At 49.8% G+C, this 288,358-nt stretch overlaps 2 protein-coding genes across 3 annotated transcripts; one reads left to right on the plus strand and one right to left on the minus strand.

Annotated features, from left to right (window-relative positions):
* Positions 1-17,319: 17,319 nt before the first annotated feature.
* On the plus strand, positions 17,320-103,207 carry LOC119971586 (CD59 glycoprotein-like). Of its 2 annotated transcripts, none has more exons than XM_038807356.1 (4): positions 17,320-17,407; positions 72,438-72,517; positions 90,887-90,991; positions 102,300-103,207. In XM_038807356.1, the coding sequence occupies exons 2-4, from the start codon at positions 72,466-72,468 to the stop codon at positions 102,512-102,514; spliced, it is 372 nt and encodes a 123-aa protein (XP_038663284.1). In that variant the 5' UTR covers positions 17,320-17,407; positions 72,438-72,465; the 3' UTR covers positions 102,515-103,207. The 2 variants fall into 2 exon arrangements, with proteins under 2 accessions (XP_038663284.1, XP_038663283.1); XM_038807355.1 differs by lacking the exon at positions 17,320-17,407 and adding an exon at positions 45,298-45,403.
* Positions 103,208-109,371: 6,164 nt separating this feature from the next.
* nup160 (nucleoporin 160) lies at positions 109,372-232,398 on the minus strand. The gene is made up of 36 exons (XM_038807352.1): positions 232,281-232,398; positions 229,508-229,613; positions 226,964-227,174; positions 222,505-222,727; positions 211,293-211,371; positions 210,753-210,867; positions 208,656-208,811; positions 208,383-208,463; positions 207,460-207,557; positions 201,127-201,211; positions 197,806-197,874; positions 195,060-195,143; positions 194,411-194,581; positions 192,075-192,174; positions 181,045-181,210; positions 177,357-177,469; positions 172,379-172,539; positions 171,528-171,664; positions 170,247-170,317; positions 169,476-169,635; positions 169,046-169,115; positions 167,049-167,147; positions 165,237-165,356; positions 157,522-157,617; positions 156,921-157,015; positions 155,527-155,623; positions 140,938-141,043; positions 133,873-134,033; positions 132,794-132,854; positions 121,721-121,831; positions 120,755-120,878; positions 113,541-113,642; positions 111,457-111,598; positions 110,755-110,880; positions 110,178-110,276; positions 109,372-109,884 (listed from the first exon to the last, which is right to left on the minus strand). The coding sequence occupies exons 1-36, from the start codon at positions 232,396-232,398 to the stop codon at positions 109,768-109,770; spliced, it is 4,230 nt and encodes a 1,409-aa protein (XP_038663280.1). The 3' UTR covers positions 109,372-109,767.
* Positions 232,399-288,358: the final 55,960 nt, after the last annotated feature.

The raw sequence follows: 288,358 nt of genomic DNA on the forward strand, positions 1-288,358 counted from the left end.
ATGATTGAATTTGCTTCAACCACCTTTTCAGATAGTACGTTTCAGATGATAACTCGCTGTGTAATAATGTTCCCCTGATCCCTGTCGCACACCGCACACCCCCACCTCTACCCTGATTCTATTGCCACTTACCTTCAATCTGTGTCCGCTGATCACTAACCACCTGAAGTGAATGCAATTTTTCCTTACTTATCCAAACTTCTAATCATTGTGAACATCTCTATTAAACCTCCTTTTAACCTTTCCTGCTCTATAACCAGGGTGTGAAATTCAGTTCAAGAATGCGCATTACTTGGGTGCTACAGATGTCACTCAAGATCAAAATGATGTCCAATGCACATATGCACACCTCTACTGCCAATCCTGGTGAAAGCGGTAGAACACATTCAGTTAACATCTGCCAGAATATGCAGAGAAGGCAGATCACGATGTCAGTCAGCATGACTTGACACCAATGCTGCCATTTTGGAGTTCAATATGCTGTATGATGCTGTGTGTGCCTGCATCCCATTGTGCTCGGTCTTGTAGATTGACGCACCATCAATTGGACATGAGACGAAGATTTGATCCAAACAAAAGGCTTTAATGCACAAGGTGTGTGCCCGGCAGCAGACGTACAGAAGAGTGGCCGACTGCCGGGAAGCACGGGTTCTTATATCCCGCCTTGTAGGCACAGCTACCTACCTCTCAGCCAATCGGCTGAGAGGCACATGACTTACCCGGGCCAATGGGCAGCAAGTCCTCTGCACCAATAGCAGCTCACTTCTAAGGTACCGTAATACCCCTCGTCATACTACCACATTCAATCCTTGTTGAAAAGGAAGCCGGGGGTGGGGGGTAAATGCGGGCATATGGGGGGGGGGGGGGGGTCCCGTGAGTACGTGAGACTAGTAATATGACTAGAGATGTTTAGGCCGTACCATTGCATCGATGGCTGCCCACTGACCCGTAACTAATGTGCAAAATCAAAAAAACAACAACTATGTACAGTGCATAATCAGGGGGGGGGAAATGGGTGAACAGGTAAAGAACAAAAGAAAATCACAAGAGTCCATCCGCAGACAGAAGACCACCCGTAGGTCACATCGATTCAATCAGTCGAGTGGGCGCCTTCGATGTCCTGCTTGACCTGCGTAGCGGTGCCGGCAACGTCGGAGCGGTGGTTGTCCGTGACTCTGGGAGCGACGATCTTGTTTCTGTGTCCCTACCCCTGGTCGGAGCTAGCGGGGGCCAGGCCGGGGGAGGGGGTCCCTGTCCGCTGAGCTGTGGGTGCGTCGCTGCTGGGGGCAGTGGGTGTCGGGGAGGGGGGGGGGGGGGGGGGGGGCGGCTGGTGCTGGGGGTGTGGCTGACATCCGGCGGGTGCCAGGTCCCGGAGGGAGACCGTGTCCTGTCGACCGTCGGGATACTCCACATACGCGTATTGCAGATTCGCGTGGAGTGGCTGGACTCTTTCGACCAACTGGTCCGACTTGTGCACCCGCACGTGTTTCCGGAACAGAATGGGCCCAGGGGTAGCCAGCCAGGTCGGGAGCGGGGTCCCTGAGGAAGACTTCCTGGGAAAAACAAGAAGACTTTCGTGGGGAGTTTGGTTAGTGGCGGTACAGAGAAGTGACCGGATTGAGTGGAGGGCGTCTGGGAGGACCTCTTGCCAGTGGGAGACTGGGAGATTTCTGGACCGTAGGGCCAGCAGGATGGTCTTCCAGACCGTACCGTTCTCCCTCTCGACCTGTCCGTTACCCCGAGGGTTGTAACTGGTCGTCCTGCTGGAGGCGATGCCCCTGCTGAGCAGGAATTGACGCAGCTCGTCGCTCATAAATGAGGACTCCCGATCGCTATGAATGTATGCGGGGTAACTGAACAGGGAGAAGATGGGGTATGCAGGGCTTTGATAATGGTGGTTATGGTCATGTCGGGGCAGGGGATGGCGAAAGGTAAACGAGAGTACTCGTCAATCACGTTGAGGAAGTACGTATTGCGGTTGTTGGAGGGGAGGGGACCTTTGAAGTCCATGCTGAGACGTTCAAAGAGGCGGGAAGCCTTTATCAGGTGCGCTCGTTCAGGGGGGTAGAAGTGCGGCTTGCACTCCGCGCAGATGTGGCAGTCCCTGGTCACTGTCCTGACCTCCTCGATGGAGTAGGGCAGGTTGCGGGTCTTTATGAAATGGAAAAAGCGGGTGACCCCCGGGTGGCAGATGTCTGCGTGGAGGGTTCAGAGGCGGTCCACTTGTGCGTTGGTACAGGTGCCGCGGGATAGGGCATCGGGAGGCTCGTTCAGCTTCCCGGGACGATACAAGATGTCGTAGTTGTACGTGGACAACTCAATCCTCCACCGCAAGATTTTATCGTTCTTTATCTTGTCCCTCTGTGCATTATCAAACATGAAAGCCACTGACCGTTGGTCTGTGAGGAGGGTAAACCTCCTGCCGGCCAGATAGTGCCTCCATGTCGCACAGCTTCAACTATGGCCTGTGCTTCCTTCTCGACCGAGGAATGGCGGATTTCGGAAGCGTGGAGGGTACGGGAGAAGAAGGCCACGGGTGTGCCCGCTTGGTTGAGGGTGGCCGCCAGAGCAACATCAGACGCGTCTCTCTCGACCTGAAAGGGGAGGGACTCGTCGATAGCGCGCATCGTGGCCTTTGCAATGTCTGCTTTGATGCGGCTAAAGGCCTGGCGGGCCTCCATCGACAGGGGAAACGTGGTGGACTGGATGAGTGGGCAGGCTTTGTCGGTGTAATTGGGGACCCACTGGGCGTAATATGAAAAGAAGCCCAAACAGCGCTTGAGGGCTTTGAGGGAGTGGGGGAGGGGGAGCTCCATCAGGGGGCGCATGCGTTTGGGGTCGGGGCCTATCACTTGGTTACGCACTACGTAGCCGAGGATGGCTAGACGGTCGGTGCTAAACACGCACTTTTCCTTATTGTAGATCAGGTTACGGAGTTTTGCGGTACGGAGGAATTTGCGGGGGTTGGCGTCGTGGTCCTGCTGGTCGTGGCCGCAGATGGTGACATTGTCGAGATACGGGAAGGTTGCCCGTAAACCATGTTGGTCAACCATTCGGTCCATCTCCCTTTGGAAGACCGAGACCCCATTCGTGACACCGAAAGGAACCCTTAAATAGTGGTAGAGTCGCCCATCCGCTTCAAACGCAGTGTACTTTCGGTCACTCATGCGGATGGGGAGCTGGTGGTAGGCGGACATAAGGTCCACCGTGGAAAAAACCTTGGTACTGCACGATCCTGTTGACCAGGTCGGAGATACATGGGAGAGGATACGCGTCCAGCTGCGTAAACCTGTTATTGGTCTGACTGTAGTCTATGACCATCTGATTTTTCTCCCCGGTCTTAACCACCAGCACTTGTGCTCACCAGGGGCTGTACCGTCTGCTCCTGGTGGCGACAGGTTTGCAATCCAGGGTGAGGTTTGCAAACAAGGATGGGGGATAGACCTTGAGGGACTTGAGGATGCAGACAGTAAGGGCCGCCGAATTTGAATGTTAAACTCTGGAGGTTGCACTGGAAATCTAACCCGAGGAGTGCCGCCGCGCAGAGGTGGGGAAGGACGAAGAGTTTATAGTTTTTAAACTTCCTCCCCTGGACCGTGCTTTCCGCTATGCAGCACCCTGTGATCTGGACCGAGTGCGAACCGGAGGCCAGAGCGATTCTTTGTTTTACCGGGTAAACGGGAAGTGCGCAGTGTCTTACCGTGGCAGGGTAGACAAAACTTTCCGTGCTCCCGGAGTTCAACAGGCAGCTCGTCTCGTGGCCGTTGAGGAAGATCTTCGTGGTCACCGTGGAAAGTGTGCGGGGCCGTGACTGATCCAACGTTACTGAGGTGTGTCGTGGCAGGAACTCTGAGTCGTCATCCGGCAGCGAGTGGTCACTTGCGGGGTCCTCACTGCCGATCCAAGATGGCGGCGCCCGTCGCCGCACGTGGTGGGGGGTGAACAAAATGGCGGCTCCCGAGGATCGCATGTGGAGTCGGGGGCCCAAAATGGCGGCTCCCGGGGATCGCATCTGGCGTCGGGGGCCCAAAATGGTGGCGCCCGGTGATCACTCGTGGCGGTGGGGGCAGAGAGGTCCACGGGCCGCGCGGGGCGCATGAGGAGCACGGGGGGTGACCCGCGATCGCTGCTTGGGACTGCAGCGACCGCCTTTGACTGGCAAACAGCCGCAAAATGGCCCAGGGGTTGACCAGAGGATGGGCTGTAGGGTCAGGGTGACCCCCCTCCATGGGACTGGGGTGTCCAGGCATAGGCTGCCATTGCCGTGGCCTGCAAGGCATCCACCTTCCTGTGCACCCCACTGACCGCCCACCATAGCCCCTGGTTGTACAGAGTGCCACCGACCACATGGGTGCCCAGTTCCACCCCAACTAACCAACCCCCCAGCTGGCTGCCACCTGCCAGCAGGGCAGCACACAGCCCACACAAGGGCAGCAGCCACAGTAGCCCCTGCAGGAGTGCGCCGAACGGGGGCTGTGGAACATACCGCGAGCATGGATAGTGCCAGCCACCGATGCAGCAGGCAGAAGGGACAGTGCTGGACACTGATGGGGCCAAGGCTGCAATGAGCAGGGTGCAAGAGGAATGGACGGTGTTTGGGTGGTGACGGAGGAGGAGAGGGGTGGTAATGTGGCGGCAGGGGCTGCAGTGCAGACTGGGGCCACTGTGTAGCCGGTGGACCTGGTCAGGCATGGGGTGGTACACACCATGCTATCATTTCACCGCCTGCAGACAATGGACTGCAGAATTCAACTAGGCATGGTGGCCTTCATCCTGGTCACCACAGCTCTGGGGGATGCACTGAGGCTGTACGAGCTAGAGCTGCTCGAGGAGGACACTGCAGTAGGGGAGCCTGCCCCAGAGGAACAGGAGGCAGCCTGTGAGGAGGGAGAGCCAGCCGCCTAACAGGCCAAGGAGGGGGAGAGTAAGGCAGGTGCTGCATGAGTCAGCAGCGTCCGTCATTCGAGGACCTGTTAGACCGGGCATCCCATCGAAGAATCCGGCTGAGCAGGGGGACAGTGCAACATATCTGTTGGATGAAATGAAAAAAAATTAAATGAAAATCGCTTATTGTCAAGAGTAGGCTTCAAATGAAGTTTACTGTGAAAAGCCCCTAGTCGCCACATTCCGGCGCCTGTTCGGGGAGGCTGGTACGGGAATTGAACCGTGCTGTTGGCCTGCCTTGGTCTGCTTTCAAAGCCAGCTCTTTAGCCCAGCGCTAATCCAGCCCCTGGGATCATGGAGCACATGGCACTGCGGGCCAATGGGGGAGGACACCTGCTCCCGGTGGCTGTCAAGATGACGGTAACCCTGAACTTTTACACCACGGGGTTCTTCCAGGCGGCAAGTGGGGACCTGTCCGAAATCTCACAGAGCTCAGTGCACAGGTGCATTTGCGCCGTCATGGAGGCCCAATGGTCGCCATAATATATCAAACTCGATGTGGACTGAGCCCACTAGGATGCCCAGGCAGCGGGCTTCGCCGTCATTGCCAAGATGCCGCAGGTTCAGGAGGTGATCAATGGGATGCATGTCCCTCTATGAGCACCAGCCCATGACAGGCCAATCTTCACAAACCAAAAGGGGTTCCACTCCATGAACATGCAGCTGGTGTGTGACCATGAGCTGCACATCATGCACATCTGCACCCGATACCCAGGCCGTGTGCACGACGACTTCATCCTGGCACATCAACAATTCCTGACCTATTCAAGGCCCACACCTGGCTGAGGGGTTGGTTCCTGGGCGACAGCTTATCTACTGAAGTCGTGGCTGATGACGCCCATCCAGAGGCCACAGATTGATGCAGAGACCCGCTACAATGATATTCATGCAGCGATCAGGGGCGTGACCAAGCGGTGATTCGGCATCCTGAAGATGCAGTTTCAGTGCCTGCTCTCAAGGGGACCCTCCAGTAGAGCACTAGGAGAGTCTCCCAATTCGTGCTGGCCTGCTGCGTCCTCCACAACATTGCACAGCAGAGGGGCGACATGCGGAGTGAGGTGAATGCAAGGCCTCGTTCGATGAGGAGGGGGCAAGGGAGGGGGAGGATGGGCAGGTCTCGGGCCTGGGCTGGCACAGGAGACCGCACATCATGTGCGCCTGGGACAATGTGCACGGGACGCTGTAATCATCTCCAGGTTCACCGACTAGAAGGTCTGGCCTGCGGCATGGATATCCATCCCACCCCCACACCCCCTCCCGGCCAGTCACCCCCTGCCATGAACACCTTCCCTGTGCAACCCCCACCTATACCCCCCCCCCCTTGCAACCCCCTCCGTGATTCCAGCCTGCCTCACGACGGACTGTGGGCCCTGGGTTGGCAGTAGCATCGGATCTGGCCCATGGGATGGAGGATGATGACATCCCACTCTAGGATGAGCTCTGGTGCTCCTCATCGTGTGAAGGTAGCACTTTACAGCGTCCACCTGAGTCATCCCTGCATACGAGCTGGTCATTCCATCACATGGTCCCATCTAATCCTTGGGGTGACGGTGGTGGGGATGTGGGGGGTGGGGAGAAGAAGAGAAATGGGGTGGGACAGGGACAACACAGTGATGCAGTGGTAATACAGTGACCCCCAAAACTCCTCCAACTGCACCTGCAGGCGCTGGATGGTTGCCAACACTCCTCATGTCATCTCTGGCTCTGCTGCTGCATCTCTACTATCAATGGGATGGCAGCTAGTCTCTAGGGTAGGCCCGCTCTCCGACCGTCCGCCCTCTCAGCGGTTCCTACCTCCACCTGCTGTACCGCGGCACATGTGTGGTACGCACCAGATCGTACCCCAGGAGCCTCTTCATTAAATTGCCCAACCCAAGTGAGTGTCTCTGGGAAGCTGTTGGAGACAGCTATGGCAGGAAGTCAGTGTCGTCCCGGACTGGTGTTACAGGGTGTCTCGGACTGTGGGTCAAGTACTCCCGTCCATGTTCGTGTCCTCCTCCTCCTCCTCCTCGCTGCTCTCCTCCTAAGGTTGGGGTTTTGGTTGAGGTGGGAGGCAGCAGAAGGGCCCGCCACATCACCAGGTAATCCTGCAAGTCACACGCCAAGACGCATGATTGAATCACAGGTTGGGTGGTGGGTGCTGGTGGAGGGGGCAGTGAGGGGACAGGTGTGGGGGCAGTGGACTGGATAGTGTAGGGGGATGTGGATGTGGTGAGGGTGTTGTTGGTGAGGATGGTGACACACATTCCAGGGGGTACTGCAACTCAGCGGGGTCTCACTTGTTCACCTGATGCCGACTTCTGCCTCGGTGACCGCCGTCTCCCCAGGCCCACCGATCAGGTCCAGTGTCCGCTGCTCATCTGCGGTAATGGGCCACAGGTCCAGCTGTCCCCCTCCGGTGTTCTCTCTCTCATGGCGGTTGTGCGCCGCCCTCGCCGAGGTGGTCGGGGGGGGGGGGGGGGGGGGCACACAAAAGGCACAGTGTTAGATAGTTGGGTGCATGCAGTACAGGGAGTGGGTGGCTGGTGGCTCTATGTGGCCACGGCAGCTGGCCATGGTGGTTGGTATGGGTGCTGGCAGATGGTGCAGGGTCGGGGTTCAGTCATCCCCCAAACTGGGGGAGGGGCGGTGCTACAGGTGTGTGGATCTGGAACTAGTGCCAGGACACAGTGATACCTACTCTCCCTGGCTGTCCCGAGGAGGCTGTGCTTTTTTTTAATGGCACTGCTGGCCGGTCATGGCGGTGTTGCCCATGGTGCTCATGGCTACTCCCACCGGCATCCAGGCGGCAAGTGGCAACTGCCTCTCCACCCGGGTATAGGGTCACCCGCCTCTTCTCCGTGGCGTCCAACAGTGTCCCAGTTTAGCATCGGTGAACCACAATGCCACTCTCCTTGCTGCCACCTTGTTGGCTGGGAGGAGTGGAGTGCATGTATCTGGATGCAGCTTGGCAGCCTCTCGAGTGACTACAGCGGCTCTGGCGAATCAGACCCCGTTTTTCATTGGATTCGATCATGTTCCACGTGGTACCGGTGCTAGCCCCTTAACGGTCGGTGGATTGGTCTCGGAACGGCACCAATTTTGTTGTCATAGAACACCATTGATTCAGCCCCGGCATCAACTTTTTTCAAAATATTGTTATTAAGCCATTTATATATACATTAAAAACAACCAAAACCAAAGCAAGAACAAACAGGAAATCTCATAACAGATAAATAATGCCCCCCCCCCCCACAACCGCCATTCACCTCCGCCCACCCTGCCTTCCCATTTTTTAAAAACCCCTGTACTACCACCCCCCCCCCCCTGCTGACATCTTAACTGCCCTTGAAGAAGTTGATAAATGGTTTCCATCTCTGGGCAAATCCATCCACTGACCCTCTTAAGGTGAATGTAATTTTTTTCCAGCCTAAGGAACTCTGCCAGGTCGTCAGCCACACCCCTGGCTTCGGCGACCCCGAGTCCCTCCACACCAACAAAATCCATCACTGGGCTACCAGGGAGGTAAAGGCCAAGACACCGGCCTCTCTCATCCACTCGACTCCCTGGTCATCCAACACTCTGAATAGTGCCAGTTCTGGACAGGGGCAACCTTCACCTTCAGCACTTAGGACATTATGTCTACGAACCTCTACCTCAGCCCCTTCAACTTCAGGCATGCCCAAAACATGTGGACATGGTTCGCGTGCCTCTCCGTGCACCTTCCTCACCTGTCCGACACCCCCTCAAAGAATCTGCTCATCCTGACCACCATCATATGCGCGTGATGGACTACTTTGAATTGAATAAGGCTACACCTAGCACCTGAGGAGGATGCATTCACTCTCCTCAAAGCATTCTCCCACAACTAAGCCTCCATTTCCTCACCAACTCCTCCTCCCACTTCCGTTCAATATCTCCATTCAGGGCTCCCTCCCAGACCATTAACGCCTTGTAAATCTCAGACACTCTACCCTCACCTACTCCTGCTTTCAATACCACCTTGTCCTGTAGTCCTGAGGCGATGGATCAAGAAACAACTTAAGTACCGGAACCCATTTCCGCAGGCAGCTCATACTCCTCTTCCAATTCCTCTAAACTTGAAAAACTGCAGCCCACAAACAGGTCCCCAAACCACTCAATCCCTGCCTGCCGCCACCCTCAAAACCCTGCATCCAAACTCGCCCCCCCCCCCCCCCCACGCTAATCTATGATCCCCTGCAAATCTATGATTCCCACAAATCGGTGTCCACACTGAGGCACCTTTCTACCTCAGATGCTGCTGCCATTGTCCCCACACCCTCAGGGCTGCCACCAGTACCGGGCTCATGGAGTACCTGGCCGGCGAGAATGGCAGAGGCGCTATCAACAGTGTCCCTGAGCTTGTGCTGTTACAAGAGGCTTCTTTAATCCGCTCCCACACCGACCCTTCCCCCATTACCCACTTCATAACCATGGCTATATTCGTTGCCCAGCCCGCCTCCCCCACATCTAAGCTGTTCATAATTCTCCCAATACCCCCTAGTGGATCCGATATACAAAGCAGCAGATTGTCCGCATACAGCGAGACCCTATGCTACCCCCCACCCCCCACCCCACCCCGTGCACTATCCCTTTCCAACTCCTTGACACTCTAAGCGCCATTACCAATGGCTATATCGCCAAAGCAAAAAGCAGCGGGGAGAGTGGGCATCCCTGTCTTGTCCCACGATGTAGTCCGAAATACCCCAAACTTACCCGATCCATCCTTACAATTGCTGCTGGCGCCTTATACAGTAACCGGACCCAGTCCATAAACCCCTGCCCGAACCCAAACCGTCTCAGCACTTCCCACAGATACCTCTATTCCACCGATCAAACGCCGTCTCTGGATCCGTTGGCATCATTATCACGTTTCATAAATGCCTAAGATTAGTCGACAGATGCCTCCCCTTTACAAACCCATTCTGATCCTCCCCTATCACCCCGGCACACAATCCTCAATTTGCGAGGCCAAGATCTTTGCCAACAGTTTTACATCCACAGTTAGCAGCGATATCGGGCAGCAAGACCCAAGCTGCTCCCGGTCCTTGTCCTTTTTCAAAATTAAGGATATCGAAGCCTGCAATAACTTAGGAGGAAGTTCCGCCTTCTCCCCTGCCTCGGTATATACTCTTACCAGTAGGAGCCCCAGATTCCCCGAAAATATCTTATAAAATGCTACCGGGAACCCATCCAGGCCCGGGGCCTTCCCTGCCTGCCTCACCCCATGCCTTCCATTACCTCCACCAATCCAATGGGGCCCCTACAGCCCCTCTACTAGGTATTTCTCCCACTTTGGGGAACTCCAACCCATCCAGGAATTGCTGCATCCCATCCCCTCCGGCCTGGGGTTCCGACTCATATTGCCCCTTATAGAATTCCTCGAAAACCCCATTCACTCCCACCGGGTACAGAACCACTCTTCCCCTCCCATCTTTCATCTTTCCGATCTCCCTCACCACCTCCTGCTTCCTAAGTTGGTGAGCCAGCATCCTACTCTCCTTCTCCATATACTCATACACTGGCCCTCCGCAACTGCCCCACTGCCTTCCCCGTCGACACCATCCCCAGCTCTATCTGGAGTTTCTGCCATTCCGTCATAACCCTGCATCCGGGACCTCCGAATACCTCCTATGTACCCGCAGGATCTCATCTACCAGTCTAGACATCTCTGCCCACTCCATCCTATCCCCTGTGCGCGCGGATTGATATAAACTCCCCCTGACCACTGCCTTAAGCACCTCCCATAGAATGGAGGCCAAAGCCTCGCCCGTGTCATTCAGCTCCACATATCCCTGAATGGCAGCCCTCACCCGCTTGTCTGCTAACAACCCCACATCTAATCTCCACTGCAGGCGCTGGGCAGCCCGCCCCGGGCCACTTGCAAGTCCACCCAATGTGGCACGTGGTCAAAGACCACAATGGCCGAATATCCCGAGTCGACCACCCCACCAACAGAGTCTTATCCACCACAAAGTAATCAATCCGTTAGTACACTCTGTGCACATGGGAGAAGTATGAAAATTCCTTCACCCTCAGCCTCCTAAACCTCCACGGGTCTACCCCTCAATGCGCTCCATGAATCCCTTTAGCTCCTTCGCCACCGCCAACACCCTCCATGACCACGGACTCAACCGGTCCATTCTCGACTCGACCATATTAAAGTACCCCCCCCATTATCAAACGGTGCAAGTCCAGGTCCGGGATCTTCCCCAACACCCACCTCATGAATTCAACATCATCCCAGTTTTGGACATAAACGTTCACCAAGACCACTGGCATCCCATCCAATTTCCCACTCTCCATCACGAACCCCTCCCCCCAATCTGCTACTATATTCCCCACCACAAACTGCTACCCATTTATTTATCAGTACCGCCACACCCCCACTTTCTCATTCATAATCCTGAATGGAAGTCCTACGCACTCTATCCTTAGCCTAGACTGGTCCCCGATCTTCAAATGCATTTCTTCTAAAAAGGCCACATCCGCCTTCAAGCTCCTCAGATGCACGAACGCATGCAAAGGTTTGACTGGCCCATTCATCCCCCTCACATTCCATGTGACCAACCTGGTTGGAGGGCACCGCACTCCCCTTCCCTGCCGATCAACCATACCCCCTCTTGGGCCAGCCCCCGGCCCTTGGCACACAGCACTCTAGGCCGCCATCACCTGCTGCCTTCTTACTGCGCCTTAACCACCTCACCTTTGTCAGCGCACCCCCCTCCACCCCCTCCCCTAAACAAAACAACAATCCCATCCCCATCTGACATTCTAACCACCGCTCAACCCCACTGCGCTCCCATTAGCTAGTCCGTACAGATAGCCTAGCAGCCCTCGCCCATGGCACCAAACATCATACCCCCGACTTGATTCCCTTCTCCCGTTCACACACTTTCATAGTGCAAACAACAGTAAAATAAGAAAAAGGTTGATTCACCCTCCAGCATCCCACCGATGAACCCCACAAAAAACAACCTCTCAAAGAAGAGAGGCTCTCCCCTGATCATCACCTAAAAAAGAAAAACAATAGAACAGAAAGGCAGAGAGAACCAACATCTCTTCAAACCTCCTCCAAAGTTCAGTGTCCTCCTCCTCCAGTTCATTGTCTCTCAAAAACTCCATTGCCTCCTCCGGTGTCCCAAAATAATGCTCACGGCCGTTGTAGGTCACACAAAGGCAGGCCGGGTACAGCATCCCGAACTTCATCCCATTCTTAAAGATGGCAGCCTTGACTCGTTTCAACCCAGCTCTCATCTTGGCCAGTTCCGCACCCAGGTCTTGGGATACCCGGAGTTCATTACCTTCCCAGATATATCTCCTTGTCTGCCTGACCCACCACAAATCTTCTCTTTATCTAGGAACCAATGGAGCCTCACCACCATCTCCCTCGGCCGCTCGTTTGCCTGCGGCTTCCCTATCAGTTGCCTATGCACCCGGTCAACCTCCAGGGCACCCAGTCAACCTCCAGGGGCTGGTTGAAGGCCCCCTCCCCCATCATCTGCTCTAGCATTTTGGCTATATATGAGCCTGCATACGCTCCTTCGATGTCCTCTGGCATCACAACAATTCTTACATTTTGTCTCCGGGATCGGTTCTCCAAATCTTCCACTTTCTCCTTAAGTCACTTCTGGGTCTCCCACAACATCCCTCGGCTGCCAACGAGGTAAGCTGCTCCTCATGCTCCCACAACCCCCTCCTCCACTTCCTGGATCACCTGAGTCTCCAGCCTCTGCTCTATCCGGTCGATCCCCGCTTTCAGCAGGTCTATCACCTTTGTCAGGTCCTCCTGAGCCTCCCTCCTCAGCTGGCTGAACGTCTCGTTCAGAAAGTCCACTAACTGCTCCGTCAACCATTGGGCTGGTAGGGCTGACCCCTTACTCTCCGCCATCTTTCCCTGAGTCACACAAAGAGTTTCTTGCTCTTGCAGCTCCTTCCTTCCGGACTCACTTCTGGTCCGCGGATCCATCCACCAACACCACCAATGGTGTATAACATTCCTCCACCGCCTCTAAACCTTTTTTCACCAAAACATCTGCCCAGCAACCGGGGAAACGACCAAAAAAAATGCCTCGAGCAGGAACTGCCAAATGCGTGACCAACCATTCACTCCATGGCAGCCACTGGAAGTCCTGGCATGGAGAATTCCATCTACAGTGTCTGAAGAAAACAATTGAGTTGATAATAAAGAGGAATACAACTCGAAGGAGCACAAAAAATAAATCAAATGGAGATAACCAAGTCCCAGGAACACAGAGTAATAATACTATTCCTCCAACTGTGACAGACAGAGATGTGAAAGAACTGAGAAGCCGTAAGACTGTCTCTGAATTTATGGTCCGAGACTTGAGCTGGGGGAGAAGGAATAACAAGTAAAGATTGTATTGCAAATAGTTGTACTCCATTTGAAGGGAGGAAATTTTTATTTTGAGAAGAAGGATGTTGCATGATGTTGTATATGCCTGCATCCCATTGTGGTATAAAGGTGCTCACCCATGATTTGGGACTATGGCCCCACGCCGTCGTAAAGACTGTGGCCTTTCACGCCAGAAAAACTGGCAAGAAAGGGCCACATGTTCCTAGCCCTGCAGGGGGCTATCAGGGACCTGATGTGTTGGGTACTCTGGATCTGTGGATACTGTGTTTACCTTAGCAGTAACATAGACAGGCTACCAACACTTGTAATAGTCCAACTCTATTTTATTTAACTAAGAGCTGTTAAACATACTTGCACTGTGGGTCGACACTATGTTGGATTGACTGAAGACCTATGCCTAACCTGACCAGCCTATACTGCTAGCACATGGTGGATGTTTGTGCTACTGACTGCGAGCTCTGTCTGTCCCAGAGGCTGCATCCCGAATGAGCGGGGAAACTAGTGCCTTCTGGCTTTATAGTGACCGTGCCGTAATTGGTGATTGGCTGCTGTGTTGTTTGTGTTGATTGGTCTTGCAGTGTGTCAGTCAGTGTGTGTCTCTGCACCATTATATACTGATGTGTATATTATGACATCCCCCTTTTAAAATAAAATGTGTGTTCGTGGCAATAAATAATGTATGATGTGAATGTTCCTAACTACATGTGGCATGTGAGCATATTTACAGATTATGTACAGAAACTCTAAGATATTTACATTGGAAGGTGTCTAGTGCAGATGGACAGTATGTAACAGAAAAATGACTAGAACAACAGTATGTACAAACCAATGAGTTAATAAACAGGGTAACAAAACAATCAGTTCATGAGTTCAGAGAGTCCATGAATTCAGGCAGTTCATAAATTTAGTCTCTGAGGTGGGCGACGAAGTCTGGTTGACCGCCTCAAGGGTGGGTCATGGGCCGCCTGTTCAGGAATGGGCGGGACTGTGTCAGACTCAGAGGGTGGCAGCGCGAAAGGGAGATCCGCAAAGTCCGTAATGGGTTTGTCGTGATGGCGAGGCAGGACATGATGATCTGGTGGCGAGCGAGGAAGGAGTCGTAGTGCCTGCCTATTTTGGCGCAGAAGAGAGACGTCTGGTAGACGAACCAAAAATGACCTGGGGGCCACTTGTCTGAGCACCACAGCGGTGGCGGACCAGCCACCATTTGGAAGTTGGACACGGACGTCGTCATTAGGAGCCAGATCAGGGAGATCCGTGGCACGGGCGTCGTAGGCCGATTTGTGTTGGGCCCGAGACAGCTGCATCCGGCGAAGGACCGGAACGTTGTCCAAGTCCGGGACATGCATGGCCGGCACCATTGCCCACAGCGTGTGATTCATCAATAATTGAGCCGGTGACAGGCCAGTGGACAATGGAGCAGATCTGTAAGCAAGCAGGGCAAGGTAAAAATCGGATCCTGCATCGGCCGCATTGCATAGGAGTCATTTTACGATGTGTACCCCCCTCTCAGCTTTGCCATTGGATTGGGGGTAATGGGGACTGGACGTGACATGTGTGAAGTTGTGTCATTTGGCAAAATTGGACATGACCATGAGCGGGATGCCATGGCGAGCAAAGGTTTCCTTACACGCACGGACGCACGGATGACCGCAGTTGAGGTGAGGTCGTGCAGCCTAACTACCTCCGGGTTGTTTGAGAAATAGTCCACAATGGGGACGTAGTCCCGGCCAAGTGCATGGAACAGGTCGATGCCCACTTTGGTCCAGGGGGATGTGACCAATTCATGGGGTGGCAAGGTTTCCCTTGGCTGAGCAGGCTGGAATCGCTGGCATGTAGGGCAGTTGAGCACGGCGTTAGCTATGTCCTTGTTGATTCCAGGCCAGTACACTGCCTCACGGGCCTGTCGGCGGCATTTATCCACTCCCAGGTGGCGCTCATGGAACTGCTCAAGGACGAGGTTGCGCATGCTATGCGGGATGACAATCCTGTCCAACTTGAGTAGAATTCCATTTACCACCGCCAGGTCATCTTTAACATTATAGAATTGAGGGCATTAGCCATTGAGCCACCCGCCCGTTAGATGGCGCATGACATGTTGGAGCAGGGGATCGTTGGCCGTCTCACGATGAATCTGGATGAGTCATTCATCCGTGGCGGGCAGATTGGATGCGGCGAATGCCACATGAGCGTTAATCTGGCACATGAAGCCCGCCGGGTCGCAGGGTGTGGTGACAGACTGGGAGAGGGCGTCAGCGATGACGAGTTCCTTGCCCGGGGTGTAGAAGAGTTTGAAGTCGTAACGCCTGAGTTTAAGGAGAATGCGCTGCAGGTGTGGCGTGATGTCGTTAAGGTCTTTTTGAATGATATTGACCAGTGGTCTGTGGTCTGTCTCGACTGTGAACTTTGGGAGTCCATAGACATAGTCATGGAATTTGACAACTCCGGTAAGAAGGCCCAGGCACTCTTTTTCAATTTGCGCATAGTGCTGTTCGGTGGGCATCATTGCACGTGATGCATATGCGACAGGAGCCCATGATGAGGCATCATCACGTTGAAGGAACACTGCTCCAATGCCGGATTGACTGGCATCCGTGGAAATCTTTGATGCTGTGGCCGGATCAAAAAGTGCCAACACCGGGGCCTTGGACAGCTTGGCCCTGAGTTCGCGCCATTCTTGTTCGTGGGCGGGGAGGCATTGGAACTCTGTCGTCTTCTTGACCAGGTTCCTGAGAGCCGTGGTGTGGGAGGCGAGGCTTGGGATGAATTTTCCCAGGAAATTGACCAGGCCCAGGAAACGGAGGACCGCCTTCTTGTCCTCCGGTGTCTTCATGGCCTTAACGGCAGATACCTTGTCAGCATCCGGCTGCACGCCAAACTGTGAGATGTGTTGTGTGTGTTGATTGGTCTTGCAGTGTGTCAGTCAGTGTGTGCCTCTGCACCATCATATACTGATGTGTATATAATGACAGTACCCAGCATACATCTAGCTTCTGCTGCAGATACGGGTCCCCACACTTCCTGGTCAGAGGCCACGCATGCACACACTGACGGCCTCCAGCGACCGCGCCGTGCTCCATGGCAGACTCAGACCGCGGAGCCGGACACTAAAAATAGAGCCCCCGATCGGCCGCGCCCCCGACCCTGATCGCCCGCCCGACCATTGCCCGGCCGTGAATAAGGCCCTCCCCGCCCTCCGATCGGCCCGCCCCCGACCAAGGTGACCACGGACTGAGTCCGCAGCTGCCACGCTTGTTTCCCGACTGGCTGGACCATGAGTGGTCCACGCTGTCGGGATTTCGGCCGGTCGGGGGCGGAGAATGGCGGAGCGGACCTCCAGCAATGGCCCCAGGTAGGTACCGCAGAATCGAGAAACCCGCGCCATCCTGATTCCATGCAGGGAAATGGATTCTCCATTCCGGCACCGACCGCGACTTCACTGTCGGGGTGCGGAGAATCAAGCCCATGGTATTACATCCAAGGACAACATTCTAGAAGCAACTGGTGGTAGTTTGAGACAGTTAGTGACAGTCAGAATCAGATCCATGCATGGTGAGCAGAACCATGCATGCCAGTAACCTGGGATTTGTAAATAGTTAAAGACAAACAATAAAAGCCTCAAGTTTAAACTTATAAATATCAAGATCTCATTGAGACATAAAATGAACCCATAACACAACAGAATATTCCAGCAATTCACTTTCTCCTCACATAGCAAAACACAGGAAAGATCCCTAAAAGTAGTATTCAAAGGGATCATCAATTAATGATGCACCAGTTGGCGGCTGATGTTTTTTGATTGTTGCTATACTACAAGTATTTCCAAGTTGCTAAAGTCTACAGGGAGGAGCGGTAGGTTAGGTCCTGAAGTGTAATAGCACTCTCTTGTGGCCATTTGTGTATATATGTATATATAGTCAAACTGGAATAAACTCATTTTACAGTTGGGTTCTTTAAACTCCAAGTGCTGCACACTGTCTCTTTTCTGCCCTGCAAAGGTATGATCATCTGGCAACAAGGTGGCATTGATTCTAGAGCTGAACAAATTTGAGTTGGAGAATCTTCGAACAAACCAATAAAGGAATTGTGAGTTATTTTGCTGATAAATTATTTTCAAAATTCAGTCTCAGTGAAAGGTTGTTTCTCCATATGGGTGGACTGACCTTTGAAGATGGGCAACAGAGAGTACAACTGTGACTAACAGTCTTTCCGGTATGTGGGGTGGTTAGTGATCTATTTCACCATGAATAATATCCTTGATGTTCCTGATAATCTAGACGTTAATCAGGAAGTAGGGGATAGGGAAAGGGTTATTTAGAACTGAATAAAGCCCAGAGGTGTGTAAACCACTCAATAATTTGTTTGCCCCAGGAGGAGCAAAAGACATGCTACAATTGGGGATCTTTTGTAAATTTGAGTAGCTCTATGGTCCTCAACTATTGGAGATTGCAGAAGGCTTTGGAAAAAGGAATCACTTACCTAGTGAGGACATTTATCGTGGCCTTGAAAAACTGTCCATTCGTTAACACTGCTGCCTTACAGTGCCAGGGTTCATTCCAACCTGGGTCACTGTCTGTGTGGAGTTTGCATATTCTCCCTGTGTCTGCATGGGTTTGCTCCGGGTGCTCCTGTTTCCTCCCACAGTCCAAAGATGTGCAGGTTAGGTGGATTGGCCATGGTAAAATTTACCCTTCACGCCCAGGGAAGTACAGGTTAGGTGGGGTTACAGAGCAGGAGAATGGGCCTAGGTGGGGTGCTCTTTCAGAGTGTTGGTGCAAACTCAATAAGCTGAATGTAGAGATTCTTTGATTCTATTATAATTTTGGACAATTTTTTTAAAAATTCATTTACGGAATGTGGACGATGCTGGTTAGGCCAGCATTTATTGCCCATCCCTATGGCCCTTCAGAAGGTGGTGGTGAGTTGCCTTCTTGAACTGCTGCAGTCCTTGAAGTGTGGGTACACCCATTATGCTATTAGGGAGGGAGTTCCAGAATGTTGCCCCAGCAACAGTAAAGGAGCGATGATGTATTTCCAGTTGGGATGGTTAGGTGGATTGGCCATGGTAAAATTTACCCTTCACGCCCAGGGAAGTACAGGTTAGGTGGGGTTACAGAGCAGGAGAATGGGCCTAGGTGGGGTGCTCTTTCAGAGTGTTGGTGCAAACTCAATGAGCTGAATGTAGAGATTCTTTGATTCTATTATAATTTTGGACTTGGAGGGAAACCTACAGGGGATGGGATCCCAGGTATCTGCTGCTCCTGTCCTTCTTGATGGTAGTCATGGGCTTGGAAGGTATTATCTAAGGAACCTTGGTGAGTTATTGCAGTGCATCTTGTAGATGGTACACATGGTTGTCACTGTTCATTCGTGGTGGAGGTTTTGAATGTTTGTGGAAGGGGAGCAATCAAGCGGGCTGCTTTGTCTTGAATGGTGTTCAGCTTCTTGATTGTTGGAGCTGCACTCATCCAGGCAAGTAGAGAGTACTCCATTACACTCCTGACTTGTGCCTTGTAGATGGTGGTCAGGCTTTGGGGAGAATCAAGAGGTGAGTTATGCCATTAATGTCAAGGGCCGGTGGTTAGACCATCTCTTGCAGGAGATGGTCATTGCCTGGCACTTGTGTGGCGTGAATGTAACTTGCCCCTTGTCAGCCCAAGCCTGGATATTGTTCTGGTCTTGCTGCATTTGGACATGGACTTCTTCATTATCTGAAGGGTCGCAAATGTTGCTGAACATTGTGCAGTCATCCGCAAACATCTCCACTTCTGATCTTATGATGAAAGGGATATCATTCATGAAACAGCCGAAGGTGGTTGGGCCTAGGACACTACCTTGAGGAACTCTTGCAATGATGTCCTGGAGTTGAGATGATTGACCTCCAACCACAATAACCATCTTCCTCTGTGCCAGGTATGGCTCCAACCAGCGGAGAGTTTTCCCCCTGATTCCCATTGACTCCAGTTTAGCCAAGGCTCCTTGATACCATACTCTCGGTCAAATGCTGCCTTGATGTCAAGGGAAGTCACTCTCACCTAACCTCTGGCATTCAGCTCTTTTGTTCATGTTTGATCTAAGGCTGTAATGAGGTCAGGAGCTGAGTGATCCTGGTGGAACCCAAACTGAGCATCCGTGAAGTAAATGCCGCTTGATAGCACTGTTGATGACTCTTTCCATCACTTTGCTGATGATGGAGAGTAAACTGATAGGGCGATAATTGGTTGGGTTGGAATTGGCCTGTTTCTTGTGTACAGGACACACCTGGGCAATTTTCCACATTGCCGGGTAGATACCAGTGTTGTAGCTGTACTGGAACATCTTCGATAGAGGTGCAGAAAGTTCTGGAGCACAAGTCTTCTGTACTATTGCCGGTATATTGTCAGGGCCCATCGCCTTTGCAGTATCCAGTGCCTTCAGCCGTTTGATGATATCACGTGGAGTGAATTGGATTGGCTGAAAACTGACCTCTGTGATGCTGAGAACCTCCGGAGGAGTCCAAGATGGATCATCCATTCGGCATTTCTGGCTGAAGATTGTTGCAAATGCTTCAGCCTTGTCTTTTGCACATTTGTGGTGGGCCCCTTCATCATTGAGGATGGGGATCTTTGTGGAATCTCCACCTCCAGTGAGTTGTTTCATTGTCCATCACCATTCATGGCTGGATGTGGCAGGACCACAGAGCCTAGATCTGATGTGTTTGTTGTGGAATTGCTTAGCTCTGTGTATTATTTGCTGCTTATGCTGTTTAGTCCTGTGTTGTAGCTTCACCAGGTTGACACCTCATTTTTCGGTATGCCTGATGTTGCTCCTGGCATGCTCTCCTGCACTCTTCATTGAACCAGGTCGATCCCCTTGCTTGGTGGTAATGGTAGAGTGGTGGTTATGCCAGGCCATGAGGTTGCAGATTGTGGTTGAATACAATTCTGCCGCTGCTGATGGTCCAGGGCACCTCATGGATGCCCAGTATTGGGTTATTAGATCTGTTCGAAGTCTATCACATTTAGTATGGTGGTAGTTCCACAACATGATGGAGTTTATCCTCAATGTGAAGATGGGACTTTGCCTCCACAAGGATTGTGCGGTGTTCACGTCTACCGATACTGTCATGGACAGATGCATCTGCAGCAGGCAGATTGGTGAGGATGAGGTCAAGTATGTTTTTCCCAATTGCTGGTTCCCTCACCACCTCCTGCAGTCCCAGTCAAGCAGCTATTCCTTTAGGACCTGGCCAGCTCGGTCTGTGGTGGGAATACTGAGCCATTCTTGGTGATGGACATTGAAGTCCCCCACCCGGAGCACATTATGTGCCCTTGCCACCCCCAGTGCTTCCTCCAAGTGGTGTTCAACATGCAGGAGTACTGATTCATCAGTTAATAGTGGGTGATATATGGTAATCAGCAGGAGGTTTCCTTGCTCATGTTTAACCTGAAGCCACGAGACTTCATGGGGTCCAGAGTCGATGTTCGGGACTCCCAGGGCAACTCCCTCCCGACTGCATCTACTATGCCGCCACCTCTGATGGGTCTGTCCTGCCTGTGAGATAGGGCATGTCCAGGAATGGTGATAGTGATTTCGAGAGAGAGAGCATTGCAGGACAGATTTGTGTCTGGTTTCAAAAGCAGATGCATTCGCAGTAAGTTTCTGAATTTGCAAAGGTAACTTTTGACATAGCTTGTTGAAAGCATTACCTATAGACATCACTATTGTTATGGGCCAGGGTTTAGAGAACCCCAAAAGGTATCATAGAGTTCACCTGACCCATAACTTTGAATAGATTGTGGTTATGGGGAACACACGGGCCTAATTTACAGGTGTCGTGCAACAGAGAGTTAAAGTATTTTAAAATTCAAACAATGTTTATTTATGAAACCAGTGAACACTTTATAAACCCACAGTAAACATCTTAACAACTATCAACACCAATAAATCCCTCAAAGAATACAATACTCTATAAGTAACTCTTAATCTTTCCTTGCAGCATCCATAAGACAAAAATAACCTTTTTACAGAAAGACATCAGGTTTAACTTCTCTATAGAAACAGGAATTATTTTAAATCACCAAAGGATCTGGAGACAGTTTTTGGATTGCAGAGAGAGAGACTAATATACCTTCTTGCTGTGACTATAGCTATCCAGCTCTCAAAACAAAACTAAAACACATCCTGTAGCAGACAGTCCAAAGCGAAAGAAAAAGCAGACAGACAGCCCAGCTCCACATGCACTCTGACATCACTGCAGCCATTCAATAAACACTTATTTCTTAAAGGTACACCCACTATAGCTATTTTATAAACACTATTTCTTAAAGGTACACCCACTACAGCTATTTTATAAACACCCATTTGTTAAAGGTACACCCACTACAGCTATTTTATAAACACCCATTTCTTAAAGGTACTCTCACATGACACTGTGGATGTACCTACACCACAGGGACTGAACCCGTTCAAGAATGCTACGCACCACCACCTCCTCAAGGGAAATTCAGGATGGGCAATAATAGCTGGCCTAGCCAGCAATGCTCACGTCTCATGAACAAACAAATAAAAAAAGTCATCTACTCAACCAAATACGCTGCAGCTGATTAAGCTTGAAGGCTCAAAAGGTGGCAAACTAGGTACCACAAAGTCCTGTTATTATTGTTCAGGCTAACATTGGTCAGAGAATTGTCTATTTCTGAAGGCTGTATGACAGCCGATGAAGAAGAGTCACTTTGCCAAAGCATGCTGTTAGAAGGTAAATTAGAGAACGCTGACTGAAGGAAATAGCAATCACTACAGCCGGTTGATGAATAGCAGCATGTCAATGAGGGATCAGTTGAGATTCGTACAATCCCAAGCACAAGAAAATTTAATAGAAATTTGCAGGATACTGTGGAAGTTGAACGGAGTCCTGGTAAACATGGAGCTCGACACAGGTGCATCAGTTAGCACGATTCCAGGATTATTGTATCTAGAAAGGTAGAGTCAACATTAGCCGGATATACCACAGAGAGGCCGGATTTGATCATTCGGAGGTCAGGAAAGATGTAAAATAGCACTAAGTGCTATTTTAAGGATGCGCTTCCTGATGTCATCACTCACACACAAATTTTAAAGTCGGCGGAAGTCTGGTGTGTACCCACTGATCATTAAAGGGCCAATTAAGGCCATGAACAATCCAACAAACAGCGATTCACACACTGCCTGTACGATTTTCAGCTCATTGCGCAGGCAAAATGGGTGGGTGGAAATCACATTTTTGTCATTTCCTCAACCAAGGGTGGGCTTAAAGGTCCCTGGAGAACAGGCACTTTCTCTGCCATTGTCAGTTCATCACTGTATGACTGAAAAGTTGCCCCAGAGTTTTTTTGATTCTGGTAGCATTTCAAACCTGCCTCATTGCATTTCAAGACTTTATCTTCCCTGGAAGGTTTCCCTAAAGATTGCCGCACAATGCTCCTTAATTTGCAAGGCACTGGTCCAATGGGAATAGTGTAATCTGCTGCTGGGGCCTCCTCTGAAGTGGAAAAGAGGGGCAGGAGGGAGAGGAGACCAGGTGAGCACATGGAGCATCCCAGGGGAGAGACCTTTAATCGATGAGTCATGGGCTCAGTTGATGGAGGGCCAGCAGGAAGGCCAAGGGGGAGAACACTGAGTACACCACTACCCGGCAGCTAGAGCATACAGACAGTCCTCCAACTACCTCCAAATATCTAAGGTCCAGTGCCACAGGAGGCTCTGCCTCTTCAGGGACACAGTGAGTGTGATATGTGACATGATAGGTCTGTAAATCACTACTCACTGTGTGGGTGGGGTCCCCATTCCAGTGGCTTTGATGGACACAATGATGTTCAGCTTCCATGCCTTGTCGGCTTTTTTTAGGCTCTTTTCAGGGCTGTGCAACATCTCTCGATCAACCTCACACAGTTGTGTCAAGCTGGTGACTGATGCCATGTTTAGACAAGACTGCACATTTATTCACAGACTAAAGCAGCCAAGTGGAGAGAGCACAAGGGTTTGTGGCAATGGCTGGGTTCCCCAGCATCCAGAGTCTGTCTCCCTCATAGTTGTGGCATGCTGCGCTCTGCACAACTGGGTCAGCCAAGGGGGGGAGCCCAATGGAGGTTGAGGAAAATGAGTCAGCTGTACTGACCAGGGTGGATCACTCCAGTGAGGGATTTGAGGAAGACCCTGAGGGACGTAGGGTGAGGATGTGGATATAGACAACAGGAATCTTCAGTGAGGTTGGACACCAGGGATGCTTGTATTTTGCAAAACCTCAGGCAGGCATCAAAGGCATTGATGTTTCCTCATGCCAATGGCAGTGTCTCCTTTACAAACAATCATTATGTGATAACCGAACCCAAAACCCCGCACCACACATTGCCATTCAGTTACATCTGGCACCTATTGAAACCATCCAGCCAACTCAACCCATTAAAACAAAATAATTATTTCTGTTATAAACAGAAATGGGGCAGCACGGTAGCATGGTGGTTAGCATAAATGCTTCACAGCTCCAGGGTCCCAGGTTCGATTCCCGGCTGGGTCACTGTCTGTGCGGAGTCGGCACGTCCTCCCCGTGTGCGCGTGGGTTTCCTCCGGGTGCTCCGGTTTCCTCCCACAGTCCAAAGATGTGCAGGTTAGGTGGATTGGCCATACTAAATTGCCCGTAGTGTCCTAAAAAAAAGTAATGTTAAGGGGGGGGTTGTTGGGTTACGGGTATAGGGTTGATACGTGGGTTTGAGTAGGGCGATCATTGCTCGGCACAACATCGAGGGCCGAAGGGCCTGTTCTGTGCTGTAATGTTCTATGTTCCAAACATACAAACATAATTTCAAAATAATAAACACAGGTCTGTGGGCACTGACTCAACATGGGCCAGGTCTGTGGGGACTGACTCAGCATGGGCCAGGGCTGTGGGCACTGACTCAGCATGGTCCAGATCTGTGGGCACTGACTCAGCATGGGCTAGGTGTGTGGGCACTGACTCAGCACGGGCCAGGTCTGTGGGCACTGACTCAGCATGGGCCAGGTCTGTGGGCACTGACTCAGCATGGTCTAGGTCTGTGGGCACTGACTCAGCATGGGCCAGGTCTGTGGGCACTGACTCAGCATGGTCCAGATCTGTGGATGCTGACTCAGCATGGTCTAGGTCTGTGGGCACTGACTCAGCATGGTCTAGGGCAGAGTGCTCACCCTGACTTGCCTGCCACCTTCCATGGCCACCAGATGGTGAGGCCATATCCAGACAACAGGAATGTTATTTTTTTTAATAAATATTTTTATTCTCCTTTTTCACATTTACTCCCGAATTTACACCCACCAACAATAAACAATAATCAGCAACAGATATGTCAATCCCTGTAACAATAGACAACGATCCCTCTTCCCACCAACCTCCAAACATCAGCCCGCATGTTTGCATAAACAAATGACAAAAAGGAATCAGGGATTACCCATAGCCATCTTTAACATACACAGCCCCCCTCCCCCCGGTTCAATTCCCGTACCAGCCTCCCCGGACAGGTGCCAGAATGTGGCGACTAGGGGCTTTTCACAGTGTTGCTCGTTCTGGGTGAGTGTGCTTTACACTCAATTTGGCTCTGTTTCGTTCCTTAGCTTTGGAGTCGCCAGGTATCGTTAAGATACCGTCACAAGTTTCAAGGTCAAGTTCAAAGCAATAAATCCATACACCAGTTAGTAAGTTCAAACAAGACATATTTATTATATTACAGTAATCTACTAATCATGCATATAAAACTATAAGACTAAGCTAACCCTACTAGGCCAAATACTTATCTGGATAAGGGGACTGCCGGATCAGGGAACAACGGCCTCTAGCTTTGTCCTGGGTCCGCAGGTTTCCAGTAGTTATGGTCTAAAGGGGTCAGGAGTGTCTACTCTCGTAGCGTGCGTTGTGACACTTACTTGTTGGCGGCTGCTGTCCAGACCTCTCCTCCTCAAGGTTCTTCTGCTGCAACGGTGTTCTGCTGGGAGGGCTAGCTGGTCAAGGAGTGGCTGGCAGAGAGAGAGAGCTGGGATCGGGCTCTGTCTTATTCTCCTCTCAGGGTCTCGCGCCCACCTGGGCAGACCCTCTATACACTCGCAATCGATTGGGTCTCTTCCCAATCGATTGATTTGAATTCCCCAATAACGGGGCAGTTCCTCGATCACTGGGGCGGTTCTTGAGACTTATTGTTTTGGATTTCTTTGGCGCCGAGAAGTCTGGCCTTCCATTCAATGTATCGATTTGTGTTTAACTTGTATCCATTGTACCTGGGTATCGCCCGGTATCGCCTCATTAGTATGCTAACTGTTTTCTTTTCATAGTGCTGTCTGGTTTCTGCAGCAGTCAGAACTGGTTTCTGCAGTAGTCTGAATATACAAGCGCTTTGCAAGCTGCTTGCTTTTACAATATGTCCAATTTCCCTGCATTCCTTGCAATCTTCCATCTTGTGTTGGGCAGTGGCCACCCCAGGTGGCTACACTCCCTCCTTGCGATCCTCATGAAAAATCATGAAGGATCACCCAAGTTCGGTGTCTTTGTGTTCCCTGATCTCAGCGAGTCCCATGGCCTCTACACTTTCCTCAATTATGGCACAAAAATGTTTTATCTAACAGTCTCTGGTTGGTGCTATGTCAAAGGGGACATGCATTACTAGGGAACCTCTAACTATCCTTTGTAAACTACACTCCCTTACACATTTAAACAATCTAACTTCCTATTCATAACATTATCATTACATTCCATTTCTGGCTCGGCAGTCAAGATCAGAACATTACAAAACATCAGAAAAGGTCTTTATTTACAACAGCGATTCAAATTAAATCATTCATTACACATCAAGGGGTTGGGGGGATTGGTGGAAGCCGAAAATAGGGGATTGTACTCTGTGTATGGTCGAGGCGCAAGAGTGGGAGGCTCTGCTTCTCCATTTTCTTAACCTGAGTGTCTGCACTACGATGCAGAGAGCTGCTATCACCAAAAGTGATTCAATGACATACGAAAGGGAGTACCAATTCATAAATTTTGTGCACCAGGTCTGGTAATCGCTGTTCCTTACTGGGCTTTGAGAAGTCGGTGTCTGGGAAACATTAATGGTGGGGGTCATAGGGGAAAAAGGGTTTGCGTCCACGCGCAAAAATACAAAAACAATAACTGAAAACATGTAGTTCGTCATCACGGTCTTCTTTCTTCTCTTCCTTCTGTCCTTTTGTATTGCTGATCTTGCTCTGATCCTTCCTTCGAACGTTCGAAAGCTATGGGATCAAGCATAGTATCTGTCAATAATTCGTTTAATACCTGTAATGTTATTGTATCTGTCCTCCCATTCCAATTGTCCCTTAAATGAATGGCCAAGTCACACCCTGTGACTCCCCTCATTTTTTTTCAAAAGCGAATTTAGGACCAGACATACACTTAACAACCTTGCCGCTGCGAGCCGTCTCACATGTTTTGTGATTTACCATCCGCATGTTCCTGGATGTAAATAGCATAAGGAATGGCAGCCGAAGGGCTACCTCAAACAAAAAATGAAACCAAACTTTAGAAATGAGATATCCGAATGAGTTGCGTATGGGCCGCGACGGGTAAGATTTGAATGGGATCCCCGGGTAGGGCATGCTGTGCTGTACCCGAGCTTAGCTGACCAGATGGGGGGGGTCCTCAGACAGGGTGGGTCCTCAATGCCGTTTCTCCACTGCCTGAGCGACCTGGAACGAACGGGCATGAATGTGTTCATTGTGGAATTGCAGCCTCTATTCCCAGAATAGAGGGGCACCTAAAAAAAGGGGGAGCCAAGATGCTCCTAGTGGTGTGAAGGGTGAAGTCTTAAGTTGGGCTCCAGACATTGCAGCTGAGTCAAGTTCTCAGAGATTTCTGCGGACAAACTTAACGTGCATGTGAGGTGGTCACAAGCTTTTCAGCTGAAAACCGAGTGGCCAATCTCCAAAAACAAACATTTAACAAACAAACATACAAACATCACCAACATGCGTGTAGGTTCCATCAGAAAGGACACCGTTTATCTCTCAAGCGGTTCCTCTTTTTACATAATTTGGACACCTCAATTCTCTTCCTTCTCTGCGAACAGGGTTGCAAAGGGGTTGCCGTGTCGGGAGTCAGACTCAGAATCATCCTCTTCTCCCGGATCCCATACCCTTGTATGGATCAGGCATGCAATCATTGCGTTATGTGACCGGGGGTCACTCTCGTCATTTCGGACAAGTCTCCAAGAATTGTCCCTGTGCCAAATCGTGGGGTCTGAGTTTGTGTGAATGTCGTCGGGGTCGTCATAGTTGGGCGGTGGGTTTGGGTGTGGGTCTGGAGTTTTACTGTACGTGATCTCTAAATCACTGTAGTCGGGGTCGTAGTTGGTGTGTGTGGGGTCCGGTGTATCAGGGCAGTAGAGAGGCGTGCTGTGGTTGTCGTCAAAGTCACATTCGCTGTCTCTGTGTGGCAGCTTGTGGGCGTTTTGGGGCGTGGTCTGAAGTCAAGGGGCGGAGTCGAGGTCGAGTCCGATGAGGAACTGGTCTGTGAGGGGGAGGGTGGAAATGTGTCTCTTGTAGGCGGGGCGAGGTGTTCTGCTGCCTCTAGCAGGACATGGTGTGAGTGGTTTGACTGTGTTCCATATGCCTTTAACTGGTTAATATGGAACCACGCAGTCTTCCCGTTGGGGTACTTGATCTTATATACTGACGGGCTGATTTTGTCCGAAATTGAGTATGGGTCAGAAAATTTCGGGGCCAAAAACGTGCTGGGGTTATACACAGATAACATTACCTGTTGTCCAACCTGAAATTCTGTGGTATGGACAGTCCTGTTGAAACAAGCCTTGCTCTGTTTCTGTTTCTTACCCAATTTTACTGCGGCTGCTAACTGAGCTGACCTTACAGTTTCAACTAATTGTTTTACTGCTGTCTCGTGTGTGAGGGCCGTCACTTCTGGGCTGGTCATGTCGAGTCCTAAAAGGAATTCTGAACCTTTCATAGGGCGTCCGGTCATGAGTGTGTGTGGGGTGAAACCTGTTGATGCTGAAACATTATTTTGTATAAACATAAGTGCGAATGGGAGCACTGAATCCCAAGTTGAATTGTTCTCCTGTACCATCTTTCTAAGGGTCGATTTTAGAGTCCGATTCATGCGTTCCACTATTCCGCTTGACTGGGAGTGGTACGCAATGTGGAAATTTTGTTTAATGCCGAATATGGTCAGGACGTTCTTCATGACCCGTCCTGTAAAATGAGATCCCTGGTCTGATTCAATACTTCTGGGGAGTCCCCATCGAGTAAAAATGTGGTGGGTCAGGATCTTTGCAGCTGTCTTTGCTGTGTTTGTACGAGATGGGAATGCCTCTACCCATTTCGTAAACGTGTCTATGACCACCAGAACATATTTATAGCCATTCCTGCAAGGGGGCAATGGACCTATAAAATCGATCTGGAGGTTAGTCCAGGGGCCATTAACGGGGCGAGTGTGGCTGAGTTGTGCCTTCTTTGAATACCTTTCTGGGTTATTCTGTGCACAAATCAAACAGTTCTCAATGTAGTGCGTTACATCGTCTCTTAAATTGGGCTACCAACAGAGCTGCCTGAGGTGGGCTGTGGTAGGGTCGATCCCTTTGTGTCCATGACCATCATGGAATAAGGCAATCATTTCCTTCCTGTCCTTCTCAGGAACCACATACAACTTGCCTTTGATAATCACACCCTCATGTGTGGTCAAAGTGTGTTTGAATTTGTCGTACTGGGCCACAAAGTTTCCTTTTAAAATCTCCCGGAGATTTTCGTCCTGCCTCTGTGTCTGTACTAAATCCTCTATGTCTGTCTGTAAGACCTGAACTGAACTCACAGGGGTGCTAGCTGGTGCGCTAGCTGGGGGTGTCCAAAAATGACCTCGCCTGGAACCTGGTTTAGCCAGTGCGTCGGCTTTCACATTTCCAGGGGGGGATGACCGATGGTGGCTTCTAACCTTAATAATGCAATACGTCCTATCCTTTGCCTGTTCTAGGATATGGCGGAGCAATGGGGCTGATGGAAGGGGCTTCCCGTCCGCGGAGACAAAACCTCTTGTCCTCCACAGGGGTAGAAAATCTGTGAGGCTGTTACAGACATACAGACTGTCCGAATATATGTCTGCTGGGCTGGGGAACGAATCTGGGTGGTCCACTATGTATGCAATGGCCGCGAGCTCTGCTGCCTGCGCGCCTAAGTGTCAGGGTAACTTTAATGATAACTCCTCTAGTGCGCGTCCCTGCGCACCTTCCACATAAATACCGCATCCTGTAATGCGTTCGCCATCTAAAACTGTGGATGAACCGTCCATATAAATCCGTAGGGGTGCACACGTGTCTGTGTGCTGGGGGCTCTGGCTTGAATTCCCTATCTTCCTGGGTGGCGTCTTAGCAATGAAGGGTCCTGTGTTGTGTAGGGGGGCTACTATTTTGCATTCATGGGGTTGTCCTGGATACTGTAGGTTGTCCGCCAAAAATTTGTGTGTCTTGGTCCGTTTAACTGTTATGTCCCATCTCTGTAACAGAAGTGTCCATCTAGCTGCTCTTATCTGGCTCACTGAACCGTCCTTCAGTCGTCCGTCTAAAAGTAACTGTGTGGGGGTGTGTTCGGTCAAAATGGTGATGGGGTTGAGTCCGGTAATGTAAGAAAAGTATTGTACTGCCCAGAATACAGCGAGCAGGTGCCTTTCGCAGGCTGAGAATCCTTGCTCTACTGGGTCTAAAAGTCGTGAGGCATAAGCCACTGGTCGTAGCTGCTCGTGCCGTTCCTGAAGGAGCACGGCCGAGAGGGTCAGATCTGTGCTTGCTACCTCAATTGCATAGGGGGAGAGCGGGTCTGGAACTTGTAGTGCAGGTGCTGCGCTAAGGGCTTTCTTTAACTCTTCCACAGCCTCTGTATGCTGCGGAAGCCATTCCCAAGGGGCTCCTTGTGTACTTTACCTGAATGCTCGTAGTATTCGGAATAAAGTAAATGAGTTGGTGGCACAAATCATCGTAAATGACTATGATTTAGTGGCCATTACTGAAACATGGTTAAAGGATGGTCACGACTGGGAGTTAAATATCCGAGGGTATCAAACTATTCGGAAGGACAGAGTGGATGGTAAGGGAGGTGGTGTTGCTCTGTTATTTAAGGATGACATCCGGGCAATAGTAAGGGATGACATCGGTGCTATGGAAGATAAGGTTGAATCCATTTGGGTGGAAATCAGGAATAGTAAGGCGAAAAAGTCACTGATAGGAGTAGTCTATCGGCCACCAAATAGTAACGAGATGGTGGGGCAGGCAATAAACAAAGAAATAACTGATGCATGTAGAAATGGTACAGCAGTTATCATGGGGGATTTTAATCTGCATGTCGATTGGTTTAACCAGGTCGGTCAAGGCAACCGTGAGGAGGAGTTTATAGAATGTATCCGCGATAGTTTCCTAGAACAGTATGTAATGGAACCTACGAGGGAACAAGCGGTCCTAGATCTTGTCCTGTGTAATGAGACAGGATTGATTCATGATCTCATAGTTAGGGATCCTCTCGGAAGGAGCGATCACAATATGGTGGAATTTAAAATACAGATGGAGGGTGAGAAAGTAAAATCAAATACTAGTGTTTTGTGTTTAAACAAAGGAGATTACAAGGGGATGAGAGAAGAACTAGCTAAGGTAGACTGGGAGCTAAGACTTTATGGTGGAAAAGTTGAGGAACAGTGGAGAACCTTCCAAGCAATTTTTCACAGTGCTCAGCAAAGGTTTATACCAACAAAAAGGAAGGACGGAAGAAAGAGGGAAAATCGACCGTGGATATCGAAGGAAATAAGGGAGAGTATCAAATTGAAGGAAAAAGCATATAAAGTGGCAAAGATTGCTGGGAGATTAGAGGACTGGGAAATCTTTAGGGGGCAACAGAAAGCTACTAAAAAAGCTATAAAGAAGAGTAAGATAGAGTATGAGAGTAAACTTGCTCAGAATATAAAAACAGACAGTAAAAGTTTTTACAAATATATAAGACAAAAAAGAGTGGCTAAGGTAAATATTGGTCCTTTAGAGGATGAGAAGGGAGTTTTAATAATGGGAAATGAGGAAATGGCTGAGGAACTGAACAGGTTTTTTGGGTCGGTCTTCACAGTGGAAGACACAAATAACATGCCAGCGACTGATAGAAATGAGGCTATGACAGGTGAGGACCTTGAGAGGATTGTTATCACTAAGGAGGGAGTGATGGGCAAGCTAATGGGGCTAAAGGTAGACAAGTTTCCTGGCCCTGATGGAATGCATCCCAGAGTGCTAAAAGAGATGGCTAGGGAAATTGCAGATGGACTAGTGATAATTTACCTAAATTCACTAGACTCTGGGGTGGTCCCGGTGGATTGGAAATTAGCAAACGTGACGCCACTGTTTAAAAAAGGAGGTAGGCTGAAAGCAGGAAATTATAGGCCAGTGAGCTTAACTTCGGTAATAGGGAAGATGCTGGAATCTATCATCAAGGAAGAAATTGCGAGGCATCTGGATAGAAATTGTCCCATTGGGCAGACGCAGCATGGGTTCATAAAAGGCAGGTCATGCCTAACTAATTTAGTGGAATTTTTTGAGGACATTACCAGTGCAGTAGATAACGGGGAGCCGATGGATGTGGGATATCTGGATTTCCAGAAAGCCTTTGACAAGGTGTCACACAAAAGGTTGCTGCATAAGATAAAGATGCATGGCATTAAGGGTAAAGTAGTAGCATGGATAGAGGATTGGTAAATTAATAGAAAGCAAAGAGTTGGGATAAATGGGTGTTTCTCTGGTTGGCAATCAGTAGCTAGTGGTGTCCCTCAGGGATCCGTGTTGGGCCCACAATTGTTCACAATTTACATTGATGATTTGGAGTTGGGGACCAAGGGCAATGTGTCCAAGTTTGCAGATGACACTAAGATGAGTGGAAAAGCGAAAAGTGCAGAGGATACTGGAAGTCTGCACAGGGATTTGGATAGGTTAAGTGAATCGGCTCAGGTCTGGCAGATGGAATACAATGTTGACAAATGTAAGGGTATCCATTTTGGTAGGAATAACAGCAAACGGGATTATTATTTAAACGATAAAATATTAAAGCATGCCGCTGTTCAGAGAGACTTGGGTGTGCTAGTGCATGAGTCACAGAAGATTGGTTTACAGGTGCAACAGGTGATTAAGAAGGCAAATGGAATTTTGTCCTTCATTGCTAGAGGGATGGAGTTTAAGACTAGGGAGGTTATGTTGCAATTGTATAAGGTGTTAGTGCGGTCACACCTGGAGTATTGTGTTCAGTTTTGGTCTCCTTACTTGAGAAAGGACGTACTGGCGCTGGAGGGTGTGCAGAGGAGATTCACTAGGTTAATCCCAGAGCTGAAGGGGTTGGATTATGAGGAGAGGTTGAGTAGACTGGGACTGTACTCGTTGGGATTTAGAAGGATGAGGGGGGATCTTATAGAAACATTTAAAATTATGAAGGGAATAGATAGGATAGATGCGGGCAGGTTGTTTCCACTGGCGGGTGACAGCAGAACTAGGGGACATAGCCTCAAAATAAGGGGAAGTAGATTTAGGACTGAGTTTAGGAGGAACTTCTTCACCCAAAGAGTTGTGAATCTATGGAATTCCTTGCCCAGTGAAGCAGTTGAGGCTCCTTCATTACATGTTTTTAAGGTAAAGATAGATAGTTTTTTGAAGAATAAAGGGATTAAGGGTTATGGTGTTCGGGCCGGAAAGTGGAGCTGAGTCCACAAAAGATCAGCCATGATCTAATTGAATGGCGGAGCAGGCTCGAGGGGCCAGATGGCCTACTCCTGCTCCTAGTTCTTATGTTCTTAAGGAGGTCTGATAGTGGGGCTGCCTTGGTTGCAAAACCATCGATATGGTTCCAACAATACCCAACCAGTCCTAAAAACGACCGGAGGGCTGAAACATTTTGGGGAAGTGGCAATTTGACGATTGAGTCAATTCTTTTGAACTCGATCTCGCATTTGCCGTGTGTGATGACTGTACCCAAACATATCACTTTGTTCTCCAATATTTGGGCCTTTCTGGGGTTGACTTTACATCCGATTCGGGCAGCACGGTGGCGCAGTGGGTTAGCCCTGCAGCCTCACAGCGCCAAGGTCCCAGGTTCGATCCCGGCTCTGTGTCACTGTCTGTGTGGAGTTTGCACATTCTCCCCGTGTTTGCGTGGGTTTCGCCCCCACAACCCAAAGATGTGTAAGCTAGGTGGATTGGCCACACTAAATTGCCCCTATTGCCTCAGTGTGAGGATTATAATCACCACAATGACAGAGACACTATTGCCACAGTGTGAGGATTATAATCACCGTAGTGACAGAGACACTATTACCACAGTGTGAGGATTATAATCACCGTAGTGACAGAGACACTATTGCCTCAGTGTGAGGATTATAATCACCAGTGACAAAGACACTATTGCCACAGTGTGAGGATTATAATCACTGCAGTGACAGAGACACTATTGCCTCAGTGTGAGGATTATAATCACCACAGTGACAGAGACACTATTGCCACAGTGTGAAAATTATAATCACCGGTCGTGCACTCAGAGCCTGTGCAGACCAGCTGACAGAGGTATTCACAAACATCTTTAACCTGTCCCTGCTCCACTCCGAGGTCCCCACCTGCTTCAAGAAGACCACATCATACCGGTATCAAAGAAGAACCAGACAACGTGCCTCAATGACTACCGCCCGGTGGCCCTGACGCCAGTTGTAATGAAGTGCTTCGAAAGGCTGATCATGAAGCGCGTCACCTCCATACTCCCGGAAGGCCTTGATCCACTTCAATTTGCACACCGTCGCAACCGGTCCACATCAGACGCCATTTCCCTGGCCCTACACTCATCCCTAGAGCATCTCGAAAACAATGACTCTTACATCTGACTCCTATTTATTGACTACAGCTCCGCCTTCAACACCATATCCCAGCCAAGCTCATATCAAAGCTCCAAAACCTAGGACTTGGCTCTCCACTCTGCAACTGGATCCTTGATTTTCTGACCAACAGACCACAATCAGTAAGAATGAACACCAACACCTCCTCCACAATAGTCCTCAATACCGGTGCCCCACAAGGCTGCATACTTAGCCCCCTACTCTACTCCCTGTACACACACGACTACGTGGCAAAACTTCGTTCCAACTCCATCTACAAGTTTGCTGACGATATGACCATAGTGGGCCGGATCTCGAATAACGACAAGTCAGAATACAGGAGGGAGATAGAGAACCTGGTGGAGTGGTGTAACGACAACAATCTCTCCCTCAATGCAAGCAAAACTAAAGAGCTGGTCATTGACTTCAGGAAGCAAAGTACTGTACACACCCCTGTCAGCATCAACGGGGCTGAGGTGGAGATGGTTAGCAGTTTCAAATTCCTAGGGGTGCACATCACCAAAAATCTGTTCTGGTCCACTCACGTCGACGCTATCACCAAGAAAGCACAACAGCACCTATATTTCCTCAGGAAACTAAGGAAATTTGGCATGTCCACATTAACCCTTATCAACTTTTACAGATGCACCATAGAAAGCATCCTATCGGACTGCATCACAGCCTGGTATGGCAACTGCTCGGCCCAGAACCGCAAGGAACTTCAGAGAGTCGTGAATACCGCCCAGTCCATCACATGAACCTGCCTCCCATCCATGGATTCCATCTACACCTCCCGCTGCTGGGGGAAAGCGGGCAGCATAATCAAGGATCCCTCCCACCCGGCTTACTCACTTTTCCAACTTCTTCCATCGGGCAGGAGATACAGAAGTTTGAGAACACGCACGAACAGACTCAAAAACAGCTTCTTCCCCACTGTCACCAGACTCCTAAATGACCCTCTTATTGAATGACCTCATTAACACTAAACCCTGTATGCTTCATCCGATGCCAATGCTTATGTAGTTACATTGTATATCTTCTGTTGCCCTATTATGTATTTTCTTGAATTTTGTTTAATTCCCTTTTCTTCCCATGTACTGAATGATCTGTTGAGCTGCTTGCAGAAAAATACTTTTCACTGTACCTCGGTACATGTGACAATAAATAAATCCAATCCAATCCAATCCCCCCAGTGACAGAGATACTGCTACCGCAGTGTGAGGATTATAATCACCGTAGTGACAGAAACACTATTACCACAGTGTGAGGATTATAATCACTGCAGTGACAGAGATTTACCTCCCCAATTGGGACCCATTCTCACTCCATCAGTTCCTTATCTATTTCCGAGACCATCCCCTCTCCAACCCCTGTTTTATACAACACCTTATCCTGCAGTCCCCTTAGTGGGAGGCGAGAAAAGCTCGGGACCTGCCTCCGGACAAAATCCCGTACCTGCAGGTAGCGGAACCCACTCCCACCCGGCAACTGAAACTGCTCCTCTAGCTCCTCCAGGCTCGGGAAACTCTCCTCAATGAAGCGATCCCCAAATCTCTCAATCCCTATCCGCTGCCAACTCCTGAAGCCCCTGTCCAGCCCCCCCGGAGCGAACTGATGGTTATCACAGATCGGTGACCATACCGACGCCCCCTCCAGCCTCATGCGCTGCCTCCATTGCCCCCACACTCTCGGGGCTGCCACTACCACCTGGCTTGTGGAGTACCGAGCCGGCGAGAACGGCAGAGGTGCCGTTAACAAAGCCTTCAGACTCATGCCCTTGCAAGATGCCACCTCCACTCACTCCCACACCGACCCCTCCCCACTACCCGTTTCCTAACCATCAATATGTTAGCTGCCCAGTAGTAATTATAAAGTTCGGAAGGGCCAAGACCCCCTCCCCACGCCCCCGTTAAAAAACGACCTTCTTCACCCTCGTGGCTCTCCCGGCCCATATAAAACCCGAGACCGCCGCATTCATCTTCCTAAAATATGCCTTGGGGATGAACATTCGGAGACACTGAAACACGAACAGCAATCTTGGGAGGACTGTCATTTTCACTGTCTGTACCATCCCCGCCAGTGACAGCCGGAGCAAGTCCCACCTGCGGAAGTCCCCTTTAATTTGCTCAATCACCCTGTCCAAATTTAGTTTATGAAGCTGACCCCAGTCCCTTGCCACTTGAATCCCCAGGTACCTAAAACTCTCTCCGACCACTTTGAATGGCATCTCCCTCAGTCTCCTCTCCTGCCCCCTTGCCTGGATCGCAAAAACCTCACTCTTGCCGATATTCAGTTTGTAACCCGAGAACCGACCAAATTCCTCCAGTATCCCCATAATTCCTGCAATTCCCCGCAATGGGTCTGTTAGATAAAGGAACAAATCGTCCGCATAGAGCGAGACCCTATGTTCTAACCCCCCCCCCCCACTATCCCCCGCCAAATGTTCGATGCTCTCAGCGCCATTGCCAAGGTTCTATGGCCAGAGCAAACAGTAGTGGGGAGAGTGGACACCCCTGTCTCGGCCCCCGACACAGACTAAAATATTCTGATTGAACCCGGTTTGTCCTTACATTCGCCACCGGTGCCTGATATAGCAACCGGACCCAATCCACAAATCCCTGCCCAAACCCAAACCTTCCCAGAACATCCCACAAGTACTTGCACTCCACTCGATCAAAGGCCTTTTCTGCATCCATGGCCACCACCACTGGCATCATTATTACATCTAGGAGCCGCCTAATGTCTGACGTCAGGTGTCGTCCCGTAACAAATCCCATCTGGTCCTCCCCTATTAACCCCGGGACTCAATCCTCTAAGCGTGTGGCCAAGATCTTTGTCAGCAGTTTCGCATCTACATTTAACACGGAGATTGGCCTATATGAACATAGAACATAGAACAGTACAGCACAGAACAGGCCCTTCGGCCCTCGATGTTGTGCCGAGCAATGATCACCCTACTCAAACCCACGTATCCACCCTATACCCGTAACCCAACAACCCCACCCCCCCTTAACCTTACTTTTTAGGACACTATGGGCAATTTTAGCATGGCTAATCCACCTAACCCGCACATCTTTGGACGGTGGGAGGAAACCGGAGCACCCGGAGGAAATCCACGCACACACGGGGAGGACGTGCAGACTCCGCACAGACAGTGACCCAGCCGGGAACCGAACCTGGGACCCTGGAGCTGTGAAGCATTTATGCTAACCACCATGCTACCGTGCTGCCCGCACGGCTCTCCGGATCCTTTTCCGGCTTCAAGGTAAGGGAAATCGATGCGTGCGATAATGTTTGGGGGAGCACTCTCAACTTCTTGGACTCATTAAAAGTCTTTACCAGGAGCGGTCCCAACAGCCGAGAAAACATTTTATAAAACCCAACCGGGTATCCATCTGGTTCCGGGACTTTACCCGATTGAATCGCCCCCAACCCGTCTATAAGCTCCTGAAGCTCAATTGGGGCTCCCAAATCCTCCACCAACTCCTCGTCTATCCTTGGGAACTCCAGCCCTCCCAGAAATCGCTTCATACCCTCCTCCTTGGCTGGGGGTTCTGATTTATACAATTTACTATAAAACTCCCAAAACATATCATTCACCCCCGCCAGATCCAAAACCACCTCCCCCCCCCCCGTATCTCTCACTTTCCCAATCTCTCACACCGCCTCCTGTTTCCTCAGCTGGTGTGCTAGTGCTGGCTTTTCCCCCATATTCATAAACCGCCCCCTTTACCTCCTCAGCTGTCCCTCCGCCTTACCTGTGGACAGGAGCCCAAATTCCAGCTGCAGTCTCTGATGCTCCTTCAAAAGCCTGTCATCCAGAGTCTCCGCATACCTCCAATCCCCCTGTAAAAGTTCACCTCCCAGCCTGTCCAACTCCGCCCACTCGGCCTTCTCCTTATGGGCCCAGATTGAGATGAATTCCCCCCTAATAACTGCCTTTAGTGCCCCCCAAACCCCTCCACCGAAACCTCACCCGTGTCATTGATCCCTACATATCCCCGAATGGCTTCCCTCACCCACTCACATATCTCCTCCTTTGCAACCCTACGTCCAACCTCCATTGCGGGCACTGAGCCTTTCCCTTGCTGACTTGCAAGACCACCCAACGTGGGGTGAGGTCTGACAGCACTATTGCTGAATATTCAGCATCTACCACCTCCAGGGCCGGCTCAAGGCACCGGCAACTCGGGCAGTCGCCCGGGGCGCCATGTGCTAGGGGGCGCCAGAGACTCGGGTCCCGCGCATGCGCAGTTGGGCCGGTGCCAACCAGCGCATGCGCGGTGGCCGCCCTCGGTCCGCCCCTCGGTCCGCCCCCCCCACTCGGTCCGCTCCCCCCGCCCCCCCTCCTCGGTCCCCCCCCCCCCCCCCCCCCGCCCCCCCTCGGGTCCGCCCCGCCCTCGGGTCCGCCCCCCCTTCGGGTCCGCACTCCCCCGCCCCCCCCCCTCGGGTCCGCTCCCCCCGCGGGTCCGCCCCCCCTCGGGTCCACCCCCCCTCGGGTCCGCCCCCCCCTCGGGTCCGCCCCCCCCCTCGGGTCCGCCCCCCCCTCGGCCCCCCCCCCCCCTCGGCCCTGCCCCCCCCCCCCCCCCCCAAGGGCGCCGAAGTTCAGCTTGCCCGGGGCGCCAGCAACCCTAGGGCCGGTGCTGACCACTTCAGCCAGCAGCGTTTTGTCCAACACAAAGAAATCTATCCGGAAATACACCTTACGCACATGGGAGGAGAATGAAAACTTCTTACTTCTCCGCCTCCCAACTTTCCACATGACCAGCCTAGTCGGGGGCACCCCGCCCCCTTTACCTGCAGATCAACCATAAGCTCTCCTAGGCCAGTCTGCGGCTCATGTCCCGCACCTTCCCTGACCCGCCCTCGGGCAGCTATCGTCACCAACCTTCCTCCTCCTCCACTTTGAAAGTCCCCTCCCTGTCAGCAGTATAATCCCCCCCGCCCAACCCCGCCATTCCCACTCCCCCTCCCATTCCCCCACTCCCATTCCCCCCCACATCGATCTTCTGCTCACCTCCCATTTTGCTTCCGTGAACTAACGCGCCCAGTTAGCCTGGCAGCCCCTGCCCATGCGCCTAGCATCCTACCCCCCACTGATTCCCCTCCCCCCGCTCTTAGTGCAAACAGTCAAAACAAAGGCAAGAAGTAAAAACAAACAAACAATCCCTCTCAAGGTCCGAACACAGAGTCCCACCCCTCATCCCTTACCAAAGCACTGTATACCGCCCCGCCCCAAACAGAACTGAAGAACGGAAAAAAAACAAAAGAAATCCAAACAACATAAACCCAAAGTTTTTCACAATATAGTTCAGTCCTCCGCAATCAAAGTTCAAGTCCTCCTTCTCCTGCCAGTCCATTCTCCTTCATGAAGGCCGCTGCCTCCTCAGCCGAGCCAAAGTACAACTCCCTGCCCCCATAGGCGAGCCGGGTACAGTAGTCCAAACTTTGCGCCCTCCTTGTACAGGGCCGACTTGACACTATTAAAACTCGCCCCCCTCTGCGTGAGTTCTGCTCCCAGGTTTTGGTACACCCGAATCTCAATGTCTTCCCAAGTGCATCGCCTCATTTGCCTGGCCGACCTCATGATGCATTCCTTGTCCAGGAACAGATGCAATTATACCACCATCACCCTTGGCGGCTCACCCCCCTGGGCTTGCACATCAGTGCCTTGCGAGCCCGATCCACCACCAACGGGCAATCAAACAGACCTTCCCCAAGCAGCTTCTCCAGCATCTTCCCAGCATACGCACCCACATCCGATCCTGCGATTCCCTCCAGCAGACCCACGATCTGGATGTTCTGCCTCTGAGAACGGTTCTCCAGGTCCTTCACTTTCTCCATTAGTCGCTTCTACTAGTCACGCATCAGCTCAACCTCTCCTGCCATCGAGGTGGACTGTTCCTCCTGCTCCCCGCCTGCTCCTCCAACCTCTGGATCGCCTGTCCCTGGGCAGCCAGTCTCGTCTCCACGTGGTCAACCACCGCTTTGATTGAGTCCACTGCCCGGGCCAGGTCCTCCACATTTTCCTTCCGCTGTTGGGTGAACTTCTCATTTAAGAAGCTCATCAACTGGTCCATTGACCACAGAGCCGACGGGGCCAGACCCTGTCCGTCTGCGATCTCCATGTGTGTTGTCCGCTCCTCACTCGCCACAGCCACCTGATTCGCTTTTTCCCAGGCACTTCTGGAACCCAGTTCCATAAACTAGGGGTCACTCTCTTCTGCTCTCACTTGTCTATCTTTTTCCTACAAAGTTCCTGCGACAGACTGGTGTAAAGGCCACAAAAAGACCACCACGAGCAGGAGCTGCCAAATATGCGATCACTCACTTCATGGCTGCCACCGGAAGTGACAGAGACACTTACCGCAGTGTGATGATTATAATCACCGCAGTTGCAGACACTATTACCACAGTATTACCGCAGTGGCAGACACTATTACTGCACTATTATCGCAGTGGCAGACACTATTACCGCACTATTATCGCAGTGGCAGACACTATTACCGCACTATTATCGCAGTGGCAGACACTATTACTACAATGACAGGCACTATTACCTCAGTGCCAGAGACACTATCGCCGCAGTGACAGAGACACTATTACCACACTATCACCATAGTGACAGACAGTATCATCGCAGTGACAGAGACACTATTACCACACCATTTACACAGTGACAGACAGACACTATCACCGCAGTGACAGACACTATCATGGCACTATCACCGCAGTGACAGACACTATTACCGCAGTGACAGACACTATACATGCTTGTTCTGTGCTTTTAAGGTATGGAAAACAGCAGCTGCACTTGGTATGCACCAAAGAAAACACTTAAAGCGTTCAGTTTATGAAGATGCAGAACTATTAAAGTGCTCTCCATACAAACATAATGACTTGTTCAACTGTAACAGAATCCAAGCTTAACAATAGAGCAGAGGCAGAGAACAAACCAAAATTGCCAACTTCTTCGTGTAACCTTGAACAGATTCACTGTTCACTCGACTGAATTCAGCCGTGATCGCAGTGAACCGGATTTGCCAATCGTATTTCAGAAGACTAAAAGTGCAATATACCCATGGTCAAATGTTCAAGAAATGGTTCCAGATCTTTTACAGCGAACACTACAACAGAATAGTGAGAACGTTTGGCAGGTTCATCAGCAAAATCTAGACATTAGAACCTAGAACAGTACAGCACAGAACAGGCCCTTCGGCCCTCGATGTTGTGCCAAGCCATGATCACCCTACTCAAACCCACGTAACCACCCTATACCCGTAACCCAATAACCCCCCCTTAACCTTACTTTATTAGGACACTACGGGTAATTTAGCATAGCCAATCCACCTAACCCGCACATCTTTGGACTGTGGGAGGAAACCGGAGCACCCGGAGGAAACCCACGCACACACGGGGAGGACGTGCAGACTCCGCACAGACAGTGACCCAGCCGGGAATCGAACCTGGGACCCTGGAGCTGTGAAGCATTTATGCTAACCACCATGCTACCGTGCTGCCCATATTAATCTGCCTCTTTGCACAAATGTTTCTCATCAGTGTGAGACTAGCAACAGAGATGATGGGAGACTTGCTTTCTATCAACATTCTTCTAATATGTTTTATCAGAGAGAAGAGATGGACTACAAAGCAATGTGAAAAGATTCAAACCTGGGAGTTGTAACTTTTTGCATTACAGAATGGAATAGGAGATTACTTTAAAACCCAAAATGTTTAAATTAAAACACATTATTGTGTTATTTTTCTAATGTGCAGCGAGAGGGGCAGCACGGTGGTTAGTAGTGCAACCTTATAGGCCAAGGATAGGGTTCAATTCCAGCCTTCAGTCACTGTCTGTGTGGAGTTGTACATTCTCCCTGTTTCTGTGTGAGTTTCTTCCATGTGCCCCGGTTTCCTCCTACAGTCCAAAGATGTGGAATTAGTGGAATTATTGAGGACATTACCAGTGCAGTAGATAACGGGGAGTCGATGGATGTGGGATATCTGGATTTCCAGAAAGCCTTTGACAAGGTGCCACACAAAAGGTTGCTGCATAAGATAAAGATGCATGGCATTAAGGGTAAAGTAGTAGCATGGATAGAGGATTGGTTAATTAATAGAAAGCAAAGAGTGGGGATTAATGGGTGTTTCTCTGGTTGGCAATCAGTAGCTAGTGGTGTCCCTCAGGGATCCGTGTTGGGCCCACAATTGTTCACAATTTACATAGATGATTTGGAGTTGGGGACCAAGGGAAATGTGTCCAAGTTTGCAGATGACACTAAGATGAGTGGTAAAGCGAAAAGTGCAGAGGATACTGGAAGTCTGCAGAGGGATTTGGATAGGTTAAGTGAATGGGCTAGGGTCTGGCAGATGGAATACAATGTTGACAAATGTGAGGTTATCCATTTTGGTAGGAATAACAGCAAACGGGATTATTATTTAAACGATAAAATATTAAAGCATGCCGCTGTTCAGAGAGACTTGGGTGTGCTAGTGCATGAGTCACAGAAGGTTGGTTTACAGGTGCAACAGGTGATTAAGAAGGCAAATGGAATTTTGTCCTTCATTGCTAGAGGGATGGAGTTTAAGACTAGGGAGGTTATGTTGCAATTGTATAAGGTGTTAGTGAGGCCACACCTGGAGTATTGTGTTCAGTTTTGGTCTCCTTACTTGAGAAAGGACGTACTGGCACTGGAGGGTGTGCAGAGGAGATTCACTAGGTTAATCCCAGAGCTGAAGGGGTTGGATTATGAGGAGAGGTTGAGTAGACTGGGACTGTACTCATTGGAATTTAGAAGGATGAGGGGGGATCTTATAGAAACATTTAAAATTATGAAGGGAATAGATAGGATAGATGCAGGCAGGTTGTTTCCACTGGCGGGTGACAGCAGAACTAGGGGACATAGCCTCAAAATAAGGTGAAGTAGATTTAGGACTGAGTTTAGGAGGAACTTCTTCACCCAAAGGGTTGTGAATCTATGGAATTCCTTGCCCAGTGAAGCAGTTGAGGCTCCTTCATTACATGTTTTTAAGGTAAAGATAGATAGTTTTTTGAAGAATAAAGGGATTAAGGGTTATGGTGTTCTGGCCGGAAAGTGGAGCTGAGTCCACAAAAGATCAGCCATGATCTTATTGAATGGCGGAGCAGGCTCGAGGGGCCAGATGGCATACTCCTGCTCCTAGTTCTTATGTTCTTATGTGCGGCTTAGGTGGATTGGCCATGCTAAATTGCCCCTTAGTATCCAGCAATATGCAGGTTAGGTTATGGGATTACGATGATAGGGCAGGATGGAGAGGGGAGTGTAAATGGGTAGAGTGTTCATTCAAAGGGTTGGTGCAAGCTCGATGGGTCAAATGGCCTCAATCTGCACTGTGGGAATTCAGTGATTCTGTGATTACTGCAGTGGCAGACACAATTACCACAGTGACAAGACACTATTACCACAGTGACAGACATTATTACCACAGTGACAAGACACTATTACCACAGTGACAGACTATTATTGCAATGACAGAGACACTGTTACCACAGTGATAGACGCACACTATTGCTGCACATCTTTGGATTGTGGGGGCAAAACCCACGCAAACACGGAGAGAATGTGCAAATTCCACAGGGACAGTGACCTAGAACCGGGATCGAACCCTGGGACCTCAGTGCCGTGATGCTACCCACTGCGCCACTGTACTGCCCTACAAAGACACTATTACCCCAGTAACAGACACTATTTCCAGTGACAGACACAATTATTACAGTGACAGAGACACTATTACCTCAGTGACAGACACTATTACCACAGTGACAGACATTATTTGACTGACAGTGACACTATTACAACAGTGACAGACACTATTACTGCACTGACAGACACTATTACCACAGTGACAGCACACTATTAGGATAGTGACAGTGACACTATTACTACAGTGACAGTCACTATTACCGCAGTTTCAGGTACTATTACCGCAGTGACAGACACTATTACCACAGTGACAGACACTATTAACACAGTCACAGACACTATTACCACAGTCACAGACACTATTACCGCAGTGACAGACACTATTACCACAGTCACAGCAACTCTGTTACCACAGTCACAGACACTATTACCACAATGACAGACATTATTACCAGTGACAGACACTATTACCACAATGACAGACATTATTACCAGTGACAGACACTATTACCACAGTGATAGTTACTATTACCGCAGTGACAGACATTACCACAGTGACAGACACCTTTACCACAGTAAGAGACACTATAACCACAGTGAGTCATTGCCGCAGTGACAGACATTATTACCAGTGACAGACACTATTACCACAGTGATAGTTACTATTACCGCAGTGACAGACATTATTACCACAGTGACAGACACCTTTACCACAGTAAGAGACACTATAACCACTGTGAGTCATTACCGCAGTGACAGGCATTATTACCAGTGACAGACACTATTACCACAGTGATAGTTACTATTACCGCAGTGACAGACATTATTACCACAGTGACAGACACCTTTACCACAGTAAGAGACACTATAACTACAGTGAGTCATTACCGCAGTGACAGACATTATTACCAGTGACAGACACTATTACCACAGTGACTGCAACACTATTACCAGTTTCAGACACTATTACCGCAGTGACAGAAACCTTTACCACAGTGACAGACAGTGGTTAGCACTGTTGCCTCACAGCTCCAGGGTCCCAAGTTCGATTCCCGGCTTGGGTCACTGTCTTTGTGGAGTCTGCAGGTTCTCCCCATGTCTGTGTGGGTTTCATCCGGGTGCTCTGGTTTCCTCCCACAAGTCCTGAAAGATGTGCTGTTAGGTAAATTGGACATTCTGAATTGTCCCTCGGTGTACCTGATCAGGCGCCAGAATGTGGCAACTAGGGGCTTTCTACAGTGACTTCATTGCAGTGTTAATGTAAGCCTACCAGTGACAATAAAGATGGTTATTATTACCACACTGTGATATAGGGGGCGCCGCCAGGTGGCGCTGGCTCGCTGCCGCTCTCAGTTTGATGTTTGTGTGTTTGAGCGCGGCCCTGTCCGGGTTGAGTCGGCGCAATGCCGCCCGCGGTACTGAGCATGCGCATCAACGGCAGCGGCTGTCCGTCTTTGCAACTGACGGTCTCAGTGCGGCTCACAGCGGTCTGCACTCAGCGGAATTCACGTGAGTGGGACAACATACAGCGGTCGAGAAATAGATCAAATTGTGTGGAAGATAAGTGTTTTCGAAGAAATAGAGTCTGTATCTGAAAAACCCTCAAAAAAGAATAGTAGAAATTGTGAGAGCGTGTGTGTGAGAAAGTGATAGAGAGAGAGAGTGTGAGAGAGCGAGAGTGGGAGAGAGAGCGAGAGAGTGTGAGAGAGAGAGAGAGCGAGAGAGTGAGAGAGAGAGAGTGAAAGAGAGTGAAAGAGAGAGTGTGAGAGAGAGAGTGTGAGAGAGAGAGAGTGAAAGAGAGAGTGTGAGAGAGAGCGAGAGAGTGTGAGAGAGAGAGCGAGAGAGAGTGAGAGAGCGAGAGAGAGGCGTGAGAGAGTGTGAGAGAGAGCGAGAGAGCGAGTGTGGGGGAGAGAGAGCGAGTGTGGGGGAGAGAGGGCGAGTGTGGGGGAGAGAGGGCGAGAGTGTGGGGGAGAGGGCGAGTGTGTGAGAGAGAGAGTGAGTGTGAGAGAGAGAGCGCGAGTGTGAGAGAGAGAGCGCGAGTGTGAGAGAGAGCGCGCGAGTGTGAGAGAGCGCGCGAGTGTGAGAGAGAGCGCGAGTGAGAGAGAGCGCGAGTGTGAGAGAGAGCGCGAGTGTGAGAGAGAGCGCGAGTGTGAGAGAGAGCGCGAGTGTGAGAGAGAGCGTGAGTGTGAGAGAGAGAGCGAGTGTGAGAGAGAGCGCGAGTGTGAGAGAGAGAGCGCGAGTGTGAGAGAGAGAGCGCGAGTGTGAGAGAGAGAGCACGAGTGAGAGAGAGAGAGCGCGAGTGAGAGAGAGAGAGCGAGTGTGAGAGAGAGCGCGCGAGTGTGAGAGAGCGTGAGTGTGAGAGCGCGCGAGTGTGAGAGAGAGCGCGAGTGTGAGAGAGAGCGCGAGTGAGAGAGAGCGCGAGTGTGAGAGAGAGCGCGAGTGTGAGAGAGCGCGCGAGTGTGAGAGAGCGCGCGAGTGTGAGAGAGAGCGCGAGTGTGAGAGAGAGCGCGAGTGTGAGAGAGAGCGCGAGTGTGAGAGAGAGCGCGAGTGTGAGAGAGAGCGCGAGTGTGAGAGAGAGCGCGAGTGTGAGAGAGAGCGAGTGTGAGAGAGAGAGCGAGTGTGAGAGAGAGAGCGAGTGTGAGAGAGAGAGCGCGAGTGTGAGAGAGAGCGCGAGTGTGAGAGAGAGCGCGAGTGTGAGAGAGCGCGCGAGTGTGAGAGAGCGCGCGAGTGAGAGAGAGAGCGCGAGTGAGAGAGAGAGAGCGCGAGTGAGAGAGAGAGAGCGAGTGTGAGAGAGAGAGCGCGAGTGTGAGAGAGAGCGCGAGTGTGAGAGAGAGCGCGAGTGTGAGAGAGAGCACGAGTGTGAGAGAGAGAGCGAGTGAGAGAGAGCGAGCGAGAGAGAGTGAGAGAGAGCGAGTGTGAGAGAGAGAGAGCGAGTGTGAGAGAGAGAGCGCGAGTGTGAGAGAGAGCGCGAGTGTGAGAGAGAGCGAGCGTGTGAGAGAGAGAGCGCGAGTGTGAGAGAGAGCGCGAGTGTGAGAGAGAGAGAGCGCGAGTGTGAGAGAGAGAGAGCGAGTGAGAGAGAGAGAGAGCGAGTGTGAGAGAGAGAGAGCGAGTGTGAGAGAGAGAGAGAGAGCGAGTGTGAGAGAGAGAGAGCGCGTGTGAGAGAGAGAGAGCGAGTGTGAGAGAGAGAGAGCGAGTGTGAGAGAGAGAGAGCGCGAGTGTGAGAGAGAGAGAGAGCGAGTGGAGAGAGAGAGAGCGCGAGTGGAGAGAGAGAGTGAGTGAGAGAGAGAGCGAGTGTGAGAGAGAGAGAGGAGTGGAGAGAGAGAGAGAGCGAGTGGGAGAGAGAGAGCGAGTGGGAGAGAGAGAGCGAGTGGGAGAGAGAGAGCGAGTGGGAGAGAGAGAGCGAGTGGGAGAGAGAGAGCGAGTGGAGAGAGAGAGAGAGAGTGGGAGAGAGAGCGAGAGAGAGCGAGGGGAGAGAGAGAGAGGCGAGTGGGAGAGAGAGAGAGCGAGTGGGAGAGAGAGAGAGCGAGTGGGAGAGAGAGAGCGAGTGGGAGAGAGAGAGAGCGAGTGGGAGAGAGAGAGAGCGAGGAGTGGAGAGAGAGAGAGCGATGGGAGAGAGAGAGAGCGAGTGGGAGAGAGAGAGAGCGAGTGGGAGAGAGAGAGAGCGGGTGCGAGAGAGAGAGCGGGTGCGAGAGAGAGAGCGGGAGAGGGAGTGGGAGAGGGAGGGGAGAGTGGAGAGGGAGTGTGAGAGGGAGAGAGTGAGTGTGAGAGGGAGAGAGTGAGTGTTAGAGGGAGAGAGCGAGCGAGCAAGTGGGGGAGAGAGCGCGAGTGTGGGGGGAGAGAGAGCGCGAGTGTGGGGGGAGAGAGAGCGCGAGTGTGGGGGAGAGAGAGCGCGAGTGTGGGGGGAGAGAGAGCGCGAGTGTGGGGGGAGAGAGAGCGCGAGTGTGGGGGGAGAGAGAGCGCGAGTGTGGGGGAGAGAGAGCGCGAGTGTGGGGGAGAGAGAGCGCGAGTGTGGGGGAGAGAGCGCGAGTGTGGGGGAGAGAGAGCGCGAGTGTGGGGGGGAGAGCGCGAGTGTGGGGGAGAGAGAGAGCGAGTGTGGGGGAGAGAGAGCGCGAGTGTGGGGGAGGGGGGTCTTTGGGTTTATTCTGTTTGGATGTCTTTCGTTTTTTTCCCCGTTCTTCAGTTCTGTTTGGGGGGGGAGGGGGATCGGTATACAGTGCTTTGGTAAGGGATGAAGGGTGGGACTCTGCGTTCGGACCTTGGGAGGGATTGTTTGTTTTTACTTCTTGCCTTTGTTTTGACTGTTTGCACTAAGAGCGGGGCGAGGGGAATCAGTGGGGGGTAGGATGCTAGGCGCCATGGGCGGGGGTTGCCAGGCTAGCTGGGTGGGCTAGTTCACGGAAGCAAAGTGGGGCGTGAGCTGAAGATCGAAGTGGGGGTGGGAGGTGTGGGGGCTTAGGTGGGCGGGAGATTATACTGCTGACAGGGAGGGGACTTTCAATATGGAGGAGGATTTATGATGGTAATTGTCCGAAGGCGGGCCAGAGGAGGTGCGGGACATGGCTGACATGGTTGATCGGCAGGGAGGGGGTGCCCCCCCCCCGACCAGGCTGGTCACGTGGAAAGTTCAGGGACTGACCGGGTGTCCGCTCACTTGAAGCAACTGAAGGCAGACCTGGCCATATTGCAGGAGACACATCTGAAGCTTAAGGAAGGGATGGGTTGGGCAGGTGTTCCATTCGGGGTTGGTCTTTAAAACGCGGGGGGGTTCAGTTTTTGGTTAATAACCGGGTGGCGTTCGAGCTGGGAATGTATCAGCTATGGCAAGGAGCTCTGGGGGTTCATGGAACGCATGGTGGGGGGGTCGATCTGTGGAGATTTGGGAGGCCGAGGAGTAAGGAGTATTTATTCTCATCCCAAGTGCATAAGGTGCATTCCTGGATAGACTTCTTTGTGATGAACAAATCGCTGCTGGCTGAGGTGGTAAATGCTGAATATTCAGCAATAGTGCTGTAAGAGCACGCCCGCAATGGACGTTGGTTGTGGGGCTGTTAGCGGAGAAGGAGGTATGTGAACGTGTGAGGGAGGCCAATCGGGGGTATATGGGGATCAATGATATGGGTGAGGTTTCGGCAGGGGTGGTTTGGGGGGCACTGAAGGCGGTTATTGGGGGGGGGGGGGGAATTCATCTCAATTCGGGCTCATAAGTAGAAGGCTGAGCGGGTGGAGTTGGACAGATTGGTAGGCGAAATTATACAGGTGGACTGGAGGTATGCGGAGACTTTGGATGACAGGCTTTTGAAGGAGCATCAGAGACTGCAGCTGGAATTTGGGCTCCTGTCCACAGGTAAGGCGGAGGAACAGCTGAGGAGTGTAAAGGAGGCGGTGTATGAATATGGGGGAAAAAGCCAGCAAGAGGAGGCAAGAGAGATTGGGAAAGTAAGAGAGACGGGGGCAAGATGGTTTTGGATCCGGCGGGGGTAAATGATGTGTTTCAGGAGTTTTACAGTAAATTGTATAAATCGGAAACCCCAGCTGGGGAGGAGGGTATGAAGCGATTCCTGTGGGGGTTGGAGATCCCGAGGATAGACAAGGAGTTGGTGGAGGATTTAGGAGCCCCAATTGGGCTTATAGACGGGTTGGGGGCAATGCAATCGGGTAAAGTCCCGGGACCAGATGGATACCCAGTTGAGTTTCCAAAAGTTTTCTGGGCTATTGGGGCCACTCCTGGTAAAGGCTTCTAATGAGTCCAAGATGTTGGGAGTGCTCCCCCCCCCCCCCAACGTTATCGCAGGCATCGATTTCCCTTATTTTGAAGCCAGATATGGATCCAGAGAGCTGTGGCTCATATAGCCCAATCTCCCTGTTAAATGTAGATACAAAATTGCTGGCAAAGACCTTGGCCATACGCAAAGAGGATTGTGTTCTGGGGGTAATGGAGGGGACCAGATGGGATTTGTTACGGGACGACACCCGACGTCCAACATTAGGCGGCTCCTAGATGTAATAATGATGCCTGTGGAGGGGCGTGAGGCCGAGGTGGTGGTGGCCATGGATGCAGATACGGCCTTTGATTCAGTGGAGTGCAAGTACTTGTGGGATGTTCTGGGAAGGTTTGGGCAAGGATTTGTGGATTTGGTCCGGTTGTTATATCAGGCACCGGTGGTGAATGAAAGGAGTTCTCCCAGTGAGTCAGAGAAGACACAGCCAGAGTGAGACACAGCAAAGAGTGAGTTTGGGAATTTGAAGCTAGGTGGGGAGGAGGTGTTTTTTAACCATGGTAAGTGACTGGTAAGTAGTTTTTCTTTTCATTGTCTAATTTATTTATTTTCTTTCGTTTTTTGGAATTGTAGTTGTATAAGTTAACCGAAGTTTTAAGACATGGCAGGAGAACCCAGACCCGTGTCATGCTCCTTGTGTGCGATGTTGGAGCTCAGGGACACGTCCACTGTCCCTGGCTCCTTCACGTGCAAGAAGTGTGACCATTTGCAGCTCCTGTTAGACCGTTTGACGGCTCTGGAGCTGCGGATGGATTCACTTTGTAGCATCCGCAATGCTGAGCACGCTGTGGATAGTACGTTTAGCGAGTTGGTCACACCGCAGGTGAAAGTTACTGAGGAAGATAGAAAATGGGTGACCAAAAGACAGAGCAAGAGAAGGAAGGCAGTGCAGGTGTCCCCTGCGGTCATCTCCTTGTAAAACAGATATACCGCTTTGGATACTGTTGAGGGAGATGGCTCACCAGGGGAAGGCAGCAGCAGCCAGGTTCATAGCACCGTGGATGGCTCTGCTGCGCAGCAGGGCAGGAAGAAGAATGGCACGGCTATAGTGATAGGGGACTCAATCGTAAGGAGAATAGACGGGCAGTTCTGCGGATGCAATCGAGACTCCAGGATGGTATGTTGCCTCCCTGGTGCACGGGTCAAGGATGTCTCAGAGCAGCTGCAGGACATTCTGGGGGGGGGGGGGGGGGGGGGGGAAGGTGAACAGCCAGCTGCCGTGGTGCACATAGGCATCAACGATATAGGTGAAAAATGGGATGAGGTCCTACAACCTGAATTCGGGGATTTAGGAGTTAAACTAAAAAGTAGGACCTCACAGGTAGTAATCTCAGGATTGCTACCAGTGCCACGAGCTAGTCAGAGTAGGAATGTCAGGATAGATAAGATGAATGCGTGGCTTGAGAGATGGTGCAAGAGGGCGGGATTCAAATTCCTGGGGCATTGGAACCGGTTCTGGGGGAGGTGGGACCAGTACACACCGGAAGGTCTGCACCTGGGCAGGACTGGAACCGATGTCCGAGCGGGGGTGTTTGCTACAGCTATTGGGGAGGGTTTAAACTAATGTGGCAGGGGGATGGGAACCAATGCAGGAAGTCGGGAGGTAGTATACCAGGAACAGAAACAAAAGGCAGTAAGGTGGAAAGTGTAAGGCAGAGAAGACATAGTCAAAAATCAAAAAGGGCGACCGTACAAGGTACAGTGACTGAGGGGAGCTCAGTGAATACGCCCAGTAGTACTATAAGGAATAAAACGGGAAGTAAAAACATAAATTGTAAGCGATGCAGCAGGTTGTTGAGTGAAGATTTGGGTTCAACGACAAGGAAAATTAGGAGAAAAGTTAAGAGGAAATATAACTTAGGAAAGTTTACAGATGAAGGTGTTAAGATTCAAAACAGAGTTATAAAAGCCAACATAAGTGTACTTTACCTGAATGCTTGTAGTTTTCAGAATAAGGTAAATGAGTTGATGGCGCAAATCACCGTGAATGACTATGATTTAGTGGCCATTACTGAAAACATGGTTAGGATGGTCACGACTGGGAGTTAAATATCAAACTATTCGGAAGGACAGAGTGGATGGTGAGGGAGGTGGTGTAGCTCTGTTATTTAAGGATGACATCCGGGCAATAGTAAGGGATGACATTGGTGCTGTGGCGTATAAGATTGAATCCATTTGGGTGGAAATCAGGAATAGTATGGTGAAAAAGTCACTGATAGGAGTATTCTATAGGCCACCAAATAGTAACATTATGGTGGGGCAGGCAATAAACAAATAAATAACTGATGCATGTAGAAATGGTACAGCAGTTATCATGGGGGATTTTAATCTACATGTTGATTGGTTTAACCAGGTCGGTCAAGGCAGCCTTGAGGAGGAGTTTATAGAATGTATCCGCGATAGTTTCCGAGAACAGTATGTAATGGAACCTACGAGGGATCATGCGGTCCTAGATCTGGTCCTGTGTAATGAGACAGGATTGATTCATAATCTCATAAGGATCCTCTCGGAAGGAGCGATCACAATATGGTGGAATTTAAAATACAGATGGAGGGTGAGAAAGTAAAATCAAATACTAGTGTTTTGTGTTTAAACAAAGGAGATTATAAGGGGATGAGAGAAGAACTAGCTAAGGTAGACTGGGAGCTAAGACTTTATGGTGGAAAAGTTGAGGAACAGTGGAGAACCTTCCAAGCAATTTTTCACAGTGCTCAGCAAAGGTTTATACCAACAAAAAGGAAGGACGGAAGAAAGAGGGAAAATCGACCGTGGATATCGAAGGAAATAAGGGAGAGTATCAAATCTTTAGGGGGCAATAGAAAGCTACTAAAAAAGCTGTAAAGAAGAGTAAGATAGATTATGAGAGTAAACTTGCTCAGAATACAAAAACAGAAAAAAAGTTTCTACAAATATATAAAACAAAAAAGAGTGGTTAAGATAAATATTGATCCTTTAGAGGATGAGAAGGGAGACTTAATGGGAGATGAGGAAATGGCTGAGGAACTGAACAGGTTTTTTGGGTCGGTCTTCACAGTGGAAGACACAAATAACATACCAGTGACTGATAGAAATGAGGCTATGACAGGTGAGGACCTTGAGATGATTGTTATAACTAAGGAGGTAGTGTGGGCAAACTAATGGGGCTAAAGGTAGACAAGTCTCCTGGCCCTGACGGAATGCATCCCAGAGTGCTAAAAGAGATGGCTAGGGAAATTGCAAATGCACTCGTGATAATTTACCAAAATTCACTAGACTCTGGGGTGGTTCCGGTGGACTGGAAATTAGCAAACGTGACACCACTGTTTAAAAAAGGAGGTAGGCAGAAAGCGGGTAATTATAGGCCAGTGAGCCTAACTTCGGTAGTAGGGAAGATGCTGGAATCTATCATCAAGGAAGAAATAGCGAGGCATCTGGATGGAAATTGTCCCATTGGGCAGACACAGCATGGGTTCATAAAGGGCAGGTCGTGCCTAACTAATTTAGTGGAATTTTTTGAGGACATTACCAGTGCGGTAGATAATGGGGAGCCAATGGATGTGGTATATCTGGATTTCCAGAAAGCCTTTGACAAGGTGCCACACAAAAGGTTGCTGCATAAGATAAAGATGCATGGCATTAAGGATAAAGTAGTAGCAGGGATAGAGGATTGTTTAATTAATAGAAAGCATAGAGTGGGGATTAATGGGTGTTTCTCTGGTTGGCTAGTAGCTAGTAATGTCCCTCAGGGATCCGTGTTGGGCCCACAATTGTTCATAATTTACATAGATGATTTGGAGTTGGGGACCAAGGGCAATGTGTCCAAGTTTGCAGACGATACAAAGATGAGCGGTAAAGCAAAAAGTGCAGAGGATACCGGAAGTCTGCAGTGGGATTTGGATAGGTTAAGTGAATGGGCTAGGGTCTGGCAGATGGAATACAATTTTGACAAATGTGAGGTTATCCATTTTGGTAGGAATAACAGCAAACGGGATTATTATTTAAACGATAAAATATTAAAGCATGCCGCTGTGCAGAGAGACTTGGGTGTGCTAGTGTATGAGTCACAACAAGTTGGTTTACAGGTGCAACAGGTGATTAAGAAGGTGAATGGAATTTTGTCCTTCATTGCTAGATGGATGAAATTTAAGACTAGGGAGGTTATACTGCAATTGTATAAGGTGTTAGTGAGGCCACACCTGGAGCATTGTGTTCAGTTTTTGTCTCCTTACCTGAGAAAGGACGTACTGGCGCTGGATGGTGTGCAGAGGAGATTCACGAGTTAATCCCAGAGCTGAAGGGGTTGGATTACGAGGAGGGGTTGAGTAGACTGGGACTGTACACGTTGAAATTTAGAAGGATGAGGGGGGTTCTAATAGAAACATATAAAATTATGAAGGGAATAGATAGGATAGATGCGGGAAGGTTGTTTCCACTGGTGGGTGAAAGCAGAACTAGGGGGCATAGCCTCAAAATAAGGGGAAGTAGATTTAGGACTGAGTTTAGGAGGAACTTCTTCACCCAAAGGGTTGTGAATCTATGGAATTCCTTGCCCAGTGAAGCAGTTGAGGCTCCTTCATTAAATGTTTTTAAGATAAAGATAGTTTTTTGATGAATAAAGGGATTAAGGGTTATGGTGTTCAGGCCGGAAAGTGGAGCTGAGTCCACAAAAGATCAGCCATGATTTAATTGAATGGCGGAGCAGGCTCCAGGGGCCAGATGGCCTACTCCTCCTAATTCTCACGTTCTTATGTTCAAACCGGGTTCGATCAGAATATTTTAGTCTGTGCCGGGGACGTGACCGAGTTGTCCCCTCTCCCTCCTACTGTTTGCCATAGAGCCTTTGGCAATGGCGCTGAGAACATTTGGCATGGGATACTGAGAGGCGGGGGTGGAACATAGGGTCTCGCTCTATGCGCATGATTTGCTCCTTTATATAACAGACCCTTTGGGGGGAATTGCAGGAATTATGGGGATACTGGAGGAATTTGGTCGGTTCTCGGGTTACAAACTGAATATCGGCAAGAGTGAGGTTTTTGCGAACCATGCTCGGGGGCAGGAGAGGAGACTGAGGGAGATGCCATTCAAAGTGGTGGGAGGGAGTTTTTGGTACCGGGGATTCAAGTGGCAAGGGACTGGGGTCAGCTTCATAAACTAAATTTTGGCAGGGTGATTGAACAAATGAAAGGGGACTTCCGCAGGTGGGACTTGCTCCCGCTGTCACTGGCAGGGATGGTACGGAAAGTGAAAATGATAGTCCTCCCAAGATTGCTGTTCGTGTTTCAGTGTCTTCCAATCTTCATCCCCAAGGCATATTTTAGGAAGATGAATGCGGCGATCTCAGGTTTTATATGGGCTGGGAGAGCCACGAGGGTAAAGAAGGTCCTTCTTGAACAGGGGCACGGAGAGGGGGGCTTGGCCCTTACGAAATGTATTAATTACTACTGGGAAGCTAATAATATTGATGGTTAGCAAATGGGTAGTGGGGAGGGGTCAGTTTGGGAGTGAGTGGAGGCAGCATCTTGCAAGGGCATGAGTCTGAAGGCTTTGTTAACGGCACCTCTGCCGTTCTCACCGGTTCGGTACTCCACAAGCCCAGTGATAGTGGCAACGCTGAGAGTGTGGGGGCAAGGGAGGCAGCGCATGAGGCTGGAGGGGGCGTCGGTATGGTCACCGATCTGTGATAACCACCGGTTTGCTCTGGGGGTGCTGGACAGGGGCTTAGGTGGTGGCAGCGTATAGGGATTGAGAGATTTGGGGATTAGGGTTCATTGCAGATTCATTGCAGTGTTAATGTGAGCCTACTTGTGACAAGGATTATTATTTTTATAAGTTGGAATATGGTCCGGTATCCTAAAGTCCTTTTCCCCGGTTAACGGTTGGATGTGAGGTGGAATACAGGTGCAGGAGAGTCACAGGAAGAGATTAAGTATGGAGCTGAGGGCCAGAACCGGTTAAAAAAAGAGGGAATCCGTTAGTTGAAGCTGGTGCGGTGCCTGCAACGCACATGGAGATGGTGGAGGGGCAGGGAGCGGCCCTGCAGGCTCAGTGATTGACGGACCAGCTGGTGAGCTTCTTAAATGAGAAGTTCACCCAGCGACGGAAGGAGAGTCTCGAGGACCTGGCCCAGCCGATGGATTCGATCAGGGCGGTGATCGACCGCGTGGAAACAAGCTGGCGGCCCAGGCGATCCAGAAGATGGAGGAGGTGGCGGGGAACACAAGGAACAGTTTGTCTTGATGGCAGCGGAGATGGGGCTAATCTGCGATCAGCAGAAGCGGCTACAGGAGAAGGCTGAGGACCTGGAGAACCGGTCACGCAGGCAGAATATAAGGATCGTGGGTCTGCTGAAGGGACATGAAGGAGCCGATGCTGCATGCATGTGGGGAGCATGTTGGAGAAGCTGCTCGGAGAGGGTGCATTTTCACGGCCGTTGGAGGTGGATTGAGCGCACAAGGCCCGAATGAGAGAGCCCCAGGGGAATGAGCCGCCGAGGGCGATGGTGGTGCGGCGGCATCGGTTCCTGGACAAGGAGCAAATTGTGAGGTGGCCAGGCAGGCGAGGCACTGTACTTGGGAGGGCAATGAAATCGGAGTGTACTAGGACCTGGGTGCAGAGTTGGCCAAGACGAGAGCGAGCTTCAACAGGGTCAAGGCTACCCTCCACAAGAAGGGGGTGACGTTAGGGCTACTGTGCCCGGCACATCTGTGGGTGACGTACGAAGGCCGGGAATTGGGCTTTGGATCAGTGGAGGAGGTGGTAGAATTTGTCAGAGACAATGGACTGGCAGGAGGAGACGGTGGACCGTGCACTTTGGTGGGGATGCTGTTATGATCTTACCGTTTGGGGCCATTTTCTTTCTTTTTCGGCATTAGTTTTGTTTGTCCTTTGTTAAGTAATGGGGTTGATCTCTTTGTTTGGGTTTGGAGAGGGGTTGTTTTTGGTTTGTTTGCACTAATGTTCGAGAGGGGGGAATCAGTAGGATGCTAGGCCCCATGGGCGGGCGGGCTAGTTCATGGAACCGCAATGGGGGGTGACTGGAACGTCATTGGGAGGATGGGGACAGGTGCTGTTACTGCGGAATCTTGAGGGGGTGGGAACCTGCTGACAGGAGATGGGTATTTAAAATGTAAGAGGAGGAAGATTAATGATGGTGGGTGCCCAAGGGCGGCCTGGTGAGGTGTGAGACACGGGCTGGAAGCTGGCGCTAGAGGGACTATGGTTGATCCGGGGGGGGGGGGGGGGGGGGTGCATGGGCAGGGTGCCCCACGACCAGGCTGGTCACGTGGAACGTGCAACGACTAAATGGGCCAGTTAAAAGGGCCCGTGTGTTCGCGCACTTGAAGCAACTAAAGGCAGATGTGGCCATGCTGCAAGAGACGCACCTGAAAGTGGGGGACCAGATTAGGGTCAGGAAGAGATGGGTAGGGCAAGTGTTTCATTCAGGGTTGTATTTTAAAATGAAAGAGGTGGCGATTTTGGTTAATAAACAGGCTTTCGAGGTGGGAAAAATAGTGCCGCCTCTAGGGGGAGGTAAACAGGCATTCAAGGTGGGAAAAATAGTGGCAGCTGTGGGGGGAGGTAAACAGGCATTCGAGGTGGGAAAAATAGTGGTGGCTGTAGGGGGCTGTTATGGTAAGTGGGAAATTGGACAGGATGCCAGTGTTGTTAGTCAACATCTATGCCCCAAACTGGGACGATGTGGAATTTATGACGCGGGTGCTGGGGAAGATTCCGGATCTGGACTCTCATCGGTTGATTATGGTGGGGGGGACTTTAATACGGTCCTGGATCCGAGATTGGACCGGTCGGGGAATGTGTCGGCTCCAGCTAAGGAGCTTCGAAGATTCATGGAGCACATGGGGAGGGTGGATCCGTGGAGATTTGGGAGGCCAAGGGCGAAATAATTTTTGTTTTACTCCCATGTGCCCAAGGTGCACTCCCGAATAGTTTTTTTTCGTGATGGATAAGATGTTGTTGGCAGGGCTGTTGGATGTTGAATAATAGGCAATAGTGGTGTTGGACCATATCCCGCACTGGGTGTGTTTGAGTGAGCAAGGGCGGGCGGCGGGGGGGGGGGGGGGGGGGCAGCGTCCGCAATGGAGGTTGGATGTGGGACTGTTAGAGGAGGAAGAGGTGTATGAGCGGGTAAGGAAGGCCACCCGGGGGTATGTTAATGACACGGAAGGTATTGGCAGGCACGGTTTGGGAGGCACTGAAAGCAGTGATCAGGGGGAATTTATTTTGATTCAGGTACACGGGGTGAAGGCGGAGCGGGTGGAGATAGAAAGGCTACTGGAGGAAACACTGCAGGTGTACAGGAGATATGCAGAGGGCTATTAAAGGAATGCCAGAGGCTGCAAATAGAGTTTGGGCTGTTAACCACGGGTAAGGCACTTGGGCAGTTGTGAAGGGTGAGAGGAGTGGTATACGAGTATGGCGAGAAAGCAAGCAGGATGTTAGAGCACCAGTTGAGGAAGCAGGAGGCGGTGAGAGAAATTGGAAAAGTGAAGGACACAGGAGGGAACATGGTCTTGGACCTGACGGGGGTGAATAGAGTGATTAAGGAGTTTTATAGCAAATTGTAGAATTCGGAACCACCAACTGGGGAAGAGGGGATGAGGAGGTTTCAGGGAGGATTGGAGTTCCCGAAGGTTGATGAGGAGCTGGTGAAGGGCCTGGGTGCCCCAATTTGGCTTTTTGAAGTGGTAGAGTGGATGGAGGCGATGCAAGCGGGTAAGGCCCCGGGACCTGATGGTACCCGGTGGAATTCTATAAGAAGTTTTTGGAGGTTCTGGGACCGCTGCTAGTAAGGGCCTTTAATGAGGCAAAGGAGTTAGGAATGCTCACCCAACATTGTCACAGGCGCGATCTCCCTCATCTTAAAATGGGATAAGGATCTGGAAAATTGTGGATTGTATAGGCCGATCTCACTGTTCAACCTGGATGCCAAACTACTGGCGAAGATCCTGGCCACAAGGATCGAGGACTGCATCCCAGGGGTAATAGGGGAAGACCAGACAGGGTTTGTTAAGAGGCAGCACTTGGTGACCAACATTTAAAAAAAAAATGTTTTTCATTGGATTTTTTGCACAGAGTATATTTTGGCGTTATTTAGAATTAGAATTAGAACAGTACAGCACAGAACAGGCCCTTCAGCCCTCGATGTTGTGCCGAGCAATGATCACCCTACTCAAGCCCACGTATACCTATACCAGTAACCCAACAACCCCCATTAACCTTATTTTTTAGGACACTAAGGGCAATTTAGCCTGGCCAATCCACCTAACCCGCACATCTTTGGATATGATTACACAGGATATGATATATCTATATATATGTAAGTAGGCATCCGTTCATGCCGGCGAGGCACGTCCGGAGGGCAATCCTCGAGTGGGTCTGGTGCCAGTGTTGCCCCTTGCTTCTCCCGGTTGGATTTCGCCGCCGTTGCCTTCTTGTGCGTGCTGCCGCCTCATACAGCCCTCCCATCCTCTGCCTGTGTTCTCCTTTTTCTCTGTTCCAGCAGATGTCAGGTTGGTTAACGTTTCCTCCTCCTCCTCCTCCTCCTCCTCCTCCCCCCCCCCCCCCCATTTCCCTGGTTCTCTACTGTTCCCTGTCTCTTCCCCCCCCCTCCTTTCCCTGGTTCTCTACTGTTACCTGTCTCTCCCCCCGCCCCCCCCCCCCCGTGGTTTGCCTTTCCTTACTCTCAGAATGAGTTGTTTCCCCCCACTCCTCTCCCGTTCTATCTCCCCCTCTCATGCTTTGACTGCTTTTCCCTGGTTCCTGGCTACCTGGCTATTCTTCTTGTTTGTTGGCCACAAACAAGTCCCAGAGCAATCGGGTGAATGGCTCCCGTCGGCTGTGACCCTTGGATGGCGAATTTAATTTTCTCCATTTGGAGGGATTCCGAGAGGTCGGACAGCCAGTCTGCAGCTTTAGGTGGTGCTGCTGACCGCCAGCCGAACAGGATTCAATCTCGGGCGATCAGGGAGGCAAAGGCAAGGGTGTCTGCCCTCCTCCCCAAAACTGGTTCTGGATGGCCTGAAACCCCGAAGACCGCCACTTTCGGGCATGGCTCCACTCTCACCCACACCACTTTGGACATTGCCTCGATGAAGGCAGTCCAGTACTCCACAAGTCTGGGGCAGGACCAGAACATGTGGGCGTGGTTGGCCGGGCCTCCTTTGCCCCGTTCACATCTGTTCTCCATCTCTGGGAAGAACCTACTCATATGGGTTCTTGTTAAGTAGGCTCTGTGTACCACTTTTAGTTGCGTCAGGCTGAGCCTTGCGCAGGCGGAGGTGGAGTTGACCCTATGCAGTGCTTCGCGCCAGAGTCTCCACCCTATCTTGATCCCCAGGTCCTCCTCCCATTTCCTTCTTGTGTCCAGTACGGTGTCGGCCCCTTCCACCAGTCGGTCGTACATGTCGCTACAGTTTCCTCTCTAATATGCTTGCGTCCAATAACTCTTCCAGTAATGTCTGTCGTGGCGGTTGTGGGTAAGTCCTTGTCTCCTTTCGTAGGAAGTTTCTGAGCTGCAGGTATCTTAGCTCGTCCCCCTGGCCAGCTGGAATTTCTCCGTCAGTTCGTCCAGTGTTGCAACCTTGCCGTCGGTGTTTAGGTCCCTGACTGTCTGTCCCCTCGTCCTGTCTCCACCTTTTGAAGGTGGCGTTAGTCAGTGCTGGTGTGAACCTATGGTTGTTACAGATGGGAGCTTTGTCTGACATTTTGGTCAGGCCAATTTGCTGCCTTGGCTGGTTCTAGGACTGGAGGGTGGCTATCACCACCGGGCTGCTGGAGGGATGTAGATCGGGATGTCTCTGAACAGGAAGAGGTACCTGGGCAGAATGTTCACTTTGATTGTCTGAACTCTTCCCGCAAGGGAGAGTGGGAGTGTGTTCCATCTTTGCAGGTCCTTTTTTTACTTCCTCTGTCAGACTGGTGAGGTTCCATTTATGGATCCCTTTCCAGTCGTGGGCTATTTGGATCCCCAGGTAGTGGAATTTGTGTTGGGCTTGTTTAAACGGCAGTCCCGTTCGTGCTGCCCCACCTACTTGTGGGTGTACCGGGAAGATTCGCTTTTGCTCATGTTGAGTTTGTAGCCCGAGAAGGTGCCAAACTCTTTCTTTCAGGAGCGCGATGATTCCGTCCATGCTGCTTTGTGGGTCAGAGATGTAGTGGAGCAGGTAATCTGCATAGAGTGAGACTGTGCTCTCTGCCGCCCCTTCGGATCCCCCACCAGCTTTTTGCCACTCTGAGCGCAATTGCTAGTGGCTCGATCGCCAGGGCGAACAGCAGCGGGGACAGTGGGCATCCTTGTCTGGTGCCCCTGTGCAGCTGGAAGTATCAGGAGTTGGTGTCATTTGTCCTTGCGCTCGCCATGTTGTATAGGAGTTTTACCCAGGAGGTGAATCCTGTTCCAAGCCTGAACCGCTCCAGTACCTCTTGAAGTATTTCCATTCGACTCTGTCAAAGGCCTTCTCTGCGTCTAGGGAGACGATCACCTCAGAGGGGGTCATTATCGCGTTCAGCAGGCGGCTGATGTTGGAGGTAAGCTGTCTACCTTTGACGAAGCCCGTCTGGTCTTCTGCGACCACTTCTGGCACGCAGTCTTCCAGCCTTTTGGTTAGAATCTTGGCCAGTATTTTGGCATCTGCGTTCAGCAGTGAGATGGGTCTGTATGACCCACATTCCGTTGGGTCTTTATCTTAGGCATCAGCGAGATTGAGGCCTGTGCTAGCGTGAGTGGCAGTGTGCCCTTGGCCAGCGAGTCTGTGAACATCTCCTGCAGGTGCGGGGCCAGTGCTGTTGCAAACATTTTGTAAAAGTCCGCTGGGAATCCGTCCAGTCCCGGTGCCTATCCCACCTGCATAGAGCTTATGCTGTCCATGATCTGTTCCAGTACTAGTGGTGCTTCCAGGCCCTGTTTTCTGCCCTCCCCCACAACTGGCATGTCCAGTCCATCAAGGAACCATTTCATCCCGGCATCCCCTGCTGGGAGCTCTGAGGTATACAGTCCTTGGTAGAAGGCCCTAAATGCCTTGTTGATCTTTTCTGGCTCTGTTTGTAATGCGTCTTTAGTATCCCAGATTTGCGCAATTTCTCTGGTGGCTCCCTGCTTTCTCAGCTGGTGCGCCAGCAGGCGGCTGGCCTTGTCTCCGTGCTCGTATAGGGTTCCACGTGCTTGGTGGAGTTGAAGCACTGCTTTCCTGGTGGAGAGCAGATCGAAGTTCCTTTGCAACACTTTCCTCTCCTCCAGGAGCTTCTACGATTAGGGCCTCGGCGTATTTACGGTCTACCTCCAGTATGGAGTCAACCAGCTGCTGCCTAGCCGCCTTTTCCTCCCTATCTCTTTGGGCTTTGAAAGTGATGATTTCCCCTCTTGGTATGGCCTTTAGTGCTTCCCAGAACGTGGAGGGCGATACCTCCCCATTCTGATTGTTCTCGGTGTATTTTGCTATGGTCCGCGAAGGCCTTGTCAGCTAGTAGGGTGACGTCCAACCTCCATGTGGGGCATTGGGCCCTGCCCGTTTCCAGCCTCACGTCCATGTATTGTGGAGCGGAGTATTCCACTTTGTTTATTCCTGGAAGCACCGTTTTCCCACCACAAAGAAGTCAATTCTGGTGTATACGTTGTGCACTGGGGAGAAGAAGGAAAACTCCTTCTCCCCTGGGTGGGTGAACCCCCAGGGGTTCCATCCCCCTGTGCCCCTCCCCCCACCCCCAGTCCCTCCTTTTCCTTCCCCTCTCCCGTATGTCCCTCTTTTCTCCCACTTTTCTCTGCTCCTGTCCCCATTCGCCCTCCCGCTCCTGTTGAGTGGTCCCACCCACCCTCTGCCTGCCGCTGTCCCCTCTGTTGGGGACGCGCTGCGGCTTTGCTTTTTTTGCATGTCCCCGGTACTAGCTTTCTTGCTAGTGCGGCGACACCCCCCCCCCCCCCCCCCCCCCCCCCGGGAGTTACTGTCTTGCTTTTCCCCTGCCCAGCCTCTGCGTTTTTTCACCCACTCTTCCCCCGCCCTGTGGTGATAACCACTGTAGATATGCGTACTTGCAGTAGGGGGATGTATGGCTGTACCTGTAATACGGGTTACTCTGGTATGCCCCTGTCGGCTAGCTCCGCCCACAGGGAGCTTGTGTATAAATATGCGTTTGAGTCACTCAGACCCTAGTCTACAGTTGCAGCCGGAGGAATAGCATAACACAGCAATAAAGCCTCTATTGTACTTGTCTCTTGTCTTTGAGTATAATTGTTAGCGCCACAATTTATTGCTGTGTGATTTTCTGTTCACCATGGACATCAGAATCAAGCCTGACCGTCTGCAGCTGGATCCGCAGTCGCCTCACGCCAGGAAAGTCTTTGTTCACTGGCTTGCAGTCTTCGAGGCCTACATCTCTTTAGCGGACCCTCCCCCAACGGAGGCTCAGAAAAAGCAACTCCTGTACTCCAGACTTACCTTCAGTGTCTTTCCGCTAATTCGAGATGCGACTGACTGCACCACAGCTATGGAACTGCTCAAAGAGAACTATGCACAGTCGACAAACACCCTGTTTGCTCTCTACTCGCGTGCAGCAGCCGGGTGAGTCGATTGAGGACTTCTGGAGGGCCCTTATACCTCTGGTACGAGACTGCGACTGCCGGGCCCTCACAGCTACGGAACACTCTGACTTACTCATGCGCGATGCTTTTGTTACAGGCATTGCATCGGACCCCATCCGGCAACGACTGGTAGAAGGGGCCACCCACGACCTCGCGGCGGCAAAGGCTCTGGCGCTTTCCCATGATGGCCCTAGTCTACAGTTGCAGCCGGAGGAATAGCATCACACAGTAATAAAGCCTCTATTGTACTTGTCTCTCGTCTTTGAGTATAATTGTTAGCGCCACATGCCCTATCCTGCGCTCCCCCTGTTTGCTCACCCTGCTCCGCTACTCTCATATCCTTGTGCTGGGGCCTGGTTTCCCCCCTATGTTGGTTCGTTGGGTAGTGGTTTGCTTTTTGTTCAGGGCGCGCTTGCCATGTTGGCATTGCTCCCCCCCCCTGTCGGCACGGGCACCGTGTTTCTACCCTCGTTGCTGGTTTTCCAGCCCATGTTCTTCGATAAATTTGTTTGTGTCAGCGGGGGATGTGAAGAAATACTCTCTATCTTGGTGTGTGACCCAGAGTTTCGCTGGGTACAGCATACCAAATCGCACCTTGTTCCTGTGAAGGGCTGCTTTTGCTCTATTGAATTCGGCCCGTCACCTGGCGAGGTCCGCCCCAATGTCTTTGTGTACACTAATGAGGTGCCCTTTCCATCTGCTGGTTCTGTTTTGCCTGGCCTTGCGCAGGATTGTTTCCCTGTCTTTGTACCGGTGCAGTTTGGCTATAACTGCCCTCAGGTGTTCCCCCGCCCTGGGTTTCGGACGCAGTGATCAGTGCGCTCTGTCCATTTCTGGCGGGTTGGGAAAAATTTCCCTCCCCACTAAGTTGCCCAGCATCTCGGCCACGTAGGCCGTGGGGTTTCTACCCTTGATCCCCTCTAGGCCCACTCTCCTGATATTTTGTCTTCTTGAGCGGTTTTCCTGGTTGTCCACCCTGCCCTTCAGGCTCCCCTGCGTTGTGCCCAGTCTCGCCACCTCCTTCTCCAGGGCCGCTCATGTCCAGCTCCTTCATGGTCACCTTTTGGGTTTCCACCTTCTCCTCCTGGGCTTCCAGTTTCTTCTCTGCTCTGCCCAGGGTGAGCTGCACCTCCGCCAGGGCCTTGGCCATTGCTGTCTGTACTGCGGCCTCCATGTCTGCTTTGATCCCTGTCTTGCTTTCTTGCTGGTGTTCCCTCAGCGCCTTGGCAATGGCTGCCTTCCAGTTCCCCTCTGGCCCAGGGGGTAGAAGCTCCTGGCTGCCCAGTTCTTTTAGTTGCTGCGAGGCTTCCATTCCGCCGCTTTGTTTACCGATTAGCTCGTCTGAGTGGGCCCGGGGGGGGAGGAAAGAGGAGAGAGAAAGGCTTCTCCAGCCGGGAGTCCCCCTTTGCTGCCTGCCTCGTGGTGGTTCCTGGGGGGGCGGTCAGGCCGGTTCACAGGCCCGTGCTCCGCTGTGCCGTCTCTGTTCGGGGGGGGGGGGGGGGGGTTTGTCAGAAGACAAACACGGGACACAACCGACAGAGTACCCTTCGTCATCCAGTACTTTCCCGGAGCGGAGAAACTACGACATCGTCTTCGCAGCCTTCAACACATCATCGATGACGATGAACATCTTGCCAAGGTCATCCCCACACCCCCACTACTTGCCTTCAAACAACCGCACAACCTCAAACCATTGTTTCCAGCAAACTACCCAGCCTTCAGAACAGTGACCACGACACCACACAACCCTGCCATGGCAATCTCTGCAAGACCTCCCAGATCATCGACATGGATACCACCATTACACGTGAGAGCACCACCCACCAGGTACACGGTACATAGTCGTGCGACTTGGCCAACGTTGTCTACCTCGTACGCTGCAGGAAAGGATGTCCCGAAGCGTGGTACATTGGCGAGACCATGCAGACGCTGCGACAGCGAATGAACGGACATTGCGCGACAATGACCAGGCAGGAATGGTCCCTTCCAGTCAGTGAACACTTCAGCAGTCAAGGGCATTCAGCCTCTGATCTCCGGGTAAGTGTTCTCCAAGGCGGCCTTCAGGACGTGCGGCAACGCAGAAACTTATAGCCAAGTTCCGCACACATGAGTGCGGCCTGAACCAGGACCTGGGATTCATGTTGCATTACATTCATCCCCTACCAACTGTCCTAGCTTGAGACAATTCACACCTCTTTAACCTGGGGTTACCCCTGTCTCTGGATCTGTAACGACTTAACCACCTGCTAATGCTCGCATTCTAAGCATTATCTGGCATCTTTGAATTTGTCTATTTAGATGTTTCTGGAACAAACCTCTTCATTCACCTGAGGAAGGAGCAGTGCTCTGAAAGCTAGTGTTTGAAACAAGCATGTTGGACTTTAACCTGATGTTGTAAGACTTCTTAATATGGGATCTGGTCTGGTATTCAAACATAAATTGAGACCTGGTCTGGTATCCTATAATAAATTGGGGTCTAGTATCCTAACATAAGCTGGGGTCTGGTATCCTAACATAAATTGGGATCTGGTATCTTGAACATAAATTGGGGTCTGGTCTGGTATCCTAACACAAGTTAGGATCTGATATCCTAACCTAAACACAGCCCAGTCCATCACACAAACCTGCCTCCCTTCCATTGACTCTGTCTACACCTCCCTGCCTGGGAAAAGCGGGCAGCATAATCAAAGACCCCTCCCACCCGGCTTGCTCACTCTTCCAACTTCTTCCCTTGGGCACGAGATACAAAAGAGAACATGCATGAACAGATTCAAAAACAGCTTCTTCCACACTGTTACCGGTCTCCGAAACAACCCTCTTAAACTGACCTGATTAATACTACACTCCTATATGCTTCACCCAATGCCAGTGTCTATATGTTTACATTGCGTACCTTGTATTGCCCTATTATGTATTTTCTTTTTATTTTATTTTCTTCTTGTATTAAATGATCTGTTTGCAGAAAAATACTTTTCATTATACCTCGGTGCACATGACAATAAACAAATCCAATCCAATAAATTGAGGTCTGGTCTGGTATCCTCAAGAATGTACTGCCAAAATGCCACCAACACATCTGCCTTACCAGGGACCCTAACATCCTTGACCACTTCTACATAAACATCAAAGGCGCCTACCGATCAATTCCCCAACTGCATTTTGGAAAATCGAATCACAAGACAGTGCTCCTTCTCAAGGCATACAAGCAGAAACATAAGCGGTCATGCAATGCTGGTTCGAGGCAACAGAAGAGCTCCTATGCAACTGCTTGGAGTCAGTGAACTGATCCATATACAAGAACTCAATGGCCAACCTGGACAAGTATACCACCACCGTCACAGACTTCATCAGTAAGTGTGTCAAAGATTATTTGCCAAAGAAGGTAGTGCTTGCGTTCCCCAACCAGAAACCACAGTTTAACCAGGAGATCTACACCCTACTGAAGTCCAGATCTGAGGCGTTCAAGACAGGTGACCCTGACCTATACAAGAAGTCTAGGTACAACCTCGCAAAGCCATCAGGGACACCAAGAGACTATACTAAACTAAGCTAGAGTCCCAGACTAACAGCATGGTGTCTCGGTTGTGGCATGGTTTAAACAATGTAACGGGTTACAAAACAAAGCCGAGTAGTACCTCGGCAACAGAGCACACCTCCCCGCTGAATTCAATGCATTCTATGCTTGTTTCAATCAGGAAGCCAACAAACCATTGTCAACTGCCCCAACAACCTCGGACACACCCATATCTACCGTCACAGCCTCAGAAGTTAGTTTGGCGGTCATGTGGGGGATGTACGTGGCCATATTTGAGGAATTGTTCATCGAGGGGGAAGATGGGGGGCGGCGAGTGAAAAAGCGGAAAAATTTGTACAAACTGAATAATTGTGTGTTGGGGAGTTTGCTCCCTGGCTTGTTTATGTTTTGTAACCCTTAATATAAATTTGGAATAAAATACATTTTCAAAGAAATAGGAAGTTAGGTTGGCCTTTTTGAAAATTAACCCACAGACTTCATCAGTAAGTGTGTCAAGGTCCTGATAGAGTCCCGGTAATGCACTCCGATCCTGCAAGGACCAGTTTCTGTGTTCTCGCAGGTATCTTCAACCTCTCCCTACTCCTCTCCAAGTTCCCACCTGCTTCAAGAAGACCACCATCATACCAATGCTAAAGAAGAACCAGGCAACGTTCCTCAATGACTATCGTCCGGTGGCCCTAAAATCTATCATTATTAAGTGATGGGAACCTGGATTGTAGTTTTGGGGTACGGGAGATTGAGAGTATAGAGGTCAGGAGCACAGATTTGACTTCGCAGGAGGGTGCCAGTGTTCAGGTAGGTGGTTTGAAGTGTGTCTACTTCAATGCCAGGAGTATACGAAATAAGGTAGGGGAACTGGCAGCATGGGTTGGTACCTGGGACTTCGATGTTGTGGCCATTTCAGAGACATGGATAGAGCAGGGACAGGAATGGTTGTTGCAGGTTCCGGGGTTTAGGTGTTTTAGTCAGCTCAGAGAAGGGGGCAAAAGAGGGGGAGGTGTGGCGCTGCTAGTCAAGGACAGTATTACGGTGGCGGAAAGGATGCTAGATAAGGACTCTTCTTCCGAGGTAGTATGGGCTGAGGTTAGAAACAGGAAAGGAGAGCTCACCCTGTTGGGAGTTTTCTATAGGCCACCTAATAGTTCTACGGATGTAGAGGAAAGGATGGCGAAGATGATTCTGGAAAAGAGCGAAAGTAACAGGGTAGTTGTTATGGGAGACTTGAACTTTCCAAATATTGACTGGAAAATATATAGTTCGAGTACATTAGATGGGTCGTTCTTTGTACAATGTGTGCAGGAGGGTTTCCTGACACAATATGTTGATAGGCCAACAAGAGGCGAGGCCACTTTGGTTTTGGGTAATGAACCAGGCCAGGTGTTAGATCTGGAGGTAGGTGAGCACTTTGGAAACAGTGACCACAATTCGGTGACCTTTACGTTAGTGATGGAAAGGGATAAGTATACCCCGCAGGGCAAGAGTTATAGCTGGGGGAAGGGCAATTATGATGCCATTAGACATGACTTAGGATGTGTAGGTTGGAGAAGTAGGCTGCAAGGGTTGGGCACACTGGATATGTGGAGCTTGTTCAAGGAACAGCTATTGCATGTTCTTGATAAGTACGTACCAGTCAGGCAGGGAGGAAGGGGTCGAGCGAGGGAACCGTGGTTTACCAAAGAAGTGGAATCTCTTGTTAAGAGGAAGAAGGAGGCCTATGTGAAGATGAGGCGTGAAGTTTCAGTTGGGGAGCTTGATAGTTACAAGGAAGCGAGGAAGGATCTAAAGAGAGAGCTGAGACGAGCAAGGAGGGGACATGAGAAGTCTTTGGCAGGTAGGATCAAGGAAAACCCAAAAGCTTTCTATAGGTATGTCAGGAATAAAAGAATACTAGGGTAAGAGTAGGGCCAGTCAAGGACAGTGGTGGGAAGTTGTGTGTGGAGGCTGAGGAGATAAGCGAGATACTAAATGAATACTTTTCGTCAGTATTCACTCAAGAAAAAGATAATATTGTGGAGGAGAATGCTGAGACCCAGGCTATTAGAATAGATGGCATTGAGGTGCGTAGGGAAGAAGTGTTGGCAATTCTGGACAAGGTGAAAATAGATAAGATCCCGGGGCCTGATGGGATTTATCCTAGGATTCTCTGGGAAGCCAGGGAAGAGATTGCTGAGCCTTTGGCTTTTTTTTTTAGGTCATCATTGGCTACAGGAATAGTGCCAGAGGACTGGAGGATAGCAAATGTGGTCCCTTTGTTCAAGAAGGGGAGTAGAGATAACCCCGGTAACTATAGGCCGGTGAGCCTAACGTCTGTGGTGGGTAAAGTCTTGGAGAGGATTATAAAAGATACGATTTATAATCATCTAGATAGGAATAATATGATTAGGGATAGTCAGCATAGTTTTGTGAAGGGTAGGTCATGCCTCACAAACCTTATCGAGTTCTTTGAGAAGGTGACTGAACAGGTAGACGAGGGTAGAGCAGTTGATGTGTATATGGATTTCAGTAAAGCGTTTGATAAGGTTCCCCACGGTCGGCTATTGCAGAAAATACGGAGGCTGGGGATTGAGGGTGATTTAGAGATGTGGATCAGAAATTGGCTAGTTGAAAGAAGACAGAGAGTGGTAGTTGATGGGAAATGTTCAGAATGGAGTTCAGTTACGAGTGGCGTACCACAAGGATCTGTTCTGGGGCCGTTGCTGTTTGTCATTTTTATAAATGACCTAGAGGAGAGCGCAGAAGGATGGGTGAGTAAATTTGCAGACAACACTAAAGTCGGTGGAGTTGTAGACAGTGCGGAAGGATGTTGCAGGTTACAGAGGGACATAGATAAGCTGCAGAGCTGGGCTGAGAGGTGGCAAATGGAGTTTAATGTGGAGAAGTGTGAGGTGATTCACTTTGGAAAGAATAACAGGAATGCAGAATATTTGGCTAATGGTAAAATTCTTGGTAGTGTGGATGAGCAGAGGGATCTCGGTGTCCATGTACATAGATCCCTGAAAGTTGCCACCCAGGTTGATAGGGTTGTGAAGAGGCCTATGGTGTGTTGGCCTTTATTGGTAGAGGGATTGAGTTCCGGAGCCATGAGGCCATGTTGCAGTTGTACAAAACTCTAGTACGGCCGCATTTGGAGTATTGCGTACAGTTCTGGTCGCCTCATTATAGGAAGGACGTGGAAGCTTTGGAACGGGTGCAGAGGAGATTTACCAGGATGTTGCCTGGTATGGAGGGAAAATCTTATGAGGAAAGGCTGATGGGCTTGAGGTTGTTTTCGTTATAGAGAAGAAGGTTAAGAGGTGACTTAATAGAGGCATACAAAATGATCAGAGGGTTAGATAGGGTGGACAGCGAGAGCCTTCTCCCGCGGATGGAGGTGGCTAGCACGAGGCGACATAGCCTTAAATTGAGGGGTAATAGATATAGGACAGAGGTCAGAGGTGGATTTTTTACGCAAAGAGTGGTGAGGCCGTGGAATGCCCTACCTGCAACAGTAGTGAACTCGCCAACATTGAGGGCATTTAAAAGTTTATTGGATAAGCATATGGATGATAAGGGCATAGTGTAGGTTAGATGGCCTTTAGTTTTTTTCCATGTTGGTGCAACATCGAGGGCCGAAGGGCCTGTACTGCGCTGTATCATTCTATGTTCTAAGTGCTTCAAGAGGTTAGTCATGAGACACATCAACTTCATGCTTCCAGAATGCCTTGACCATTGCAATTCGCATACTGCCACAACCGCCCCACAGCAGGTGCTATCTTCCTGGCCCTGGACTCATCCCTGGAGTATCTCGACCAGAAGGACTCCTACTCATTGACTACAGTTCCACCTTCAACACCATAATCTCACCCAAGGTCATATCCAAACTCCAAAACCTAGGACTTGGCTCCTTTCTCTGCAACTGTATCCTCAACTTCCTGACCATAAGACCACAATCAGCAAGGACAAACAACGACATATCCTCCATGATAGTCCTCAATACCAGGGCCCCGAAAGGTTGCATACTTAGCCTCCTGCTATACTCCCGATACACACGACTGTGTGGCAAAATTCGGCTCCTACTCCATCTAAGTTTGCTGATGACACGACAATAGTGAGTCGGACCTCGGACAACAATGGGTCAGAATACTGGCGGGAGGTAGAGAACCGAGTGGCATGGTGCGACGACAATCTCTCCCTCAATGCCAGCTAAACTAAAGAGCTGCTCATTGACTTCAGAAGCGAAGTGCTGTACACGCCCCTGTCTACATCAATGGATCTGAGGTGGAGATGGTTGACAGCTTCAAGTCCCTAGGTGTGCGCACCACCAAAAATCTGTCCAGGTCCACCCATGTCAACGTGATGACCAAGAAAGCACAACAGCGCCTAGACTTGCTCACAAAACTAAAGAAATTTGCATGTCCACATTGACACTTTTGTACAATTGTACACGTTGTACAATTTTAAAAAATATACCAAAAAGCATCCTATCTGGCTGCATCAGCCTGGTATGGCAACTGCTCGGCCCAAGACCATAAGAAACTGCAGAGAGTCATGAACACAGCCCAGTCCATTATGTGAACCCGCCTCCCATCCATTGACTCTGTCTGCACCTCGCGCTGTCTTGGGAAAGCGGGCAGCATAATCAAAGACCCCTCCCACCCGGGTTATTCACTCTTCCAATCTCTTCCACCGGGCAGAAAATACAAAAGCCAGAGAACATACACTAACAGATTCAAAACAGCTACTTCCTTGCTGTTACCAGTCTCCGGAATGACCTTTATGGACTGAACTGGTCTCTCTACGCATCATCTTTACAGTTGTAGCACTATATTTTGTATCCTTCACTTGCTGGCTATGTCTATGTATTTACATTATTTATTTATCGTATGTCCTATGTTTTTCATATATGGAACGATCTGCCTGGACTGTATGCAGAACAATGTTTTTCACTGTATCTAGGTACACATGACAAATCTAAATCTATCCTAACAAATTGGGGTCCGCTATCCTAACAAATTAGGATCTGGTCCCATATCCTAACATAAATTAGATTCCGGTATCTGAATATGAATTGGGGTCTGGTCCGGTATCCAAATATATAAAAGTAGGGATGTCTTGCTGCATCTGTACAGGGCATTGGAGAGACCACACCTGGAGTACTGTGTTCAGATTTGGTGATATATCTTCATTGGAAGCAATTCAGATAAGGTTCAGTCAGCCAATTGCTTGGTTATCTTGTGAGGAAAGGTCAATCAGGTTCAGCGTATACTCATTGGAGTTTAGGAGGAGTTTGAGATGATACTGAAATATATAAGATTTGAGGGGGTTTGACAGGGTGGTACCAGCGGAATGGAATTTCTACTCTGAGAGCTGTTAGTGTTTGGAACCCCAGTGAATGGTGGAGCATTGCTCACTGAATGTACTCCAGGCCCATTAGACAGATTCCTGATCAACAAGTAAGGCAAAGGTGATTGGGGGCAGGCAGCAAAGTGGAGTTAAGGCCACATCAGGTCTGCCCTGAACTTATTGAAAGGAGGATCCAGCTCGAAGGCTGAATGGCCGAGCCCTGCTGTCAGGGAGCTACTCAATGTGAGTGTGTCTGTCTGTCTCTGGGTGGGTACTGTGTGTGCCAACTTCCAGCACTGGTCACAAACTGACTCATGGTGTCTTTGTCTTGTTCAGCTGTGAAGCCTGACGGTGTGCTGGGAACATGGAAAACACCTCACTGAGGAGTTTACTCTTCCTGTCTCTCTGTTCAATGGGTGAGTATGGTTATGCTCTTTGGGGGAGCTCACAGCAGGAAATGTAACGGATGTGATTTGACATTTGGCAGGGTTTCTACATTGGGAGGAGAAAGACCGGGGGGGGGGTGGGGGGGGGGGGATCAGGTGGTACATACACTCTCACTGCGGGGGAGGGAAATATCAGGAGGTACATACCCTCTCACTGCCGGGGGGGGGGGGGGGGGGGGGGGTTGATACCAGGAAGTACATACCCTCTCCCCTGTGGGCAAATATTTGGTGGGGGGGTCAAATACTATCCCCGGGTTGTGTATATTGGGGGAGGGTACAAATCCTCTCTCGGAGGAGAGTGGTTGTGTATCAGGAGGTGCAGACTCTGTCCCTGGGGTGTGTATATAAGGAGGTAAGGCCCTTCTGCCTGGGGTGTGTATATCTGGGGCTGGATTAACACACAGCTAAAGAGCTGGCTTTCAAAGCAGACCAAGGCAGGCCAGCAGCATGGTTCAATTCCTGGACCCAGCCTCCCCGAACAGGCGCCGGAATGTGGCGACTAGGGGCTTTTCACAGTAACTTCATTTGAGGCCTACTTGTGACAATAAGCGATTTTCATTTTTTTCGTATCGGGAGGGACAGACCCTCTCCCTGGGATGTGTATATCAGGAGGTACGGACCCTCTCCCTAGAGCGTGTATATTGTTATGGGCCAGGGTTTAGAGAACACCAAAGTGTATCATGGAGTTCACCTGACCCACAGCCTTTAATAGATTTTGGTTATGGGGAGCACAAAGGCCCACTCTACAGGTGTGATGCAACGGAGGTCTAAAGTACTTTTAAAACAAAACCATGTTTATTTATGAATCTAGTTAACACTTCATAAACACACAGTAAACACCTTAACAGCTATCAACACCAATAATCCCCACAGAAACAATATTCTATAGGTAACCCTTCATAACTTTCCTATCAACATCTATAACACCAAAATACCCTTTTTACAGAAAGGCAGCTGATTTAAATTCTCTACAGAAACAGGTATAACTTTGAAATCACCCAAATAAACACTTTAGCTTGTAGAGATATCCATGCACATCTGCTGGCTTTCACTGCAGCTCTTCAATCTGAAAAACGAAACCAAAACACACAGACACACACCAGTTTTTGTTCAAAGCTAAAGTAAAAGCAGTTACAGCTCAGCTCCACCCACACACTGATATCACTGCAGTTATTTGATAAACATCCATTTCTTAAAAGTATTCTCACATGACGCCTCCCACCAAGAAAAAAAAACCCATCAACTTCAAGATGGTTTCATTTTTCATCTGCTGAAGTCGATTGAATAACTCCATCAGACGCTTTAAATGTTCTTTCCATATCTGGCTAAGAATTACCAGATCGTCGATGTATACTGCACAATTGGGTAATCCTGAAACAATTTTGTTAGTTAACCGTTGAAATGTGGCTGGAGTGTTTTTCATGCCAAATGGCATAACTTTGAATTGGTATATACCATCTGGAGTCACAAAAGCTAAAATCTCCTTCGCCCTTTCGGATAAAGGTACCTGCCAGTAACCTTTAAGTAACTCCAGTTTGGAAATAAAAACGGATTGTCCCACCTTGTCAATGCAATCCCCCAATGTGGGATAGGATAAGAGTCCATTCTTGTAACTGCATTAACCTTTCTATAGTCCACACACAACTGTTGGGTACCGTCCAGTTTTGGGACCATCACTATAGGTGAGCTCCATTGGCTGCAACCCACTTCAATTATGCCATTTTTTTTAAGCATACTCTCAATCTCTTTGTTAACCTGTGCCAATTTTAAAGGGTTACGTCCAAATGGATGTTGTTTAATTGGAACAGCATTTCCCACATCTACATCATGTATAGCCATTTTAGTACTTCCCAATTTATCTCCACAAACATGCCCATGTGATATCGCTGCCCGGGACCACAGCGACCGCCTTGGCCTGGCAGATGGACAAAAGGTGGCCTTTCTTCCCGCAGCCCTTGCGCGATGCCGATCGGGCTGGGCAACACTGGCGGAGGTGTTTCGCCTGGCCACAAAAATAACCGGGGCCCAGAGGGTTTTTCGGGGCGTCTTGTGGCGCAGGCCTTGGGTGAGTCCGAGTCCCTGGGGGAGAGGGAGGCTGAATTCCATGCTGCCATGGGGGCCGTCATGCGGTCGGGGGCGTATGAGCTGGCATTTCTGTTTGCGACATCTAGAGAGTTAGCGAGGACCCGTGCCTCCGTGAGGCTCAAGGTTTCACTTTCTAATAGTCTCTGGCGGATCTGTGGGGACTGCATGCCCGCAACGAAAGCGTGTCGGATGAGGAGTTCAGAGTGCTCATTAGCAGACACTTGTGGGCAGCCGCAGTTCCTCCCCAGGATGAGGAGTGCATGGTAAAAATCGTCCAACAACTCACCAGGGATCTGCTGCCTCGTAGCCAGTAAGTGCCGAGCGTAAACTTGATTTACCGGCCGGATGAAGTGTCCTTTGAGCAGTTAAATGGCTGCGTTGTAGTCGGTCGCGTCCTCGATGAGCGTGTAGATGGCGGTGCCGACGCACACGTGGAGGATGTGTAGCTTCTGCTCCCTCGCCGGTACGTTTTCCGCCATACTAAGGTAGCTGCTAAAACAAGCCAGCCAGTGCTTGAATGTGGATGCTGCATTAGCTGCATGGGGGCTGAGGCGTAGACACTCCAGCTTGATGCGGAGCTCCATCCTTTAAAACTTGTAGATTAAATTGATGCCCGATCAATAAACACTGAAACAAAGGAGTAGTCCGAATTGAAGGCTTTAATCTACAAGATGCTTCCCCAGCAGCTTGAGTAGAGAAAGAACGATGGGAAACACGGGTTCTTATACCCCGCCTCATTGGGCGGAGATACCTTACGTCTTGACCAATGAGAAAGCAACACTTGGGCCAGTAAGCAGCGAGCCTTCTCCACCAATAGTAGCTCACAATCCCAGGTACCGTAGTACTCTAGTCATACTACCACATAGGTCAGTCCTGTTCACGCAGTGAATCTGTTGCAGTGTGGGTCAGTCCCGTTCACACACAGTGAATCTGTTGCAGTGTGGGTCAGTCCCGGTCACACAGTGAATCTGTTGCAGTGTGGGTCAGTCCCGTTCACACAATGAATCTGTTGCAGTGTGGGTCAGTCATGTTCACACAGTGAATCTGTTGCAATGTGGGTCAGTTCCGTTCTCAAACATAGTGAATCTATTGCAGTGTGGGTCAGACCTGTTCACACAGTGAATCTGTTGCAGTGTGGGTCAGTCCCGTTCACACAGTGAATCTGTTGCAGTGTGGGTCAGTCCAGTTCACAAACACAGTGAAACTGTTGCAGTATGGGTCAGTCCCGTTCACATACACAGTGAAGCTCTTGCAGTGTGGGTCAGTCCCGTTCACGCAGTGAATCTGTTGCAGTGTGGGTCAGTCCCGTTCACACACGTAGTGAATCGGGTGCAATGTGGGTCAGACCTATTCACACAGTGAATCTGTTGCAGTGTGTGTCAGTCCCGTTCACACTGTGAATCTGTTGCAGTGTGGGTCAGTCCCGTTCACACTGTGAATCTGTTGCAGTGTGGGTCAGTCCCTGTCACACAGTGAATCTGTTGCAGTGTGGGTCAGTTCCGTTCACGCAGGGAATCTGTTGCAGTGTGGGTCAGTCCAGTTCACAGTGAATCTGTTGCAGTGTGGCTCAGTTCCGTTCACACACACAATGAATCTGTTGCAGTGTGGGTCAGTCCCGTTCACACACACAGCGAATCTGTTACAGTGTGGGTCTGTCCCGTTCACACAGTGAATCTGTTGCAGTGTTGGTCAGACCTGTTGACACAGTGAATCTGTTGCAGTGTGGGTCTGTCCCGGTCACACTGTATCTGTTGCAGTGTGGGTTAGTGCCGTTCACACAGTGAATCTGTTGCAGTGTGGGTCAGTCCCGTTCACATACTGAATCTTGTTGCAGTGCAGGTGAATCCCGTTCAGACAGACAGTAAATATGTTGCAGTGTGGGTCAGTCCCATGCACGCACACCGTGAACCTGCTGCAGTGTGGGTCAGTCCGGTTCTCACACACACTGAATCTGTTGCAGTGTGGGTCTGTCCCGTTCACACGGTGAATCTGTTGCAGTGTTGGTCAGTCCCGTTCCCACAGTGAATCTGTTGCCGTGTGGGACGTCCACGTTCTGACTGTGAATCTGTTGCAGTGTGGGTCATCCACGTTCACACAGTGAAGCTGTTGCAGTGTGGGTCAGTCCCGTTCTCAAACATAGTGAATCTGTTGCAGTGTGGGTCAGACCTGTTCACACAGTGAATCTGTTGCAGTGTGGGTCAGTCCCGTTCACACAGTGAATCTGTTGCAGTGTGGGTCAGTCCCATACCGTGAACCTGTTGCAGTGTGGGTCTGTCGCATTCGCACAGACAATAAATCTGTTGCAGTGTGGGTCAGTCCCATACACACACACACCGTGAACCTGTTACAGTGTGGGTCAGTCCCGTTAACACAGTGAATCTGTTGCAGTGTGGATCAGTCCCGTTCACATACACAGTGAAGCTGTTGCAGTGTGGGCTCAGTCCCGTTCACATACACAGTGAAGCTGTTGCAGTGTGGGCTCAGTCCCGTTCACATACACAGTGAAGCTGTTGCAGTGTGGGTCAATCCCGTTCACGCAGTGGATCTGTTGCAGTGTGTGTCAGTCCCGTTCACACAGTGAAGCTGTTGCAGTGTGGGTCAGTCCTGTTCCCACAGTGAATCTGTTGCAGCTTGGGTCAGTCCAGTTCACACAGTGAATCTTCTGCAGTGTGTGTCAGTCCCGTTCACACAGTGAATTTGTTGCAGTATGGGTCATCCACGTTCACGCAGTGAATCTGTTGCAGTGTGGGTCAGTCCCGTTCACACACACAGTGAATCTGTTGCAGTGTGGGTCAGTCCCGTTCTCGCACATTGTGAATCGGTTGCAGTGTGGATCAGACCTGTTGACACAGTGAATCTGTTGCAGTCTGGGTCTGTCCCATTCACACACATAGTGAATCTGTTGCAGTGCAGGTGAATCTCGTTCACACAGACAGTAAATCTTGCAGTGTGGGTCAGTCCCTTTCACATACGCAGTGAATCTGTTCAGTGTGGGTCTGTCCCGTTCACACAGTGAAGCTGTTGCAGTGTGGGTCAGTCCCGTTCACAGAGACAGTGAAGCTGTTGCATGTGTGGGTCAGTCCCGTTCACATACACAGTGAAGCTCTTTCAGTGTGGGTCAGTCCCGTTCACGCAGTGAATCTGTTGCAGTGTGGGTCATCCACGTTCACACAGTGAATCTGTTGCAGTGTTGGTCAGTCCCGTTCACATTGTGAATCTATTGCAGTGTGGGACATCCACGTTCACACAGTGAAGCTGTTGCAGTGTGGGTCAGTCCCGTTCACACACACTGAATCTGTTGCAGTGTGGATCTGTCCCGTTCACACAGTGAATCTGCTGCAGTGTGGTTCAGTCCCGTTCTCACACATTGCGAATCGGTTGCAGTGTGGGTCAGACCTGTTCACACAGTGTATCTGTTGCAGTGTGGGTCAGTCCCGTTCACATACACAGTGAATCTGTTCAGTGTGGGTCTGTCCCGTTCACACAGTGAAGCTGTTGCAGTGTGGGTCAGTCCAATTCACAAAGTGAATCTGTTGCAGTGTGGCTCAGTTCCATTCACACACACAGTGAATCTGTTACAGTGTGGGTCTGTCCCATTCACACAGTGAATCAGTTGCAGTGTGTGTCAGTCCCGGTCACACTGAATCTGTTGCAGTGTGGGTTAGTTCCGTTCACACAGTGAATCTTGTTGCAGTGCAGGTGAATCTCGTTCACACAGACAGTAAATATGTTGCAGTGTGGGTCAGTCCTGTTCACACAGTGAATCTGTTGCAGTGTTGGTCAGTCCCGTTCCCACAGTGAATCTGTTGCAGTGTGGGTCAGTCCCGTTCTCTCACACACTGAATCTGTTGCAGTGTGGATCTGTCCCGTTCACACAGTGAATCTGCTGCAGTGTGTGTCAGTCCCGGTCACACTGAATCTGTTGCAGTGTGGGTTAGTTCCGTTCACACAGTGAATCTTGTTGCAGTGCAGGTGAATCTCGTTCACACACACCGTGAATCTGTTGCAGTGTGGGTCTGTCCCGTTCACACAGTGAATCTGTTGCAGTGTTGGTCAGTCCCGTTCCCACAGTGAATCTGTTACAGTGTGGGTCTGTCCCGTTCTCTCACACACTGAATCTGTTGCAGTGTGGATCTGTCCTGTTCACACAGTGAATCTGCTGCAGTGTGGATCTGTCCTGTTCACACAGTGAATCTGCTGCAGTGTGTGTCAGTCCCGGTCACACTGAATCTGTTGCAGTGTGGGTCAGTCCCATTCTCACACATTGTGAATCGGTTGCAGTGTGGGTCAGACCTGTTCACACAGTGAATCTGTTGCAGTGTGGGTCAGTCCCGTTCACGCAGTGAATCTGTTGCAGTGTGGGTCAGTCCAGTTCACAAACACAGTGAAACTGTTGCAGTGTGGGTCAGTCCCGTTCACACAGTGAATCTGTTGCAGTGTGGGTCAGTCCCGTTCACACAGTGAATTTGTTGCAGTGTGGGTCAGTCCCGTTCACACAGTGAATCTGTTGCAGTGTGTGTCAGTCCCGGTCACACTGTATCTGTTGCAGTATGTGTCAGTCCCGTTCACACTGAATCTGTTGCAGTGTGGGTCAGTCCAGTTCACAGTGAATCCGTTGCAGTGTGGCTCAGTTCCATTCACACACACAATGAATCTGTTGCAGTGTGGGTCAGTCCCGTTCACACACACAGCGAATCTGTTACAGTGTGGGTCTGTCCCGTTCACACAGTGAATCTGTTGCAGTGTTGGTCGGACCTGTTGACACAGTGAATCTGTTGCAGTGTGTGTCAGTCCCGGTCACACTGTATCTGTTGCCGTGTGGGTTAGTGCCGTTCACACACTGTATCTGTTGCAGTGTGGGTCAGTCCCGTTCACATACTGAATCTTGTTGCAGTGCAGGTGAATCTCGTTCAGACAGACAGTAAATATGTTGCAGTGTGGGTCAGTCCCATACACACACACCGTGAACCTGCTGCAGTGTGGGTCAGTCCGGTTCTCACACACACTGAATCTGTTGCAGTGTGGGTCTGTCCCGTTCACACGGTGAATCTGTTGCAGTGTTGGTCAGTCCCGTTCCCACCGTGAATCTGTTTCAGTGTGGGACGTCCACGTTCACACAGTGAAGCTGTTGCAGTGTGGGTCAGTCCCGTTCTCTCTCACACTGAATCTGTTGCAGTGTGGACGTGTCCCGTTCACACAGTGAATCTGCTGCAGTGTGTGTCAGTCCCGGTCACACTGAATCTGTTGCAGTATGGGTCAGTCCCGTTCTCACACATTGTGAATTGGTTGCAGTGTGGGTCAGACCTGTTCACACAGTGAATCTGTTGCAGTGTGGGTCAGTCCCGTTCACATACACAGTGAATCTGTTCAGTGTGGGTCTGTCTCGTTCACACAGTGAAGCTGTTGCAGTGTGGGTCAATCCCGTTCACATACACAGTGAAGCTGTTGCAGTGTGTGTCAGTCCCGTTCACATACACAGTGAATCTGTTGCAGTGTGGGTCAGTCCCGCTCTCACAGTGAATCTGTTGCAGTGTGGGTCTGTCCCGTTCACACAGTGAATCTGTTGCAGTGTTGGTCAGACCTGTTGACACAGTGAATCTGTTGCAGTGTGTGTCAGTCCCGGTCACACTGTATCTGTTGCAGTGTGGGTTAGTCCCATTCACACAGTGAATCTGTTGCAGTGTGGGTCAGTCCCGTTCATACACTGAATCTTGTTGCAGTGCAGGTGAATCTCGTTCACACAGACAGTAAATATGTTGCAGTGTGGGTCAGTCCCATACACACACACCGTGAACCTGTTGCAGTGTGGGTCAGTCGGTTCTCACACACACTGAATCTGTTGCAGTGTGGGTCTGTCCCGTTCACACGGTGAATCTGTTGCAGTGTTGCTCAGTCCCGTTCCCACAGTGAATCTGTTGCAGTGCGGGACATCCACGTTCACACAGTGAATCTGTTGCAGTGCGGGACATCCACGTTCACACAGTGAATCTGTTGCAGTGTGGGTCATCCACGTTCACACAGTGAATCTGTTGCAGTGTGGGTCATCCACGTTCACACAGTGTGATGATCAGAATACCTTGCCCCCTTTAAGAGGCTTGTGATGATCGGAATACATTTCCCCTTTAAGAGGCTTGAAACCCTGGGGGACTCCGCCTCTGGCTACGCCCCCTGGGAAACAGTACTTAAGATGAGACTCCATTTTGCGAGCACACTTCTCATGGAGGCTGCGATTGTTCACTGCTTATTAAAGCCTTTGATTACTGACCTAACTTTCGTGTCGTAATTGAGAGTGCCTCAATTTAATAAGCAGTGCACATCAAGATGGACAGCGGTCTGAAACCAGAGAAACTCAACCTGGATGGCAGGACGCCTGAAGCCTCGGAAATCTTTAAACATTGGCTCCGGTGTTTTGAGGATTATCTGGACTCCTCACCGTCTGATGTCGACAGCGCTCGCAAGCTGCGCTTCTTACATGGCCGGGTGAGCCACCGAATCTCCACCATGATTGAAACTGCTACGACCTATGAGGCGGCGATCGAAATATTGAAGAAACGCTTCATAAAGACTACCAATGAGGTACATGCCAGGCATTTGCTCTCGACCTGCAGCCAGCGCTCCGGGGAAATGCTGGACGAGTTCGTGGAAAGACTCACCGCGCTCGCGAGGAACTGCGACCACAAAGCAGTGACGGCTGAAGAACACAGGGACTTAGACATCCGCGATGCCCTTGTGTCTGGCATCAGGTCATCGTACATTCGGCAGCGGCTCCTAGAAGACGGGGCGAAGGATCTCCAAGGCACGGTAACGCTCGGCTTTTCTCTCGAAACGGCCCACCGTAACCTCCGTACGTACTCCGCGGACCTTACGAATCCCTCTCGATCCCCTCCAGACTCGGCCACGCTACAGGCCTGTGCCACGCGTCGATCCACTCACTTCGGGGGCTCCCCATGCTATCTCTGTGGGCAAGGCCAGCACCCACGTCAGCGTTGTCCGGCCCGATCCGCGACCTGCAACGACTGCGGGAAGAAAGGGCACTTTGCGAAAGTCTGCCTGGCTGGGCATAAGGCCACAAACAAAAGTCTCACCGGGCCCAGAAATCAAGCTCCCGGCCTCACAGACCCCGCAACGCGGCTGCACTGCGGCCAGACACGCCCACTTCTGACACGTCATCGACCTCGTGCGAGTCATGGGAGCGGCCATCTTGGCAGCGGCCATCTTCGAAACCCGACACGTGCGACCGGCGGCGGCGGCCATCTTGTGACTCCGGGCGGCCATTTTGTGAGTCCGACTCTGACACCCCACACCTAGGAGCGATCACGCTTGATCAATCACGGCCGAAACACCTGCGAAACTCGATGATGCGGGTGCGAATCAACGGCCACGACACTCCCTGCCTGTTCGACTCCGGGAGCACGGAGAGCTTTATCCACCCAGACACGGTAAGGCGCTGCTCCCTGCGCACCCCTCCCGCCTCCCAAACTATCGCCCTCGCCTCAGGGTCCCATTTGGTTCAAATCACGGGGTATTGTGTCGCTGACCTCGCAATTCAAGGCGCGAAATACTCCCGTTTTATACTGTACATTTTTCCTCAGCTCTGCGCCCCCCTGCTGCTTGGCCTCGACTTTCAGTGCAGCCACCGGAGCCTGACACTGAAGTTCGGCGGACCCCTGCCCCCACTCACAGTCTGCAGCCTGGCGACACTCAAAGTTTCGCCACTCCGCCTCTTCGCGAACCTCACTCCCGACTGTAAGCCCATCGCCACCAAGAGTCGCCGGTACAGTACCCAAGACTTGACTTTCATCAAGTCGGAGGTTCAGCGGCTACTAAAAGAGGGGGTCATAGAGGCCAGCAACAGCCCTTGGAGGGCCCAGGTATTAGTAGTCCGCTCCGGGGAAAAGCAACGCATGGTTGTGGATTATAGCTAGACAATAAACCGCTTCACACAACTCGATGCGTACCCACTTCCCCGAATAGCTGAAATGGTGACCCAAATTGCCCAGTATCGGGTATTCTCCACGGTTGACCTCAAATCGGCCTACCACCAACTCCCTATTCGCTCAGAGGACCGCCCCTACACGGCTTTTGAAGCAGCCGGTTGGCTGTTTCACTTCCTCAGGGTACCCTTTGGTGTTACAAACGGAGTCTCCGTTTTCCAGAGGGCGATGGATCAAATGGTGGACCAGTACGGCTTACGGGCGACCTTCCCGTACTTTGACAACGTCACCATCTGTGGCCATGACCAGCAGGACCACGACGCAAACCTGAGGAAGTTCCTCCAGACTGCCCGGGCCCTCAACCTCACCTACAACAAAGAGAAATGCGCGTTCCACACAACCCGGCTCGCCATCCTCGGCTACGTCGTGGAGAACGGGGTCCTATGCCCGGACCCCGACCACATGCGTCCCCTTAAGGAACTCCCCCTCCCCCATAGCCTCAAGGCACTCAAACGGTGCTTGGGGCTTTTCTCCTATTACGCCCAGTGGGTCCCCAGATATGGGGACAAAGCCCGGCCACTCATTAAGACCACGGTTTTTCCTCTGACGGATGAAGCCCGGTCGGCTTTCAACCGTATCAAGGCCGGCATCATCAAGGCCGCCATGCACGCGGTGGACGAAGCCATCCCCTTTCAAATAGAAAGCGATGCATCAGACGTCGCCCTGGCTGCTACCCTCAACCAAGCGGGCAGACCAGTAGCGTTCTTCTCCCGAACCCTCAACGCCTCGGAAATTCGACACTCTGCAGTCGAGAAGGAGGCACAAGCCATAGTGGAGGCCGTGCGACACTGGAGGCACTACCTAGCTGGTAGGAGGTTCACCCTCATCACTGACCAACGGTGAGTCTTTCCACGAACTCGTCCAGCATTTCCCCGGAGCGCTGGCTGCAGGTCGAGAGCAAATGCCTGGCATGTACCTCATTGGTAGTCTTTATGAAGCGTTTCTCAAATAGCTGTTGCAATGTGGGTCAGTCCCGTTCACATACACAGTGAAGCTGTTGCATGTGTGGGTCTGTGCCGTTGACATACACCGTGAAGCTGTTTCAGTGTGGGTCAGTCCCGTTCACGCAGTGAATCTGTTGAAGTGTGGGTCAGTTCAGTTCAGACTGAATCTGCTGCAGTGTGGATCTGTCCCGTTCACACAGTGAATCTGCTGCAGTGTGTGTCAGTCCCGGACACACTGAATCTGTTGCAGTGTGGGTCAGTCCCGTTCTCACACATTGTGAATCGGTTGCAGTGTGGGTCAGACCTGTTCACATACACAGTGAATCTGTTCAGTGTGGGTCTGTCCCGTTCAAACAGTGAAGCTGTTGCAATGTGGGTCAGTCCAGTTCACATACACCGTGAAGCTGTTTCAGTGTGGGTCAGTCCCGTTCACGCAGTGAATCTGTTGAATTGTGGGTCAGTCCAGTTCAGACTGAATCTGCTGCAATGTGGGTCAGTCCCGTTCACAAGCACAGTGAAGCTGTTGCAGTGTGGGTCAGTCCCGTTCTCACACATAGTGAATCGGTTGCAGTGTGGGTCAGACCTGTTCACACAGTGAATTTGTTGCAGTGTGGGTCAGTCCCGTTCACACAGTGAATCTGTTGCAGTGTGGGTCAGTCCCGTTCACACACAGTGAATCTGTTGCAGTGTGGGTCAGTCCCGTTCACACAGTGAATTTGTTGCAGTGTGGGTCAGTCCCGTTCACACAGTGAATCTGTTGCAGTGTGGGTCAGTCCCATTCACACAGTTAATCTGTTGCAGTGTGGGTCAGTCCCGTTCACACAGTGAAGCTGTTGCAGTGTGGGTCAGTCCAGTTCACAAAGTGAATCTGTTGCAGTGTGGCTCAGTTCCGTTCACACACACAGTGAATCTGTTACAGTGTGGGTCAGTCCCATTCACACAGTGAATCTGTTGCAGTGTGTGTCAGTCCCGGTCACACTGTATCTGTTGCAGTGTGGGTTAGTCCCGTTCACACAGTGAATCTTGTTGCAGTGCAGGTGAATCTCGTTCACACAGACAGTAAATATGTTGCAGTGTGGGTCAGTCCCATACACACAGTGAATCTGTTGCAGTGTTGGTCAGTCCCGTTCCCACAGTGAACCTGTTGCAGTGTGGGACATCCACGTTCACACAGTGAATCTGTTGCAGTGTGGGTCATCCACGTTCACACAGTGAAGCTGTTGCAGTGTGGGTCAGTCCCGTTCTCTCTCACACTGAATCTGTTGCAGTGTGGATCTGTCCCGTTCACACAGTGAATCTGCTGCAGTGTGTGTCAGTCCCGGTCACACTGAATCTGTTGCAGTGTGGATCTGTCCCGTTCACACAGTGAATCTGTTGCAGTGTGTGTCGGTCCCGGTCACACTGAATCTGTTGCAGTGTGGGTCAGTCCCGTTCTCACACATTGTGAATCGGTTGCAGTGTGGGTCAGACCTGTTCACACAGTGAAGCTGTTGCATGTGTGGGTCTGTCCCGTTCACAGACACCGTGAAGCTGTTTCAGTGTGGGTCAGTCCCGTTCAGACTGAATCTGCTGCAATGTGGGTCAGTCCCGTTCAGAAACACAGTGAAACTGTTGCAGTATGGGTCAGTCCCGTTCACATACACAGTGAAGCTCTTGCAGTGTGGGTCAGTCCCGTTCACGCAGTGAATCTGTTGCAGTGTGGGTCAGTCCCATTCACACAGTGAATCTATTGCAGTGTGGGTCAGTCCCGTTCTCACACGTAGTGAATCGGTTGCAATGTGGGACAGTCCCATTCACACAGTGAATCTGTTGCAGTGTGGGTCAGTCCCGTTCACACAGTGAATTTGTTGCAGTGTGGGTCAGTCCCGTTCACACAGTGAATCTGTTGCAGTGTGGGTCAGTCCCATTCACACAGTGAATCTGCTGCAGTGTGTGTCGGTCCCCTTCACACACACAGCGAATGTGTTGCAGTGTGGGTCAGGCCCGTTCACACACTGAATCTGTTGCAGTGTGGGTCAGTCCCGTTCACACACACAGCGAAACTGTTGCAGTGTGGGTCAGTCTCGCTCACACACACAGTGAATCGGTTGCACTGTGGGTCAGTCCCATTCCCACAGTGAATCTGTTGCAGTGTGGGTCAGACCCGTTCACACACAGTGAATCTGTTGCAGTGTGCGACAGTCCCATTGATGAGACCATCAATTCACGCGACACGTGGTTAGAAGCGAACAGCGGTTTTAATCGTCTTACAACAGAGCTGACGAGATGAACTCCAGATGAACTGGGTGGCAGGCTCACAACAGCAACCTTTATACTTCCGGTTAGTGAGAGGAGCCATGTGCGGAGCCAAGGGTGTAGCCCAGTACAAGCTCCTCATCTCCCCCTATGGGTAGAGCTACGCAACTACACATGATCTAGTACAAGGTACAGGCTCAACACATGTTGTACAATACAGTGTGGATTATTAGTGTTTATAATTCACCACATTCACCCGCTGTGAAAAAATCAAGTCTGGCGGGGGTGATGGCTTACAAATTGAGTCTGTCCAGTGGTCGTGTTGTCCGTTGTGATCGGCGGAGCACCGGGGTTGCAGCCTCTTCTGGTGGCTGGATGATCACGGTTGGTTGGGGTACGATGGCGGGCTCCGGGGGTGATTCTGCCCAAGCTTCGTATCCGTCTGGTTCGACTGGGGGCGCTGGAAGCTTGTGGGCGCGGGTGCGCGGAACATGTGTAGCGACCCGGTAGGTGCAGGGGCGTGGGGTGCGACGAGTTGGATGGGGTGTAGTGTGAGGGGTACCTCGGCGGTGGTAGTGGTGGGATTCGATCCTGCCGGCGCTAGGTCCCGGAGGGATTCAGTGTCCTGACGGCCGTCAGGGTACTCTATGAAGGCGTATTGGGGGTTTGAGTGTAGTAGCAGCACTTTCTCTACGAGTGGGTCCGTTTTGTGTGCCCTGACGTGCTTCCGGAGGAGTACCGGGCCCAGTGTCTTCAACCATGCTGGGAGCGAAGTCCCCGTGGTAGTGCCCCTGGAAAAAACAAAGAGCCGCTCGTGAGGATCCTGGTTGGTGGCGGTACATAGGAGGGACCTAATAGCGTGGAGCGCGTCGGGGAGGACTTCCTGCCAATGGGAAACGGAGATTCCTGGACCGGGAGGTCAGTAGGACGGTCTTCCAGACCGTCGCATTCTCCCTCTCCACCTGCCCGTTCCCCCTGGGGTTATAGCTGGTAGTTCTGCTCGAGGCGATGCCCTTGTCGAGCAGGTACTGATGCAGCTCGTCGCTCATGAAGGACAGACCCCGGTCGCTGTGTACGTAGCTGGGGAAACCAAACAGGGTGAAGATACTATGCAGGGACCTAATGACTGTGTGGGAGGTCATATCGGGGCACGGGATAGCAAAAGGGAAACGGGAGAACTCGTCGATGACATTCAGGAAGTGCACACTCCGATTATTCAAGGGAAGTGGCCCTTTGAAATCGATGGCGAGGCGTTCAAAGGGCCGAGAAGCCTTGACCAGGTGGGCCCTGTCTGGTCTATAGAAGTGCGGTTTGCACTCCGCACAGATCGGGTAATCCTTGGTGATGGCTTTTACCTCCTCAGTGGAGAAAGGTAGGTTTTGGGCTTTGATGTAGTGGGCGAGCCGGGTGACCCCCGGGTGGCAGAGGTCATTGTGGATGGCTTTCAGCGGTCGCTCTGCGTGCTGGCGCACGTGCCTCGGGACAGGGCATCTGGGGGCTCGTTGAGTTTCCCCAGTCGATACATGATATCGTATTTGTAGGTGGAGAGTTCGATCCTCCACCTCAGGATTTTATCATTTTTAATTTTGCCCCTTTGCGAGTTGTCAAACATGAAGGTAACCGATCTTTGGTCGGTGATGAGGGTGAATCTTCTACCTGCGAGATAGCGCTTCCAGTGACGTACAGCCTCCACAATGGCTTGTGCTTCCTTTTCGACTGAGGAGTGTCGAAGTTTTGAAGCGGAGAGGGTTAGGGAGAAAAATGCGACTGGTCTCCCTGCCTGATTCAATGTGGCTGCAAGAGCGACCTCCGAGGCATCGCTCTCAACTTGAAAAGGGACGGATTCATCCACCGCCCGCATGGCCGCTTTGGCGATGTCCTCCTTGATGCCGTTGAAGGCCTGGCGAGCCTCAGCCGACAGGGGGAAAAGTGTGGCCTTAAATAGTGGGCGGGCTTTGTCCGCATATTGAGGGACCCACTGGGCATAGTATGAAAAGAATCCCAGGCACCGTTTGAGGGCCCTGGGACAATGAGGGAGAGGGAGTTCTAAGAGGGGGTGCATAGGTCGGGGCCCAGGAATCCGTTTTCCCGCGACATAGCCGAGGATGGCTAGCCTGGTCGTGCGGAAAACGCATTTCTCCATGTTGTAAGTGAGATTGAGTTTCTGGGCCGTCTGGAGAAACCGATGGAGGTTGGCATCGTGGTCCTGCTGGTCATAGCCGCAGATGGTGACGTTATCCAAGTACGGAAACGTGGCCCGCAGCCCGTACTGGTCCACCATTCGGTCCATTGCTCGTTGGAACACCGAGACCCCGTTCGTGATGCCAAAGGGAACCCGGGGGAAATGGAAGAGGCGGCCATCGGCCTCAAACGCCGTGTAGTGGCGGCCCTCCGGGCGGATTGGGAGCTGGTGGTGTGCAGACTTCAGATCCACCGTGGAGAAAATACGATACTGGGCGATCTGATTCACCATGTCTGCAATCCTGGGGAGGGGGTACGCATCGAGTAGCGTAAACCGATTAATGGTCTGACTATAGTCCACGACCATGTGGAATTTTTCCCCGGTCTTGACGACCACCACCTGAACTCTTCAGGGGCTGTTACTGGCCTCTATTATCCCCTCATGTAGGAGCCTCCAGACCTCGGTTCTGATAAACACCCTGTCCTGCAGGCTGTACCGCCTGCTGCGAGTGGCTGCGGGTTTACAGTCCGGAGTGAGATTGGCAAAGAGTGCAGGGGGTGGGAGATTCGCAGTGTGGCTAGGCTGCAGATGGTGAGTGGGGGTAGGGGTCCGCCGAAGCTGAGGGTGAGACTTTTGAGGTTACACTGGAAGTCGAGTCCCAGTAAGAGTGGGGCGCAGAGTTCGGGCAGGACGTATAGTTGAAAATTAGAGTAGCTAGCGCCTTGGATCGTTAGGGTTGTGACGGTGCTCCCTTCGAGGTGAACAGAGTGGGAGCCCGAAGCGAGGGAGATAGTTTGCCGTGTAGGAAAAACAGGGAGCGAACAGCGACTTACCAGATCTGGGTGTACGAAGCTCTCAGTGCTCCCGGAGTCGAAGAGGCACGGTGTACTGTACCCGTTGATTTTAACGGTCGTCATGGAGTTGTGGAGGTGTTTCGGACGCGACTGGTCCAACGTGACCGTGCTGAATTTTTGGTAGTCGGCAGCTCGATCAGCTGTGCTGGAGTGGCCCCGTGATGAATGTCCACTGAGGTTGCAGTCTTCGATCTGGGTTGCTGAGTTTGGAGGGGATGGAGCCCAAGATGGTCGCCCGTGGATCGCACGTGGTGGGCGGCGAGGAAGATGGCATCCAAGATGGCGGCGCCCATGAGTCGCACGTGGTCAGCCGCGTGGTGGGGGTTTGCCAAGATGGCAGCCCCCATGGGTCGCACATGGTGGGTGGGGACGGAGTCGGAGTACAGGCCGCGGCGTTACGGGGCCTGTGGGCCTGCAAATTCAGGGAGCGAGTGCTCTGGGTTGTGGGAGGGTTTGAGGCTGGAGCTTTCTTCGCCAGACATACTCTGGCATAGTGTCCTTTGCGACCGCAGCTGCCGCAGGTCGCGTTGCGGGCCGGGCAGTGCTGCCGCGGGTGCTGGGGCTGGCCACAAAAGTGGCAGGCTGGAGTAGCATAGTGGCTGGGTGGCCGCGCAGCACAGGCCTGTGGTAGTCGCTGGTCGGGGGCCCATGATGGGGTCGCGGAGTCTGGGGGAACAAGTTTTGGGCTCCCTTCTCAAGCAACCGCTGGCGCACGTAATTGGATCTGAGGCCTGCAACAAATACATCGTGGACAGCGAGTTCCCTATGTTCTGCATCATTTACAGCTTGGTAATTACAGTCCCGGGATAAGGTTTTTAAGTCTCTTGGGAATTCTTCTAGCGATTCTGTGGGGCGCTGGCGGCGAGTAGTAAAAACGTGGCGCGCGTAGACCTCATTGACGGGCCTCACGTACATTCTGTCGAGTAGGGCCAGGGCCTCTGTATATGAGCCGGTACAATTAAGTTGAATAGATATACGATGGCTCACCCTTGCGTGCAGTAGGCTGACTCTCTGCTCCTCTGTAGTTTCTGTAGTGCTTGCTTCAGCCAGGTAGGCCTTAAAACATCGGAGCCAGTGTGAAAAGATTTTTTTCACCTCTGCATTCTGTGGGTCGAGTTCCAGTCGATCAGGTTTGAGGGCTGATTCCATGGTCATTCCTTACTGTTTCATAAGACGATTAAATTATTGAGACCATCAATTCACGCGACACGTGGTTAGAAGTGAACAGTGGTTTTAATCATCTTACAACAGAGCCTGCCTGTGACTAGATGAACTCTAGATGAACTGGCAGGCAGGCTCACAACAGCAACCTTTATACTTCTGGTTAGGGGAAGGAGCCATGGGCAGAGCCAAGGGTGGAGCCCAGTACAAGCTCCTCATCTCCCCCTATGGGTAGAGCCGCGCAACTACACATGATCTAGTACAAGGTACAGGCTCAACACATGTACAATACAGTGTGGATTATTATTGTTTATAATTCACCACACCCGTTAACACACACATAGTGAATCTGTTGCAGTGTAGGTCAGTCCCGTTCATGCAGTGAATCTGTTGCAGTGTGGGTCAGTCCCATTCACACAGTGAATCTGTTGCTGTGTGGGACAGTCCCATTCACACAGTGAATCTGTTGCTGTGTGGGACAGTCCCATTCACACAGTGAATCTGCTGCAGTGTGGGTCAGTCCCGTTCACACAGTGAATCTGCTGCAGTGTGGGTCAGTCCCGTTCACACACACACTGAATCTGCTGCAGTGTGGGTCAGTCCCATTCACACAGTGAATCTGCTGCAGTGTGGGTCAGTCCCATTCACACAGTGAAGCTGTTGCAGTGTGGGCCAGTCCCGTTCACACAGTGAATCTGTTGCAGTGTGGGTCAGTCCCATTCACACAGTGAAGCTGTTGCTGTGTGGGTCAGTCCCGTTAACACACACAGTGAATCTGTTGCAGTGTGGGTCAGTCCCGTTCACACTGAATCTGTATTCTGGTTTTGTCCTGTTGAGCTGACACTCTGAGCTGATGTTAACTGATTCTCTCTCACCCCTCCCAGGTTCTGCTCTTTCCTGCTTTCAGTGCAATACTGCCAATGATGCGACGTGCGCTCGGACAGGCTGTTCAGTTGATCATGATGTCTGCATCAATGTTACCATAGCAGGTGTGTATTTCTGGGTTTTATCTTGTTTGTTGTTTGATGTTCTCTGCCTTGTGCTTGATTAAACATTTTGCTGAGGTCATAGAAAGCACTGGAATTAGTATTTTTTAAATCTTCAAATGGGATTAATTCATTAAGTTCGAGCAGATAGGTCCTGCCACTCTTGAAATCAGTCTGCTTAATGTTTCACAAGGTATCATGTATTGTTTCATAGCAAAGCTACAGGTTTTGTGTTCAGAATGTGGGGACTCTGGAATCCATGGCCTGTAATAACAAAGCTCAGGCCCAGTATCCTGATCTTGATTCTCCTTTTGGCATCATTAATTTTCCACAGGAGAATAACAGCTTTGCGCTCAAAAACCCAGCCCGTTACGTCGACCCACTCTTTCCTGAATTCTCCCATTTCCGGCCGCTATGCCCAGCCCTCCCCCAATTCCATTCGCTGTGCCCAAACCGCTCCCCGATTCCGGTCGCTGTGCCCAAACCGCCGCCGATTCCAGTTGCTGTGCCCAGGCCTCTTCGATTCCAGTTGCTGTGCCCAGCCCTCCCCCAATTCCATTCGCTGTGCCCAAACCGCTCCCCGATTCCAGTCGCTGTGCCCAGCCCTCTTCGATTACAATTGCTGTGCCCAGCCCACTCGCCGATTCTAGTTGCTGTGCCCAAACCGCCGCCGATTCCGGTCGCTGTGCCCAGCCCACTCCCCGATTCCAGTCGCTGTGCCCAAACCTCCCCGATTCCAGTTGCTGTGCCCAACCCTCCCTGATTCCAGTCGCTGTGCCCAACCCTCACCGATTCCAGTCGCTGTGCCCAACCCTCCCTGATTCCGGTCGCTGTGCCCAACCCTCCCCGATTCCAGTCGCTGTGCCCAAACCTCCCCGATTCCAGTTGCTGTGCCCAAACCTCACCGATTCCAGTCGCTGTGCCCAAACCTCACCAATTCCAGTCGCTGTGCCCAAACCTCCCCGATTCCAGTTGCTGTGCCCAAACCTCACCGATTCCAGTCGCTGTGCCCAAACCTCACCAATTCCAGTCGCTGTGCCCAAACCTCACCGATTCCAGGCGCAGTGCCCAAACCTCCCCGATTCCAGGCGCAGTGCCCAGCCCTCTCCCCGATTCCAGTCGCTGTGCCCGGCCCCCTCCCGGTTCCAGTCGCTGTGCCCAAACCTTCCTCCGATTCCAGTCGCTGTGCCCAACCCTCGCCGATTCCAGTCGCTGTGCACAGCCCACTCCCCAATTCCAGTCGCTGTGCACAGCCCACTCCCCGATTCCAGTCGCTGTACCCAGCCCACACCCCGATTCCAGTCGCTGTGCCCAACCCACACCCTGTTTCCGGTCGCTGTGCCCAACCTTCCCCTGATTCCAGTCACTGCCCAAACCTCCCCGATTCCAATTGTTGTGCCCAACCCTTCCCCCGATTCCGGTCGTTGTGCCCAACCCACACCGTTTCCCGTCGCTGTGTGCAAACCTCCCTGATTCCAGTCGCTGTGCCCAACCCTCCCCGATTCCAGTCGCTGTGCCCAAACCTCCCCGATTCCAGTCGCTGTGCCCAAACCTCACCGATTCCAGTCGCTGTGCCCAAACCTCCCCCACACAGTGCCCAGCCCCCTCCCGATTCCAGTCGCTGTGCCCAAACCTTCCTCCGATTCCAGTCGCTGTGCCCAACCCTCGCCGATTCGAGTTGCTGTTCCCAGCCCTCTTCGATTCCATTTGCTGTGCCCAGCCTACGCCCCGATTCCAGTCGCTGTGCCCAGCTCTCTTCGATTCCAGTCGCTGTGCCCTTGCCCAGCCCCCCGAATGCAGTCGCTGTGCCCAGCCCTCGATTCGAGTCGCTGTACCCAGCCCTCCCCCGATTCCAGTCGCTGTGCCCAAACCTTCCTCCGATTCCAGTTGCTGTGCCCAACCTTCCCCGATTCCAGTCGCTGCACCCAACCCACACCCCGATTCCAGTCGCTGTGCCCATACCTCCCCGATTCCAGTCGTTGTGCCCAAATCTCCCCAAACCGTCTCCAATTTTAGTTGCTGTGCGCAAACCTCCCCGATTCCGGTCGCTGTGCCCAACCCTCCCCGATTCCGGTCGCTGTGCCCAACCCTCCTTGATTCCGGTCGCTGTTCCCATCCCTCCCCGATTCCAATCGTTCTGTCCAACCCTTCCCACGATTCCAGTCGCTGTACCCAGCCCACACCCTGTTTCCAGTCGCTGTGCCCAACCCTCCTTGATTCTGGTCGCTGTGCCCAGACCACCCTCATGATTCTGGTCGCTGTGCCCAACCCAGCCCCCTAGTCCAGTCGCTGTGCCCAAACCACCTGATTCCAGTTGCTTTGCCTGGCCCTCCCCCGAAACCAGTCGCTGTTCCCAGCCCACTCTCCAATTCCAGTCACGGTGCCCAGCTGTACCCCGATTCCGGTCGCTGTGCCCAAACCTCCCCGATTCCGGTCGCTGTGTGCAACCCTCCCTGATTCCGGTCGCTGTGCCCAACCCTCCCCGATTCCGGTCGCTGTGCCCAAACCTCCCCGATTCTGGTCGCTGTGCCCAAACCTCCCCGATTCCGGGCTGTGCCCAAACCTCTCCGATTCCGGTCGCTGTGCCCAAACCTCTCCGATTCCAGTCGCTGTGCCCAGCCCTCTTCGATTCCAGTCGCTGTGCCAAAACCTCCCCGATTCCGGTCGCTGTGCCCAACCCTCTTCGATTCCAGTCGCTGTGGCCTTGCCCAGCCCCCCGAATCCAGTCGCTGTGCCCAGCTCACTCCCCAATTCCAGTCGCTGTGCCCAGCCCTCCCTGATTCCAGTCGCTGTACCCAGCCCACACCCCGATTCCAGTCGCTGTGCCCAACCCTCCTTGATTCCGGTCGCTGTGCCCAGCCCACCCCCATGATTCTGGTCGCTGTGCCCAACCCAGCCCCCTAGTCCAGTCGCTGTGCCCAAACCTCCTGAATCCAGTTGCTTTGCCTGGCCCTCCCCCGAAACCAGTCGCTGTTCCCAGCCCACTCTCCAATTCCAGTCATGGTGCCCAGCCGAACCCCGATTCCAGTCGCTGTGCCCAACCCTCCCTGTTTCCGGTCGCTGTGCCCAAACCTCCCCGATTCTGGTCGCTGTGCCCAAACCTCCCCGATTCCAGTCGCTGTGCCCAAACCTCCCCGATTCCAGTTGCTGTGCCCTTGCCCAGACCCCCGAATCCAGTCGCTGTGCCCAGCTCACTCCCCAATTCTAGTGGCTGTGCCCAGCCCTCCTTGATTCCAGTCGCTGTACCCAGCCCACACCCCGATTCCAGTCGCTGAACCCAGCCTACACCCCGATTCCAGTCACTGTGCCCAACCCTCCCCCGATTCCAATCATTCTGCCCAACCCTTCCCACGATTCCAGACGCTGTGCCCAACCTACACCCTGTTTCCGGTCGCTGTGTGCAAACCTCCCTGATTCCAGTCGCTGTGCCCAAACCTGATTCCAGTCGCTGTGCCCAAACCTGATTCCAGTCGCTGTGCCGAAACCTCCCCCGAATCCAGTCGCTGTGCCCAAATTTCTCCGATTCCAGTCGCTATGCCCAAACCTCCCCGATTCCGGTCGCTGTGCCCAAACCTCTCCGATTCCAGTCACTGTGCCCAACCCTCCCCGATTCCGGTCGCTGTGCCCAAACCTCTCCGATTCCAGTTGCTGTGCCCAAACCTCCCCGATTCCAGTTGCTGTGCCCAGCCCTCTTCGATTCCAGTCGCTGTGGCCTTGCCCAGCCCCCCGAATCCAGTCGCTGTGCCCAGCTCACTCCCCAATCCTAGTTGCTGTGCCCAGCCCTCCTCGATTCCAGTCGCTATACCCAGCCCACACCCCAATTCCAGTCGCTGTACCCAGCCTACACCCCAATTCCAGTCACTGTGCCCAACCCTCCCCCGATTCCAATCGTTCTGCCCAACCCTTCCCACGATTCCAGTCGCTGTGCCCAACCCTCCCCGATTCCAATCGTTCTGCCCAACCCTTCCCACGATTCCAGTCGCTGTGCCCAACCTACACCCTGTTTCCAGTCGCTGTTCCCAGCCCACTCTCCAATTCCAGTCATGGTGCCCAGCTGTACCCCGATTCCAGTCGCTGTGCCCAAACCTGTTTCCGGTCGCTGTGCCCAAATCTCCCCGATTCTGGTCGCTGTGCCCAAACCTCCCCGATTCCAGTCGCTGTGCCCAAACCTCCCCGATTCCAGTTGCTGTGCCCTTGCCCAGACCCCCGAATCCAGTCGCTGTGCCCAGCTCACTCCCCAATTCTAGTGGCTGTGCCCAGCCCTCCTTGATTCCAGTCGCTGTACCCAGCCCACACCCCGATTCCAGTCGCTGAACCCAGCCTACACCCCGATTCCAGTCACTGTGCCCAACCCTCCCCCGATTCCAATCATTCTGCCCAACCCTTCCCACGATTCCAGACGCTGTGCCCAACCTACACCCTGTTTCCGGTCGCTGTGTGCAAACCTCCCTGATTCCAGTCGCTGTGCCCAAACCTGATTCCAGTCGCTGTGCCCAAACCTGATTCCAGTCGCTGTGCCCAAACCTGATTCCAGTCGCTGTGCCGAAACCTCCCCCGAATCCAGTCGCTGTGCCCAAATTTCTCCGATTCCAGTCGCTATGCCCAAACCTCCCCGATTCCGGTCGCTGTGCCCAAACCTACCCGATTCCGGTCGCTGTGCCCAACCCTCCCCGATTCCGGTCGCTGTGCCCAAACCTCTCCGATTCCAGTCACTGTGCCCAACCCTCCCCGATTCCGGTCGCTGTGCCCAAACCTCTCCGATTCCAGTCACTGTGCCCAACCCTCCCCGATTCCGGTCGCTGTGCCCAAACCTCTCCGATTCCAGTCACTGTGCCCAACCCTCCCCGATTCCAGTCGCTGTGCCCAAACCTCTCCGATTCCAGTTGCTGTGCCCAAACCTCCCCGATTCCAGTTGCTGTGCCCAGCCCTCTTCGATTCCAGTCGCTGTGGCCTTGCCCAGCCCCCCGAATCCAGTCGCTGTGCCCAGCTCACTCCCCAATCCTAGTTGCTGTGCCCAGCCCTCCTCGATTCCAGTCGCTATACCCAGCCCACACCCCAATTCCAGTCGCTGTACCCAGCCTACACCCCAATTCCAGTCACTGTGCCCAACCCTCCCCCGATTCCAATCGTTCTGCCCAACCCTTCCCACGATTCCAGTCGCTGTGCCCAACCCTCCCCGATTCCAATCGTTCTGCCCAACCCTTCCCACGATTCCAGTCGCTGTGCCCAACCTACACCCTGTTTCCAGTCGCTGTGTGCAAACCTCCCTGATTCCAGTCACTGTACCCAGCCCACACCCCGATTCCAGTTACCGTGCCCAACCCTCCTTGATTCCGGTCGCTGTGCCCAGCCCACCCCCATGATTCTGGTCGCTGTGCCCAATCCAGCACCCTAGTCCAGTCGCTGTGCCCAAACCTCCTGAATCCAGTTGCTTTGCCTGGCTCTCCCCCGAAGCCAGTCGCTGTTCCCAGCCCACTCTCCAATTCCAGTCACGGTGCCCTGCCGAACCCTATTTCCAGACGCTGTGCCCAACCCACCCTGTTTCCGGTCGCTGTGCCCAAACCTCCCCGATTCTGGTCGCTGTGCCCAACCCTCCCCGATTCCGGTCGCTGTGCCCAACCCAGCACCCTAGTCCAGTCGCTGTGCCCAAACCTCCCCGATTCCAGTCGCTGTGCCCAAACCTCCCCGATTCCGGGCTGTGCCCAAACCTCTCCGATTCCAGTCGCTGTGCCCAAACCTCCCCAATTCCAGTCGCTGTGCCCAAACCTCTCCGATTCCAGTCGCTGTGCCCAAACCTCCCCAATTCCAGTCGCTGTGCCCAAACCTCTCCGATTCCAGTCGCTGTGCCCAAACCTCCCCGATTCCAGTTGCTGTGACTAGCCCTCTTCGATTCCAGTCGCTGTGGCCTTGCCCAGCCCCCCTAATCCAGTCGCTGTGCCCAGCTCACTCCCCAATCCTAGTTGCTGTGCCCAGCCCTCCTCGATTCCAGTCGCTATACCCAGCCCACACCCCAATTCCAGTCACTGTGCCCAACCCTCCCCCGATTCCAATCGTTCTGCCCAACCCTTCCCACGATTCCAGTCGCTGTGCCCAACCTACACCCTGTTTCCGGTCGCTGTGTGCAAACCTCCCTGATTCCGGTCACTGTGCCCGACCCTCCTCGATTCCAGTCGCTGTACCCAGCCCAACCCCGATTCCAATCGCTGTGCCCAAACCTGATTGCAGTCGCTGGGCCCAAACCTCCCCTGATTCCAGTCGCTGTACCCAAACCTGATTGCAGTCGCTGGGCCCAAACCTTCCCCGATTCCAGTCGCTGTACCCAGCCCACACCCCGATTCCAGTCGCTGTGCCCAACCCACCCTGATTCCGGTCGCTGTGCCCAACCCTCCCCGATTCCAGTCGCAGTGCCCAACCCACCCTGTTTCCGGTCGCTGTGTGCAAACCTCCCTGATTCCAGTCGCTGTGCCCAACCCTCCCCGATTCCAATCGTTCTGCCCAACCCTTCCCACGATTCCAGTCGCTGTGCCCAACCTACACCCTGTTTCCAGTCGCTGTGTGCAAACCTCCCTGATTCCAGTCGCTGTACCCAGCCCACACCCCGATTCCAGTTACTGTGCCCAACCCTCCTTGATTCCGGTCGCTGTGCCCAGCCCACCCCCATGATTCTGGTCGCTGTGCCCAACCCAGCCCCCTAGTCCAGTCGCTGTACCCAAACCTCCTGAATCCAGTTGCTTTGCCTGGCTCTCCCCCGAAGCCAGTCGCTGTTCCCAGCCCACTCTCCAATTCCAGTCACGGTGCCCAGCCGAACCCTGATTCCAGTCGCTGTGCCCAACCCACCCTGTTTCCGGTCGCTGTGTGCAAACCTCCCTGATTCCAGTCGCTGTGCCCAAACCTCCCCGATTCCAGTCGCTGTGCCCAAACCTCCCCGATTCCGGTCGCTGTGCCCAAACCTCCCCGATTCCAGTCGCTGTGCCCAAACCTCCCCGATTCCAGTCGCTGTGCCCAAACCTCCCCGATTCCAGTCGCTGTGCCCAAACCTCCCCAATTCCAGTCGCTGTGCCCAAACCTCCCCGATTCCAGTCGCTGTGCCCAGCCGAATCCCGATTCCGGTCGCTGTGCCCAAACCTCCCCGATTCCGGTCGCTGTGCCCAAACCTCCCCGATTCCAGTCGCTGTGCCCAGCCGAATCCCGATTCCAGTCGCTGCGCTCAAACCTGATTCCAGTCGCTCTGCCCAACCCTCCCCGATTCCAGTCGCTGTGCCCAAACCTCTCCAATTCCAGTTGCTGTGCCCAAACCTCCCCGCTTCCAATCGTTCTGCCCAACCCTTCCCACAATTCCAGTCGCTGTGCCCAACCTACACCCTGTTTCCGGTCGCTGTGCCCAGCCCACACCCCAATTCCAGTCACTGTGCCCAACCCTCCTTGATTCCAGTCACTGTACCCAGCCCACACCCTGATTCCAGTCACTGTACCCAGCCCACACCCCAATTCCAGTCACTGTGCCCAACCCTCCTTGATTCCAGTCGCTGTGCCCAGCCCACCCCCATGATTCTGGTCGCTGTGCCCAACCCAGCCCCCTTGTCCAGACGCTGTGCCCAAACCTCCTGAATCCAGTTGCTTTGCCTGGCTCTCCCCCGAAGCCAGTCGCTGTTCCAGCCCACTCTCCAATTCCAGTCATGGTGCCCAGCTGTACCCCGATTCCAGTCGCTGTGCCCAAACCTGATTCCAGTCGCTGTGCTCAAACCTGATTCCAGTCGCTGTGCGCAACCCGCCCCGATTCCGGTCGCTGTGCGCAACCCGCCCCGATTCCGGTCGCTGTGCCCAAACCTCCCCGATTCTGGTCGCTGTGCCCAAACCTCCCCGATTCCGGTCGCTGTGCCCAACCCTCCCCGATTCCGGTCGCTGTGCCCAAACCTCCCCGATTCCGGTCGCTGTGCCCAAACCTCCCCGATTCCGGTCGCTGTGCCCAAACCTCCCCGATTCCAGTCGCTGTGCCTAAACCTCCCCGATTCCAGTTGCTGTGCCCAGCCCTCCTCGATTCCAGTCACTGTACCCAGCCCACACCCCGATTCCAGTCGCTGTACCCAGCCCACACCCCGATTCCAGTCGCTGTACCCAGCCTACACCCCGATTCCAGTCACTGTGCCCAACCCACCCCCAATTCCAATCGTTCTGCCCAACCCTTCCCACGATTCCAGTCGCTGTGCCCAACCTACACCCTGTTTCCGGTCGCTGTGTGCAAACCTCCCTGATTCCGGTCACTGTGCCCGACCCTCCTCGATTCCAGTCACTGTACCCAGCCCACACCCCGATTCCAGTCACTGTGCCCAGCCCTCCCGATTCCAGTCGCTGTGCCCAAACCTTCCCAATTCCGGTCGCTGCGCCCAAACCTCTCTCCGATTCCAGTCGCTGCGCCCAAACCTCTCCGATTCCGGTCGCTGTGCCCAACTCTCCCCGAATCCGGTCGCTGTGCCCAGCCCACCCCCATGATTCTGGTCGCTGTGCCCAACCCAGCCCCCTAGTCCAGTCGCTGTGCCCAACTCTTCCCCGAATCGTCGCTATACCCAGACCTCACCCGCCATTCCAGTCGCTGTTCCCAAACCTGATTCCAGTTGCTTTGCCTGGCTCTCCCCCGAAACCAGTCGCTGATTCCCAGCCCACTCTCGAATTCCAGTCACGGTGCCCAGCCCAACCCAGTCGCTGTGCTCAAGCCCTTGCCCAGCCCCCCTGAATCCAGTCGCTGTGCCCAGCTCACTCCCCAATTCCAGTTGCTGTGCCCAGCCCACACCCCGATTCCAGTCGCTGTGCCCAGCTCACTCCCCAGTTCTAGTTGCTGTGCCCAACCCTCCCCAATTCCAGTCCCTGTGCCCAGCCCTCCTCGATTCCAGTCGCTGTACCCAGCCCACACCCCGATTCCAGTCGCTGTGCCCTTGCCCAGCCCCCCGAATCCAGTCGCTGTGCCCAGCTCACTCCCCAATTCTAGTTGCTGTGCCCAACCCTCCTCGATTCCAGTCGCTGTACCCAGCCCACACCCCGATTCCAGTCGCTGTGCCCTTGCCCAGCCCCCCGAATCCAGTCGCTGTGCCCAGCTCACTCCCCAATTCTAGTTGCTGTGCCCAACCCTCCTCGATTCCAGTCGCTGTGCCCAGTCCTCTTCGATTCCGGTCACTGTGCCCAAACCTCCCCGATTCCGGTCACTGTGCCCAAACCTCCCCGATTCTGGTCACTGTGCCCAAACCTCCCCGATTCTGGTCACTGTGCCCAAACCTTTCCCAATTCTAGGTGCTGTACAAAACATCTCGATCTAGTCGCTGTGCCCAAACCTCCCCGATTCCAGTAGCTGTGCCCAGCCCTCTTCAATTCCAGTCGCTGTGCCCTTGCCCAGCCCCCCGAATCCAGTCGCTGTGCCCTTGCCCAGCCCCCCGAATCCAGTCGCTGTGCCCTTGCCCAGCCCCCCGAATCCAGTCGCTGTGCCCAGCCCACACCCTGATTCCAATCGCTGTGCCCAACCCTCCCCGATTCCAGTCGCTGTGCCCAACCCTCCCCTGATTCCAGTCATGTGCCCAACCCTCCCCGATTCCCATTGCTGTACCCAACCCTCCCCGATTCCGGTCGCTGTGCCCAACCCACCCTGTTTCCGGTGTCTGTGTGCAAACCCCTGATTCCAGTCGCTGTGCCCAACCCACCCTGATTCCGGTCGCTGTGCCCAACCCTCCACGATTCCGGTCGCTGTGCCCAACCCACCCTGTTTCCGGTGTCTGTGTGCAAACCCCCGATTCCAGTCGCTGTGCCCAACCCTCCCCCGATTCCAGTCGCTATGCCTAACCCACCCTGTTTCCAATCGTTGTGTGCAAACCTCCTTGATTCCAGTCGCTGTGCCCAACCCTCCCCTGATTCGACTCACTGTGCCCAAACCTCCACGATCCGTCGCTGTGCCCAACCCACCCTGTTTCCGGTCGCTGTGCCCAACCCACCCTGTTTGCGGTTGCTGTGTGCAAACCTTCCTGATTCCAGTCACTGTGCCCAACCGTCCCCGATTCCAATCGTTCTGCCCAACCCTTCCCCCGATTCCAGTCGCTGTGCCCAACCTACACCCTGTTTCCGGTCGCTGTGCCCAACCCTCCCTGATTCCGGTCGCTGTGCCCAACCCTCCCCCGATTCCAGTCGCTGTGCCCAACCCTCCCCCGATTCCAATCGCTGTGCCCAACCCTCCCCCGATTCCAGTCAATTTGCCCAACCCACACCGTTTCGGTCGCTGTGCCCAAACCTCTCCGATTCCGGTCGCTGTGCCCAAACCTCCCCGATTCCGGTCGCTGTGCCCAACCCTCCTTCATTCCGGTCGCTGTGCCCAAACCTCCCCGATTCCGGTCGCTGTGCCCAGTCCACTCCGATTCCAGTTACTGTGCCCAACCCTCCTTGATTCCGGTCGCTGTGCCCAGCCCACCACCATGATTCTGGTCGCTGTGCCCAACCCAGCCCCCTATTCCAGTCGCTGTGCCCAACCCTTCCCTGATTCGTCGCTATACCCAGACCTCACCTGCCATTCCAGTCGCTGTGCCCAAACCGCCTGATTCCAGTTGCTTTGCCTGGCTCTCCCCCGAAACCAGTCGCTGATCCCAGCCCACTCTCCAATTCCAGTCACGGTGCCCAGCCCACTCCCCGATTCCAGACGCTGTGCCCAAACCGCCTGATTCCAGTTGCTTTGCCTGGCTCTCCCCCGAAACCAGTCGCTGATCCCAGCCCACTCTCCAATTCCAGTCACGGTGCCCAGCCCACTCCCCGATTCCAGTCGCTGTGCCCAAACCTCCCCCGATTCCAGTTGCTATGTCCAGCTCTCTCCCCGATTCCTGTCGCGGGTGCCCAACCCACACCCCAGTTCCAGTCGATGTGACCAAACATCCCGATTCCAGTCGCTGTGCCCAAACCTCCCCCGGTTCCTGTTGCTGTGCCCAACTCACCCCCCTATTCCAATCACTGTGCCCAACCCTCCCCCAATTTGTCCTTACCCACCATTCCAGTCGCTGTGCCCAGCCCACTCCCACGATTCCGGTAGCTGTGCCCAGCCCATCCCCCCCCCCCCCATTCCAGTCGCTGTGCCCACCCCTCTGCCTATTCCGACCCCCACCATTCTAGTCGCTCTGACCACACCCCCAACCACCCCGATTCCCAGCTCCTGTGTTTTCTTCCCCGCCCTTGTGTCGCATACTTCTATGAGACCATTTCTTCGAATTCAACCTATATCCCTCATCCATGCCCGTTTGTTCACTGATCCGCTGAGGAATTTGCTACTGTATTTCCAATTTTCTTTCAGCAACCGGAGAGGTGATGCGCCGCTGCTGGTTGGATCAGCGCTGTGAGAGCACGGATGTGCAGGCAGAGTTCGGTAAGGGCAAGGACATCAGCTTCATCTGCTGTAACTGGGACTTGTGCAACTCCAGGACCAGTAGGACCATCAGAACCGATGTAAACCTCTTTTTACTGGGCTTCTTGGCTGCTTCTGCTGGTCTGCACCTTATCTGGTTCTGAAACCGGACATGGTGTGACCTCCAGGCAAGCAAATAAACATTCCTTACAAAGCATTGTTCCTGAAGGCCAACGGCATAGTCTTGTAGTGAGTGTCTTCGGTGCACTAGGTTGTATCTGCTCAACTTTCCCATAATGTTTATGAAACTATCATTATGTAACAGGCAAATCCCCTTCTCATTCTCTACTATCTGATAAGCTAACCTGCAAAGTGGAGTTCCCTGTACCTCTTCAGGATGAGATTGCTGAAGATATGTGCTTGCCCTCAGGACACCACCACACTCTGCTTCCCTGCAGTGTGAATCAGCCACTTCCAGCTCCAAAAACTGCATTGATGTTTGAAATTTTCTTTCAGAATTAAACCTGACCTGTTGCTGTTGCCAATCTTAGTGACTGCTGTAACATGGCATCCATGTAGCCCTGGGGACAGACTTGTGGCAGTGGGTCAATGTCTAACATTCATTTGATCTCACCCTCTGCACTAAGCAGATCGCTGTTAGGTAATAACTAGAGCAGACTAGATTATCCTGTCTGAGCGAATAAATCTCATTTTAATCCTGCCTACAATAAGTGTAACGAGAGCTCGTACCTGACCAGTATTACTGGAATGAATTTGTTATGTATAGTGAATGAAGCAGCTTGCCGATGCTTCTGTACTTATTTTGATGGTTCAATAAAAGCTTTTTTAATGGAGGACTCCATATTTGTGTGTGATGTTACAGAAATGATCTACTATGAGCAGGGTGTGATTCAGTGACTTCATGTCCAGCAGAGAGGACTGCTAGCTCCCATACCTCCATGACATAAACTGTAAAGGGAGTTGGCAGAGGAGCCAGAGGTATTGACACAATAGGAGCAGCCAACTATTCTCCTTGGCTAAGTGCACAGATAAACAACATCAACATATTTATTTAGCGTCTTTTAACATATTAACTTGGGCTCTTTTATGAGGATCGTTATAGAAATGATGGACAGTCTGCAAAAGGATCCAGCAGAGGGCAGTAGAGCAGAGCTGCTGATTGGCAGTTGCAGGGAAAATTTGCATCAGTGCATTGCTATCACTGCATCCATAAAGTGTACCTGAGCAAGACACCCTCTGTGATCAAGTGAAGGCAGGCATCCAGCAGAATCAACTGCTGTTGATTGGCAGTTGCGGGGAAAATTTGCATTAGTGCATTGCGGTCACTGCATTCATAGATTGTAGTGTCCCCCACCCTTCCACCTCCTCTAACCTAAGGGGCTAAGTGAATATCAGGTAAGCTCTTTCTTTTATCCGCAAGTTATAGCTTCAGATTTTCGGCGGGAGCAGTAACCTGGGGTCTGTCGGGAAGGTAAGTTTACCTCTTTTAAAAACTTTCCTTGAAGAGTGACATCACAGCAAAGCAGTGACCTGATTGGCTGGTAAGGAATGTGCTCCAATTAGCAGTAGCTGGGAGAAATCTAACTCTTCATGTGTTGGTAAGTAAGATTATTATTCCTTTCACGTATTCATTATTTGGTAGTATATTTGTAATCGGTTAAGGTAAAGTATAAAAATGGCAGGAGATCCCAGACCCGTATTATGCTCCTCGTGCTCAATGTGGGAGTTCAGGGACGCGGCCGATGCCCGACTCCTTCATGTGCGGGAAGTTTGTCCAGCTGCAGCTCCTGTTAGACTGCATGACGGCTTTGGAGCATCTGCGATGCTGAGGAGGTCGTGGATAGCACGTTCAGTGAGTTGGTCACACCGCAGATTAGGATTAATGAGGGAGACAGGGAATGGGTGACCGGAAGGCAGTGCAGGTGTCCCCTGTGGTCATCTCCCTCCAAAACAGGTATACCGTTTTGGATACTGTTGGGGGTGATGACTCACCAGGGGAAGGCAGTAGTAGCCAGGCTCATGGCACCATGGCTGGCTCTTCTGCACCGAAGGGCTGGAAAAAGACTGGCAGGGCTATAGTCATAGGGGATTCAATCGTAAGGGGAGTAGACAGGCATTTCTGTGGTCGAAAACGAGACTCACGAATGGTACGTTGCCTCCCAGGTGCACGGGTCAGGGATGTCTCAGATCGGCTGCAGGACATTCTGAAGGGGGAGGGTGAACAGCCAGTTGTTGTGCATATAGGCACCCACGATATAGGTAAAAAACCAGGATGAGGTCCTGCAATCAGAATTTAGGGAGTTAGGCGATAAGTTTAAAAAGTTAGACCTACAAGGTAGTAATCTCAGGATTGCTACCAGTGCCACGAGAGTCAGATTAGAAATTCAAGAATAGTCAGAATGAATACGTGGCTTGAGTGATGGGGCAGGAAGGAGGGGTTCAGATATTTGGGACATTGGAACCGGTTCTGGGGGCGGTGGGACCATTACAAATCGGATGGTCTACACCTGGGCAAGACTGAAACCAATGTCCTAGGGGGTGCTTTTGCTAACATTGTTGGGGAGGTTTTAAACTTAAGTAGCAGGGGGCTGGGAACCAGATTAGGCAGTTAGAGGTCAGTAACGAGGCAGCAACTAAAGCCAGTAAGGTACTAGATAATAAACTCAATGTGACTAAGGGGAAGAGATGATGAACGCAAAGGGACAGGTGGTCTGAGGTGCAGATGAACTTAGGGCTTGGATTAGTACCTGGGAATGTGATGATATTGGTATTACTGAGACTTGGTTGAGGGAAGGGCAAGACTGGCAACTAAATATCCCAGGGCAAAGATGCTTCAGGAGGGATAGAGAGGGAGGTTAAAGGGGTGGAGGAGTTGCATTACTGGTCAGAGATGATATCACAGCTGTGATTAAGGAGGGCACGATGGAGGATTCGAGCACTGAAGCAATATGGGTAGAGTTAAGAAATAGGAAGGGTGCAGTAACAATGTTGGGACTTTACTTCACGCTCGCTTTTGGGAGGCCTATAGTAGAGGTACAAATATGTAGACAGATTATAGAAAAATGTAGGAGCAATAGGGTGGTCGTGATGGGAGATTTTAACTTCCCCAACATTGAATGGGACTCGTGTAGCGTTGGAGGCATAGATGGAGCAGAATTTGTAAGGCGCATCCAGGAGAGTTTTTTTTAAGAGCAGTATGTAAATAGTCCAACTCAGGAAGGGGCCATACTGGGCCTGGTATTGGGGAATGATCCCAGACAGGTGGTTGAAGTTTCAGTCAGTGATTACTTTGGGAATAGCGATCACAATTCCGTAAGTTTTAGAATACTCATGGACAAAGACGAGTGTGGTCCTAAAGGAAGGGTACTAAATTGGGGAAAGGCCAAGTATAACAAAATTCGGCAGGAGCTAGGGAATGTGGATTGGGAGCAGCTGTTTAAGGGTAAATCCACATTTGAAATGTGGGAGTCTTTTAAGGAAAGGTTGATTAGAGTGCAGGACAGACATGTCCCAGTGAAAATGAGGGATAGAAATGGCAAGATTAGGGAACCATGGATGACAGGTGGAATTGTGAGACTAGCTAAGATGAAAAAGGAAGCATACATGAGATCTAGGCGACTTAAAACTGATGAAGCTTTGGAGGAATATTGGGAAAGTAGGACAAATCTCAAACGTGTATGAAAGAGGGCTGAAAGGGGTCATGAAATATCTTTGGCTAACAGGGTTAAGGAAAATCCCAAAGCCTTTTATTCGTATATAAGGAGCAAGACGGTAACTAGAGAAAGGATTGGCCCACTCAAAGACAAAAGAGGGAATTTATGCGTGGAGTCAGGAAATGGGTGAGATTCTTAATGAGTACTTTGCATCGGTATTCACCAAGAAGAGGGACATGACGGATGTTGAGGCTAGGGATGGATGTTTAAATACGCTAGGTCAAGTCGGCATAAGGAGGAAGTTTTGGGTATTCTAAAAGGCATTAAGGTGCACAAGTCCTCAGGTCTGGATGGGATCTATCCCAGGTTACTGAGGGAAGTGAGGGTTGAAATAGCTGGGGCCTTAACAGATATCTTTGCAGCATCCTTGAGCATGGGTGAGGTCCCGGAGGACTGGAGAATTGCTAATGTTGTCCCTTTGTTTCAGAAGGGGAGCAGGGAATTATAAACCTGTAAGCTTGACGTCAGTGGTAGGCAAACTTGGAGAAGATACTGAGGTATAGGATCTATTCACATTTGGAAGAAAATACTTATCAGTGATAGGCAGCATGGTTTTGTGCAGGGAAGGTCATGTCTTACAAACCTAATAGAATTCGTGGAGGAAATGACAAAGTTAATTGATGAGGGAAGAGCTGTAGATGTCATATACATGGCGTTTGATAAAGTTTCCCATGGCAGGTTGATGGAAAAAGTGAAGTTGTATGGGGTTCAGGGTGAACTGGCTGGGCAACAGGAGACAGAGTAGTGGTGGAAGGGAGTGTCTCAAAATGGAAAACGGTGACTAGCGGTGTTCCACAGGGATCCATGCTCGGACCACTGTTGTTTGTGATATATATAGGTGGTCTGATTAGCAAGTTTGAAGATGATGCAAAGACTGGTGGAGTTGCAGATAGTAAGGAGGACTGTCAGAGAATACAGCAAAATATAGTTTGGAGATTTGGGCAGAGAAATGGCAGATGGGGTTCAATCCAGGCAAATGCGAGGTGATACATTTTGGAAGATTTAATTCAAGAGCGGACTATACAGTCAATGGAAGAGTCCTGGGGAAAATTGATGTACAGAGAGATCTGGTAGTTCAGGTCCATTGTACCCTGAAGGTGGAAACGCAGGTCAATAGAGTGGTCAAAAAGGCATACAGCACGCTTGCCTTCATCGGACAGGGTATTGAGTACAAGAGTCAGCAGGTCATGTTACAGTTTGTATAGGACTTTGGTTAAGCCACATTTGGAATACTGCGTGCGGATGCTTTAGAGAGGGTGCAGAGGAGGTTCACCAGGATGTTGCCTGGTATGGAGGGTGCTAGCTATGAAGAAAGGTTGAGTAGATTAGGATTGTTTTCGTTGGAAAGACGGAGGTTGAGGGGAGACCTGATTGAGGTCTACACATGGTGGGTAGCTTTTTCCAAGAGTGGGGGTGTCAATTACAAGGTGAGATTTGCGTGGAAAGTTTTTTTACGCAGAGGGTGGTTGGTGCCTGGAACGCTTTGCCAGCGGAGGTGGTAGAGGCGGGCCCGATAGCATCATTTAAGATGCATCTGGACAGATATATGAACGGGCGGGAAAAAGAGGGAAGTAGATCCTTGGAAAATAGGCGACAGGTTTAGATAAAGGATCTGGATCGGCGCAGGCTTGAAGGGCCTGCTCCTGTGCTGTAATTTTCTTCCTTCTTTGGATAAAGATATAACTTGGGAGGAAGAATAGAAAATTTAAATGTGGGGAGCTTACAGAACGCTACTGTCCAGTGTTCTGTGTTCATGTACATTATTGTATATCTCTGCTGTACTGAGAGTTTGAGTTGGAGGATTTCCAGTTGACTGATTCATTAGTATTTCCAGGGACAGTACAGCTACGTGGTTTGTGTTGAAGTAATGTAACAGCAGAGGAGCTGAATGTTTATGCATTAAGAGCAGTTTGTGAAGCATCAATACAGAAAGCTGAGAGACTCTCCCTTCACCCTTTCTCTGACACAGAGCAGGGCTGAGCTCAGTCAGCTCCTCAGCAGTTGCAAACCGCTTTTCATTTCATTGGAGTGGGTACTACACCACAGTAAAACACAGCTAGTCATTTACTGTGTCTTCAAACTGTCAGCACCAGAACCCCGATGAGATATTTCAGCCTCCCTAACAGGGACAGTGAATATTCTTTTCTGTTCTTTATATAACTTCAATATGCTTGGAGACAAACTTAATGGCAGGAACACCAAGTGCGGCTTCAGGTTTTTGAGCTCTTCTTGATAACATACATACTTGTTAGCATACAACCAGATTGGTTTTAACCCTGAAAACTGAGGTGATGAGGGCAGCACAGTGGCTAGCACTACTACATACAGCACCGAGGACCAGGCTCGATCCTGGCCCCGGGGTCACTGTCCTTGTGGCGTTTGCACATTCTCCCCGTGTCTGAGAGAGTTTCACCCCCACAACCCAAAGATGCGCAGGGTAGGCAAATTGTCCATGCTAAATTGCCCCTTAATTGGAAAAAAAATAATTAGGTACTCTAAAAACAAAAGAACCAGGGGCATGCACTTGTAGTAAGGGGCAGGAGATTGAAAAGGGATTTTAGGAAGAACTTGGAACACAGTGTGAAAGGCTGGTAGAGGTGGGAACACTCAGAACATTTAAAACACCATAGCGTACAAGGCTTATAGACCAAATGCTGCAAAATGGGATTAGGAGAGATGAAGGTGCTTAATAGCCAATGTAGACATGATGGGCTGAAGGACCTCTTTTTATGCTATAAGGGTCTGGATTGGACTAAGTAGATAAGACCAGCACATCCTTCCTTAGATACGGGGTCAAAAGCTGCTCACAATACACCAAATGGAGTGTGACTAGAGTTTTTATCCAGCCTTCGAAGTACATCCCTGGGCTTGTATTCTAGCTGTCTCAACATGAATGCTAACATTGCATTTACTTCCTAGCTGCCGACTCAGTCTCAGTTCCTTTGGGCGATTTCCTAACAAAGGGTCAAGTACCAAAGACACAAACTTAAGGTGGCAAAAGAACTGCTGGTGATATGAAGAATGATTATTTTATGCAGCAAGTGGTTGTGGTGATGGACGGCAAAGGGTCAGCCTGAGTACTATCTATACCTATTGTCCCAGGGTGGTTTCAACAGGGTTGCTGTGGTGAAAATCTCCAGTTAGCTTCTTTTGAGTTCAATGACGGAACACATTGACAGAAAAGCGGTGGGTGGGGTGGGCAGGGCACCAATGTAACTATCAATTAGCCTCTTTTCTCACTTTCCAACAACAATGAATAATGCTCCAATGAGAAATTGGGAGATAAATTAACACAATTATAATTCCTTTATTTTATTAAACCTGATTGGAAAAAAAATTCCAATAAATAAAAGCCTCAAAAAGGCAAATCTTTAGCATTCATATACAGTAAAAAAAAAAGTCTCCTGGAACCACAGCCCTGCTCTAGTACCCTGCCTGATCAGGAGATTCCCATTCCCACTTTTAGAAGCAGTGGAAACTGGACTGGCTGAGCAAGCAGAACTTGATCCAGAAGTTGGACATTATAAAAAACATGTGTATGAAGTGGATACGAGGAGTATCCTTGCTTTGATTAAGAGTCTGTACAGGCACTCGAGGACACGTAGGAAAGGCAGCGAGGTTCACTCACACATTGGCATCGTAAGAAATCATTATCCCATGGCACCCAGCCCTGGAGACAGCTCTCATAGATTAGCCCCATCTTCAAACTGCTGCTGCCTCCTGTAGCTGGTCATGTCCGAAGTTGTTTGATCCACCTGCTGGTGATAATCTGCCAGTCTTCTCCGGAGTCTGTCACATAACTGAGGAAATAACAGTAAGTCTATTATATACCAGAGTGCTTTCACATGAGATACGTTATCAATGAGTCTAGGGATTTATGCAAGGAAGAGGCTGTAGCATTTTGTTTCAATTAGTTCTAATCGGGAAGGAGGGGCGAGCAGCACATTGAAGTGATTGCCTGTTACAAAAGTTGGAAGAGAACAGAACCTGTCTGCATTGGCACACTGGGAGGTTTGCTGGTCATCAATAAAGGCGGTGTTCTCCAAATGAAAGGTCAATTATTATGACTGCTGGGCATCCTGGTTACACTCACCCTCACGTTATTCATGTTGCTCTCCCCAAGTGCCTGCAGTAACTGGTCGATGGCTGTGTAAGGAAGCCAAACCGGTGGAGCTGTGGCTGACAGCGACCTCTGAAACAAACATTTTAGGACATTAAAGTTGGTTCCCAACTCCTGCGCAGCGTCACATAATGATAGGTCCCAGTGGAACATTGACTTTGGAAGAACATGGAGAGATTTCTCACAGTAACTCGCTAGTACTGATGCAGGGTGGGGGAAGAGAACAGAGAGAGAATGGTCATAATGCCCAGTTAGTGCGCGGTGGGGGTCAGAAGCTGCTGAATGCCTGATGGAACATCGGACTAAAATTTTCAAATGCCAATTTACTAAACACTTGACAAGGAGAATTCAAGCAAATGAGATGGGGATGGGATTAAAGTCAACAAGAGGCATGATGGCCTGAAATGTCATGTCCAAAGGTTGCAATGGGTTTGCCTCTAGAATATACAATCCCAGGATTCTATCTAAGCATATCCTTACAATACTGTGTTCACACTCGACCCCCGAGGATGAACTCACTGTCAAATACCGTATCTATGTCCAATCTTACCTCAATGCCAAAATATTGATGTCCTTTTCCCATTAACGCATCAATGTACTCTAGCACAAGGTCCACTGCTTCCTCCAGAAGGTCATAGTTCAGGTACAGCCTCAGGAGTCCTGCCACGTCCACTTTCTGTTAAGGGATAAAACGGATCAGTCTGCAGCTGCTCTTGCCTCCCGAGTATTCTAACAATTTCCAACAACACTGCTAGAGAAACAGCGCATCTCTCTGACCCAGGGCTGGTGCGGTGCGAGCCTCTTCATGCTGTCCTACTGCAGGTAGGATGTTAGATCACTCAGTCTAGCACTCCCCTCCACCCCCACAACACACATCCAGTCCTTACCTGGTGGTATATCACCACTTTCTGCCAAGTGCATAATGATATCAGAACCATGTTCACCCATGTGATTCTCATGTTCAGGAACCTGGCTACCAAAACTGATGGATTCCCTCAGTAAATCCCAGCTTTCTCTGCCACAAGTAATCCCACACATCAATGCTCATAATCCCCTAACAGATACAGCAGGGAGGGCAGAGAGTTTCATCAGCTGTATAAGAAAATATTTTAACCTCTTACACCTCACCAACTTGACAGCTTCAACACGATGACCAGGGTTATAATATTCACACCCTCCCTCACCAGAGAGAATGATTTGCATTTCTACCATTTGGATCTTTCAGAAAGTGGAAAAAAAAAGTCACCCTTGCCTTATAGCTGTTAATAAGCCAGTTAGGAAGTGGCACTCCATGTGACAGTAGTTTATTAATGACACAGCGATGGTACTGGGAACTTTGAGACTGGTAGCGATCAAGGTAGGAAGACAGCAACCTCCAGGCTTCATCTGTGGCACTAAACACGGATAGAACAGACAGAGAATTTAGTGAGAGATTCTCCTTTACACCAGGGCTAAAAGCTAGTTGGAACCCTTGAGCTAGGTGAAGAATTAGCCATAAATAAGAACAGGAGGGTGGCACAGTGGTTAGCACTGGTGCTTCACGGCACTGACAACCTGGGTTTGATCCCAGCCCCGGGTCACTATCCATGTGGAGTTTGCACATTCCCCCCGTGTCAGCGTGGGTCTCACCCCCACAACCCAAAGATGCGCAGGGTAGGCAAATTGCCCGTTAATTGGAAAAAAAAAAGACTTGGGTACTTCAAATTAAAAAACAGAAAATGCCGGATAAACTAAGCATGTCTGGCAGCATCTGTAGAGAGAGAAACAGAGTTAATGTTTTGAGTCTAATAAAACGTTTCTTCAGAGCAATTAGCCAGTTTTATAACAGCATTCCTGAGCAGCCCAACTCCAGTGTTACAGGACTGGACTGACATTCACAGATTAAACATGAGGCTCTACATAATTCAGGTGGTTGAAGATCCTACAGAACTATAAAAGAGCAGATAATTCTCCTGGAGACTTGGGAAGGGGACAACTTTCCCTCACCTCACGATGTTGGTGATGCCTATTTAACAGCCACAGTGACACATGCATTACAGTCGAGACACCATTAACAATCAGGTTGAACTGGCTGACTGGGCGGAGCCTCCTTGGACTACCACTTTATTAGCTACCAACTAATAAAGGCTCAGGAAAGCGGATTACTACTGGAGCCTGAAAGTACACCCCTCCCTGCACAGCCAAGATGATATCGGTATGAAGATGCAAGCACAGGACATAGCAGGCGCTCTGTAACTTCCTGGTTAAGTATTCATCTCCAAATGATGGGAGGCCAAAAAAGGAGGGGCGTCATCCTTTACAGAAAAGCTGAAATATCAGCTCACCAAGAGAGATTTGACAAAGACAGTGACACACAAAAAGAGATTTCCAGGATATAGGTGTAATAGTCTTTAACCTGCCCATTAGAAATTCCTCATCTATCGCAAATATCTAAGTGCTCGGTCAGAACTAGTCACTGCAGCAAGTTGTCGGAGTGTCTGGCATTGAGGAGATTGCCACAATGGCCAGTATCTAATGTATATTCTTAACCAAGGGTTGGAAACTGTTTGAGCTCCTACTGATTGGGGTTTCATCAATCAATCAGCAGGTAGACAAGGAGCACTTTGGGAAGATGTGGTTTAATGTGAATCATAAAACTGTGAATTTAAATGGCAAGTGAACACAAATCAAAGCAACTTCACCTTTCATGATGACTCAAGCATACAGTGCCCTCGAGAAATCTCCTGTGCAATTCACAGCCTCACTTTTGGCATTTCCTGGCTACTAAATTCAAAAGCTTAAAAAATATATATATTTAGAGTGCCCAATTCTTTTTTCCCCAAGTAAGGAGCGATTTATCGTGGCCAATCCACCTGACCTGCACATATCAGCGTTGTGAGGGTGAAATCCATGCAGACACAGGGAGAATGTGCAAACTCCACACAGACAGTGACCCGGGGCCAGGATCGGACTCGGGTCCTCAGCGCTGGAACTAAATTCAAAACCTGCCCCAAACCAGATTGCAGCTCGATCCCACAGTAGAATTATCCTCACTAGGAAATATATTCCTATTCTGATAGGCCAGTGATGGGTTTGTGATATACTTCATGTAACTTCAGCCTGCGCATATTGCTTTATTGAGTGCAGTGACACCTTGTGAGATGTATACAATCAATTAGGACACAACTAACACAGCAGCCACCATTACGCTAAATAGATTCACAGGGTGTGCACTAAACACAAATCCCAGCCCCACTGGACCTCCCCTCCACCCCGTGACTACCCCCTCCGTCTTGCGGGACTTGCCTCCGGCCTCTTTCCCCAACTCCGAGACGCCTTCACTATCAGGAGCAGTACCTGGATTCCTTTGTTGCAACGATTGAAGGTATCTGATTGGTTTTCAACCAGTCCCAGGCAGCAGACTGCGCCGCCTCACCCATGAATTGTAGTTTAATGCACCTGAAACAGAAGGAGGTACATTTGTTTTTTTTAGGTTTTGGAATTTTTATATTTTATATCCAATTTATAAATTACAAAACCACGCCAAAAAACCAACACGCATATTCTTAAGCACGTATCTTCACTATAAATGTGGCCATAACACCCCTTTAGTTGGCATACTTATTTTACAATCACCAATATGGGCAAAACACAGATGTACAAGCATTTATATAGTTTGGCTTGGACGTTAGCTTGCTCTCAGGCTGGTCCCTTACGGAATTGTCCCTCCCGTTCTTTTTGCGTTGCCATGCATCCCCTCCCCCCTTCGTTCCTTTTCCTCTATGTCCTGTGGCTCGCCAGTGTCTCTCTCCCCGACCTCCGCGCTCTACTGGTTGCTGGCTACGAACAAGTTGGTGAACAGCTTCCCATGGAAGCCTTCTTCCTTCCCACGGGTGGCAAATTTTATTTTTGCCAGCCTGAGAAATTCTACCAGATCGCACAGCGAGTCCGCAAACCTTGGGTAGTGCTGCCGATTTAAAGGCTAGGGCGTCGGCCCCATGAAGAGTTCTGGCTGATCTGTTACCCCGAAGACCACCACATTTGGGCATGGCAACACCCTCACTCCCATAACCCTGGACATTGAAAGAAGGTCGTCCAGTACCCGACAAGTCTGGAGCACCCCAGTGGGTGTGGTTGGCCATGCCTCCCTGGCACCATTCGCATTTTACTTTACATTGCTCAACAATTGCAGTCCGTGCTAGATTACATCATATGGTTCAACAATTACAGAATACTGCAGAAAGAGATGAAAACCAAGATTCTAATAGGTCTATCACTCTGAGGAGACAATCAATCCTTATATAAACTGGGGGGGGGGGGGGGGGGGGCAGGGTATTAAAAGACCTGTTCCTGGGGGGACTTTCTGCGAGGTTTGAAGAGTTGGGGGAGAAATATGGACTGGGGTAAGCTAGGAACGAGGTTCAGAGCTTCCCGATAGCGCCAGCCCAGTCATTGTTGGACGTGGTATTGATGGCATGGGGAAGGAGGTGGTGTCAGCGATCTACGGGAGGATTTTGGGGGAAGATGGGGTGTCCATGGAGGGGATCAAAGCCAAGTGGGAGGAAGATTTAGGGGAGCTTAGGGAAGACTATTTGTGATGTGAGGTAGATGTCGGAGGGTGAAAGCCGTAACCTTGTGTGCGAGATTGGGGCTGATACAGCTAAAGGTTGTGTATAGGGCACACCTCACTAGGGCGAAGTTGAGCCGACTCTTTGAGGGAGTGGAGGACATGTGAGAGTGATGTGGGAGGAGCCCCACAAACCCTGTACATATGTTTTGGTCCTGTCCGAAGCTGGAGGGGTATTGGAGGGAGGTTTTCAGTGTCAACTTGGAGGTAGTCCACGTGAATCTGGAACCAGGGCCCCATGAAGTCATTTTCAGGGCGTCGGACCGGCCAGGGCTGCAGGCGAGTGCGGGGCAGATGTTTTAGCCTTTGCCTCACTGATTGCCGGGAGGCGGATCCTGTCGGCGTGGAGGTCAGCCTCTCCGCCTTGTGCCTCGGCTTGGCGGGGGGGGGATCTACTGGAATTTTTGACTCTCGAGAAAGTGAAGTTTGAGCTGAGGGGTGATGAAGGAGGGGTTCTACAATCCATGAGGACTGTTTATTATGCACTTTCGAGAATTGGTTGCCATCGAACATTGTGGGGGTGGGGGGGGGGGGGTTATTGTTGCCTCTGATTATACTGTTTACTGATTGATTGTTCATTTTCTTTTGTATTTGGAATGTATGGGTGATTTTTTGGTTTGTGTACTGAATGGGGGCTGTTTGGAATTGGCAGTATATTTGTTTTATTTGATCGAAATGTTGAAAATGACAAGAATGAAAAGGTTTTTAAAAAACTGAACAGAATCTGCTTGTACAAACTGGAACTAAAACTGAAAACCAAACCATTTTCCCCAGAATATTAAAAATCTTGTTCAATGAAGGTTCCAAAAGCTGAACAACCACAAATGTTAGTGAAAACATACCCGAGTCACTGCCTTGGTCATTCCCACACCTGTCTGTCTGTACTAATGGATTCCCCGTCTTATTCCAGAGAAGTAGGTAGTGGTGCCAATTCTGTACACAATTCTGGCAAGAAGTTTTCATAATAGTTTATCAAAGCTACAAATGACTGGAGCTTGGCCATATTCCTGGGCTCCGGAGCTTCCTTTATTAAAAATACATTTTTTGCCAATTAAGGGGCAATTTAGCATGGCCAATCCACCTACCCTGCACACCTTTGGGTTGTGGGGTGAAACCCACGCAGACATGGGGAGAATGTACAAACTCCACACAGACAGTGACCCGGAGCCAGGATTGAACTTGGGTCCTCGGCGCCTTGAGGCAGCAATGCTAAACACTGCGCTGCCATGCCGTCAGAGCTTCCTTAATCACTCGAAAATTCCCTTCCACAGGAGATAAGCCTTTAGCAGTGATTCAGTGGTCTAGATACTCCATGCTCGGTGCTCCATTTCAGACGCAGTCCCTCCTCTGAAAACCTTTTTAAAACTTGATCCAGGTTGCTGAGATGTTCCTCCTCAATCTTACTCAAAATTTAAATGTCATCTAAGTCGACTGCCATGAGGAATGCCTTGCAACAGGTTGTCCATCCTACTTTGGAAGATCTCCAGACTGGAGGATATACCAAAAACCAAACGATTATTCTTGAACAACCCTTTATGCATGTTGATTGTCACATACTGCTTCGAATCTTCCTTCAGCAAGAGTTGTTGATAGGCCTGGCTCATGTTCAGTTTTGAAAATGTTTTGCCTCCTGCAAGAGTTGAAAACAGATCTTCTACCCTCGGCAACAGGTAAGCATCCAGCTTGGAAACATGATTAAGTCTGTAATCTCCAGGAGTGGCATGTGGCGCAGTGGTTAGCACTGGGACTGCGACTGAGGACCCAGGTTTGAATCCCGGCCCTGGGTCACTGTCCATGTGGAGTTTGCACATTCTCCTTGTGTCTGCGTGGGTTTCACCCACACAACCCAAAGATGTTAGGTTAGGTGGATTGGCCACGTTAAATTGCCCCTGAATTGGAAAAAAATAATTGGGTACTCTAAATTTTTTTTTAAAGTTTGTAATCCCCACATGAGCATAGTTCCATCACTTTTAAGAACAGGAGCTGCCCAACGTAAAAACTGAATGAGCTCAAATGATTCTTAGCCTTTGCCGCTACTCCAACTCCTCCTCCACTTTGCCTTTCATGGCGTCTTTGGTTTGAAAAAGCGAGGAGTAGCCCGAGGATCTATGAACAATTAATCATAGAACCCACAATGTATCCAATCTCAGAGGATGTCATTCAAAAGTTTGGGGGGGGGGGGGGGGGGCTGGTTTAGCACAGGGCTAAATAGCTGGCTTTGAAAGCAGACCAAGGCATGCCAGCAGCACGGTTCAATTCCCGTACAAGCCTCCCCGAACAGGCGCCGGAATGTGGCATCTAGGAGCTTTTCACAGTAACTTCATTTGAAGCCTCCTTGTGACAATAAGCGATTTTCATTTTTCATTTCAGAAACATCCTGAAGTTTTCAGTCATTTTTGTGTGCTTTATCTCACCCCAGTTCAACTGAATTTTCCTGAGCCAGTCACGCCCGAATAGACGAGGCCCATGCCCTTTTTCACTATCAAGAGTCATGCTCTTAACTCTTGGCTGTTAAACGCAATGTCTACCTCTAACGCACCAAGCAATGGTATATTCTCGTTGGTATACGTCCGAAGATTGATTCGTGGCTCAGTTAGGGCTGATGCCTGCTAAAGCCCCAAATATTCCTGAACGTCTCCTCACAGATTAATGTCAAGTGAGGCTTCCTTGCATTTAAAAGTATGTAATTACAAGTCTGATGATGACCATGAAATCATTGTCGATTGTTATAAAACCCATCTGGTTCACTAATGCCCTTTAGGGAAGGAAATTGGTCATCCTCACCTGGTCTGGCCTACATGCGATTCTAGACCCATAGCAATGTGGTTGACTCCTAAATGCCCACAGGGATGGGCAATAAATGAGGGCATGGCCAGCAACACCCACATCCCATGAACGAATAAGTTACCTGCTCCACCTCAGAAATGCTGAAAGTCTTCACTAAAAGTCCCTTCTGTCACTGGTGACAAACACCATCCAAAAACTTACAATGATTCACATTGTGTAACCCTCCAGATCTAAATCACTCCCAATATCTTCACCTGTTCACTTCACAGCTTCTTTTTCTACTTAATGCAGTGCACCTACCCAACTGTTTCCACTGACTTTCTGAATATCTTTTGCATCACTGGCAGCCATTCCCATGTCCTGAGAAATTTCTAGAGCCTTCTTAAAAGTAATTGTGGCTTCTCACAGCAAACACCGCATGCCACAAACTAGTCTGTCTGGAAGCAGGTCTTCCAAAACTGCCCCAAACTAGCAATGTTCAAAGAGCTGGCATAATTCAGCAACAAAGTTAGTTACAGACTGTCCAGTCTTCCAAAAATCACTATGAAATTTGAAATGTTTAATTACTGAAGGTTTAGGATTGTAGTGATCCTGAATGAGTGTAGTTAAATTCACAAATGAAATGCAGCCCCTCCCCAAAGTTTCCATGGTGTAGCTACATTTCTCACTAGTTTGTAAGTCTTCGCCCCACACACACTGAGAATTGAGCTCTTTCTAGCCTCATTTTTAAAAAATAAATCTTTTTATTCTCCACATTTTCATCAAAAAGGGGCTGGTTTAGCACACTGGGTTAAATAGCTGGCTTGCAATGCGGAACAAGGCAGCAGCGCTGGTTCAATTCCCGTAAGAGCCTCCCCGAACAGGCACCGGAATGTGGCAACTAGGGGCTTTTCACAGTAACTTCATTAAAGCCTACTTGACAATAAGCGATTATTATTGTTACTATTAAATAATAAAACAAAAGCAAACATGATAACAATCCCTCAGAAACAATATACAACCCAATATATTCATTCATACATTCCAGGTAAAAGTTAACAAAACAGTAAAATGTAAACCCACCCCCACCTTCCCCTCCCCAATGTTCAATGGCAACAAGTTCCCAAAGTGCATAATAAACAGTCGGCTCTCCACCCCCTTAGCTCAAATTTCACAAGGGTCAAAAATTCAAGTAGGTCCCCCCGCCAAGCCGAGGCACAGGGGGAAGAAACTGACCTCCACCCCAACAGGACCTGCCTCTAGGCAATCAGCGGGACGAAGGCTAAAACACCTGACCCCGCACCCACCTGCACCCGCCTGCAGCTCAGGCCAGTCCCACACCCCGAAAATAGCCACTAGGGGCCCTGGTTCCAAGTTAACGTGTAGTACTCCCCGAAATGATGCTAAAGACCTTCCTCCAATACCTCTCCAGCTTCGGACAGGTCCAAAACATATGTGCATGGTTTGCTGGGCCCTTCCCACAGTGCTCACAGACATCCTCCACTCCCTCGAAAAGTTGGCTCATCCTCGCCCTCATGAGATGCACCCTAGATACAACCTTTAGCTGCATCAGTCCCAACCTCGCGAATGAAGTTGAGGCGTTCAGTCTTCATGGCACCTCACAACACAAACTGTCTTTCATTACCTCCCCCACCTCTTCTTCCCACTTGACCTTCAACCCTTCCATGGACACCCCGTCCTCCTCCAGAATCTTCCGATAAATCGCCGACACCACCCCCTTCTCCAATTCCCTGCCATCAATACCTCTTCCAACAATGATGGAGCCGGCGCTATCGGGAACTCCTTCCTTGAAAAGCTGCAGGTACCAAAACCCTACCCCTTGCCCCAGTCCATTCTTCTCCTCCAACTCTTCCAACCTTTCAGTCTTTGAATACCCTGATCCCCCTTTCCTCCCATCTTCAAAACCTCCCATCCAGCCTCCCCGGCTCAAACTGTGATTCCCCCTGGTTGGCATCTCCCCTGACCTAGCCCCCAACTTAAAATGCTGCCTCCAAATCTTCAACGTTGCCACAACCACCAGACTCAGAGTACTTGCCTGGGGCTAACGTAAGCGGCGCCATTATCAGCACCCTCAACCCCGACCCCCTACACAGACCCTCCTCTATCCTAACTCCCTGGTGACCCAACTACTCACCCTTTTGGCGTTCGGCGCCAATTGGTATAGCAAATTTGGGAGTCCCACCCCCCCAGATAATTTATTTTAAAAAACTGTTTTTCAAATTCCACGGCCATCACTTCTGCTGTGAACGGCGTGACTCCCACCCAGTGACCAAGACTACGACATCTTTCCTGTTGCCGGGCTGACCCTTACGTTCTGCGGCAAAACTTCACTTGCCCCCTTCTTTGCGGCAACTGTTCGTTTAAAAATTGCCCCTGGGACCGAGCGATAAGTTCCAAAAAAATTGACCCTCGAGCAGGAGCTATCCAATGTGCGACTTCCGCCGACATGCCTCCACTGGAAGTCCAGCTTTCTAGCCTCATCTGTGGGCACATTTGCCAAGAAAAAGTGATCCACTCTTTCCACATACTCAGCCCAGTTCTTGTTCTCTTCCATATAGTCACTGATGGACCCAATCATACCCATGGTGCTGCTAACGTATCTTCCATCAGTAAACTTAGCAAAACTGGTGTAGAAAGTATCGAAACTCGAATTTATTTTATTCACCTCACCAAACAAGATGTGGTAACTTGACCACAAAAAGGTAGTTAAAACACATCGTTAATAAATAAAATTAATCTTCTTTAATATATAAAAATAATGAAGTTTAAAGTAGCAGTATGGGCTCAAAAACAAGAGCAACTAGCTAAATATCAAAATAAGAACAACAAGAATACAATTAGAACTAACGGCAGTTAAAATTGAACAGACACAGGTAACAACAATGAATGGATTTGCAGCTCTTACTAATAACACCAGCAATAGATTTAAATAAGGAGATGCATAATAATAATACACTATAGCACATATATCATGGCGGACCTAACCAGCAGAATATGCCACCAGTACAGCCCCCATCCCCCCACTCCATCCATAGAGTGACATCTTCAGTTCAAGACACAGTCTTCCACTGATTTAGATAATCTGATTTGAATTCTGCCCAAGGGGAAGGAGGTGCTATGAACTGTGTGCTGTACTTACAAGAAATGACATACTTACTTGAAAGAGAGCCCCTCAAAGATAGGGGTCAATGAGAGTTTGAAGGTTTGACACAAGGAGACAGCAACATCAAAGAGTCCCACTTGAACAAGTAAGGCCACCATCTCCTCAGCAGAGGCACTCCCTGCAATAGAATGGAGGGTTAAATACAGAACAAGCAGGCTCAATGTACAGCTTCATCCCCAACATTTAAACAAGGCTTCAACACAAAACACTAGAGATTTACCAACTCAGCACTGAGGGAGCACATCATTGGCCTAATAACTTGGAGAATGCAAGTTCAAATCACACCAATTTGAATTAAGATTTTGAAAACACAAGAATAAAGTGGCTCAGGGAAGATCATTAGGGAAGGAAACGTACTGTTCTGATTTGTTCAATTCTATAGACAACTTCACTTTTCCCCAATGGCTCACTCCATAAATCCCCAGAACAGGCCATTCAGTTGTACAGAGCAAGTAGGGTTGGCCAATAAATGCTGGCCTTGGCAGTGATAGCCAAATCTTTACAACAAACCTTTTATATCCTGACTGTAGACTGTGAGCTTGTGATCTAACACAGACCAGGATAGTCTCACATTCCACCTGAGATTGGTTAGTCTCAACCCGGGATTGCTAATATGATCTTGATCCCTCAGATTTTGGGCGATGGAGACCTACACTGGGATTAAGTGAGGCAAAGATTAGGCTGGGGTTTATTACGCATCAAATGAGCTTTGTATAGGAAGGAGCACTAGGTCCCAACTGGAAGGATGGGAAGTTACTGAAAATAAATTAAGCACTGACATTCGCACACTCCAGTATTCATGTTCCACTATTCATAGGAGAATAATTAAAGCTGAAAATCGCTTTAGCATGCTTGCAGATGCAGAATTTTCTCCTTTCAACAATTAACCAGGGTCATCACATAACTGAACCTCAATCCCAACAAGTCACATTGGGATTATTCCCATTTTCTCCTTCTCACCTGCTATTGCTGCGGAGGCAGGGTCATGTTTTGCAAGTAGTAGTCGTGTACGCGCCAACACAAACTCCTTCTCTAAATTCTTCAGTTCCACGATATCAATCTGTTGGCAAACTGCAACCACACATTAAACAGTGACATGGGCAATTCCACACAGGTGGTTTCCAAAGTCAGTCTCTCCACCAGCCCTCATCACCCCCCTGACGTGAAACTACTGGATAGATGTAAACACAATCTAGTTCATTAATGTCCTTTAGGAATGGAAATCTTCCTCCCTTACCGGTGCCATGATGGAGAAAACCCCAAACTTCTCAGACACACCGAACTCCTGAAATAAGACCTGTGGTCATGCAAGCCAAAGATGTAAATTCTGTCACTGGCTGAATTGCTGATGGATGGAATCACACCTTTGTTTCCAAGACAAGGACACATCAAAAGCCCAAAGACCATGCAGAAACTGTCATCTCCTGTGTAGATAATGGGAACTTAATATCATCTCAGCAGGAATGATATCCAGTGAGCACCGTCCCAGACGGTATGTGAATTTTAGCCTTCCAGGAATGTACAGTGAATAAAGTCGGCATAATTCCAGATGACCATAAGCTGCTTTTCCTTTTGAGGGAGAAGAGCTGATTAGTGATGATTTAACCTAACAATCACCACACCTCAGGCAAGGTACAAGGTAGAGAAGGCGGGGCCTTCATGAATAACCTTAGCTATTACGGGAATTTAACCAACGCTATTGTTCTCGCTGCCTCAGAAACCAGCTGTCCCGCAAACTGAGCTAAACCGGCTCCCATGAGGAATATACAAAGACTGGGATAAAAGCCAGCTCGGAGTCAAATAGTGTTGGATGTGTCAGCGCCTGACACAAGAGGAAAGACAGCAGCAGCAGATATATGCAAACTTTTTTTGCAGGTAATTCTCTCTCTGATTGCTGAAGCAAGCCCAGTCAACAAAGCCCCAGCTGAAAAGGAAGCAGGGCAAACTGCAAAATACTAGAATCTCAAACTGACTCGTCCAGCGCTGCTGGAATCACAAATTGCAATAACTGCAACATTCCACCATCAACTCTTCACAGACAAGTCAAGGACTGATTCGTATGTTTCTTTTGGACTATTCTCATTTCTAATCTGTGTGAATGCATATGGATCTCTTTTATCCTTTTTCGCGCATTTAGTAGCTAATGAGCTTAAACTCTTTCTTAAACTCAAGAAAGCCTGGTTAAATTGGCTCCGTTTGAAACATAAATATTGGGCTGGGAAAAGATATCCACAAGGGAACGGATCCTTTTAAAATTAATCTTGTTGTGACAAACCAAGGAGATTGAATAAAGAATGAGCGCCATGTCAGACCTCCTCACCCAGGATAACACAATCAGAGAACCTCGCCTGGGGACTGGTCATAACACCAGTCTGGCTGACATGTGACTGCAGACCCACAGCAATGTGGTTGACTCTTAACTGCCCTCTGAAATGGCCAAACAAGCCACTCAGTTGTATCACAACCATTACAGTAAAATAAAAATAAAACTGAACAGATCGCCCAGCAATGAGCCAGGCACCAGAAACTTTGAAGACACACCATGCACTGTCGACCTTGCAAAGTTCTCATTACCTTAGCAATTGTTCCAAAATGGGAGATCTCCCACAGACTAGACAAGCAACAGACAGTCATACCTTATAATGTCCCAGACACCACTATCACCATCCTTGGGCATGTCCTGTCCCACCAGCAGGATTGACCCCGCAAGAGGTGGCACAGTGACATAACAGACTGGAGAGGGTTGCCCTGGGAAACCTCAACATTGGCTCCAGACCCATTAAGTCTCATGGTATCAGGTCAAACATGGACAAAGAAACCTCTTGCTGATTACCACCTACTGCCCACTCCCACCCACCAGCTCAGCTGATGAATCAGAATTCCTCCACCTTGAACACTAATTGGAAGAAGCACTGAAAGTAGCAAGGGCACAGAATGTACTCTGGGTGGGGGACATCAACGCATTCAACCATGTTACTACTGACTAGAGATCGAGGGGAGCTGGAAGCAGTAAAATATCTCCCTCCCTGTTGACGATAATTCAAGCAATCCTTTGTCTGGCCTACATGCCACTCCAGATTTACAGGAATGTGTTTGCCTCTTAAATGCCTTCTGAAATAGCCAAGCAAGCCTCTTAGTTCAAGGACAATGAAGGATGGGCCTTAAATGCTGGCCCAGCCGGCAACACCCACATCTCATGAAACCTGCCCTGAAGAGTCAGATTCAAACTGAACATTGGGCGCAATTCTCTGGCCCCGTTACGCTCTCGCTCAACCGAAACGAGGTCGGTGAATAGTGGAAGAGGCTAAAACCGAGAACACGTCAGGTGTCAAACAGTTTGCGATGCAACCGGGCCGCTCCTGTAGGGTAAATTGGGATCTCGCCGAGGAGAGAAATCAATTATCACCACTTAAGCCCTATTTCCATACAATAAACGAGAGCCACCCATACCCAGCAGCCCCCAGTCATTCAGCGGCCTCCCTAGCAAGTGGTCACGCTATTGCCGATTTTTAAAAATGGGAACCTGGAGGAAGGGCTTCTATGGGCAGCCGAGGTGGTGAGTAGCCATCTTTGCTCACAAGCAGAGAGTCCGGGGGCTTTCAGCTTACTGCCCCTGTGTTCGGCGGGGGTTGGAGGCTGCCATGGGAAGGTGAGAAGGGGGAAGAGACGCGGGGGATTGGGGGGGGGGGGGGGGGGGGGAGAGATTGGGGCAATTTAGCGTCACCAATTCACCTACCCGACACATCTTTGGGTTATTGGGGGTGAGACCCAAGAGACACGGGGAGAATGTGCAAACTCCACATGGACAGTGATCTGTGGCCAGGATCGAACCCGGGTCGTCGACATCGTGGGGCAGCAGTGCTAATCACTGTGCCACCGTGCTGTCCATGGCTTTTGCTAATAGGGAATTGGCAATCGTGGTTAAGTGAGCACTTCACACAACCCAAGTGGATCCCCCTGGATGGGTGGGCCATGCAGCATGTGGGAGTCACTGCCTTGCATCCCAATCAGACCATGATGCCTGGACACTGTGCCTGAAAACTGCGGGAGACAACACCACACATCCAAACACCCAGGGGATGGGGCACAGCTCCGGGGATGCATTCACTGCCAGAGAGTGGGCGAGTGCCACGGGGTGGGGACCAGCGCCCGATCCAGGTGACATTACAAGCAGGTGTCCGGGTTACATGGTCTGGGGTCCGGTAAGGGGTCCCGCTGCATTCCTGGTTGGGGGATTAATGGGGGAATGGAGAGTCCCAGGGTGAGCCACCGGTGTTTGTCAGTCTAACACCCTGTCCCAATTCCTTAGATATTGAATGCTGTGGCAGGGATATTGGCTGTATAAGTTGCCCTAGTGTTGCTGCTGCCAGGCAATGCAACCAGACACAGGAGGTGGCGGCAGCAAAGTCTGCAGATGTTCGGTTTGGCGGCCACGTGCAGGGACCCACCTCACACCGAGGCCACCCTTTTGGCCAGGGAGGAACCCAGAAGGGGAGTCCCACGACGGCCCAGGGTGTAGTGGCGTCGCTGGTTCTTTGAACAGATGACAGAAAGCCCTTGTGCAGGAGGTTCCGTCTCAACAAGGAGACGGTGCGGCACCTGTGTCATGTCCTCGCGGACCTGGCACCATGTGGAGGAGATGACCCCCCACTCCTGGTGACTGTCAATGTCACCACAGCCCTGAACGTTTACGCCTTGGGATCATCCCAGGGCTCTCGCGGCGATCTGTGTGGCATCTCAGGCCACAGATGCAAATGCCCTGTTTGACCGAGCAGAACACTAGCTTGTCTTTGACACCGAGACCAAGTTCAGCAAAATGCCCAGGCAGCAGGTTTCTCCGCCATCGCTGGGATGCCCCAGGTCCAGGGGCACGCATGCTGCCCTGTGCTCATCGGGCCACCTGGGGGTGCCCTATGTTAACCGAAAGGGGTTCCACTCCCTCAACGTACAGCTCATGTGCAATCACCAGATGAGATAATGCACGTGTGTACACACTTCCCGGGAGTGTACACGACAACTACATCCTCGGGCAGTCAGTCATCCCCGCCCTCTTCAAGGTCCACCCAGGATGGACGGGTGGCTCCTGGGGGGGATAAGGAATATCCACTGAGGACCTGGTTAATGACGTCAGCACGGAGGCGGGTGATCCGGTAAAACGAGGCACATAAGTGGCAGTACGGTGGCAGTGGGTTAGCTGCGCTGCCTCACGGTGCCGAGGTCCCAGGTTTGACCCCGGCTCTGGGTCACTGCCCGTGTTGAGTTTGCACATTCTCCCCGTGTTTGCGTGGGCTTCGCCCCCACAACCCAAAGATGTGCAAGGTAGGTGGATTAGCCACGCTAAATTGCCCCTTAATTGGAAAAAATGAACTGGGTACTCTAAATTTATTAAACAAACGAGGCCCATATGGCCACCCAGGCGTTGATTGAGCGGAGCATCGGACTCCTCAAGAGTAGGTTCTGATGCCTTGACTGCACTGGTGGTGCTCTCCAGTACACCACCCGGAGGGTCGTCCAATTTGTGGTGATCTGCTGTGTCCTCCACAACCTTGCACAGGAGCAGGGCGACATGTTGGAAGTTGGTGATGAGGAACATGTGGCCATCTCCGAGGAGGAGTACAAGGACGATGGGGAGGTGCCGGACCAGCACAGGCTGGTGAACGAGGCCGGGGAGGAACCGGATGTCCAGGAGGCTGCAGAACAGGCGGCAACGGTAAGTATGAGGGCCAGGGAGGCCCTCATACTCACCCACTTCACTTAGGATATAGCCTGGTCCGTCACTACCCATCCCATTTCCCACCCTCCCAAGGTATGTGTCACATCACTCCAGTGTGCTGGGACTGTGTCGACACCGTTAGTGGGCCACCGTTGAAGGCAGGGGGGTGATGATAACCTGCAGAGAGCTGAGCACCAGTGATCCTCAATCTATGCCATAGTCTGACCCCTGCCTGTCTGCTGAGTGCTCGCTCACACCCATCACCTGCATGCGGTGTGCCTGGGTGGGGGGGGGATGCCTGGAGAGATGGGCCAGAGGTTCGGTGGTTGGCCCGCATTGCAGGAGAAAGTGACAGAAGCATCATAGTGGTTGTGCACCAGGGTGTTTAATGTGTAACACAAGTCCCCACACTCCGCATGGTGCCGCCACCCCCCTCCAGCTATCCCACCCTCTCCCGGTGCCCTCGGTGATCCTCAAAGTGCGTTGTCTTCATAGTTCTACCACTATGTCTTTGTGTTTCCCCAGGATGCACATCTGAGGTGGAGGCAGCCAGCTGATTACCTCGCCCCTTGGCCTTCAATGTCCATGGTGGGTGTCCTCTGGGGGCCCCGACTCACCTGTCGCCGGCACTCATTAAGCATACAAAGTGGCAAAGATTGGTGGGAGACTAGAGGACTGGAAAATATTTGGGGGGCAACAGAAAGCTACTAAAAAAGCTATAAAGAAGAGTAAGATAGATTATAAGAAGCTTGCTCAGAATATAAAAACAGATGGTAAAAATTTCTACAAACATATAAAACAAAAAAGAGTGGCTAAGGTAAATATTGGTCCTTTAGACTGAGGATGAGAAGAGAGATTTAATAATGGGAGATGAGGAAATGGCTGAGGAACTGAACAGATTTTTTGGGTCGGTCTTCACAGTGGAAGACACAAATAACATGCCAGTGACTGATATAAATGAGGCTATGATGGGTGAGGACCTGGAGATGATTGTTATAACTATGGAGGTAGTGATGGGCAAACTAATGGGGCTAAAGGTAGACAAGTCTCCTGGCCCTCTTGGAATGCATCCCAGAGTGCTAAAAAAAAGAGATGGCTAGGGAAATTGCAAATGCACTAGTGATAATTTACCAAAATTCACTAGACTCTGGGGTGGTCCCGGCGGATTGGAAATTAGCAAACGTGACACCACTGTTTAAAAAAAGGAGGTAGGCAGAAAGTGGGTAATTATAGGCCAGTTAGCTTAACTTCGGTAGTAGGGAAGATGCTGGAATCTATCATCAAGGAAGAAATAGCGAGGCATCTGGATGGAAATTGTCCCATTGGGCAGACGCAGCATGGGTTCATAAAGGGCAGGTCCTGCCTAACGAATTTAGTGGAATCGTTTGAGGACATTACCAGTGCGGTAGATAACAAGGAGCCAATAGATGTGGTATATTTGGATTTACAGAAAACTTTTGACAAGGTACCACACAAAAGGTTGCTGCATAAGATAAAGAAGCATGGCATTAAGGGTAAAGTAGTAGCATGGATAGAGGATTGGTTAATTAATAGAAAGTAAAGAGTGGGGATTAATGGGTGTTTCGCTGGTTGGCAATCAGTAGCTAGTGGTGTCCCTCAGGGATCCGTGTCAGGCCCACAATTGTTCACAATTTACATAGATGATTTGGAATTGGGGACCAAGGGCAATGTGTCCAAGATTGCAGACGACACAAAGTGGTAAAGCAAAAAGTGCAGAGGATACCGGAAGTCTGCAGAGGGATTTGGATAAGTTAAGTGAATGGGCTGGGGTCTGGCAGATGGAATACAATGTTGGCAAATGTGAGGTTATCCATTTTGGTAGGAATAACAGCAAAAGGGATTATTATTTAAATGATAAAATATTAAAACATGCTGCTGTGCAGAGAGACCTGGGTGTCCTAGTGCATGAGTCCCAGAAAGTTGGTTTACAGGTGCAACAGGTGATTAAGGCTGCAAATGGAGTTTTGTCCTTCATTGCTAGAGGGATGGAGTTTAAGACTAGGGAGGTTATGCTGCAATTGTATAAGGTGTTAGTGAGGCCACACCTGGAGTATTGTGTTCAGTTTTGGTCTCCTTACCTGAGAAAGGACGTACTGGCGCTGGAGGGTATGCAGAGGAGATTCACTGGGTGAATCCCAGAGCCGAAGAGGTTGGATTACGAGGAGAGGTTGAGTAGACTGGGACTGTACTCGTTGGAATTTAGAAGGAGTGGGGATCTTATAGAAACATATAAAATTATGAAGGAAATAGATAGGATAGATGCGGGCAGATTGTTTCCACTGGCGGGTGAAAGCAGAACTAGGGGGCATAGCCTCAAAATAAGGGGAAGTAGATTTAGGACTGAGTTTGGAGGAACTTCTTCACCCAAAGGGTTGTGAATCTATGGAATTCCTTGCTCAGTGAAGCAGTTGAGGCTCCTTCATTAAATGTTTTTTAAGATATAGATAGATAGTTTTTTGAAGAATAAAGGGATTAAGGATTATGGTGTTCGGGCCGGAAAGTGGAGCTGAGTCCACAAAAGATCAGCCGTGATCTAATTGAATGGCGGCGCAGGCTCGAGGGGCCAGATGGCCTACTCCTAAGTTCTTATGTACAGCTGTGACGCGGCCTCCTCGGAGGGGTGCAACTCAGGCGAACTGGTGGCCACTGACGCCACTCCATGGGACGGGTCCAGATTGGCACCCAGCGGCCCCTATTCCTGGTCAGTGCCCATAGGGCTCTGGGGTTCACCTTGGGACGGAGGGTTAGTTGGTTCAAGTCCCGGCTACCCCTGCATCATCTGGCTCTGCCAGCCCTGGCGGTTTCCCATAGTCTGCACCATCGCGTTGATGCCCTCGGCAATGCACCTCAGTGACTGGGACATGCTCTGCAGCATCTCGGCAATGGCCACCTGCAACTGGGACATGTCCCACAGAACCTCATCAAGGTCAGCCTAGAACAGGGTGACATAGCCCAGAGTCAGACATTCTGCTGAGACCCTCCGCTATGGCCGTCACCGACTGCGTGACGCCTTGAACACCTTCCCGAATGGTGCTGACGTCATGCACCAGGCTCTCCACTGCGGTCGCCACCCTAGCAGTGTTGGCCTTGGTGCTATTCATTGCTGGCAACATCTCCTGTTGGCCCGTAGTCTCTGGGACTTCTCCAAGTGGCTATGGATCTGCTGGAGTGACGCGGACATCTCCCACTGAATGTCCCGGCTGCTCCCTATCGTCTCCATCAGCTCTGGGTACCTCTGTACCACAGGCTCAGGATCAGGCTGAGACCCAGTAGGGTCCTGGGATCCAGCAGCCCTCTGACTGCTGTCTCACCTGGAGTTCCTGCCTCCACCTGACGTGCATCAGCAGCAGTCTGTTGCTCACGTTGTTTCCCCCCAGAGCCAGTCCACTAACATGTCTCACAGAGGTGTGTGTACCTGTGCTGTTGGAGGCTGGGGGATGACAGCTGTGCCGCGACTGTAACGGTGGCATCCGCAGAGGTCTCTCCCGAGGTGGTCTCATGGGAGACTGCAGAGGGTGCTGCCTCGGATGGACCGGCACCGTCGGCTGGAGGACCTGAGGGAGATTGGACATATGGTCAGTGGGAGGGATGGGTCAGTCAGTAAGGCAATACACCAGCTCACGTTTGACAGGTCCCCTGGGTGGAGCCCGATGGTTCCTCACCTCTGCGGCATCCACCAGTCTCTGCGTGGGTGACCGGCCTGTCCTCGGCCACCCCAGTCACCTCCAGGGCATGCTCTCGAAGGAGGTGTTGATTGTCAAGTTGAAGGGGGAAGAGGGGTGGATGCTCCCTTGAGGGAGGTGGTGGGGGTGGGGGGGTTTCTACTCAGTCATGCTGCCCATTGTAGGCTGTTGACCTTTTTTCCCCACACTGGAGGCCATTCCTCCTGGCCTCCACACATTCCCGAGCTCACAGCTGCCACCACCTCGTGCCAGGCTGCCTTGTGGCTTACTCCCTGGGGCCGTCCTGGCCTCCACCGTGTCTAGGAGTCTCCTTCCTAGGTCAGCACCCCCGAATCTGGGGCTGGTCTCCTCAGCGCCATAATTGTGAGCTGGCTGGGGTTGGCCGAGCAAGTGCTGCTGAAGTGCTGCTCAACCTTATTAGCAGGGGGATGGCGAGCGCTGTTCCAGCGAACCAGCTGGCGAGGCATTATTTGTGCGAGAAGCCAGTGAGGCTTCTTTAAGTGGGCCAATTAACGTTGATGAGCGTTGTCGGCCTCGCTGGGCCGAGCAACGGGAAGCTCGCGACAACTCTCGCTCGCTTAGAATTTTTTCCAGAGAATCACGCCATTAACTCTTTTCCTCAACAGATTGAGTATTTCCAATACTTTCTCTTATTACAGTTATGTAACCGGTTTCACATGTTGTTTACATGCTTGTATGTTTAAAGCACTCTTCAGTCCATTTGGGTAAATCACCAACTGGAAATGATCTCAGGTTGGTGAATTCTGCAGCTAAAGGTACCAATGAAATACTGATTCCTGCTGAAGGAATGGGAGAGGGAAAATAAACTATGGAGGCAACAAACTCAATGTGATGTAATTTAGTGACCTAAACAGCCGTCACGAACAGTGCTCCCAGAATGTGGATATTGCACCGGACTTAGGAAAAACGACAAGAGGGCAAGTTGATGAGTTTCCATCAGAGACAGTCAACAGCCGATAACAGAGGGCAATGTGAATAGGTCGGAGTAGGTCTCAGCAACCTGCTTTCAATGGTTAGAAAGTAGTCATCATGAAATGGGATCAAAGGGCCAGAACCCAAAGATGTGCAGGATAGGTGGACTCGCCAGTCAATTGTCCCTTGATTGGAAAATTAAAAAAATTCCACAAGACATCATATTCTGTCAGATGCTTTATCACAGAAAAATACAATGCAGAAAGGCCGTTTTACCCACCGAGCCTGAACCACCACATGAAGGCACCTGATCTGCCAATCCTTATCCCATTTGCCAACACTTGGCCCATAGCCTCAAATGTTAAGACGTACCAAGTGCTCATCCAGGTAATTTTTAAAGGATATGAGGAAACCCCGCCTCTGTCACCCTCCCAGGCAGTGTGCTTCAGAGTGTCACCATCCTTTGGGTAAAAAGGTTTTTCCTCAAACCCCCCTGAACCTCCCGTCCCTCACCTTGAACTTGATCCCCTTGTAACCGATCCTTCAACTAAGGGGAACAACTGTTCCTATCCATCCTGTCCATGCCCCTCATAATCTTGTAAACCTCAATCAGGTCGTCCCTCAGTCTTCTCTGCTCAACAACCCAAGCCTATCCAACCTCTCTTCATAACTTAAAAGCTCCGTCCCAGGCAACATCCTGGTGAAATGCTTTTGCACCCGCTCCAGTGCATTCACATCCTTCCTATAATGTGACACTAGAATTGCACACAGTACTCCAGCTGGTGGCCTCACCAATGTTCAATGTAACTCCACATGACTTTCTTGCTTTTGTAATCTGTGCCACGATTGATAAAAGCAAGTGTACCAAATGCCCTTTTCACCACCCTATTAGCCTGCCCTTCTTCCTTCAGAGATCTATTTACAAACACACCATGGTCTCTTTGTTCCTCAGGACTTCCCAATGTGGTGCCATTCATTGAATATTTCCTTGCCAAATTGCTCCTTCCAAAGTGTAACACCTCACACTTTTCAGGATTAAATTCCATTCTGCTATTTTTCTGCCCATTTAACCATCCTGTCTATATCTTCCTGTAACAGACTCTCAGCCTCACTGTTAACCACCCGGCCTATATTTGTGTTATCCGCAAACTTACTGATCCTTCCCCCCCCCCCGCCCCACCCCCACATAGTCATCTAAGTCATTTGTATAAATGACAAATAATAGGGGACCCAGCACAGATCCCTGTGGTACATCACTCGCTTCCAGTCACTAAAGCAACAATCTGTCATCACCCTCTGTTTCCTACAGCTCAGCCAGCTTTGCATCCACCTTATCAAGTTCCCCTGTATCCCATGTGCATTTGCCTTCTGTATATGTCTCCCATGTGGGACCTTGTCAAATGCTTTGCTGAAATCCATGTAAACTACATCAACTACACTACCCTCAAATACACTTAGTCACGTGCTCAAAAAATTGAATCAAGTTTGTTGGACATGACCTCCCTCTGACAAAGCCATGCTGACTATTCCTGATCAAACCTTGCCTCTCAAATGGAGGTAGATTCTCTCCTTCAGAACTTTCTCCATTAGTTTCCCCAACGCTGACATGAGATACTTCACAGAATTTAACCAGCTTCCTTTGATTTGCAGCCTCAAGGAGTGAAACAAAGCAACGTGACTTACTTTGTGTGACAGTGTGTTCGCCGTCATGATTCCTCTTTGGTGATGCCCCAGGACGCTCATACTGTTAAAGCAGGGAGAAAGGTTTAAACACGATTCAGTGCCACAGAAAAGACAACAACCAGTGTGTTCCAGAGGGCTACACTGTATTAACCATTATAGCCTTTAATTCTAGCCAAAACCTATTAGCAGGGAGAGCACGGTAAAGATGTCTGTCAACAAATTCCCCCGCCAGCGGGGGCGCACTGCGCCCGAAAACGCAGCTGTCGGGTGAACCCGACCCCCTCCCCTCCCCATGTTTTCTTTTAGAAACAGACACCTCGGTTTAGGTGGGTATACTCATTGATTTGTACATTCATAGTTCTCTGTTCCTGCAACCACTTTAAAACTAAATAATTTAGTTTGTTTTACCTCTGCTCATTTTACACGTCTTAAATTTTATCTACTGTATAACTGCTTATTTCATCAGTCTGTCTACTATTTTCTTCATTACTACATTTCTGAGCTTTGTGTCATACACAAACTGTGAAATGATGCCAGATCATTAATATACATCCAAAAGAGTAGCCAGAAATTCAACGTGGCAGACATCACCACACATTTCCCCCCAGTTCACCACCAGTCTCGGATTTTTCCTCTTAGCCAATTTTATATCCACACTGGCACTTTCCATTAACCCATGGGCTGTAGCTTTTCTCACAAGTCTACCATGTGGTACTTCGTCAAATATGTTTTGAAAATCTATATACAAAACAAGCCCTCTCCAGAACTATATCCGGGACCTGAAGTGAGGCGATCACAGACAATGCAGAGAGCTTTATTTCAAATTACCAACACCCGCTGTGCATTAGGATGAAGGTGCCTGCAACCCACTCTCACAAAGTGAGTCCTTCCCTTACCTAGACTGAAGACAAGTCGTCCAAATTTAACATGGAGCATGCACAGACTCACAAGCTGCTCACATCTCCCCAGGTCACCCAGCAGCTAGAACTCCAGATACCAGAATTTCAGGTGCTCTCACCAGCTGACACTGAAACTCTGTCATCCCACAAAGAAGAGAGTGCTAAAACGTGCTTTCATACCATAGCTCCTGCTGCAGGCCGTACAATCCAGGCATATTCCGGTCGGATTTGTCGCAGGCAATTTATTCCCACTAGGTAACAATTTACTTGTTTCTGCAGCCCATCCAGAGTGCGAACCTCCCGCCCAAGACGCATTCCGTATTCGAACATCACTGTCCCAGCTAGAAGAGAAAGAAACGTTACGAAAACCATCACAAGGTAAAGCATTTCCACACACCGTGGCCTCCACCGGTCTGCCCAATACCCCCCCACGGCTCCAATATATCCCCCCTGTGGGCATCTCTGGCCCCACATGAGCTCCTCCAGTCCCACCTCAAAGGGGGACTCCAGCGCACCCCTAGACTGCGAAGAGAAGAAACACACAAGTGGATAGTTTGGTGGGAGCAGTGATGGTTAATTACAGAGACAAAAGAGCTTGGTGCGAGCAGGGATGATGTAAGGAACTTGTTAAATCTTTGTCTCTTTTGAGTTTCCCTTTTCAATCCCTGCCCCTGTAATGTTGCAGTTTCATTTTAAACTGCAGACCGTGGTCAATTTGGTCCAACCGGAAACACTCCTCGTCCAATCCTTGCATCCTTTTATTGCCTGTCCTGCCAGCTGGTTTTAAAATCACTGCCTTTTGGTTTTGAACGGAAATCCCCACTGCTACAAGCTGCCATTTGGACTGATCCCACATCTCCCCTTTATGCGCTGTGGCACAGCTGTGATGTCAGCTCGATGGACACGGCAAGCAGCCAATTAGTATGTCTGAAAATCTGGGGCATCTCCTGTTATTGCTTGTGATTGGTGGAATTATCCAGAACGTTCTGGAAGAAAGGCAGGTCATGCGGCGAGCTCCATTTTGTCCACAGTTCTGAGAATGATCGAGGCATGGGATAATTTTAAAACTCTCTCTCAACTCTCTGTCTGGTGAGTTAAGAGGTTTCCAGCCAGACCTGTGAAAGAAACCACTATATTCGCAAACTTTAACCAGGCGATCACGGACAACCAAAGAGCCTTATTTCAAATTACCAACACACTCTCGTGCATTAGGATGAAGGTTTAAAAGGCTGCAAGCAGTTTCTCCCACCAGGCCTGTAACAGCTTAATCCTCCATCTGAATGACAAGGAAAAGCCCAGTCTGTGAACACTCTTCACCATGCAGCTATAATCTCTGTACAGAGACCAGGCGGACAGTTGAAAGGCAGAGTGGATCGAGAATCTGCTGCAAAAAGAGTATTCTACAGCCTCAGTTTTTGTTGCAGACAGCAGGAGAAAAATCGCTAGCTACATAGACCGTTACCAGCAAAGAACTCTCTCATATCTCTTAATCCCGGTTATTTTTGAAACTTTCCCCTCCCCTTTCCACTATGTGTCTGGGTGGAGGGTGGGATGGGGTTTTGGGAATAGTTATATCAGCAGACCATTGTTCCATTCGAGCCATGATATAGATAGAGAAATACAGCACAGAACAGGCCCTTCGGCCCACGATGTTGTGCCGAACTTTTGTCCTAGGTTAATCATAGAATTTTGGACACTAAGGGCAATTTTTCATGGCCAATCCACCCAACCTGCACAGCTTTGGACTGTGGGAGGAAACCGGAGTACCCGGAGGAAACTCACGCACACACGTGGAGGATGTGCAGACTCCACACAGATAGTGACCCAAGTCGAAATCGAACTTGGGACCCTGGAGCTGTGAAGCAATTGCGCTATCCACAATGCTACCCTGCTGCCCTTAAGAAGTTAACCTACACTCCATTATTCTACCCTAATCCATGTACCTATCCAATAGCCGCTTGAAGGTCCCTAATGTTTCCGACTCAACTACTTCCACAGGCAGTGCATTCCATGCCCCCACTACTCTCTGGGTAAAGAGCCTACCTCTGACATCCCCTCTATATCTTCCACCATTTATCTTAAATTTATGTCCCCTTGTAATGGTGTGTTCCACCCGGGGAAAAAAGTCTCTGACTGTCTACTTTATCTATTCCCCTAAACATCTTATAAACCTCTATCAAGTCGCCCCTCATCCTTCTCTGTTCTAATGAGAAAAGGCCTAGCACCCTCAACCTTTCCTCGTATGACCTACTCTCCATTCCAGGCAACATCCTGGTAAATCTTCTTTGCACCTTTTCCAAAGCTTCCACATCCTTCCTAAAATGAGGCAACCAGAACTGCACACAGTACTCCAAATGTGGCCTGACCAAGGTTTTGTACAGCTGCATCATCACCTCACGGCTCTTAAATTCATTCCCTCTGCTAATGAACGCTAGCACACCATAGGCCTTCTTCACAGCTCTATCCACTTGAGTGGCAACTTTCAAAGATCTATGAACATAGACCCCAAGATCTCTCTGCTCCTCCACATTGCCAAGAACCCTACCGTTAACCCTGTATTCCGCATTCATATTTGTCCTTCCAAAATGGACAACCTCACACTTGTCAGGGTTAAACTCCATCTGCCACTTCTCAGCCCAGCTCTGCCTTCTATGTCTCTTTGAAGCCGACAACAGCCCTCCTCACTATCCACAACTCCACCAATCTTCGCATTATCTGCAAATTTACTGACCCACACTTCAACTCCCTCATCCAAGTCGTTAATGAAAATCACAAACAGCAGAGGACCCAGAACTGATCCCTGCAGCAGTACTCCACTGATAACTGGGCTCCAGGCTGAATATTTGCCATCCACCACCACTGTCTTCTATCAGTTAGCCAGTTTGTTATCCAACTGGCCAAATTTCCCACTATCCCATGCCTCCTTACTTTCTGCACAAGCCTACAATGGGGAACCTTATCAAATAGATAGATAGATAGAACAGTACAGCACAGAACAGAACAGGCCCTTCGGCCCTCGATGTTATGCCGAGCAACGATCACCCTACTCAAGTCAACCTATCCGCGTAACCCAACAACCCCCCCCCCCCCATTAACCTTATTTTTTAGGACACTAAGGGCAATTTAGCATAGCCAATCAACCTAACCCGCACATCTTTGGACTGTGGGAGGAAACCGGAGCACCCGGAGGAAACCCACGCACACACGGGGAGGACGTGCAGACTCCGAACAGACAGTGATCCAGCCGGGAATCAAACCTGGGACCCTGGAGCTGTGAAGCATTTATGCTAACCACCATGCTACCATGCTGCCCACGGTAAATGCCACAGTAAATGCCTTACTAAAATCCATGTACACTACATCCACTACTTTACCTTCGTCCACATGCTTGGTCACCTCCTCAAAGAAGTCAATAAGACTTGTAAGGCAAGACCTACCCCTCACAAATCCGTGCTGACTATCCCTAATCAAGCAGTGCCTTTCCAGATGCTCAGAAATCCTATCCCTCAGTACCTTTTCCATTACTTTGCCTACCACCGAAGTAAGACTAACTGGCCTATAATTCCCAGGGTTATCCCTATTCCCTTTTTTGAACAGGGGCACGACATTCGCCACTCTCCAATCCTCTGGTACCACCCCTGTTGACAGCGAGGACGAAAAGATCATTGCCAACGGCTTTGCAATTTCATTTCTTGCTTCCCATAGAATCCTTGGATATATCCCGTCAGGCCTGGGGGACTTGTCTATCCTCAAGTTTTTCAAAACGCACAACACATCTTCCTTCCTGACAAGTATCTCCTCGAGCTTATCAGTCTGTTTCACACTGTCCTCTCCAACAATATGGCCCCTCTCGTTTGTAAATACTGAAGAAAAATACTTTAACAAGACCTCTCCCATCTCTTCAGACTCAATACACAATCCCCCGCTACTGTCCAAATATATTCATTTTTTTCCTGGTTATAAAAATAGTTTTAACATTTTACTTATAAATCTGGTGCCTGCAACTCATTCGAGCAGCCTGGGACCCAAAATCTCGACATGTTTATAAAAGTTAGTTGTTAATTCACTTGTAGCAGTCTAAGGCCATAAATCTCACGTTTATAAGAATTAATTGTTAATTCACGTATGTTGTGACTCTGAGTCAAGGGGGCTGGAATTGACCACGCACTCACCCAGGGTGTCATAACAATGATAATTGTCTCAAGCCAGAACAGTTGGTGGAATTTTGCAAGTCCAGGCCAGATGGTGGGGAGTGGATGTAATGTGACATGAATCCAAGATCCCGGTTGAGGCCGCACTCATGCGTGCGGCTTGAGACAATTCACACCTCCTTAACCTGTGATTATCCCTCTCTCTGGATCTGTAATGATTTGATTACCTGCAAATTCTTCCATTCCAAGCATTGTCCGGCATCGCTGACTTTGTCTATATAAATGTTTCTGGATCATACCTCTCCAGTCACCTGAAGAAGGTGCTGCGCTCCGAAAGCTCGTGTTTGAAACAAACCTGTTGGACTTTAACCTGGTGTTGTAAGACTTCTTACTGAACCCACGGAAAGCCACAGGCCCGGATGGGATACCTGGACGAGCACTCAGGTCTTGCGCGGATCAGCTGGCAGGGGTATTCGCAGACATTTTTAACCTCTCTTTACAACAATCTGAGGTCCCTATCTGCTTCAAGAAGACGACCATCATCCCTGTACCAAAAAAAAGTCAAGCAGCGTGCCTTAATGACTATCGTCCAGTGGCTCTAACATCCATCATCATGAAGTGCTTCGAAAGGTTAGTCATGGCACGAATCAACTCCAGCCTCCCAGATTGCCTTGATCCACTACAGTTCGCCTACTGCTGCAACAGATCCACAGCAGACGCCATCTCCCTGGCCCTGCGCTCTACCCTGGAACACCTAGATAACAAAGACACCCATGTCAAGACTCCTATTTGACTACAGCTCAGCCTTCAACACTATTATTCCGATGATACTCATCTCCAAACACCGTGGCCTGGGCCTCGGCTCTTCCCTCTGTGACTGGATCCTGAACTTTCTAACCCATAGATCACAATCAGTAAAGATAGGCAGCAACACCTCCTCCATGATCATCATCAACACCAGGGCCCCACAAGGCTGTGTCCTCAGCCCCCTACTATACTCCTTATACACCTATAACTGTGTGGCCAAATTCCCCTCCAACTCGATTTTCAAATTTGCTGATGACACCACCCAGTGGGTTGGATTTCAAACAATGACGAGATAAGAGTATAGGAATGAGATAGAGAATCTGGTGAACTGGTGCGCCGACCATAATCTCTCCCTCAATGTCAACAAAACGAAGGAGATTGTCATCGACTTCAGAAAGCGTAGAGGAGAACACAGCAAATTGATATTGCAACCCAGATTACCAACAACCAGTCCTGGTCCCCCATGCTGACAATATAGTTAAGAAAGCCCAGCAACGACTCTACTTTCTCAGAAGACTAAGGAAATTTGGCATGTCAGCCACAACTCTCACCAACCTTTACAGATGCACCATTGAAAGCATTCTTTCTGGTTGTATCACAGCTTGGTATGGTTCCTGCTCTGCCCAAGACCACAGGCAACTACAAAAGGTCATGAATGTAGCCCAGTTCATCACACAAACCAGCCTCCCATCCATCGACTCTATCTATAATTCATGCTGCCTCAGAAAGGCAGCCAGCATAATTAAGGACCCCACACACCCCAGACATACTCTCTTCCACCTTCTCCTGTCAGGAAAAAGATACAAAAGTTTGAGGTCACGTACCAACTGACTCAAGAACAGCTTCTCCCTGCTGCCATCAGACTTTTGAATGGACCTACTTCGTATTAAGTTGGTCTTTTCTCTACATCCTAGTTATGACTGTAATATTACATTCTGTAGTCTCTCCTTTCTTCCCTATGTATGGTATGCGTTGTCTGTATAGCATGCAAGAAAGAACACTTTTCACTGTATACTGATACGTGACAATAATAAATCAAATCAAATCAAAGTTTGGTGGGGGCAGTGATGGTTTATTAGAGTTAGGCAGGCAAGAATAGAGTTGGCGTCAGCATGTGGCTGGAGGGTTTGGGGGCCAGGGTCCTGATGCATTCTACTGCAGCGGATTTAGAATCATAGAATCCCTACAGTGCAGAAGGAGGCCATTCAGCCTATCGAGTCTGAACCGACCCTTTGAAAGAACACCCTAACTAGGCCTACTCTCCCCGCCATATCCTCATAATTCCATTTAACCTGCACATCTTTGGACTGTGGGAGGAAACCCACGCAGGCACATTAAGAAAGTGCAAATTCCACACACACACATTCATCCATGGCTGAAATTGAACCCGGGTCCCTGGCGCTGTGAGGCTGCAGTGCTAACCACTGAGCCACCGTCTTAGATGAGGACCTTGATACAATGGCATTCAGGGGAATGCTAATGAGGATGCACACTGACGTTAAAGCAGAAACTAACTACATACCGAACACTAATCTTTCCCAAGCCCATTGTCAATATATTAATTGGCCGAACCCAGATTCTTTCATGTCATCTGCCCACTTCTTGGCAAGCCCTGTACTACAATGGAGTCGGTAAGGATTATATTCACTGGAGTTTAGATGAGGGGGATCTCATAGAAACCAATAAAATTCTAACAGGCCTAGACAGGGTAGATGCAGAAAGGATGTTCCTGATGGCGGGGCAGACCATTTAATAATAATAGTCGCTACTCTCCTTACCTGGTCTGGCCTACATGTGACTCCACAGCAATGTGGTTGAGCCTTAACTGCCCCCTCAAGGGCAATTAGGGACGGGCAATAAATGCTGGCCCAGCCGGCGACACCCACATCCCATGAACAAATTTTAAAAAGGCATGGCTGGGAGAGAGATGTGTTTTAGGGGACAGGAAAGGAAGAAATGAAGCAGTGAGAGTGGAGCGAGTTTGGACAAAAGAATAGTAGCTTTGTGCGTGGAAGAGACAGACAGCCACCAGTTAAAGTACATGGCGAACACTTCAGTATCTGTAATTCACAAAATAAGAATGGTTGGTTGTTAATTTCATGGTGAACCACAGCAAATTGATATTGCAGGTTTAGCAGTGGACTGGCTGCCTGCTTTACTCGTGATAAATACCCTGGCCTGTAGACAGAGCTGTTCAATTTACAGAAAAATTCACCAATCCAATGCAGCTGGGATTGCAATGGTTTCGGCTGACAGCAGGAACCGGCAGCGTAGGTTTTGACTTTACCTTTGCGGAAGTTGTGCCGTTGAACATGGAACGCGTACAAGAGCTCATAGTAGTTGTGAGTCAGGAGGTCCACAGCCCGAGCACGAGACTCAATGATTCCAACAACCTGAAATACAGGAGCAGAGAGAGACTGAAACTGAGCCCTAAACACAGAGAGGGGAGTGGCATAATTATATTGTCACTAGACGAGTAATCCAGAGTCCCAGGCTTGAATTCCACCTTGGCAGATGGTGGAATTTAAACTCAATAGAACATCTGGAATTAACCATGAAACATGGCAATCGCCCATCTGCTCCATGACTTGGAGGAAAAAAAATCTGCCATCCTTGCCTGGTCTGGTCCACATGCGACTCCAGACACACAGCAATGTGGTTGACTTTTAAGCACCCTCTGAAATAGCCATGCAAGCCTACTGTACTCCATTACATTCAACCGCTACATCGAAAACACTAAGGAATGAAATCAGACAGACCGCCCAGCACCAACCTAGGCACCGGAAATGACAAAGGCAACGACAGCCCTATTGTCCCTACCACCTTTCCAAATGGGATAGACTTCAAACATATCTAGCGACACAAGGCTGGGCATCTACAAGATGCTTTGGGCTATCTGCAGCAGCAGAATTGTATTCAACCACAATCTGTAACCTCGTGGACCGGCATATCCCCCACTCTACCATTACCACCAAGCCAGGAGATTAACCTGGTTCAATGAGGACAGCATGTCAGGAGCAACAGCAAGCATACTGGAAAATGAGGTGTCAACTTGGTGAAGTTACAACACAGGACTAGTGTGTCAAACAGCATAAGCAGCAAGTGATACAGCTAAGCGATCCCACAACCAACAGATCAGATCTAAGCTCTGCAGTCCTGCCACATCCAGTTGTGAATGGTGGTGGACAATAAAGCAACTCGCTGGAGGAGGAGGAGGCTCCACAAAAATCCCCATCCTCAATGATGGAGTCCAGCATATCAGCACAAAAGACAAGACTGAAGGATTCACAACTATCTTCAGCCAGAAGTACTGAGTGGATGATCCATCTCTGCCTCCTCCCAAGTCCTCCAGCATCCTATATGTAAGTATTCAGTCAATTCGATTCACTCCACATGATGTCAAGAAACAGCTAAGACACTGGATTCTGCAAAAGCTATGGGCCTTGACAATATTCCGGCAATGGTCCTCAAGACTTGTGCTCCAGAACCTGTTGCACGCCCTAGCCAAGCTGTTCCAGTACAGCTACAACACTGGCATCTACCCGACAATGTGGAAAACTGCTCAGATATGTCCTGCATACAAGAAGCAGGACAAATGCAACCTGGCCAATTACCGCTCCATCAGTCTACTCTCAAACAGTAGTGATAGGAGTAACAGCGCTATCAAGCAGCACTTACTCAGCAATAACCTGCTCATTGGCACACAGTTTGGGTTCTGCCAGGGTCACTCAGCTCCTGTCCTCATTACAGCCTTGGTTCAAACATGGATAAAAGGGTTGAACTCCAAAGGTGAGGTGACAGTGACTATCCTTGACATCAAGACAGCATTTGACTGAGTATGGCATCAAGGAGCCCTAGCAAAATTGGGATCAATGGGAATCAAAGGAAAACTCTTTGCCTGTTGGGAGTCATAGCTAGTACAAAGGAAAATGGTTGTGGTGGTTGGAGGTCAATCACCTCAGCTCCAGGACATCACTGCAGGAGTTCCTCAGGGTCGTGTCCTTGACTCAACCATCAGGTGCTTCCTTCCATCATAAGGTCAAAGTGGGGATCTTTGCGGATGACTGCACAACGTGGCTGGTTTAGCTCAGTGGGCTAGACAGCTGGTTTGTAATGCAGAACAAGGCCTGCAGCGCGTGTTCAATTCCTGTACCAGCTGAGAATTCAGAATTCTCCCTCCTTGTGCCAAACAGGCGCCGGAATGTGGTGACTAGGGGCTTTTCACAGTAATGTCATTGCAGTGTTAATGTAAGTCTACTTGTGACAATAAAAAGATTATTATAATAATGTTCAGCACCATTTGTGACTCCTCAGATAATGAAACAGTCCATGTCCAAATGCAGCCAGACCTGGACAATATACAGACTTCGGCTGACAAGTAGCAAGTTAGATCCACGCCACACAAATGCCAGGCATCTCCTACAAGAGAGGATCTAACCACCTGCCCTTGACATTCAAAGGCATTACCATCATCGAATCCCATTATCAACATCCTGGAGGTTACCAATGACCAGAAACTGAACTGGCCTAGCCATATTAATGCTGTGACTACCAGAGCAGGTCAAAGGCTAGAAATCTTGGTGGTGAGTAACTCACCTCCTGACCCCAAAAGCCTATCCACCATCTACAAGGCACAGGTCAGGAGTGTAATGGAATACTCACCACTTGCCTGGATGAGTCCAACTCCAACAACACTCAAGAAGCTCAACACCATCCAGGACAAAGCAGCCTGCTTGATAGCTACCCCTTCCACAAAAGTTCACTCCCTCCACCACTGACGAACAGTAGCAGCCGTGTGTACTGCAGTAACTCACCAAGGCTCCTTAGGCAGCAGCTTTAAAACCCAGGATCACTACCATCTAAAAGGACAAGAGCAGCAGATACCTGGGAACAACTGCAGGTTCAACTCCGAGTCACTCACCATCCTGACTTGGAAATATATCACCATTCCTTATTGTTGCTGGGTCAAAATTCTGGAACTCCAACCATAACAGCAGTGGGTGTACCCACACCAAATGGACTGCAGCGGTTCAGGAAGGCAACTCCCCATCACTTTCTCAAGGGCAACTACGGATGGGTAACAAATGCTGACCGAGCCAGCGACGCCCATATCCCGGAAACGAACAATAAAAACACACCAGAATCAGTAATACCAGGAGCAGAGAGACTGAAACTCAGCACCAGAGAACATGGAGAGCACCAGAATCAAAGTAATACCAGGACGTTGCCAAAATTCATATTAGCAACCCTCGCAACTACTATTCTGGTACAACACTAACCAGCAGTCCCAATAGTAAGGTCACAGGTTTTCAAAGCAGCAGCAGGATTTTTATTAATCGGTCATTGCAAAGTGGATAGGTGATTAGCCAGAGGCTGTGGTCCACGTCATCCTCACGTGGCCCAGGGGCTGCATGGTACTTGGAAGTGCATGATAAAATAGGACTGAGTCAGCACGGCTATGTCAAAGGGAGGTCATGTCTGACAAATCTGTTAAGAGTTCTTTGAGGAGGTAACAAGGAAGTTAGACAAAGGAGAACCAGTGGATGTGATTTATTTAGATTTCCAGAAGGCCTTTGACAAGGTGCTGCATAGGAGATTGTTAAATAGGTTAAGAGCTCGTGGTGTTACGGGAAAGATCCTGGCAATGGATAGAGGATTGGCTGACTGGCAGAAGGCAGAGAGTGGGAATAAAGGGTATTTTTCAGGATGGCAGCCGGTGACTAGTGGTGTGTATCAGGGGTCTGTGCTGGGACCACAACTTTTCACAAAATACATTAAAAAATTTTTTTAGAGTACCCAATTCAATTTTTCCAATTAAGGGGCAATTTAGCGTGGCCAATCCACCTAGCCTGCACATCTTTAGGTTGTGGGGGTGAAACCCACGCAAACACGGGAGAATGTGCAAACTCCACACGGACAGTGACCCAGAGCCGGGATTGAACCTGGGACCTTGGCGCCGTGAGGCAGCAGGGCTAACCCACTGTGCCACCGTGCTGCCCTCTCACAATATACATTAATGATCTGGAAGAAGGAACTGAAGGCACTGTTACTAAGTTTGCAGATGATACAAAGATCTGTAGAAGTGACAGGTAGTATTGAGGAAGCAAGGGGGCTGCAGAAGGATTTGGACAATCTAGGAGAGTGGGCAATGAAGTGGCAAATGAAATACTATGTGGAAAAGTGTGAGGTTATGCACTTTGGAAGGAGGAATTTAGGCATAGACTATTTTCTAAATGGGGAAATGCTTAGGAAATCAGAAGCACAAAGGGACTTGGGAGACATTGGTCACAATTCTCTTAAGGTTTACATGCAGGTAATGGTCAGTAAAAGGGTACAGTAATGGTCAGCAAAAGAGTATGGTTCCAGATGGAGAATGTGGTTGGAGATCAGGGGGGTAGATATGTAATTGTTACAGGGGCGCTGGATGGGAGGTTAGTGGTGCTGTTAAGTGTATATGGCCCCAATTGAAGGCGTTGTACTCGTTTTTCTCAGCGGTCCACAAGGTATACTCGCCGACCGACTTTTCCGTGGTGGGGAAGGCTTTGCTGGCTGGGGTTGAGGGGTTGGAGTACTCGGCAATTGCAATATAGATCATGCTAAGCTTGGGTGAATATGGTACTCGAGAAGGGGGTAGTACAGAGGCTGGGGTGGAAATTAGATGTGGGACTGTTGGGGGACCAAGGGTTCAGTGACAAAATTGAAAAAGTGATTGAGGAATATGTGGGTTTCAACTGTACGGGTGAGGTGTTGAAGGCAGTTGTCTGGGAGGCTCTAAAGGAGGTGGTGAGGGGTGAGGTGATCTTGTTTAAGCCGAAGGTAGACAAAGAGGAGAGGTTGGAGCGGCAGAGGGTAATGGATGAGATGCTGGAGGTAGATAGGAGTTAGGCAGAAGTTGGGGACCCAGCGAAGTTGGAAAAAAAGGAAGGAACTACAGGCGAGCTTTGACCGACTATCTACCAGGAAGGGCAGCACAGTAGAACACAGCACGGTGGCACAGTGGTTAGCATAGTTGCTTCACAGTTCCGGCGTCCCAGGTTCGATTCCCGGCTTGGGTCACTGTCTGTGCGGAGTCTGTACATTCTCCCCGTGACTGCGTGGGTTTCCTCCGGGTGCTCCGGTTTCCTCCCACAGTCCAAAGACGTGCAGGTTAGGTGGATTGACCATGATAAATTACCCTTAGTGTCCAAAAAGGTTGGGTGGGGTTACTGGGTTACGTGGATAGGCTAGAGGTGTGGACTTGGGTAGGGTGCTCTTTCCAAAGGCCGGTGCAGACTCGATGGGCTGAATGGTCTCCTTCTGCACAAAATATTCTATGATTGTATGAAGTGGGTGCGCCAACTGAGGCAAGCAAGGGGGGCTGTTTACGAGCTTGGAGAGAAGGCAGGGCATACGTTAGTGGGTCAGCTCCGGAGGGAGGCAGTGGGAAGGGAAATTGTTCAGGTGAGGGACAGGGCAGGGAAGTTGGTGGTGGCTCCGGATCAGATTAACAAGTTCTTTGAGGAATTCAATGAGCGGTTGTGCAGCTCAGAGCCACCTGGGGGAGACCGGGAGATGCAGGAATTTCTAGATGGGTTGGAGTACCCGAGGTTAGGAGAGGGGGACAGGGCTACATTAGAAGGAGCGATAGTGGAGCAAGAGAAACGCCTTTGGGAGTCACTCCTCCTCTAGTGGAGCAGGAGATAAAAAAACGCGATTGGGAGGATGCAGTCGGGGAAGGTGGCAGGGCCGGATGGGTTTCCGGTGGAATATTATAAAAAATTCAAGGATAAGCTGGCACCCCTGATGGTGGGGATGTTTGAGGAGGCGATAGGGAAGGGGGTGTTAACACAACCCTTGGGGCAGGCATCAATATCCCTGTTGCTTAAAAGAGATAAGGATCTGACGGAGTGTGGTTCGTATAGGCCCATATCACTTTTAAACGTGGGCACAAGGTATTGGCGAAGATACTGGCAGTTAAGCTGGAGGAGTGCCTCCCGAAGGTGATAGGTGAAGATCAGACAGGGTTCGTGAGAGGGAGGCAGCTCTTTTCGAACATTAGGAGGGTATTGAACGTGGTTATGGTACCGGCAGAGGGGAAGGAAACAGAGATGGTTGTGGCATTGGACGGCGAGGAAGCGTTTGACCGAGTAGAATGGGGTCACTTGATGGCAGTTCTGGAGCGGTTTGGGATTGGTCCACGATTTGTGGACGGGGTAAAGCTACGTATAAGGAGCTGAGGGCGAGTGGTTTGTATCAGGTGTCTGCACAAATAACATCAGCTCCAGATACTTTTTCTCCACCATGGGACTAGGCAGGGATGTTCTATGTCTCCCTGTTGTTTGCACTCGCGATTGAGCCGTTGGCCATCGCGTTAAGAAGTTTGCGGGTATGGAAAGGGATAGTGCAGGGGGAGGGGGGGATAGAGCATAGGGTGTCCTTATATGCTGATGACCTGTTGTTATACGTGTCAGAACAGAGTGTGGCAATAGGGGGAATACTGGAGCTGCTTCGGGTGTTTGGGTCTTTCTCGGGTACAAATTAAATCTAGACAAGAGCGAGTGTTTTGTGGTGTCTCAGCCGGGGGTGGGAGCAGGGGTAGGGGGGCTGCAATTCCGTAGGGCAGGGACACATTTTGATACTTGGGATGCAGGTTGCCCGGGATTTGTGGGGGGGGGGGGGGGGGGGGGGGTGCTCCGTAGGTACAGCATTTCTAGTTTGGTGGGGAGGGTGAAGGCTGATCTGGCAAGGTGGGATGGTCTCCCTCTGTCACTGGCAGGTCGGGTACAGGCGGTTAAAATTAACGTGTTGCAGCGATTTCTGTTTATTTTCCAATGCCTATCGATTTTTGTGTCAAGGAATTTTTTTCTTAATAGAGAGATTGAAGGAATTATTACATCATTCATATGGGGAAGGAAGGTGGCCAGAGTGAGGAAGGTGCTGCTGCAGAGAAGAAGGCAGGCAAGGGATTTGGGTCTCCCGAACCTGATGTATTATTACTGGGCGATGAATGTGGAGAAGGTGCGGAGCTGGGTCTGAGGGGTTGATTCCCAGTGGGTCAGAATGGAGCAGAGTTTGAGTAGGGGTCGGGATTGAAGGCGCTAGCAACAACGCCATTTCCGATGGCCCCGGGGAAATACGCAGGGAGTCCGGTAATAATACTTTGTTGAGAATTTGGAGGCAGTTTCACCAACACTTCGGGTTGGGGGCAGGGTCAAGGGAAATGACGATTGGGGGGAACCACAAATTAGATGATGAGGGAAGTGGGACAGAAATTTTTGGAAATGGGAGGAGAAGGGGATTAAGACACTAAAAGATTTGTTTCTTGGGGGTCAGTTTGCAGGAGCTGGGAGTGAAATATGGGCTGGAGCAGGGGGAAATGTTTAGATACATGCAGGTTCGAGATTTTGCAAAGAAGGAGATACAGAGCTTCCCGGTGGAGCTGGCTTCCATATTGCTGGAGGATGTGCTGATGACAGGGGGACTGGAGAAGGGGGTAGTGTCCACGGGTTTATGGGGCTATTTTGGAAGAGGAGAAGGCACCACTGGAAGGGATCAAGGCAAAGTGGGAGGAAGAGTTGGGAGAGGGTATGGAGGAGGGGTTCTGGTGTGAGATGCTCCGGACAGTGAACGCCTCCACCTCGTTCGCGAGGTTGGGGCTGATACAGCTGATGTTGATATATAGAACACACCTCACAAGGCGAGGGTGAGCCGGCTCTTTGAGGGGGTAGAAGGTGTGTGTGAATGTTGCTGGGGGGAGGGGGCCCCCGTGAATCACGTTCGTATGTTTTGGTCCTGTCCAAAGCTGGTGGATCACTGGAAGGAGGTTTTTAGGGAAGCCATATTCGGGGTGTCAGACCAGCCGGAGTTGGAAACGGGTGCGGAGGAAGATGTTGTAGCCTTCGCCCCGTTGATCAACCGAAGGCGGACCCTGTTGGGATGGAGAGCAACCTCTCCAACCTGAGCCCTGGCATGGTGGGGGGACCTGTTGGAATTCTTAACTCTTGAGAAGGTTAAGTTTGAACTAAGGGGAAGGATGGAGTTGTTCTACAGTTCATGGGCATTATTCATTTTCAAGAATTGGATAACATCGAACACTGTGGAGCTAGCAGGGGGAGGGGGACCGTATGTGTTAATGGTGACTATGGGTTTTTTGTTATTTGTTTATGTTAACATGCGGGCTGCTGTTTGAGGGTTTGGTGGGAGGATGGGATTGTTGTTGTTGATATGGGGATTGACATTGAATTTGTTACAGATTATTGTTTATTGTTGGTGGGTGTAAATTTGGGAGAAAATGTGAAAAAGGAGAATAAAAATTTTTATTAAAAAAGGTTAACGTGCAGGTTCAGTCGGCAGTTAGAAAGGCAAATACAATATTAGCATTCAAGTCAAGAGGGCTAGAATACAAGACCAGGGATGTACTTCACGGCTGTATAAGCTCTGGTCAGACCCCATTTGGAGTATTGTGAGCAGTTTTGGGCCCCGTATCCAAGGGAAGATATGCTGGCCTTGGAAAGGGTTCAGAGAAGGTTCACAAGAATGATCCCTGGAATGAACAGCTTGTCATGTGAGGAACGGTTGAGGACTCTGGGTCTATACTCGTTGGAGTTTAGAAGGATGAGGGGGATCTTATACTTACAGGATACTGCGAGGCCAGGATAGAGTGGACGTGGAGAGGATGTTTCCACCTCGGAAAAACTAGAACCAGAGGACACAATCTCAGACTAAAGGGACGATCCTCCAAAACAGAGATGAGGAGGAATTTCTTCAGCTAGAGGGTGGTGAATCTGTGGAACTCTGTCACAGAAGACTGTGAGGCCAAATCACTGAGCGTCTTTAAGTCGGAGATAGATAGGTTCTTGATTAATAAGGGGATCAAGGGCTATGGGGAGAAGACAGGAGAATGGGGATGAGAAAAATATCAGCCATGATTGAATGGTGGAGCAGACTCGATGGGCCGAGTGGTCTAATTCTGCTTCTATGTCTTATGGTGTGCAGTGGTTAGCACTGCTGCATCATGCCACTGAGGAACCAGGTCCGATCCCTGCCCCGGGTCACTGTCTGTGTGAAGTTTGCATATTCTCCCCATGTCTACGTGGTTCTCACCCCCGTAACCCAAAAAGATGTGCAGGGAAGGTGGATTGGCCACCTAAATTGCCCCTTAATTGGACTAAAAAAAAAAAAAGAATTGGGTGCTCTACACTTATTTTTTTTAAATCACATTGCCCAAAAGGAAGATGACGCCATGCAGGCAAATCTTTGGAGTCAGGAAAGAAACAGGGAAGCAGGACGTCAAAGAAAGGAATCTTCAGCACACGCCCAATACCACTCACTAGTAAGTACACAAATAGGACAGAGTAGATGGACAGGTCACTGAAAAAATGATGAAGGAGTGGGAACTTTCAATTCTTGAGGCAATGAGATAGTTTCGGGTGGAGATAGGGACCTGTATGGGCTTGAAACTTTGTACCTCAACAGAGCCGGGATCAGTGGCCTTGCAAGGCAGTTTGCTAGTGCTGTTGACTAAATTGGCAGAAGGATGAGAACCAGGAGGTAGCATTAAAAAGGAGAAACAAGTCATACAGAAGATACAAAAAGGATTGGCAGAGGTAGATAGCAGTAGAACAAGAAACAGTGCAGTGTGGGGGTCAGAGGGAATGCCCGGAGGTCTAAATTAGGTTTGTATGCATATTTAAACGCACAAGAGTGTGGTAAACAAAGTTGCAGCTAGCCACCTGGGAATATGACGTTGTGGCTATAACAGCAACCGAACTGGAGGACAGCTTAAGGGGACTAAATAACTTTGGGGCAGAAATTTAGTGGGGCAGAATTTAGTGGATGGGAGGATTCCCTGCTCTGGACAACTGGCCACACAGCTATCAAACCTGTTTGGAAAAGGGGGCTCACGAAGAAGACCCCCCCCCCCCCCCCCCGGCCAAATAGGAGACTGGAGAATTGCAAATATTACATGCATTTTTAAAAAAGTGTACGGATAAATTCAGCAACTATCTTCCAACATGAAAGAAAAATTCCAAGGGGAGGGCCCACCATCCGTGGTTAACTAAAAAGCTTCATGATAGTATCAAACTTAAAGAAAAAAGTATAGAATTGTACAAAGATGGGTGACAGGTCAGAGGATTAGACAGCATTTAAAAACAGTAAATAATGACTAAAAGATTTGAGGGAAAAGTTAAGAGTACGAGAGAAAGCTAGTTAGAAATATAAAGACAGATAGTAAAGAGTTTTTGTGGATATTTAAATAACAAAGTTAACAAAGTAAGAGCTTGTCCTATAGAAAGTGAGTCTGGAGAATTGATAATGGAAAATGAGGTACAGATGAAGAGGTAATTTTCATCGGTCTTCACTGTACAGGATACAAGTAACAACCCATAATCAATGATTTGGATTAAGGGGCCGATGGTATGGTTGCTAAATTTGCTTATGACACAAACAAAGGTAGGAAAATGTGAATGGGACATAAGACTACAAAAGGATAGATAGGTTAGATGTGTAGGTTAGATGTGTGGCAATCGGGAGTATAATGTGCGAAAATGAGAGTTCCATTTTGGCAAGAAGAATAAAAGCACATTATCGAAATGGTGAGAGATTGTAGAGCTCGGAGGTACGGAGAGGGATCTTGGTGTCTTAGTGCATGAATCACAAAAGGTTAATATGCAGATACAGCAAGTAATTAGGAAAGCTAATAGAATGTTATCTTTTATTGCAAGGGGAATGGATTACAAAAATAGGGAGATCATGCACAAGTTTGAACAAAACCTCCTCACCGCACAAGACCTTCAACCGACATTACACACCAAACACATCGATGAAATTTTTTTCCTTTGGATTCACGGCGAAGAATCACTGAAACAACTACACGATGACATCAATAAGTTCCATCCTACCATCAGACTCACCATGGACTAATCTCCAAAATCAGTTGCATTCTTGGGACACACTCGTCTCCATTAAGGACGGTCACCTCAGCACTTCGCTTTACCGCAAGCCCACGGATAACCTCACGATGCTCCACTTCTCCAGCCTCCACCCTAAACACATTAAAGAAGCCATCCCCAATGGACAAGCCCTCCGTATACACAGGATCTGCTCAGACGAGGAGGAGCGTAACAGACATCTACAGACGCTGAAAGATGCCCTCATACGAACGGGATATGGTGCTCGACTCATCGATCAACAGTTCCAACTCGCCACAGCACAAAACCGTACCGACCTCCTCAGAAGACAAACACAGGATATAACCGACAGAGTACCCTTCATCGTCCAGTACTTTCCCGCAGCGGAGAAACTACAACATCTTCTTCGCAGCCTCCAACACGTCATCGATGAAGATGAACATCTTGCCAAGGTCATCCCCACACCCCCACTACTTGCCTTCAAACAACCGTGCAACCTCAAACAAACCATTGTTTGCAGCAAACTACCTAGCCTTCAGAACAGCGACGACACCACACAACCCTACCATGGCAATCTCTGAAAGACGTGCCAAATCATTGACACGGATACCTCCATTACATATGAGAACACCACTCACCAGGTACATGGTACCTACTCGTGCGACTCGGCCAACGCTGTCTACCTCATGCGCTGTAGGAATGAATGTCCCGAAGCGTGGTACATTGGCAAGACCATGCAGACGCTGCGACAGCGAATGAACGGACGTCGCGTGACAATCACCAGGCAGGAATGTTCCCTTCCAGTCGGGGAACACTTCAGCAGTCAAGGGCATTCTGCCTCTGATCTCTGGGTAAGCGTTCTCCGAGGCGGCCTTCAGGACGCGCGACAACGCAGAATCGCTGAGCAGAAACTTGTAGCCAAGTTCCGCACACATGAGTACGGCCTCAACCGGGACCTGGGATTCATGTCGCATTACATTCTTCCCTCACCCTCTGGCCTGGGCTTGCAAAACCGTACCAACTGTCCTGGCTTGAGACAATTCACACCTCTTTAACCTGAGGTTATCCCTATCTCTGGATCTGTAGAGATTCAATATCTGCAAATGCTCGCATTCTAAGCATTGTCTGGCATCTTTGAATTTGTCTATATGTATGTTTCTGGAACAAACCTCTTCATTCACCTGAGGAAGGAGCAGTGCTCTGAAAGCTAGTGTTTGAAACAAATATGTTGGACTTTAACCTGATGTTGTAAGACCTCTTACTGTTATTGAATGGTGGCACAGGCTCAAGGGGCCGACTGGCTCCAAATTAGTTTGTTCATGACTACAGACCAGTCAGCTTAACCTCAGTTGTGCAAAACATTTAGAAGTGATCATTCAGAATAAAATCATTTCGATAAACATGGATCAGCGAAGGAAAGTTAGCATGGGATCTGTTAATGGGCAAATCATGTTTAATTTGCGTTTTCTGATGAGGAAATCTAAAAGACTGATGTTAACACACTGCAAAAGGCCCTGGTCGCCACATTCTGGCACCTGTTCGGTACACAGAGGGAGAATTCAGAATATCCAATTCACCTAACAGCACGTCTTTCGGGACTTGTGGGAGGAAACCGGAGCACCCGGAGGAAACCCACGCAGCATGGGGAGAACGTGCAGGCTCCACAGTGACCCAAGCCAAGAATCGAGTTGTGAAGCAACAGTGCTACCCACTGTGCTACCGTGATGTGGTGTATATCTTAGAATTTATAGTGCAGAAGGAGGCCATTCGGCCCATCGGGTCTGCACCGGCTTTTGGAAAGAGCACCCTACTTTAAAAAAAAAATTTAGAGTACTCAATTCATTTTTTCCAATTAAGGGGCAATTTAGCATGGCCAATCCACCTACCCTGCAGTCTTTGGGCTGTGGGGGCGAAATCCACGCAAACACGGGGAGAATGTGCAAACTCCACACAGAAGTGACCCAGAGCCGTGGTTGAACCTGGGACCTCGGCGCCGTGAGGCAGCAGTGCTAACCACTGCAACACCGTGCTGCCCTGACACCCTACTTAAGCCCACACCTCCACCCTATCCCCACCTCACCTTTCTTTTTTGGACACAATGAACGATTTAGCATGGCAAATGCACCAAACGTGCACACCCTTCGACTGTGGGACGAAACTGGAGAACCCGAAGGAAACCCATGCTGACACTGGGAGAATGTGTAGACTCCGCACAGACAGTGATCCAAGCTGGGAATCGAACCTGGGACCCTGGAGTGGTGAAACAACAGTTCTAACCACTGTGCTACCGTGCCGCTCTTCCAAAAGGGCATCGAAGAACATTTCAAAGTTGAAGTCCATGAAATCAAAGGACAGTGACGGCAAGGATACAAAACTGGCTGAATGACAGGAAACAACAGTGGTGAACATTCGTTTTTCAGCCTGAAAGAAGTGTTTCCCCAGGGACAATATTAAGCCACTGCTGTTCATGACAGATAGTATTGATCTGGACTTGGGTGTACAAGGCACAACTTCAAACTTGCAGATGACACAAACCTTGGAACAATTGTGAACAGAGGAGGTTAATGACTGACTTCAAGAGGACATTGACAGGTAGATGAAATAAGTAGATGATTAAAAAATTTGTTTTTTAAAGAATACGCAACTATTTTATTTCCAATTAAAGGGAAATATAGCGTGGCCAATTGTCCTACCCTGCACATCATCTTTGGATTGTGTGTGGGGGGGGGGGTTGAGACCCACGCAGACACTGAAAGAATGTGCAAACTCCAGACGGACAATGACTCAGAGCCAGGATCGAACCTGGGTCCTCTGCACAGTGAGACAGCAGTGCTAACCACTGCACCACAAGTAGTTGAAATTTAATACAGAGAAATGAGATTCATTTTGATAGGAAGGCCGGAGCGAGACAATGTAAAATGTACAATTCTGAAGGGGATGCAGGGACAGGGAGACCGGGGGAAGGGGGGTGGTGCAGACAGGACACTGGACTTAATAGATAGAGCCAGAATCCAAAAGCAAGGATGTTACAATGTTGCCTTTCAGAAATACTGCTTCAGTCGGAATTGATGTCTGAACTTTGGGTACCAAACTTTAGAAAAGATGTTGAGGGCATCAGAGAAGATGCAAAAAAGATTTACACCAATGGGCTCCAAAGATGAGGAACTTCAGTCCTGTGGCTAGATTGGAGGAGCCAGGTTGTTCTCTGTAGAGGTTCGAGGAGATTTGATAAAGGTGTTCAAAATCATGAGGGGGGTCTGGTCAGAGTAGATAGAGAGCAACTGTTCCCTGTGGCAGAGGAGTGAGAACCAGAGGACACCGATTTAAGGTGACAGGTCAAAGGAACGAAGGTGACATGAGGAACCATCGCTTTACGGTGAGATCTCAGGATCTGGAATGTACTAGCTAATGTGGCGAAGATAGATTCAATCTTGGCTTTCACATGGGAATTGGTTAAGCAGCATTGCAATATTTTCAGGGATTTGGGGAAGGAGCCAGGTAATTGGACATTGAGTTCTCTTGCAGATAGCCAGAGTGGATTGGACAGACTGAATGACCCGTTCCTGTGCGTTTCTCTTTTTTTAATACAATGTGCAAGTCACTGGCTAGGTCAGCATTTATCGTCCATCCCTAGTTGCCCTTCAGAAAGTGGTGGTGAGCTGTCTTCTTGAACCACTGCAGTCCCTTCGGTGTGGGTACACCCATAGTGCTGATAGGGAGGGATTCCAGGGTATTGACCCAGTGACAGTGAAGGAACGGTGATATATTTCCAAGTCATGATGTTGAATGGCTTGGAGGGGAACCTCCAAGACAGTGGTGGTCCCAGGTATTTGCTGCTCTTGTCCTTCTAGATCATCACAGGTCTGGAAGGTGTTAGTGAATTATTTTATGATAGAATACTCCATTCTAACAGCAACTGGTTGAATGATAGCCTGTCTGAGAGGCCCCCTCCCACCTCCCCTTGTAAAATCCCAGGCCTCACGTACCTCATCATGAAGGTTGATGTAAGGAAATTCCACCAGGTCCTGAAGTTGTGAGCGCTCACACAAAACCACCACCAACTGACGCAGGCAGTCCAGCTGTCTGCAAGGAGACACACACACACCTCACACGTGAAACACAAAAGGACAATTAAATTGCTCCACTTTCCCAGCCATTCCCCTTCCTTCAGCCGTATCCCTCTGGGAACTCTAAACACATCTTTTAACTTTCTCACCTGGCTTAACTTTACCACCCTTCTTTGTTACTCAGTGGTTTCATACGAGTAATCACCTGGAAATAGCCAAAGACATGAAAATCTCTCTCTTCTAGTTCCTCCACATTGGTTTTATTGAAACCATGAAGATGGAGCTCGGTTTGATAACAAGTGTAACATGTCATACACCAGTCTGCCTGTGTGGGGGGTGTTCCTTTATAATAAAATGGCAGGTTTCCAAGGGAGACAGCCAAAGAGAAAGACATATCAATATAATATATCAATTGGTAACATTGGTTTGGAACAAACTGTGTTGTTGGCAACAGCAGTAAGCCGGCAGGAACCAGCCCGAATCCAGAATATTATCCAGACTACAAATTCATGTAGTTGAGACCAGAGCCTCCTTACACCAGGAACAGACACTCAATGGGTTCCAGTCCATGATAAATGGGTTGTAACATCACTTGCTGTGACAGGTATAGCTATAAAACCATACTAGTATCATTAGCAAGAGGTTGGCACTGCAATCCATATTTGTTTAACTCAGCACTCATTTTCACTGTCCTAAGACACATTAGGTTACATTTAGAACCGGACATACAAGGAGTGTCATCCAAAGAAAAATGACCCTTTTCAGCTGCTGAACACTAACCAACACTGGCCTGAGGCCCTTCCTCAATGTATTGTGCATGACATTTTACACCTCAGTCAGCTGGCATTACCTGCACAGGTCTCCATCAGTTCTGCCTCACACTTGCATACACAGCCCTGAAGCAAACTAAGTATTGTCTACAGGACAAACATACCAACCCTGTGAATATGGGAATATGCAGAGACAAAGTCCCATTGTAAATCAACAGCTGAGACAAGTCCCACCCTGAACAGCACCAGAATGAGTATCCCACCTCCCCTGTGGGGGAGGGGTGTGGGAGAGATTCAGCAGCTGTCACTTTCATCATTGCTGCTGTAACTCTGGCCATATGCCCCAGAACAGGACTCCACCATCCACTACAACACAGCTGTGTTGGAGCTAATCCAGGGTGAGCTCATAGCATGGCTGCTAATGACTCTTCAAACAATGCTCACAACGCTGAACTCAACATCACACCATGGTGTGCCAGCTCATCATGTCACTGTGAGGGGGCAGGGGCAGATGGTGCCAACAGCTCAGTTCCATTTACTCACCTGCTGCTGTCCGGGTTCTGGGTTAGTGATTCATAAGCCTGATGGTTGTGGCCCAGGTCCAAGTGATGCTTGAAAATCTTGGTCCAGAGCGCAGCCTGGGGAAAGCAAGATGATTAACATGGGTGGGTACTGCCCTCTGAGGGAAAACATCACTATTACAAGATTCAACAATCCCCAGGACTATAGTCACATAAACACATACACTCACCATCACCATGATTACTGTGGGCGGACACGATTTCTTTCACTATGGACACCCTGTCCTTCTACACCTCTATCCCCCACTTAAGTCAACCTGGGTATTCTCAATTTCTTTCTGGAATAGAGCCCAAATCAGTCCCCCTTCACGATCATTCCTCTTTGCCTGACTAACTTATGGACATCATCAACACCACCTCCATCCACCCCTCCTTATGATCTCCAAAGTAAAAGGTATCACCACAGCAACCTGGAATTAATATTTGTTCCTGGGATGGGAGGGCTGTTGGGAAAGCTAACATTAGTTGCCCATCTCCAACTGCCCTCCAGAGTTCAGCTCTTTTGTCTATTTTTGGACCAAGGCTTGGGCGAGTTACAGCCAAAGAGGAATAGAAACAATTACCAAAATCTTCCAGTCATCCCTTGCTTCAGTCACCGCAATTGCTGCCAACTGCAGGACAAGCTCTGGCAACGCCATGTCTTCCAGTAAACGCAGAACCTAGAAATAAGCAGCACATAAGTGTAGACTCAGTCCGAGAATAACAAAAGCAAAATACTGTGTATGCTGGAAATCATTTTTTAGTAAATATTTTTATTAGCCTTTTCAAAATTTCTCATATACATAAATTACACTTCCGATGGCGGCCATGGAGTGAGTGGTCGCACATTTGGCAGCTCCCGCTCGAGGCGGTATTTTCAGTCCCTTTCCCCGGTTGCCGGGCAGATGTTTTGAAGGAAAAGGGTGCAGGGGTGATGGAGAAAGACTATACTCTATTGGTAAATGGATTTGTGGACCAGAACTGGGTTTAGAAGAAAGGAGCTGCAAGAGCAAGAAGCTCTTCATGTGACACAGGGAAAGATGGCACAGAGTAAGGGGTCGGCCCTACCAGCCCAACGGAGCAGTTGATGGACTTTCGGAATGGAAAGTTGTGAGCAGAGGGAGGCTCTGGAGGACCTGGCGAAGATGGTAGACTCACTGAGAGCAGGGATCGACCATGTGGAGATTAGATGTGGGGTTGTTAGCGGATGAGGTGATGTGTGAGCGGGTGAGGGACGCTATTCTGGGGTATGTGGAGTTGAATGATACAGGTGAGGTGTCGGCCGCCACCCTATGGGAGGCACGTACGGCAGTGGTCAGGGGGAGTTTATATTGATCCGGACGCATAGGGACAAGGCAGAGCGGGCAGAGATGACTAGACTGGTGGATGAGATCGTGTAGGCTGATAGGAGGTCGTCGGAGGCAGGGTTGTTGAAAGAGCAGCAGAAGCTCCAGATGGAATTCAGGCTGGTGTCTACAAGTAAGGTGGTGGGGCAGTTGCGGAGGGCCAGGGGGATTGTTTATGAATATGGGAAGAAGGCAAGCAGGATTTTGGCTCATCAACTGAGGAAGCAGGAGGCGGCGAGGAAGATTAGAAAGGTGAAGAATAAGAGGGGAAAACCTTCACGTGTCCCCGCCAGAATCGCTCATTCCGGACAGGCCTAAAACATTGGCCAAATACTCTAATGCTAAAGCAAATAGTAGAGGGGACATGGGGCACCCCTGTCTCATTCCCCTCTGTAGCTGAAAGTACTGCAAACTCATTTCATTTGTTCATACAATCGCCCTCAGATCTGCATACAATAATTTGACCAAAGGAGAGAATTTAGGCCCAATTCCAAACTGTTCCACACTACAAACAAATACTTCCATTCGGCACTATCGAACGCCTTCTCTGCATCTAACGCCAGTATCACCTCCTGTTCCTTCCCCTCTGCTGAAGCCTAAACCATGTTTAACAGGCATTGTACATTTGAAGCTAACCATCTCCCCTTTCCGAATCCCATCTGGTCTTCCCCTATTATCAGCAGTAGGCACTTCTCCAATCTAAGAGCCAATATCTTCATCAATATCTGAACATCTATGATTAATAATATCAGTCAATATGAACCACACTCCATCTGATCTTTATCTTTTTACAACAATAGTGAAATTGATGCTTGTTTCATCATCTCTTGGAGCACACTACCCCCTTACTGCATCTTCAAACATCATTAGTAATGGAGCCAGCTAATCCATAAACTTCTTATAGAATTCCACCGGGAAACCATCCGTTCCTGCTGCATTCCTTGTCTGCATCTTCCCCGTTGCAATATGTATTTTGTACACCTTTATGGGCCCCTCCAGTCTGGCCCTATCCTCTTCATCTAGAATAGGAAATTTAAATTCCTAAGAATTTTTGCACATCCCACACATCCCCTGGGGGCTCTGATCTATACAAATTTCTTTTTTTTTTAAATTTAGAGTACCCAATTCATTTTTTTTCCAATTAAGTTGCCCCAATTTAGCATGGCCAATCCACCTAACCTGCATATCTTTGGGTTGTGGGAACGAAACCCACGCAAACACAGGGAGAATGTGCAAACTCCACATGGACAGTGACCCAGAGTCGGGATCGAACCTGGGATCTCGGCACTGTGATGCAGCAGTGCTAACCACTGTGCTAACCTCACATTTCTACAGAACTTTTCGAACACCTTATTCACCCGCTCCAGTGCTGACACCAATCTCCAACCAGGACCTGCATAATCTCCTATGAGCCACCTGACACCCACGTTGGCCTGCCTACATCCGACTAGCCTTGTACCCATAGTGGCAGATGGATTACATGTCGAAAAGTGTGAGGTTATGCACTTTGGAAGAAGGAATGGAGGCATAGACTATTTTCTAAATGGGGAATTCCTTAGGAAATCAGAAGCACAAAGGGACTTGGGAGTCCTTGTTCAAGATTCTCTTACGGTTAACGTGCAAGTTCATTTGGCTGTTAGGAAGGCAAATGCAATGTTAGCATTCATGCCCAGAGGGCTAGAATACAAGAGTAGGGATGTACTTCTGAGGCTGTATAAGGCTCTGGTCAGACCCTATTTGGAGTATTGTGAGCAGTTTTGGGCCCCATAATCTGAGGAAGGATGTGCTGGCCTTGGAAAGGATCCAGAGGAGGTTCACAAGAATGATCCCTGGAATGAAGAGGTTCATGAGAGACGGTTGAGGACTCTGTGTCTGTACTCGGAGTTTAGAAGGATGAGGGGGGAAATCTTATCGAAACTTGTAGAATATTGCGAGTCCTGGATAGAGTAGGAAAAACTAGAACCAGAGGGCACAATCTCATACTAAAGGAAGGATCCGTCAAAGCAGAGATGGAGGAATTTCTTCAGCCAGTAGACTGTCCAAATCATTGTGTCTTTGAGACAGAGATAGATATGTTCTTGATTAATAAGGAGATCAGGGGTTATGGGGAAAAGGCAGAAGGGGGGATGAGAAAAATATCAGCCATGATTGAATGGCACAGCAAACTCGATGGGCCGAGTGGCCTAATTCTGCTCCTACGTCTATGGTCTTATTCATACACGGCTCCTCTAGCCCGTCTTAATCAACTCACCTTTTTACAAAAGCCCTCACATGCCAACATTCCCATATTCATCCGTCAAACCGGTCTTTGAATTGGCCCCTTCTCCAAGACTACTTCTACCAAGTGTGGGGCATGGTCTGAAATAACAATGGTGGAATAAACCGCTTCCCTCACCCCCGGTAGTAGCATCCTCCCCATGATGGAAAAAAAAATGGATCCTTGAGTATACGTTGTGTACCGGAGAGGAGTACTCTCTTCCCTCCCGGTGTAAAAACTGCCACGGGTCTACGCCCCCATCTTCTTCATAAGTGTTGTCAAAACTTTTGCCCCACCTGAAGGAGTAAATGTGCGTGGATTCAAACAATTTAACTTTGAGTTCAGTACAGTGTTCGAATCTCCACTTAAAACTAACTGATGGTGTATCAAGCTGCCACCAGCTTTTTCATAAATCCTATATCGTCCCAGTTCGGGGCACATACACTGACCAGTACAACAGATCTCCCCGCCAAAATACTTTAGACGATGACCTACATGCCCCCTTGATCAATTATTACATGCTACATCTGAAATTTACATAGAATTTACAGTGCAGGAGGCCATTCGGCCCATCGAGTCTGCACCGGCTCCCGGAAAGAGCAACCTACCAAAGGTTAACACCTCCACCCTATCCCCATAACCCAGCAACCCCACCCAACACTAAGTGCAATTTTGGACACCAAGGGGAATTTATCATGGCCAATCCACCTAACCTGCACATCTTTGGACTGTGGGAGGAAACCGGAGCACCCGGAGGAAACCCACGCACAGACAGTGACCCAAGCCGGAATCGAACTTGGGACCCTGGAGCTGTGAAGCGATTGTGCTATCCACAATGCTACCGTGCTGCCCCTTAAATCTAACCCTTTTGATCAGCAATATTGCCAACTCAAGTATTGAGCCTTGCTATCAAAATCGGAGTGGAAGATCTGACTCACCTATCCCTTTTGGAACCATAACTGATCATTTACCCTCAAATGAGTCTCCTGTAGCAGCATCACATTGGCTTTCAAACTCTCAGATGGGAGATGACTCTTGTCCTCTTCACTGGACCTTGCAGTCTCCCTACATTCCAAGTCAGAAATCGGACTGGGGTTTTCTCACCTCTTCTTTCTACCCGTTCAACCATCACCCTTCCGAGGGGTATGTCTGTCACCTCACCAGTATTTCCATTACCTCACCTCATTTTTATAACATTTTGGGTTTCACCCACCGGGTGAGCCCAACCCTTAATCGATAATTCTATCAACCAGCTTTCCCTACCCCCTCCCCATCCCATAAATCCCCCAGATATTCACTCTCAAAACTACTTTCCTAATCTTTATTCCCCATTCAGGGTTCGACCTGCCACAGCCACTCCCCCACCACGCTTCCATTCACTCACCAGCCCCAGCTTACCAGCGAGGTGGCTCCTGTTAAAGCCTTACATTAAAGTCTCTAAAAGGGACATTGTGTTGTACTTCTCCCCTACTTCCCTCTTTTTCAAAATATTTTTAATCTATTTATTTATTTGTTTTTCCTTCCCAAACATTATCGTTTTTTTGGGATGCTGGAAATCTGAAATTTAAAAAAACAGAAAGTGCTTTAAAAACTCAGCAGGTCTGGCACCGTATGGGGAAAGAGAAAGAGTCAACATTTCTAGCCCGTACAACTCTTTGTCAGAGCTCTGAAGAATCATACGGACTGCTCACGGTAACTCTTGTTTCTTTCTCCACAGATGCTGCCAGACCTGCGGAGTTTTTCCAGCACTTTGTTTTTATCTGTGCGCTCTAACGTTGTGCATGGTGAGTTGATAAATATATATGTAATAAACAACGGCAGATGGTAGTTTGGGGTTTGAGCCTGCAACTTTATCCTGACAACTGAAAGTAGTGGTTTCTAGGCATTTTAGATTGGGAAACGTTAATGGAAGTGAGACGAGGTGACACTTGTCGGGAAATGTTTTGAAACTGTATACCAGTTCTCCCACGCTATTTGTACATGGGGTGTGATGGCAAAGTTCAGTCTTTAGACCAGAGCACACAAGTGTAAGACAGGTCTCAGTTTAAAGTCAGGCATGCTAGCCATGCTTTTGGATTTCCATTAAAATTTCCCACTGAAGTAGAAGATTTAGGTATAAACCTACATACTAGATTTAAATTAAAACCTAAGGGCTCACACTGTTTGCAGAGACAAAGGTGGTTCTGGAGAAAGATAATCTCAGGTTATACAACTCCCAAGGACTTGTAACTGAGGCGAGGATGCCTGCACACACAATGTTGATTGATACCAGGCAGCTGCCACTCACGTGATCATCAGAGAACACAGGACAATGGAGAGGAGTTTGGGGTGCTAAAGCTCAGGGTGTCTAATTAATCTACTCGCTGTCTGAGAGCTTGTAGATAAGATGAAGCACCAATGTGCTTGGCACTTTATAATATTGTGTACGTCCCTTGGTTATGATTGATAACTATACTCGCGTATAATGCATTATGCAATCCTAATTCATAATTGTGAGTGGATGTAGATAATTTTTGAACAAATGTATTCTCTTGATTGGTGTAAGTTAATTACTTCAGATAAAACACAGTAGAATTGACCTGTATTTTCTGTGCTCAGGAAACTAGCTAGCCATCTAGTGGTTGCTTAGTTCCCTGGATTTAGTTTGCAATAAAAGTTTAAACTGAACTTCAACTCTCAGTGCCGCCTGACTAGTTGGAGAGTGAAGTAAAATCTCGGGGCCAAGGTGGAGATGGTCAGCAGTTTCAAATTCCATGGGGTACACATCTCCAAAAATCTGTCCTGGTCCACCCACTTCAACTCTACCACCAAGAAAGCACAACAGCGTCTGTACTTCCTCAGGAAACTACGGCAATGCAGCATGTCCACATTAAATCTTACCACCTTTTACAGATGCACCATAAAAAGCATCCTATCTGGCTACCATCACAGCCTGGTATGGCAACTGCACGGCCCAAGACCGCAAGAAACTTCAGAGAGTTGTGAACACAGCCCAGTTCAGCATATAAACCTGCCTCCCATCCATTGACTCTCTCTACACCTCTTGCTACCTGGGGGAAAGAGGGCAGCATAATGAAAGACCCCTCCGGCTTACTCACTCTTCCAACTTCTTCCATCGGGGAGGAGATACAAAAGTCTGAGAACACCCTCAAAAACAGCTTTTTCCCCACTGTTACCAGACTCCTAAACGACCCTCTTATGGACTGATCTCATTAACACTACACCCCTGTATGCTTCACCCGATTCCGGTGTTTATGTAGTTACATTGTGTACCTTGTGTTGCCTATTATGTATTTTCTTTTATTTCCTTTCATGTACTTAAATGATCTGTTGAGCTGCTTGCAGTAAAATACTTTTCACTGTATCTTGGTACACGTGACAATAAACAAATCCAATCCAAGTATGCTATAGTTGAATATCTACTAGTGAAAATCCCACAAGCCCACATCCATACATGGAATAGGAACGCCTATGTAAACATGTCACACTATAAGATAACCACCTGCTTCAGTGGTGTGGCGTGGAGCAAAGGTTTCCATGAGAAGCGGGTTGGAAGGACCTGCAGACACGAGGGATTTCCTGTTTTGGACACTTGTCTGTAAATTGGGCACATATTGTACTAGTTTTCGGAAGTGAATTTGTTGCTTAAGTGTCTATTCCAACTCATTTGGACATTGCTGAACATAAAATCTGCCTCGATACAGCAGAATTGGGCTGTGTCAGAACGTAAATCCTTTATTTCATTAACATTACTGATATATTTAAGAACAGCCCCTCAGTGAAGTTTTATTAACAGCTGAAAATGGCTGTAATAAAAGAAATAAGCATTTTAATTGGAGTTTAGTTCTCCTGATTTTAAAATTGAAAATGACTTTAAGCACACAACTAGTTACATTTCAGATTTCCAGCATCCCAATTGGCTTCCAGCCAATTGTTTTAAATGAGCACAAACAATGGTTAAAAACCCAGTTTCCACTTGAAATTCCTCAATCTTTTGCATTAATTTGGGCAGATTTCAAGTGTATGCACAGTGGCTCCAGTTAGATGGTACAAAAAATAAATGTGCACAAACATAAATGTGCACGACTAAAAACATTTAAACTCACTCATCCTAAAAGCTGTAAAAAAAAATACATTGCTAACTGGTTCTGGGGAAGAAAACTTAAGATTTAGCTACAATTAAAACCCTCACGCAGTGTGTTAGAGCAGTTATTCAACAGCCCGGTGCCGTTTGAAGTACACATTTCAATATGCTGCACTGATATTTCGGAGCAGTTGTTGATTATTTCATGTTTCCAATGAAATTAGCTATATTAGAAAGTCTGACCAATGTTCCAGAAATTTGGGTCTGGGCGCTTAATAAACGGGAAGACAGAAATGGCCAACGGTCAGCAAAACCATGATGTGGATCAGATGATTAAAAAACTCCAAAACACAAGTCAGTAAGCAGGGTGTTGCTACCTTCCATACGGTAGAAAATATTGAAATACCAATATGGGGGCGAGGATAAGTAATTAAAGTGTGATCAGAATTATTGCTAAAACAGAATATGGAGATTATAACTGAGAGATTGAAGCTCGCTTTGCCAAACATGTGTTTACAGTCAGATATCGGACACAATGAGATCCTCAGTGAACCTCCGATAAATAGTCCTGGCACGAGTGCAGAATTACGGCAACTTGAACATCATACTGACCTTGTTGTAATATTGCACGCGAGGATTGGAGGCAGCTTCCTCATCCTCCACTCGGATCAGTCTATCCAGAAATTCCTCCCTCCCCACTGCTGCAGCAGCATCAGAGAAACACTCCAGTGCCTGGGGAAAGGAGCAAAGATATGTCATGAAATCAGGTATATGTTTCTATGGTCCCCAATCACTGTCCCCTGCCCCATACCGCCCCCCGCCATCCCCTGATCCCCACCCCACATAGCCCCCAGATCCCCGCCCCGCACCGGCCCCCCAATCACAGACCACCGCCCCACACCGGTCACTAATCACAGATTCCCGCCCCACATCATCCCCCGATCATAGATCCCCGCCCCCACATCGGTCCTCCGATCACAGACCCCCGCCCCACACTATCCCCCGATCACAGATCCCCGCCTTACCCTGCCCCCCGATCACAGATCCCCGCCCCACACCGGCTTCCGATCACAGACCCCCTCCCCACACCATCCCCCGATCACAGATCCCCGCCCCACACCATCCCCGATCACAGACCCCCGCCCCACACCAGTCCCCGATCACAGATACCCATCCCACACCGGTCCCCCGATCACAGATACCTGTCCCACACCAGTCACTAATCACAGATCCCCGCCCCACACCGGCTTCCGATCACAGACCCCCTCCCCACACCATCCCCCGATCACAGATCCCCGCCCCACACCATCCCCCGATCACAGATTCCCGCCCCACACCATCCCCCGATCACAGATCCCCGCCCCACATCGGTCCTCCGATCACAGACCCCCGCCCCACACTATCCCCCGATCACAGATCCCCGCCTTACTCTGCCCCCCGATCACAGATCCCCGCCCCACACCGGCTTCCGATCACAGACCCCCTCCCCACACCATCCCCCGATCACAGATCCCCGCCCCACACCGGCTTCCGATCACAGATCCCCGCCCCACACCATCCCCCGATCACAGATCCCCGCCCCACACCATCCCCCGATCACAGACCTCCGCCCCACACCATCCCCCGATCACAGACCCCCGTCCCACACCGGTCCCCCAATCACAGATACCCGTACCACACCAGTCCCCCGATCACAGATACCCGTCCCACACCAGTCCCCCGAATACAGATACCCGCCCCCCCCCCTCCCCTTACCGGTCCCCCGATCACAGATACCCGTCCCACACCGGTCCCCCGATCACAGATACCCGCCACCCCCCCCCACCAGTCCCCCGATCACAGATACCACCCCCCACCGCCCACACCAGTCCCCCGATCATAGATACCCGCCCCCCCCCCCCCCCCCCCCCCCCCACCCACCAGTCCCCAGATCACAGATACCCGCCCCACACCGGTCCCCCGATCACAGATACCCGCCCACACCGGTCCCCCGATCACAGATACCCGTCCCACACCGGTCCCCCGATCACAGATACCCGTCCCACACCGGTCCCCCGATCACAGATACCCGTCCCACACCGGTCCCCCGATCACAGATCCCCGCCTTACTCTGCCCCCCGATCACAGATCCCCGCCCCACACCGGCTTCTGATCACAGACCCCCTCCCCACACCATCCCCCGATCACAGACTCCCTCCCCACACCATCCCCGATCACAGATCCCCGCCCCACACCATCCCCCGATCACAGACCCCCTCCCCACACCATCCCCCGATCACAGACTCCCTCCCCACACCATCCCCCGATCACAGATCCCCACCCCACACCATCCCCCGACCACAGACCCCCCCCCCCCCCACCACCAGTCCCCTGATCACAGATCCCCGCGCCACATCTGTCTCCCGATCACAGATACAATCTCACCTTCTGTCCTTCACCCGTTGACAGGTAACACTGTCCCAGCACAAACCGTCGCGAACCCACATTAACCTCACACCAGGGCTGCAGCAGCCGGACATATTCCTTTGGAATTGAGAACATGTTTTCATGACCAAGTCCAACAGTCTTATCAAACAACATGAATTAGTTCAATCCAGCAATGTACCATCAACGATGCCATAAATGATATAAATAATTGAACATAGAACATAGAACAGTACAGCACAGAACAGGCCCTTCGGCCCTCAATGTTGTGCCGAGCCATGATCACCCTACTCAAACCCACGTATCCACCCTACACCTGTAACCCAACAACCCCCCCTTAACCTTACTTTTCATTAGGACACTACGGGGAATTTAGCATGGCCAATCCACCTAACCAGCACATATTTGGACTGTGGGAGGAAACCGGAGCACCCGGAGGAAACCCACGCACACAGGGGGAGGATGTGCAGACTCCACACAGACAGTGACCCAGCCGGGAATCGAACCTGGGACCCTGGAGCTGTGAAGCATTTATGCTAACCACCATGCTACCCTGCTGCCCTCTGTAACATCGGGCAGAAAGGCAATGGCGGCAGGGAGCTCATAATAATAGAAACCAGCTTATATAGTTAACCTTGGCATATGCTCATTGCATCAACTGGGGGAGGTTGCATACATTAGCCATATACCTACCCACTGCCATTCACACCCATGATATCTGACAGAATTGTCTTAACTAATATCACATAGAGTCCCATTAAAGCTCCGACAAAGTAGATTAACATCGGTAGAATCATATACACATGGAGCTCGACCATCTGTGCACACCAAGTGAAATGAGGTTAGAGGTCACAGAATCACATTGTACAGGTAAATGTGTACACACCATATGAGAACAACATCTTGCTGCTTTGGGCAGCTACCCTCCAACACACCATTCTGCCACACCTACCCCATCCAGCCCACCAGCACCCCATCATCAAATACCACCCACCCCAGCTCCTCCAGCCCGCCTGCCGAGCCAGACATCACCCCACAGCCCAGCCGGAGTGTGATATTACAGGAGGTGGAAATAGGCAGTCTAAGTGATGGTGCATATACAAGGTCAGAAACCCATTTAGAGTTCAAATAGAAGATAGAGGTTGTGACCAGACTGGCTTAATCTCAAAGTTTTGCCAGGGACAGGAATGGAGTTTGGAGCAGGAACTGAAAACAATATACAGAACATTTCTGTTCATCCAGCAATAGATTTTGATATGCAATCTGTTAATTTGGCAACAATGAAATAGGGAGGGGCAGTGGTGAAGTAAAATTGGGTATAAGTCAGTGAACATGTGAAAACTATAATTCGGTGTTTTTTCTTAAAATAAATTTAGAGTACCCAATTCCTTTTTCCCCCCAATTTAGGGGCAATTTCGTGTGGCCAACCCACCTAGCCTGCACATCTTTGGGTTGGAAGTGAGACCACGCAAACATGGGGAGATTGTGCAAACTCCACATGGACAGTGATCCAGGGCCAGGATCAAGCCCAGATCCTCAGCGCCTGAGGCAGCCGTGCTAACCACTGAGTCAACGTGCTGCCTCAATAATTCGCTGTTGCCAAGGGGCAGCATATAGATGAGAAATGTAGGGGACCAAGGACAGAGTCTTTACACCCAAGGTAATGGCACAGGAGCCGGAAGAGAAGATATTGCAAGTGGTCCTCGGCTACGATTCAATAAATTAGAATAGGACCAGGTGAGAGCAGTCCCACCCAGCTGGGTGGTGTTGGAGGATGGTGGGGTCAACCATGCCAAGGACGAGGAAGGAAAGTTTACATCTGTCACAGTCACAATGCCTGTTGTGAATTTTGATAAGAGCCGTTATAGTAATGGGAACCTGATTGGACTGGACGGAAACAAACAGGAGTTTTGAAAAAGCTGTGAATGGAATCGGGGAGTGACAACATGATCAAGAACCAGCAAGAGTACACAATGAAGGCTGTAAGTATTACCAACCTGGAGCTGTACATATTGACAATGTCCCATGAGAAACTCCGGAAACAGAAAACTGACGTTATTCGCCCATTTGAATAGCAGTTAAGGAAATAGGAGGGTATCATTGGAAAAGATCATACTGATGGGACACTGAGGAAGTATCACAAACTATACTTCAAACAAGTAGGGAACCTATATCACCTGCACAACAACTCTTGAGTACACAAGGGATCTGTAAATTCTGCCTGTTCTGTCCTGTCTCCATCATTGAGACTCTGGCCTCAGGCCTACTCTTTGGAACTCTCTTCCTAAACCTCTCCTACCTTCTCAGAATTTCTCAGTCAATCCTGAATCATATTCCCTAACATGCCCTCTTCTCATATGCAGCATCACCTAGATTGAACACATAGCTGGTTACAGATAGTCACAATGCCGTACAGAGGAAGGATATAAATACTGCAGGAGGTGGCTGGTAAGGGCAATACCAATCTGTGTCCAGCTGATCAGTGGCTGGTTTAAAGGACTATTTGCCTGGGACAGTAACCGGGAAAGAATGTGTTTCCTGGCCACATTCTGGTAGAACGATTCCACTACTGTCCTTGGGCCGGTGGCTGGAAAACAGGAACAGAAATTCATCAGCATTACACTAAACATGTTAGAAAACAGGTCAATACAAGGTAAACCAACTGCCCATATTAACCAAACCCATCATCATCAGCAATTGGCTGGAGACTGAAAGACATGACCAGAAATCACATGAACTCGAGCTGGAAACCCACTGGTACCTTATGATCCAGATGCTGCCACACTTAGTGCCTGTTCATACAGTCCGAAAGGCAGCAGTGACCCGAGTTGATGGGCTGAACTATTTTTTCACATTGTAACTGAAGACAGGCAGGTCAAATACAAGTCGGAAAGTCAGACAAGAGGAGACTGCTTAGCCGGTGAAACATTTTGTACAGCACGCTGACTAACCCACCCCAAACCTCTGCCCTTAAACCCTTACATGCTGACCCTATGTCTCGTGGCATGTAGTTTCCTCTAAAAGAGCCCGATTGTTTCTGTTTTCATTAGCTTTTCCGTACATTACTCTCTCAAGAAATGCAATGTGACATCTTCTGCATAACTGTACCATATTACAGTGCACTTCCTCCTAAACACCCACAGGTCATTACCCAGTCAAGCAGCCACTAGAGGGAAGGGGTTTGGCACATATACCCACCTGGCCGCTGTGATGTTAAGGCATTAGCATCCGTCAGTTCCAACACGGACAACTGTCGCAGGTTCGATTCCCTGAAACCACACAAAGTGTTAGTTTGTTTCTTTCTCCCACTGCTCTCGTGTCTTGTCATTTTAACACTTGCCTACACAGACAACTCCCTTTCCATCCATTGGGTGTACACAGACCAGGCAACAAACGTCTCAACAAATTTTTGTATTTCTCCATGGGATGGGGTGTTGCTGGCAAGGCCAACATTTGTTGCCCTTCCCCAATTATCCTTAAGACGGCGGTAAGCCATCATCTTGAACTACTGCGGTCCATGTGGTGTAGGCACTCCCACAGTGCTGATGGGAAATTCCTGTAGCGGTTTTATAAATAAAAGTCACTTGCTCTCCCCATTTCAGAAGGCAGCTAAGAGTCAACCACATTGCTTTGGGCCTGGATTTACATGAAGGCCAGACCAGGTAACGACAGATTTCCTTCCCCGCAATCAGTAAACCAGATGGGTATTTAAAACAATCGATACCTGTTTTGTGGCACCATTACAAAGACTTGCTACCAATTCCAATTTTTTTTATTAATTAAATCCAAATTTCATCAGCTGCTGTGGTTGTATTTCAACCCATGTCCCCAGAACATTAGACTGGGCTTCTGAATTCCCAGTCCAGTGACACTATCACTTCACCACTAAATGGTACCCAGAAACTGGTGTTCGGATCACTGCTGGATTATAGCTCCAGTTCACCCTGGAGAACAAGCGAATGTTGAGTGTTTTCTCCACTTGGGACCCTCTGCTGGTGCTGCTCTCAATTACCCAGCGCAGAACAAGTCACATATTGCCCAAGGCTAGGAATGAATATGCTCCTGAGTGCAACACTTGCTCCTTTATATACCTATTGTGTTGCCTCTCAGCTTGATTTTAATTGAACAAACTACCTCAGCCCCAACTTAAGATGTACCCCTCATTTTCGAAACCAGCCACATTGTACTTAAGACACATTGGAAAAGACCTTTTACCTTCCTCTCTCAAATCTGGTCAGGGCCCAGAGATGAACTGTGTGTTTGACACATGACCTGATCTACTCTCAATTATGCAACGAGAATTAAATCCCCTTAAAAAGGCACTTAAATGAGTGGGTGGCATCATGATAAATGAGAGTCTTCATACAAAGTCAAGCTATAAGCAACCGAGGGACCATTATGGTTAAAATTCAAGCAAGATACAAGAATCTTTTGAACATTTTTTCCCCCTTTCTTCCTCACACTCCCGATTGTACTTACAGCGTGTCAATGGGCACCACTGAGGCCAAGGAACGACTAGCCCACCTCACCACATAGTAAGAACACACGAGGAGAGATGTCCGGGGAATGAGATCCTGTTGGAGCTGCAAGAGATACCCTCCAGCTCCCAAATTCACCTGAAGGGCAGCACACAGTTTAGGATTTAACAAATCGCTCTCGGTTTACATGTTCAAAAAATTTACCGAATTTCATAACTTCAGCAAGTTCAAATTACTAAACTAGCTTCAAACTGTGAGATAATATTGGTCTCATCTGTATGGTCTCTGGGCGTGGAGATTGCTTCAAAAGGAATGCCCCGACCCCACATTCAATGTTCGGAATACATGCGATCAACAGAAAGTGAAAACACAATTGACTACACTCACCCTGAACAAACAACCACCTAAGGGACATGGTTACTTTGGAATGCAAACTTTTTTCTGTATCCAAGCATTAATAATGGAAACAGAATATACCGCAAACCAATAATAAATAGAGAACATACATTGTTATTTTAGAGTCCCAGAGGACCATAGGCTTCACCCCTCAGAGAGCTGACTGGTGGTGATTTAACCCGAGGGTCACCACATCTCAGGTGAGTGAAAGGTTGAGAAGGTGGGCCTTCATGAATAACCTCAGCTGGTGCAGGAATTGAAGCCGCGCTGTTGCTTCGCTCCACATCACGAACCAACCATCCAGCCAACTGAGCTAACCCACCAGCAGAAGGTACATCACAGCCAATCAGATACACTTGAGACCAACTGTTAGTCACCAGTAATCAGGAGCTAGAAGGGTTAAGCAGTACACATCCTGGAAGGGTACGTGACTAATGAGGTGATGAGGATACTTACACTGTCCCCAAGGTGCAACATTAGCTGCTCCAGGATCAGCAGGTCACGACAGATGAGAAACCGAGTCATGGACATGTGGTATGCTGCCTGACACACAATATTAATGGCAACATTGCTGCCATAAAATTGAGCCATGTTCATCCGGATGTGCAGAGGCTGGACTGGATAAAGTAGAACGAAAACAAGTGAAGAGGGCACTCAGTCAACCACATACATCTACCACGCTGCTTTAACTCAACATTATTGCATCTGCACAGTTCCTCCGAGACTTTTCCCTATATGGTTGATGCTTTGTAAGCACAAAGTTGGACAAAGAAATATTTTTGATAAGAGCTTCCTTCTCATTGAGGAGGCTCCAATCTGCTCTGAAAACTTGGCACATATTTTGACAGCTGTGGCAAATTTCACCACAGCAGCTGAAACAATCCACGGCATCTCCCAATGTTATGGTTGGCCGTGCATAACAAGCCAACCTTGGTCAAAAAGGATGACCACTTCCTGGATCTCCCAGATCTTAAAAAAATTTCCAGAATCCGAATCTGGATCTTTATTAAAGAACAACCACCCGTTCTTCCTTCCTCCGGGTGCACCGGTTTCCTCCTACAGTCCAAAGATGTGCAGGTTAGGTGGATTAGTCATGCGAAATTGCCCCTTTGTGTCCAAAAGGTTAGGCGGGGTTACTGGGCTATGGGGACAGGGTGGAGGCGTGGGCTTAAGTAGGGTGCTCTTTCCAAGGCCAGTGCAGACTTGATGGGCCGAATGGCCTCCTTCTGCACTGTAAATTCAATGATTCCCCATCTGTGCACCAAGTTTCATTGAAATCTGCCCATCAGTTTGAAATATATGGTGTACAAACAAATAGACTAACAAATGAGCAAAACAATTTCTCATGCACACTTTCAGTGAAGATAAATAAAACAAGTTTCAAGGGAATACTAAAATCCAATGGGCTGACAGCATACCTGGCAATAATCTAATGAAGTGTCAACAGGATCATAAAGGTCTATATCTGTATCTAGCGTCCCTGCTATCAAGTGTTAATAATGCAGCTACTCGGATGTGGGACGAGGTACAAGCAGATAGGGCACTCTGGGGTATTGCCATTCATCTGCCAGTAGCAGGGGAATGGGAACCGGATTTGTAGTCCAGCAACTAAGGAAGCCGATATTCAGGACGCCAAAGCACGTAGTGATGCAGTGGGGAAGGTAACACTGACAAAGGAGAGTACTTGCAGGCAAGGAGATGGGTTGAAGTGTGTATACTTTAATGCAAGAAGCATCAGGAATAAGGTGGGTGAACTTAAGGCATGGATCGGTACTTGGGACTACGATGTGGTGGCCATCACGGAAACTTGGATAGAAGAGGGGCAGAAATGGTTGTTGGAGGTCCCTGGTTATAGATGTTTCAACAAGATTAGGGAGGATGGTAAAAGAGGTGGGGCAGGGGGTGGCATTGTTAATTAGAGATAGTATAACAGCTGCAGAAAGGCAGTTCGAGGGGGATCTGCCTACTGAGGTAATATGGGTTGAAGTCAGAAATAGGAAAGGAGCAGTCACCCTGTTGGGAGTTTTCTATAGGCCCCTCAATAGCAGCAGAGATATGGAGGAACAGATTGGGAAACAGATTTTGGAAAGGTGCAGAAGTCACAGGGTAGTAGTCATGGGTGACTTCAACTTCCCAAACATTGAGTGGAAACTCTTTAGATCAAATAGTTTGGATGGGGTAGTGTTTGTGCAGTGTGTCCAGGAAGCTTTTCTAACACAGTATGTAGATTGTCCGACCAGAGGGGAGGCCATATTGGATTTAGTACTTGGTAATGAACCAGGGAAGGTGATAGATTTGTTAGTGGGGGAGCATTTTGGAGGTAGTGACCACAATTCTGTGACTTTCACTTTAGTTATGGAGAGGGATAGGTCCATGCAACAGGGTAAGGTTTACAATTGGAGGAAGGGTAAATACAATGCTGTCAGACAAGATTTGAAGTGCAGAAGTTGGGAACATAGGCTGTCAGGGAAGGACACAAGTGAAATGTGGAACTTGTTCAAGGAACAGGTACTGCGTGTCTTTGATATGTATGTCCCTGTCAGGCAGGGAAGAGATGGTCGAGTGAGGGAACCATGGTTGACAAGAGAGGTTGAATGTCTTGTTAAGAGGAAGGAGACGACTTATGTAAGGCTGAAGGAACAAGGTTCAGACAGGGCGCTGGAGGGATACAAGATAGCCAGGAGGGAACTGAAGAAAGGGATTAGGAGAGCTAAGAGAGGACATGAAAAATCTTTGGCAGGTAGGATCAAGGAAAACCCCAAGGCCTTTTACACATATGTGAGAAATATGAGAATGACTAGAGCGAGGGTAGGTCCGATCAAGGACAGTAGCGGGAGATTGTGTATTGAGTCTGAAGAGATAGGAGAGGTCTTGAACAAGTATTTTTCTTCAGTATTTACAAACGAGAGGGGGCATATTGTTGGAGAGGACAGTGTGAAACAGACTGACAAGCTAGACGAGATACTTGTCAGGAAGGAAGATGTGTGGTGCGTTTTGAAAAACTTGAGGATAGACAAGTCCCCCGGGCCTGACGGGATATATCCAAGGATTCTATGGGAAGCAAGAAATGAAATTGCAGAGCCGTTGGCAATGATCTTTTCGTCTTCGCTGTCAACAGGGGTGGTACCAGAGGATTGGAGAGTGGCGAATGTCGTGCCCCTGTTCAAAAAAGGGAATAGGGATAACCCTGGGAATTACAGGCCAGTAATGGAAAGGGTACTGAGGGATAGGATTTCTGAGCATCTGGAAAGACACTGCTTGATTAGGGATAGTCAGCACGGATTTGTGAGGGGTAGGTTTTGCCTTACAAGTCTTATTGACTTCTTTGAGGAGGTGACCAAGCATGTGGATGAAGGTAAAGCAGTGGATGTAGTGTACATGGATTTTAGTAAGGCATTTGATAAGGTTCCCCATGGTAGGCTTATGCAGAAAGTAAGGAGGCATGGGATAGTGGGAAATTTGGCCAGTTGGATAACAAACTGGCTAACCGATAGAAGGCAGAGAGTGGTGGTGGATGGCAAATATTCAGCCTGGAGCCCAGTTATCAGTGGCGTACCGCAGGGATCAGTTCTGGGTCCTCTGCTGTTTGTGATTTTCATTAACGACTTGGATGAGGGAGTTGAAGGGTGGGTCAGTAAATTTGCAGATGATACGAAGATTGGTGGAGTTGTGGATAGTGAGGAGGGCTGTCGTCGGCTTCAAAGAGACATAGATAGGATGCAGAGCTGGGCTGGGAAGTGGCAGATGGAGTTTAACCCTGACAAGTGTGAGGTTGTCCATTTTGGAAGGACAAATATGAATGCGGAATACAGGGTTAACGGTAGGGTTCTTGGCAATGTGGAGGAGCAGAGAGATCTTGGGGTCTATGTTCATAGATCTTTGAAAGTTGCCACTCAAGTGGATAGAGCTGTGAAGAAGGCCTATGGTGTGCTAGCGTTCATTAGCAGAGGGATTGAATTTAAGAGCCGTGAGGTGATGATACAGCTGTACAAAACCTTGGTCAGGCCACATTTGGAGTACTGTGTGCAGTTCTGGTCGCCTCATTTTAGGAAGGATGTGGAAGATTTGGAAAAGGTGCAAAGGAGATTTACCAGGATGTTGCCTGGAATGGAGAGTAGGTCATACGAGGAAAGGTTGAGGGTGCTAGGCCTTTTCTCATTAGAGCGGAGAAGGATGAGGGGCGACTTGATAGAGGTTTATAAGATGATCAGGGGAATAGATAGAGTAGACAGTCAGAGACTTTTTCTCCGGGTGGAACACACCAGTACAAGGGGACATAAATTTAAGATAAATGGTGGAAGATATAGAGGGGATGTCAGAGGTAGGTTCTTTGCCCAGAAAGTAGTGGGGGCATGGAATGCACTGCCTGTGGAAGTAGTTGAGTTGGAAACGTTAGGGACCTTCAAGCGGCTATTGGATAGGTACATGGATTAGGGTAGAATAATGGAGTGTAGATTAACTTCTTCTTAAGGGCAGCACGGTAGCATTGTGGATAGCACAATTGCTTCACAGCTCCAGGGTCCCAAGTTCGATTTTGACTTGGGTCACTGTCTGTGTGGAGTCTGCACATCCTCCCTGTGTGTGCGTGAGTTTCCTCCGGGTACTCCGGTTTCCTCCCACAGTCCAAAGATGTGCAGGTTGGGTGGATTGGCCATGAAAAATTGCCCTTAGTGTCCAAAATTCTATGATTAACCTAGGACAAAAGTTCGGCACAACATCGTGGGCCGAAGGGCCTGTTCTGTGCTGTATTTCTCTATCTCTAGCCAATTCAGAGCAGAAATCTAGGAGGTGGTCATCCTTTTTGACCAAGGTTGGCATGTTCTGCACGGCCAACCACAGAAAGGAAAGAGGACAATACCCTGACTTGCCCATCTACAACATACAGGCAACATTTTCAGACAGCAAAAAAAAAAATGTATTTCTCTTAATGCAATCAATATGCACTGCAATGGTAAGAGTGCAGTTAACATCAGAACCACTAAGTGAAACTACAAAGTAATAAGAATCATTCTAGTCTATTCTCATCTCCTTCCACGATGACTACAGCAGTAAAGTTTCAGGTAGATCAGCTCCTATAGCTCCAACGCAACTAGCACCATCATTGTCCAATGGGGTCTTTATTAATAACACGAGGCTGAAAGCCTCTGCTGCTTCTTAATCCATACTATTTTATCGGTTCAAAAGTTAAAATATGAGGGAGCATAACTCTACCAGGAAGACAGAGGGCCACAGTCAACCTCTTATCCCACAGCACAGATACCACAATGCACTCTAACACATATGGCCCATAAAGGCATGTGGAGGGCAAGTCCACAGTTAATTACTGAAGCAATGCTGTTTGTTTACCAAGTTGGTCAAAAGCAGATCAGGTTCTGCTGGACTTCTACATTTTCAGTTTCCTACACACAGACTAACACCAGCAATCACCACATACCATCGCCTATATCCAGGTCACCCTCATGGTCCATTTCACGCAGAAGCAGCTGGATGATGTTCCCTGGGTTACGGATATCCTGCAATTTACTTTGAAGCTCCATATGTGTCTCACTATGAAAAACAAGAGGGAGAGGAACAATTAAACTGATCCTTGGCTCTTGCTTCACAATCCAGTGAGGAAGAGCTGCAGTGAGACAATCCAGTAATCAGAAATACAACTAGACAAGCTGGAGGAGCAAGAAAACTCCAGAACATTCTAGACCCTTGCTCATATCACTGCTTTTTATTTCTGAAGAGTCCGTGCTCATTCAGCACTCGCTACAACTGAGCATATTTCAACAGCTTCTCCCTGCCCAGCGATCTCTGCCAACAAGGACAAGAACAGCAAGATCTTGAGAACACCGTCATCTGCTCCTTCACTATTAATGGAGAATTAAGTAATCCCTATTCAGTACCACTGTGGGGGAATCATCCACCACAAGGACAGCAGTGGGCCAAGGGAGCAGGCTAATTTAGGGGGGATGCCATTTATGGTAGTGAGGGATAGGTTTAGGTATTTGGGGATTCAGGCAAGGGAATGGACGAGGCTCCATAAGTGGAACTTAACGAAGCTGGTGGAGGAAGCCAGGGTGGATCTTAAGAGGTGGGATACACTGCACTTAACACTGGTGGGGAGGGTCCAAGTGGTGAAACTTAATATTCTGTCAAGGTTCTTGTTCATATTTCAGGCTCTCCCAACCTTTATATCAAGGCCTTTTTTTCGGAAAGTGGACACGATTATTTCAGACTTTGTATGGGCAGGGAAGGTGCCACGGGTGGCTGCTACAGAGGTAAAGGCAGCAGGGGGGGGTTGGTGTCGCCAAACTTGCTTCGTTATTATTGGGTGGTGTGGATAAGGTGCGGCGGTGGTGAGAAGAAGGGGTGGAGTGGGCTTGGATGGAGGAGGAATCATGTAAGGGGTCTAGTTTGAGGGCTATGGTGATGGCAGCGCTGCCAATGGCTCAGAGTAAGTATTCAGGGAGCCCAGTGGTGCAGTCCACGGTGAAGATATGGAATCAGTTGAGGAGGCATTTAAGGGTGGAAGGGATGTCGGTGCTAACGACGCTGTGCGAGAATCATGAGGGGGGGGCTGGTCAAGGTGAGGGAACTGTATTTGGAGGAAGGGTTCGCCATACTGGAGGAGAGAAGGGAGAGGTAAAGCTGCCAAGGGGGAGTGAATTCAGGTATCTGCAGGTTAGGGACTTTGCGCGAAAGGTCTGGAGGGAGTTCCCTAGGTAGCCTGGATACATAGGCTGCTGGAGGGATTGTTGTTGCTTCCAGATGTGGAAGGTGTCATGAGAATGTCACTAGGAAATGTTTGTCTGCTCACGTTACTGCAGTAATGTCAGAGTGTGGGTGGAGCTGAGCTCTGGCTCTGCTTTTTATTTTCACTTTGAGAAAAGCTTGGGTGTGTCTGTGGTTTTTTGGGTTTCTTTTCAGTGTTGGAGCTGAAGCCAGACATAGCAGGTGTACTGTTGTTCTCTCTGCCATGAAAAGACTATCACTTGATCATTTGGTGAATTCAGAGTAAAATGTTCTTAGTGAATTTAAACCTTGTGCTTCTGTTAAAAGGTGTTTATTTTGTCTTCGGTATGTTTGGGAATTTATTAAGGATTACTAAGCGTTGTATTCTTTGGGGGTTATATTTGAATTGATGGTTGCTAAGACGTTCACTATGTTTTTAAAAGGGTAACTTGAGTTCATAGAATAAACATTGCTTTGCTTTAAAAAAATACTTTTCCATTTCTGCTGTACCACACCTGTAGAGTGGACCATGTGCTCCCCATACCACAATCTATTAAAAGTTGTGGGTCAGGTGAACTCCATGATACACTTTGAGTTCTCTAAACCCTGGCCCATAACAAAGGGGAGGGGAGAATTGGGGATTCTGAATGAGCACGGCTGGGGGAGCAGTGAGGCGAGCGGATGGTGAAGATCAAGGAGAAATGGGAAGCAGAGTTGGGAGGTGAGATCAATTGGGGAGTATGGAGTGAGGCACCGCGCAGAGTCTTATGCAAGGATGAGTCTGATACAGTTTAAGGTGGTGCACAGGATGCATATGACTCGGGTGAGAATGAGTGGGTTGTTTCAGGGGGATAGCAGGTGAGTGTGAGAGCTGTGGGCTGGGGGCCAGCGAATCACACACACTCATTTTGGGGTTGCGAAAAATTGGGAAGATTCTAGGTGGGAGTGTTTGCGATCTTAGCCAGAATAGTGGAGGGGGTGGTGGACCCGGACTCTTTGGTGGCGATATTTGGCGTTTCAGAGAAGCCAGAGCTCATGGAGAGGAGGAAGGTTGATGTCATGGCCGATTGCACAACGACAAATTTTTGCTGGAGTAGCCGTCGGAATCGCCACCAGGAGCAGCGGCTTGGTTGAGTGACCTGTACGACTTTGTTCGGTAAGAGAGGATAAAGTATGAGTTAAGGGGCTCTTCAGGGGGGTTTGAGAAAAGGTGGGGGATGTTTGTGACCGTGTTTGAGGGGTTGTTCGTTGGTGAAAAAGGGACACTGCTCACTGTGATTAACCTGCTCCCACTCATGAGTGGGCCCACCTAAACAATCATTTGAACATGCTCCTGCAGGATAGCTGCCACTTCTATCATACCACAGCAAGATCCCAATGCCTTCCAATGAGGGAATGAGAAGTAAGGCAAGGAATTAAATTATACTGTGGGCAGCTGTTATGGGCCAGGGTTTAGAAAACCCCAAAGTGTAGCATGGAGTTCACCTAACCCACAACTTGTAATAGATTGTGGTATGGGGAGCACACGGCCCACTCTACAGGTATGGTACAGCAGACATGGACCAGTGGTGTTTTAAAACAAAACAATGTTTATTCTATTAACTCAAGTTAACCTTTTTAAAACAGTGAATATCTTAGCAACCAGTAATCAAATACACCCCCCAAAGAATACAACACTAAATAACCTGTATGTTGTCCTTTTAACATCCAAAATACTTAACAAACCTTCAAACAGGAGCACATTAGCTTTATATTCAATACTGAGACCTTTTTACAATTCTGAGTTCACCCAAATAATCCATAGTCTTTTGATGGCAGAGATCAGCAACAGTGCAGCTCACTTTTAACTTCAGATTCAGCTCACTGAAAAACACACACCCAAGCTTTCTCAAACTGTATTTGAAAGTAGAGCTCAGCTCCACTCATACTCTGACATCACTGCAGTAATATGAGCAGCTTCATTTCTTAAAGGTACATTTCTTAAACATCCATTTCATAAAGGGTACTCTCATATGGCAGCAGCACAGTGGGTAGCAATGTTGCTTCACTGCGCCAAGGTCCCAGGTTCAATTCCCGGGTTGGGTCACTGTCTGTGTCGCGTCTGCGTGGGTTTCCTCCGAGTGCTCCGGTTTCCTCCCACAAGTCCCGAAAGACATGCTGTTAGGTAATTTGGGCATTCCGAATTCTCCCTCTGTGTACTCGAACAGGTTTTTCCACAGTAACTTCACTGAACTGTAAATGTAAGCCCAAGTGTGACAATAAAGATTATTATCCCATTACAACGAACAATGACCAACTTGGAGTTAGGCATGTTTGGCAGAAGCTTCTTATCAAACAGTATCCTTTGTCCAAGTAAAGAGCAAGATTTAAGGACAAACAAAATATGGTGCAATTTTACTCACGTGTCTCTGGCCAGGAGGTATTCCAGGATTTGCTCTGCAGCCTTTTCAGGGGGGTGTAGATGGCTCACTGCTGTTTCCATCAATGAGGCCATTTCCAGAGTGATGGAGTCTCCCACAAGCCTGAGACACTGCACTAATCGATGCAGGTCCCTCGCTACATCTGGATCTAAAGAGGCAGAAATAAAACCCATTACAATTTAGACACATTTTAGTCATCATGAGATGGTTAAGGGGGCCAGAAACTTGGATGAAAGCGAATTAAAATTCAAAACCAACAAATTGCAATGCGCTGGTCTAAAAACAAAAATCAACAAACCCAGGGAGTTTTCTCAACAGACAGATAATGGGGGAAAGGCAGACAGAGCATGGGAAAATACTCCAAAGGATTGCAGCAATATCATGTTGTATTCGCACATAATCTTCAATCAAACCTTGGATTATCACTTGATGGCCATCAGGAGACCCCTTGCAATCTGTCCAATTCAAACCTGCTGCTACTAGTTGGATGGGTGGATGGATAAACACTCTGGCACACCATTCTCAATACACAATGTCGAACAGGTTTAATTTCTACACAGCAAGAGGTTGTCTCCTGGAATAGGCTGTCTCTGGATTATATTCTGTGTGGCTAGAACTCCTGAAAGGCAATCATCTGTGCGGAGTGAAGATAGTTAGGTTAATCCCAGAGTTGAGGGGATTGGATTATTTGGAGAGATTGAGTAGACTGGGACTGTACTTGTTGGAATTTAGAAGGATTGGGGGGGGGGGGGGGGGGGGGGATCTTATAGAAACATGTAAAATTATGAAGGGAATAGATAGGATAGATGCAGCGAGGTTGTTTCCACTGGCAGGTGAAAGCAGAACTAGGGGGTACAGCCTCAAAATAAGGGAGATTTAGGACTGAGCTCAGAAGGAACTTCTTCACCCAAAGGGTTGTGAATCTATGGAATTCCCTGCCCAGTGAAGCAGTTGAGGCTCCTTCATTGAATGCTTTCAAAATAAAGATAGATTTTTGAAGAATAAAGGAATAAAGGGTTATGGTGTTCGGGCGGTAAAGTGGAGCTGGGTCCACAAAAGATCAGCCATGATCTCATTGAATGACAGAGCAGGCTCGAAGGGCCAGGTGGCCTACTCTTGCTTCTAGTGTAGTGTAAAGGGTTAATGGTCACGTTAATGAGGACAATGTTGTTAATGATGACATAAGCATGATATCAGGATCAGAATGTTCAAGAGGGTCCAAAAGAGCAAGACACAGAACATCTGTGTCCATGGAACTAGTTCCTTTTTAAAAATTAAATTTAAAGTACCCAATTTTTAAAAAATTAAGAGGCAATTTAGTGTGGCCAATCCACCTGCCCTTCACATCTGTTGGTTGTGGGGGTGAAACCCACGCAGACACGGAGAGAATGTGAAAACTCCACAAGGACAGTGACCCGGGGCTGGGATCGGACCCAGGTGGCTAACCATTGCGCCACCCAAAACTAGGTACTTATCGTGAAGTCTTTGTAAATAATTCTTCAGGGGCAGCAGGGTAGCATGGTGATTAGCATAAATGCTTCACAGCTCCAGGGTCCCAGGTTCGATTCCCGGCTGGGTCACTGTCTGTGTGGAGTCTGCACGTCCTCCCCGTGTGCGTGGGTTTCCTCCGGGTGCTCCGGTTTCCTCCCACAGTCCAAAGATGTGCGGGTTAGGTGGATTGGCCATGATAAATTGCCCGTAGTGTCCTAATAAAAGTAAGGTTAAGGGGGGGTTGTTGGGTTACGGGTATAGGTGGATACGTGGGTTTGAGTAGTGTGATCATGGCTCGGCACAACATTGAGGGCCGAAGGGCCTGTTCTGTGCTGTACTGTTCTATGTTCTAAATACTTTCAAGAGAAGCTATATACCAGCTGTCTCAAATCAATCTTAGGGAAAACAAACCCACATCAAAACAGAGTTGGAGCTAAGAATCTTAAGAATCGGAGACCACACACAGATTAGTAATCTACAGGTGAGGATTTGGAACAGCTCAAATTTGTGACAAAGAACAAAACTGAAAAGTACCTTGCTGGGAAACAGGGAAACACACAAATGTCGAAAGCCCCTAAACAGCCACTATCCATTCCACAGCCCTTCCAACATACTGAGTTTCTACGGCAAGGACAACGACAGCTTTGGACTGTGGGAGGAAACCGGAGCACCCGGAGGAAATCCACGCAGACTCAGGGATAAAGTGGAGATTCCGCACAGACAGTGACCCAATCAAATCTGGGATCCTGGAACAGAGACACAACTGTGCTAACCACTGTGCTATCCAAGTACTTTGATAAGTACTTCAGTTCTAAGAAGAGTCCAAGCCATTAAACGGGTGATTCAGCCAGAGTAACTAAAAGCTGGGTGAATCAATTGATTCATTTATTGATGACTTGTGTTGATTGGCTTGCATTTATGGTTACATAGCCTTAAGCAAGAGTTAATTCTCGACTACTTGACGATGCGCTTAGGACGGTTGCAATCCAAAGAGGATTTAATGTTAGAGAACAGTTTGCAAGGCAGGCAGAGCTATGACAGAAGAATCGGGGTGTACTTGAGAGATATCGGGGTTTGGGAGGGATCAAAATCAAAGAGGCCATTTGGGTCTGCATCAACCCTCTTGAAAGAGCACCCAGCCTAGGTCCACTCCCCTGTCCTATCCCCCTAACCACATTACCCCACCTATCCTGCAGAATGTTGGACTGTGGAAGGAAACTGGAGCACCTGAAGGAAACCCACGCAGACAGAGGGAGAACGTGAAACTCACACAGTTAGCTATGACCAGAATTGAATCTGGGTCCCTGGGGCTGTGCTACCACTGCGCCACCTTGCTGCTGCAGAAGCAGATGTGCTTGATGAGGCCCTAGATCTCACTACAGTCTTTGACACGACTGTCAATGCTTGTGAAGTCTTTGTTGCCTATTTGGAGGAGAATCATCCTTTCGTTGAAGAAGGTAATAAAGAGATGAACCGGTCTACTTATTCCACTGACGACAGGCTTCAATAATTTCAGGCTGACAGCAGTAAGATATCAAAAACTAATGAGATGCTTAATTCCAAGTTGGATTAAACCAATAGAGGAAGTTAAGAGCATATTAATTTGTGAAAATGTAAGCAGTAGTTCACACCGGAATCTCATCAGCAATACTCAGATACAGGAAAATTTTCTTTCAGTAACGAAAGTACTGATGCCCCAATCACAGAGCTTCTATACTGCAATGCCCATACACCTGAAGAGTACTATGCAGGAATTTCAGAGATCCAGGTCTGGAGGTTTATTCCACTGTTGGTGATGGGGCAATTCTACTTTCTCATGCTGACATAATGATGCCATTGCCTACAGCGGAGCACCTTCACACATGGAAATGATGCCATTACCTACAGAAAGTGAAAACCCTACCCAAGAAATAGTAATCAGGTTAACCTTTCTTATACTGTCTTCCAGATGTTTTACATTTTTTTTTCAATCTGCCAGATTCATTAATGTCTCAGGTATTGAACATTCCTTCTTCACAGAAGCTGAAAGTGCTTCATCATCTTCCTCTCCCCAGTGTGCACCGCTGAAGACAATTACAGAGCGAATGTCAGTTTGTTGCCTTTCTTTTCAAGGGATTGTGATCTTTCACGGTTTCTCTCTTGAATCAGACTCTCCTCGATTGGATTTCACCACCTTTTCAATCAGCCTGTCCCAAAAGCCAAAGCCCAGAAATCAGCTGTTGTGAGAAGCCGCTATCCCACTCCACAAATGTGCTCTCTTTCCAAGATGGAAGGGAACACATATACCCTACACTTCCTCCAAAAGATCCAAAAACACTGTTGAGGATTGAAATCGGTGACAGCGGCAAGTGCAGACTGCCAAGAGGAATTAGGATATAAAAGAAACCTGGCACATGGAAGGGCAGGAATTGGGTGTTAAATGTTCCTGGATGGCATTTAGTAAAGTTAGGAAAGGAAAAGGGGGCAGATGGCGGTATTGATTAAGGAGCTCATTGCAGTGCTAGAGAACGAGGATGCCCCAGCGGTTTCATGGACAGAATCGATTTGGCCAGAGGTAAGGAACAAAAACAATGTAACTTTGTTCCTCAATTACAGACCACTACAGATTAGTGGGAAGATTGCAGAGAAACAAAACTGCAAGGAAATTGCAGAGAGATTTGAAGATTAGAGGGTAATTAGAACAAGGGACTTAAATTATCTGAATATAGACAGGGTCAGTGGTAGTGTAAAGGGCAGGGACGGGTAAGAGTGTGCTCATGAAAACTTTCTACAACAGTATGTTTCCAGTCCAACGTAAAAGGAGCTGGTTCTTGGGAAAGAGATAGGCCAAGCGGATGAAGTGTCAGCAATCATAGAATTTACAGTGCAGAAGGAGGCCACTCGGCCCATCGAGTCTGCACCGGCTCTTGGAAAGAGCACCCTACTCGAGGTCAACACCTCCACCCTATCCCCATAACCCAGTAACCCCACCCAACACTAAGGGCAATTTTGGACACCAAGGGCAATTTATCATGGCCAATCCACCTAACCTGCACATCTTTGGACTGTGGGAGGAAACCGGAGCACCCGGGAGGAAACCCACGCAGACACGGGGTGGATGTGCAGACTCCACACACAGTGACGCAAGCCGGAATCGAACCTGGGATCCTGGAGCTGTGAAGCAATTATGCTATCCACAATGGAAGAACATTTAGGGAATGGAAAACTTGGATGACTGCGGAAAACGACAAAGAACAATCCAGAGTACAAATTATCAACTGGGGTAAAAAGTAACTTCAACGGGCTAAGAAAGGAGCTGGGCCAAATAAATTGGAGCCAACGATTGGCAGGAAAATCTGTAGTTGAACAATGGACTACCTTTAAAGAGATAGATCAGGCAGTCAAGGTACATTCCCTCAAAAGGGGAAGTTAGGGCAAACAAATCCAAAGCTTCTTGGATGACAAAGGAGGTTGAAATTAAGATGAAAAAGTGTGCTTATGATAGATGTAAGGTAGAAAATGTAATCCTGAACCAGGATGACCACGGAAGGGGGGGTGGAAAAGCAAATCAGAGAGACAAAGAGGGAGAATGAAATGAGATTGGCATACAGCAAAAAAAAAGGAATCCCAAAGTGTTCTTTGGGCATATACATAGTAGAAGTGTGATAAAGGAAGGGGGGTCAATTAGCAACCAAAAAGAGAATTTATGTGTGGAAGCAGGGGACATGTCTGAGATAATAAATTTTACCAAGGAAGAAGATGCTACCCAGGCCATGGTGAAAGAGGTAGTTCAGCCACTATGAGGCTTTAGAATTGATAAGGAGGTCAACAGGTTATCTGTACTTAAAGTGGACCAGACACTAGGGCCAGAAGGAATGCACACAAGGATATGGAGGGAAGGGAGTGTGGACATTTCAGACTTCCCCAGACTCAGGGTGGGTGTACACTGTTTTAATTAAACAAATGATCAATAAATTAAACACAAATGACTGGGAATGACAGCCACTGGTGGATCACGAACTCAAAGGAAATTTACAAATTAAAACCAAAGTATCACTCCCGGGGATGACGGCGCGGCCCAGCTCCTACTGGTAGCGGAAGACCCGAAGCGTATTAGTGGACTCCGCGTGCTCCATCTCCAAGACCACCCGGTCATGAATGTAGTCACAGTAGTGGAGAACGGCAGTGGTGTCGGACAACTCACTTGACCACCCACTGCCTGGGCTTAATAACGGCCAACCTGGCGCGGCTTAGGAGCAGGTTTACGGGGATGTCTCCTCCCTTCTCACTCCCCTCCACCAGTTGAAAAGGGGCTGGATTCTCCGCACACCGACGCCGAAATCACAGCCGGCGGGGGGCCGGAGAATCCATTTTCCCCCACACGGAATCAGGACCGGTGCCGGTTCCGATTCTGCAAGCCCCAAAAAGCGGCATACTCCCCCTAGGATCTACCTGCGGTCATTGCCGGAGGGCCACCCCGCCATGCTCCGCCCCAACCGGTTGAAGTCCCGACGGCGTAGATCTAATGTGGTCCAGCCGGGCGGGATACTCAGTCCACGGCCGCCCTGGTCAGGGACAGACCTGCGGTCATCTCCTTCCAAAACAGGTATACCGTTTTGGATACTGTTGGGGGAGATGACTCACCAGCGGAAGGCAGTAGTAGCCAGGCTCATGGCACCGTGTCTGACTCTGCAGCACAGAAGGGCAGGAAAAAGACTGGCAGGGCTATAGTCATAGTGGATTCAATCTTAAGGGGAGTAGACAGGCGTTTCTGTGGTCGAAAACGAGACTCCTGAATGGTATGTTGCCTCCCGGGTGCACGGGTCAGGGATGTCTCAGATCGGCTGCAGGACATACTGAAGGGGAGGGTGACCAGCCAGTTGTCGTGGTGCATATAGGCACCAACGATATAGGTAAAAAAATGGGATGAGGTCCTACAATCAGAATTTAGGGAGTTAGGAGATAAGTTAAAAAGTAGGACCTCAAAGGTAGTAATCTCAGGATTGCTACCAGTGCCACGAAACAGTCAGAGTAGAAATTTAAGAATAGTCAGAATGAATACGTGGCTTGAGAGATGGTGCAGGAGGGAGGGGGTTCAGATTTTTGGGACATTGGAACCGGTTCTGGGGGCGGTGGGACCATTACAAATCGGATGGTCTACACCTGGGCAGGACTGGAACTAATGTCCTCGGGGGTGCTTTTGCTAACACTGTTGGGGAGGTTTTAAACTAATGTGGCAGGGGGATGGGAACCAGATTAGGAAGTTAGAGGTCAGTAAAGAGGCAGCAACTAAAGCCAGTAAGGTACTGGATAATAAACTCAATGTGACTAAGGGGAAGAGTAGACAGGGAAAAGATGATGATCGCAAAGGGACAGGTGGTCTGAGGTGCATTTGTTTTAATGCGAGAAGTGTAGCAGGTAAGGCAGATGAACTTAGGGCTTGGATTGGTACCTGGGAATATGATGTTATTGGTTTTACTGAGACTTGGTTGAGGTATGGGCAAGACTGGCAACTAAATATCCCAGGATATAGATGCTTCAGGAGGGATAGAGAGGGAGGTAAAAGGGGCGGAGGAGTTGCATTACTGGTCAGAGATGATGTCACAGCTGTGATTAAGGAGGGCACGATGGAGGATTCGAGCACTGAGGCAATATGGATAGAGCTAAGAAATAGGAAGGGTGCAGTAACATTGTTGGGACTTTACTATAGGCCTCCCAAAAGCCAGCGTGAAATAGAGGTACAAATATGTAGACAGATTATAGAAAAATGTAGGAGCAATAGGGTGGTCGTGATGGGAGATTTTAACTTCCCCAACATTGAATGGGACTCATGTAATGTTGGAGGATTAGATGGAGCAGAATTTGTAAGGAGCATCCAGGAGAGTTTTTTAGAGCAGTTTGTAAATAGTCCAACTCGGGAAGGGACCATACTGGACCTGGTATTGAGGAAATCAGAGTGGTAAGACACCATGGGAATGTCCACAAGATGGCTCTCATTATGGGGTAACAGCCCCCAAGCTGATGTTGGAGCAGGACCAATGTGGAATTCCATCCGAACGGGGAATACCACGGTTTAAGGTTGTGGAGAACTTTGACCGTGAGCTGGACATTAACCAACTCACACCTAGCTAATTACTGCAGCATAATCCAGCCTGCTCCTCCGCCATTCAGCATATCCCGGACTCTAGTCACCCCAGCAGCCTGAGCTTTCTCTTCCACCAGCCATCCAAATCCATATTGATGGAGGTGCGGATTCTCGAGCAGGTTTCTAATGGGAGAGTACTCCGGAATGAGGACCATGTTCCAGAACTTAAATCAGATGCTTATCGAAAACAGGCAATACCTGTAAGGAGGCATGGAGACCCTCCAGGTCTATAATCAGGAGCTGCAAATCGTAACTGGAGCTGTGTACCTGGCAGAAGATATACATCAGCAGGGCATACCATCGGGGAGAGGGCTCTATGTAAAGGTATCGCTGCAGGGTCTGGACACAAAATCACCATCTGGGTGCGAAGGCACACCGGTGATTGACTGTCGCCCAAAATGGGAGATACAGAGCTTCAGCAGCCACCCAGTGTGTTCTTTTTCCCCCCGAAGTGATCGAGTTTCTTCTTATTTTCACGACAAATTCCGGGGAGGGGGTCAAAGTGACCAGCCGGTACCATAGCAAGGCGGCGAACAGCTGGCTTATGGCCAACACTTGACTCCTGTAAGACAGTAGTCGGAACAGATTTGCCCAGCATCCTAGGCGAATGATCACTTTGATCTCCAGCTCCGCCAGTTCGCTGGCCAGGATTCTCTGGCGGCACTAAGATGGACTCCTAGGAAAAGGAGATTGGTGGTTCTCCAGGCAACCAGATTGAGTGTAGAGGTGTAAAGTCAAAAAAGGTAGCAGGACAAGTGGAGAAAGGAGTTAATAAAGCAAACAGTGTCTTGGGCTTCATTAATAGCAGCATAAAGTACAAGGGAAAGGAGGTTATGTTGAATTTGTGTAAGACTACTATTATGTACAGTTCTGGGCACCACATTATAAGAATGAAGTCAACACGTTGGAGAGAGTGCAGAAGAGGTTTCGGGGAATGGTTCCAGGAATTTTCATTTATGAAGTAAGATTGGAGAGGTTGGGACCCTTTTCCTTCAAAAAAGGCCGAAAGGAGATTTAATAGATATGTTTAAAATCATGAACTTGTACAGAGTAGATACGGAGAAACTGCTCTCACTCATGAAAGAATCTCGAATGAGGGCACAGATTTAAAAATATATATTTTTTTTAAGGGGCAATTTAGCACGGCCAATCCGCCTACCCTGCACAAGTTTTGGGTTCTGAGGATGAGACCCATGCAGACACAGGGAGAATATGCAAACTCCATACAGACAGTGACCCGGGGCCGGGATCGAACTCAGATCCTCAATGTCATAATGCAGCAGTGCTAACCACTGCACCAGCATGCCACCCAGATTTAAAATAATTGATAAAACAATTAAAAGCGATGAGAAAAATACAGTGAGTTAGGGTCTGTAATGCTTTTTTATTAATGCATTCATGGGATGCAGGCATCACTGGCTAGGCCAGCATTTATTGCCCATCCCTAATCACCCATATTATGAGGGCATTTAAGAGTCAACCATATTACTGTGGATCTGGACTAGGCCAATCAGTAAGGATGGCAGATTGCCTTCCCTCGAGGGCATCAGTGAGCAGATGGGCTTTTATGACAATCGACAATGCCTTCACGGTCATCGTGAGACTTTTAATGTAAGATTTTTACTGGCTACAACTTCCAGCATCTGCCATGGTTAAGATTCGAACCTGGGCCCCAGACTATGATTCATGGCGTCTGGATTTCTAGTCCGGCGACAATACCACTACACACTGCCTTCCCCCTAACTACCAGACCAGTGACAATAAGACTACATCACCGCCTCCCCAGGAGGTGGAGGCAGATTGAATCGAGATTTTCATGAGGGAATGATAATTATTTGAAAACAAACAATGTGCAGAGTTACAGGGAAACGGCACTGGGGGAAATGCTCATTTGGAGAGCTGGTGCTGACCCATCGGTCGAAAGGCCTCCTTCTGCATCCCAACAATTCTGAGATTCATGCTGCTGCTGAGTTTATAACCTCATTGCAGGTTTTGCACTTTTCCGGTTATAATCGAGAGATATTAAAAGTTTTACTTCACATAAAAGGAGAAATTTACCCTGTGAGAATAGCAGTGCAAGCCTAAATCAGCAGCTGAGATTTAAAATCATTCCGTGAGTGAATAGCAGTATATGTCTAAATGGCATCCTTCAGCACTGTAAATTCTATGATTCTATTAAATCAGCAGCTGAGATTTAAAATCAGTGTGGGTGAGGCAATGTCTAAAATGGTGGGGATGAGGGTGGAGTCATGCCTGAAAGTGCAAGTCTTCAGGGTATCAGAACAGCCAGATCTCTTCATGGGGAGGAGGGCCGGTGCCCTTGCCTTTCTGATCACCCGTTGGAGAATCCTCCTCAGCTGGCAGTCAGCAACGCCGCCTAAAGCTACAGACTAGCCAAATGGAGAAAATCAAATTCGCCATCGTGGCTCGGAAGAAGGTTTCCATAGAACGTGGGAGCCATTCACTTGGTTGTTCCAAGACCTGTTTGTAGCCAACAACTAGGTAGCCAAAGACAAAGAGGTGCAACGCACCCAATACCCACTGTGTAAAAAAAAGTTGCCTTGTACATCTCCTCTAAACCTTGCCTCTCGCACCTTAAACCTATGCCCCCTAGTAATTGATCACTCTACCCTGGGGAAAAGCCTCAGGCTATCCGTTCTGTCTATGCCCCTCATAATTTTGTAGACCGCTATCAGGTCGCCCCTCAACCTGCGTCGTTCCAGTGAGAACAAATTGAGTTTATTCAACCTCTCCTCATAGCTAATGCCCTCCATACCACGCAACATCCTGGTAAATCTCTTCTGCACACTCTCTAAAGCCTCCACATCCTTCTGGTAGTATAGCGATCAGAATAAGGGGCATAGGTTTAAGGTGCGAGGGGCAAGGTTTAGAGGAGATGTACAGGCAAGTTTTTTTTTACACAAGAGGGTATTGGATGCCTGAAACCCGTTGCCAGAGGAGGTGGTGGAAACAGGCACGATAGTGACTTTTGAGGAGCATCTTGACAAATACATGAATAGGATGGGAATAGAGGGATATGGACCCTGGAAGCGTAGAAGATTTTAGTTTAGACTGGCAGCATGGTCGGCGCAGGCCGGAGGGCCTGTTCCTGTGCTGTACATTTCTTTGTTCTTTGTGAGAGAGAATAGCAGTGTCCATTTAAACCAGCAGCTGAGATTCAAAATCACCGTGTGTAAGAATAGCAGTGCATGCCCAAATCAGCAGCTGAGATTTATGGTCAGAGATTGTCAAGTCTCAAAACATTGTGAAGTGATAGTGAACCAAAAACTAACCATTCCTGCAATAACAGGAAGACGACAAAGAGACAGCAAAACAATTAGTAAGTACAGAACATCGATTATTCTTCAATTCGACCCCTTGACCATAGTTAACTCACCATCCGTGAGGGAACACTCATCTTCCAAAAACAGGCACTCATCCGATGACATGTAGAGGTGGTCAATGGTAAGGCAGGGAAAGAAGAAAGAGATGAATCCCTATGTAAAAGCGATAAGAAAAAAGCTGTCACAACATCTCCTAAAATATTCAGCTCATCCTCACCAAACCCACAGTTTTCACTGGGTTATTCATGTAATTTGAATATACTTATGCAATGCTCAGATTGTCACACAAGGAGTTCAGTGTGTCATCCAAGGTTTTTCATTAAAGGGTAAAAGGAGGGACTAGGATTTTATTTGCCGGGTGCAGGGGTGGAGAGAGAAAGGAGGAGGTTGCAGCCATTCTCTTCAACATTAATCTGTAATCTCACTGCCAATCTCTCAGAGGGAATTCTGTTCTGAGTAATAGAAACCTAGTGTTCCGTTAGCTGCAATAAGCACACTCACTGACCAGCAGTTCTAGTTATCAGAACAAAATGTAAATTTATTGGAATTCAGGCAGCACGGTGGCACAGAGATTAGCACTGCTGCCTCACGGCACCGAGGTCCCAGGTTCGATCCTGGCTCTGGGTCACTGTCCGTGTGGAGTTTGCACATTCTCCCCGTTTTTGCATGGGTTTCGCCCCCACAACCCAAAGATGTGCAGGGTAGGTGGATTGGCCACTCTAAATTCCACTTTAATTGGAAAAAATGAAAACATCTGGATTATTTAAATCACAAAAGCTACAGCATCTACCTCCAGTTCTCAAGGGAGATGGCTGAATGGGCAGATCTTTGACTGACTATCTAAAGAAAGCAATGCTTTCAAGAAAGAGGGGACGTCAGATGCGGTTAATATGTCAAAGTATTCTGTGATTTTACAGCCATCAGAAACAAGCTGTGTTTCAAAGTCTATACCAGCTAATGATTAAGTCAGAGATGTTAGACTGATGCTTTCCACTGCAATGTCAGGAAGCAAACTGCATCGCTGTTTCTGTAACTTGCCAAAACCAAGAGGACACATTCTCATCGTCAAACTGACAACCACTCATTCAATGACTCAGCTGAGGAAGGAGCAGTGCTCTGAAAGCTAGTGATTTGAAACAAACCTGTTGGACTTTAACCCAGTGTTGTAAGACTTCTTACTATGCCCCCCCCCCCCCCCCCACCCCACGCCCCAACAGTCCAACGCCAGCATCTCCACATCAATTTATTTTATTTAAATTAAAGGAAACTTTGCATTTATATTGCATCTTTGCTAATCTCAGCTGATGCAGTGAAGTCAGTGTTGTGTAGAAAACACAACAGCCAATTTGAAGAGTAAGATCCTATATACAATTTGATTACAACCAGATAACTAGCATCGCTTTTTGCCTTGCACTATCATTCCTTTTGTCATGTACTCTCTCCTGTTGTTCAGCTGATCAGCTTTTGTTCTCCCCCGTCCCTTGCTTAAAAACTTGGAAATATCCCTGTATTGAAGTGGGATCATTGACCTGAAACTTTATCCCATTCTCTCTCTCCGCAGATACTGCCAGATCTGATGAGTATTTACAGCATTTTTGGTTTTAAAACTGTTCTAAGTGTTGGTTCAGGAATAAATATTGATCCGCACGCTGTGGAGAATTTCCCAGCTCTTTTTCAAGTTAATGCTATGGGATAGTGCATCTACCCAAGAGGGCGCAGGCACCAACTCCGTTGAATGTCTCATCTGAAAGATGGCACTTCCAACAGGATGGCATTCCCACAGTCCTGCGTGGGAGTGTCAGCTTCAATTTTCCACGAGACTGAACCATTGAACCCATAAGTGGGGAGTTGGTGGTACAATGATAATGTCAATGGACTGGTAATCCAAACACGCAGGCTAATTCTCAGGGACATGGATTCAAATCCCACCACGGCAGCTAAACTCAATCAGTAAATGGTGACCATGAAACTATCACCGATTGTCGTAAAAATACATCTACTTCACTAATGTCCTTTAGGGAAGGAAATCTGCCAACCTGGCCTATGACTCCGGAACAATGTGTCTGAACTATCTTCTGCTTAACAAGCTAATCAAGGACAATTAGGAATGGGAACAAAATGCTGTCCTCCCGATGCCCACATCCCATGAAAGAATAAAATAAACCTGCTAGCCTGGGGGAGAGAATGATGCCCTGTTCCTTTGCTCACGCCATGGATTCTTACATGGCCTAAATTATGCACCTCATCTGTGTGGAAATCAGATTAACGTATTACATTATTTTTGGAGTGGAAGGGGCAGGTAATAACCCCTGGTCAAGTTTTTGTTAAGGGCAGTGCTACAAGGAGCTTCTCAGACTGCTGCTGGGAACAGCTATGACCAAACTCTCACCTTTTTCAACAGGCACACCATGTTGGTACGTGCATTGACGAGTAATGCCAGGGGTCTTGCCAGGGCCTCCTGGTACTGTAGGGAGCAGGCGTAGAACTTGGACCAGAATTCCACTTGTAGCTGACGGTACACCTCCTGTGAGAACTCGTACTCGGTCACACTGTTCTGAATCTGAACACAGCAATAGCAAAGATTACAACTAACAGTACCCAGCACCAAACCTCAAACTCAAAAAGGAATGTTAGAGTAAATGAGGCAGATCAAAATCAACACCATTTGCACATAATGTTAAAAAGGTCTTCCCATTTCAAATTCATTTATTTCCCTTGCTAGCAAAATAAAACCAACATATTTTTGAATATGAAAGAATGCAAACAGGCTAGATTGAATCAACTTTCAAAAACAATTAATGAGCTAGAAACAGTCATATTGTGGAACGGAGAGAGAAGAAACGCTGCATTTTAATTGCTAGACACATGAAGGTGGTGAGAAGCTGCACAAAAATCAAGGAGCAGGGGTGACTAAACTACATTGTGCTACATCTTTAAAAGTTGCCTCATAAAAGTGCAGATATTCCAGGAACAAGCTTTTTCAGACTGATCAGAAATGGAATTCTGGATTTAAAGAACATTGACATCTCCAACATTACCGCATTTTCCACAGCTAACGTCACTTCTTTCTTCAGTCCATCCATAGATGGATCCAGGATTCTATCTGCCCCTCGACAATATATCTAAAACAAGGATTAAAAGACACAATGACAAGAAAACCTTAGTAGTTTAATACACTGATATTGAACAAATAAGGGTGTGATTTTGATGGGTTTGATAACAGGCTAAACGTGATACAGATCCATAAATCTAACCATTTCAACTCCAAACACTTCCAGGTGCCTGACATCCTTCGACAGTGGCTCCATTTGCCAGTCATGTTTGGGATGAAGACTCGGCTAACTCATGAGGGAAGACCAAGAGGGGAAAGGAAGAACTAATAGTTATTTATCCTCATAATGTGTGGCCAAGGCAACTGATTCCAGAGTTTCCTGAGGCTGCCTGAACCAAGTTCATTAGTCCATTGTCAAGGAGAGGGCAATTTCAACTGTGATAACAGGCCATTGTGCAATAAGTGGCAAACCACTTAAAGAGTCAATGCGTAAGTAGTGATTACTCAAAAGAAGCCGACTGCTTTTGACATACTGAGAACTGTAAGGTTGTCAATGCTCCCAATATGTTTTGAATTGAATACTATCGAGTTACTTGCTTGATGGTAAATAAACTATCCATTGGTCTATGGGCTGAACCCCAGTCTGATTTATACACTCAGTTTCCCAATTGAAAACATGAAAAATCACGTGGTTGACCCCCAGTTATTCAGTGTACAGCTGCACCAGCCCTCGCTTTGACAGAGATTTATCTAGATATTGGCTAGGCAAATGGCCCAATCCATAGTTGACTGGAGGACTGCTTGTGTGTGTGGCTCATGATGTTGAACCCAAATGGAATAGGCAGAGACAAGTGCTAAAACTCAGAAGAAACGTGTAGTAGATTAGTTGAGCGTCTGGTCATTTATCTGGCCCACTTTATCCTGCTGACTGATCTGATTCACTAGGACTGTTTGCAACACTGATGGAGCCTAACTCATTGACCATAAACCTGAACAATTGGGCGCAGCAGACTTTTCTCTTCAAGTCGATCAGAATGTTGGAGGATCTCATTCACAGGCAAAGTCAACTTGAACACGGTGCTACTGAACTACCTGGACACCTATAATACTATTATAATCCTACTGTTCAAACTGCCAACTCTCAGTATTCATCACTAATAGCTGTGCCCCTGAACTGACCACATCACATCCCATCAGTTGTGAAACCCCCCCAAATAAACATTTCACCAGAGTACTTGCAGTTAACCAGCAGCAACTCAACATAAACAAGCCACTCTCAAATTTTTAGCGTTTTTTGGGATTACGGTTCAAATTATTGTTCTGAAAGGCAGGTATATAGTTTTTCAATACAGCTGCAGAGAGATTCACCACACACCAACTTGATTATTAAGCTGTTTAAACTGCATTTTATTAAACTGAGGGGTTGACCATTTAAACCAACACCACACGAAAAACTGAGTAATTTGGTTCATGTCCCACTTCAGAGTCTCCAGAACACAATCCAGGCAGACACTCTGGAGCAGTACTGTGGGCCTACTGCATTGTCAGTAAGATGGTTGCTCCCTCAAGGTGGCTCTGAATAATCCCACAGTGCTATTTAAAGTGGAGCAATGCGATTTCTTCTGGTGACCTAGTCAGTAATTATATGCCTCATCCAATGTGCCCAAGAAACAAATAATCTGGACACTTGCTGCATTTCCTACATTACAACAGGGGCTACAGGTCAAACGGTAATAATTCCCATGGGACATCCTGATAATACAAAACAAGTGTCTTATAAACCCAAATCCTTATATTCAGTAGGAATAAAGCAACTTTCTAATCAAGTGTTCTCAGGAGCTGGCTGACACCAGCAGCATTTATTAATTTCTCTGATGCAATGATACTTGTTAAGGGCCAGGGTTTAGAGAACCCCAAAGTGTATCATGGAGTTCACCTGACCCACAACTTTTAATAGATTGTGGTATGGGGAGCACACGGCCCACTCTACAGGTGTAGTAGAGCACAAATGGAAAAGTATTTTTTAAAGCAAAACAATATTTATTCTATGAACTCAAGTTAACCTTTTAAAAACATACAGCGAACATCTTAGCAACCATTAATTCAAATACAATCCCCAAAGACAACAATACTAAGTAATCCTTTAAGCTTTCCTTTTAACATCCATAAGACTTAAAAACAAAACCTTTCACAGAAGCACCTCATGTTTAACTTCACTACTGAGAACAGTTATCACGTTGAAATCAGCAAATGACCATTCATAAGCTTCCAGAGATTCATACACACCCTGCTGTGATTGCAGGTTCTCCAAAATTCAAATGAAATCAAACCCACCCTGTAGCAAAACGCCTAAAGTGAAAGTAAAAAGCTGACATACAGCCCAGTTCCACCCACTCTGACATCACTGCAGTAATAAACACCCATTTCTTAAAGGTACTCTCACTAGATATTTATATACACACCCATTTATAAACACCCATTTCTTAAAGGTATTCTCACATAACATACTTCACAGAACGAGATCACGAAGAGGGAGCTGCATAAAGTGCAATGGAACCAACATGCAGGGAGGCGGGAATAAGAGTTGAACTATCACAGACATCTCATACACCGACACCTTGGGCCAATGAACCAGCCACCTTATGAACACAGGCCGGAAGCCCAGTCGGAATAACATTACAATAAAGTAGCAAAGCTTGAATATTAACGAACAGTACAGAAACTTGGATTACCTGCAGAGCTTTCAGTAGGGCCTGAGCTGTAAACCGACCTGGGGCGAACAGGTATTCTAGGTAGGCTTCCTGTGGAGAGACCAGGATTTCAATTAGTTATCACAACTTGCATTGACATTGTGCCTTTAAATGTATTTAATCTCAGCGCTTCACAGGAGTATAATTGGACAAACATTTGACACCAAGCCAGAGATTTCAGGACATGCTGGGCCAAAGAGAGGTAGAAATGTTGGGAGACTGAGGGAAGAAATATCAGAGCCTCAGTTGTTATGGTGGAAAGGAGGAATACAGGAGTGTGAAGAGGCCAAAATTGGGGGAGTGCAGAGGTCTGAGGACTGGAAGATGTTCCAAAGATGGGTTAGAGCTAAGGCTAGGTTTAGGTTAGCTGTGGAATAAGGACAAGGAACAATCTAAAGTAAAAAAGGTTTAGTTGGAGGAGGGCCAAAGTCATGGTGTGAGAATCCAAGACTGACAGACAAAACTAGAATGGAACAATGGACTGTTTTTAAACAGGAGATGATCTGGGGCACAATCAAGGTACATTCACATGAGGGGGAAATATAGGGCAAAGAGATCCTGAGCTCCCTGGCATGCAGCTATCATACAAGGGAATCCAAAAGACGACATGACGAGTAAAAGTACAGTAAGGTATGGCCAATTAGGGACTGAAAAAGAAGACCCATACATGGAAGCAGAGGACATGGTAGAATAAGGCATTAGGCTTTACCAAGGAAGATGCTAATATGTCATAGTAAAAGAGAAGGTAGTTGAACATTGGATGAGTTAAAATTGGATAAAAGCCGAGTATTAAAAGTTGATAAGTCACGAGAGCGGGATTAGATGCATCTGAGGATGAGTGTGGGGAAATGTCAGAGGCACTGGCTACAATCTTCCAAACTTCCTTAGATACAGGAATGGTGTCAGAGAACTGGAGAATTGCAAATATTACATCCTTGCTCAAAAAAGGGTGCAAGAATAAACCCAATAACTACAGGTCAATCGGTTTAATCGCAGGAGGGAAGATGGTGGCATTGTGGTAATCTCACTAGTCGATACTCTGGGGACATGGGCTTAAATTCTACCACTGCAGCTGGTAGAATTCAAATAGTTTTAAAAATCTATGAAAGCTGGTCTCCGTACGGTGACTGTGAAACATCATCGATTGTCATAAAGGCCCATTGGCTGGACTCTCAGATTTTAAGGCTCCCCACGCTGGCGTGGGAATGTAGCGTTTTATGACAGACAAAATGGTGTAAAACAGCCACCGATCCTCCATTTGGCTGGGAGCTAGCATCAAGGCAGCGTAGAACACCCGACTCTAGCTGCTGATACAGCCCGGAGAATAGCCGGGTCCATGGCCGTGCATGCGGACGACGGCAGCCTGCAGTGGCTATACCGTGAAACATGGCGCTGGCCGCTTGTGGACCCTCTTTGGCCAGCTTGTGCACCCCGGACCACCCTCCAACAGTGCCTCAGCCCCTGACAAAGTCCCCCTGTCGCGGATCGGCCCTCCCCCGACTGTGGCGGCGCTGGACTGAGTCCGCAGTCGCCATGCCGGGTTCCCGACGGATAAGACCACACGTGCCCCACGCCACGGGAACTCGGCCAGTCGGGGCAGAGCATTGGAGGGGGTGGGCCTCAGACAATGTCCTGTGGATGTTAATACACCACTTTGGAGGGGGCGGAGCATCGTGAAAGCAGCTCCCCCCTGATTCGGACGTGAGCGGGGATTCTCTGGCTGATCGCTGAACGCAATTCCGGCGTCGGCAACCGGAGAATCCGGCCCCATTTGGTTCACCAATACCGTTTAGGGAAAGAAATAGGTCATCCTTACCCGGTCTGGTCTACATGTGACTCCAGACCCACAGCAATGTGACTGACTCTTATCTGCCCTGAGAAATTGTTTAGCGAGCAGTTCAAGTGCAATTAGGGATGGGCAATAAATGCTGGCCCAGCCATTGGCGCCAACATCTAATGAAAGAATTAAGAATAAGAAACAACAATCTGGGAGAAAATTAACAATCACTTGGGCAAACATTATTAATTAAGCAAAATCAGAATGATTTGTTTAACTAAATTGAATGACTTTTTGAGGTGCCAGAAAAGTACTGCAGTCGATGTGGTGTTCAGGGACTTCCAATAATTGATGGACCCGTCAGCAAAGTGGAGGCTCATGCAATAAAGGGTAGAGTATAACAGTCAGGAAGTTACTATGATAATTTATAAAACACAGGTGCAGCGTCAATTGAAGTATTGTGTATAGTTGTTGACACCACGCTTAGGAAGGAAGGAAGGACTTTAGAGAGTACAGAAAGGATTTTAGAAAATAGTTTTAGGGATGGGACACATCAGCTATTGGCAGATTGGAGAACATGGTGCTGCTCTCCTTTGAGAATGTTAAAAGGAGACTTGCGAGGCATAGGCAAAATTACAAGGACTCTACTCAGAGTAGAGATAGAAAAGCTGCTCCAATCGGTGGAACGTTCAAGAACACTGATTAAGGAGTTTGGCAAAAGAACCAAATATGGCACGAGGAAAACTAAAAATGCTGTGAGTAGTTAGGATCCAGAACATATCACATCAACAGTGTGGAGGCAGATTCAGTCAACTTTAACATCTGAAGAGAATAGATTTGTGGCTACAGGGAAAAGGGTCGAGGTGGGGACACAGAGAAAGAGCTGGGGCAGGGGTGACAAAGATATACAAAACGGGAAGAAATTTTCTCCTTTGGTTTCCGATTCCAGCATCCGCAGTAATTTGCTTATATACAAACTAGGAGCAGGCCATTAGGCCTTTCGAGCCTGTCCCTCCATTCATTATGGTAATGAGCCCACTTTGCCCTCATTAGCCTCAAGAGTACATCGCGCGCAACCCGGAAACCCCGAAGAGCACATCGCGCACAACCCGGAAACCCCGAAGAGCACATCGCGCGCAACCCGGAAACCCCGAAGAGCACATCGCGCGCAACCCGGAAACCCACAAAAGCACATCACGCGCAACCCAGAAACCCCCAAGAGCACATCCAACTCACTACGGGGTTAGGCAGTGCGCGGTGGCCAGCGCCTCGGGGATTGGCAGCGCGCCGTGGCCAGCGCCTTGGGGATTGGCAGCGCGCCGTGGCCAGCGCCTTGGGGATTGGCAGCGCGCCGTGGCCAGCGCCTCGGGGTTCGGCAGTGACGAGCGCCTCGGGGATAGGCAGTGACAAGCATCTCGGGGATAAGCGCTGTCTAACCCCGAGGCGCTCCTTGCAGCGAGCTCCGTGGATCCCTCCGAGACTATGCGTCAGGCTGGACCGAAGGTCTGACAGGAATGAATGCTCACCTTAGGGTCCCGATCCTCTGGTATGTGTAATTCTTCATCAGCAACAGGCTCTGTGAAGACCTGGTTCCACTGTCCAGCATTATTACTGCAACAAAAGAAAAGCATCGTCCTTTCATTGCAGACCACATCAGTTCCAGGGGTAACACTGCTCCACATTCATTTGATGCTCCTCTTCTCCTGAAGGCATGGATTCATTCAGGAAAATTGCTGACAATGCTACCCCTGCCATTCTCCACTACCGTCCCACAACCACCCTTTACATTGGAGCCAATTGAGCCTCCATGTGGTATTTGATAAAGAAGTCAAAGAAAGACATATTGTCCCTTTTCTGCTGAGAGTGGAGTCCTGAGTGAAAAGACAGGGAAGGAATGCTGACTGAACTTCCTATGTTCAATGAGATCACCTCTCATTCTCAATACCAGACAATGTGAACCCAATTTACTCTGCTTCTCATCTCACAGACCAATCTGCTCAACCCTCACTGTACTACCTGCAGGTTTATCACAACCATCTTCTCAAGGGCAACTAGGGATGGACAATGAATGCTGCACTGACCAGCAATGCCCACATCCCATAAATTAATTTTAAAAGTCCTTTATTGAATATGGAGGCCAAAACTGCTAGTTGTAGTCTCACTAAAGCACTATACAACCTTGGGAAGATATTCTTGTGCTCCTTGTAGCAAAGGCCTACATGCCATTTGCCTCCCCAATTGCTAGCGGAACCTACATACTAACTTTGTGTTCCCTGTACAAGAACACCCACGTCTCTTTGAACTTTAGCTTTTACAATTTTCACATCTTTAAAAAAAAAATTCTGATAACCTCACATTTGCCCACACTGTACTCCATTTGCCACTTTGCTGCCTACTCACTTAACCTGCCCACATTTCTTTGCTGCCTGTGTCCTCCCACACCTCACCTTTCCACCTCATTTTGTTGTCAGCAGACTTTGATACATTATTCCCTATCTCTTTATCCAAGTCATTAATATGGATTGGAAATAACGGAGTGCCCAGCACTGATCCCTGCAGCACTCCGTTAGTCACAGCCTTGTGACTTAAAACACCCCATTTAGCCCACTCCCTTCCTCCTGTCTATTAACCAATCCTCCATCCATGCTGATGTACTATTCCAAACTCCCTGAACCATTACCTTGGCTATTAACTCTTCGTTTGGCATCATATTGACTGCTTTTTGGAAATCCATCTACTGGTTCCTCTATCCACCCATTAACATTCTGAAAAACAAGTTTATCAAGTAGGATTTCCATTTACTAAAACCATGTTGACTGGTTCTAATCATGCTATACTTTTCCAAGTGCACTGTTGAGACCTTTAATAATGGATCTCAGTATTTTCCCAACAACCGAAGTTGGAGTGCTTCCCTTCTCTTTCGTTTCTTGAAAAATGCTGTAACATTTGCCAACTTTCAATCTGATGGGACAGGTTCTGAATCTGAGAAATTTTGGAAGATCACATCGGGAAGACCCACCATTCCTACAGCTATCTCATTTAGATCCCTTGGATGTAGGCCATCACATCCCAGGGATTTGTCGGATTTTAGTCCCGCAAGTTTCTCCAATGGGTGGCACGGTAGCACAGTGTTTAGCACTGTTGCTTCACAGCACCAGGCTCCAGGTGCGATTCCTGGCTTGGGTCACTGTCCGTACGGAGTCTGCACGTTCTCCTTATGTCTGTGTGGGTTTCCTCGGGGTGCTCTGGCTTCCTCCCACATGAAGAACGAAAGATGTGCTTTTAGGTCATTTGGACCTTCTGAATTCTTCCTCTGGTACACCAAACAGGTGCCGGAATGTGTGACTAGGGGCTTTTCACAGTAACCTCATTGTAGTGTTAATGTAAGCCTCCTTGTGGCAATAATAAAGGTTATTAACGGCCTAACTCTGGGATTACCCTCTATTCAGAGTACGAAACTTGGGACTTCTGTGAAGTCAGACAATATTTTTTTCAATAGCTCTGCCATTTCCTCACTCGCCATCACATTTCTCCTGTTTGTGCTTCTGAAGGACCTCACTTATTTAGCTACCCTTTTGTACCACGACTACTGGATCTTCCCCCTCCCAGTTCACAATGCTCTTCATGCTGGCATCAGGCAGACACCACAACCTTCAGAGTTTCCAGTTACAGGTGCAGAAAACAGTATCTATCCCACTTACTATATATGGGCCAAGGGGCCTCCTCCTGTGCCATAAACATTCTACGTTTTTATACTGGCCGCCTTTCACTACCACGTTCCTTTTCACTCCTCTAATCCAAATGGCTTATAAGACATAGGAGCAGGTTTAGGCCACTCAGCCCATCAGGTCTGCTCTACCATTCAATCACGGCTGATATGTCTCATCCCTATTTTCCTGATTTCTCACCTTAACTCTGATCCCTTTAATAATCAAGAACCTATCTATCTCTCTGCCTTAAAGACACTGACTTGGTGTTCACAGCCTTCTGCGGCAATGAGTTCCACAGATTCATCACCCTCTGGCTGAAGAAATTCCTCTTCATCGTTTTTTTTAAATAATCCCTTGAATTTGAGGCTGTCCCCTCGGGTTCCAGTTTCTCCCACTAGTGGAAACATCCTCTCCACATTCACTCTATCCAGGCCTCTCAGTATTCTGCAAGTTTCAATGAGATCCCCGTCATCCTTCTAAACTCCATTGCGTACAGAACCAGTCTTTAACCACTCCTCATATGACAAGTCCTTAATTCCGGGGATGATTCATGTGAACTCCCACTGGGCCCTCTCCAAGACTTGCACATCCTTCCTTAGATGTCGGGCCCAAAACTGCTCACAATACTCCAAATGGGGTCTGACTAGAGCCTTATACAGATTCAACAGTACATCCCTGCTCTTGCAATCTTGCATTTGCCTTCCGAACTGCCAACTGAACCTGCAAGTTATCCAAGAAAATCCTGAACTAGAACTGCCAAGCCCCTTTGTACTTCTGATTTCTGAAGCCTTTCCCCATTTAGAAAATAGTCTATGCCTTTATTCTTCCTCTGCAAGTGCATAACCTCACACTTTTCCACATTGTATTCCATCTGCTATTTCTTTGCCCACCCTCCTACCTGTCCAGGTCATTCTACAGCCTCCCTGCTTCCTCAACACAACCTGTCCCTCTACATGACTTCATGAACCATGGACAATTGTTCATCCGCCCTGCAGTCCTTCTCCCCATTCATACAGGCAGTGAGTACCAGTTAGGCAGTGTCAGGGGCAGAGGCTTCTCCGTCACTACATGATGGTCCCCGTACCTGCCTGACTCAGTCCCACCCGCTAGTCCCATACCATAAACAACTTCAAATTCTACCTGAACTCAGGGGTGCTACTACCTCCTGAAACAAAGTGTTGAGGTAACTCTTTCCCCTCTCTGACACCCCACAATTCCAGCAGCCTGGACTCCAGTTCAGCAACTCTGAGCAGACGTTGCCTAAGCTGCAGATACTTTCTGTACATATGGCTGTCCATATGTACAGAAATGGACATGCAGCGCATTCCACACATTCCCACATCCTGCAGTCACAGCAAACCACCAGCCCTGCCATTTCTCTCTCACCTTATTAATTTATTAGTTAATAATTTGATTTATGTCTATCAAGGTACAGTGAAAAATATTGTTCAGCGTACAGTCCAGACATATCATTTCATACATGAAAAAACATAGGACATGCATAAATACACAACTCTCTGTCGTTTCTTACGTTCTTGGACTGAGTAGCTGTCATACCCAAGCTGTGATGCAGCCAGATAGAATGCTTTCAAAGGTGCATCTGTAAAAATTGATGTGTCAATGTGGAATGCCGAATTTCCCTAGTCCCTGAGGAAGTATAGGTACTGTTGTGCTTCCTTGGGCGTAGCGCCGTGTGGGTGGACCAGGACACATTGTTGGTGATGTGCACAACTTGGAATTTGAAGCTGAAAACTATCTCCACCTTGGCCCCAGTGATGCAGACAGGGGTGCATATAATACTTTGCTTCCTGAGGTCAATGACCAGCTCCTTGGTTTTGCTGACGTTGAGAGATTGTAGTCGTTACAACATACTACAAGGTTGTCTATCTCCCTCCGGTACTCTGACTCATCCTTGTTCGAGATCTGACCAACTACATTTGTGCCATCAACAAACCTGTAGATGGAGTTGGACCAAATTTTACCACACAGTTGCGAGTGTATGGGAATATAGTAGGGGGCTAAGTACGCAGCCTGGTTGGGCCCCGCTATCGGGGAGCAGGTGTTGTTTATCCTTACTGATTGTAGTCTATGGGTAAGGAAGTTGTGGATCCAGTTGCAGAGGGAAGAGCCAGGTGCAAGGATTTGGAGTTTTGATATAAACTCTCTTGGGATTATGGTGTTGAAGGCTGGAGCTGTAGTCAATGAATGGGAGTCTTGCGTAGGAGTCCTTGTTGATGCTTCAGGGTTGAGTGTAGGGCCAGGGAGATGGTATCAGCTGTGGAGGTCAGCGAATTGCAGTGGATGGAGGCACTGTGGGACTATGGAGTTGATGTATTTCATGACCAACCTTTCAAAGCACTTCATAGTCGTTGAGGCACATTGCCTGGTTCTTTTTTGGCACCGGTATGATGGTGGTCTTATACAGATAAAAGCTAATAGGAGGATGCACTCTCCTAGCTTGGGAGACAGAATGATTCTGATGTTATTGATCTGAGCGCTGCACAGTTCAGAGTAACCAAACTGATTCTGATGTTATTGATCTGAGCACTGCACGGTTCAGAGTCACCAGACTGATTCTGATGTTATTGATCTGAGCACTGCACGGTTCAGAGTAACCAGACTGATCCTGATACTATTGATCTGAGCACTGCACGGTTCAGAGTAACCAGACTGTTCCTGATACTATTGATCTGAGCACTGCACGGTTCAGAGTAACCAGACTGGTCCTGATACTATTTGATCTGAGCGCTGCACGGTTCAGAGTAACCAGACTGGTCCTGATACTATTGATCTGAGCACTGCACGGTTCAGAGTAACCAGACTGGTCCTGATACTATTTATCTGAGCATGCACGGTTCAGAGTAACCAGACTGGTCCTGATGTTATTTATCTGAGCATGCACGGTTCAGAGTAACTGGATCAATGAACTCTTAGTTTAAATGGCCTTCCTCATGCAATGATCTGGTGATGCAGACAAATTTAAATCTGGAATGGTTTGCAGTTCTGATAAATGAGAATAAAAAACAAAACCCTCGCTGTACCACCCTCAGATTACTTTTGAGCTTTCTTATACTTCCATGTTTTTTCCTTTGCTCCCTACTTGTATACCTATTGAGGTACTACACCCTGCTCATAGTCGGCTGGGTCGCATTTCCTGTGAACACAGCCCAGTCCATCACGCAAATCTGTCTCCAATCCATTGACTCCATCTACACCTCCCGCTGACTTGGGAAAGTGGGCAGCATAATCAAAGACCCCTCCCACCCGGGTTATTCTCCCTTCCAAACTCTTCCATCGGGCAGGAGATACAAAAGTCTGAGAACACGCACTAACAGACTCCTAAATGACCCTTTTATGGACTGATCTGATCTCTTCACACATCTTCTCTGGCGAGTAGTACTGCACTCCTGCATGCTTCACCCGATGCCTGTGTCTATGTATTTACATTGTTTATTTATGTATGCTCTATGTTTTATTTTCATGAATGGAATGATCTGGCTGGACTGTAAGCAGAAGAATATTTTTCACTGCACCTCGGTACACATGATAATAAACAAATCCAATCCAGCAGTCATTCCGCACAGCCCTGGAAATTTTACTATAACCTGTCTTCCATTGCAATGCTTATGTATGGCTCACTTCCCCAGGCTCCACCTCCACATCCCCACTCACCCCATTCTCAAGTCCAGTCCAAGTCAACAGAAAACAATAGTTCATAATTGCAATCAGAAATATTCAACCAGTTGTGTTCATCACGGTTGACAACGTGCAGGTGAAGGGCACTGATTCAGTGGTTACTTGAGTACATATAGAGATATTTCCTGACACTGTGACATGGTTAGGTGGTGTACACTTGCAATGTTTCATGCTGCAGATAAATCTAAACGGAGTCAAGATTGTTTCCAGTTTTTCCTTCAACTGATTTTCAGGACTGTAAGAATGGAGGCCCATAGGCTTCCAGACAAACGCACCGGCAGTCCTTAACCACACTATCCATTCCGGGAGGGACAGTTCTTTGTGGGAATGCCAACAGTGGACAACTTGGGAATTGCAAAGTTTCAGTTTTTAACCACATTGTCCCTCAAGGAATCGGGTGTAATTATTTTTGTTGCTGTTATTTTTGTTTTGACAGTCTTACTGAGAACTTACTGCTCAAAGTTGATGTATCTGACATTCGACTGGTTGTCCTCATCCTGCCACAATGCCCAGATATCAGTGGGAGTCAGGGCAAAATCCACCAGTGTTTCCTGTGAAAAAAACCATAGATCAGGCATGTAAACCATTGCCCCTTCAGCCTGGAGAACACAGATAGGTGGTCCACTCCACCAACTTTACCCAGTGTCAAGAGGGATAATTAGAGCAGATTCCAGAGTGGAAAGTAAAGGACTAGGGACAAGTCAAAAGAATGGAGTCAAACCAATTAGAATGAAATGAGGAAATATTGTCCTACGTAAAAGCTAACTACAGCTTGGAACTCTGCCACTAACAGCAATTGATGCTCAAATTTGAGATTGATAGATTTCTGTTAGCCAAAGGTCTTAAGGGATTTGGGGCAAAGGTGGGTGACAGATCAGTCATGATCTCATTGAGCAGCTGAACAGGTTTGAGGGAGTAAATGGCCTCCCCATGTTCTTGATGGCATAGGAGCAGAACTGATACATCATTTTAATAACTAAAAGCTCCCAAATTACAACTGTTACTGGAAGAAGAGTAAATAATCCCCATAGGAATAAACTTCGAATCACATCCCAGCAAGCTAGTTTCCCCGTGAACATCATGTTCAGAGCAGCAGCACAGTGCAATAATGTTGTTACTAGTAACACTACATCAAGATTGACGAAGAAGTGCAAAGGGCCCCTGTGGAAAACCAGCCCCATCCTCCCCTCCCCCGTACATTCTCTTCAATGCCGACAGTTTAGCACCAACAACATAGGTCGCCCATTCAGTGTTGTGAATAAAGTATAAATGTTTTCCTGGGTACAATTCCCTTTATTGAAGGCAAACATAGACAGTCTCATTGCCAAGTCTCTTCCAGGATTCAGAAAGGACTGACGTTCCAGGGAGGTACCTACCTGCGTGGAGAAGAGAGTGGAGATGTGATCCAGGCTGTAGCGGTTACTCTCAATGCAGCTCACCAATTGGAAGACACAAAACTGCAAGAGAATAGTCAAGATTCATTGCTGGGCCAGTGGTGTCACAATGGATAAAATGCCGAATTCTTATGAAATTTCTCAAGTTCCAGGAGACAGGTTTTAATGGAGGCTGGATAAGTAATGAATAACCTGACTCACAGCTAACTAAAAGCACTGTGCACATTTAAACAGATAAATGCACAGAGATAGTACCTGTCCACGTTTGGGGCAATGCAGGTAAACACCCAGGAAGAAACCAGATGAGGAGTATGCCAAACGCAGCTTGTGACCCAGACTGATGGTGTGTCGCAGCTCCTTACTGGCTGGCATAAATACCAGCAGGTCTGCAACCATCAGACACATTTGATCCTAAAGAAAACAAAAAACACACACATCAGGACAGAGAATGCACCTTATACTCTACAACACCCAGCACTGAGTTTAACATAGCTCACCATTAGGGTGAAAGTCAGCCAGCAACTTGCGGGTAGGCCGATTTGTCATTTTTCACCATTAGTTTTCTGAGAACAGCAGTTTGCTCTGAAGCTCATGGAGTTCATGAAATTAGTCTTAGCAAATTAATTAGCAGAAAGTTCGAGCTGATATTCAACAGCCTAAAAATATTTTGAATGAAAGCATTTATCTTGCTAGAATGTCAATCAACCTCCCAGCCCAGAAAGAAAACAATGCAAACCATAGGATGAGAGCAAGTAAATTGTTGTCAGAGAATTTAAATGACATTCTTATTTTTACTCTGCCTCTTATTCCCCCTCTTTCTCCAATCTTTCTTTCCCTCTATTTCTTTCATGACTAGTTCATCCCATCCCTTCTTCATTCCAGTTCTGTTCACACATTTGCCAAGATATCCATTATTAACTTTTAACAAATTGTACAGCACCAACAGAGTCCACCCTGAGATAGCTGTCCTGCTCCTGTGTAACTTTGCGTACAGAACCACAAAAAGAAATGCCTGATGTTCATCGCTGCTCTTGGCCTGCACCATAATTTTAAAACCCAGAACGGGCAGAAGGAAGAGGGATAAGAAATCAGAATGGTCTTCCAACATCAAACCTCTGTCTGCCCTTCATTTATCCACACCTTGTACCTTTGCCGAGTTAATATTAGACTTTTCATTTTGCGCCAATTTATTTGGCTGTCTACAATAATAGCCCCGTACTCCTTTACAGAGCAGATACCACTTCCTCACAATCTGGGACAATGATCCCAGAGTACGTATAAATATAATCTGCCAAAGTTCAAAAATGTTGCCTTTAGATCAGAAAATTGCATGCTATTACACTACCTGAGAAAGGTGACAGAGGGAAATCAGGGAATTATAGATCAGTTAGCCCAATACCTGTTGTCAGGAAATTCGGGCAATCTATAATTGAGGATTAAGGACACATTGAACATTTTCTACAGTTCTGAGATCCAGCACGGATTTAAGTGTGGGTCTCGCCTAGAAGGCCTGACTGACTTTTATTTGAAGGCCAAGGAAGGGACGTGCACTAGGCCGCCAGACCCCGGGGGGGGGGGGGGGGGGGGGGGGGGGGCAAATTGTGCAAATGATAGGGTTAAAGCATAGAATTTAACCCTCAATCCCCTAAATCCACCCCTCCCAATTGCAATTTGTTGGAAAACAGTTGTACCTCTATCCCTTTAACAAGGATATTTTAAATGTATTTTATTACGAACATGTATCAAAGCAGGTTAGAGCAAATAAACACCCTGGGAAACATACTTCTCAACAATCAACTAAACAGTGAACTGGATGAGTGAACAGCCAATGCCATTTTCTACACCAAGTGTCAGTGTAAGTATTTGCCAGCATGGTTATTCTCGAGTAAATCTCCTAAAAGTCACCTGTGCTCCACACGCCTGCTGCTGCAGTGTTTACGCCTTCTCCCCCTTCCCCACTGTGCTCCGCTCCCCCCTCCCCCACGACAAACAGCTCCTCAAACACAGTCACAAATATCCCCCACCTTTCCTCAAACCCCCCCTACAGAGCCCCTTAACTCATACTTCATCATCTCCAATCGCAGGAAGTTGCATAGGTCACCTAACCATGTCGCTACCCTCGATGGCGATGCAGACTGACATTCCAGCAAAATTTGCCACCGTGCAATCAGAGAAGCGAAGGCAACTACATCAGTCTTCCTTCTCTCCATGAGCTCCGGCTTCTCTGAAACCCCAAATATCGCCACCAAAGGGTCTGGGTCCACCTCCTCCTCCACTACCCTGGCTAAGACCGCAAACACTTAACAAGGATATTTTGTGCAATGCCCGAGGACCAACAGCCTTGATACATACCTTGTGTGACCAAAGTCGCAGCTTGTGGTCCTGGCACAGAGCAAAGATAAAAGCATCATGTTCCACCAGTTGAACTGCAAGGCTGACAGGTAGATCGGAGGGGCCTTGATCACCTCTGCAGAGAGCACAGAAAAGTATTTGAATCATCTTTAACCAAATTTCATTCAGCAAATTCAATCCCTTATTATTACCCCACGCCACCGGTAAAACAACTTGCAGCTTCCAAGCTGCTCTATTTTGTTTGGGGGATACATGTAATAAATATAAATAGGTTGCAGTAGGAACACAGCAAGGATCTCCCCCTCCACTGGGAACAGGGATAGGATTCCCACAACCACTGCGTCCCCGACACACCGCACCTCCCAAGTTATGAGGAACAGCAATCGGCCTCCCAACTCCCCACGCCACCACCATTCCCCCATCTGAAGTGATAGGGCTCATACCCCAAGATCAGGGACTTAAGGGACAGCCCCCTCCCACTGGTTCCAACACCCTCTGCCATCTCTCCCCAATGCTCACCCCTACTCTATCCACACTGACCTGATTGCCGTTGACATCCATCCTGTGAGTAAACGCTGCATGACGGAGCTCTGTTTCAGCTCCAGTGAAATCAGAGAGCCTGCAACAACACAACAATCAATCTCTCTTCTTCCAATGAAATCAGCTTGAAGTTTAGTGGAAACTAACGCTGTAAATCCCAATGCAAGCCTGTTTTAGCAGCACTTTATTTATTTATTTAAAGAACCCAATTCATTATTTTTTCCAATTAAGGACCAATTTATCGTGGCCAATCCACCTACCATGCACATCTTTTAGGTTGTGGGGGTTAGACCCATGCAAACTCCACACGGACAGTCCGGGGCCAGGATCGAACCCAGGTCCTTGGCGCCGTGAGGCAGCATTGCCATCATGACATCCTTAACAACACCATTTATACTGAAAACTGCACCGATTCCCTTGGTAAACTGACAATTCTTTAAAAGCAAAGCTCTTTGTATATATTCATCAACAATAGTGCACCCTGGATTAGGAAATAACAATAGATTTTATATCTGGGAGCGAGCTACTGAGCTGCAGTCTAATGAAAGGGGCTCAAATGGGATCAGAAATCTAAAGGCTGACCGACAGTTGCCTCCACTTTACTGTAATTGGATATTTCTTTTAAAATATATATATATTTTTTAATTTAGAGTAGCCAATTATATTTTTCCAATTAAGGGGCAATTTAGCGTGGCCAATCCACATAAGTAATTGGATTTATTTATTGTCACGTGTACCGAGGTGGGTACAGTGAAAAGTATTGTTCTGTGTACAGCTCAGACAGATCATTCCGCACACGAAAATAAAATACATAGGGCAAACATAAAATACACAATGTAACATAGACACTAGACACAGGCATCGGATGAAGCATATAGGAGTGTAGTACTACTCAGTAGAGAAGATGTGAGAAGAGATCAGATCAATCCTTAAGCAGATCGTTTAAGAGTCTGGTAACAGCAGGGAAGAAGCTGTTTTGGAATCTGTTAGTGCGTGTTCCCAGACTTTTCTAACTCCTGCCCAATGGAAAAGCTGGAAGAGTGAATATGTAGCCATGCTGGCCACGCAAAATGGACACTGAGCCAAACTAAAATGGAAGGCTGCTGAGAAACAGACAGTTCAGCCAGAACAGCAGTCTGCAAAGAGCAGTTTGCATTCTACAGCAGCAGAAACCAGTTTGGGCTCAGGTGAAGAGACCTTAGCTAGGTGCAAATGGCAAAACGCTTTGCATGCTAATGAGGCCATCAGACTTGAACACCCACACAATAGATACATTTGGTTCTGAATGGACACATTCCAATCAAGACCCAGACATCGAGGCACCAGAAACCTCCGAACAAAAGGACATAAGAAACGCCCCCTCCATCACGGAGACCCCCTCGCATTGGGGAATTAATCCAGTATCGATAAGAAATTGATCCAATAGGTAGAGCCCGCCCGAGAAGAGGGAAGGACAACGGAACCCCTATAAAAGATAGGGACCTCGTGTTGTCCGGTCTGTTAAACCTGTGCTCCGGCCCCGACTGACACCTGGTATCCTGACTCCAGCCGTTGAGCACCAGCCGCCGAAACCGTAAGTTCAACGCTCGCTACGCGATCCAAGCCCACTAGACTCCCAAGTGCCAGAACGCTTGCTGAAGGCTGCAGACAAAACCAGGACGAAGGCCTCGTTCTCTGACCTTGCCTGTTCCTGTTAGATAAGTATTCTGTTTGCTTATGTTTAGTTGTAGCTTAGTCTCTTAGTGTGTGTGCATGAGTATTTATTATTAACTGTATAATAAATATTGATCGTTTGAACTTGACTAATCGGTGTATCGTCTTTATTACTTTGAATTTGACCTTGGAATACTTGTGACGTTGCCTATACGGCAGCTGGCGACTCCAGAGCTTAAATAATTACATAGAACAGAGCCTAGCAGTGTTAAGCACACGTCGAACTCGGAGGCGTGTTAATACACTCCAATAAACGCGTTTTACGCCCATAGTAAAACGTGCAACATTTAGTGGCGACATCCGCCGGGACCCTGTTGTAAGTGGAAACACCACAGTGTCCAGGACCCTGAAATTTGAATTAGAACTCCAAATTGCAGAGAAAGAAAGAGACCACAAGTATTCAAGGTGTTCAAAATAATAAGCGAAATTCGGAAGTGTGTTTAGTGCATGCGTACTAACAGGGCTGTAAGGTAAAACTGAAAGCTTTTTGTTGCGACAAACTTTCGGTAGTTTTGTAATCGGAAAATAGCGTAGGCCGTACCCTTTTTCGAAACACCACCCCAGCAACCCCCTGTTCCAAATTATAAAAAGAGAGTCAGAGGAAATGGCCATGCAGGCAATGGAACGCCTGATGGATCCAGCAAAGTTTGTGGTCGCAGCGACCAGCAGCAGTAGCAGAGTAGGCCAGTGTCCCACGTGGGAGCTGGAACTCCGCAAATATCTGCAGGGAAAGGGATGGCCCCTTTGGAAAGAGTTTTGTGCAAATGAGGAGACAGGTCCCGGAAGTATAGGTCATACTTGGTGGGAGAACCTCTCTCAGATACACAAAAGAGTTTAAGTAAAGCACGCAAGCCGATGGCGATTGTGTCCTGCTTGGCACAGTTGCGAGGCGCAGAGGAGGTCATCAGGACGCTCCGGGCAGATTTAGAGGAAAGGAACCGAATGAGTAAGGTCGATGTCAGGGACATCGAGAAAGAAAACCTGGATCTTAAAGGGAAGTTGGCAGAGAAGGGTAGAGAGGTGGATGATGCCAAGAGGGCTCACCAGTCTTGTCTAGCTCATCTGAACAGTTCCCAGACCCAGTATGAGAAAGCCTATCAGGACGTGCAACGTGCCGTTCTGATAAGACAGGAATCGGAAAAGCAGGTGGAGGCATTGCAGAGGCAATGTTCCGATCTCAAAGCAGCTTTGAGAGCACTCCATGCTGCAACGACCGAACAAAGACAAAGCACAGTTGACCACGCGAAATGCAGGAAACAGATTGCGGAACTGCAATCTCTGCTTTCGGTGCAGAATGGCTTCCAAAGCACCTTTGGAGCTCAGTTAGATGGGGAAAATGCCCCAGATTGGCAGGAATTAAGCGAGACAGCGCAGCGTTATGTTCAGGGAACATGTGCGCCAGCAGCTCAGCAGAAACGACAGGCACCCCAACCCCCCACAGCTCAGATCATAACCGCACCCATGAATCCCGTAACCACACAGAGGAAAGCCGAATCAGAAGGCGCCCCAGACATAACTTACACCACCCCTTTAACAGTAACCCAGCTAAGGGACGCTTGTGAAAAGATCACTCCGTTCCTCCCCACCGCAGACCCCCACCAGTTCTTTGCGAAAGTAAAACAGCAGGCTACCATGTACGGCCTGGATGAGAGAGAGCAGGTTAAGCTCACCGTGCTGAGCTTAGACCAGAGTGTAGTGGCAGCCCTCCCCGACCCACAAAACGTGGCAGGAGGCAGCCTAGAGGAGATGCACACTGCTATTTTAGATGCCATCGGGTACAATAGAGGTGACCCCGTAGAAGGCTTGAATAAGTGCAGGCAGAAGAGATCTGAACACCCCACAGCATTCGCAGGAAGGCTGTGGATTCACTTCAGCGCAGTTTTCGGACAGCTAGATAGAGCGCATTTAACCCGCGAAAACATGGTTAAGTGGACGCGCACAATTATCTCACACGCAACAGAAGCAGGACAGAGCGCTTGCAATAATTACGACCCCTCAGAAGAGGCCCATAACGAGAAATGGGTCCTCAAAAGATTGTCCCGCGCTTGGGAGCAATCGCTTCAGGCAAAAGCAAAGGTTAGATCCCCAGAAGAGGCTCAGGCTGCTGCAGATATCCAAGCAGTCAGAGAGCACCAGAAGCCCGCATGGGTAAATGAAGGCAAGAGCAGCCCTCAACAGAAAGGACAGGAATGCTATAACTGTGGACAGTTAGGGCATTGGGCAAAAGAGTGCCAAGCACCCCAGCGATCTCAGAGAGGCCAGCAGACAGGCACTCTGAACCGCAACAAAGCAAAACCAATCCACAATGTAGCAGTACAGTCAGGACCCACCAATGTGGACGAGACGAACTGACGGTGTTCGGGCTCCCCCACTTGGGTCTGTGACACACTATGGGACTCATCAGGGAGGCCCGTAGTCACGGCAAAAGTCAAAGGGAAGCCCATAGAGTTATTGTGGGACACAGGAGGATCCCGCACCACCATTAACTCCACAACCACGGCACACGCAGACACGTGGCCGACCACCTCCACCATCACACTTAGCGGGTTCACCGGACACTCGCAGCAGGGACATATCACAGCACCCGTAGCGATCCAGCTAGGGAACATTAGCACAAGGCACCCCGTAGTTTTAGTAAATCTTCCCCGGACAGCAGAGCACATCCTGGGGATAGATTTTATGAACGCCCACAGCTTGTCGTTCGACCCAGTGAACCAGTGTGTCTGGCGAATGGCGAGATCAGACAGAGCCCCAGCCACCCTCACAGTAGGAGACTACGCTAATCGGATTAGCGCAGTGGGAGAGTACTCATTCGACCTGACTACACTCCACACCGACCGACAAATTAAGGCCCTACTAAACAAACACAGGACAGCATTTGCAAGTCACCGTCATGACTGTGGCAGAATGACTGGACAAGTTCATGTTACCGGACAGGACCCCCGACCGCAAAAGCAGTATAGATTTCCCCTCGAGGCAGAGGTGGAAATAGAAAAGGTTATAGGCAGCTTGTTGGACCAAGGTGTACTGAGAACGGTAGCCTCCACCAACAATGCCCCTATTTGGCCAGTGAGGAAGCCCGATGGATCATGGCGTCTGACCATCGATTATCGGGAACTCAACAAAGTAACCCCCGCAGTAGCCCCAACGGTAGCTACTAGTCCCGAGACCATGCTCAAGCAGGGTCTCAACGCCAAGTACTTCACGGTATTGGACATCAGTAATGGATTCTGGTCAATACCATTGGCAAAAGCGTGCCAATACAAATTCGCATTCACTTTCAAAACTCAGCAGTACACGTGGACATGCCTCCCACAAGGATTCCACAATTCACCCTCCATTTTCCACCGACAGCTGGCAAGTGGATTAGAGAAATTTTCCCGACCCGATTGTCTGGTCCAGTATGTAGACGACCTACTACTGCAGACAGACACAAAGGCAGAGCACATTTCGCTTCTGGCCGAGCTCCTAGAACTCTTAACTGAAATTGGCTGTAAAGTTAACCCGAAAAAGGCCCAAATATTGGAAAGTAAAGTGATGTATTTGGGATCAGTCATCACGCACGGCAAACGCGAGATCGAATTCAAAAGAATTGATTCGATTGTCAAATTGCCCCTTCCCCAGAATGTATCAGCCCTCCGGTCGTTTTTAGGACTGGTTGGCTACTGTCGGAACCACATCGACGGATTCGCGACAAAAGCCGCCCCACTTTCAGACCTCCTTAGGAAAGGAGCCCCCTGGGAATGGCTTCCGCAGCATACAGGCGCTGTGGAAGAGTTGAAACGAGCCCTTAGTGCAGCACCCGCGCTGCTAGTCCCCGACCAACTTTCACCGTACGCAATAGAGGTAGCGAGCACCGATCTGACCCTCTCGGCCGTGTTGCTTCAAGAACGGCACGAGCAGCTAAGACCAGTGGCTTATGCCTCCCGACTGTTAGACCCAGTAGAACAAGGATTTTCAGCCTGTGAGAGGCACCTCCTTGCTGTTTTCTGGGCAGTGCAGTATTTCTCATACATCACCGGACTCAACCCCATCACCATTCTAACCGAACACACACCCACACAGCTACTACTAGACGGTCGACTGAAGGACGGTTCAGTTAGCCAGATTAGGGCAGCTAGGTGGACCCTACTTTTACAAGGACGGGACATTACAGTAAAACGGACACGCACCCACACATACTTAGCAGACAACCTCCAATACCCCGGACAGCCCCATGACTGTGAAATTGTAGCTCCCCTGCATAACACAGGACCCTTTTTAGCAAAAACACCCCCCAGGAAGATAGGGAACCCGAAACAAAGCCCCCAGCCCACAGACACGTGTGGACCCTTGAGGATTTATGTAGACGGTTCCTCCACAGTTTTAAATGGTGAGCGTATCACAGGATGCGGCATCTATGTAGAGGACGCGCAGGGGCGCGCTCTCGAAGAGATAGCTCTTAAGTTACCAGGTCACTTAGGCGCGCAGGCAGCAGAGCTAGCAGCCATAGCGTACATAGTGGACCACCCCGATTCTTTCCCCAGCCCAGCAGACATATATTCAGACAGCCTATATGTCTGTAACAGTCTGACCGATTTTCTGCCCCTGTGGAGGACACGAGGTTTTGTCTCCGCAGACGGAAAACCCCTTCCATCAGCCCCCTTACTCCAGCATATCCTAGAGAAGGCGAAGGACAGGACCTTCGGCATAATAAAAGTAAGAAGTCACCATAGGTCATCACCCCCTGGGAATGTAAAGGCCGACGCGTTGGCTAAGGCAGGTTCCAGGAGAGGACACTTATGGACCCCCCCCAGCTAGCGCACCAGCTAGCGCCCCTGTGAGCGCAGTCCAAGTCTCACAGACTGATATTAAAGATCTCGTGGCAGCACAAAAACAGGACGGAGACCTCAGGGAGGTTTTCAAGGGAAACTTTGTGCCTGCTTACGAGCACTTTAAACACGCACTGACCACACATGAGGGTGTGATCATTAAGGACCAACTTTATGTGGTCCCACAGCAGGACAGGAATCAGATGATTGCCTTGTTCCACGACGGACACGGGCATCAGGGAATTGATGCAACAACGAGGCACCTCAGGCAACTCTGTTGGTGGCCTAATCTCAGGACTGATGTCACGCACTACATAGAGAATTGCCTGATTTGTGCTCAGAATAACCCGGAGAGGTATTCTAAAAAGGCACAACTTCGGCATACTCGCCCAGTTAACGGCCCTTGGACAAACCTCCAGATCGACTTTATAGGTCCATTGCCCCCTTGTCGGAATGGCTATAAATACGTTCTGGTGGTGATAGATACCTTTACCAAATGGGTAGAGGCATTTCCCTCGCGAACAAACACAGCAAAGACAGCTGCAAAGATCCTGACCCACCACATCTTCACGAGATGGGGTTTACCCCGAAGTATCGATTCGGACCAGGGATCTCACTTTACAGGACGGGTCATGAGGAACGTCCTGACAATATTCGGAATCAAACAGAACTTCCACATTGCGTATCATCCACAGTCCAGCGGGATTGTGGAGCGCATGAATCGGACCCTAAAAACTACCCTTAGGAAAATGGTTCAAGAGAACAATTCCACATGGGATTCAGTGCTCCCCTTTGCACTTATGTTCATAAGGAACACTGTCTCCACATCGACAGGATACACACCACACACACTCATGACCGGACGCCCTATGAAAGGTACAGAATTCCTTTTAGGACTGGACATGACAAGCCCCGAAGTGACGGCCCTCACACATGAAAAGGCAGTTAAAGATCTAGTTGAGACTGTGAGGTCTGCACAGCTCGCAGCCGCAGTCCAGCTAGGGAAACGCCGACAGCAACGTACTGCCTGTTTCAACAAGACCGTACACACCACAGAATTCCAGGTTGGGCAACAGGTAATGTTATCTGTTTATAACCCCAGCAGTTTTTTGGCTCCAAAATATTCCGGTCCCTACTCAATTTCGGACAAAATTAGCCCCTCCGTATACAGGATCAAATATCCTAATGGGAAGACCGCGTGGTTCCATATAAACCAGTTAAAGGCATATGGAACACAGGCCAACCATGCTCACCATGTCCTGCTGGATGCAGCAGAACACTTCACCCCGCCCACCAGAGACACTTTTCCACCATCCCCCTCACAGACCAGTTCATCCACGGACTCGCCCACGACTCCGCCCACAGACCACTACAGACCACGCCCCGACACGCCCACAAGCTGCCACAGCAGAGACAGTAGGACAGACACTGACTCTGAAGACAGCGACACCACACAGCCATACAGCCCACATTGCACCAACTACGACCCCGACTCCAGTGACCCCATGGAAGTCACTTACCTCAAAAACCCAGAACCACCCCCCGACCCCGACTACCCCGACAACACACTCGACGCTACACAATGGCACAGGGACAATTCCTACAGACTTGTCCGCAATGACGAGAGTGACCCCCGGTCACACAACTCCAAAATTGCATGCCTGATCCACACAAGGGTGTGGGATCCGGGAGAGCAGGACGACACGGTGTCTGACTCCCGACACGGCAACCCCTTTGTGACCCTGTTCACAGAGGCAGAATCAAAGTGAGGTGTCCAGATGATGTAAGATAGGAATCGTTTGAGGGAAACGATGTCCTTTCTGATGGAACCTGCACGTATGTTTGTCTTCGTTTTATGTTTGTTTGTTTTCAGGAATGTAAATGTTTCAGTTGGAGGATGGACATCTTCTTTTCAGCTGAAAAGATCGTGACCACCTCACATACACGTTAGCTTGTCTGCCGAAACTTTTGAGATCTTCGGTTTGATTGGAGATCCTTTCCAAAGTTGTAAGGCCACACGCCAAATAGTTTATCTGCAGATATCTCTGAGAACTTCAGTGATGTCCTCAGTTGGAGCATCTTGGCTCCCTTGGTTTTTTAGGTGCCCCTCTATTCGGCGAAATAGAGGCTGCAAGTCATGGTAAACACATTCGTACCCGTTTCTTTCCAGGTTACTCAGGCAGTGGACAAACGGCACTGAGGACCCGCCCTGTCTGAGAACCAACCCTTGGTCAGCCAAGCTCGGGTATGGCACAGCACGCCCTACCCGGGGATCCCATCCAACTCGTACCCGTAGCGGCCCATACGCAACTCATTCGGATGTTTCTTTCCAAATTTGTTTTCATTTTAGGTTAGGTAGCCCTTCGGCCGCCATCCCACATGCTATTTACATCCGGAAACATTCGGATGGTAAACTAGCAAAGCCTGCGAGACGGCTCGCAGAAGGAAGGATTGTTAGGTGTATGCTGGTCTTTAAATTCGCTTTTTGGAAAAAAAAAAATGAGGGGAGTCACAGGGTGTGACTTAGCCAGTCATTTTAAAGGGTCAATTGGGTTTTGAAAGACAGATGCACTAACAAGTAAAGGTCTTAAGCTGTGTATTGACAGATACTGTGCTTGATCCCAAAGGTTTCAAAGGACGAGACAGAGGTCGAAGCCAGGATTGTCAATACCGGAGGAAGAAGGAAGAGAAAGAAGAAGAACAGCAAAATGATGGAAGCCCACTTATTACTATTTAATGTCATATGTATATGTGTGGAAACAAGACACGTTTCCCCCACAACCCCCACCGTAAATGTTTCCACTACAGCAAACCCCCAGTGCTCAGCTCTGATCAGCGAGGTTCAGACCTGGTGTACTAAATTCATGACGTGGTACTCCATGTCCTACATAATCGAATCACTGTTGGTGATCGCGATCCTCACCATCCTAGTGCAGACCCTCAGGTTGAGGAAATGGAAGAGGAGAGCCTCTCGTTCCAGCACCTCACCCATCTATAGAGTGCAATCCCCCATCTTCGGATTCCACCAAACCCCTCAACCCCTCACTGATTACAACACTCTGTAAATAAAATTCAGCCATGTATTATATTGTTCCATACTCGACTGCCGAGTTGGGAAGTGTGATGTTGTGGTGTGAATGGTTAAGGTTTAGAGTGATTACATGTTTAAGTTAAGGTTAAGGTTAATAGTGATAGGTAGAGGTTCCCAATTGTAGTAATGCATGTCCCTTTGACATAGGGCCAAGTAGAAATGTTAGTTAAATTTTTTTTCTCTTCTTCCCATAGTTTAGAACAGAGTAGAACAGGAACTGGCAAGAGGTCAGAACACAAGGAGGCAAAGTACATAGGTGATCCTTCACAATAGTATGATTGTGAGGATCACAAGGAGGGAATGTAGCCATGCTGGCCACGCAAAATGGACACTGAGCCAAACTAAAATGGAAGGCTGCTGAGAAACAGACAGTTCAGCCAGAACAGCAGTCTGCAAAGAGCAGTTTGCATTCTACAGCAGCAGAAACCAGTTTGGGCTCAGGTGAAGAGACCTTAGCTAGGTGCAAATGGCAAAACGCTTTGCATGCTAATGAGGCCATCAGACTTGAACACCCACACAATAGATACATTTGGTTCTGAATGGACACATTCCAATCAAGACCCAGACATCGAGGCACCAGAAACCTCCGAACAAAAGGACATAAGAAACGCCCCCTCCATCACGGAGACCCCCTCGCATTGGGGAATTAATCCAGTATCGATAAGAAATTGATCCAATAGGTAGAGCCCGCCCGAGAAGAGGGAAGGACAACGGAACCCCTATAAAAGATAGGGACCTCGTGTTGTCCGGTCTGTTAAACCTGTGCTCCGGCCCCGACTGACACCTGGTATCCTGACTCCAGCCGTTGAGCACCAGCCGCCGAAACCGTAAGTTCAACGCTCGCTACGCGATCCAAGCCCACTAGACTCCCAAGTGCCAGAACGCTTGCTGAAGGCTGCAGACAAAACCAGGACGAAGGCCTCGTTCTCTGACCTTGCCTGTTCCTGTTAGATAAGTATTCTGTTTGCTTATGTTTAGTTGTAGCTTAGTCTCTTAGTGTGTGTGCATGAGTATTTATTATTAACTGTATAATAAATATTGATCGTTTGAACTTGACTAATCGGTGTATCGTCTTTATTACTTTGAATTTGACCTTGGAATACTTGTGACGTTGCCTATACGGCAGCTGGCGACTCCAGAGCTTAAATAATTACATAGAACAGAGCCTAGCAGTGTTAAGCACACGTCGAACTCGGAGGCGTGTTAATACACTCCAATAAACGCGTTTTACGCCCATAGTAAAACGTGCAACAAATAAGACGGGTCGGAAGGGTCTTTGATTGTGCTGCCCGCTTTCTCAAGGCAGCGGGAGGTATAGACAGAGTCAATGGATAGGAGGCGGGTTTGTGCGACTCCCTGGAGTTTCTTAGTGATAGAAACACGGGGGAGTTCCTGGTTTTAATCCACTCAGCCGCTTCTCCAATCACAGTTCCACACAGTACAGGTTGTATTCCAACACAGGAACATTGACTGACAATCTTAGTGCATGTAGGTACTTATCATCACTGCAATATCACCACTTTTTTCACTTTTTAGGAACAAATGACAAGATTGTACACAGTAGCTTCAGGTGATCAAACAGTGAACCCCATATTACCTGTTGTGTCTTGCTCAGGAAGTTGGATTATCAGAATCCCTCCAGACCAAGATGGGAGCGCAAGCAATGCTTCTCCATCACTGTTCAGCCAGGTGGCTGACGCTGTTGAGTTAGTCGAATGGCCCTGGATACCAGGAATTAAAAAGCTGTTTGCTGGATCCCGAAAGTTCAGTTTCCCAATGTCAGTGAAGATGGACTGGATATGCCCCTCACTGATCAATTCCTACAGAGGTATTAACAGGACAAATACAATGGTTAGCTTTGAGAAACAGAATTTAAGAGAAAAGCAGGTAATCTGCAGCATCTGAAGCTGTTCTCGGGGGACCAGATGGGGCAGCAATTTCATATATAATTAAATCCTGGCTTCTCGAGCATGGGACAGGAGTTAACTCAGCCAATACTTCTAGCACAGCATGAAGATAGCTTCTCTAATTCAGCAGCAAGGTACAAATGGACAAAAGACCATTAGGTAACTGTTGTGGGGAAATGAAACACTGCGTAGACACTGCAGCAGCAGGCGTGTGGAGCACAGGTCACTTTTCGGAGATTTACTCGAGAGTGAGCATGCTGGCAAATACTTACACTGACACTAGGTGTAGAAAATGGCATTGGCTGTTCACTCATCCAGTTCAAATCATGAATCCACTCATCCAGTTCAAAGCATGAATCCATGACCCCTGGATAGGCTGTAATTTCAATCTGTTTCCTGTCAAACTTTGGAAAGCTTTTCTAAGTTTACTTCAGGCTGTTCTTTGCTGCAATATAAACACTCAGATCAACCTCACAGCTAAGGTGCTGAATTCCCATTGTCCTCTCTCTGAAGCAGGGATGTCCCCAATGCACTACACAGACATGGCTATGTGCAACACTGTTTCCACAAGCTTACTGTCATAGATGTTTACAGCATGGAAACAGGCGCTTCGGCCCAGTTTGTCCATCACTAAGCTAGCCCCATTTGGCCCATATCCCTCTATACCCACCCTGCCCATGTAACTGTCTAACTACGTTTTAAAAGACAAAATGGTACCCACCTCTACCACTGCCTCAGACAGCCCGTTCCAGATGCTCACCACCCTGTGTGTGAAGAAATTTCCCCTCTGGTCTCTTTTGTATCTCTCCCCTCTCACCTTAAACCTATGCCCTCTAGTTCTGGACTCCTCCACCTTTGGGGAAAGATGTCAACTTTCTACCTTGTCTATGCTCCTCATTATTTTATAGCCCTCAATAAGATCACCCCTAAGCCTCCTGTGCCCCAGGGGAAAAAGTCCCAGCCACTCCTTATTGCTCAGACCATGGTAGGATCCTCATAAATCTCTTCTGCATGCTTTCTAGTTTAACAACATTCTTCCTATAATAGGGTGAACAGAACTGAACACAGTATTCCATGTGCGGTCTTACCAATGTCTTGTACAACTTCAACAAGACGCCCAAACCCTGTATTCAATATTCTGACCAACAAAACCTAGCATACTGAATGCCTTCTTCACAACCCTGTCGACCTGCGACTCTACTCCTACATCTCTCTGTTCTGTAACTCTCCCCAACTCTCAAGGTATACCGCTGGTCACAAGCCTCCAGTTTGAAAAACAACCCTCCACAACCATCCTTTGGCTTTGGAGTTGAGTTAAGAGAAAGCCAATTTTGTATCCAATTAGCTACCTCACCATGGATTCCATGAGATTTAACCTTTTACAACAACCTACCATGCGGTACCTTGTCAAAGGCCTTGCTAATGTCCATGTAGACGTCAACCGCACTGCCCGCATCTACCTCGTTTACCCCTTCAAAAAACTCAATCAAATTGGTGAGAGATGACTTTCCGCTTACAAAGCCGTGCTGACTTTCCCTAATTAGCCCTTGCCTATCTAAATGCGTGTAGATCCAGTCCCTCAGAAAACCTAACAACTTACCCACTACAGAAGTAAAGTTCCCAGGCTTATTCCTACAGCCCTTCTTAAACAAGGGCACAACATTTGCTACCCTCCAATTTTCAGGCACCTCTCCTGTGGCTGCCGATGATTCAAATATCTTAGTTAGGGGGCCGGCAAATTCCTCCCGAGCCTTCCACAATGTCCTGGGATACATTTCATCAGGTCCTGGGGATTTATCTATCGTGATGCGCTTTAATACAGCAAATACGGACAAGAAATATTCATTTAGGGCCTCTCCCATCCCTTGTGGATCCGCACTGGCAGAAGGATCACCCAGATGAGCACAGTGGTTAGAACAGTTGCTTCACAGCTCCAGGGTCCCAGGTTTCATTAATGGCTTGGGTCACTGTCTGTGTGGAGTCTGCACGTTCTCCCCAAGTCTGCGTGGGTTTCCTCCGGGTGCTCCGGTTTCCTCCCACAGTCCAAAGATGTGCAGGTTAGGTGGATTGGCCATGCTAAATTGTCCTTTAGTGCCCAAAAAGGTTAGGTGGAGTTGCTGGATCGTGGGGATGGGGTGTGGGGGCTGATGAGTTGCACTGATAGGGTGTGACTGTGGGCCTAAGCAGGGTGCTCTATTGGAGAGTCAGTTCAGATTCAATGGACTGAATGGCTGCCTTCTGCACACTAGGAATTTGTGTCACATCTATGGAAAAACTCAAACAGACCCCGCCAGTTAAACATGAATCGGTAGATAACAGTGACAGCTGTGGTCAAGTTGGCAGCACACTTCCTTCTGGGTCACAGGATTGCGGGTTTAAATCCTGGTCCCGGACAATTAACATCACAAAACACACATTACCTACTCTTTCTTAAGCAGAGTAAGAAGTCTTACAACACCAGGTTAAAGTCCAACATGTTTGTTTCAAACACTAGCTTTCAGAGCACTGCTCCTTCCTCAGGTGAATGAAGAGGTTTGTTCCAGAAACATCTAAATAGACAAATTCAAAGATGCCAGATAATGCAGCCTCCAACACGTCATCGATGAAGATGAACATCTTGCCAAGGTCATCGCCACACCCCCACTACTTGCCTTCAAACAACCGCGCAACCTCAAACCATTGTTTCCAGCAAACTACCCAGCCTTCAGAACAGCGACCACGACACCACACAACCCTGCCATGGAAATCTCTGCAACACGTGCCAGATCATTGACATGGATACCACCATTACATGTGAGAAAACCACCCACCAGGTACATGGTACATACTCGTGCGACTCGGGCAACGTTGTCTACCTCATACGCTGCAGGAAAGGATGTCCCGAAGCGTGGTACATTGGCGAGACCATGCAGACGCTGCGCCAATGAATGAACGGACATCGCGCGACAATCACCAGGCAGGAATGTTCCCTTCCAGTCGGGGAACACTTCAGCAGTCAAGTGCATTCAGCCTCTGATCTCCGGGTTAGCGTTCTCCGAGGCGGCATTCAGGACACGCGACAACGCAGAATCGCTGAGCAGAAACTTATAGCCAAGATCCGCACACATGCGTACGGCCTCAACCGGGACCTGGGATTCATGTCGCATTACATTCATCCCCCACCATCTGGCCTGGGCTTGCGAAATCCTACCCACTGTCCTGGTTTGAGACAATTCACACCTCTTTAACCTGGGGTTACCCCTATCTCTGGATCTGTAAAGATTCAATTACCTGCAAATGCTCACATTCTAAGCATTATCTGGCATCTTTGAATTTGTCTATACATATGTTTCTGGAACAAACCTCTTCCTTCACCCGAGGAAGAAGCAGTGCTCCGAAAGCTAGTGTTTGAAACAAACATGTTGGACTTTAACCTGGTGTTGTAAGACTTCTTCCTGTGCTCACCCCAGTCCAACGGCGGCATCTCCACATCATTTCTTAAGCAGGATCTTCCTGAGCAGACAAACTGTCCGACCAATCAGCCTGCGAGCCAGCCACGGGCCCGACCAATCAGCCCGCGAACCAGCCATGGGCCCGACCAATCAGCCTGCGAGCCAGCCATGGGCCCGACCAATCAGCTCGCGAGCCAGCCACGGGCCCGACCAATCAGCCCGCGAACTAGCCATGGGCCCGACCAATCAGCCCGCGAGCCAGCCATGGGCCCGACCAATCAGCCCGCGAACCAGCCATGGGCCCGACCAAGCTCGCGAGCCAGCCACGGGCCCGACCAATCAGCCTGCGAGCCAGCCACGGGCCCGACCAATCAGCCCGCGAGCCAGCCACGGGCCTGATCAATCAGCCCGTGAGCCAGCCACGGGCCCGACCAATCAGCCCACTAGCCAGCCATGGGCCGACCAATTAGCCCGCTAGCCAGCCATGGGCCCGACCAATCAGCCCGTGAGCCAGCCACGGGCCCGACCAATCAGCCCGCTAGCCAGCCATGGGCCGACCAATTAGCCCGCTAGCCAGCCATGGGCCCGACCAATTAGCCCGCTAGCCAGCCATGGGCCCGACCAATCAGCCCGCGAGCCAGCCATGGGCCCGACCGATCAGATTGTGAGTTGGTGAATCTTCGGCTGCCTCTTTGCATTGTACAAAATGGTTACTTACACTTCTGTACATGCGAGATGGATGGGGCAGCACAATCCTGTGTACAGTTTGGTTAGTTAGGATAAGGAGAGTCACACGATCATGAGTCTCATGTACATGAACACCACCCGGCAACACGTGACAATTCAGAAACTTTATTCGGACAGTGTTGTTGAGGAGGTTGGTGTCCAGAGACTGTTCCATCAGGTGCAGGGTGTCACCAGAACTGGTCCTAAGGAGGTAAAGAAACAGGATTGGAACAAAGCTCTCCCAATGATGTTCACAACATGAGATCAGAGTAAGAACCTGCCCTTTACCCATCCCCCTACAACATCACAACCTGGCCCTCACCCCACCCCCTCATTAAAACATAACAACTTGTCCATCACTACTACAACAACATGACCGCCTGTCCAAATACTACAACAGCATGACCGCCTGTCCCAACACTACAACAGCATGACCGCCTGTCCCAATACTACAACAGCATGACCGCCTGTCCCAACACTACAACAGCATGACCACCTGTCCCAACACTACAACAGCATGACCGCCTGTCCCAATACTACAACAGCATGACCGCCTGTCCCAATACTACAACAGCATGACTGCCTGTCCCAATACTACAACAGCTTGACCCCCTGTCCCAATACTACAACAGCATGACCGCCTGTCCCAATACTACAACAGCATGACCGCCTGTCCCAATACTACAACAGCATGACTGCCTGTCCCAATACTACAACAGCTTGACCCCCTGTCCCAATACTACAACAGCATGACCGCCTGTCCCAATACTCCAACAGCATGACCGCCTGTCCCAATACTCCAACAGCATGACCGCCTGTCCCAATACTCCAACAGCATGACCGCCTGTCCCAATACTCCAATAGCATGACCGCCTGTCCCAATACTACAACAGCATGATCGCCTGTCCCAATATTACAACAGCATGACCGCCTGTCCCAATACTACAACAGCATGACCGCCTGCCCCAATACTACAACAGCATGACCACCTACCCCAATACTACAAAAGTATGACCGCCTGTTCTAATACTACAACAACATGACCGCCTGCCCCAATACTACAACAGCATGACCGCCTGCCCCAATACTACAACAGCATGACCGCCTGTTCCAATACTACAACAACATGATCGCCTGCCCCAATACTACAACAGCATGACCGCCTGTTCCAATACTACAAAAATATGACCGCCTGTTCCAATACTGCAACAACATAACTGCCTGCCCCAATACTACAACAACATGACCGCCTGTCTCAATACTACAACAACATGACAGCCTGTCCCAATTCTACAACAGCATGACCGCCTGTTCCAATACTACATGACCGCCTGCTCCAATACTACAAGACAGCCTGCCCCAATACTACAACAACATGACAGCCTACCCCAATACTACAACAACATGACAGCCTGTCCCAATACTGCAACATCAACATGACAGCCTGTCCCAATACTACAACATCAACATGACAGCCTGTCCCAATACTACAACATGACAGCCTGTCCCAATACTACAACATGACAGCCTGTCCCAATACTACAACATGACAGCCTGTCCCAATACTACAACATGACAGCCTGTCCCAATACTACAACATGACAGCCTGTCCCAATACTACAACATAACAGCCTGTCCCAATACTACTACTACAACAACATGACAGCCTGTCCCAATACTACAACAACAACATGACAGCCTGTCCCAATACTACAACATCAACATGACAGCCTGTCCCAATACTACAACATGACAGCCTGTCCCAATACTACAACATGACAGCCTGTCCCAATACTACAACATGACAGCCTGTCCCAATACTACAACATGATAGCCTGTCCCAATACTACAACATGACAGCCTGACCCAATACTACAACATGACAACCTGTCCCAATACTACAACATGATAGCCTGTCCCAATACTACAACATGACAGCCTGACCCAATACTACAACATGACACCCTGTCCCTCATCCCCAATACAACTTGACAACCTGTCTCTCACCCCCCAATACAACATGACAACCTGTCCCTCACTGCCCCCCCAATACATGACAACCTCTATCCTCACCCTCCAATATAACATGACAACCTGTCCCTCATCCCCTACAACATGACACCCTGTACCCTCACCCTCTCAATACAACATGAACCCTGCACCCTCAACCCCTCCAAAAACAACATGACAACCTACTCTTCCCCCCCCCCAAACAAGATCATACCTACTGCCTACATGTTCCCCTTACATGTGTGTGAGCAAGTGACACTTCACTCTGGGGCTCTGTTGTGCACAAATTATACTCCAACACAGTCATTAATACTGCAGGAAGGGTACAGTCAGAAAACAGAGTGTACTTCGCATCAACGGCTGGACACAAAATCTTTGCATGGTTTTTCTTTAGAATCTCTGATCAGAGGCTTCAAAACTGTGATCACCTGGTCAAAATAAGTCTCTTTTAAGCTACACCACACAACCCTCACAAGTAAGAGTGTCACCAGGCTCACTCTGCAGACTACATGCAGAAAATACTCACCAATGTATGAACCGATTCCTGGTGACAGACTGTAGCTTCCCACTGTCTTCATAGAAAAATCCACCGGCACTATCAGAATATTTCACCCCTGGAACAGCATTCACACCTGCAGAACAGACACAATCTTCAATCCAACCTCAACTCAAAGACTTCCAGCTCAAAGGACAATCCTCAAAAATAAATTGTCTCAATTTGTAGCCAGATAGTTCTATGCAACAAGAAGGAAATGTTGACTATAATATATATATATATATGTCTTTAAAACATCAGTTCCAAAACTATTCCAACCAGAAAAGAGACTGTGATACTAAGTTCTCACTGTCTATGCACCTTCCTGGAGGCACTGACTCATGCTGGAGACCCCTTTACAGTATCCCTCCATCATAGAATCCCTACAATCAGGAGGCCATTTGGCCCATCAGGTCTGCACCGACCCTCCGAAACAGCACCCTACGTGGGCCTCCTCACCTGTCCTATCCCCGTAACTCCACCTAACCTTTGTACACTAAGGGGCAAATTAGCATAGCCTATCCACCTAACCCTCATAACATCTTACATTCTGGAGGCCCATGTGCTTGTGTCAGTTCTCCAATGAGTCTCAATCCTTTGTCCATAACAAATTGTTAGACTGCTTCGAGGGGGTAACGAGGAAGTTAGATAAAGGACAGCCAGTTGACGTGATCTATTTGGGTTTCCAGTAGGCCTTTGACAAGGTGTCTTACAGGAGGCTGTTAAATAAGATAAACGCCCATGGTGTTAGGGGCAAGGTACTGGCATGGATAGGGATTGGCTGACTGGCAAAGAATGGGGATAAAGAGGTCTTTGTCAGGGTGGCAGCTGGTGACTAGTGGCATTCTGCAGGGGTTAGTGTTGAGAGCACAACTGTTCATGATATAAATTAACAAGCTGGAAGAAGGAACTGAGGGCATTGTTGCTAAGGTTGCAGATGATACAAAGATACGTAGAGGGACAGGTAGTGTTGAGGAAGCAAGGAGGTTGTGCAGAAGGACTTGGACAGGCTAGGAGTGGGCAAAGTGGCAGATGGAATACAATGTGGAAGAGGGGCTGTTTAGCACAGGGCTAAATCGCTGGCTTTGAAAGCAGGCCAGCAGCACGGTTCGATTCCCGTAACAGCCTCCCCGAACAGGCGCCGGAATGTGGTGACTAGGGGCTTTTCACAGCAACTTCATTTGAAGCCTACTTGTGACAATAAGCGATTTTCATTTCATTCATTTCAAAAGCGTGAGATAATGCACTTTGGTAGGACGAATAGAGGCATAGACTATTTTCTAAATGGGGAATTGCTTAGGAAATCAGAAGCACAAAGGGACTTGGGAGTCCTTGTTCACGATTCTTTTAGCACACTGGGCTAAATCGCTGGCTGTGAAAGCAGACCAGGGCAGGCCAGCAGCACAGTTCAATTCCCGTACCAGCCTCCCCAAACAGGTGCCGGAATGTGGCGACTAGGGGCTTTTCACAGTAACTTCATTTGAAACCTACTCCTGACAATAAGCGATTTTCATTTTAAGCTTAACGTGCAGGTTCAGTCGGCAGTTAAGGCAGCAAATGCTAGCATTCATGTCAAAAGGGCTCAAATACAAGTCATGGGATGCACTGTTGAGGTTGTACAAGACTCTGGTCAGACTTCATTTGGAGAGCAGTTTTGGGCCATGTATCTAAGGAAGGATGTGCTGGCCTTGGAGAAGGTCCATAGGAAGTTACCAAGAATGATCCCAGGAACTAAGGACTTGTAATAGGAGGAGCATCATCACTGGAAAAATTGTTTGGGAAGCCTAAAAAGCCACAAACTAGGGGTGCATCCCTGGAATTTAGAAAGTGATGCGGTGCTATGATCAAAGTTCTCAAGATATGAAAGGAAATGGTTAGGGTTGCTAGAGAGAAACAATTTTTGCTGATTGGCATGTTTAGAATTTGGAGACATTATCTAAAAATTACAGCTGTGGAATTAGGAAACATTTCAATAGATCCAGTGGCAGACTTTTGGAACTCGATAAAAGGCAATTGATGTGAATTGTTCAAGTAGTATCTTGGAGGAATGGAGTAAGATGCTTCCCGGATGATCAACTTAGCTAAAATAGGGAAACTCTTCTTTAAACTGGCTAATTGATCAATTGCTGGATCTTGGAGCAGATGTCACTGAGGTGGGGACCACTAATGCAGTTTAGGTATGATCCAGGAAATAGATTGAAACATAGATTTTGTTAACCAAGGTCAGTAAGAGATTTGGGGTGAAGGGGAGTACATTGAATAGGCTGTAGATCAGAATGAAAGGCAGCTAGGAGCAGCATTGTGGCACAGTGGTTAGCACTGCTGCATCACCGCACCGAGGACCCAGGTTCAATCCCAGCCCTGGATCACTGTCCGTGTGGAATTTGCACACTCTCCCCGTGTCTGCGTGGGTCGCACCCCCACGACCCAGAGATGTGCAGGGTAGGTGACTAGGCCACACTAATTGCCCCTTAATTGGAAAAAAAATAATTGGTTATCCTAAATTTATTTTTAAAAGAATGAAAGGCAGACACAGGCTCCGGACTTTGGGGGGGGGGGGGGGGGGGTGGGGTGGCTCCCTCCTGTTCTGGGACTGAGCCCAGGCTCAGAATCCACTTCCACAGATTCACAGGGGCAGAGTCAGGAGCTGGAGACAAACCCCCGGTGTCGGCCAGCGGAGCAGAACAGACCCTCTCACACACACACCGCCTCCCCGCTCCGCACGGGCGGTGGGGTTGAATGGTGGCCCTCCGGCTCCGCTCACCCAGGTCGGCCCGAACCTCCCTCCACGCCAGGAAGTCTCTCTGCAAGTTGCCGATCTCCAGCAGGCTCCGCTCACAAACCGCCGCCATCTTGCCGCACAGACTGTCGGGAGGGGGCATTTCCCGCCCTTCAAACCTCTTAAAGCGGCACCCACCCTAGACCGTTTACAGCTGCATAACCTGAATTCTCTTAAAGCGACACTGACCATTGAAGCAAAGCTTTGATTCCCAGAACGGTTTGGCATTCGACAGCTTTCCCCGGCCCTGATTGGTTCATCTACGAGGGTTCTGATTGGATAACCCGGGATTCCAGGGACATTCTCAGTTTTAATGTGTTTTCGTGCAGAATGGAGGATTTCAAAAGAAATCTTTTGACTACCACAAGAATAAAGGGATTAAGGGTTATGGTGTTCGGGCCGGAAAGTGGAGCTGAGTCCACAAAAGATCAGCCATGATCTCATTGAATGGCGGAGCAGGCTCGAGGGGCCAGATGGCCTACTCCTGCTCCTAGTTCTTATGTTCGAAAAGGAGCCCCTTCCAAGGGCTGCTTTAAACATGAAATAATCAGGGATAAAAATTCTGGTGGTATTTGTCTAATTTTCTGTGACCCAGAAGGATAAAAACTATTCAGACTAGTATTCTTATCTCCATCTGGGGAAGCAACAGTGTTCAAAGGAACCTTTGTGCACTTTAATACCCAATATCCAGCTGCAAGGAGCTGCTCGATTATGTGTGGAAAACCACCCTGTTTAATTTCGGCCAGTATCTAAAATGGTTGCAAGCATTCTCTGTCAAATTTCTGCTTTTCTCCGTTTTAGAGGGTAATTTAATTTTCAACCAACATCTGTTCAAAATAAGATGACAGTGTGGGTGGAATTTGTTGTTGACAGACCCACATGTGGTGGATAACAGTGGGCAGCTTGATCTGCTAGAGGGACTTGCCATGGCTCTTTAACATGAATGGCATTAGCATCCTGCTTTCAGGGGTCCCAAGGAGTGTGCAGGCCTGACGATGAGCCGCAGTCTATGAACAAAATTTCTCTGCTTAAAGGGGTCATAGGGGTCAGAATGACTGCAGGAAACAATGTTCGTGGAAGTTAATGTGGCAAGGAAATGGAGAAAGACATGGGAAGGCCATGTCCTCATTCCCTGACTCTTTCCTAGAGTTGAGGCTGGAGGTAGCATGGACAGAAGGGGAGGTGCTCTTAAGAACATAAGAACGTGGAGCAGGAGTAGGCCATCTGGCCCCTCGAGCCTGCTCCGCCATTCAATGAGATCATGGCTGATCTTTTGTGGACTCAGCTCCACTTTCTGGCCCGGACACCATAACCCTTGATGCATGATCAATAACTCCAGAAGCGAGATTTGAGACAATTGAAAGCGTTATTGCACTAGATGTTTCCCCCAGCAGCACAGATACAGAAGGCAGCTGCTGGGGAGACCCAGGCTCTTATACTCCGCCTTACTGGGTGGAACCAGCAGGCAGGCTTAACCAATGAAACAGCAGTCTCAGGTACCTCCCACACCAATGGTCTTACAGCATTATTCAGAGGTACCGTAATACCTCTAATACTGACTACCACAACCCTTAATCCCTTTATTCTTCAAAAAACTATCTACCTTTATCTTAAAAATATTTAATGAAGAAGCCTCAACTGCTTCACTGGGCAAGGAATTCCATAGATTCACAACCCTTTGGGCGAAGAAGTCCTCCTAAACTCAGTCCTAAATCTACTTCCCCTTATTCTGAGGCTATGCCCCATAGTGCCGCTTTCACCCACCAGTGGAAACAATCTGCCCGCATCTATCCTATCTATTCCCTTCATAATTTTATATGTTTCTGTAAGATCCACCCCGCATCCTTCTAAATTCCAACGAGTACAGTCCCAGTCTACTCAACCTCTCCTCGTAATCCAACCTCTTCGGCTCTGGGATTCACCCAGTGAATCTCCTCTGCATACCCTCCAGCGCCAGTATGTCCTTTCTCAGGTAAGGAGACCAAAACTGAACACAATACTCCAGGTGTGGCCTCACTAACACCTTATACAATTGCAGCATAACCTCCCTAGTCTTAAACTCCATCCCTCTAGCAATGAAGGACAAAACTCCATTTGCCTTCTTAATCACCCGTTGCACCTGTAAACCAACTTTTTGCGACTCATGCACTAGCACACCCAGGTCTCTCTGCACAGCAGCATGCATTAATATTTTATCATTGAAATAATAATCCCTTTTGCTGTTATTCCTACCAAAATGGATAACTTCACATTTGTCAACATTGTATTCCATCTGCCAGACCCTAGCCCATTTACTTCACCTATCCAAATCCCTCTGCAGACCTCCAGTATCCATTACACTTTTTGCTTTACCACTCATCTTAGTGTCGTCTCTTCTGCAAACTTGGACACAATGCACTTGGTCCCCAACTCCAAATCATCTATGTAAATTGTGAACAATTGTGGGCCCAACACTGATCCCTGAGGGACACCACTAGCTACTGATTGCCAACCAGAGAAACACCCATTAATCCCCACTCTTTACTTTCTATTAATTAACCAATCCTCTATCCATGCTACTCTTTACCCTTAATGCCATGCATCTTTATTTTATGCAGCAACCTTTTGTGTGGCACCTTGTCAAAGGCTTTCTGGAAATCCAGATATACCACATCCATTGGCTCCCCATTATCTACCGCACTGGTAATGTCCTCAAAAAATTCCACTAAATTAGTTAGGCACGACCTGCCCTTTATGAACCCATGCTGCGTCTGCCTAATGGGACAATTTCCATCCAGATGCCTCGCTATTTCTTCCTTAATGATAAGTCCAGCATCTTCCCTACTTCTGAAGTTAAGCTAACTGACCTATAATTACCCACTTTCTGCCTGCCTCCTTTTTTAAACAGTGGTGTCACGTTTGCTAATTTCCAATCCGCCAGGACCACCCCAGAGTCTAGTGAATTTTGGTAAATTATCACTACTGCATTTGCAATTTCCCTAGCCATCGCTTTTAGCACTCTGGGATGCATTCCATCTGAGCCAAGAGACTTGTCTACCTTTAGCCCCATTAGCTTGCCCATCACTACCTCCTTAGTGATAGCAATCATCTCAAGGTCCTCACCTGTCATAGCCTCATTTCTATCAGTCGCTGGCATGTTATTTGTGTCTTCCACTGTGAAGACCGACCCAAAAAACCTGTTCAGTTCCTCAGCCATTTCCTCATCTCCCATTATTAAATCTCCCTTCTCATCCTCTAAAGGACCAATATTTACCTTAGCCACTCTTTTTTTGTTTTATATATTTGTAGAAACTTTTACTATCTGTTTTATATTCTCAGCAAGTTTACTCTCATAATCTATCTTACTCTTCTTTATAGCTTTTTTAGTAGCTTTCTGTTACCCCCTAAAGATTTCCCAATCCTCTAGTCTCCCACTAATCTTTGCCACTTTGTATGCTTTTTCCTTCAATTTGATACTCTCCGTTATTTCCTTAGATATCCACGGTTGATTTTCCCTCTTTCTACCGTCCTTCCTTTTTGTTGGTATAAACCTTTGCTGAGCACTGTGAAAAATCGCTTGGAAGGTTCTCCACTGTTCCTGAACTGTTTCACCATAAAGTCTTTGCTCCCAGTCTACCTTAGCTAGTTCTTCTCTCATCCCCTTGTAATCTCCTTTGTTTAAACACAAAACACTAGTGTTTTATTTTACCATCTCACCCTCTATCTGTATTTTAAATTCCACCATATTGTGATCGCTCCTTCCGAGAGGATCCCTAACTATGGGATCATTAATCAATCCTGTCTCATTACACATTTCTTTGTTTATTGCCTGCCCCTTGGCATTTAGAATTCAGCCCCAAGGTTGGAGAGGAGAATCTCCTCAGTACCACCTAGTTTCACCTTTTGGTCAGTCAGTGAAGTAAGATCAGCCCACCCTGGTTTACAAGTAATGGTATGAAATGGATTGAAATTCACAATAAATATTGGCCCGAATATTTCCATATCTTGGCGAAAACCAGAGTGAATCCTGCTGGACCCATCAGTGCAATCTAAGCCGGAATTGTTAGATACTTGGGGAAAAAATGATCACAGGAATAATGCCACGCCTATAGCACAATGTGTCAGAATCGGGCGACCTGGTTCAGCTCAGCAGTTCGATCATGTTGCATTGAAACGGCTCCACAGCATTTGCTCACAGTTCTGCCAAGAGGGTGGCAGCGAGAAATCCAGCTCCAATGTTCACAGGAGCTCTACGGTCAGGGCCTCGGAGTATTTACCGTTTGCCTCCAGTATGGAGTCGTCGACCAATTGCTGCCTAGCCGCGCTCTCCTCCCTGTCTCTTTGTATTTTAAAGGCGATAACTTCCCCTCTAATCACGGCCTTTAGCACCTTCCAGAACATGGAGGGTGAGACCCCCCGTTTTGGTTGTTTTTTGTGTACTCAGCTATGGCCTGTGATACCATCTCGCTGAAAGCCATGTCGGCCAGGAGGGCCGTGTCTAACCTCCATGTGGGGCATTGGGCCCTGCCCCTCTCCAACCTCACATCCATATAGTGTGGAGCGTGGTCAGAGATTATGATCGCGGAGTATTCCACTTTGACGAGCCCTGGAAGCACCGATTTCCCGACCAAAGAAGTCGATCCTAGAGTATACGTTGTGCACTGGGGAGAAGAAGGAAAACTCTTTCTCCCCTGGATGGGTGAACCTCCAAGGGTCCACCGCCCCCATCTGACCAAGTTCTTTTGTCATGTTTGAGGTTTTTCCTGTTTTGGGATTTGACCTGTCTGTCTTTGGGTCCTGTACACAATTAAAGTCCCGCCCCATGATCATTCGGTGCGTCACTATGTCGGGGATTTCCAGCATGGTCTTTTGAATGAACTTCGTGTCGTCCCAGTTGAGAACATACACGTTAACGAGTACTCCCTGTGCCCTGTCTAGGGCCCTGCTGAACATGATGTAACGTCCCCCTGGGTTGGTTACCGTCTTCGTCGCCTTAAACATTGTCCTCTTATTGATTGCCACCCCTCTGGCCCTCGTCCCGTAACAAGAATGGTGGGTCTGTCCCACCTGTAGTGATCTGCATATCTGTGTGTATGTAAACGGTTAACATACAGAAGTAACAGCTAGATAACCATTAGATGGCAGCACCATTTATGTGTATAAGAGATAAATCAAGGCGAGTTCCCGCCTCTTCGGGTTAGGAATGACTAGTGAACAGTTAGGGAGAAATAGCTTAGTGGGCAGGTGTAGTTAATCATTATTATACATATTTGGTCTTGTTAATTGATGCACTATCAATTACTACAAAGACGAGAGAAGTGAATAATCGAGGTTTTGTTAGTTGCCGTGCAGAGTAGTGATCGGATGGAGTGGAGTGCGTCGGGGAGGACATCCTGCCAGCGAGAGACCTGGAGATTTTTAGACTGCAGGGCCAGCAGGACAGCCTTCCAGACCGTCCCATTCTCCCTTTCCACCATTTCCCCGGAGGTTGTAGCTGGTCGTCCTGCTTGAGGCAATGCCCTTGCTGAGCAGGAACTGACGCAGCTCATTGCTCACAAAGGAGGATCCCCGGTCGCTGTGGATGTAAGCGGGGAAACCGAACAGGGCGAAGATGTTGTTGAGCGCTTTAATGACCATGACAGAAGTCATATCAGGGCATGGGATGGCGAAGGGAAATTGGGAGTACTCATCGACTACGTTCAGGAAGTACGTGTTTCAGTCGGTGGAGGGGAGGGAACCACAATGTCCACGAGGGTGCCGTGCGGTCGGTGGTGTACGCCTGGATGTTACAGGAGGCCACTTTTAGCGAATTTGTGAGCTGCCTGATTCCCACAAGGTCAAGCGTACCCCCTTCCAATAGGCGCTGGTGGATGTACGCCGACCCTATGCCTGTAACAAAAGTGTCTCTGATTAAAAGTTCTGTATGCTGGACTGCCGAAACTGCCTGGCAGTCACAGTTCCTCACCAGGATGTGCAGGGCACGGCAGAAATCGTCTGGGGACTCACTGGGTGTCATAATATACACCAGTATATCATGATGCAGACACACACTGATGGACACACACAGGGACCAATCAACATGTACAAACACCGCAGCCAATCACCAGTAAGAATACACACACTATAAAGGCAGAGGGCACCACGGTTCCTGCTCATTCTGGGTGCTGCCTCTGAGTGTAACAAGAACTCATCCAGCCCAGCACAGACTTACAACACGTGCTGAGAGAATCAACTGGTTCGGACAAGGCTTAGGTCTCTAGTTTAAGTTAGCATCATTTAGACCCACAGTCATTGTGTGTTAGTTAGTTAGAAGTAGTTAATAAAATTGAGTTGAACCTTCATCAGTGTTGGAAGTGTCTGTTCATCTCTCAAGTCTACACTAGCCAACACTTCATGGTACCAGAAGTTGAGGGATGCTTGTACTTCTGAGACCTACCTTTCAGTGATCTGCCTTCCACCAGTCTCCAGCCATCCTACAGAATGGACTCCGTTCGCCCGCCGCCGCCTCTCTGCATTGCAGGGAATCTGGGCTTGAACTGGAAATTTTTCAAACAGCGCTTCCAGCTGTACCTCGAAGCCAGGGACCTGGAAGCTGCCTCGGACGCACGGAAGATTGCTCTCTTCCTCTTCACAGCTGGTGACCACGCTCTGCACATTTACAACTCGCTCACCTTCGATGAGGGTGAGGACAAATCGAAGTTCAAGACCATAATTCTGAAGTTCGACAGCCACTGCGAGGTCGAGGTCAACGAGAGCTTCGAGAGATACATGTTTCAGCAGTGAATCCAGGGTAAGGACAAGCCTTTCCAGTCCTTTATTACCCACCTCCGCGTCCTTGCGCAGTCCTGCAACTACGGGTCCACCTCTGACTCCATGCTCCATGACCAGATTGTTTTTGGTGTTCAATCTGAGCCCCTGCACCAGCAGCTACTAAAAGTAAAGCAGCTCACTCTCTCCATGGCCATTGAGACCCGTGTACTTCATGAACATGCCTCCAAACGCTACTCCTACACCCAGGCTGCTGAAACGGCGTGTCAAGCCCCTTACAAGGCAGAACGGGTCCAAATGATTAAATCTTTTCAGGCTCTGGATCTGAACGATGGCGGCCATTTTACGCGCTTCTCGCGGAGTCCTGCGCTTATACGCAGCGAGCGTGCTGACGTCACGGACCGCTTCGCGCAGGTGCACGCTACGCTGGATCGCCCCCCGCATGCACGATGGCGCGACGAACGTCCCGACCCTCCGGCGTGCGGCAACTGCGGCTCCGCCCACTTAAAGTGGCAATGTCCCGCGAAGTCCCAACGCTGCCTGCAGTGTGGCAAGCGAGGCCACTACGCTGCAATGTGCAGATCTTCCATGCCTGCTGTTTTTAGGAGGTCTACCCAGCCCCACAGAGACGTCAGGGCTATCCAGCCTGCCATTAATGTACCTACTCTAGACCTTGATTCTGACTGTGCCTGCAATGACCCACAGGTCCCGTTCCAAATCGGTGTCGTTACTACGAACAGGATGTCCCACAAGCATGGCACTGAACCCGTCCACGTCCACAGCGTCAGCCAGGATGATGAGTGATGTGCCACCCTTACGGTCAACCCTGTCAGGTTCCGCCTGGACACTGGCGCTTCTGCCAATCTCATCGCATCGTCTGATTTTCACAAGCTCTGTGTACAGCCTGCTGTCCTGCCATCTGCCTGTAAATTGCTGGACTACAATGGCAATGCCATCGCCGCCAGCGGCTCCTGCTGCCTTGAGGTGACACATCGTGCTCACACAGTCATTCTCCCGTTTGAGATTGTTGCTGCCTCAAAAGCCTCCTTGCTTGGTGCGCAGGCATGCAAGCTGCTCCACCTTAGTGCAGAGAGTACACTCTCTCTCTTCAAGCGATGTGTCTGCATCCTCTGACACAGACTTCAGGGCGCAACTCGACTCCATCATCCAGCAATACCATGATGTTTTCGAAGGCATGGGCACGCTCCCGTGCACGTACAAAATTTTACTCAAGCCCAACGCCACGCCTGTCATTCACGCACCTCACAGAGTCCCAACGCCCCTCAGGGACCGCCTCAAGCAACAGCTCCAGGACCTCCAGGACCAAGGAGTCATTTCTAGGGTTACGGAACCCACAGACTGGGTAAGCTCCATGGTCTGCGTCAAGAAGCCGTCCGGCGAGCTGCGGATCTGTATTGATCCTAAAGACCTGAATCAGAATATCATGTGGGAGCACTACCCGATTCCGAAAAGTGAGGAGCTCACGTCCAAGATGGCCCACGCCAAACTGTTCTCAAAACTGGATGCCTCGAAGGGTTTCTGGCAGATCCAACCCGGGCTGGTGGTGGAGACGCCATGGATGGGGGAGGGGTGGCCTGGGTGGGGCGCTGGGGGAAAAAGAACAGGGGGGGGGGTCTGTAGTGAAGGGGGGGAGGGCCGCACGCTGGCGGGTGCCAGGTCCCGGAGGGAGACCGTGTCCTGCCGACCGTCGGGGTACTCTACGTACGCATACTGCGGGTTAGCGTGGAGTAACTGGACTTGTTCCACCAACGGGTCAGACTTGTGCACCCGCACATGCTTCCGGAGCAAGATGGGTCTGGGTGCGGCCAGCCACGTCGGGAGAGGGGATCCGGAGGACGACTTCCTGGGGAAAACAAGAAGACGTTCATGAGGTGTCTGATTTGTTGTGATACAGAGGAGTGAGCGGATAGAATGTAGGGCATCGGGGATAACCTCTTGCCATCGGGAAATAGGGAGATCTCTGGACCGGAGGGCCAGTAGTATGGTCTTCCAGATGGTACCATTCTCCCGCTTGACCTGTCCGTTACCCCGAGGGTTATAGCTGGTCGTCCTGCTAGAGGCAATGCGCCTGCTGAGCTTGAATTGACGCAGCTCGTCGCTCATAAAGGAGGACCCCCGATCGCTGTGTATGTACGCGGGGTAGCCGAACAGGGAGAAGATGGAGAGGAGGGCCTTAATGACGGTCGATGTGGTCATGTCGGGGCAGGGAATGGCGAAGGGGAAGCGGGAGTATTCATCGATTACCGCCAGGGAGTAAATGTTGCGGTTGCTAGAGAGAAGGGGCCCCTTGAAGTCAATGCTGAGATGTTCGAAGGGACGGGATGCTTTGATCAGATGCGCGCACTCGGGGCAGTAGAAGTGCGGTTTGCACTCTGCGCAGATGTGGCAGTCACGGGTTACTGTCCTGACTTCTTCGATGGAGAAGGGCAGGTTGCGGGTCTTTATGAAATGATAGAAACGGGTCACCCTGGATGGCAGAGGTCCGCGTGAAGGGAGCGGAGGCGGTCTATCTGTGCGCTGGCGCAGGTACCGCGGGACAGGGCATCAGAAGGCTCATTGAGCTTCCCAGGACGATACAAGATATCGTAGTTGTACGTGGACAACTCGATCCGCCACTGTAAGATCTTGTCGTTCTTAATCTTGCCCCTCTGAGCATTATCGAACATGAAGGCCACTGACCGTTGGTCTGTGAGGAGGGTAAACCTCCTGCTGGCCAAATAGTGCCCCCAATGGCACACAGATTCGACTATGGCCCGGGCTTCCTTTTCCACTGAGGCGTGGCGGAGTTCGGAAGCCTGGAGGGTTCTGGAGAAGAAGGCCACGGGTCTGCCCGCTTGGTTCAGGGTGGCCGCCAGAGCTATTTCTGATGCGTCGCTCTTGACCTGGAAGGGGAGGGACTCATCGATGGCGCGCATCGTGGCCTTTGCGATGTCCGCTTTGATGCGGCTAAAGGCCTGGCAGGCCTCTGATGATGGCGGGAAGGTCGTGGACTGAATGAGGGGACGGGCCTTGTCGGCGTAATTGAGAACCCATTGGGCGTAGTAAGCGAAGAAACCCAGGCAGCATTTAAGGGATTTGAGGGTATTGGGGAGAGGGAGTTCCATCAGGGGGCGCATGCGTTCGGGGTCGGGGCCTATTACTCTGTTATGCACTACGTAGCCGAGGATGGCTAGACGGTTGGTGCTAAACAGGCACTTATCCTTATTGTAAGTTAGGTTAAGGAGTTTTGCGGTTTGGAGGAATTTTCGGAGGTTGATGTCATGGTCCTGCTGGTCGTGGCCGCAGATGGTGACGTTATCGAGATACGGGAAGGTAGCCCGTAATCCGTACTTGTCGACCATTCGGTCCATCTCCCGTTGGAAGACCGAGACCCCATTTGTGACACCGAATGGAACCCTGAGGAAGTGGTAGATGCGCCCATCAGCCTCGAACGCGGTGTACTTGCAGTCACTCGCGCGGAGGGGGAGCTGGTGGTAAGCGGACTTAAGGTCCACAGTGGAGACGACTTTGTATTTCGCGATATCGTTTACCATGGCGGAAATACGGGGGAGAGGATACGCGTCCAGTTGCGTAAACCGGTTGATGGTCTGGCTATAGTCGATGACCATCCGGTTTTTCTCCCCAGTCCGGACCACCAGCACTTGGGCTCGCCAGGGACTGTTGCTGGCCTCGATGACCCCTTCCTTCAGCAACCTCTGGACCTCGGACCTGATGAAGGTCCGGTCCTGGGTGCTGTACCGTCTGCACTAGGTCGCGATGTGTTTGCAATCGGGGGTGAGATTAGCAAACAAGGAGGGGGGGTCCATTTTGAGGGACGCGAGGCTGCAGACAGTGAGGGTGGGTATAGGGCCGCCGAATTGGAAGGTCAAGCTCTGCAGGTTGCACTGGAAATCCAGTCCTAGGAGTGCTGGTGCGCAAAGGTCGGGGAGGACAAGGAGTTTATAAATTTTTAAAACCTTCCCTTGGACCATGAGGTCCGCGATGCAGCACCCGGTGATGCGGATGGAGTGCGAACCTGAGGCTAACTCGATTTTGTGTTTTACAGGGTGGACAGGGAGCGCGCAGCATCTTACCGTGTCAGGGTGAACGAAGCTTCCCGTGCTCCCGGAGTCCAGCAGGCAGTCTAAGGACTCACTGGTGCCCGTTGAGGTGGATTAGCGTTGTTGTCTTGGCGAGCGTGCGTGGACGTGAGCGTGCGTGGACGTGGCCGCGAGCCGTGGAGAAGATCCGTAGTCGTCGTCGTCGTCGGCCGAGTAGGATGGCGGTGCCCAGTCCAGGATGGCGGTGCCCAGGATCCGCACGTGGAGTCAGGGCCCCAAGGTGGTGGCGTCCAGGACCCGCACGTGAAGTCAGGGTCCCAAGGTGGTGGCGTCCAGGACCCGCACGTGAAGTCAGGGTCCCAAGGTGGTGGCGTCCAGGACCCGCACGTGGAGTCGGGGCCCCAAGATGGCGGCACCCGCGGGACCCTCGTGGTTGCTGGGGGCGGGGTTAGCGGTGCCGGCGGGCCGAACGGAGCGGCTGAGAGCGGGGGAAGAGAGGCGTGCAGGCTGGGCACAGGGGCCCGGGGGCTGGGGGGGGGGGGGGGGGGGGGAGATTGGCGCGGTGCCAATCCCCGGTCGCTGCGCGGCACAGCAGCGACCGATTTGGCCTGGCAGACCGATGAAAAATGGCCCTTCTTCCCGCAGCTCTTACAAAGGGCAGAGCGGGCCGGGCAGCGCGGGCGAGGGTGTTTGGCGAACCCACAGAAATAGCAGCGGGGCCTCGCGGACTGGTCGGGGTGTCCCGCGGCGCAGGCCTGAGGGGGGTCGGGAGCGGCGGATGGTGGTGGGGAAGCGTGCCAGGAGGCTCAGGGCGCTGCAGCGCGGCTGGGGACATAGGCGCGGGTGTTTAAGTCGGCGACCTCCAGGGAGGTGGAGAAAGTCCGTGCCTCAGTTAGGCTGAGGTCGTCTTTTTCCAGCATCCGCTGGCGGATAGCGGCGGACTGCATCCCAGCCACGTAAGCATCTCTGATCAAAAGTTCCATGTGCTCAGTGGCTGAAACTTGGAGGCAGGTGCAATTCCTCCCCAGGACAGCGAGGGCCTGGTAAAAATTGTCTAAGGACTCACTGGTAGCCAGCAGATGTCGGGCGAACATTCGGTTTACCGGCTTAAGAAACTGTCCTTTCAGCTTATCCATGGCCGCGTCGTACTCTTTCTCTTCCCCTATCATCACGTAGGCCGCCATGCCCACGCTGGAGTGGAGAATATGAAGCTTCTGTGCCATGGTGGGGGGGCTGCTTGCGGATGCCAGGTAGACATCGAAACACGCCAGCCAATGCTTGAAGATTTCCGATGCATTCTGAGTTTGCAGGCTGATGCGGAGGCATTCGGGCTTGAACCGGAGCTCCATCTTCAAATTTCTAGCTGATTAAATTGATGTACCATCAATTGAACGCGAGACGAGTTGCTGGACAAAAGTATGGCTTTAATCAGCTAGATGTTAGCCCTGCGGTCGATTACAGTATAAGGACGACCGCCGGGAGTACTGGGTATTTATACCCCGCCCTGCAGGCGGGGTTAACTCAGCCTCTCGACCAATCGGGGAGCCGTCACATGACTGGTCTCAACCAACCGGTCGAGAGGCACATGACTGACCAGGGCCAATGGTAAGCCGGTGTTCTGCACCAATGGCAGGCAGCTATGCTAATCATACCACCACATTGAGCAAAAGTGAGATCTTCCCAGTACACCCACAAGTAGGGGGGGCAGCACTAACGGGACTGCCGTTTAAACAAGCCCAACACAAATTCCACTACTTGGGGATCCAAATAGCCCACGACTGGAAATGTTCTATATCTGCACTAGCGACACCGTCCTATGTATATAAGTTCATTTTAGCACATTCTGTATATAGTCACGCACATATATATGTCCACACGCACATGCACCTTACTATTTATTATCTGAACACATACAATGTAAAAAAAAAGGGGGAAGATGTCATAATATACATCCATCTATATAATGGAGTGCAGACAGGCAGTGATTGACACATGGATGACCAGTAAGCACACAGAACACAGCAGCCAATCACCAGACAGGACACGACCACTGTAAAGCCAGAGGGCACCAGTTTTCCCTGCTCTCTCGGGACCCAGCCTCTGAGACAGTCAGAGCTCGTGAGCTAGCCAGTGCAAACACCATGTGGTAGTAAGATAGTCTGGTCAGGCTAGTGTCAGGTCTCCATTCAAGTCAGCATAGTGTCAACCCACAGTTGAACATGTATAATAGTTTAGATGTTAAATAAAATTGTGTTGCATCTCATCAAGTGTTGGAAGTCTGTCTCTCACTACACTGCATCAAGTGCAGTCCACATCGACCCAGCCAGCCCAACACATCAGGGGCGCATGCGATCGGGGTCGGGCCCTAGAACTTCGTTCTGGACCACATAGCCGAGGATGGCTAATCGGTTCGTGCTGAACACGCACTTCTCCTTGTTGTAGGTTAGGTTGAGGAGAGTGGCGGTGTGGAGAAATTTGGAAAGGTTAGCGTCGTGGTCCTGCTGGTCGTGGCTGCAGATGGTGACGTTGTCCAAGTATGGGAAAGTGGCCCGCAGCCCGTACCGGTCAACCATTCGGTCCATCTCCCGTTGGAAGACCGAGACCCCGTTGGTGACGCCGAAGCGAACCCTAAGGAAATGGTAAAGGCGGCCGTCTGCTTCGAACGCAGTGTATGGGCGGTCCGCCTTACAGATGGGGAGCTGGTGGTAGGCAGATTTCAGGTCCACTATCGAGAAGACCCGGTATTGTGCAATCTGATTGACCATATCAGATATGCATGGGAGGAGGTATGCGTCAAGCTGCATGTACCGGTTGATGGTCTGACTGTAGTCAACGACCATCCTGTTTTTCTTCCCGGTTTTCACCACTACCACTTGGGGCTATTGCTGGCCTCGATAATACTTTCACGTAGCAGCCGCTGGACCTCAGACCTGATGAAGGTCCTGTCCTGGGCGCTGTACCATCTGCTCCTGGTGGCGACGGGTTTGCAATCCGGGGTTAGGTTAAGGCGGGTCGACCTTAAGGGTCGCAAGGCTGCAAACGGTACGGGGTGGTAAGGGCCCGCCAAATTTAAGGGTTAGGCTCGGAGGTTGCAATGGAAGTCCAGGCCAAGTCGCAAGGCAGCGCAGAGGTTGGGGAGGACGTAGAGGCGGAAGCCGCTGAACTCTCCGCCCTGGATGGTGAGGGTGGTGGTGCAGTACCCCGGATCGCCACGGAGTGGGATCCAGAGGCCACGGAGATTCTCTGGTTAGTGGAGTGTACCGCGAGGGAGCTGCGCCTTACCATATCGGGGTGGATGAAGCTCTCAGTGCTCCCGGAGTCCAGAAGTCAGGAGATCTCGTGCCTGTTGACCTTCACCTTTGTCAAAGCAGTCGAGACTGGTCAATCGTGACCGAGGCGAGACGCGGCTGGTTGTCGGCAGTTGCAGGCGATGAGCGGCCTGATGAGGTGCCCGACGGGCAAGGGTCCTGAGGCTGGTAAGATGGCGGCACCCACGGACCGCACGTGTCCTGGGGCAGCAAAGATGGCGGTGTGCTCGGGCCGCACGTGTCCTGGGGCAGGCAAAATGGCGGTGCTCATTGGTTCTGAGGCAAGCAAGATGGCGGCGCCCACGGGCCGCCCGTGTTGTGAGTAAAGCAAGATCGCGGCATCCACGGGCCGTACGTGGTCCGAAGAGGGGAAGATTGCGGCCCCCACTGGCCGCACGTGGCGGGTGCCAGGACAATAGCAGCGATTGAGCAGGCCTGGCACACTGCAGCAAAATGTCCCTTCTTGCCACAGGCCTTGCAGAGCGCGCTCCGCGCCGGGTAGCGCTGCCGGGGGTGTTTTGTCTGTCCGAAGAAGTAGCATTTGGGTCCCTCAGGGTTGGTTGGCTGCCACGCGGCTCAGGCGTGGGGTTGGCTGTGTGCGGTTGCTGATGGGGTCCATGATGGGATGGCCGTCGGCGGAGTCCACGATGCACATGGGGGGTGGGCCGCGCAGTCGGGGGCATAGGCCTGAACGTTGCGTGAGGTGACCGTAAGCGAGAGCGCTAGTTTTTTGGTCGCCGCGAGGTCAAGCGTGGCCCCTTCTAAGAGGCGCTGGCGAATGTAGTCAGACCCTACGCCCGTAACGAAAGGGTCTCTCATCAGCAGGTTCGAATGATCAGTGGTCAAAAAGGCCTGGTAGTCACAGTCTCTCACCAGGGCGAGCAGGGCACGGCAGAAATCTTCCACAGACTCACCGGGAAGTTGGCGCTGCGTGGACAGGAGATGCCTGGCATAGATTTTGTTGGCCCGCTGAGCGTAATTCTCCTTCAGTAGCGCCATAGCTTCTGCGTAGGTCAGCACATCCTGGACGAGGGGAAAAATGTTGGAGCTCAGCTGCGTATACAGAATCTGGAGCTTCTGTGCTTCTGGGATTGGGTCTGGCGCAGACCCGATGTATGCTCCAAAACAGGTTAGCCAATGTTCAAAGTCTTTTTTGCCTTTGTCTGCTTGTGGAGGCAGCTGCAGGCAATCCAGCTTGATGTGGAGGTCCCTCTCTGAAAAATCTCTGTGTAATAAATTGATGCACTATCAATTACGCCGAGACGAGAGTAGAATGTAATTGAGGCTTTATTACATTGAGTTGTGTGGCCTCCTACAGCAGCTGTCGAAATGGCTGCTGTACGGAGAGCACACATATTTATACTCTGCCTACTGGGCGGAGCCAGCAGGCAGGGATCTACCCCCGTACCTATAGTACAGGGGCCTTACCATAAAACCCATATATATACAGCATAATACATCAGTGGTGACTACCACATTCATCCCTCTACTGACAGAGTCACTGAGTGTAAAGGACTCTGGTCCCTCACTCCAGAGCACAGCCCTCCCTCTTCTGCCAGGGCCGCTGAGCATGCAGGGAACTTGGCCTCACTCCAGTCATCATTTCACTTTCCCCTGAAGTGTCACTGAGCGTGCAGGACACTGGGCCCTCATATCAGACATCGCAACCCTGATGGAGCCACTGAGCTAGCATCACAATGGCCCCTCAATCCAGGACTCATTCTACCCTTCCCTAACTTAACTATTTCAAACTTGACTATTTCAATCTACTCTTAGCTGGCCTCCCATGTCCTAGAGCATAGAATCTACAGTGCCAAAGGAGGCCATTCGGCCCACCAGGTCTGCACTGGCCCTTGGGAAGAGCACCCTACTTAAGCCCCACGCCTCCACTCTATCCCTGTAACCCAGTCTAACCTATTTGGACACTAAGGGGAATTTAGCATGGCCAATCCACCCAACCTGCACATCTTTGGACTCTGGGAGGAAACCGGAGCACCCGGAGGAAACCCAGGCAGACACAGGGGGAACGTGCAGACTCCGGACAGACAGTGACTCAAGCTGGGAATCGAACCTGGGACCCTGGAGCTGTGAAGCAATTGTGCTAACCATTGTGATACCATGCTGCCCATGGCCACTGAGCATGCAGGATACTGCACCCTCACGTAAAACCCCACTCTTCCACCTCTGACTGAGTCACTGAGTGTGCAGGATACTGGGCCCTCACTCCAGGCCTCACTCTTCTGAGAGAGTCATTGAACGACCAGGACATTGGACCCTCAGTACAGGTCTTACTCCTCCCTCCCCTGAGCTTTGTCAGCTTTGAGAAAGTATCATCTGGACTCGAAACGTTAGCTCTTTTCTCTCCTGACAGATGCTGCCGGACCTGCTGAGATTTTCCAGCGTTTTTTCTTTGGTTTCAGATTCAAGCATCCGCAGTAATTTTCTTACTCCTCCCTCCTCTGACAGAGTCACTGAGTGTAAAGGATACCGAGCGCTCACTCCAGGCCTCACTCATCCCTCCCCTGACAGAGTCACTGGGCATAAAGGATACTGGGCCCTCACTCCTGAGCACACTCCTCCCTCTGTCACGAGCGAGCAGGACACTGGGCCTTCACTGCAGGCCTTGTTCCTCCCTCCCCTGACAGTCACTGGGTGAGAAGGACACTGGGCCTTCACTGCAGGCCTTGTTCCTCCCTCCCCTGACAGTCACTGGGTGAGAAGGACATTGGGCCTTCACTGCAGACCTTGTTCCTCCCTCCCCTGGCAGTCACTGGGTGAGAAGGACACTGGGCCTTCACTGCAGACCTTGTTCCTCCCTCCCCTGACAGAGTCGCTGAGTGTGCAGGAAATGGCCCTGACTCCAGGCTTTGCGCCCCTGAGAGAGTCACTGAGGAAGCAGGTTACCCGGGCCCTCACTCCAGGCTTCACTCCTCTTTCCCCTGGCAGAGTTTCTGAGCGTGCATCACAGATGCCAGTCTTCAGCCAATACGATTCACTCTACGTGATGTAAAGAAGCAGCTGAAAGCACTGGATACTGCAAAGGCTATGGACCTTGACAATATTCTGGCAATATGTGGTAGTCACCACTAGCAGTATTACATGTATTACGGTAAGGCATGTATAGTAGAGGTACATGGGTAAAACCCTGCTTGCGGCGTATAAATGTGTGTGCTCGCCGGTGCTGCAGCCATTCTGGTTCCAGCTACAGGAGGCACATCTTTGCTCAATAAAGCCTCGATTATTCCACTACTCGCGTCTTTGTGGTAATTGATAGCGCATCAATTTATTGAGCAAAGATTTTTTTTAAACGATGGATCTCTGCAACAAGCCTGATCGCCTGCAGCTGAGCCCTCAAGCAGCCAACGCTACGCCCACTTTTGACCACTGGCTAGCCTGCTTCGAAAGTTACCTCCGAACATGGCCACTGAGGAACCCTCGGATGCACAGAAGCTCCAAGTCCTTTATTCACGTGTGAGCCCTGACATTTTTCCTCTCATCCGGGATGCGCCCACTTACTCCGAAGTGATGGAGCTCCTGAAGGGACATTACGTTCGACCAGTCAACCAACTATACGCCAGGCACCTCCTGGCCACGAGACAGCAACTCCCCGGTGAGTCTATGGATGATTTCTGCCATGCCCTGCACATCCTGGGTAGGAACTGTGACTGCCAGGCAGTTTCGGCAGTCCAGCACACAGAACCTTTAATTAGAGACACTTTTGTTATGGGCATGAGGTCTGCGTACGTCCGCCAGTGGCTACTGGAAGGGGGTACACTTGAACTTGCGGGAACAAGGCAACTTGTGAACTCATCAGAAGTGGCCGACCGTAACGTTCAGTCCTACATCCCCAACTGCACGGCACCCTCATGGGCATCATGGGGCCCACCAGCTGCCGACTCCAGCTCACCGCAAGCCTGCGCCGTGTGGCAGCCAGCCAACTCTTGGGGGGCCTAAGTGTTATTTTTGCGAGCAGAACAAACACCCCAGACAGCGCTGCCTGGCATGGAGCGCGACCTGCAATGGATGTGGGAAGAAGGGACACTTTGCTTTGTTTGCCAGGCCCGGTCGGTCGCCGCTGTTTCCAGGCCTGTCATTCCTACACCCCCCACCTGCGACCCAGGGGCGCAGCTATTTTCCTCCTCGCAAGCCATATGTGGCCCGTGGGCACCACCATCTTTGATGCCGCAAGCCACGTGCAGCCAGTGAGCACCGCCATCTTTGATGCCGCCCGCCATGTGCGCCCCATGGGCGCCGGCATCTTCGGCGCCATTTTGGTTGGCGCCTCAGGACCCCTGCTCGTCTGGCCGTTCATCGCCTGCCGCTACCTCCATCACCGCTGACCAGCCAGGGACCTCCCAGCATCTTCCGCAGCTCGCCTCGGTCACCCTGGATCAGTCCCGGCCCCACAACCTCGCGACCGCAATGACGACGGTGAAGATCGATGGGCACGAGACAACCTGCCTTTTTGACTCCGGGAGCACAGAGAGCTTCATCCACCCCACGACGGTAAGGTGCTGTTCCTTCGCGGCACACCCCGTCACCCAGAAGATCTCCTTGGCCTCTGGATCCCATTCTGTGGAAATCCGGGGGTACTGCATCGCGACCCTCACCGTCCAGGGCGTAGAGTTCAGCAACTTCCGGCTCTACGTCCTCCCCCACCTCTGAGCTGCCCTGTTACTTCCACCTGGACTTCCAGTGCCACCTCCAAAGCTTAACCTTAAAATTCGGCCCCTACCCCCCCTCACCGTATGCGGCCTCACGACCCTTAAGGTCGATCCACCTTTCTTGTTTGCAAACCTCACCCCGGACTGCAAACCCATCGCCACCATGAAGCAGATGGTACAGAGGCCAGGACAGGACCTTCATCAGGTCGGAGGTCCAACAGCTTCTGCGGGAAGGCATCATTGAGGCCAGCAACAGCCCTGGAGAGCCCAAGTGGTACTAGTAAAGACTGGGGAGAAGCACAGGATGGTCATTGACTACAGTCAGACCATTAATCGGTAAATGCAGCTCGATGCGTACCCCCTCCCATGCATATCTGACATGGTCAATCAGATTGCACAGTATCGGGTCTTCTCCACAGTGGACCTGAAGTCCGCCTACCACCAGCTCCCCATCCGCCTGGAGGACCGCCAATACACTGCGTTCGAAGCAGATGGCCGCCTCTATCACTTCCTTAGGGTTCCCTTCAGCGTCACTAATGGGGTCTCGGTCTTCCAACAAGAAATGGACCGAATGGTTGACTGGTACAGACTGCGCGCTACCTTCCCTGTACCTAGATAACGTCACCATCCGCGGCCGCGATCAGCAGCACCACGACGCAAACCTCCAAACATTCCTCCATACCGCCAAACTCCTTAACCTCACGTACAATAAGGTGAAATGCGTGTTCCGCACCAACCGCTTAGCCATCCTTGGCTATGTCATGGAAAATGGAGTTCGAGGGCCTGACCCCGACCGCATACGCCCCCTCCTGGAACTCCCAGTGCTCCAAGGCCCTGAAACGATGCCTGGGGTTTTTCTCCTGCTATGCCCAGTGGGTCCCTAATTATGCGGACAAGGCAGGCCACTCATTCAGTCCACAATTTGTCCCCTGACGGCTGAGGCCCGCCAGGCCTTCAACCACATCAAGGGGGACATTGCCAAGGCCACGATGCACGCGGTTGACGGGTCCCTCCCCTTTCAGGTCGAGAGCGATGCATTGGACGTAGCTCTGGCCGCCACCCTCAACCAGGCGGGCAGGCCCGTGGCCTTCTTTTCCCGCACCCTACATGCCTCCGAAATTCAGCACTCCTCTGTTGAAAAGGAGCCCCAAGCCACTGTGGAAGCTGTGCGGCATTGGAGGCATTACCTGTCCGGCAGAAGATTCACTCTCCTCACTGACCAACGGTCGGTTTTCTTCATGTTCAATAACACACAGCGGGGCAAGATCAAAAACGACAAGATCTTGAGGTGGAGGATCGAGGTCTCCACCTATAATTATGAGACTTTGTATCGCCCAGGGAAGCTCAACGAGCCCCCTGACGCCCTATCCCGCGGTACATGTGCCAGCGCACAAGTGGACCGACTCCGGGCTCTCCACTATGACCTCTGCCACCCGGAGGTCACCAGGTGCTTCCATTTCATCAAGGCCCGCAACCTGCCCTACTCTATTGAGGAGGTCAGGGACCGTCACCAGAGACTGTCAAGACTGCGCAGAATGCAAGCCGCACTTCTACCGGCATGATCGAGCACACCTGGTGAAGGCCTCCCGCCTCTTTGAGCACCTCAGCATGGACTTGCGGAGACATTTCTTCAGCCAGAGAGTGGTGGGCCTGTGGAATTCATTGCCGCGGAGTGCAGTGGAGGCCGGGACGCTAAATGGCTTCAAGGCAGAGATAGATAAATTCTTGATGTCGCGAGGAATTAAGGGCTACGGGGAGAATGCTGGTAGGTGGAGTTGAAATGCCCATCAGCCATGATTGAATGGCGGAGTGGACTCGATGGGCCGAATGGCCTTACTTCCACTCCTATGTCTTATGGTCTTATGGTCTTATGGACTTCAAAGGGCCCCTCCCCTCCACCGACCGCAACACGTACTTTCTGAACGTGGTTGACGAGTACTCCCGATTCCCTCTCGCCATCCCATTTCCCCGATATGCCTTCTGCCAAGGTCATTAAAGCCCTCCACAGCATCTTCACCCTGTTCGGTTTCCCCACTTACATCCACAGCGATCGGGGATCCTCCTTTATGAGTGATGAGTTGCGTCATTTCCTGCTCAGCAAGTGCATCGCCGCAAGCAAGACGACCAGCTACAACACCCGGGGAAACAGGCAGGTGGAGAGGGAGAACGGGACGGTCTGGAAGGCTGTCCTGCTGGCCCTGCGGTCTAAAAATCTCCCAGTCTCCCGCTGGCAGGAAGTCCTCCCCAATGCACTCCCCTCCATCCGATCGCTCCTCTGCACCGCGACTAATGAGACCCCTCACGAACGTGTGTTTGTCTTCCCCAGGAAGTTCACTTCCGGAGTCTCGCTTCCAACATGGCTGATAGTTCCTGGACCCGTCCTCCTCAGCAAGCATGTGCGGACCCATAAGTCGGACCCTTTGGTCGAAAGGGTCCACCTCCTACACGCGAACCCGCAGTACGCCTACGTGGCACACCCCGACGGGCACCAGGACACAGTCTCCCTCTGGGACCTGGCACCCGCTGGATCCCCACCCACGACCTGACACCGCCCCCCCCCCCCTCCCCCTCTGGTTGCCTCATTCACCCCTGCGCCACTCATCCTCCCTCCAGCAAACCTCACCGCAGCCCCCGCCCCAGGAGGATCCGTCCTCCCACTGGCTCCACTCAGGGGTGACGAAGACGAGGACAACACTCTCCCGGAGTCGCAGGTGACCAAGTCGGCGCCCACATCACCTCCAGAACTGAGGCGATCACAGAGGAGGGTCAAGGGCCCCGAAAGACTGAACTTATAATTATTTTTCCACCACCCCCGCCGGACTCTTTTTTTAACAGGGGGTGAATGTGGTAGTCACCACTAGCAGTATATGTATTACGGTAAGGCATGTATAGTAGCGGTATATGGGTAAATCCTGCCTGCTGGCTCCACCCAGTAGGCGGCGTATAAATGTGTGTGCTCGTCGGTGCTGCAGCCATTCTGGTAGCAGCTACAGGAGACACAACATCTTTGCTCAATAAAGCCTCGATTATTCACTACTCTCATCTTTGTGGTAATTGATAGTGCATCACAATAGTACTGAAGACTGGTGTTTGAGATCTTTTTTTTTTAATAAACATTTCATTGAGGTATTTTTGGTATTACAACAACAACAACATAAATAATGTACATGAATCTAAAAACATAGTTCAAAAGACCTGTCCCTCCCTTCCAGGTCCCACCTTTATTAACCCCCGACTCTAAGCTAAACTAACCCACCCTGCCCCCCACCCCCCACCTTCTGCTGACGATTAATTTCCCGCAAAGAAGTCGATGAATGGTTGCCACCTCTGGGTGAACCCTAACAGTGACCCTCTCAAGGCGAACTTGATTTTCTCCAGAGAAAGCGAGCCATGTCCATTAGCTAGGTCTCTGACTTAGGGGGCTTTGAGTCCTCCAAGCTAATAGTATCCATCTCCAGGCTACCAGGGAAGCAAAGGCCAGAACGTCTGCCTCTTTATCCTCCTGGATCCCCAGGTCTTCTGACATCCCGAAAATCGCCACCTCTGGTCTTGGCGCCACCCTTGTTTTAACACCGTGGACATGACGTCCGCAAACCCCTGCCAAAATCCCCTAAGCTTTGGACATGTCCAAAACATGTGGACATGGTTCACTGGTCCTCCCGCACATTTTGCGCACCTGTCCTCCACCCCAAAGAATCTGCTCATCTGGACCACTGTCATGTGAGCCCGGTGAACAACCTTAAATTGTATCAGGCTGAGCCTGGCACATGTTGCAGACGTGTTGACTCTACACAACGCGTCCGCCCATAGACCATCCTCTATCTCACCTCCCAGCTCCTCCTCCCACTTGCGCTTCAGCTCCTCGGTCTGCATCTCCTCTGACCCCATAAGTTCCTTATAAATATCCGAGATGCTCCCTTCTCCTACCCACCCTCTGGAAACTACCCTGTCCTGAATCCCCCTTAGCGGTAGGAGCGGAAAGGTTGACACCTGCTTACGTAGGAAGTCCTGCACCTGAATTTGTTTTCCCTCGCCAACCCAAACTTCTCCTCCAGCGCCCTCATACTCGGAAAGCTCCCCTCTATAAACATAGTTCTGAATACATTTCCTCAGCCACTTGCACACCCCCTCGTCAGCTAAAAGCCCCACATCTAACCTCCAGTGCGGGCGCTGGTTAATGTCTTTACTAACCTGCAGGTCAACCCAGTGCTGAGCATGGACTGAGATTGTGATTGCCGAGTACCCCGTGTCCACCACCCCCGCCAGTAAAGCCCTGCTCAGAATGACGAAATCAATCCGGGAGTACACTTTATGCATGTGTGAGTAGAAGGAGAACTCCTTTACTCTTGGCTGCCCAAATCTCCATGGATCCTTGCCATTGCTGGCACCCTGCGCATTTTTGAGCTTGACCGATCCAAGCCGGGGTCAATAACTGTGTTGAAGTGCCCTCCCATGACCAACCTGCGCAAGTCCAGGTCCGGTATCTTTCCCAGCATCCTCTTTATAAACTCCACATCATCCCAATTTGGCGCACACACATTTACATTTTTAAAAAAAATAATTTTTATTCAAGCTTTCACAAATTTTTGCCAACAAGAACAGAAAGAAATAAGAACAGTAACCCCCCCCCCTATACACAGATAATAAATTAACAAAAATAATTAACATAAAAGCAAATATACACGGCCAATAAAGAAAAACAAATGAACCCCTTCCTGCCCGCCCACCCCTCCCCCCCTTCCCCCTCCACAACCCCCCCCCCCCCCCACCCTGGGTTGCTGCTGTTGCTGACCATCACCTAATGCTCTGCCAGGAAGTCTAGAAACGGCTGCCACCACTGGAAGAACCCTTGGCTGACCCCCTGAGGGCAAACGTGACCCTCTCCAGTTTGATGAACCCAGCCATATTGTTGACCCAGGATTCTACGCCCGGGGGCCTCGCATCCTTCCACTGTAGAAGAATCCTGCGCCAGGCTACCAGGGACGCAAAGGCCAGAATACCGGCCTCTTTCGCCTCCTGCACTCCCGGCTCTGCTGCCACCCCAAAAATTGCGGGCCCCCAGCCCGGCTCAACCCTGGAACCAACCACCCTTGTCTCTGCTGCGTCCCTCCAAAACCCCTCCAGCAGGGCACTCCCAGAACATGTGGGTGTGGTTTGCTGGGCTCCCTGAACACCTGACACACCTGTCCTCTCTCCCAAAGAACCGGCTCAGCCTTGCCGCAGTCATATGCGCCCTATGCAGCACCTTAAATTGAATTAAGCTGAGCCTTGCGCAAGAGGAGGAGGAATTCACCCTCCCCGGGGCATCCACCCACGTTCCCTCGACGATCTCCTCTCCTAGCTCCTCCTCCCACTTACCTTTCAGCTCTTCCACCGAGGCCTCCTCCCCCTCCTACATCATGTGATAAATTGCTGAGATCTTCCCCTCTCCAACCCACGTCCCCGAGAGCACCCTGTCCTGAACCCCTCTTGACGGCAACAGTGGAAACTCCGCCACCTGCCACCTGACAAACGCCCTTACCTGCATGTATCTGAAGGTGTTCCCCAGGGGGAGGCCAAACCTCCCCTCCAACTCCTCCAGGGTCGCAAACTTCCCATCTACAAATAGGTCCCCTACCCGCCTAATACCTGCCCTGTGTCATCTCAGAAACCCTCCGTCCATCCTCCCTGGTACAAACCGGTGGTTCCCCCGTATCGGGGACCACACTAAAGCCCTCACCTCCCCCCTATGCCGCCTCCATAGCCCCCAAATTGTGAGGGTAGCCGCCACCACCGGGCTCGTGGTATACCTCGTTGGGGGAAGCTGTAGCGACGCTGTCACCAGCGCCGCCAGGCTCGTGCCCACACAGGACACCACCACCAATCTCTTCCATGCCGCCCCCTCCCCCTCCATTACCCACCTACGTATCATCGCCACGTTGGTGGCCCAGTAGTACCCACAAAGGTTAGGCAGCGCCAACCCCCCCCTATCCCTGCCCCGCTCCAGGAACACCCTTCTCACCCTCGAGGTCTTCTGCGCCAACACAAACCCCATAACGCTCCTATTGACCCGCCTGAAAAAAGCCTTAGGAATCAGGGCCGGGATTCTCCCCTACCCGGCAGGGCGGGGGTTCCCGGCGTAGCGGAGTGGCGCCAACCACTCCGGCGTCAGGCCTCCCCAAAGGTGCGGAATTCTCCACACCTTTAGGGGCTAGGCCCGCGCCGGAGTGGTTTCTGCTCCGCCGATGGTACCAAAACCGGCGCCAACGGCCTTTGGCGCTACACCACCCTGCGTCGGGGCTGGCCGAAAGGCCTTCGCCGGTGCACGCATGTGGCGGTGCGTAAGCGGCCGCTGACGTCACCACCGGCGCATGTGGGGTAGGGGGGTTCTCTTCAGCCTCCGCCATGGTGGAGGCCGTGGCGGCGGTGGAAGAAAAAGAGTGCCCCCACGGCACTGGCCCGCCCGCCGATCGGTGGGCCCCAATCGCGGGCCAGGCCACTGTGGGGGCACCCTCCGGGGTCCAATCGCCCCGCGCCCCCCCCCAGGACCCCGGCACCAGAGGTGGTTTAAACCATGTCGGCGGGATTGGCCTGTCAGCGGCGGGACTTCGGCCCATCGCAGGCCGGAGAATCGCCACGGGGGGCACGCCGATCGGCGGGGCTTGATTCCCGCTCCCGCCGATTCCGGCCATGACGGGGGCGTGATTTACTCCGGCCCCGGGCGATTCTCCGACTCTGCGGGGGGTCAGAGAATTCCACTCCAGGATAGGGAGGCACTGGAACAAGAATAAAAACCTCGGGAGCACCGTCATTTTGACTGACTGGACCCTACCCGCCTGGGAGAGCGGCAGCACATCCCACCTCTTAAACTTCTCCTCCATCTGCTCCACCAGCCTCGTGAAGTTAAGCCTGTGTAGGCCCCCCAGCTCCTGGCTACCTGTACCCCCAGGTACCTAAAACTCCTCTCCGCCCTCTTCAGCGGGAGCTCCCCAATCCCCCTCTCCTGGTCCCCTGGGTTTACTACAAACAGCTCATTCTTCCCCACATTGAGCTTATACCTGGAGAAATCCCCAAACTCCCTAAGGATCCTCATCACCTCCGGCATTCCCCCCACCGGGTCCGCCACATACAACAGTAGGTCATCCGCATATAACGACAGCCGATGCTCCTCCCCACCCCGCACTATCCCCCTCCAGTTCCTCGACTCCCTCAATGCCATGACCAGGGGTTCAATCGCCAGCGCAAAGAGCAGGGGGTACAGGGGACACCCCTGCCTCATCCCCCATACAGTCGGAAATTCTCCAACTTCCTTCCATTCGTAGCCACACTCGCCCCCACCTAACGAACCCCTCTCCAAACCCGAACCTTTTCAGCACCTCCCACAGGTATCCCCATTCCACCCTATCAAAGGCCTTCTCCGCATCCATCGCTACCACTATCTCCGCCTCCCCTTCCACTGCCGGCATCATTATAACATTTAAGAGCCTCCGTACATTAGCATTCAACTGCCTCCCTTTCACAAACCCCGTTTGATCCTCATGTATGACCTGTGGCACACAGTCCTCTATCCTCATGGCCAGTATCTTTGCCAGCAACTTTGCATCTACATTTAGGAGTGAAATCGGTCTATGTGACCCACACCGTAGGGGATCCTTGTCCCGCTTCAGGATCAAGGAGATCAGCGCTCTAGACATCGTCGGGGGCAGAGCCCCCCTTCCCTTGCCTCGTTGAATGTCCTTACCAACAGCGGGCCCAGCAGGTCCGAATACTTCTTGTAGAATTCAACCGGGAACCCATCTGGTCCCGGTGCCTTCCCCGTCTGCATGTTCCCTATCGCTTTGACCAACTCCTCCAGTCCAACCAGCACCCCCAACCCCGCTACCTGCTCCTCCTCCACTCTCGGAAACCTCAGTCAGTCTAGGAAGCGACCCATCCCTCCCTCCTCCACTGGGGGCTCAGACTGGTACAGTTCCTCGTAAAAGCTCCTAAAGACCCTATTGATACCCACGGCACTTCGTACCGTGCTCCCTCTTCCGTCCCTAACTCCCCCAATCTCCCTAGTTGCCTCCCACTTCCGAAGCTGGTTCGCCAGCATCCGGCTCACCTTTTCTCCGTATTCATATACCGCCCCCTGCGCCCTTCTCCACTCCGCCTCCGCTTTCCTGGTGGTCAATAAAAAGAGGCTGGCCCTTTTTTGGGCCAGAGTCCAGCCCATGCTCTGCGCCTCCACTGGCCTGCCTCCAGGCAGCCTCCACCCACAACCTCCTCTCTGTCCCTTAGCACAAGTCCCTCCCTTGTCAGCAGAACATTTCCCCCCCCCCTCCGCCCCATAGTAACAACACAATGTAACCCAACCCCTTTAATAAACCTAATATATGCACACCCCCCACTACGATTCCGTGAGCTAGTCCACCCAGCTAGCTTGATGGCCCCCACCCTTGGCGCCGAAAAGTCTCCCACCTATTGTTCCCTCCCCACCCTCCCTCACGCTCATACATACATATTCCAATGACAAACAATCCCAACACAATTGCCGACTGAAAAACAGGAAGAAAAAAAACACTAACAAAGATCTGGTAGGAGATCCAAAATCTAAACAAGCACACCTCCATCCCCTAACAGTGCAAATGTAAACCTTAACTTACTCATCTCTGCAACTGGTCCCAAATCAATACAGAAGGCATTACAGACAACGATCCACAAAACAAAAAGCGAGAAACTTAAAAAAAGACCATGAACGTTGCAGCAAAATTCAAAAGTTCTCAGTCCACCACCAGTCCTTTCCTTTTCGCGAAGTCCAGCACGTCCTCAGGCGACTCAAAATAAAAGTGCTGTTCCTTGTACGTGACCCAGAGACGGGACACAGCAGTCCGAACTTCATCTTTTTCATAAAAAGGATTGACCTGATCTGGTTGAAGCCCGCTCTTCTCCTGGCCATCTCCACACACAGGTCTTGGTAGATCCACAGGATACTGTTGTCCCATTTGCAGCTCCATGTCTGCTTGGCCCACTGTAGAATGCGCTCCTTATCTAAGTACCTATGGAACATTGCCCTCGGAGGGTCTCCCATTTGCGGCTTCCTCGCGAGCGCTCTGTGAGTCCTGTCCACCTCCAAGGGTCGGGAGAATGTCCCCTCCCCCAGCAGCTTCTCAAACATACCCGCTATGTATACTCCAGCGTCCGCTCCTTCAGACTCCTCCGGGACCCCAACGATTCTCAAGTTCTGCCAGCGGGACCTGTTCTCTAGATCCTCCACCTTCTCCAGAAGCTTCTTCTGCTGGTTTCACAGCATATCCACCTCCAACTCCACCGCAGTTTGATGTTCCTCCTGGTCAGCCAGCGCCTTCTCTGCTTTCTGGATCGCCCGATCTTGGGCGTCGTATCTAAGCTGCAGCCGCTCAATCAACTCTTTTATCGGGTTCAAGCAGTCCCGTTTCTGCTTAGCAAAGCCTTCCTGAATAACCTGCATCAGCTGCTCCGTTGACCGCTGGGTCGCCAAGCCAGAGGTCCGGTCCTCCGCCATGCTGTCTCCTGCTGCAGCTTCAGCCCAAGCCTTCTCTGTCTTTCTGTTTCTGCCTTTACGAGCACTTCTAGCCCTCCTCTCCATGCACCAATGTGGGAATTCAGTACACAATTGCCTCTGTCATCAATATTTTAATTCAAGTCCGGTAGATAATCGGGGGAAAAGGTCCAAAAGTCTGATCCGAGCGGGAGCCACCAAATGTGCGACTTACTCCTTCATAGCTGCCACCAGAAATCGGTGCTTGAGAGCTTGCTGCACCCCTAGCCAAGCTGTTCCAGTACAGCTAAAACACTGGCATCTACCCAGCATGTGGAAAATTGCTGAGGTGTGTCCTGTACACAAGTAGCAGGAAAAATTTAACCCAGCCAATTACTGCCCCATTACTCTACTTCCAATCATCAATAAAGTGATGGAAAGGGTCATCAACAGCACTATCAAGTGGCACTTACTCACCATTAACCTGCTCACTGGCACTCAGTTTGAGTTCCATCAGCGTCACCCAACTCCTGACCTCATTACAGTCTTTGTTCAAACAATGGACAAAAGAGCTTAATTCTAGAGGAGAGGTGAGAGTGACTGCACTTAACATCAAGGCAGTATTTGACCAAGTGTAGCATCAAAGAGCCCTCGAAAAATTGGAGTCCACTTGTTGGAGTCATACCTGGCACAAAGGAAGATGGTTGTGATGGTTGGATGTTCATCATCTCAGTTCCAGGTCATCACTGCAGGAGTTCCTCAGGGTAGTGTCTGAGGCCCAACTATCTTCAGCTGCTTTATCAATGACCTTCCTTCCCTCATAAGGTTAGAAGTACAGTAAGAAGTCTTACAACACCAGTTTAAAGTCCAACCGGTTTGTTTCGAATCACTAGCCTCATACAAACGGGATATGGCGTTCTACTTATTGATTGACAGTTCCAACGCGCCAGAGCAAAAAAACGCACCGACCTCCTCAGAAGACAAACACAGACACAACCGACAGAGTACCCTTCGTCGTCCAGTACTTCCCTGCAGCAGAGAAATTATGACATCTTGTTGTTTTTAGAAAATATTTTGTTGAGGCATTTATAATTTAAAAATTTTAAACAGCAGAGAGATCCAACACGCACATAAAAACACACAATAACCAACCCAACTCCCCCCAGCCCTAAACCCTAACTATCCATACATTAGATTCACTGCCCTTATTTGTCACTTGAAATAAATGACATCTTCTTCGCAGCCTTCAACACGTCATTGATGAAGACGAACATCTTGCCAAGGCCATCCCCACACCCCCACTACTTGCCTTCAACCTCAAACAGACCACCCACCAGGTACGCGGTACATATACGTACGACACGCCAACGTTGTCTACCTCATACGCTGCAAGAAAGGAGGTTCCAAGCATGGTACATTGGTGAAACCATGCAGACACTGCGACAACGGATGAATTATGCAACAATCGCCAGGCAGGAATGTCCCTCTTCCAGTCGGGGAACACTTCAACAGTCAAGGCCATTCAGCCTCTGATCTTCGGGTAAGCGTTCTCCAAGGTGGCCTTCAGGACACACGACAACGCAGAATTGATGAGTAGTAACTGATAGCCACGTTCTGAACACATGAGTATGGCCTCAACCGGGATCTGGGATTCAAGTCTCATTACATTCATCCCCCACCATCTGGCCTGGGCTTGCGAAATCCTACCAACTGTCCTGGCTTGAGATAATTCACACCTCTTTAACCTGTGATTATCCCTCTCTCCAGTCGCTCTGTCTGGACCTGTAAAGACTTAATTACTTGCAAAGACTCACATTCAAAGTATCGTCTTGCATCATTGACTCTATATATATGTTTCTGCAACCCATCTTTTCATTCACCTGAGGAAGGAGCTGCGCTCTGAAAGCTAGTGATTCTAAACAAAACTTTGACCTGGTGTTGTAAGACTTATTACTCTGCCCACCCCAGTCCAACGCCGACATCTCCACATCAAGTTTAGAAGTGAGAATGTTTGCGGATGACTGCACAGTGCACACCAACATTCGCAACTCCCCAGATAATGAAGCAGTCCATGTTGTCATGTGTGAGTACCTTTAAGAAATGAATGTTTAAGAAATGTACCTTTAAGAGCAGCTCATATTACTGAAGTGATGTCAGAGGGGGCGCTGAGCTGAGATCGCTTTTGCTTTTTGGGAGTTTTAGTTTCAGTTTTGAGAAAAAGAGCTTGGGTGTGTCTGTGTTTGCAGTGAGCTGGATCTGCTGTGATCTCTGCCAGGAAAGACTATTTCTGAATCATTTGGGTGATTTAAACTCATAATAGTAATGTCTTTAACCTCATGTGTTTCTGTTTACAGGTGTTAAGTCTTTTGGAGGTTTGAAGGAACATTTTGAGAGATTATTTAGTGTTGTATTATTTTCGGGGTTATCTTTGAAGTAAGGGGCGGTAAATGATCCAATGTTTATTTAAAAAGGTTAAGTTGAATTCATGGAATAAACATTGTTTTGTGTTTAAAAACCCACGTGTCCATAATTGTAATACCACACCTGGAGACCAAGCCGTGTGTTTTAAAAGCAACAATACATTAAAGGGAGTGACAATACATTAAACGGCGTGGTTGGCTGAATTCCATGATACATTTTGGGGTTCTGAAAACGCCGCTCCCATAACAATGTCCAAATGAAGCAGAGTCTGGACAATATCCAGGCTTGGACTGACAAGTGGCAAGTTACATACCTGCTACACAAGTGCCAAGCAATCACCACCCTTAACAAGAGAGGATCTAACTATCGCCCATTAACATTCATTGGCATTACTATCGCTCAGTCCCCCACAATCAACATCTAGGTGCTCCCATTAACATAAAATTAACTGGATTAGCCATATAAATACTGTGGCTACCAGGTGCAGGTCAAATGCTAGGAATCCTGCAGCGGGTAATTCACCTCCTGATCCCCCAAAGCCTGTCCACCATCTACAAGGCACAATTCAGGAGTGTAATGGAATACTCTCCACTTGCCTGGATGAGCGCAGCTCCAACAACACTCAAGAAGCTCAATACCATCCAGGACAAAGCAGCCCGCTTGATTGCTCCCCCTTTCACAAACATTCACTCCCTCCATCACCGACGAACAATGACAGCCATGTGTACCATCTACAAGATGCACTACAGTAACTCACTAAGGTTCCTTAGTCAGCACCTTCCAAACCCTTGACCATTACCATCTAGAAGGACAAGAGCAGCAGATATCTGGGAACAGCTTCACCTGGATACTCCCATACGTCACTCACCATCCTAATTTGGAAATATATCACCGTTCCTTCACACTGTTGCTGGATCAAAATCCTGGAACTCTCTCCCTAACAATAATAACCACTGATAGAGACACTGATTGTGCAGGACCCTGGGTTCTCGCTCCAGGCCTCACTCCCCTGATAGAGACACTGATTGTGCAGGACCCTGGGCCCTCACTCCAGGCCTCACTCCCCTGACAGAGACACTGATTGTGCAGGACCCTGGGCCCTCACTCCAGGCCTCACTCCCCTGATAGAGACACTGATTGTGCAGGACCCTGGGCCCTCACTCCAGGCCTCACTCCCCTGATAGAGACACTGATTGTGCAGGACACTGGGCTCTCACTCCAGGCCTCATTCCCCTGACAGAGACACTGATTGTGCAGGACACTGGGCCCTCACTCCAGGCCTCACTCCCCTGACAGAGACACTGATTGTGCAGGACACTGGGCCCTCACTCCAGGCGTCACTCCCCTGACAGAGACACTGAGTGTGCAGGACACTGGGCTCTCACTCCAGGCCTCACTCCCCTGACAGAGACACTGATTGTGCAGGACACTGGGCCCTCACTCCAGGCGTCACTCCCCTGACAGAGACACTGAGTGTGCAGGACACTGGGCTCTCACTCCAGGCCTCACTCCCCTGACAGAGACACTGATTGTGCAGGATACTGGGCCCTCACTCCAGGCCTCACTCCCCTGACAGAGACACTGGTTGTTCAGGACACTGGGCTGTCACTCCAGGCCTCACTCCCCTGACAGAGACACTGATTGTTCAGGACACTGGGCCCTCACTCCAGGCCTCACTCCCCTGACAGAGACACTGGTTGGTCAGGACACTGGGCCCTCACTCCAGGCCTCGCTCCCCTGACAGAGACACTGATTGTGCAGGACACTGGGCTCTCACTCCAGGCCTCACTCCCCTGACAGAGACACTGATTGTGCAGGACCCTGGGCCCTCACTCCAGGACTCACTCCCCTGACAGAGACACTGATTGTTCAGGACACTGGGCTGTCACTCCAGGACTCACTCCCCTGACAGAGACACTGATTGTTCAGGACACTGGGCCCTCACTCCAGGCCTCACTCCCCTGACAGAGACACTGGTTGGTCAGGACACTGGGCCCTCCCTCCAGGCCTCGCTCCCCTGACAGAGACACTGAGTGTGCAGGATACTGGGCTCTCACTCCAGGCCTCGCTCCCCTGACAGAGACACTGATTGTTCAGGATACTGGGCTGTCACTCCAGGCCTCACTCCCCTGGCAGAGACACTGAGTGTGCAGGATACTGGGCTCTCACTCCAGGCCTCGCTCCCCTGACAGTGACACTGATTGTGCAGGATACTGGGCTCTCACTCCAGGCCTCACTCCCCTGACAGAGACACTGATTGTTCAGGATACTGGGCTCTCACTCCAGGCCTCACTCCCCTGACAGAGACACTGGTTGGTCAGGACACTGGGTTCTCACTCCAGGCCTCACTCCCCTGACAGAGACATTGAATGTTCAGGCCACTGGCCCTCACTCCAGGCCTCGCTCCCCTGACAGAGACACTGATTGTTCAGGACACAGGGTCTCACGCAAGGCCTCGCTCCCCTGACAGGACGGGCATCACAAGTGGATAGCACTGTGGCTTCACAGCGCCAGGGTACCAGGTTCAATTCCCCGCTGGGTACTGCCTGTACAGAGTCTGCACGTTCTCCACGTGTCTGCGTGGGTTTTCTCAGGGTGTTCCTGTTTCCTCCCACAGTCCAAAGACATGCAGGTTAGGTGGATTGACCATGATAAATTGCCCTCAGTGTCCAAAAAAAGGTTAGGTGGGGGGATTGGGTACGGGGATTGGGTGGAAGTGAGGGCTTAAAAGTGGGTTAAGTGGGTCGGTGCAGACTCGATGGGCTGAATGGACTCCTTCTGCATTGTATGTTCTACGTCCAGGTCTCGCTACCCTGACAGAGACACTGATTTTGCAGGACACTGGCCTCTTACTCCAGGCCTCACTCCCATGAAGAGACTCTGAGTGTGCAGGACACTGGGCCCTCACTCCAGGCCTCGCTCCCCTGATAGAGACACTGAGTGTGCAGGACACTGGGCCCTCACTCCAGGCCTCGCTCCCCTGTCAGAGACTCTGAGTGTGCAGGAAACTGGGCTCTCACTCCAGGCCTCGCTCCCCTGACATGAAACACTGATTGTGCAGGACACTGGGCCCTCACTCCAGGCCTCACTCCCCTGACAGAGACACTGATTGTGCAGGACCCTGGGCCCTCACTCCAGGCCTCACTCCCCTGACAGAGACACTGAGTGTGCAGGGCACTGGGCCCTCACTCCAGGCCTCGCTCCCCTGTCAGAGACTCTGAGTGTGCAGGACACTGGGCCCTCACTCCAGGCCTCACTCCCCTGACAGAGACACTGATTGTTCAGGACACTGGGCCCTCACTCCAGGCCTCACTCCCCTGACAGAGACACTGAGTGTGCAGGGCACTGGTCCCTCACTCCAGGCCTCGCTCCCCTGACAGAGACTCTGAGTGTGCAGGATACTGGACCCTCACTCCAGGCCTCACTCCCCTGACAGAGACACTGAGTGCGCAGGACACTGGGCTATCACTCCAGGCCTCACTCCCCGGACAGAGACACTGATTGTGCAGGACGCTGGGCTGTCAATCCAGGCCTCGCTCCCCTGACAGAGACACTGAGTGTGCAGGGCACTGGGCTCTCACTCCAGGTTTGGCTCCCCTGACAGAGACACTGAGTGTGCAGGGTACTGGGCCCTCACTCCAGGCCTCACTCCCCTGACAGAGACACTGGACTGTCAATCCAGGGCTCGCTCCCTGATGTACCGTCAATGACCACGAGACGAGAATGGTGAAACAATCGAGGCTTTATTGCACAAGATGTTGTGCCTCCTGCAGCTGGAACCAGAATGGGAGCAGCGCAGGAGAGCGGACACTTTTATACGCCACCTGCTGGGAGGAGCCAGAAGGCAGGGATTTACTGTCCTTCCTGTAATCATAGAATTTACAGTGCAGAAGGAGGCCATTCAGCCCATCGAGTCTGCACCGGCTCTTGGAAAGAGCACCCTACCCAAGGTCAACAACTCCACCCTATCCCCATAACCCAGCAACCCCACCCAACACTAAGGGCAATTTTGGACACTAAGGGCAATTTACCATGGCCAATCCACCTAACCTGCACATCTTTGGACTGTGGGAGGAAACCGGAGCACCCGGAGGAAACCCACGCACACACGGGGAGGATGTGCAGACTCCACACAGACAGTGACCCAAGCCGGAATCAAACCTGGGACCCTGGAGCTGTGAAGCGATTGTGCTATACACAATGCTACCGTGCTGCCAGTAATACATGGGCATTACCCTAATACATGTAATGTGTTACTAATGGTGTTTACCACATTCACCCTCTGTTTAAAAAAGAGCCCGGCTGGGGTGAAGAAAACATTACAGATTGAGTCTGTCGGGGGCTTTGACCCTCTGCTGTGATTGCCTCAGTCCTGGTGGCGATGCGGGCGCCGACGTGGTCACCTGCGACTCCGGGAGCGTGTTGAAAATGAAAAATGAAAATCGCTCATTGTCACAAGTAGGCTTCAAATGAAGTTACTGTGAAAAGCCCCTAGTTGCCACATTCCGGTGCCTGTTCGGGGAGGCTGGTACGGGATCTCCTTTGTCACCCCTTAATGAATCTAGTGAGGTGACGGATCCTGCTGGAGTGGGGGCTGCGGTGAGGTCAGCTGGTGGGAGGGCGGGTGGTGCAGGGGTGAATGAAGCAACCGGGCGGGGGGGGGGGGGGGGGGGCGGTATCAGGTCGGGGATTGTGGGTGGTGATCCAGCGGGTGCCAGGTCCCGGAGGGAGACTGTGTCCTGGCGCCCGTCGGGATGTGCCACGTAGGCGTACTGTGGGTTTACATGGAAGAAGTGGACTTTCTCAACCAAGGGATCCGATTCATGGCTCCGCACATGCTTCCGCAGGAGGACGGATCCAGGAACTTTCAGTCATGTTTGGGAGCGAGACCCCGGAGGTGGACTTCCTGGTGACGGCAAACACACGTTCGGGAGGTGTCTCATTAGTCGCGGTGCACAGGAGCGACCGGATGGAGTGGAGCCTGTCGGGGAGGACCTCCTGCCAGCGGGAGACCGGGAGATTTCTGGACCGAAGGGCCAGCAGGATGGCCTTCCAGACCTTCCCGTTCTCCCTCTCCACCTTCCCGTTTCCACCAGGGGGTTGTAGCTGGTCGTCCTACTCGAGGCGATGCCCTTGCTGAGCATGAATTGACGCAGCTCATCGCTCATGAACGAGGATCCCCGATCACTGTGGATGTAGGTGGGGAAACCGATCAGAGTGAAGATGCTGTGCAGGGCTTTGATTACCGTGGCAGAAATCATGTTGGGGCATGGGATGGCGAAAGGGAACCGGGAGTATTCATCAATTACGTTGAGGAAGTATACGTTGCGGTCGGTGGAGGGGAGAGGAAGCCCATGCTGAGGCGCTCAAAGGGGCGGGAGGCCTTTACCAGGTGCACTCTATCTGTCCGGGAGAAGTGCGGCTTGCACTCTACGCAGTCTTGGCAGTCTCTGGTGACGGTCCTGACGTCCTCAATGGAGTAGGGCAGGTTGTGGGCCTTGACAAAATGGAAGAACCGGGTGGAGAGCTCGATCCTCCACCTGAAGATTTTTGATCCTGCCCCGCTGCGTATTGTTAAACATGGGTCAGTGAGGAGAGCAAATCTCCTGCCGGCCAGGTAATGCCGCCAATGTCGCACAGCTTGTAGGCGGCACTCAGTACAGAGCAGTCGCAGGTCCTGGTGTTGTCAGCCAGGATGGAAGTGAGACCCCGGAGGTGGATTTCCTGGGGAAGGCAAATAGACGGTCGTGAGGGGTCTCGTTCGTGGCTGTGCAGAGGAGCAACTGAATGGAGTGGAGCGCGTCGGGGAGGACCTCCTGCCAGCGGGAAACCGGGAGACTCCTAGACCGTAGGGCCAGAAGGACGGCCTTCCATACCGTCGCGTTCTCCCTCTCCACCTATCCGTTTCCCCGGGGGTTGTAGTTTGTCGTCCTGCTTGAAGCAATGCTCTTACCGAGCAGGTACTGACACAGTTCGTCGCTCATAAACGAGGAGCCCCGGTCACTGTGGACGTAAGTGGGGAACCGAACAGGGTGACGATACTATGCAGGACCTTAATGACAGTGGCCACGGTCATGTCGGGGCATGGTATGGCAAAGGGGAAACGAGAATACTCGTCAACGACGTTAAGAAAATACGCGTTGCAGTCAGTGGAGGGGAGGGGCCCTTTGAAATCGATGCTGAGCCGCTCAAAGGGGCGGGATGCTTTTACCAGGTAGGCCTTATCTGGTTGATAGAAGTGCGGCTTACACTCCGCACAGACTTGGCAGTCCCTTGTCATGGCCCTGACCTCATCGGTGGAGTAGGGCAGGTTGTGGGCCTTGATGAAGTGGAGAAGCCAGGTGACCCCCGGGTGACCGAGGTCATTGTGGATGGCCTGAAGTCAGTCATCTTGCACGCTGGCGCATGTGCCGCAGGACAGGGCATCTGGGGGCTCGTTGAGCTTCCCAGGACGATACAGGATATCGTAATTATAGGTGGAGAGTTCGATTCTCCACCTCAAGATTTTATCATTCTTGATCTTGCTCCGCTGTGTCTTGTTGAAAATAAAGGCTACCGACTGTTGGTCGGTGACAAGGGTGAATCTCCTACCGGCCAGGTAGTGCCTCCAATGCCGCACGGCTTCCACAATGGCTTCAGCTTCTTTTTCGACAGAGGAGGGTTGAATCTCGGATGTGGTGAGTGTACGAAAAAAGAAGGCCACGGGCCTACCTGCCTGGTTAAGGGTAGCGGCCAGGGCGACATCTGATGCGTCGCTCTCCACCTGGAAGGGGATGGACTCATCCACAGTGTGCATCGCGGCCTTAGTAATGTCTGCCTTGATGCGGCTGAAGGCCAGGCGGGCCTCATTCGACAGGGGGAAGATGGTGGCTTTGATAAGTGGGCAAGCTTTGTCCGCATAGTTGGGGACCCACTGGGCATAATATGAGAAGAACCCGAGGCATCTTTTCAGGGCCTTGGGGCAGTGGGGAAGGGGGAGATGCAGGAGGGGGCATGCGGTCGGGGTCGGGCCCTCGGACTCCGTTTTCCATGACATAGCCGAGGCTGGCCAGTCGGGTTGTGCGGAAAACACATTTCTCCTTGCTGTAGGTGAGATTGAGGGCTTACACGGTTTGGAGAAACTTCTGAAGATTGACGTTGTGGTCCTGCTAGATCATGGCCGCAGATGGTGACGTTATCCAAGTACGGGAACGTGGCCCGCAGCCCGTACTGGTCAACCATTCAGTCCATCATTCTTTGGAAGACTGAGACCCCATTGGTGGCGCCGAAGGGGACTCTGAGGAAGTGGAAGAGGCGGCCATCTGCCTCAAAGGCCGTGTAGTGGCGTCTTCCGGGCGGATTGGAAGCTGGTGGTAGGCGGACTTCAGATCTACCGTGGAGAAAACCTGGTAGTGTGCAATCTGATTAACCATGATAGAGGTTAATAAGATGATCAGGGGAATAGATAGAGTAGACAGTCAGAGACCTTTTCCCGGGTGGAACAAACCAACACAAAGGGACATAAATTTAAGGTGAATGGTGGAAGATATAGAGGGGATGTCAGAGGTAGGTTCTTTACTCAGAGAGTAGTGGGGGCATGGAATGCACTGCCTGTGGAAGTAGTTGAGTCGGAAACATTAGGGACCTTCAAGCAGCTATTGGATAGGTACATGGATTACGGTAGAATGATGGAGTGTAGATTAATTTGTTCCTAATCTAGGACAAAAGTTTGGCACAACATCATGGGCCGAAGGGCCTGTTCTGTGCTGTATTTTTCTATGTTCTATGTTCTATGTCCGCTATGCGGGGAAGGGGGTACGCATCGGGTTGCGTTTACCGGTTTATGGTCTGGCTGTAGTCTACAACCATCCGGCTCTTTTCCGGTCCTGACGACTACCACTTGGGCGCACCGGGGTTTATTACTGGCCTCGATGATCCCCTCCCTCAAGAGCTGCTGGACCTCCGACTTGATAAAAGTCCTGTCCTGGGCACTGTACCGCCTGCTCCTGGTGGCAACGGGTTTACAGTCGGAGGTGAGGTTCGCGAAGAGCGAGGGAGGGGCGACCTTAAGGGTCGCGAGGCTACATATGGTGGGAGGGGGTAGGGGTCCGCCGAACTTCAGGGTCAGGCTTCTGAGGTTGCACTGGAAATCCAGTCCTAACAGGAGAGGGGTGCAGAGATGGGGAAGGACATAGAGTTTAAAATTGGCCAACTTGGCGCCCTGTATCATGAGGTTCGTAACACAGTACCCGCGGATCTGCACTGAATGTGATCCGGAAGCAAGGGAGATTATTTTGGATGCGGGGGAAATCTGGAGGGAACAAGGCCTTACCGTGTCCAGATGGATGAAGCTCTCCGTGCTCCCAGAGTCAAACAGACAGGGCGTTTTGTGCCCATTGACCCGGACGGTCATCATGGAGATCTTGAGGTGCTTGGGCCGTGACTGGTCGAGAGCGAAAGCGCCAAGCTGTGCGTAGCCGGCATGGTCGGTGGTAGCAGGGTGGTCCCAAGGTGGCAGTCAAGATGGCGGCCCCCATTGATCGCACGTGTCGGGCGGCGTTGAAGATGGCGGCCAAGATGGCGACCCCCATGAGTCGCACGTGTCGGGTATAGTTAAAGATGGCGGCCCCCACGGTTAGCATGAGGCGGATGATGCATCAAAAGGGGGCGGTACGGCAGGCACGCAGCCACGCTGCGGGATTGATGAACCATCAATTGGACGCGAGTCATGATGAAGATCCAAACTGTGGCTTTAATCAGCTAGTTGTTAGCCTGGTGGTCGACTACAGAGAAAGGCCGACCGCCGGGAAACCTGGTTACTTATACCCCACCTCGGAGGCGGGGTCTACTTGCCTCTCGACCAATTGGTGAGCAGTCTCATGACTAGTCCCAGCTAATCAGATGAGAGGCACATGACCAGCCAGAGCCAATGGGAAACCAATGCTCTGCACCAATGGCAGTGCACTCACTCATATCACCACATTCACCCCTTGTGGAGAAAGAAGGCGAGGGGGGGTGTGAGGGGAAGAGAGGGGGGGGGGGGGTCCGAGGACTGGTGGTATGAGTAGAGATAATCGAGAAGATATGGGCTGCCCACTGGCTCGTGGCAAAATAAACAATACTACATACTACGGTAGGTTGCAAAAAAAAATTACAATAGAGTCCAATAAAGTCCCATGGTTGCATCAGATGGTCACGATTAGCCTGTCGGGTGCCCGTGGTGTTCTAGAGGACCGTCGCAGTGGAGCCGATGACGTCGGGCCAATGGTCGTCCTTGCCTCCGGGAGCGTCGGTCGTAGATGTGTTTCTGTACCCCGGGCCGGTGGTGGAGACGCTGTAATCGGGGGAGAGTTGGCATGTGCGCTGGGTCGTGGGGGCGCAGGGGGCGCTGGGGGGAATTGGGGTTGGGAGGGAGGTGTTGATGTAGGGGGAGAAGGCCACACGCCGGCGGGTGCCAGGTCCCGAAGCGAGACCGCATCCTGCCGACCGTCGGGATACTCCACGTACGCATATTGCGGGTTGGCGTGGAGTAACTGGACTCGCTCAACCATCGGGTCGGACTTGTGCACCCGCACATGCTTCCGGAGCAAGCTGGGCCCAGGGGTGGGCAGCCAGGTCGGGAGAGGGGATCCTGAGGATGACTTCCTGGGGAAAACAAGAAGACATTCATGAGGTGTTTGATTAGTGGTAGTACAGAGGAGAGACCGGATTGAGTGAAGGGCGTCGGGGATGACTTCTTGCCAACGGGGGATAGGGAGATCTCTGGACCGTAGGGCCAGCAGGATGGTCTTCCAAATGGTGCCATTCTCCCACTCGACCTGACCATTACCCCGGGGGTTATAACTGGTCATCCTGCTAGAGGCTATGCCCCTGCTGAGCAGGAATTGACGCAGTTCGTCACTCATAAAGGAGGACCTCCGGTCGCTGTGGATGTACGCGGGGTAACCGAACAGGGAGAAGATGGATAGGCCTTTATGACGGTTGTTGTGGTCATGTCGGGACAGGGAATGGCGAAAGGGAATCGAGAGTATTCGTCAATAACACTCAAGAAATATGTGTTACGGTTGTTGGAGGGGAGGGGACCCTTGAAGTCTATACTGAGACGTTCAAAGGGGCGGGATACCTTGATCAGATGTGCTCGTTCGGTGCGGTAGAAATGCAGTTTGCACTCGGCGCAGACGTGGTAGTCCCTGGTTACGGTCCTGACTTCCTCAACGGAGTAGGGCAGGTTGCGGGTCTTAATAAAATGGTAAAAACGGGTGACCCCTGGATGGCAGAGGTCCGTGTGGAGGGAGCGGAGGCGGTCAATCTGCGCGCTGGCGCAGGTACCGTGGGATAGGGCATCGTTGAGCTTACCAGGATGATAGAAGATATCGTAGTTGTACGTGGACAACTCGATTCGCCACCGCAAGATCTTGTCGTTCTTGATCTTGCCCCTCTGTGCATTGTCGAACATGAAAGCTACTGACCGTTGGTCTGTGAGGAGGGTAAACCTCCTGCCGGCCAGATAGTACCTCCAATGTCGCACAGCTTTGACTATGGCCTGTGCCTCCTTTTCCACCGAGGAATGGCGGATTTCGGAAGCGTGGAGGGTTCGTGAAAAGAAGGCCACGGGTCTGCCCGCTTGGTTCAGGGTGGCCGCCAGAGCTACGTCAGACGCGTCGCTCTCGACCTGGAATGGGAGGGACTCGTCAATAGCATGCATCGTGGCCTTTGCGATATCCGCTTTGATGCGGCTAAAGGCCTGGCGGGCCTCCATCGACAGGGTAAATGAGGTGGACTGGATGAGGGGACGGGCTTTGTCAGCATAGTTGGGGACCCACTGGGCATAATATGAGAAGAAGCCCAGGCAGCGTCTGAGGGATTTGAGGGAGTTGGGGAGGGGAAGTTCCATCAGGGGGCGCATGCGTTCGGGATCGGGGCCTATCACTCCGTTACACACTACGTAGCCAAGGATGGCTAGACGGTCGGTGCTAAACACGCACTTATCCTTATTGTAAGTTAAATTAAGGAGTTTCGCGGTTCGGAGGAATTTTTGAAGGTTAATGCCATGGTCCTGCTGGTCATGGCCGCAGATGGTGACGTTATCGAGATACGGGAAGGTGGCCCATAAACCGTGCTTGTCGGCCATTCGGTCCATCTCCCGTTGGAAGACCGCGACTCCATTTGTGACACCAAATGGAACCCTGAGGAAGTGGTAGAGGCGCCCAGCTGCCTCAAACGCGGTGTACTTGCGGTCACTCACACGGATGGGGAGCTGATGGTAGGCGGACTTAAGGTCCACAGTGGAGAAGACTTTGTATTTTGCGATCCTGTTAACCAGGTCAGAAATACGGGGGAGAGGATACGCGTCCAGCTGCGTAAACCTGTTGATGGTCTGACTGTAATCAATGACCATCCGGTTTTTCTCCCCAGTCCGAACTACCAGCACTTGGCCTCGCCAGGGACTGTTGCTGGCCTCGATCACTCCTTCCTTAAGGAGCCTCTGGACCTCGGACCCAATGAAGGTCCGGTCCTGGGCACTGTATCGTCTGCTCCTAGTGGCAGCAGGTTTACAATCTGGGGTGAGATTAGCAAACAAGGAAGGGGGGTCCACTTTGAGGGAAGCGAGGCTGCAGACAGTAAGGGGGTGAATAGGGCCGCCGAATTGAAAGGTCAAGCTCTGCAGGTTCAACTGGAAATCCAGACCCAAGAGTGCCGGAGCGCACAGACGGGGGAGGATGAGGAGTTTGAAGTTTTTGAAAACCCTCCCCTGGACCGTAAGGTCCGCTATGCAGCACACGGTGATCAGGACGGAGTGCGAACCCGAGGCCAATTCAATCTTATGCTTAACTGGATGGATGGGGAGCGCACAGCGTCTTACCGTGTCGGGGTGGGCAAAACTTTCCGTGCTCCCGGAGTCCAGTAGGCATTTTGTCTTGTGTCCGTTGAGCTGGATCGTTGTCGTAGACTTGCCGAGCGAGCATGGTCGCGACTGGTCGAGTTTGATGGAAGCCAGTCGCGGTGAGAGTTCCAGGTCATCCTTGGTGGCAGAGTAATCGCTTGCAGGGCCTTCCGTATTGGCCCAAGATGGTGGCGCCCAGGACCCGCACGTGGAATCGGGGTCCCAAGATGGCGGCGCCCAGGACCTGCACGTGGAGCCGGGGCCCCAAGATGGCGGCGCCCATGACCTGCACGTGGCGTCCTGGACCCAAGATGGCGGCGCCCGTGGGAACCTCGTGGCAGCTGGGGGCAGTGTCAGTGGCGTCTGCGGGCCGGTCGGGGCAGCCGGGAGCGGGGGTCGGGAGGACTGTGGGGCCGTTGCGGGGGCCGGGAGGTGGTCCGGAGAGGTCAGTGCGCGGCGCGGGGCCCTGGGTGGCCCGGGGGGGCGATCCGCGGTCGCTGCGCGGAACAGCAGCGAGCGACTTGGTCTGGCAGACCACCGCGTAGTGGCCCTTCTTCCCGCAGCTCTTACACAGAGCGGAGCGGAGCGGGCGGGGGTGTTTAGAGAGGCCACAAAAATAGCAGCAGGGCCCCGATAGCTTGTCGGAGCGTCCCGCAGCGCAGGCCTGTGGGGGTGTCGGGGTAAGCGGAGGACGGAGGTGGCGCGTGCCATGAAGTCCAGGGGGTTGCCGCGCGGCCGGGGGCGTCTGTGCGGGCGCTCAGGTCGGCGACCTCCAGGGAGGTTGCGAGGGTCCGTGCCTCAGCTAGGCTGAGGGTGTTCTTCTCCAGTAATCATTGGCGGATAGAGGAGGACTGCATGCCGGCAACGTAAGCGTCTCTGATTAAAAGTTCCATGTGCTCAGTCGCCGAAACTTGGGGACAGGCGCACATTCTCCCTAGCGCTGTGAGGGCCTGGTAGAATTCGTCGAGTGACTCACCAGGGAACTGCTGTCTAGTCGTCAGGAGATGCCGTGCGTATACTTCGTTGACCGGCTGGAGAAAGTGTCCTTTCAGGATATCCATGGCCGCATCGTAATCACTTTCATCCTCAATCATTGAGTATACCGCCGTGCCCACGCAGGAGTGGAGGATGTGGAGTTTCTGCTCCTTGGTGGGCTTGCTGGCTGCAGTTGTCAGGTAGCTGTTGAAACACGCCTGCCAGTGTTTAAAGATTGCAGACGCATTTGAAGCATGCGGGCTGATGCGGAGGCAGTCAGGCTTGATGCGTAGCTCCATTCCAAAATTCTAGCTGATTAAATTGATGTACCATCAATTGGACGCGAGACACGATGAAGATCCAAACTGTGGCTTTAATCAGCTAGTTGTTAGCCCGGTGGTCGACTACAGAGAAAGGCCGACCGCCGGGAAACCTGGGTACTTATACCCCGCCTCGGAGGCGGGGTCCACTTGCCTCTCGACCAATTGGTGAGCAGTCACATGACTAATCCCAGCCAATCAGACGAGAGGCACATGACCAGTTAGAGCCAATGGGAAACCAATGCTCTACACCAATGGCAGTGCTCCCACTCATATCACCACAGGGGTCTGTGGGCCTGTGAGTCTGTGAGTCGGGCCTGCGATTTTTGGAACTTTGTGTTGGGCAAAGCAGACTTTGGCAAAATGTCCTTTCTTGCCACAGTCGCTGCAGGTCGCGTTCTGAGCTGGGCAACGCTGCCTGGGGTGCTGGTGCTGGCCGCAGAAATAGCAAGGCGGCCCCCCGGGTTGGGCGGGCTGCCGCGCGGCACAGGCCTGGGACACCCTCGGGTCAGGTGATCATCGTGCCTCCGGCGCCCACGAGGAAATCGCGTGGTCGGAGGAAAAAGCATTGAGGCTCTGAAAAGCTACCTCCAATGAGGTGAATAGTTTTACTGTCTCCTCTAGGTCGAGGGTGCCCTTTTTGAGCAAGCGCTGTCTGACATAGTTGGACCGGACTCCAGCCACATAGGTGTCCCAGATGGCGAGTTCCATGTGCTGCGAGGCCATGACGTCCTTGTAGTTCCAGTTTTGAATGAGTACCCTCAGGTTGCGTAGATATTCCTCCAGCGATTCCCCAGGGCGTTGACGATGCGTGGTAAGGAGATGCCGTGCGAACACTTTGTTCACCGGCCTCACGTACTGCCTTTTCAGGATCACGACCACGTCTGTGTACATGATCTCGTCTTCGATTAGTAGAGATTCTGTGGCTCACCCGGGTGTGGAGGAGACTCAGCTTCTGTGCCTCGGTGACAGCGGGCGAGGACGAGGCGGCGAGGTAGGCCTCAAAGCAGCGGAGCCAGTGTGAAAAGATTCCTTTGGCTTCAGCCGCCTGTGGGTCGAGTTCCAGTCGATCAAGTTTGAGGGCGGCTTCCATTGCGATATCTTAGCTTATTAAATTGATGCCACCATCAATTCACACAAGACTTTTAGTAGAAGTGAACAGTGGGGGGAAAGGAGTAGAACACTAGTAATTGGGGACTCAATAGTCAGGGGCACAGATAGGAGATTTTGTGGGAGCGAGAGAGACTCACGTTTGGTATGTTGCCTCCCAGGTGCAAGGGTAAGTGATGTCTCGGATCGTGTTTTCCGGGTCCTTAAGGGGGAGGGGGAGCAGCCCCAAGTCGTAGTCCACATTGGCACTAACGACATAGGTAGGAAAGGGGACAAGGATGTCAGGCAGGCCTTTAGGGAGCTAGGATGGAAGCTCAGAGCGAGAACAAACAGAGTTGTTATCTCTGGGTTGTTGCCCGTGCCACGTGATAGTGAGATGAGGAATAGGGAGAGAGAGCAATTAAACACGTGGCTACAGGGATGGTGCAGGCGGGAGGGATTCAGATTTCTGGATAACTGGGGCTCTTTCTGGGGAAGGTGGGACCTCTATAGACAGGATGGTCTACATCTGAACCTGAGGGGCACCAATATCCTGGGGGGGAGATTTGTTAGTGCTCTTTGGGGGGGTTTAAACTAATTCAGCAGGGGCATGGGAACCTGGATTGTAGTTTTGGGGTACGGGAGATTGAGAGTATAGAGGTCAGGAGCACATATTTGACTTCGCAAGAGGGTGCCAGTGTTCAGGTAGGTGGTTTGAAGTGTGTCTACTTCAATGCCAGGAGTATACGAAATAAGGTAGGGGAACTGGCAGCATGGGTTGGTACCTGGGACTTCGATGTTGTGGCCATTTCAGAGACATGGATAGAGCAGGGACAGGAATGGTTGTTGCAGGTTCCGGGGTTTAGGTGTTTTAGTAAGCTCAGAGAAGGGGGCAAAAGAGGGGGAGGTGTGGCGCTGCTAGTCAAGGACAGTATTACGGTGGCGGAAAGGATGCTAGATGGGGACTCTTCTTCTGAGGTAGTATGGGCTGAGGTTAGAAACAGGAAAGGAGAGGTCACCCTGTTGGGAGTTTTCTATAGGCCACCTAATAGTTCTAGGGATGTAGAGGAAAGGATGGCGAAGATGATTCTGGAAAAGAGCGAAAGTAACAGGGTAGTTGTTATGGGAGACTTTAACTTTCCAAATATTGACTGGAAAAGATATAGTTCGAGTACATTAGATGGGTCATTCTTTGTACAATGTGTGCAGGAGGGTTTCCTGACACAATATGTTGACAGGCCAACAAGAGGCGAGGCCACATTGGATTTGGTTTTGGGTAATGAACCAGGCCAGGTGTTAGATCTGGAGGTAGGTGAGCACTTTGGAAACAGTGACCACAATTCGGTGACCTTTACGTTAGTGATGGAAAGGGATAAGTATACCCCGCAGGGCAAGAGTTATAGCTGGGGGAAGGGCAATTATGATGCCATTAGACATGACTTAGGATGTGTTGGTTGGAGAAGTAGGCTGCAAGGGTTGGGCACACTGGATATGTGGAGCTTGTTCAAGGAACAGCTATTGCATGTTCTTGATAAGTACGTACCAGTCAGGCAGGGAGGAAGGGGTCGAGCGAGGGAACCGTGGTTTACCAAAGAAGTGGAATCTCTTGTTAAGAGGAAGAAGGAGGCCTATGTGAAGATGAGGCATGAAGTTTCAGTTGGGGCGTCTGATAGTTACAAGGAAGCGAGGAAGGATCTAAAGAGAGAGCTGAGACGAGCAAGGAGGGGACATGAGAAGTCTTTGGCAGGTAGGATCAAGGAAAACCCAAAAGCTTTCTATAGGTATGTCAGGAATAAAAGAATGACTAGGGTAAGAGTAGGGCCAGTCAAGGACAGTGGTGGGAAGTTGTGTGTGGAGGCTGAGGAGATAAGCGAGATACTAAATGAATACTTTTCGTCAGTATTCACTCAAGAAAAAGATAATATTGTGGAGGAGAATGCTGAGACCCAGGCTATTAGAATAGATGGCATTGAGGTGCGTAGGGAAGAAGTGTTGGCAATTCTGGACAAGGTGAAAATAGATAAGTCCCCGGGGCCGGATGGAATTTATCCTAGGATTCTCTGGGAAGCCAGGGAAGAGATTGCTGAGCCTTTGGCTTTGATTTTTAGGTCATCATTGGCTACAGGAATAGTGCCAGAGGACTGGAGGATAGCAAATGTGGTCCCTTTGTTCAAGAAGGGGAGTAGAGATAACCCCGGTAACTATAGGCCGGTGAGCCTAACGTCTGTGGTGGGTAAGGTCTTGGAGAGGATTATAAAAGATACGATTTATAATCATCTAGATAGGAATAATATGATTAGGGATAGTCAGCATGGTTTTGTGAAGGGTAGGTCATGCCTCACAAACCTTATCGAGTTCTTTGAGAAGGTGACTGAACAGGTAGACGAGGGTAGAGCAGTTGATGTGGTGTATATGGATTTCAGTAAAGCGTTTGATAAGGTGCCCCACGGTCGGCTATTGCAGAAAATACGGAGGCTGGGGATTGAGGGTGATTTAGAGATGTGGATCAGAAATTGGCTAGTTGAAAGAAGACAGAGAGTGGTAGTTGATGGGAAATGTTCAGAATGGAGTTCAGTTACGAGTGGCGTACCACAAGGATCTGTTCTGGGGCCGTTGCTGTTTGTCATTTTTATAAATGACCTAGAGGAGGGCGCAGAAGGATGGGTGAGTAAATTTGCAGACGACACTAAAGTCGGTGGAGTTGTAGACAGTGCGGAAGGATGTTGCAGGTTACAGAGGGACATAGATAAGCTGCAGAGCTGGGCTGAGAGATGGCAAATGGAGTTTAATGTGGAGAAGTGTGAGGTGATTCACTTTGGAAAGAATAACAGGAATGCGGAATATTTGGCTAATGGTAAAATTCTTGGTAGTGTGGATGAGCAGAGGGATCTCGGTGTCCATGTACATAGATCCCTGAAAGTTGCCACCCAGGTTGACAGGGTTGTGAAGAAGGCCTATGGTGTGTTGGCCTTTATTGGTAGAGGGATTGAGTTCCGGAGCCATGAGGTCATGTTGCAGTTGTACAAAACTCTAGTACGGCCGCATTTGGAGTATTGCGTACAGTTCTGGTCGCCTCATTATAGGAAGGACGTGGAAGCCTTGGAACGGGTGCAGAGGAGATTTACCAGGATGTTGCCTGGTATGGAGGGAAAATCTTATGAGGAAAGGCTGATGGACTTGAGGTTGTTTTCGTTAGAGAGAAGAAGGTTAAGAGGTGACTTAATAGAGGCATACAAAATGATCAGAGGGTTAGATAGGGTGGACAGCGAGAGCCTTCTCCCGCGGATGGAGGTGGCTAGCACGAGGGGACATAGCCTTAAATTGAGGGGTAATAGATATAGGACAGAGGTCAGAGGTGGGTTTTTTACGCAAAGAGTGGTGAGGCCATGGAATGCCCTACCTGCAAAAGTAGTGAACTCGCCAACATTGAGGGCATTTAAAAGTTTATTGGATAAGCATATGGATGATAAGGGCATAGTGTAGGTTAGATGGCCTTTAGTTTTTTCTTCCATGTCGGTGCAACATCGAGGGCCGAAGGGCCTGTACTGCGCTGTATCGTTCTATGTTCTATGTTCTATGTTTTAATCAGCTAGATCTGTGTCTGCCTGCGATTGCTCTGTACTGAGTACAGCCTATAGGCTGCAGATTTATATACCACCCCCGAGGGGGCGGAGCCATAGGCGGAGCCCACAGGGCATCAACATAATACAATATAGTAGTGAATTGTAGTAGCAATACGTTCACCACACTCCCCTGACAGAGACAATGAGTGTGCAGGACACTGGGCTCTCACTCCAGGCCTCACTCCCCTGATAGAGACACTGATTGTGCAGGACACTGGGCTCTCACTCCAGGCCTCACTCTCCTGACGGAGACTCTGAGTGTGCAGGACACTGGGCTGTCAATCCAGGCCTCGCTCCCCTGACAGAGACACTGAGTGTGCAGGACACTGGGCTGTCAATCCAGGCCTCGCTCCCCTGACAGAGACACTGAGTGTGCAGGACACTGGGCTGTCACTCCAGGCCTCACTCCCCTGACAGAGACACTGAGTGTGCAGGACACTGGGCTGTCACTCCAGGCCTCACTCCCCTGACAGAGACACTGAGTGTGCAGGACACTGGGCCCTCACTCCAGGCCTCACTCCCCTGACAGAGACACTGATTGTGCAGGATACTGGGCCCTCACTCCAGGCCTCGCTCCCCTGACAGAGACACTGAGTGTGCAGGGCACTGGGCTGTCAGTCCAGGCCTCACTCCCCTGACAGAGACACTGGGCTGTCAATTCAGGCCTCACTCCCCTGACACAGACACTGAGTGTGCAGGACACTGGGCCCTCACTCCAGGCCTCACTCCCCTGATGGACAGTAAGAAGTCTTACAACACCAGGTTAAAGTCCAACAGGTTTGTTTCAAACACGAGCTTTCGGAGCACGGCTCCTTCTTCAGGTGAATGGAGACACTGATTGTGCAGGGCACTGGGCTGTCACTCCAGGCCTCACTCCCCTGATGGAGACACTGATTGTGCAGGGCACTGGGCTGTCACTCCAGGCCTCACTCCCCTGACAGAGACACTGAGTGTGCAGGGCACTGGGCTGTCACTCCAGGCCTCACTCCCCTGACAGAGACACTGAGTGTGCAGGACACTGGGCCCTCACTCCAGGCCACTCTCCCCTGACACAGACACTGAGTGTGCAGGACACTGGGCCCTCACTCCAGGCCTCACTCCCCTGATGGAGACACTGATTGTGCAGGACCCTGTATCTACACCACATGTGCTGCATGGTTCAAGGAGGGTCAATTAGGGGTGGGCAATGATTGTTTGCCTAGCCACTGACGGCACATCCCATAAATGAAAAGATAAACAAATTGTAATGGTGAATATCATCCAAACCTTGCTATTTTTACTGATAAATTTAGCCCATTGTTTAGATAGAGGGCAAAGGTCAGTCTGGCTTGGCCATCATGCTGTCATCTTGATTTGTGAGCTAACAATCCATCTTTAGGCTCACACATGAAGGATAATCTCCCCCAGATTGCAGAGTTCCCATTAACGCAGTCAGTCAGGAGGAAAAGCATAATCGAAGTTAAACCTCATCAGAAACAGGCTCGTGCCTCTCGGGAATCCTCTTTGACTCTAAAAGACACTCGCACAGTTTATTAATGGGAGCCGATAATGTACTGTGCTACTGCTTCCAGACACCAGAGAACTATATTCATTCATAGCATGTCCACGGTTACGGTTTCAGTGAGGTACCACTAGCTGGCACCATGGTAACAGTAAATGACTGTCAGATGCAATGACAGGAGAATCAGCCTCTTTAATAACCTGTGTAAGCTCAGCCCACGCTTTCCTCAGCCACATGGTGCACACACTCTGTGTATCCTGCAACAAGAGTAAAGACAGCTCCAGCAGTGAGAGAGTGCAGCTAGAGATTAACAATAAATATATTGTGGCTCGTACAAAGAACTCTCACACCCTGTGACCGGTTACTGAGGGTCAGACGCTCCCCACCCTGAGTCACAGCCCCTCATACTGACCGGTTACTGAGGGTCAGACGCTCCCCACCCTGGGTCACAGCCCCTCATACTGACCGGTTACTGAGGGTCAGACGCTCCCCACCCTGGGTCACAGCCCCTCATACTGACCGGTTACTGAGAGTCAGATGCTCCCCACCCTGGGTCACAGCCTCTCATACTGACCGGTTACTGAAGGTCAGACGCTCCCCACCCTGGGTCACAGCCCCTCATACTGACCGGTTACTGAGGGTCAGACGCTCAGCCTGGGTCACAGCCGCTCATACTGACCGGTTACTGAGGGTCAGACGCTCCCCACCCTGAGTCACAGCCCCTCATACTGACCGGTTACTGAGGGTCAGACTCTCCTGACTCTCAATCAATCCTCCACATCACCCCATTCTACGTCTTGATTAATCCTCCCTCTCCCTGAGCCACCTCTGAGGTGCCGACAACCCAATGGTCCCACCCACTGACAGCTTGTCCTCCATTTACTGTGGGCCCCCGGCTTTCACTTTGAAGCAGGTGGAACATGTATGTCTCTGCCTTGCTGTTGTCACTGAGCTCTTAGAGGCAGCACTCCCCCACCTGCTGCTAAGATCCTGGGCATGTCATTAGCATTGGTGATGTACCTTCTTTCTTCCCATGATCCTCAGCGGGGTATTCAGGAATCAATCACCAATGCTGAGTGGCAGTGAAAGCAATGGCTGGAGTGATCTGCATATCTGTATATATACAAGGGGTTAATGTATAGATGTAACAATCAAGTAATCACTAGTGGGCAGCACTGGACACAGGTATAAATAGACAGATGGAAGCCAAGATCCGCCTCTTCACAGGAACAGGGTTTAGTGCCCACAAGCATACAAAGACAGCTCAGCACGGGTGTAGATAATCATAAGGATTTCTTGATCAATTATGTTCATGTAACAAAGAACAAAGAACAAAGAACAAAAAAATTACAGCACAGGAACAGGCCCTTCGGCCCTCCCAGCCTGCACCGATCCAGATCCTTTATCTAAACCTGTTGCCTATTTTCCAAGGTCTACTTCCCTCTGTTCCTGCCCGTGGATGTACCTGTCTAGATGCCTCTTAAATGATGCTAAAGAACATCTAGTTTAAGCATTGGAGAGGAACAAACTCACAGTTAATTAGTCAACGTTACTCAATAAAGTATTTGCTCTAATTGGAGGACTACGAGTGTTAATCACTATGGAGTTAAAGATCATCCTGGAAGAAACAAGTGAGTAACACATGTTGCACAAAGCAAAACAACATTACTATCAGAAATAGTAATGTAATAATGGCTTTAAGAGATGTTTTCTCCAACTGTTTTGCCAGCTGGCTTTCCACAAGTGGAATGACTGTTCCTGCTGTGAGTAACCAAGGCAGGATTCTTCCCACAGAAAATAGGAATGACATAGTTCCCATTACTGATCCTCTTAGCAGTTTGTCATAGCAGGGAGTTCCCAGTCAAGGTGATGGACAGGAACTGTCCGATCCCCCCTTACATTTCCCACCGGCCTGGGCCCATCAACCTGTTATAACCCACAAGGGTCTTACATGGTGGGAACAATTAACTGCCCCATGAACCTTGCAGAATACAAGCTTCCCCGTCAAGGGGGCAGGGGACCTCTAATTAATGTCTAGTTGTTTGGTGTTAGGCACAGTTTGGCACCGGCAAGGCAGAACCAGTTGGGATCTACCGTGTGATGTTTATAATAGTTACTATAAATAAACCAAGTTTCTTTGAACTACTCGGTGTGGTCTCCTTTGTGGCCTTATAAAACTGGCAACGAGGGTCAAACTGGATAGCTATTCACACTATTACACCATCGGATAAGCCACCTCCTGATCCCTGTTGGATAAAGGTTGGAATTTTCTCTTCATTGTGCCTTACAAATAGATGTATATTCTGCGGAGCGAATACGCTACTTTTTCAGGGCAAACAATATCACAGAGAATGACCATCAGCCGGTCACCATGCTGACTGCCTGTGGTGCACATGTTTGGAGTGACACAGAGACTTACCTACCCGGCTGCACCGACACGCTAACTTTCAACCAACTGGTCATTCTAATGGTGAAACACTTTAACCCAACTCCATCCATTATCAGACAGCGGTATCGTTTAAAATTGCGGTGAGTCCGTCACTGAGTATTTGTCCAGGTTGTGCAAAATTGCTGAGTTTTGCGAATACGTCACTTGCTGAAAGACCATCTTGTTTGCGGCATTGACAGAAGGGTATGCCGAGGCCCAGAGACTACACTATTAGAGAACCTGATAAATTCAGACAGTAAAGAAAGGGGACTCTGGGAAAATATACGGACATCTACTGGACAGAGCCTGAACACCACTGGACAAGACCAGACGGAAATGGGAGGACGAACTGGGGACAGAAGTAGGGTGGGCACTCTGGAGTAAGGCACTGAGCAGGGCCAACTCCACCTCTTCCTGTGCAAGGCTTAGCCTCATGCAGCTCAAAGTGGGGCACAGAGCACACCTGACCAGAACCCGAATGAGCAGGTTCTTCCTGGAGGCGGAGGATAAATGTGAACGATGCCAGAGGGGCCCGGCCAACCACACCCACACGTTCTGGGTGGGAGGGACCATAGTCCAAGCCAGATGGCAGCAGACTGTATATAGGAGAACTTAAGGGATGGAAAAGACAAACCTTTCTGTATTGTACAGTGAATGAACATGGCCAGCAATATACATAACTGATTATAATTTTTGAAAATGCGAATAAAAGGATTTGAAAAAAAAAATAGTTTGCAGCATTGACAATGCAGCTATCCAAAACAAACTATTAGCCAAACCGTCCCTGAATCTACAACAAGCCATACAAATTTCACTCTCCCAGGAAAGCGCAGAGCGAGGGGTGCAGAACATACAAGTGAATGCCTTGCGGCATGCTCCCTCCTGGGGTGGGGCATGCCCCCTCCCCGGACCGCTACCTTGTCCTGGACCGAGCACTGTAAAGGCCTGACCCATTGGGTGAAGGTTGACAGGAAAGACCCAAAATCCGTTGAGGGTGAGTCGGGTCATTGCGGAGAGTGTGGTCGCTGGCCCAGGTGAGAGCGTAGACCCAACCAGAGACTTGGGCGCACCAGTAGAGGTAGGCGTCAGCCGAGAGCCCCTACCTTCCACCTGGGTGAGCCTGGATCAAGAGGATGACTGCATGCAGTTGAATTGTGGCCCCTTGGGTGGCCCCCGTAAGGATTGCGGCGCAGGTGAATGGCCATTTGCTGGACATGGAACTGGATACTGATAGGGCAGTTTCTGTTGTGGGACAGAGTTCAACTGGATTAAAGAAGGAACACAGAATTTGGACCTGACTGATACCAAAGCTAGGTTGGCCATCTACACAGGGGAGCCATTGGACATTGCAGGTACCACCATGACTCCAGTGGGTTATGTCACCAGCTTATCGGGGTCAGGGGACAAGGCCTCAGTTTGTTGGGCCATGATTGGTTGAGCCACTTACAGCTAGATTGGCAGCACATCCTCCAGATGGGGTCCGGGGGTTCAAGCAAAGTGTTGGGCAAATTTCACAAGTATTTCATCCCGGACTGGGGAATTAAAAGCTGCCGTAGCTCACATTCATGTCAATTCGGGAGCCCAACTTTGGTATTTCCAGTCAAGGCCAGTCCCCTATGTTTTGTTGGAAAAAGTAGCTGACCTCAGTCAGTTGGAGAATCTGAGTATCATCAGGCCCGTTTATTTTGCAGATTGGGCAGCGCCGGTGGTGCCGGTGTTAAAACCAGACAAGACAGTCTGATTATGTGGGGGCTATTAGCTCACTGTGAATGAGTCTTCAAGGCTGGATCACCACCCCCTGCCCACATTGAAGATCTTTACATGAAGCTGGTGGGTGGACATTTGTTAACTCAGCTCAATATGAGCGACATGTATCTACAGCTTCAGTTGGGCATGGCCTCCCAGAAATCTGTTATAATAAATACACACAGAGGATTGTACCACTAAACCCGGCTGCCTTTCTGGGTCTCCTCTGTCTGTGCTATATTTCAATGTGTAATGGAGAACATCCTGAGGGGGTTGCTTCGCATGGTGGTTTATTTAGATGACATGCTGGTCACAGGAGCAACCAAGCGAGAGCATCTGGGGAACTTTGAGGCCATAGTGAAACATTTCTATGAGTCTGGTGTTTGCTTGCGGCAGGCGATATGTGTCTTCAGTGAAAAGAAGGTGGTAGACCTTGGTTACGGGTGGGCCATGAAGACTTACACCCCGTTGCGGACAAGGTGTGCACCATTCAGCAGGCCTCCACCCCAACGGCACCTCAGTACTTTGTTCATTTTTAGGACTTGTTAACTATTACAGCAAGTTCATCCCAAACTCTGCAACCATGTTGACCCCCGTACATCTCCTTTTGAGGAAGAAGTATGGGTGTGGAGGAAGCTCCAGGAAACAGCTTCTCAGCCGGTGAAGAAAGAATTATTGTCTTCTGGGTTACTGGCCCACTACGATCCTGCCAAATCCTTTCTCGTCACATGTGACACATCGCCTTACGGTATTGGAACCATCCTGCCACATCGGATGGACAATGGCCAGGAATGGCCGATCGGTTTCACCTCTTGGGTGCTGGCTTCAGCAGAACGGAAACATGCGCAGATCAAAAAGGAGGGTCTGGCGGTGGTCTACGCAGTGAAAAACGTTACGTGTACGACTGCCATTTCACTATTATTACAAACCATGAGCCTTTACTTGGTCGTTTTAAGGAGGAGAAGGTGGTCCCGCCCATTGCCTCTGCGAGGATTCAGCGCTGGGCTCTGCTTTTGGCCGCCTACGAATATTCTTTCGAGCATCGGCCAGGGACCCAGATAGCGAACGCTGACACACTGAGCCGTTTGCCTTTACCAACTAACCCCACATCTCCCCCAGGTGGTCACCACTCTAAACTTCATGGACTCTTTGCCCGTCGTGGCATCTCGGATCCATGAATGGATTCAGACTGTCCTGATTCTCGCAAAGGCTCGATACGTGTCAACATCAACTGATACCAGGTGAGTTACGGGTGTTTTCATTAAAACTGTCAGAATTTAGTGTGGAGGACAGTATACTGATAAGGAGTATGCGCATCGTCATTCCAGAAAAAGGTCGGGAGTTGATATTAATGGACCTCCACACTGGGCATCAAGGCGTGTCCAAAATTAAATTGTTGGTGTCCAGTTATGTCTGATTGCCGGGCCTGGATGCGAACATTGAGAAGGTGGCCCAGCAATACTCCATCTGGCAGGAGCACCAGAAACTCCCACCAGTTGCACCTCTTCACCCTTGGGAATGGCCAGGATGGCCGTGGACAAGATTACATGCTGACTTTGCCAGTATATTCCAGGGTTCAATGTTCCTCCTCTCAATTGATGCCCATTAAAATGGCTGGTGGTAAACTGGATGGCGGCAACCATGACCTGGGCCACCATTGAGAAGTTAAGACTGTCAATATGCACACACAGCATCCCTGAAGTGCTTGTTACAGACAATGGGACCCCTTCACGAGTGAGGAGTTTTTGGCGTTTCTGAAAGTGGATGGGGTATGGCACATACGTACCGCCCCATACAACCTGGCATCTCATGGTTTAGCGGAGCAGGCGATCCAAATGT

This window comes from Scyliorhinus canicula, chromosome 9 (assembly GCF_902713615.1).
Source record: "Scyliorhinus canicula chromosome 9, sScyCan1.1, whole genome shotgun sequence".
Classification (NCBI taxonomy): Eukaryota; Metazoa; Chordata; class Chondrichthyes; order Carcharhiniformes; family Scyliorhinidae; genus Scyliorhinus; species Scyliorhinus canicula.

Excerpts from the sequence above, each read along its gene's own strand:
- LOC119971586 (XM_038807356.1), top strand. The coding sequence starts at position 72,466 with ATGGAAAACACCTCACTGAGGAGTTTACTCTTCCTGTCTCTCTGTTCA. Across the intron at positions 72,518-90,886 it reads CCTGTCTCTCTGTTCAATGG|GTTCTGCTCTTTCCTGCTTT; the intron begins GTGAGTATGGTT and ends CACCCCTCCCAG. Across the intron at positions 90,992-102,299 it reads CATCAATGTTACCATAGCAG|CAACCGGAGAGGTGATGCGC; the intron begins GTGTGTATTTCT and ends ATTTTCTTTCAG.
- nup160 (XM_038807352.1), bottom strand. The coding sequence starts at position 232,398 with ATGCCCCCTCCCGACAGTCTGTGCGGCAAGATGGCGGCGGTTTGTGAG. Across the intron at positions 201,212-207,459 it reads AGATACATCAACTTTGAGCA|TAATAATGCTGGACAGTGGA; the intron begins GTAAGTTCTCAG and ends CTTTTGTTGCAG. Across the intron at positions 172,540-177,356 it reads TGACCTGGATATAGGCGATG|TCCAGCCTCTGCACATCCGG; the intron begins GTATGTGGTGAT and ends TACTTTATCCAG.